The following is a 266,547-nucleotide window of genomic DNA, read 5'->3' as shown; positions in this document are numbered from 1 at the left end:
CTGCTTTGTTTTCTCAAACTCGACAGGCAATAATTAACTTTGGAAAAAAAACTTGCATAACAACTGCGTGATCATTGAAATCAAATCTGACAGATTTTTCTCTTTCTCTGTTAGAACACAATGGATTATAATACAATCAATTTATTTATATTCTGTGTATTTTTACACTCAAAACATTTAGTCAGGTGTGCTCATTTCAAGGACTTTTTTCACAATTTAATAGATTTTAAAATATTTTTTATACACTGTAAAAAATAATCTGTTTAATTTACGGTAAAATACCGGCAGCTGTGGTTGCCAGAACTTCACCGTAAAAACCTTCACCCGGGATTATTTTATTCTAAATTTAAAGGTAAATATCAGCAAAAAAATGTAATTTAGTCTGAATAATCCTGTTATTTTTTAGGGTAATTGTGTCATTCATTCACACATCAGGGTATTTCTCCATACATTTTGCATGAAAATGTTATATTTTACAGCAAAACTGTGTGTTTCTTCCAGTTTATGACATGACATTTTTGTGCTATTCTTTGATTTACGGTAATTAAAAGCGTCTAATACAGTGATATACAATTTTTCATTTTATGCCCTATTTCTGATGTATTTGACAGTGTATTACTGTTATTTCTACAAACCTTTTTTACCGTGTATTCTGAAACCATACGTCACCTCCGGAGTCTTGTAAATCCCTCTGGGGGCCTTTTTGTAATGGAGACACACAGAGTGAGTGGACATTTGAGAGGGCGTGGACTTTCCAGAGACTTTCCTGGTGGCCATTCTTCCCCCTAAAGGAAACAGGTCTTATTAGTCAGGCGGCTAAGCCAAATAAAGGGGACACGTCGGACAAAAGCACCAAATTTTTTCCACATGCTCTCTATCACCATAGGTTTCATTTTTTGGTAGGAGCCACTTCATCAAGATTGTGGATCGGAGATGGCAGCCATATAAAGTCTATGAGAAACTCTATATCTTCCAAGTCAATTAGAAGGTCAATCTTGGTGTCAAAATATACATTTTCTGTGTCAAGGAATGATTCCTTGACACAGAAAATGTATATTATTTTTTAAAGCTGTTGAGAATATCACTAGATAATTATTTGATCAAATAAATATGTTCATTTTCACCCAGACTGGTAGGTCTTCAAGTGCTGCAGCAGGGAATCCTGAGCTGAAAATGAATCTATGTTCACGGGAGAGTGCGGATTAGCTGCAATGTACACTAATCTTGACACCAAGATTGACCTTTTAAGATATATTGGTTCTCATAGACTTTATATGGGTGCCCTCTCCGATCCACAATCTTGATGAAGTGACTCCTACCAAAAATTTAAACCTATGGTGATAGAGAGCATGTGGAAGAAATTTGGTGCTTTTGTCCGGCGTGTCCCCTTTATTCTTAAATCTGGTCCTAAGCCACCTGACTATATGTGCAAGTTTCCATTTGTAACAAGATGTGACCTAAACAGACATTTACTTTTGAGACAGTATTATTTCCAACAGCTACCGTCTGCTGCAGCTGCTTCCACGTGATCCTCCAGAAGGCTGGTCTGACAGCAGCCTACCCCCAGGTAATCTCCCTCCAGATGCCTTCAGTGCTTCTGTTAAAACTCCATGAGGTGGATAAACATGTTTTTCAGCTCTACATCCTCTGTGGAAGTCTTACTAACAAATCATTCTGTTGAAACTTTCCATCAGACACCTCCACATCCTTCTGAATGACGCTCCTTTACCTCGGTATATAAAGAGCGGCCATTCAGCTTAACTGTTTATTGAACACGTAACCGTCCTTCAAGTCCATTAGCAAGCATTCAATTCAGGTTTCAGTCTCTGCAAAGTCAGATGCACTCATCATTGGTGCGTTGACGTCTAAAAGGTGTGGAGAGCTGGGATGTACGCAGAGTCAATATTTATGTAGAGGCTCACTGCCTCTGGCTGCAGCTGCCTGGCCCTGCTTTGCTATTTACAGTGGCTGGCACTCTGTGCATGCTCACCTGCAACAACTGAGTGAACTCTGGACCCTGAAACAGATGGTTTTTCTCCCCTCACTGCCTTTTTTTTTTATTATGCTACCCACATTTGTTGTTCAGGGTCAAGGCAGAGGGTGAGTGTGGCTGTTTGTGTGCAGGGAGCATCTCTGGGGTTGGGATTATAGATGAAACTCCCCCTGAGGCAGCGGCTGTTTTCTGTCTTGTCTCACTCAACCTTTCAATTCAGTTTTATTCCTCCCCACTCCTCTCTCCAAACAGTATTTCATGTCCAGGTTATTCATATGATATATTTGTGTGACAGAGGCAAGTTCCGATTCAAGGTTTCAGATCATTTGTGTGGGCATCCCTGACAGTCTGTTAACTCACTGAGAGAAGAGTATTGTTGCCTTGTTTCATCGATCAAACCCCTTGGTTCTTGTAACCATGGGTCAGAGACAGTCCGTTCCCATAGTGACAATCAAAACAAGGCTCTGCCACCAGCAGCTCGATTTGAGCCTGCATCCAAGCTGATGAACCTGTACGGAGAAAAAAAAACAGCATAATATTACTTCATCCACAAAAACTTAGAAGTAAAGGTGAATGTTTTTGTCATTTAATGCCACTTTATACTTCTACTCCACTACATTTCAGCGAACGTTATTGTAAGTTTAACTCCACTACATATATTTAACACTACCAGTTACTATAGTTAGTATTTACATGAAAACATATGATATGATGATCATAAACTACTAGCCAGTAGAATACAAAGTATTTAAAATAATGTGAAATGAGTCTGCATGGGTAATTTTGATATTTAAATTACATTTAATCATAATACTTTTCTACTTTTACTCAAGTAACATTTTTAATTCAGGACTTTTACTTAATATCGTATTTTTAAGACAAATATATTTTCAACTTTTCCTTAAGGTAAGATAAGAGTCTTCCCCTCTGTATCCTACACTGTCGAATACAGCCAAAAATTAATTCATTCATTCATTCACCTTTATTTAACCAGGCAGGTCATTAGGAACAAATTCTTATTTACAATGGCGTCCTGACAAGCGACAAGGGCCACTTGAGGGAAGGGGAGGTGGGCTAGAGAGTAAAACACAGTAAAGATCGGAAAAATACAACAACAGTAACAACAATAACATATAGTCAAGTCAAGTCAAGTCAGATTTATTTATATAGCGCATTTACAGATGGCTGAGCCGCACCAAAGTGCTTCACATAAAAGTGCAAGAAAGTGCAATAAAATACAGAATTGACAAAATTGACAAAGGTAACAAAGAAAACAAAACAAAATTTAATTTAAAATAAATTAAAAGAAGATGGGATATTTTTTAAAAGCACTGTGGGATTACTAGGGCACACTATTCCCTAGCATTTGCCAGAGGGAAAAAAAAAAAAAAATATATATATATATATATATATATATATGTATAATTACAACAATACCACAGTCAGACAGACAACAGTCAACAAAAGAGGAGGAAAAACAAAGTGTGTGAGGTGGTATTCCATGGTAGAAAAACAGTTGCAGGAGTCAGTGAGAATGTCTGAGAGCAGCTTTGAAGGCAGTGATGGGGATGAGCTGGTCCAGTTTGAGGGTTTTTTGCAGAGCATTCCAGTCACCGGCAGCAACCGACTGAAAGGATGCGAGACCAATGGAGGTGGAGGTTTTCGGCATTTTTAATTTGATGCAGAGTGAGGACCGGGTATTGTGTGTGACAGACGAAGGGTGCAATAGGTGATGCAGATAGGGGGGTGTAAGACCCAGAAGGGTTTTGTAAATGAAAGTAAACCAGTGCATGTTTTGACGGGTGTGAAGTGAGGGCCAGTGGACCAGAGAGTATAGCGTGCGGTGATGTGTATTGAAGGGAGCATTTATGGCAAACCGGATGGCGGAATGGTAGAGAGTGTCAAAAAACAAAACAAAACAAAACAAAAGATAAGATAGGATGAAATTTGGAAATTTTGCTTGGACACTAGTGCTACAGACAGCTGCAACCAACTTAAAAAACACAAATCCAACAAAACATTACAGTAATAGATTACATGCAACATAAAAAAATATTGCACATCTTGTAAAAATTAGTTAAAAAAAATAATACTTAAAACTACCATACATAATGCATTAAAAACCTAATGCAACCTTCTTGCTTATGCACTAACTAAAGGATCTGAGTATTTCTTCCACCACTGTCTAAAGGTCATGTTATTCTAGAGGCTTAAATGGTTTTTCAATAATTGCCAGACTTCGACTAAATCTGTATTGTCCTCGTGGCTGTAATCTCACTACATCTTGTCCAGAGCAAAGAACACTTTGTTCCAAATTGTTGTCCTCGCTGCAGAAACACGATATAAGCTTGGAGCTGCAGCTGGATTCTGTTAAGGGGCAATGCGACTCACGGCGATCACATTTTTCCCAAACCATGTCATTCTCACCCAGAGCAGACACACGCACACCTGAAGTGAACACACCATCTGGATACCTGTGAATGAAGGTGATGATCTTTGTGAGGCAGAACGACGTCTGCATACAAAGATGCTTTCACACACACACACACACACACACACACACACAAATGTGTCTGTGTCATTATGTTGCTATGGTGTTTGTGACATCCATGCATTCCTGGTCTCCACATGCAAGCATGAGTGGTTACGTATATTGTCATCTAACTCACACAATGCAGGATATTGTTCACAGGTAGAGGTATTGTACAGTCCTCTGGGTGCTTTACCTGGGAATTCTGCAGCTCGGCCTGGCAGCAGGTTTCCACAATGATGCCTTTAGTGAGCCAGTAAATTGCTGGAGAAATCAGCTCCGGATCCTGATGTGGCGTGATGCCAATGAACCATTTTAGAGGCAATTTTAGTTTTTAGTAAAAGCACAGGAGAGAAGCCAGCCAACACAGGATTTGTAAAATGAAGCCAATATGAGAGAGGGAAAAAGTCACAGATTACAGATATGACTAAAGCCAATTATTGAATTTTTGAGCTGGGGGGGAAAAAGACCTTTCTATATGTAGATTGTGCACCGATATGCCTGGCTTCTGGTGCTCAGAAGGCAGTTTTCTTAAACAAATAACTTTATTAAGGACTATTTCACATTATTTTACATTCTAGAAAATGAAAAGCTGAGAAAATGAATACATTAAAAGAAAAAAGCTAAATAACAGTCAGTACTGTGTGTTCAGTATCAGTCAATAGTTGACCATTTAAATAATGAATAAACAACATTCTAAATCACCCCAAGCATCATTTTCAACATTATATGTTATGTAAAAAATGTATATCAACCCAGATTCGAAAAACACGTATGCTGATACCAGTGGATAATATCAGTTGAGTTATTGGTCAAACTCTATTTTCAGACAAACTCTTTTAATTCTTAGACAAATAAAACCGGTAACACTTTATAACGAGCACTAATAATCAGTTTATTATGGATCACCAATTAAAGATTAAAGTCATGTTACTTGATGCTTTATTGACCAAATATTAATCATTAAGCTTTAGTTGCAACTTCATAAAAATCATCCAAAACACTGTTAATATATCATTAATTATAGCAATACTAATCCTTGGTAAGCATTTTTAATTATTATTTCATTGTTTAAATAATAAAATAACTATCAACTATCAGTTGTATTAATGGTTATCACAAAATGTTAGCATAAAACTTTTAAAGGACATATTGAATTATCTCATAAATACTTTGTCACAAAATTTAAAACAAGCTTCACTTCTCTTAGTTGATGAGAAGTCGATGTTTGGGGGTACGAGGCATACAATGGCCTGTGATGAACAGTAGCCATTCACTCCTCTTGTCTTTGTCTTCACCTTCTCGGGAGTTTTCAGACAAAGAGCTGTGATGAATGGAAGTCTAGGGGTAATGAGACATTATCATGAGCTTTACCGTGATTGCATATGGACCCTGATGGGCGTAATCTGCAGCTAAATAACTCAAATTAAACCTAATTTTATCAAAAGGAAGAGATTACAAAATCAAAAGGCATATTGGTTATTAAAAGGTATGAACTATTATACAATCTAATCTAATGAAGATCCATAGAAGGGACAAAAATAAATAAATAAAAAGCAGCTATTTAGTCTTATTATGAGACGTTCTGATGATATGTATTTTGTGTGTACTTGCATTATTATAGTCCAAACCCAGAAAGATATGTCATTTTTGATCAAGGTAGTGCTGCATTTTCACCCTTAAAGGGATAGTTCTGGATTTTGAGAGTTGTTTGAAATATTTTCCAGTAGTGTAATGCAGCTATTCTCAACCTTGGGGTCGGGACCCCAATTGGGGTCGTGAGATGATTTCTGGGGGTCGCCAAATCATTTTGGAAGTCAGCTCTGTCTCCACTGTGTTAAAGTGTTCATGTGTTAATGTGTTTTAGTCTTTTTGGTCATTTAATGTCTTCTTTTGGTTATTTTGTGGTTTGTTTAGTCATTTTGTGTCTATTTTGGTCATTTTGTGTCTTTTTTTTTGGTCATTTTGTGTCCTTTTTTGGTCATTTTGTGTCCTTTTTTGGTAAGAGAAAGAGAAAGAAAGAAAAACTCATTAGTCAAGTCAGCTCAGTATATTGTGATCGGAGAACAGAAATTTGAACTCATGAATCAGAGTTACACAGAAATGATCACGCACAGACATACAAGATAGAAATAGAAGTCACAAAGTGATTTCTCCTCTGAATTGTTCTGATCATTGGATTTTTTTGTCACCTTTGACATTTTTATCTGTTTATGATACAGATTTACCTTTCATTAAAATCCATAAAAAAATGGTTTAATTGTGCAATAAAAGCTTTTGTATATAAAAAAAGGATCATTCTCACTGTACTGCACATTCAAAATTAAAAAAGTAATTGTGCACAAAATTGAGATATATCATTGTCATACAAAAAATAATTGTTATTGTTGGTAAGTCTCATTTTTTCATTTGTCTTCCAAATATACTTAAATTAGATTTTTAAATAAGCTAAAATAAAGGTTTTGAATGCTTGAATATCACCTTTGCCGTTTTTTCATTCACCACTCTTATTAAACACTGCCTACAGTACTGTTATACGGTTACAACAATGGTCAACATGCTCAAAGGGATTTTTTTACTGTTCTGAGCCCACATAACAGTGCTGTGCTAACCCATGATTAAATAAATCACATAACAATAACCTCAGTATGGGTCATTAGATGACTCACCTAATGGTCACCCGGTGGCCCCTCCACCTCAATCCCTGGCGTGAGAAAACTTCATAAGGAGGAGAGTGGACAGGAGCTCAGTTCAGTTCATTTAGTGGCTGTAGCAAGTAGGAGTAAAGGCAGAACAGGATCCAGCCCCGATGACTGAAGGAAACATGAATAAAACTTTAATACGTTAATATGGTTCTCTGCCAGAAAACGGTGAATTTCCCCCTCTGGGTGGGGAGAGAGGTACTGCCTCAAGAGAAGGAGTTCAACTATCTGGTGGTCAGCAGTGATGCGTGCGTTGTACCGGACCGTCGTGGTGAAGAAGGAGCTGAGCCTGATAGTCTAGACAGATTTCAGAAAAAAGGCCTTCTATAAGAGGTGAGGAGCATTTATGGGTACAAGTCGGGAACCGGCCTACCTTACATATTTCAAGGGTGCTGAGTCCAAAAAAAATGGTTCCCAAATGAACATTTGAGTTTTTGACCTTCTAATTTGTATCAAATGGCCACCAAATTGCCCATCTTGCTCAGTCATTGGACCATTTCCCCTTAGTTTTTTTGTAAGTAGGCAATCAAGATGAGGAAATTAAGTTTCTGGATCTATAGTCTAGGGTCAGAGCAAGGATATAGTGGAGTATATGTATATATATATATGTATATACGAATGAGAAGGTCAAAAACTCAAAATTTCGCTTGGGAACCATTTTTTTGGATTCAGCACCCTTGAAATAAGTAAAGTTGGCCAGTTCCTGACTTGTACCCATAAATGCTCCTCACTTTCACTTTTAAGACAATTCCGTCTAGACTATGAAGGCAAAGCTCTCGATTTACCGCTCCATCTACGTTCCAACCCTCACCTGGTCAGGAGCTTTGGGTAGTGAGCTTCCTCCATAGGGTGGCTGGGCTCAGCCTTAGAGATAGGGGGAGGAGCTCAGACATCTGGAGGGAACTCCTTCGCATCGAAAGGAGCCAGTTGAGGTGGTTTGGGCATCTGGTAAGGATCCTCCCGGGCGCCTCCTGTTAGAGGAGGCACGTCCAACTGGTAGGAGGCCCCAGGGAAGACACTTTTAGTAACACAAATGCTAAATTAAAGGACACATAACAGACTAAATGTTGAAGATAAAGTGACTGTTTTCCACGTATTTCCGACCTACTCAGGCTGCTTGGATCCTACCCCAATTCCCGAGTCGGAATCCCGAGTTCAAGGGCCGTTCTATTGCACCTTTCCCACTCGGAGGTCGTATCTTTCCGAGTTCCGAGTGAGGTCGAACGCAGCAATAGATCAATGAATATCCCATCTGCATACCTTTTGTGATATATTGCTTTTGTAATTGATTCCATTATTGCCATTGCTGTGGATCTGTTTGTTGTGACACTATATTGAGTGTGCTATAGGGTGGCTGGGCTCAGCCTTAGAGATAGGGGGAGGAGCTCAGACATCCGGAGGGAGCTCAGAGTAGAGCTTCTGCTCCTTCTCCTCTAAAGGAGCCAGCTGAGGTGGTTTGGGCATCTGGTAAGGATCCTCCCGGGCGCCTCCCGTTAGAGGAGTTCCAGGTCCAACTGGTAGGAGGCCTCGAGGAAGACCCAGAACACGGTGGAGGGATTATATCTCTCTCCTGGCCTGGGAACGCCTCGGGGTCCCCCAGGAGGAGCTGGACGTTGTGGCTGGGGAGAGGGACGTCTAGAATGCCCTGCTTAGCCTGCTACCCCCGCGACCCGGCCCTGGATAAGCGGACGAGAATGGATGGGTGGATGCATAGTTACACATACCTTTTTTGTTCTCACCTTCAAATTCAACCCACAGATGTTTTTTCAAAATGAGTGTCTCTACACTGAAAAAAGAACCAACTTAATTGAATTGTTTCATTTGGTAACACCTAAATGAATTAAGTTCTTTCAAATGAATTTGATTGATTTAAAATTAATTTGGAAGAACTTAATTCATTTAGGTGGCACCAAATGAAACAATTCAATTAAGTTGGTTGAACTATTTTCTTTTTTCAGTGTACTTGAACACGTCCTCATACCTAAACTTAACGTTTAGGGTTTTAAACATGTTACGTTGTGAAACAACACGGTTTGGTTAGGTTTAGGCAACAAAGTTACTTGCTTAAGGTGAGGGGGGAAGTAGCTCCATGGTTTGGCATAGCAAAGACAATAAAAAAAAAAAAAAAAAAAAAAAAAATGATGACTGAATACTGTATTTTACTGGCTATATGAGTAGTTTATGGCTGCATCATATATGTTTTCATGAAAATACTAATCATAATAACTGGTTGTGGTAAATATGTGTATTGGAGTTAAAATTCCAATGATTTCCCTGAAATATAGTGAAATATAGTGAATATAGTAGAAGTATGAAGTGAACTACCGTAAAAGTTGACGTCAAAAATTCTGTAGGCAGGACGTAGCTACACACGTCTTAAGTTACATATCATCAGATTGACTTTTGATTTCACATGAGACACAAATGTTTGTCTGACCAAACCCCCCACCTCTTCTGCCCATCCTAAGTGGATTTTATCATTCTTTGTACTGAAATCCTTAATAATAACTATGGCCACTAGAGCACATCGCTAATTACAAACGTACATAAGGGGCATTTAGGAGAGCTGGATAAACGTCACATGGAGTCTTTTTTTTTTGGAAGAGGACTGTCTCAAGTCACATCAGATAAACAATCATCCTCAATGGTCATTTTCAAACAAAAAAAGACTACAACTTCCATCTCCGCCTATGTTACTTCACAACACCATTAAAGTTAAAGCCTGTCTATTGTTATTGTTTTGATTGAGAGACCCCAAATGGCAAAAATCACATACTTTTTAATTTATTTTTATCACAATCAGTCTAAATTTTTCTGCTGTTGGGTCTTTCTGCCAACATGAACATGTAGGTTTAATATCTCTTGCTTGTGTGAATTTTTCAAGCAGTGTAATGACCTATGGGCTTAAATCAGGCATCATTTGTGCACACTTTTACTCAGAGAGTGGTATTTCTTTCTTGTCGAATAGGTCAGGCTGATCGTGGGAGGGGAGGCAGATATTTTGAAGTTTAATCAATAACATGTTAGTAGGATCAAATGAGTATTACATTGCGGATGTTGAAGGGTTTCCGTCCATGAATTCTACATTTTGCTGCTGTGGAGGAGGGCCTTATTTAGCTCTGAAAATGAGCTTGCTGTTTTTCTTCTTAATGCAATAAATGTTCCAGGGATTTGACAGGAAGCTAACAGTGCATGTGGAGGGCCGTGTAATAATACTCAAATTGTGACAGTGAAATGAAAAACACCTCAATGAGGAAGTAATCAGCTGCTGAAGCACACTTGAAAGCTCTATTTTTTTTGTAGAATCACTTGGGAAACTGAGTGGTAAAGTATTTTTCTCGGAGAGATGCAATGAGTAAGTTCTGACATCTTCCTGTCTTTCTGAATCCATTACCTGTGGCATTTCCCTGAATAGACAGCACCTTATAGAAAGGGCAGTAAAAGGCAAAAAAAAGACAGAAAGAAAAAGAAGAAAGAAAGAAAGAAAGATTTATTCCTGACTTTATCTCCTGGAGATTACATAATTTACTCTCCTCCTCTGGAACTCAAATAAAACAATCTGTTTCAAGTGCCAGAGGAACAGTCGCAGATTGTATCTTTGCGCAAACAGACCTTTGGCAGTGCATTACAGGATTAAAGGTAAAGGTAAATACTGTAACTGGTTTTTATAAATATATATATATATGAGGAAAGATGTGATTCAGTCTTTAACTACAGCTGCTTCTGAGGACCTCAGTGAAGTGTATACATCAGTCTCACAAAGTCAAGCCTGCACGGCCCTGAACAATTGAATCTCACCTACAAAAAGGCTTTGTCACTCCAGCAACATCTGGCCATGACGGGTCTCTAAGCAACGAGTGTTAGTGCATGAAACGAGGGAAAGGGAACAGCACCCACTTAATTATGTGCTGGTTGAAATCTGTCTCCTTTCAGCTGGTCGAAGAGAGAAAAAAAGAGAGACTGGTTAGCGAGGAATAGCCTGTGATTTCTATCCACGTGTATGTTCTTTATTTAGAGCTTTTTGTTTTTAGCTTACGTGCTGCTACATGTTGTGTTGCTGCAGGGAGGATGAGTTGTTTTACGCCAGTGGGAAAATTGTTTTAAAAGTGGAAAAACTGGGGTTTTGGGCTATTTTTCTCCCATAACATGTCTTCTTTCAGAATAGTGGAAAGAAAACAAAAGACTCCTCTGGGTTCAAACACCCAAAACATATTTCAGTGTGTTGTTTACTATATTTGATCCTTTTGTGCCTGTAGATTTTCTTCTTAATTCACTCAGTGTTCTATTGCATTGTACTCTCCTTTACAATATTATGTGTTTTTTATGTTCTATGTTGTTGTTAATGTGAATTAACTTCAATATTTTGTCTTCAAATTGTCATTTCCATTAAGAATGTATGAAATCTTTACAGGTCGTTTTCTTAAAATTAGTTTTTTCTCATGCTTTGTACCAGAAATCTCAACTTCAGCTACACTTATTCCCATTCCCCAAACCCCACATTCCCCAAACTTACCAGTTTTATTCTGAAGATTTTACAGAGGGGTTTGCCTATATATCATTCATACCCTTATTTATAGTACATTTAGTTACTAAAACATGATGATTTTTTTCTTTATGGCTTTTGAAGCCATATAAAATCAGATATCCACAATTTCCTTTGGTAAATGTATTCTCTTGTAAATATATGCAAATTTGCACATATTTAATGAGTCCCTGTCTCATTTGCATATATTAAGATGCAATTTTCGAAAACTTGTAATTCAAAAAATATTTTCTTAATGTAAATTGCAAACGTTTCATAATGATATCTACAAGTTAAAAAAAGACCTCACTCAACTGTAGTGTAATACACGTAAAAAAAAAGGTGCAAGTTATGAGCAGAACAGAGCTGAAAGTAAATTATGAAAATGACTTAGTGTTTAATGTCTTTAAATTTCCCCTCCATAATAAATTATATCTGTGTTATTTTACACATTCCTCGTGAGTCGCTGCTGCGTGAACATACAGATGCCATCATCTGAAGGTTGCTGTTGAGTGTCCTTCTGACTTGATGCCTCTTCATCATCTGATAGGAATCTTCATGTTTGCATTGTCGCTGTTGCATTCACATGAGTTGCTAGGGAACATCTCATGGCAGCACTGATGGGAATTTAAACATTTTCAGAAAGATGTGCACATGATATTGTCGCACACTTAGTTTTACTTTTCCTAGAGGACACTTGTGAACTCATTATATATATAGATATATATATATTAGGTGAATGTGACTGAAGAGGGAACCAGGTGTTTTAATGGTAACCTTTGGAGTGTGAGGTGTCATAAATGGTGCATTTCACCAGAAATAATACAACATAAAGTGACCTATAATAATGTAAATTAAAAGTGAATTGCATGTGGTACATACTGTATGTTTCTATCTGGCTGTGATGCATGTGGTTAGGTCGATTCTTCTGGCTGGATACTGTCATATCTGTTGGCTCAGCCTCTGATGTCACTGAATGAGCAGTGCGGGCTTCCAGTGCGCACCTTCGGGGATGCAGCGGTGGCACAGGCAGTGAATGTTCAGCTCGTCCACACAAACTACCCAGAAACCTTTTCTTTTGTGCCATATATCCAGCAGCATCCTGATTTTAATGTGCGGCTGAGCGTCCCAAAAAGAAACTCTCATTCAGTGTTGTATGTGCATGAACTTTTTGGAATCCTAACCCAGGTAAGGTGGTGGTGTTTCATGGTGTCCTTGAGCGCGGGCTGTTGCGCGCTTCTTCACTGGAGACTTCACATAATCTGTGCTAATAGAGACTTCGTGGGTTGTTTTTCTCGTAGCAGTCATCGCTTCATTTGGACCGGTATCTGTTGAAGTTGAGCTGTCAGTTTACGCCCAGCAGCAGCAGCAGCAGCAGCAGCCCGGCCGGTGCAGGCTGCGTTCAGCACCATGGAGAGCGGCGTGGTGCACATCTACAAAGACGACCGGTGTCCCTCGGGTCAGCCGGAGGAGTGTTTCCCAAACCTCACCTGGCAACCCGGCTCGTCGGACATCTTCAACTACACACCCAACGGCACCTGGGACGCTGAACCCGAGCCCATGTCGCCCATCATCCCCATCATAGTGGCGGTGTACTCCGTGGTGTTTGTGGTGGGCTTGGCCGGCAATTGTTTGGTGATGTATGTCATCATTAGGTGAGTTTACTGCTTTGAAATGTGTCAGTTATTCTTGTTTAGTGAAAAGCAATGCCACTCATGTCACTGCGTGTGAAATAGCGCGCTTGCCTGCATGCGCATGGTTCAGAAAGCAATAGGAAATTCAGTGCCTGTTCATTTTTAAACAACATAAGTTAATACTGGGTGTGTTTTGAGTTTTGGATAACTTGCATCCAAGTCTCTGCAGGGCCATCAAAAAGACAGAAAGGGAGATCTTAAATTAAAATTCTTCACGTGTGAATTATTTCATTTGCACAAACAAATGTCTCCGTTTTCATTTATTTTCCTTATTTGTGTTGCTTTTTTTAAACATGCAATTCCTTGAATATCAATCAAACTGGTGCTGGGTCGTCTCAAATTTGTTGTTTTTCTTAATCATGTATTCTTTTTACTGTGCAACCAAGAGAAAATCAATCAAAATGCTGTCACTTGATTCATTAGAAGAATCTGCTGTTGCGAATCCTGTGTGCCCTTACATGGTGTTTCCTGTGCATGTGCACGTCTTTAAAGGTGTTTTTTTATTGGTGAACTGACTCTTGATTCTCGCAACCTGACCTATTTTTCATTCACCAATGACGACAATCATTAGAGATTGTAACAAGGTTTGCAGTGATTGCAATGTCAATAGTTCCTCTGATGGCTCATCTGGTAAAGCCAAAGTGTTCTTTATCCCAATAGCTATCCCTTTGTCTTGTACATGTGCAGGCCATATACAGTATTTTGGCTTCTTTAAAGGCATAGTATGTCATCTTTCCACATGAAAATGTACTAAAATGCCCAGACCTACAGTATGTTGTACATTTTGAGTTGTGTACTTACATTATCTGAACAGTTTCCAACAGTGTTTGAACCCAGAGAAATCTGTTTTAATCAAGGAAACTATCTGTGTCTGTCACCTGCCAATAGTGTCAAATCACCCTTGGTTGGTCGTGGTCGACTTTTTATCCACTTTAAGTCACATTTTTTCTGGGTAAAATCACAGGGCCATTTTGAAGAGAGAAGGGGAACTCTGTGGATAATTCAGCTGCCAGTAAAAACCTCCTGAATTAAAGCTGAAATGCTGTTAGCACCAACTTGGCTAGCAGCCACCCCGGTAATGTGCTAAACAGAGTAAAAAAAACACTGATTTTGTAAATGAGACTGCTTTAATCACTGTTTATACTGGTTTTAATCACTAGGTCTGTTTGTTTTGGAGAGGAGCAGAAATATGCAAATAATTTGGCTCTCTTTAAAAAACCTGAATTTATTATACTAAAATAATCCTAACTGGGGAAAACTGATGGCAATGACACCGTCTCTTGTTATCGCTTTGAATGAGAAGCCCCTAGAGGATGAAAATTACATATTGCATGGTTAAGTTAATCTGTTTGTTCAGAAAAAAAGATCTGAGCAACAACTAATCCTAATCTCAAAAAATTATTCCATTAACTTTCTTCCTCTTCTAAGGCAACCTGGTCTCACAGAAATCCGTGAAATAGCCACGGAATCGCTCAAATTTCCGTGAAACTGACACGGATTTCGCTACAATGCAAGTTAATGACAGTCACATCCTGTGGCTATTGGTTTGTTCCAAGTCACGTGACTTTCAAGGTCCCAGCGGTCAGAATAAAAAACATGGACAGTTCTCTCATTTTTAGTGAAAAATCAACATTTTGACTTAGTTTCTGCATAAAAATGGATTTTGATCACATTTCTAGCGAGAAATATATGTTTTATTTTCTAAATCTTCACTCAGTGATGTACATAATCACTTTGTATGTTGGAATAGCCACGGGATATGACTGTCATTAACTTGCATTGTAGCGAAATCCATGTCAGTTTCACGGAAATTTGAGCGAAATCCGTGGCTATTTCACGGTTTTCTGTGAGACCAGGTTGACAGAACAACAGTTGAATGACAATCAAATCCATTCAGCGTCTTCCTCCTTTCCCCTCACAACAGATACACCAAAATGAAAACCGCCACCAACATCTACATCTTCAACCTGGCCGTGGCCGACGCCCTGGTCACCACCACCATGCCCTTCCAGAGCACCGACTACCTGCTCAGCTCCTGGCCGTTCGGCGAGGTGGCGTGCAAAGTCTTCATCTCCATCGATTACTACAACATGTTTACCAGCATCTTCACCTTGACCATGATGAGCGTGGACCGATATGTGGCCGTGTGCCATCCGGTCAAGGCCCTGGATTTCCGCACACCCGTCAAGGCCAAGATCATCAACGTGATCATCTGGGTGCTGTCGTCTGCGGCTGGGATCCCCGCCATGGTGCTTGGCGGCACAAAGAGCAATAACGGTACCTTGAACCTTTTTACACTCTGGTCCCACTGTCACCTTTGATGTTTAATAGGGTTTCTTCTCATCTCTCTGTGGTTTATTTCATCTCTGTGCCTGCTATGACAAAATGTCTGTCAGCGGCAAAGTGATCCTTACAGCCAATTTCAAACTTGAAGCCCCATTTCATTGCAACACCCTTGCTCTGGATTATCTCAATTAGCTGCAGGAAGCATCCTTCAAATTCCCTGAAGAGGATGTTCTGCAGGTTTGATGAGGCCCTACATCACAGCTACCTGACCAGATGAAGCAATAATGGGCATAATGGGGTCCTCGTTGGAGAATAGAGCTTGAAAGATTTATTTTTTCTGATAGATTGTTCATGCTCACAATGATATAACGCTTTGCCCAGAGGTATTAGAGATCAATCCGATTATTTCCCTCTCTGTACTGACAGCCTTAATGCATCGTAGGATCTGACATCACAGCTGTTAGCCACGGCTGAAGGCTTCAGTCTGTCTGCTCACACTGAAATAACTCAACAAATATTGGACTGTCAGGAAATTTATTACACACATTCATAACTCCAAAAGCCTGAATCTTGCTGATTTCAGTGATCCACTGTCATTCATCTAGCATCACCATGAGTCTGACTTTTGTAATAGTTATATCTTGACAACTATTGGATGGATTGCCATGTAATATTTTACTTCAGTTATTTTCTGAACAAAGTCTAAAAACTTTAGTGACCCTATAACTTTTTGACAACCCTTTACTTTAAACCCCCCAAAGTAGTTTTTAATTATTATTTTTCAAATTTAATTTAAAAGTAGGATTTAATCTCTATAAAAAAGTTGTAAGATTTTGGTATCAGGTGCATTCTGGTGTCCATTTGTAGTCTGAGTATTGACCAATTACGTGATGTGGAGTGCAGATAAGGTGGAATAAACATCAGGGTCCGGGTAAACCTTTTTATCTGAACCTGGTCTCACAGGAATCCGTGAAATAGCCACTGATTCACTTAACTCAAAATCCGTGGAATAGCCACAGAATCGCTCAAATTTCCGTGAAACTGACACGGATTTCGATACAATGCAAGTTAATATTTTTTCCTATTGGTTTGTTCCAAGTCACGTGACTTTCAAGGTCCCGGCGGTCAGAACAAAAAACATGGCGGACAGTTCTCTCATTTTTAGTGAAAAAATCAATATTTTGACTTAGTTTCTGCATAAAAATGGATTTTGATCACATTTCTAGCAAGAAATATATGTTTTATTTTCTAAATATTCACTCAGTGAATGTACATAATCACTTTGTATGTTGGAATAGCCACGGGATATGACTGTCATTAACTTGCATTGTAGCGAAATCCGTGTCAGTTTCACGGAAATTTGAGTGATTCCGTGGCTATTCCACGGATTTTGAGTTAAGCGAATCCGTGGCTATTTCACGGATTCCTGTGAGACCAGGTTGTTTTATCTCCTTAACATCAGCATGTTATCATTGTCATTGTGAGCATGTCTGTTTTTTTTTTGTCATTCTGCGTTTGACTCGTCAACTCTGTTGTTCTGTGACTATCAGGGACGACAGAGTGCGCCCTACAGTTCCCTGAACCCTACAGCTACTGGGACACCCTGATGAAGATCTGCGTCTTCATCTTTGCCTTCGTGGCGCCCGTCATCATCATCACCGTCTGCTACACGCTGATGGTCATGCGGCTGAAGAGCGTGCGCCTGCTGTCAGGCTCACGCGAGAAGGACCGCAACCTGCGCCGGATCACCCGTCTGGTTCTGGTGGTGGTCGCCGTATTCGTGGTGTGCTGGACGCCCATCCACATCTTCATCTTGGTCAAGGCGCTGTGTGGCAACGTGCCTGAGACCACCGCTGTCATGGCTGCCTATTTCTTCTGTGTGGCGTTGGGCTACACCAACAGCAGCCTCAACCCCATCCTCTACGGCTTCTTGGATGAGAACTTCAAGAGGTGTTTCAGGGACTTCTGCTGCCCTGGTGGCGCCCAGGGACAGAGAGGCTGTCGTGGGGCGAGCCAGGTGAGGAGCACCCTGCGGGACCATTCATGTCCCACAGAAAACCGGGGAGATATGAGGCAAGCCAGACCTGTATGACTAGCCATGGACACGTCCTCTATGCCCTACCAGGGCTGGGAGGACTCCAATGACCTGGGATTGACTCAAGTCACCACTGCCATCTGAGGGGAAAAGAGGGCTTGTTATTATTTATTTATTCAACATGGGGACAATCTGGTTATATTTTGAATTTTCTTATTGTCAACAAATCCCTCGAAAAATCATCTAAGAATTGATTGCCGGTGTCGTGCCAAAAAGTGATTGCCTGCCAGAATCTGATTTCTGGCGGCGGGAGCGCGCACGGCAGCCCGTTGAGCGGTCAGATCTTTACATTATGAAGTTCATGAATGAGATCAAGTCATATTTAGGCAGAAATAACCTTTTTTTGGCAGGTGAAAATGCATATTTTGTGTTGTAATGGTCCTTTAAAGGGATTCCAAGCTGTCCTGTGAGCTCTAGTGTTTACATTATGAAGCTCATGAATGAGATCAAGTCATATTTAGGCAGAAATAACCTCTCAGTAACTATACTATGCCTTCAATCAGTTTTTGCGAGGTGAAAACTGAAATAGACGTGTCTATCACGTAGTTGCCATGTCTGATTTCGCTACAAACTACACTTCTTTTGGCCACAGTTGTAATAATTACGCAACAACAAACGTTAAACTTTCGAAGCCACATGCCTTTGCTATAATTACATTATAATACAGTTGTATGTATCTGCATATTAAGACCGTTTAATCCAGAGAAAAGCTGACGTGTTTACGCTACCGCTCAACGGGCTGCCGTGTGCGCTCCCGCGGCCAGAAATCAGATTCTGGCAGGCAATCACTTTTTGGCACGACACCGGTATTACCTGTGTGGTCGAAGCCTGATGCACGTTATAAATAGCCATATAATATTAATAACCTTCTCATAGACTCTATAAAAGAAGCGGGCATAGACTCCGGGTATGAATAGTGAAGCAAAGTTCCTGCATTCCTTCTAATTGCCAGCAGGGGGCGACTCCACTGGCTGCAAAAAGAAGTCTGATTGTATAGAAATCTATGAGAAAATGAACCTACTTCTAACTTGATTTATTACCTCAGTAAACATTTTCATAATGAGTTTGTGGTCTCAATCGCTAGTTTCAAGTCATTTTCAATAACTGATTATGTTTATTTTGTAATTTATGGTCCCATTTAGAGTAAAATAGCCGATAGAGCAGGCTATGCTTTAGGGCATGGCTACTTGGTGATTGACAAGTTGCAACTACAGCTACCGGTCAATCAGGATAGAGCTGTTATGCATATCCATGGCACTGTGTGCATTAAATTTGCCATAAAGTTGTTACTGGTTAACTCAAATTATGGAGGCTAACTTATGGGGGTTGCTTAACCCAGGACATTTTCAATGATATATATATATATACACCCTTTTTTATTATCTTAAACATTTATTAAAACAACTTCTCTTTGTAGCAGTAGAGAACTAAGTCCTTAATGAAGTGATGTAAGAACTAGCGAACATCAAAACATTCACAGGATTTCTTTTTTTTGTCATCAGTGGGTTTAAAACAAAAGAAGAAGTGACCTCAATGCTATTGTCAGTCTGTCAGACAGCACAGATGGCACAGAGTGACAAGAGAATGGCAAGGTAGGAGGAAAAAATAGGTCAGGAACTTAACCGCACACTGCCAACAGAGCCACGAATGACTTTGTAAATAAAATATAACAAGGTGAGTCAACCCTCTGCTCTGAACACTGAAAAGCTCATCAGTTTGGCAAATACTGTAAATCAGATTTTGTATTCTCTGAAACCACAGAGCCACCCACACATAACAAATCCCAATTTTCCCCCTTTATTCATGTGACCTGTTTTTTTTACTGGAGAATGAGACCAAGTGTTGTCAGGACTGAGTGCTACAGAAAGGGCAGAGCAGTCAGAAATATTGAGAAACGGACAAACACATTATTGGTTTTGCTTTTTTCCCCCAATGGGGTTTGTTGACATTTAGAAAAACATAGAATAACACCATATATCCATAAAAATTAGGATTCAAATAAAAGCTTAGGGGTAATTGTGAAGTGCAAAGATGCCTTTTGGGACCACATCCCAGCTCGATACTAAATTACTGCATAGAGTTTGTAATGTATAATATGTATAAAGCTGAAATCTAAGTGAAAACATGTACATTTTCATATTATTATTCACATTGTTGACATCAGCAATGGAAAGATGATAAAAGACGACAAACCAAAAGTATTTTATTATGTAGCTTGATCACATTTAGTTTACCTGACCTGTGAAGTGTCAAAGTGATGATTATAGTTCTCCCATGCATATAAAGATCAACTGGTATTTGGTGCACAAGTTATTGTCCCTGATTATTTTGGGAACAAACTGCGTTATGAGCATAGTTTTAAAACAGATTTTGCGTGAATTGTCGTTTGGTGCTTTGCTGTACTGTGACTTTGTGAATATCGCTGGCAGTAATCCCATGTAGAATATTTAATAACCTCTCAGGGATCATCCTCTGCAATTCACCACCAGAAGAAAGTATTTTTTCCTTCACAAGATGGCTGACTTTGACGGAGCTTTGGTGTCGGAGCGGTGTGCTCAGTGTGTTCTTCAAAGCTGAACTTTGAGCTTTAAGAAACAATTATTACATCCGACATGACTCCAGCTGCAATTCTACAGTACGTCTCATGGAGATGTTGAATATTGTTCATAGTGGTGTCGACATGGCATGTTCTCCCCTTGTCTGAAATACTAGTATGTGTTAAAACTGGGTTACAGGGCTCCAAGAAAACACCTGGCATGACTAAAATATACTGTATCTGAATTACATACATAACATGCCCTTTGTTGTTTAGTGCAGTTTCATTAGCTACTCACAAGGAGACTGTCCTCGCCCAAACAAGCAGATTTTTACGTTTAAGTTTAGGTGGCAATGGGAGCAAAAATGTAAGTCAAGTAACACAATATACAGAGAGACAAAGTCCACATAGGGAAAGGTTTGGGGTGTGTTAAAAAACCAACATGGTCTCACAGAAATCCGTGAAATAGCCACGGATTCGCTTAACTCAAAATCCGTGGAATAGCCACGGAATAACTAAAATTTCCGTGAAACTGACACGGATTTGGCTACAATGCAAGTTAATGACGGTCATATCCCGTGGCTATTCCAACATACAAAGTGATAATGTACATTCACTGAGTGAATATTTAGAAAATAAAACATATATTTCTCGCTAGAAATGTGATCAAAATCCATTTTTATGCAGAAATTAAGTCAAAATGTTGATTTTTTCACAAAAAATGAGAGAACTGTCCGCCATGTTTTTTGTTCTGACTGCCGGGACCTTGAAAGTCACGTGACTTGGAACAAACCAATAGGAACAAATATCCATGGAATAGCCACGGGATATGACTGTCATTAACTTGCATTGTAGCGAAATCCGTGTCAGTTTCACGGAAATTTGAGTTATTCCGTGGCTATTCCACGGATTTTGAGTTAAGCGAATCCGTGGCTATTTCACGGATTCCTGTGAGACCAGCTTCTAAAAAACTAAGTCAGGTAAAGTAGTATAAAGAGCGACAAAGTCCACATAGGTAGGAGTTTGGTGTATATGGGCCAGTTAAAAACATTAAAAACTTTTTGACTATTAAGAGTGCAACATTCATGTACTGATAGTACTGCACTGCATTTTGGCATCCTTCTCCATTTGAACACACTCATGCACTCAAAATAGTATAATGAAAGTATGGACGAATGCAAATTGACACACAATTCAACCTTGATTTATATGAACATAACTGCATCACATTCTATGTCACGCATTTATGTACAGAAGTACAGAAAAAAAAAATGTTTTAACCCAAACCACAATCTTTTCCTAAACTTAATCAAGTAGTTTTGGTGCTTAAACCTAACTAAATTGACTCTTCACAACATAACCATGTGTTTAAAACTGTGACCGTTACATTTAGGTGTGAGGATGTTGATCTTCTGCCACCAGTAGGGGTGCTAATTTAGGAAACGAGGGTTGTATGTGCTGGAACATTTAATTTCCCTCTGCAGAAAGAAAACAAAATGTGACTGATTTACTCTCTTGGTTTTCTGAATCATCGTAGCTTTTATAAGAGTCACCAGATCAACCAGAATTCATCAAATCGAAGGCTTATAAGGGTTTTTCTTAATGTAGAGCAAAGCATTAATGTATTTATCTGTTTAAATCTGACGATAATGATACAGTAGTTATAGCAAGAAATGTGTTTTTGTGCCTTGTTTTGTGTGCCTTATCTTATTTGGCCTCTGAACTGAACTCAGCTATTTTGCTTGCTCTAAAAAGATCAGCAATTAGCCATATCCATTTTTGTGATGCCTTTCCCTCCTTTAAGCATATGAAAGTATATACTGGTACTGCCTAAAGTTATTGTAGCATTATCTCTTAAATAAAAAAGTTAAATAAAAAAATATTGAAGTCTTACCGAAGACATCCATCTGTTAATTACAGTATGTGTTTCTTAACCGTTTCTCTAAACTGTAATTAAGTCACGATTGCATTAATAAATTCATGATCAGCTGGATTCTGCACAGGCCTGAGCACCAAATACTGTATGCATAATGTGCTGCTGCATTGTAAATTAACTATCTGTTGGATGTTTTGCTGTATCTTTTAGCTTTGAATGTCAAAACATGCTTCACGAACGTGCAACAAAGTCACATTAAAGCTTTAAAATGTTATCTCACTTTGCAGGGTTTTATTTCTGCCCTTGGTGATATCAAGCTGGTGAGCATCACAAAACAACACATTATAACCCCCCTCCCTGGTGTTTTTCTAATTCTCTTCAACTCAGACACAAAGTTAGTGTTTCCATGGTGAGCTCTCTGACTGAAAAGCAGAAGTCCAAGGCTTGCTGTTATAATTGAGAGGGGGTTTTGTGTTGGTGGCCTTGCAGAGGAATTTGTAATGACGAGACGCTGCGTGATGGGCTTATGGATATGTTTCTGCTGCCGTTGTGTCTCTTTGTTTTGGATCTGCACTTTTTATTGCTCAGGGGCACATGGGGATATATCTAGAACATTTTCAAGGTGAGGGCAAAGGTTAGAGTAGAGGACCTTTGTTATGAAGAAGCACCGTGATATCTGATTTAAAAAAAGATTCTGTTAGCCACACATACATCACAATGTATCACAATCATAATCGGGTTGGGATGTAACAGAGTACATGTAATGAGGATTATAATAGTATATATTATTATATTATATATTACAAAACACAAGTGACTGTAATCAGCCTGGATTACATTTGAAAAATATGTAATTATATTTTAGCAAGGATTACGTTTACATTTTTTATTTTTTATTTTCTTAAAATTATGACAAGAGTTGCCAGTTTTGTTAATGGTGACTTAAATACATATTTGTTTTGTTTGTTAAACATTATTTATGTATAGTGGGTGTTTTTTTTTTATTTTTTTAGTTACATTGGAAAAGGAAGAATGTTTTTAGCACAACCCTCATTCCAAAAAAGTTTGAACGTAACAATGAAAAGGGATGCAATAATTTGCAAAACCTTTGTGACATAAATTCAATTAAAAACTGTCCATTGACAGTATATTTCATGTTCAAACTGATACATTTTGTAAATTTACACTGAATCATGAATTTGATGAAGTGCTCCTTTTGTGTTATCAGAGCAAGGTCTTCCCTGTGGCCTTTGATTAAAAAACAGGAGCAAGAAGAACGTACACAAAACATGTTTTTGTAAGGTTAGTTCAAAATGATGAACTGTATTCTTTGAACATTGGCACACAGATAACGACTACCTGGTAACATAGCAGAGCATTTAGCAGCTAAGTGTTTGATATTTTCCCTCAGGAGCTGGTGGAGACCAAATTAGAGCCAAAAGGGGGACATAATTAGAAGGGACAAAGGTTTTGCATAATTGTCAATTCTCAAAGGCTTGAGGAGCTGACAGGTTCCCAGAGAATCTGTTCCTGTGTGAATTGATGGAGCTGTTAACCATAATTGCAGAGATTACCACAGTTTTTCTTTTCTCTGTCTTTCAAGGTCTCTGAACATTAGCAAGTCATTACGTTTAGCCATGTTCATTAATCGGCTTTTGTGTCTAACAAGGGTCTAATAGGCTTGTTGTTCACCAGAACAACTGGCTGCCATTGCTTGTTGCAGAAGGTACAAGCTATAACAGTAGTGGAAAAATCAGAATGCAAACATATGATTAGTATTATGTACTTTATCAGTAATAACAGACATTAGTGAGAGTTTAGGGTTGTCAGGTTGTGACCGTTTGGCAAACATGCAGCTAATGGGTTTCTCACTTTGTATTAAGCCATTGTCTGCAGTTAGAAATGCTGATAAGATGCTAATAAATATATATTTATCTCCCAGAAGGTGAGTGGTCTAATGGTCCATTGGAGAGTCGTCCTGGTGAATTAAAAGGCTGAAAAGACAAAGCAAGTATCATGCAGAAGGATAAAGACAAGGGTCTGTATTCACAAAACATCTTAATGCCAAAAGCAGCTCCTACCTGAGGACTCCTAAAGTTTTGGTCGAAGAGTATATCACAAAGCTAAAAGTAACTCCTAAATCTGTGAAAGTTCGAAGTAGTCAAGAGGACTTATAGGTCACTAAGAACAAATCCCTAACATTACTAAAATGGCTGCTTCATGAAGAATATTTAAGCAGCACATTTGTATTTTATAATGTTTTGCATTATAGTGCATGACACCTTGTTCTATTAATTGATGGTTTTAAAATCCATTTTGTGATGTACTTCTATCTTTGGGAGGGCCCTCATTGGAATAATGAATTCCCTAGCCCCTTACACTAACCCTTAACCCAACCTTCACAATCACAACTGAATGCCCAATTCTAACCCAAATATAAACCTAATTGTAACCTTAACCCTAAAACAAAGTCTTAACTCTCAAACAAGCCTTTAAAGAAGTGAGGACCGGCCAAAATGTCCTCACTTCACAAAAGTGTCCTCACTCTGTTGGTTAAAAATGTGTTCCGGTCCTCACTATGTGGGAAGTACACACACACACACACACACACACACACACACACACACACACACACACACACACACACACACACACACAATGCATCGTACTTCAGTACAGTACTTGAGTACTTGAGTGAGTTTACAATGCATTTTGTGGTTTCTTTTAATTGAAAGTCTTTGAAGTAAGTCTGGGGGACACAAAGGGAATCATTGCTCATTATAGGTTTACTTTATGATTGGTTAATGTTAATCCTCAGTAAAAAAAAAATATAATTAAAAGTCCCATTTAATCAAATGTACAGTGGGGAGGTGTAACAAAGCCTGGTGATGAATGCAGAGTCAGCGGGGACAATAGGCTGCCACTGCAGCTGCAGTTCACCTGCTCACCGCATGGGGGCGGGCGCGTATTAAAAAAGAAACCCTCTCATTGGTCACAACTGTTTCCACCAACCAATAGGAAGCGCTTGCGTCAAACCCGTTGCTTCCTGGTGTCCTCAATGAAGAAATCATTTTGCCTTTGGTGCTTTTTTGTCTTTTTCTAAATAAATCTTAAAAGCTACGAGACCACAAAACGTTTCGAAAATGAACCGAATATTCGGCCGCGGGAAACCGAAAGCTCCTCCTCCTAATCTGTCGGACTGTATCGGTAATGTGAGTACTGTCTGCTGGGTGTATTGTTGTTTACGTGATATAACGGGAACCGTATCACCACCACACAGAGCTAGCTGGCTAATAAGCTACAGTTATGAAGCACTTGCTGCTATTAGAAACATAAATACCGCCTCTCGTTTGTCTTTCCTCTGGTTTAGACTGTTTAAAGAGATTTACCATCAATTATCTGCCTTGTCTCAGGCTTTACGCCCCTGACTTCGCTACCCCTTTTCTGTTTCCCAGAAAGTACACACACACACACAGACACACACACACACACACACACACACACACAGAGTGAGCTAAGTGGATATATGTTTTTATATATATATATGACTTTACTTGAGTATTTCCATTTTTGAAATTGACAGCTTTAGTTACTTTTCAGGTCAAAATTAACATAAATATGAAAAACATGATTAAACATAAAAACATGATACAATTAAAGTTACAGTATATTATATGAGTATATTAAGTAGTTAACCCTCCTGTCATCCTTTCGGGTCAAATTGACCCAATCTGTTTTGACTATTCCTTCTTTCCTTCCTCCTCCTGCCTTCCTCTCTTCTTTCCTCCTTCCTTCCTTCCTTCTTTCCTTCCTCCTCTATCCTCCTTTCTTTCTTTCTTTCCTTCCTTTCCTTTCCTCCCTCCTTCCCTTCTTTTCTTTCCTCCTTCCGCTATCTCCTTTACTTTCTCTCTTCTTTCCTTTCTCCTGATTTCCTCTCCTTTCCTCCTTCCTTCCTTCTTTCATCCCTCCCGCCTCCATTCCTTCCTCTATCCTTCTTCCCTTCCCTCGCCCCCCCTTTCCTTCCCTTCTTTCTTTCTTTCTTTCTTTCTTTCTTTCCTTCCTCCTTCCTTCCTGCCTCCCTCCTTTTCTCCCTCCTTCCTTCTTTATTTTTTCCTTCCTTTCTTCTCCTCCTCCCCTTTCTTTCCTCCATCCTCCTTCCTTTCTCTCTCCTTTCCATTCTTTCTCCTTTTCCTCCTCTCTTCTTTCCTTCCTCCATCCTTCTTTCCTTCCTTCTTTCCTCCATCCTTTTTTACTTCCCTTTGCGTCCTTCCCTCTTCTCCCTTCCTTGACCCGAGGACAACAGGAGGGTTAAAAAGAGCCCTACCTTGAGAAAATAAGAACATTGCTTACATGATTGCATCAATAATAATAATAATCCAATAATATATTTAGAATATATAAAACAGTCTGAAACCATTCTATATAATGAGTACTTTTACTTTTGATACTTTAAGTACATTTTGATGCTGATGCTTTTCTACTTTTACCTAAGTAGGTTTTTTAATGCAGGATTTTTACTTGTAGTGGAGTCATTTCACAGTATGGTAGTAGTACTTTTACTTAAGTAAGGGATCTGATTACTGTGTGTAACACAGTGTTTGGTTTGCCATTATGCTGTAAAGTATTACTGCTGTAGTTAAATAATGTCCTTCTTGCTCAGGTGGATGCGAGGTCAGAGTCCATAGAGAAGAAGATTGGCAGATTAGACGCTGAACTGGTCAAGTACAAGGATCAGATGAAGAAGATGAGAGATGGGCCCTCGAAGGTAACACAAACAACACAAACATATTATTATTTTTACTAGGAATCATGGAGATTTATTTAAAAACATCAATATTTATTCCCTTTTTTAAATGCAGAACATGGTGAAACAGAAGGCGATGAGAGTCCTGAAGCAGAAGAGAATGTGAGTTCTACACTGAAAAACTTTTTACTTCTTACTTGAAAATGGCTTGAAAAAACTTTTGACCAATTTTAGTAAATCATAGGTATCAAAGTATATGTTGGCCCATGAGTATTGTGTCAAGTAATGTTATTTAGACACTGATATTCTCAAAAATCAACCTACAACCCTGATTCCCAAAAAGTTTGGATGCTATGTAAAACATAAATAAAAACAAAATTAATCAGAATCAGAATTCAGAGTATATATGTACAAAGACAAAAGATTTGGCATTGAATAAATTGTCTTTGTACAGTTTTCTGTTGACAATATGTCAAAAAGGATTGGCAAATAATCACATTCTGTTTTATTTACATTATAGACAATATCCCAACTTTCTTTGGAATTGGTGTTGTATATCAGCCTCAAAAATCCAGTGTTGGTGAGGCTCGAATTAAAACAGAGCTTCAAAAGCTATTCAGTGCAGAGTTTGAATGCTTTAAAACTAACTGCATTTCTTTGTTAAAACAGGTATGAAGGTCAAAGAGAGCAGCTGGCTCAGCAGTCTTTTAATATGGAGCAGGCAAACTACACAATCCAGACACTGAAGGACACAAAAACAACAGTGAGAACCACACCATCCATAATAAGAATACTAATTAGTTTGGGTTCATTTTAGGTGGTCTAGTTGTTGTTTTTTTGCTTTGTTTTTCTTAAAACTCAACCTTTTAGTCATACTGAATTTATTTTTTTGCAAATTAATGTTTGATGTTTGTCTACCTAGAAAGCTAATTTAGTCAAGTCATTGCTCTCTAAATTCAGACTTGATCCTTCTAAGGTAAATCTCTGTGTCTTTACCTTAAAAGACTCAAATCAGAAGATATTTCCAGTGCTGATAGTCATTTTACCCAGTGACTTAACCCATTGAAGCCTGGAAAGCGGATACGTCGTTTTGTAGTATTTGTATAAGCTCTCAAATACTTTTTGAATTTCATTTCTATCTGCTACAGAGGCTGAAAAATCTATTATTTAGTAGAAGAGTTGACACTTTTTTTTCCAGAATTTCCAGAAAATTAGAGGCTTATTTTAAAATCGCCCAGCGATTTTTCAGGCCTCAATGGGTTAATGAAAACCTTGTGCAATTTATTTTCTGTTCCCAGGTGGATGCCATGAAGATCGGTGCAAAGGAAATGAAAAGGGCTTACAAGGACGTCAAACTTGACCAGATTGATGTATGATTGTTTTATAATACCACTAGACAGTTTGTTATTACATAGTAACTATATAATAATGGTTTAGGTCACACCAGGTGTCAGTACTAGCAAAGGAATAAGATTATTACAGCCAGAGATTCTTTAAATATGATAAAATGTTGAGATATTTTAGCTTTTTTTTCCCAGCTGGAAAAATAATTCACCTTTCTATGTTTTTGTTAATGTTTGCTCCAATTTGGAACAACAAACAGGTTTATTAGTCCTGCTTTAATCAAATTTAGTCTGATTTCAACAGTAAAAAAGTACAATTGTCTGTAAGTGAAAATCAATATTCTAGTTGTTCTGGTCACAGATATCGGACATATGAAGTGATCACATCACATGTTTGAACTTTCAGGATTTACAGGACCAACTGGAGGACATGATGGAAGACGCCAACGAGGTTCAAGAGGCTCTGAGCCGCAGCTACGGCACTCCAGAGATAGATGAAGATGATCTTGAAGCAGGTATACCTCAAATATACATTGAAAAATGTTGTTTTGTATTGGAAACATGAACAATTTAAAGTTAAGATGTAGAAATAGGTCTTCAGTTTGAAGGGAATCATTGTGTATTCTGATGATGCTATGTTTGCATTTATTTATATTTTGCTGTTAGTTTGTTTTTTTAAAATGGGGAATTATTAGATTTAACATTATATAACTTGAAGTCCAGCTGCATCTCAAATAACCTATTCAGATTCAGGTACATCCCTTAAGAGTCCAAGCTTTTGAAATGGGATTGGCCTTGTTTGCCACTTATCACCTGTTTAGCCTGGACATGCAGCCTTAACAGGATTGTACTCTTGATTTGGAACGCAAATCATGCGGTAAAATTAAAAGTTTAGAGGGAGAAACAAGCAAGAACAGTTTTCTCAGAAGAAGAAAAACCACATTGTTCCAGACTAAACAGTCCAGAGGTAGAGAGGAAAATAACAGATGAGTGAACATGAAATAAGCTGTAAACAAGACTATAATAATAATAATAATAATAATAATAACTACAGCTCTGAAAATTTAGTATTAAACAATGATGTGCAAACATGAAATAAATTGTCACAAATTCTACAATGTCTTTTAGCAGACGCTTTTATCCAAAGCGACGTACAAATGACAGTAAATACAACACAAGTGAGGTTGAGTTGGTCTTCAGTCTCTTCTTAAAGATTGAGAAGGACTCAGCAGAACGGATGGAGTTTGGAAGTTGGTTCCAACACCATCACTACAGAGGAGAAGAGTCTGGTTTGAGACGTAGAGGCCTTCAGCAGTGGAGGAGCCAGACGTCTTTCATTGGAAGAGTGTAGTGGATCAGGAAGGTTTGTGAATCTGAACAAAGGAGTTCAGATCAGAAGGGGCTGTGCCCGTTGCTATTTTGTAGGCAAGAGACAAGGCTTTGAATTTGATGCTGCTGTGACCAGGAGCCAGTGCAGAGAGATGAGGAGCAGAGTGACAGAGTCTCCTGGTTGAAGAACAGACGTGCCGCCGCGTTCTGGATCATCTGCAGAGGCTTGGTGGTGCAGCAGGAAGACCTTGCCAGTAGAGAGTTGCAGTAGTCTAAACGTGATAACACGAGGGCCTGAACCAGGAGTTGTGTCGACTGCTCAGTCAAGGTTTTAAAGTGATCCCGGACGAGCCCCCAATTATGTTACGTCCACCAGCTCTTAAAGGGGTAAAAGGAGGTAACATAAACCAGATGTAATGGTTTTAACAGAGGTGTTTTTAATAAGAAGTAAAATAACAGTAAGATAAGTACAAACAAAAGGACGCTTCGGGCTAAAGGTTTAACTAAATAAAATAACAACAAAAAACCAGGGTCAGTTTAACTGTATCACAGTACAAAAGAACAACTACAACTAAACACAGTATTCAATACAACGAAATGCCGAGCACAGACAAAGGTTTGGGCGACGGTTCACATCAGATCCAGCCGTGCTTTGACTGAAGCTCCATCCAGCCTTTTGAAAGATGTGGACAGCTAATTGCCGAATCTGATTGGCTTCCGTGGTCGCCGGACGATCCAATCATCCTTCTCCAGCAGCCTGAGGGGAGGGAACAAACACACACACGCACAACCACAACCACAGACTATACGGCTGGGGCCGTAACATAGGGTCTGATTTTCCTGATGTTGTACAGGGAGAACCGACAAGATCGGGCAATTGAGGACACATGAACCTTGAAGGTCAGTTGGTCGTCAGTCACGACACCCAGGTTTCGTGTAGAGCTTGTGGGTACAAGTTGCATGGATCCAAGCTGAAGATTGATAGGCTGATATAAGGTTGGACGGGGTGGGATGACGAGGAACTCCGTCTTTGGGAGGTTGAGCTGAAGGTGATGTTCTGTCATCCATGTGGAGATGTCCACAAGGCGAGCTACGAGATACGAGCTGAGACTGTGGGGTCGTTTGTCTGGGAGATGGATCCCTCCTCTGTCGCTCTCCCTGAGGTTTCTTCTTCTTTTTCCCCTGCTAAAAGGGTTTTTTAAGGAGTTTTTCCCTGGCCGATGTGAGGGTCTAAGGACAGAGGACGTCGTACCATGTACAGTCTGTGAAGCCCTTTGAGGCAAATCTGTGATTTGTGATTTTGGGCTATATAAATAAAATTGATTTGATTTGATTTGGTGGAAAGAAAGAAACAGCTGGGTATCATCGGCATAACAATGGTATGAGAAGCCATGATTGTGGATGATTGTGCCAAGTGAGGTGGCGTAAATTGAGAAGAGTAACAGTCATCACTGATCACTCAAATAGAATAATGAAAAAAATGCAAAGCACAATAATCACTTGTTGGGATAACGGCCTGGCCAGAACTTTGTTTCTTGTCCTGGTAACTAAAGTGTGTCCAGTCGTGCAGTGACAGTGTGTCTGTGGTTTCAGAGCTGGATGCGCTGGGAGATGAGCTGCTGCTGGACGATGACAGCTCCTACCTGGATGAGGCGGCAACTGCTCCGTCTATCCCTGAGGGGATTCCCAGTGACAGTAAAACAAACAAGGTAACAGTGTTCAGAGCTCAGGGGTCACTGTAACTGACATTTTATATCGGTCTGTTCTGTACAAACAACATTTATTGCACGTCTGTCAGCCCTGGGAGGGGTTAGGGGTTTTTTCAAGGATTTTCCTCTGAGAGGGTCAAAGGTCAGAGAGTGTCGTAACCCGTACAGTCTGTAAAGCCCTTTGAGACGAATCTGTGATTTGTGATTCTGGGCATTAAAGATAAAATTGAATTGAATGGAACTGAATTTTACTCAAGGCAGGGATTGGAGAATTGCAGTCTTAAAAATACATATAAAGAAGTCAAATCAGAAAGAAATATGCTAACGTTGTCTACTTCAGTAGTTCTCAACCTTTTTGAGTCACGACCCCCAATTTAACATGCATGTTGTCCGCGACCCCCGCTCACTGAACACAATCTCACACACACAGTTCAGATCACCCAAAAAACAAACAAAATGACTAAAAAGACACAAAATGACCAAAAAAAGGAAACAAAATTACCAAAAAAGACACAAAATGACCAAAAAACACACAAAATGATGCAGGAAAGAAACAAAATGACCAATAAAAGACAAAATGACTAAAAAAAGACACAAAATGACCAAAAAAATACACAAAATGACGCAGAAAAGAAACAAAATGACCAAAAAAAAAGACAAAATGACTAAAAAAAAGACACAAAATGACTAAGAAAAGACACAAAATGACCAAAAAAGGAAACAAAATGACCAAAAAAAGACATAAATTGACCACAAAATGATCAAAAAAGACACAAATTGACCACAAAATGATCAAAATAGACACAAAATTACCAAAAAGAGACACAAAATGACCAAAAAGACTAAAACACATTAACACATGAACACTTTAACACAGTGGAGACAGAGCTGACTTCCAAAATGATTTGGCGACCCCCAGAAATCATCTCGCGACCCCAACTGGGGTCCCGACCCCAAGGTTGAGAATAGCTGGTCTACTTTATAGGTCCTTAAAGTTTCTTTGTAGAAAATTTGTATGAAACTATTGGTTTGGGCTTTTAAGCTGTTTATAAGAGGCTCTGATGCCCTCTGACATAATCTTTACTGTTCAACACAAACCATTTCAAAGAGTAATAATACTCGGGGCGTCTCGTGACTCACTGGTAGAGCACATACCATTGAGGCTCAGTCCTTGCACGAAGGCTTGGAGTCCTTTCCTGCAGGTCTTTCCCTCTCTCTCCTCCTTCCACTCTGTATCTTCACCGCCATCAAATATAGCAGAAAAAGAGAAAAAAAGAGTAATAATACTTGAAATGTCAGTGACTCCGTTTACGCTTGGTTTTTATGTGTTTTGGGCGATCGGATCTGTGTAAACAGGTTCAGAGATGCGTTGAGATCAGATGACTCAAACCACTTGCCATTGTAGAACGCATTTGATCACATATACACTACTGGTCAAAAGTTTTAGAACAAACCAACTTTTCCAGAATTTAATTGAAAATTATGCAGTTTAATGTCTCAGTGTACTCTGAAATTGATGCACATTTGCAACATTTAAAATTCTTTATTGAGCATGATAGTGTTTTGAAAGTAAAAAAAAAAGATTCAAAATCACATTTTATGTTGGACTAAAGGACTAAAAAAAGACACAAAATGACCAAAAAAAGACACAAAATGACAAAAAAAGACACAAAATGACAAAAAAAGACACACAATGACAAAAAAAGACACCAAAAGACACTAAATGACTAAAAAAAGACATAAAATGACCAAAAAAAGACACAAAATGACTTACAAAGACATGTAAAGAATTCAAAAATGGACAAAATAGCCCAAGACTCCATAGAGTTAAGTTGTTAACCCATTTCTTGTTCCCTGAAAAAGGCCTACTTGTATAATTCTGAAATGTACATTATTTTTCAGTTTTGGTTAACCTTACCTATTTCAATAAAAACTGGAAAAATTGGGGTGTTCTAAAACTTTTGACCGGTAGTGTATTTTATAGTGCAAACAAATGATCCTGCTGATTAAATTAATTGCAATAGGCCATTAACATGTAAGTTTATTGTTTAAATTCACACACAAGTGGTCAGTTGGATGCGCTTGGAGACGCATGAGTCCCACAGGTGTAAACAGTGATGTGTCTCGTCTGTCCACTTGTGATCCGATCACCCAAGACGCATTTTAAAAACCAAGTATAAACAGGGTCAGTGTGTTTGCTTGTGATTCAGTCATGTAAATGTTTTCTTAACATTCTTGTTTTTGTTTTCAGGACGGTGTCTTGGTGGATGAGTTTGGCCTCCCACAGATTCCTGCCACATAAACACAGAAGGCTTCAAACAACTGCACTTCAACTGAAAACACTTTTATATGTAGAGTATGCAAAACATTTGACACTACGATTTCGAAGCTGTCCTGCTGTTGGGTTGTGTATTGTTACTACTGATGTGCTAGCATGTGGCCTTGTAACATACCAAACCTTTTTTTAAAAGCATAAATCCTTCCATTTGTCCTCCTGTCTAACACCTGTCAGTCTCGTTCATCACCATTATTAACAGGTTTATTTTTATTTGTGTTATTAGTCTTCTAGTTTTGTGTGTTGTTCAGTTATTATCATTTTGTTTGTGGAAATAATTCCCGCAAATGTCTGCAGGTTATTTAAAACATGCAAAATAAATGATGTGTTTTAATTTAACCTTGAATTGTTTGGTTAATTGTTGTTTGTAAAGGTTTAACCAGGAACTGATTACCTGGAGAAAAACTGAGTTATGGGCTCCTGTTGAGACGTACTCAAGAAGAAGGACTTAGAAGACAAGATATCACTCTCACATATTATGTCCATTAAGTATAAGACTGAAGCCGGAAGATTCTTAGCTTAGCATTAAGACTGGACATAGGGAAACAGCTGGCCTGGTTGTTGCTGAATCCTTTTAAAGCTCATTGATGAATATGTATCTATTTAACTTTTATAACAGTATAGAACTACATTGCGTTAGATGAGAAAGACAGTGTATGGTCTGGCTATTGTATATTTTGATTATTTATAGTCGGAAGAACCATGATGCTTACTTTGAGGAGAGTTCACACGTGTAATCAACGGGCTAACTTTTTTAAAAGTCCGACTCTGGTGGGACTCGAACCCACAACCTTTGAATCACTCCTCAAGTGCTTGACTAGAAGTCCAATGCGCTATCCATTGCGCCACAGAGCCAGTTGGGACATGAGGCGGCTCAAGGGGAGTAACTTCTCATCATCTGGATATAACGTTGTTGTGATCAGTTGAATGTATCTATTTTGCTTTTGTATATTCCTCCGTTGATATTGATAAATAAGGGAAGTAAAAAGTTAAAGACGTTAGAAGAACTGTTTTCTGTCCGTCCAGACTGCGGTAAAGCCATCAGACAGCACTTTGAAAACTCGGTTTGGCCAGCTTCTACTTGTTTTGGTACGTATGTATACTAAGCATTACGGTAAGAGCGCGTAAGGGCTGCATTCAAAATAAAAGCCCGGTGAACGAAAAGCAATTTAACAGTCATTCAATAAATTAGTCTTTCAATTCTGCAGAGGAACCTACAGGGAACCCTGTGAAGAAGCCCTTGGTCCCTGCTGTGGCCCCTGTGTCAAATTAATATAAAATGATCAATTTACAACAATGAACAACGGAATTTTTTTATCTATTTTTGGTTCAAACAATATCTCATAGTACACAAAAGGAACCCAGAATGTGTACATTGTATAATAGTTTAATTGTGCAATAAAAGCTTGTGTATATTTATATAAAAAAGATCATTTTCACTATACTGCACTTTTAATATAAAAAAAGTAATTGTGCACAAAAATGAGAAATGTCATTGTCGTACAAAAATATTTTTTATTGTTGGTAAGTCTTATTGTTTCAATCAATGTATTTGTAGCTTCCAAATACACTTAAATGAGATTTTTAAATAAACTAAAATAAAGGTTTTGAATGCTTGAATATAATCTTTACCGTTTTTTAATGGGCCCCTCTGATTAAACACTGGCCCCTCCATGGCCCCCACAGTAAGATTGGTCTTGAACCGCCAATGTACATACATACATACATACATACGTACATACATACGTAATTTTGAAGTTAGATTTTAGTTTGGATGTGTTGTATTCATTTTTTAATGGCCATTTATTTTATTTATTTATTTGTTATTCTTTTGAATTAATGCAATTGTTTTTATTAATTTGTACATATATATTTTAAAGTATATATGAATGCATTTATATTTTATTGACAGACTTATTTATTTAATTCATGTGAAATTTCTTATCATATTGTCACCCTGTTAAAATAATCACACAAATTTTTTCAAGTTTTGCAGGAAACACAAAACACTTTATTGATCATTTCCCTCAAAAACGATGTAACAAAGGATGTATATTGGCATAGTAATAACACTGTGTGTAAATTATGTAACTTAAGAGAAATAAATGACTTAGGCAATTTTTTGAACATGCCTTTGTGACTTAAGCAAGATATGGTAACACTTTATTTTGAAGGTGTCTACATAAGAGTCACACAAGCCTGTCAGAAACATGACATGACAAGTATCATGAGCTTTAATGTTACTTCAAAGTGTCATTAATGTTCATGAGACATCCCATGTCATGTTTATGACACGCTCATGTCACTCTCATGTAGACACCTTAGAGTAAAGTGTTACCAATATTAGTGTCAACAATAAAACACTAATAAACTAAACTGATAACTAAACAATCTCCCTCTAGCTCTTCTTTGCTGGGTTCTTACCTGATGCCTATGAATGTGACAAATTCTCAAAGAAATGATGATCTTACAGGGGTAAAATCACATGATCTGATCAACTGAGGATGTAGGTGATTTTACCATATGTGATTTAGGCAAAAAAAAGTATTTTTACAAAAAAAAAAATGACTTAGGCGCAAGGTTATTATAGTTAACGAAAACTAACGAAATAACGAAAACTAGAATTGAAAAAACATTTTCGTTAACTGAAATAAAAATAAAAACTAGAGTTTTTTAAAAAAAGGATAACTAACTGAAACTGTATTTTGTGGTTACAAAACTAACTAAAATGATAGTGAAAGTAGGTTTATCCACTTTCACTATCATCCAATTGGTTTATCCATCTCAGCCCTAGTGGGCTGAGATGGATAAACCAAAGGAAATAAAGGCAAAATTTATTATGACCACTTTGAATCTCGCACCCAACACATAGCCCATTACAAAAAACTAAAACTAAAACTAATAAAAACTAAACTAAAACTAAGCATTTTCAAAAAATAAAAACTAAACAAAAACTAGAAAACTCACTCTTAAAACTAACTAAAACTAACTGAGTTTGAAAACAAAAATTCACAACGAAATTAAAACTAAAACTAATGAAAAATCCAAAACTATTATAACCTTGATCTGATGCCTATGAATGTGGCAAATTGTCAAAGAAGTGATGATGTTAAAGGGGTAAAATCACATGATCTGATCAACTGAGGATGTAGGCGATTTTACCATAGGTGATTTAGGCAAAAAAAACAATTTTGACCAAAAAAAATGACTTAGGCGATGATTTTAACAGTGTGACGATATTCAACAGAACGCTGCTTTTACTTTGAAGGCAGTTCTCAGGCACGCTTACCGTAATACCTGGTCTATACACGTACCGTAAAACCTGCAGGGGGCTGGCTTGACCGCAGTCTGTCCCGGAAGTAGTTAGTTAGCATTCAGCAACAGTTAGCTATAACTAGCGGTGTGGTTCATGTTGTGATTAAAGGACGCTTAAAACCAAAATGTCAGAGCAAACGATAACAGTGACAGTTGCATACGGTAATAAGATTTTGTATGATGTTACATGATTACTAACAGATGATAAAATAGAGATGTAAATGTAAGTTTACTAACCATCGCTCGAGTAGCTAGTAAGCGGTTAGCTGGTGTAGCTAAAGTTAGCATCACCATACATTCCACTGTAGTATCTAACATTAACTAAGAGTTAGTTTAATACACTTTCTGCCTTAGTACGGTTAAACATCCTGACAGAAACATTGCCTTCGAATATTTAACTGTGTTTTATGTAAATCTGACATTGTATTTCACAGCAGCATAACGTAATTTATCAGGAAACGCATGTTGTGATTGGAAATCTATTGAGTTAATGTTCTGCTTATATTAAAGGCTTGGGTGGGAAATAAAAATAAAACCTCAAAATGTGTTATCCAACGAAATACTGCTAAGATCTATACGTGCATCCTTTTGGGGTAAATATGAGTTAGACCTGTTTATATACTGTTGTGTTAATGTTCCTTTCCATTTATATAAAAATGCAATATAATTACTGTGTGTTCATATATTGTTAAATATCCTAGAATCCTTTGGTTTTAATTTTGTTGTGAATTTTTGTTTTCATATTCAGTTCGTTTTTATCAGTTTTTAGAGTGAGTTTGCTAGTTTTAGTTTAGTATTTTTTTTTTTTTTAATGATTTAGTTTCAGTTTAGTTTTTTATCAGTTTTAGTGTTAGTTGTAGTTTTTCGTAATGGGGTATTTGTTGGGTGGGAGATTAAAAGAGGTCACAGTAAATTTTGCCTTTATTTCCATTTATTTTCCATCTTCATTATGACTAAAAAAGTTGAAATGAAGGACATTTTCACTATAATTTTAGTTAGTTTTGTAACCACACAATACAGTTTCAGTTAATTACCATTATCATGTAACCTTTAACCCTTAAAACAAAGTCTGAAATCTCAAAAAAGCCTTCAAAGAAGTGAGGACCGACTGAAATGTCCTCACTTTGCAAAAATGTCCTCACTCTGTTGGTTAAAAACGTGTTCTGGTCCTCACTATGTAGGAAGTACAAGAACACACACACACACAAACACACTCTCTCTCCACCTTATATTCAAATAATAGAAAATATGTAGGATCATTTGAGACTGAAGCTTAATAACAATAAGCAGTTGTTTTGTTTTTGTCTTTTAAATAGAAAAATAAAATAAAATTGACAAATGTAAAATATCTGTGTATCAGTGTAAATCTAAGGATAGGAATATAACTCAGATGAGGCAGATTAGAAAACATCTTTCTCCTCAGTTTTAGACTTTACTGTGAAGCTATTTTTGTAATAATTTGCCATCATAATGTCTTATGGATATCATTTACTTACTTGCTATTCAGTTTAAAAGAATCAAAGTATCACATGGATGTTACTAGGGTGAAAATGAGAAATATGCATTGCCATGCTTAAATGCAGATAATCCACATAATTTTAAATGAAAATCTCCAACAGATTAGAAAATATTTTCCACACACAGGTGCTTATGGTCACATGTTGAAATATTTTCTCTCATTCTAGGATCTACTAAGCACAGCATCACAGTAAGCGGTCAGGATGATGGCAAAGGCCCTATTGTCAAAGACCTCTCGGACGCTCTCACCAAAGTCACTGGAGTTCCTCAAACTTCACAGAAACTCATCTTCAAAGGTAGACTGTGCATCTCTTTTCATTCACATCCAAGCGAACCTTATTAGTATATTATATCCCCAGCTCTAACCTTGCCTCATTCATCCTGTTATTTCAGGAAAATCACTGAAGGATGCAGAGGAGAGTCTGTCCAGCTTTGGAATAAAAGAAGGCTGCAAACTCATGATGATTGGAAAGCGGGTAAGACCTCTACATGTGTAACGTCTCTGATGCGTGACTGAATATTTAATTAAAACAATGATCCACAAACAGAACAGTCCCGAGGAAGAAGTTGAACTGAAGAAGCTGAAAGACATCGAGAAGTCTGTGGAACAGACGGCTAAAAAGCTGGAGAAAGTAGATGGAGAGTTGACTGGACTCAAGAATGTAAGAAATCAATTACGGTTCTCAGGATGCATAATGTTCCTGCATTGGTCTGTTCTGTTCTCTTTAATATTTCATATATAATATCTCATTTTTTCCACAGGGCTTCCTGGCCAAAGACCTGCAGGCAGAGGCGTTGGGTAAACTGGATCATAGAGTGAAAATAGCAGCTGAACAGTTCATGAAGATCCTGGAGCAGATCGATGCAATGGTGAGAATTCTTTCTTTTGACATTTATTTTTATTGAGCGCTGATAGTACAGAACATGTACAAAAATACAACATTCACAAAAGAAAACTTGGACCAATACTCACATAATTTTTTGTTTTATGTATGAATCCCCCCCCCCCAAAAAAAACAACAACAACAACAACAAAAAAGACAAAAACAAAAAAAAAAACAAAAACAAAAAAAAGAAACAAGAACCAAAACAAAACATGAAGGACACTGTATGCATTGCAATAACAATAATACTTATACTTATAGTAAGGAAAAACAATCCAAAAAAAACAAAAAAAAGCCACAGAATTCTTTCTTTTTAAAGAGTTTTTTTGCCTTGTTGTCTCCATTACAGATTTTTAAAAGCTGTATTAATGGTGCAATCTGGCAGCAATCCAGCAGCACCATTAATTACATTCATATCATAATAATAATAATACATTGCATTTATATAGCGCTTTTCTAAACACTCAAAGACACTTAACAGAGAATAAATAAATAAAAGAAGAAAAAAAATCATCTACTATTATGGTATTAAATAATATAATGAGAATAAAATCCAAAGCTTTATTATAAACCCTAAACTGAAGCTTCAAATACAAAAAATAATTAAATATTTTTGGTGCAGTTTTTTTTTGTTACCTTATTGTCATTGATTACCGACTGGAAAAAAAATGAAAGCTTAATCTAATTTTGTTCAGGTGTATATTTCTGTGTGTGTGATCTTTTTCTTCTTTTAACAGACTGTCCCAGACAATTTCAATGACTGCAAAATGAAGAAAAAGGGACTTGTAAAGACTGTGCAGGTAATAACCTTTTTCAGAGTCATCAAATTGTTTTAATTGAAAATCACTGCAATTATTATAAGGTGTAATTACTTTTTTTTTTTCAATAGGATTTCTTGGCCCAGTGTGACAAGATAGAGGCTTGTATATCAGACCACCTATCAAAGATCCAGTCGAAAAATCTCGCCCTGGCGGAGTAAAGCCGCAAAGTCTGCCGTATCATGTGCTATACATTGCTCTGTGAGCAAATGCAAAGTGTACAGAAAGTGTCAAGTGTTGATGCAATCCTTGTCTATTTATTGTTGCTGTGATGTGCATCAGAGAGCCTCGTCACAGGAAATCCTGTGAACAGGAGGCAACGGGTTGTTGGTGCTGATGCTGGGTTCATCTGGGATACTTTATCTGGGTTAAAGAGATATTGTCACTTTGCGAGAGGATCAGAGGTGCTTTCTTCTCTGGAGAGTTCTCTTAAATTAGATCCATTTTATAGCATCCAAAAAAATAGTGGTGAATAGAAATGCCATGACCAAAAATATCAAATTATCCACAGTAAGAAAACTGTTAAAATTCACCAGTTCATCTCACAAACTGTACCGTAACATGGAGGAAATATTTCTCTTCTCATTGTCATGTGTTCCATGTGGCAGTTTGTACACACAAGGTGAAAAGTATGTGGACATTAATAAGTATTAGTGCTCTGTTAAAAGCTTCCACTCTTCTGGGATTGACTCTAATTTTGGCTGTTTGGCGATAAGGCTCACAGTCCAGTTCATCCCAAAGGTGTTGGATGAGATCATGGCTCTCTGCAGGCTGGTCAAACACATTACAGTGGGGAAAAAGTATTTTGAAATATACAAATATAGCCTGTTCATTTGTATACAGAAGCATTTGCTACTAGAAAAATGTGACATTATTTATAGTGATTGGAACTAATAGGCCAACCCTTAACAAGAGCTGAAACCATTTCTGATTGGTAAATGAAGCAATCAGCAACTGTTTTGATAATAATTTAATGTTTTGTCATGTTAAAATGCTAAACATTCTCTAATTCCAGCTTCTCACTTGTGAGGATTAGCTGCATTCAATAATAATGGACCTAAACCTAAGCAATTTGACTGAATCAAGAGAATAAAGGGAATTTTTACATTTTATACCAAAAAAACGAATTAAGTAAAAATAACTGTTAGTTGTAACACAAGCCCAAACTCAAACAGCCCAAGTGCTTCACAGTGCTGTCCACAAACCTTTGGCCATGTGATGTTTGTGTATTATTCAATGAGAATCAGCACCTTTTTGTTTAATCTAGTGACTGATCCCATGATCATACATCTATGAAATTAGTGTAAACTGTGGAATTGTTATTGCTTTAAACCAGACTGACACATCACATCTATTTTCCTTTGTTTTAAAATAAAACCTTTGAAAAATTAAATCGAGTGCTGGCGATTCATCTCCGACCACAATTTAATCTTTAATTTCCTACAAAATACAAATGATTCAGTAAAAGCAAACCAGTCGTGATAACAAACTCCTTGTTTCAGTTTATTTCCAGCTTTATCCATAAAGTACATGTTTACTAGCTTATACGGACTCTTCAGTGGAGTTTTCACAGATGTGCAAATGAGCTTTGAGAGAAGGGGGAGAGGAGTTGAGGATACAGCTGTTCTAACTTGAGTGGAAACCCAAAATGATACACATAATGTACAGAATTATGGAAGCCCTGAACCGCAAATGAAGAAATTTTTTTTTGAGATGTTATCTTGTTATTTCGAGATCATATCTCGTTATTTTGAGATAATACACATATGTAAAAAAAAAAAAATATATATATTTTTTTACATAGGTGTGTTATCTCGAAATAACGAGATATCTCGAAATAATGAGATAATATCTGAAGAAAAAAAAAATTTTGGAAGATTTTTTTTTTTTTAATTCTTATTTTTTTTTACATATGTGTATTGTCTCGAAATAATGAGATATGATCTCGAAATAACAAGATAACATCTCAAAAAAAAAATTTCTTCACTTGCGGTTCAGGGCTTCCGTACAGAATAAACCACACCCAGAGTTTTGTCACTAATCATCTTTGTCCTTGGCGCCGTGCTTCAGTATGCGGGTGAATGCTACATAGTTGAAGTTGCCTTTCTTGTCGATGGGCGCCTCCCGGAAGAGCTCGTCCACTTCTTCATCTGTAAACCTGTCGCCCATCGTGGTGAGCAGCTCCCGCAGGTACTCCTCCTGGATTATACCTGCAGGAGAAGTTGATCCATCTGTCAGTTGACTTACTGAAAATCGATTTACATTCACAACCATTCGTGTTATTTATCGAGACAAATGTCAAGTTTGCTGGATACGGATTCTGTGTGATTACCTTCGCCAAGAAGGCCAGGTTTAGATTCTGTTTGTCAGCAGGATTACAGAAAAAGAAGAACCCATTAAATTTGGGAGTGGATCCAAATCTCAGAGCAGATACATAAATTATTCTTCACTTTAGTTAACATCGTGAGACAGGGGAGTTGGCTTTCCCAGAGGTCCGCCCTTTCTATGTGCCTTTGTCATGTTTTTGAAATAAATGTTTTAAAAAATGTTAAAATTAGACAGGAATAGAAACATTTCTTTAAACATTTTGATACCAATCAACTTCATTAACATCGGTAAAAGACATTTATTAGGCACATTTTTGTGCCATTTGTAGACAATATTATTCATTCAATATTTAAGACATTGTCTCATTAAACAATAATGAAAATAGCTAATGGCAGCATGAATCCAATTCCATTTGGGAATTTAAGACGAACAGTGACGAACAGTGATGCCATTTATTTGGTTGCCTTTGAGAATTGTGTCCAAAGTGTTTTGATCAAAAATAAACAAACATATCCATATAAACAAACATATCCTGACAACATTGAGAAACAGACATACTAAGTAGTGACTAACCTGTGCCCTCCTCGTCAAAGCAGGCAAAAGCGTTACGGATCACATCCTCCGGATCTGTGCCGTTCAGCTTCTCCCCAAACATGGTCAGAAACATGGTGAAGTTGATTGGGCCCGGCGCCTCGTTCATCATCGTCTCCAAGTATTCATCTGTGGGGTTCTTACCTGGGAAAATATCAGAGGAATGAGGATTTATGACACTTATTCTCACCCACAATCAGTGTTAATATAGCCGTCTTTGTAAAAAAGAAAATTTCGAATCAATCTCCAATCTCATGTCTTTACCTAATGAGGCCAGCATGTCATGAAGGTCTTCTTTGTCAATAAAACCGTCCCTGTTCTGGTCGATCATGTTGAAGGCCTCCTTGAACTCCTGGATTTGAGACTGGTCAAACATGGCGAACACATTGGAGGTGGCACGCTGAGGACGCTTCTTGGTGTTCTTTCCCTTGGCCCGTTTGCTCGACATGATGGCAGTTGGTCGGTCCCCTCCTCCTGGAAGAAACATGACATAACAGCTGTCACATAAAGCTTGACAATATGATATAAAATCTATATACTAATAGTTAAATTTATCTTAATGACAATATATGTTTGTACCAAGTTTCTGTATTTATTCTGGTTTATATGACTTGATAAAATGGCCCCATTTTTTTAAAAAGTCTTAAGTAATCCAGGCTAAGATTACGGTAGCAAAACAATCATTATTCTAATCCATTTTACTTTGTTTTTTTTGACGCAATTTAAAATACAAAAAAAAAAAAGACAAAAAGAGTGAAGATCATAAACTTCAGGTATTATTTACAGTATACAAGTAAGATTATAATTTGTAAAAGTGACTCATTGAACTTGAGCTGTAGTGATTAATGGATTAATAAATTCATTTATTAGGCAATTAACAGAAAATTGGCAGCTCTTCTGATCACTGAATAATTGTTTTAGTCAATTTATAAGCAAATAGACAGATTTTTAATGTGAAAATTTGATGCTTTTCATAGTCACTCATGATAATAAACATTCAGATTTTTGGCCTGTACAACACATAAAACAGTATCTGAAGATGTCACCTTGGGCTCTGGAAAACGGCACATAGCATATTTTGTTCAGTCTTTATTATAAATATTTATATATTGACAGAACAATGGGCAAATAATGAAAATAATAGTTTCTGCACTAAATTGATGTAAACTGAATTAATCAAACACTCTTCACCAAAATATCCTTACTGAAACCATAACTTTTGGTTCTAATGTAGAAAAACATCTACAAAAAATCCTTCGTCCCCTCTGCAATAACCACCCTGAACAACAAAAAATGAACACTCTGTTGCTTTTAACAGCCCCCCCCCCCCTTTTTAGCATGATTGTACACATTTTTGTGTTTTTAATGTTTGTTTTTTTCTTAGTGTTTTTTATATGAGCCTGTCAAAAATGAATTTCTGTCACTCGTGACAGACAATAAAGTTCTATCTATCTATCTATCTAATGGTTTCATAACAGTCATCTGACAGCTGAAAATGACTCCAGGTGTGGTCGTTAACCTTGGAAATGCCTTATCATCATCATTTTAATTGTGGATGAGGCTGCACTTTTGCAGGAGAGAAATGTTTCTGTGACACCAGCTGCTAAAAACAGTTTAATCCATCTTTGTAAAACAGAAAAATCCAAGTTTGTGACAAATCAAAGCCACCATAGGAACAAACAGAACAGGGCCCAGTTTAAGATGTGGACCTTTGGACTGGATAATGTTTGGGTAGAAGTTGATATTTCCCAGTTTGACTGTAAGGGATTCTGGCCATTTACTTGTTGATTAACTGCGAAGACTAAATATTACTTAATAATGGAATCACAATGTTTTCTATTGATAAAAATGAGGTCACTTGTCATGAGGTTAGCAAAACAAATGATGATAGCTTTAGCTTACACACATTAGCCATCAACAGTAAATATATACAGTATTTACTGATTTAAGGAAGTAGTTTGAATTATAAAATATATTTTTGCTGCCCAAAATACTTTAGAAGCCTGAGGAAACATTTAAATGATTAGTAAGCTAACATTAGTTAGCACAATGTTGACCTCAATAACTCACTGACCAGAAAAGCTTGAACTGAGATCAATTCAGAGGTTAAAACATAAACTTAAAGAGGCCTTAGTGTTCAAAAGATTCAGAGGCGACAAATTAAATCACTCACCTCAAAAAATATAATCGTTATTGCCGAACGGCTGCAAACACAGCGAGCAGAGCATCCACAGCAAAGTGATGGAGAGCAACCATCAATGTTTTACTTCCTGTTTCCCAAACTGACCAATCACAGCCGAGCTGGGCGGAGCCAACGGCTGGAATATACCATGTTGTCCTCAAATCTACTTTGATGACGCGCTGTTCATTTGTTTATTTACAATGTATCCAGTGAGATGGTTAAATAATAAGAAGTTGTGCAATTTAAAAGGAATTTTGGATTTTTTTTTTACAGTTCTTATTTTGATAAGATCCTTTTAATTTTAGCAAATGACCAATGCTGTAGTTTGTATATTTGACCAGCAGGTGGCAGCATTTACTAATAAACTCAAAAGTGTTTTAGTGCGAGTTTGTCTCGATTTAATTGTGGTAATAATCTGGCACACTATTTTGCGCTACAGTTTGGTCACAAAGAAGTAAGTTGAGAAGTGTAACTTTAAGTTGAGGAAGATTTTAAAGCGTAGGGTCACGTTTTTGGTACAGTCCAGCCATTAGCCGGATCACATGCGCATATGACATTAGATATCAAGTTAAGACAGTAGTTTAGGGGTGTTTGTTCAGGCTTTGCCCGTATTAACAATGACAGCTTGTTCAGAGATAAATGCAACAATGCGAGGCATCCAGCAAGTGGGCCTCCTGCAGCTTTTCTACTAATTTATAAGATATGCACACAAGAAATTCCCACATATCCCCCTTAAGTGCAGCACCCAGGGCCAGCAGAGGCTCCTCAGCTCTGCCTGGCCCTTCTCATGGTCTAAATTTAAAGCTGTCCCAGCCTTAAAAGGTCCTGAGGGTGTCTTGTGCATTCTGCCGAGTGGCAGCATTATTTTTGTTCAGTGGACTGCCGTCCTGTCCGCTGCCCCTCACCCTGCTGCTTTACCCGGATCTGGACTTGCTTTAGCTACTTTTGGAATAGCACACTTTCTCTAATTTTCAACTTTTGTGGATTGGGGGAATTCTTTGTTGTGGTGAGTGATTTTTTCTTTATTCATAAGTCACTAATAACTGTTATTGTAATTTATGTGATCTTTTAAAATCCCCTATTCTTCAGGCTTGAGGCCTTCTTACAGCTGTATTTATTTTTTTTAATTAATTAATGTGTTTTGATTTAAATATTTTCATTGTCCTTCACACTAACAAGATTGTGTTCATGTTTAGCTACTGTGTCCTTGTAGATTAGACTGCATGTGTCATTGAAGTGAAATTCACCCTAAAAGTAGAGCTAATCCACTCCATTCACATTCACTGCTTACTTTTAACCTTCAAAGTTTTTATGAGTCAGATCTTTTCATTATGCACTCGGTGTCCTCATGGCTTACAGTCCTCTTTACTGTTTGTAGCTCTTTATAAATAGAGTGACACAGTTCAGGCTGCCTGTTGTAGGTGCTGCTCAGGGACATAACCACCAGAAAATGCTTTTTTTTATTTCTATCATCATAAACTACAGATCAGAATCAGATACCTGATTGATCTTTGGTTACATGATGATGGGTCAGTGCCCAGTGTGAGCTGCTCATGTTGTCAAACTGTAGGCCTACATATAACTCCAGCTGTACCTACTAGAGCTGAAATTATTTATCGATTGATTGGTGAAGCAACAGAACATGTATCTGCAACAATCTTGATAACCAGTTAATTTAAGCTGCTATTTCGAATTAAAAAAAAACAAAAAAAAACAAAAAATGCACTATGCAAAGGTGAACATTTGTTTTGTTTTCTGTAACAACTGAATACCTTTTGGTTTTGGACTTTTGACTGCACAAAATAAGCATTTTGAAAATGTCAACACTGGCTTTAGGAAATTGCTCTAGGAATTGTGTAGAAGGTGTATATCGAGACTACTATTAATCAAACCCTTGAATTAAAATATAAACACAACATTTTAGTTTTGGATGTTCTCATCTGTCGCTGGATTAAATCTCACCGCAGTTTGTTTCCCAATTCATGGCAAGTTCATCAGTTTTATAAATCCACTAAAGGAGGTTATTTTTCTTTTTAAATAGTGTAATCTTTAAAGAGGAAATGTGTAAGATGTGGCCACATTCTCAAAAAAGTCAGCGGCAATAATTGTCTTGTGCAAAAATGACACGATTTACTAGATCAAGACAGATAAGATAGTCTTATGTACATACGCACTAAACCTTGCAAACACACTAACATGATGGTTTAAGAAACTGTTGCAATAGACTCTTATCTCCATCCCGGGCACAGAGAGCAACAGCCCAGCAGACAGGAGTCACAGGCTGATGCAATGCGGAGTCAGGTGTGGGAACGATGCAGCCTGCTAGCCATGCTAGCTGCTAGCTCCACGGCTAAACTAAGTAGAGGATGCTTCCATACAGACAGGTCTCCACAGCACAGATAGCAGTGTTATCTATTTAGTCTGGCAAGAAAGACACTGCAGCCTGATTTATGCGGTCACTCATAGCCTTGCCTGGATACAGGATCCTGGATCCTGGATCCTGGATCGTCTTCCTCGCTCCTATTTCCTTTTGTATCATCTTCACTTAGTGAGTAACCTTCACTAGGATGGAGCTAGATTTTCCAGGGACCCATCCACTGTAACATTCTCTTCAATACAGGATTTTATTTCGGATTTAGCTTTAAATTTTAGTTTAGAAGTTAAAGCTGCTACGAATACAACCATGCATGAACTGCTAACAGTCAAGCTCTGTCTACTTCTTCATGCTCTCTGAGGGCAGACTACAATCACTTCAAGGCACAAGTGATGTTACAAGACAGGACAGGAAGGGGCTAGCTGGTTAGCATGCTAATTTCAGTAAATATCTCCACAACATGATAATTCATTTTTTTTATTAAAACTGTTTTACACTAAAAAATCAGGCCATATCTTACACATTAAACCTTTAAAGTGTTGGGGAAATCAATGTGTATTTCCTGCTGCTTCTAGAAGTAGAACGCTTTAACTGCTCAAAAAAAAAAAAAAAAAAACGCCATCTTAACAGCTTCCTCATCACTTCACCATCTCTAATACTTAATCACAATCTCCTGCTAAACTAAACTAACCACCAATTCAGAAATCAATCTACAATGGTAACAGTGAGATTGATTTGCAGAGCTGGTTAAGTAAAGAACAGTCAACATATAAGTTGGCGGAGTGGCCCTCAGGATGTCAGGATCGTTACAAGTGACGCAGGCGCTGCAGCATCAGCAGTGTCAGCAGCGACAGGAACAGAAGCAGCAGCAGCAGCTTCACTTTGAGAGCAGCTGTTACCTGAGCAGCAAGTCGTCTGTTAGCAAGCAGTCCTTCTCCAGCGTCAAGACCACCAGCCGTCGGTAAGAGGATGGGAGTGACGCAGGAGAAATGTCCAAAATACTTGAGAGATGGTTGACATTAACCCATAAGAACCCAGACCCAGTAATCCTTAAAAAGGAAAATTATAGGGGATATACCAAAGTGGACCACATAGAATACATTTCTGATGTTTTTTTGTTTTTTTTAATTGTGACATAAACGTTACAAAGGCCGTTTATGGTATTTCTTATTTTTAAATAAATAAATTAGACACATTTTCTGCTTAGAGAAACGCAAATTTGTCTTTTTCTTTGCATCTTCACAACACATATCAAAATTGTGACATTAATAGTGCTGTTGAACAATGAATTATTTTTTAGATTTGTTTTTAAGTAACAAAATAATATTAAATCAATAATAAAAACAAAAAAACATTTGCCTTTTTTGTTTTCATCTCCATAACATATATCAAAATTGTGTCTTGAATAGTGCTGTTAGACGACAAATTCCATGTCAGATTTGTTTTTAAGTAACAAAATAACAATAAATCAATAATAAATAAATCTAAATAACACTGCCTCATTGGACGGCTTCTCAACAAGCTACTGTAGCTGTAGAACACTGAAAAACACACTTATGTGCTTGAGAAAACATACATGAACATTACTAGAACATTTAAAATGTTTGTGACACCCGTGTCACCATGGGTTCTTATGGGTTAAATAAAAAAGTAAAAATATGAATAGGGTTCTCTTTATGTAATCTGCCACTTCAATAACCTACCAAATGGTGAATGCATTCAAGCAGACCTCTTTCAAATATTCAACACCACACTCTGGTGTCTGATGTGAAGTGTGTTCAGCAGCAGAAGAGAAAAAACAAGCAGCTCAAAGTGTGTTTTTATGTAGAGTAGGTGCTGTCTCTCTGCCCATACAGTGGATGTTCATCTTTTAATAACTGGATATTTATAAGAACATGATTGTTCTTCTTGAGGCTCTGACAGAACAAGTTTGGGTCAAGTCTCTCAGGTCTATAAATCCTGACCAGTACCAGTATATTGTCTTTTAAAGCTCCTTTTGTTGTGTTTTAATGCAAAAGCATAATAACTGAATATTGAATAACACATTCTAGAATTTATTGTGCCACGATTTTACCAGATCAAACTTGTGACTTGAGTGTTTTTGCTTTCAGTAGTTGCACAAAATAAGGTTTTTAAGGAATCCAGTTTTATGTTCAAATCTCAAAGTGGTCAAGTCCAAGTGAAGACTGAGTCTAGTTCAAGTCTCAAGTCTTGAGTCAGCAGCTCTGGGCTGCTTGTTACTATTAAATCTACGTAGCAGTGGTAGTGTACGGTCAAAATTGAATAAATGAATGTTTATGAAATAAATATTGCTATGAAATGCATCCCGATAATAATTAACTGAAGCAATAAATGTAACATTTTTAAAGGCCAAATTTTATTGATTACAGGGGACTTTTTTTCCATAAATCCACATAATTCCCCTGAAATAAATAAAAGGAGTCCTTTGAAAAGTTTAAATTTATTTATAAATATTTTTGCCTTTGACAAGCCATTTATTTCAGGATTTATTTCATAGCCATATTTATGTATTTAAAAGGCACATACAGTATATTTATGTATGTATGTATGTTTGTATTTATTTATTTATCATATATGTACTTAAATGGCCTTCCATAGTATTGTGTGCTAGCACATTATGTTTATTTACTTTAATTTGCACAATGTTAGGGTAGTCGGAATCTAAGTAGTCTCTGTGTTTGTTGTCCATATTAATATTAACTCATTGATATTGATATTCTCTGTGGGTTGCTGACTATTGATTCTGAAGAACAACATGAGTTTTTGACTGCTTAGAAACAATAGTTGATCAATTAATGGGGGAAAATAACATAAATTGTTATAGAGAGATATAGATTTCTTTGTCCGATCCACTTCACCTTATAACAAAGCTCTGCTGCAGGAATAAACATGGAAAACCAGAGACACATCTCTGACAATAATAGTTATTTAAGTGTCTAGTATTCGTGTTGTGTGACTAAAAGTTACAAGGTGTCACAAACTCTTTTCAGCATGTTAATATGTCAGAGTGTCTTTGTCCTTCAGGCTGCAGGGCTCAGTGTACATGTTGGAATCAGGAGAGCTTTCTAAACGGGGTCAGGGAAGGAATTTCAGCTGCAGTGAAGGGCTGCCAGATATATTCATGGACAGCCGAGTTATTTCTGTAGGGAAGGACATGAGACGTTCCCATTAGGCCAACTGTAAAGACACTATGGGAAGTCATGAAAGTGTAAACGGTTGCACTCTGGCTTCAATGGATGTTTAATACTTAATAGCTCTCGGGCCACAATCCCCATTTTCTCATCAAGTTATTGTTATTCTCCTTGTGTGACTAGGCCTTGAATGTACACTACTGGTCAAAGGTTTTAGAACACACCAACTTTTTCAAGAATTTAATTGAAAATTATGCAGTTTAATGTCTCAGTGTACTCTGAAATGAATGCACATTTGCAACATTTAAAATTCTTGATTGAGCATGATAGTGTTTTGAAAGTAAAAAAACGATTCAAAATCACATTTTATGTTGGACTAAAGGACTAAAAAAAGACACAAAATGACCAAAAAAAGACACAAAATTACAAGAAAAGACACAAAATTACAAAAAAGACACAAAATGACCAAAAAAAGACACAAAATGACTTACAAAGACATGAAAAGAATTCAAAAATGGACAAAATAGCCCAAGACTCCATAGAGTTAAGTTGTTAACCCATTTCTTGTTCCCTGAAAAAGGCCTACTTGTATAATTCTGAAATGTACATTATTTTTCAGTTTTGGTTAAGCTTACCTTTTTTTATTTACCTCTGGCAGTTCACCACTTACCTTTGTACCCTTTCAAGCTGTTCATTGGACTTGAACTGCTTGAATTTCAATAAAAAACTGGAAAAACTGGGGTGTTCTAAAACTTTTGACCGGTAGTGTATAAGGAACCTATTGTTTTTGTAGGGATTATTTTTGCTTGAACAAAATTGCTGAGTTCTGCAGTGATTGGGCTCAGGTGAAGCCAGCGAGCTCAGTGGGATAAAGTTCTTAAGATATTCTGGAAAATGGTTTTGCATCTTCAAGAAAATATGAAAAATGTGCAATTCTTTTCCCAACAGGAATTCAGCCATTGGCTATTGTGTGTTAATTTTCCCTTCATAAATACGTTTTAGGGCTTTAGGTTGCACAGAAACCTTTTTAAAATCCTCCTGGAGGATTCAACATATTCATCTCACAATTGGGCAGCACAATGTCTCGTCAGTACATGTGGGTATGTGTCAGAAATGATTGATTGATTAAAAAGTTTCCAATTGGCACTCTTATATTTCAATCTAAGGATTGATATACATTGTCACTTCTCAGGCTGTTTTTATCAGCAGTAAAACTTTTTATACCTTTGACTTTTTGTCTTTTTTTTATACTGAACCAAAGACTTCCTTTCAGCACACCTGGTGAGTCAGCAGTATAAATAACTTTTTGACACTGCAGAAATCTTTAGTGAGACTCTCTCCATCTGTCTGTCTCTGCTGTGCCGCGTTCAGCCCCTTCCATCGACTTGATCCCACCTCCCCTGTATGGAATAGAGTTTATCAAAGCCGCGTTCTGCCGCTACTCCTCTAGGCCAAATGGATAGACTAGGACAGACTTGGAAGAGATTATGAGCGGAAGCAGGGCTTTAAATTGAACTTTTCTACCCTGCTGCCTATCCACCAGTTCCAGCTCCATTTATAAACCCAGCTGACAATAGAGAGGCCTGACAGGCTGACAGGTAAATGACTCAGAGTGTGATATAGACCAGGGTCTTTAAAGATGGCCATAAATATGACTTCCATTTCTGACTAACTGGACAGTAGCATATTCTTAATGTATCTTTATATAACTAGCACGTTTATTTAAAGTGATATAATTGCAGAGAGGTAGTGTATTTTTGTCATTATATTTAGATTCCATTGCTGCTTTGCATTCTTTTCACTTTAGGTGTGTTTTATTATTAGGGCCCGAGCAGGCAACGACCTGCCTACTTTTTCCAACTCCTCCTAGGCAATTTCATCGTTTTGCACCAAACTTTGCACACAGCATCTATGGACCCTCATGACAAAAAGTTATTAAAAGAACTTTGATAACCCAAAGAATACTCAAGTTATTAAATAACAACTTCCTGCAGGTGGCGCTATTATAAACACGAAACACGAAGTGTTGCATATCTCCACATTGGTGTGTCTGAATGACATGAAACTCAAGATCCTACTTCCCCATGAGCCCCTGAGGCTTGCTGCAAAATTTTGGGCGATGACCACTAGGTGGCGCTCTTTAAATTGAAGTAGTTTATATCTCCAAATCGGTTGGTCAGATTAATACCAAACTTGGTATACTTATTGTCAATGCCCTCCTGAGGATAACTCTTGAAGGTTTTATTGATCGGCCCCTAGGTGGCGCTCTGTCGGCAGTTTAATTTAATAAGTGCCACTGTGCCCAGACCATAAGACTTAAGGCAATGAAATTCATAGGGGTGGTATAGACTGGTCCCTGTAATGCACAAACCCCGACACGCATGGACTGCGAGGGTCCATTCAGTACTGCGCGCAGTCCTAGTTGGTTTTATTATTGGTGTTTTATTTTTGGCCTCCTCAAAAAAAAAAAAAAAGGTCTTCTGTGCAAGCAGCTTATTACGAACCATTTGTGTTTGTTGTAAAGGAGCAACCTCTAGTGGCTGTTGTAATTATGACGGGAGGGGAATAAAAGGAAGTTAGTAGTGTAATGACTGACAAAGTCCGCATGAGGATGAGGTCTGGTTGATATATAATTGACGGATTATAACTGGATACCAGTTGCAAAGATGGTGCCTTTTCAGTCAAATGAGAATTGCTCACTTGGTGCATACGCCCAAAATGTTTTCTAGATCCCAGGTTTATTTCTGCAGTATGTAACCCACTGAATATGGGCAGGTGTGTTTCTCCCACCAGCCCCAAGTTCCTTAAAGATCGATTTTCTCCGTTCAAGGAATGTTTTACAAATATAATATGTTCATGGATCAAATGTCTGGGTACACAGACTAATACCAATAAAATTATTAATTCATGATGCAATCTTAGAATTTATTAATAAGAAGAAAAACAGAGAACTCTGTAGTTTTGTCCCAAGAATTCACAGTAAACCAGTAGTCAAAGGTCAAAGTTTCAGATAAATTCATTAAAATAATTAAGAAATGTTTTTTTTGTTAGTGTGTTTGTACATAAGGCTTTATAGAAAAATAAAGAACTACAAATATTTAGATTTTCAAATCTTTTATTTTTTATTATATTTTAATGATAACTCTTATAAATTAGATTAGATTAGATTAGATTTTTATTTGTCATTGCACAGAAATACAACGAAATCAATGCACTCAGGTACTGGACTCTAAAAATGTTAATAAAAAAAAAAAACTCTGTAAAAATGTTATCAAAAATATTTCAAATGCATTTTGCCTGCATTGTTCTGTCACATCATTAAGACTATAGAAGTGTAAATAGGCACGTCTCATTATTCCCAGGAACATTCATAAGGTTCCCTGGTATTTTCTCTTTCTTTTAAGAGGTCCTTTGCACAAAAAAAAAAGATTGTGAACCTCTGGATTTAACTATTTGGGAAAAATGTTATTATGTACAATGGTGTTTGTAATGCTATGATTGTTGTCTCTCACCTTCAAGTGTGAAGACCAGTGTGAAGACAGCGAAGGGGCAGGAGGTGGTTAAACTCAGCCCGCTACCCAAGAGAGCCAAACGCACCTACCTGGCCATGGACAAGGACAAGGAAGTCATCGGCTATGTCATTCCCGTATTCAGAGCCAAGTGAGTGAGGACCCTGCACAACACGGACAGAGGCTGAACACTAATGACTTTTATTGCAGTTACTGACACTAAATGAAACATTTCTCTGCAGTCATGAGGTTGTTCGTGGTCTGATGGAGGCCCAGGAGGAGGACGTCACTGAAGAGGGCATCAACTATGTGGCCATGAGGAACCTGTTTGTCAGGGAGGCCAAGGAGGCTATGGAGGTTAGGGTGGTGAAGAAAACCAGATCAACACATATCAGGGAATCTGCTGAACGCATGGACCTGGCCAGGACGGTAAATCCTTTTCATTTTTTTGTGGATTTGCAATAACACCCGAGGCAATAACTCTGCACCTCACCTCTGACGAGAAGAACACTCAGTTTTGTAGATAGATAGATAGATAGATAGATAGATAGATAGATAGATAGATAGATAGATAGACAGACAGATAGATAGATAGATAGATTATAGTTTTAGTTCTTTCAAAGATAGATGGATAGATAGATAGATAGATAGATAGATAGATAGATAGATAAATAGATAGATTATAGTTTTAGTTCTTTCAAAGATAGATAGATAGATAGATAGATAGATAGATAGATAGATAGATAGATAGATAGATAGATAGATTATAGTTTTAGTTCTTTCAAAGATAGATGGATAGATAGATAGATAGATAGATAGATAGATAGATGGATAGATAGATAGATAGATTATAGTTTTAGTTCTTTCAAAGATAGATGGATAGATAGATAGATAGATAGATAGATAGATAGATAGATAGATAGATAGATAGATAGATAGAGAGAGAGAGAGAGAGAGAGAGAGAGAGAGAGAGACTTTATTTATCCCAAGCTGGGAAATTACTGTGTCAGCAGCATTACACACAGAGAGAATTAACAACACAATTACATAAAAAGAACAACCTAGGCATACTTCAAGCAATAAAATATAAAAATACAATACCAATACAATAAAAAATAAAGTGTCTAAAGAAGGAGTATGTATTAAGGAGTAGAATAGAATTCCAGTGCAGAATAAATATGAATATACAGTATAAAAATGTTGGTGCTATGAAACAAATAAGGTGCATAAAAGTGTGCATGAACAGTGTGCATAAAAAACACATAAAGTGCATATAACGACAGTATGTAATGAACCAGACTATTATTTGTTATTGTACAGTGTGATGGCATGTGGAAGGAAAGATGTTTTATATCTGTTACAGTACAGAAAAGGAGTATCTGATACAGTTTCAAATATACACGACAGATACAGATTGCCAACATTCTAAGATTGGTGTTTAAACCATTTTTTCAAGTTTTGTTTAAAACTGCGTATGCTTCTGATTGATTTAAGTGGGCCAGGTAACCTGTTCCAAAGAATAGTTCCAGCATAAAGAAAGGACTTTTTACCCATGTTTGTCTTAACTCTAGGTGGTACAAAATCTGTTAAGCTTCCCCTAGTGGAATAGCGCTGAACTTCATTAGTCTGTCTTCTCTCTCTCGCTACAGATGGATGAGTGGACAGAGTTCCGTAAGAAAATGAACCCAGACAGCCTGACACACGCTCCAGAGTTCATCATCAAGCCGCGCGGACAGACTGTCTGGGAGGGCAAGGACGTCAAGCTGCACTGCACTGTGGCAGGATGGCCTAAGCCCAGGGTTGCCTGGTAAGATGCATTAACTGCTCCAAAACTTCTCTGAGTCATGAGCAAAAGAGGCTGATGAGAGGCGATCATTCATTGTGTGTCATAGAGAAAGTTTCCATCCAAAGCTCTCATCACCAGCCAAGTCTATTTTCCTACTGGCCCAGCATGAACACACACACTCAACAGTAAAAATAAGTCTTTCTGCTGTCTTCAAGGTACAAAAACAATGTGCTCATTGACGCCAAGGCCCACCCCGAGAAGTACACAGTGGAGAGCAATTACAACATGCACTCCCTGGAGATCAAGAAGTAGGTAATCATGAAGCTCACGCTGCACAGCCCCAGTTAGACTTAATGAGATGTACCCAAAAATGCACATTAGTGATTGTTTTTTGTTGAACTTTTCTGCAGAGTGATGAATGCAAATAAGATATTTACCCTGTCTGCACGTTTTATTTTCAGCTGTGATTTCTACGACACCGCTAAGTATCACATCTCTGCCCTCAATGTGAAAGGAGAAGCTTCCTCTGTGGCTACTGTTGTTGTCAAAAGTAGGTAATCATTACAGCTGCTCCTGAGGTCATAACAGTTAAAGCAGAGCCACTGTAACCACTACATGATCCTAGGTTTTTTTTTTTAGGTTTTATTTTATTTGCACAGTTAGAATTACATAAAATGACAAAGATAACATATAATGTAAAGTGCAGGGAGAGGCAGAACACCCAGATGGGCTTATTTAAAGCCTCCACCTAAAATTTCATAGTTATTAGAAAGTAATAAACTGATAATAGAAAAAACAAATGTATAACATCAACAAGTTATAATGACAATAACAAAAACAATTAAAAACAAAAATTAACATGTTAAAAAGTGTATTTGTGTGTGAATTAGAATTTTAAAACAGCAGTTAAATGAGCTTTTAGACATCTTTTGAAGCATTTTACAGAGATGGAGTCCTTTGCCAGATGGGAAAAGGTATTTATCCATAATTTGGTCCCCCTAAATTGAACAATAAATTGACCTCTGCATGTCAGAAATCTTGGAGGATGAAGATCTAAAGATTGACGCGTTGAATAAGAGTGGATCCGAGAATTTACTCACAGTTTGTCTAGTCAGGATCTGGTTTTAAGTAGAACATATTTGACTGCAGGAAGTCTCATGCACAAATGAGAAATGCTTTTTGTGCCCACAGTGAGTCTTATTTTACTTTTGTCAAATGTGAAATCTCTTGTTACTGAATGATATATTTCTTCGCAGGGTTCCAGGAGGGCGAGGAAGCAGGCCCACTTGATCCTAAACCACGTGAGTCACTTTGAATGTTTTTTTAAATATTTTGTTTTATTTTGTTTTTAAGTCAGGCAAGGCAGACTTTATTTGTATCACAACTCACATTTTACAAACACAGGATATTTAGAGCGCAATAAAGATATACAGTTATGGAAAAAAATGATTAGACCACCCTTGTTTTCTTCTCTTTCTTGTTCATTTTAATGCCTCATACAACCAAAGGTACGTTTGTTTGGATAGATATAATGATAACAACAAACATAGCTCGTAAGAGTTTAATTTAAGAGCTGATATCTAGACAACCAATAATGATTTTGGTAATTATCAAGAAAACCATGGAAAAATGGCTAAATGTCAGAGTTAAAAAAAAATGTCTTTAACAAATAAAAGAAAACAAGGGTGGTCTAACAATTTTTTCCATGGCTGTATATAATGGGCACTAATCAACGTAAATTCCCCATGTTATACATACTTTACTTATTTATTTGTGACTTTTAAAATTGATTTATTTATACTCATTATACATTTTTTATATTTTTGTCATTTATTTATTTTGGAATTTTATTTCATTTTTTCATCTTAAGATGTTTGTCAAACTGAATTTATTTATATATACTGTACATGTAAGTTTTTATGGAATTGTTTCTGTGTGCGGTACAGCAGAACTATAATAATACAGCTGGATCTGTGAATCTGTGTTTCAAAAAGTATATTATTGCACGTTTAGTGTTATAGAATAGAATAGAATAGAATAGAATAGAATAGGTCTTTATTTGTCATTGTCACATGTACAACGAAATTCAACGTGCTCTCCAGTAAGTGCAACATTTAAGAGTCTAGAAAAATATAAATATAAAAAGAAAAATATGTACAATTCAAAATACCTAGTTTAGACAAACACATAAACACATCCAGACATACATGCATAGTCGCACAGGAAAAAACAAAAACAAACAAACAGCATGAACACACAGTCGAGACAAACAACAGTATTTTCAACAGTGTTTTAATAGTTGTATTTTTTCTACCTTTCCTGTGCAGATGGTTTCTCTGCTGAGCATGGCGTCACCTTTCTAACAACCATCATTGACAAGTTCGAAGTGGCCTTTGGCCGTGAGGGCGAGACTTTGAGTCTGGGCTGCACCGTCATCGTTTATCCCACTGTGAAGAAATACCAGCCTGAAGTCGTGTGGTCCAGAAACGGTAAGTAGAACAAAATGTAAATACTAAATTACCTACATTTGTAACCTATGTTTTTTTTAACCTGGTCTCACAGAAATCCGTGAAATAGACACGGATTTCGCTTAACATAACATAACATCGCTTAAAACATTATTAAAAACCTATTTATTCTCCTTGGCGTTCAGTCCCAGCTAGGCAAGAATCCTTGGCTTTCTTTTTTACTTTTTTTACCCTTTTATTTGTCTTTTTATCTCTAACACTGTTTTGGATTGAGTTTATATTACTATTTTATTCTATTTTATTTTATTGTTTTTACTGTCTTTAGTATTTTACTGTTTTTATTGTTTTTATTGTTTTTATTTATACCTATTTGTGTATGATTTATTCTATTTTAATAACTGTACAGCACTTTGGTCAACTGAGGTTGTTTTTAAATGTGCTCTATAAATAAACTTTGACTTGACTTGACTTGACTTAACTCAAAATCCGTGGAATAGCCACGGAATCGCTCAAATTTCCGTGAAACTGAAACGGATTTCGCTACAATGCAAGTTAATGACAGTCATATCCCGTGGCCATCCCATTGATATTTGTTCCTATTGGTTTGTTCCAAGTCACGTGACTTTCAAGGTTCCTGCAGTCAGAACAAAAAACATGGCGGACAGTTCTCTCATTTTTAGTGAAAAAAATAATATTTTGACTTTGTTCCTGCATAAAAATGGATTTTGATCACATTTCTAGCGAGAAATATATGTTTTATTTTCTAAATATTCACTCAGTGAATGTACATAATCACTTTGTGGTGAAGATCTCGCCAGAAAAATATGACTGTCATTAACTTGCATTGTAGCGAAATCCGTGTCATTTTCACGGAAATTTGAGCGATTCCGTGGCTATTCCACGGATTTTGAGTTAAGCGAAATCCGTGGCTATTTCACGGATTTCTGTGAGACCAGGTTGGTTTTTTTGTTTGATTACATGTCTTTTGTGTTTGACTTCTCCTGCAGGTGTCCCCTTGAAGCCCTCTAAATGGGTGCACAGCCACTGGTCTGGGGAACGTGCCACACTCACGCTCGTCCACCTCAACAAGGAAGATGAGGGCATGTACAATCTGCGTGTCAACACCAAATCTGGCTATGACACCTACTCTGCTTATGTGTTTGTCAGAGGTAAGGTGCCTGACGGGTTTCTCATCTGAAGCTGATGTCATACAAATTGAGCAGGGGTGTCAAACTCAAATACACAATGGGCCAAAATTTTAAACTTGAATAAAATCGCGGGCCAACATTGAACAAATAAACCTTTTAATATGTACCAAACATGTTTTGCTTTAACATTGAATATGGAACCAGCAACACTTATAAACATACAACATATAACTAAATAGTGCAGACATGCAAATCAAATTTCAAATAAAAAACACATCAGTGTCATTAATTTATTAAATAAAAATCGTATGCCTTTTCTATTTGCATCCTTCTGATTTAAATATCAAAATAAACTTTTTCAACAGGTTAATATATTCTGCCTTTCTTTTCGGGAATTTTTGGGAAGGGGTAGCTGGGAGACAGCTCTAGCTTGAGGTTGCTATGACGACTGTCTAAGAGGAGCGTTTCTGGGTCCTGTCCTGATTGACGCGCCAAAACAACAGCAGGGCATTGTGGGATTTGTAGTATTAGCGGTAAATGCGCCGTATAATACCGGCGGGTCAGCTTTTATAGTACAATAATTATATAATAATTTGGTATTGCCTCGCGGGCCAAATAAAATTACACTGCGGGCCAAATTTGGCCCGCGGGCCAGAGTTTGACACCCCTGAAATAGAGGGACTCTTGAATTTCAACCACTTAGTATTGTATTACAGTGAAAATTGAATGAATCTATGAAGCCACTTACACACAGTTTTGAATTATGCAACATATTAAAGATCACTTCACACACAGACGTGGTAGGGAACCGTTTAATTGTGCTGTGTCTTTAAAGTGACATAACGCTGCCTCGGAGGTGTTCGGTTTCCTCTGAGGAATGTTGCTTCTATTTCTGTCTGCATGTCAGAGAAGTGACCACAGACATCTGAAAAAATGATCAGCAGGTTTATGCATGAGAGGGAATCATCAGAATCCCTTTTATTTTACAGTGATATGATCTAATCTATCATAGCTACAGTGCTGCCACACAAACTGTACTGTAAAGATGCAAGTAGGTCAGAAAGTGTAAACTGAGAACGTAATGGAGAGCAGCCTGATTTAGAAACAGCACTAGTCACAAGTGTGTGTGTGTGTGTGTGTGTGTGTTTAGTTTAGTTTAATTTAGTTTGGTTTATTATTAAGATCCCCATTAGCTGCAGCAAAGCCACAGCTATTCTTCCTGGGGTCCAACAGTATCAAATATACAGTTGAAAACACAAAACATAATAAAAATAAAAAACAAAGCAAAACAAAAATTATTCACATATTAATCCATATTACACACATTTCTACATATCATATATGTATACATCATTACAAAATCTACTAACACATAATACATATGTTGTATATACACATTCGTTCTACAGCATATACATTATAATAACACATATCATATATCTATAGAAATATACTACATACATACACTACTGGTCAAAAGTTTTAGAACACACCAACTTTTCCAGAATTTAATTGAAAATGATGCAGTTTAATGTCTCAGTGTACTCTGAAATGAATGCACATTTGCAACATTTAAAATTCTTTATTGAGCATGATAGTGTTTTGAAAGTTAAAAAAAGATTCAAAATCACATTTTATGTTGGACTAAAGGACTAAAAAAAGACACAAAATGACCAAAAAAAGACACAAAATGACAAAAAAGACACAAAATGACAAAAAAAGACACCAAATGACTAAAAAAAGACACAAAGTGACCAAAAAAAGACACAAAATGACTTACAAAGACATGAAAAGAATTCAAAAATGGACAAAATAGCCCAAGACTCCATAGAGTTAAGTTGTTAACCCACTTCTTGTTCCCTGAAAAAGGCCTACTTGTATAATTCTGAAATGTACGTTATATTTTACCTTTTTTTATTTAACTCTGGCAGTTCACCACTTACCTTTGTACCCTTTCAAGCTGTTCATTTGACTTGAACTGCTTGAATTTCAATAAAAAACTGGAAAAATTGGGGTGTTCTAAAACTTTTGACCGGTAGTGTATAAATATACCATGTTTTCTTATTTTGATAAATGTGTGTGTGCGGCTTCTTAATATGTGTGTTTGCTGTGCCAGATGCTGATGTGGAGGTGGAGGGGGTCCCTGTGGCCCCCCTGGATGTGCGCTGTCATGATGCCAACAAGGACTATGTGGTGGTGACCTGGAAGCAGCCAGCGGTGGAGGGCAGCAGCTCCATCCTGGGATACTACATCGACAGGTTAGGCAGCTCAGCATGGATGCATTAATGATTGAACCTACAAGGCTCAAGTGTCAGGGGTCCCCCTTGCTCTCAGCTGCTCAAGTGTCTATAGAAGAGACATGTACCAACCATGAAGAGATGCCAAATTACTGCAAAAAAATACCCCAAATGATCTCAGAGAGACAATTCAACTACGAAGAGACACAATACAAAGTGACAACATTACTATAACACACACAAATTGACTACAACGAGGCACAAACATCCATAAAAACCAAGACATTACTACAAAGGGGCCCAAAAATGACAACAAAAAGACAATTAAACTATGAGGAGACACAAACTGGATGAAAAAACACACAAAATCACTCAAAATGATTACACAGAGGGACACTATGACCTACATACATTGACTACAGAGTGACATAAAATTACCACAAAAAGTTGCAATAAAATTACAAAATGACACAAACTGGCTGAAAAAACCCATAAGATTACTCAAAATGATTACACAGAGACACAATATGAATACAAAGAGATATAAAATGACCACAAAAAGATGCAAAAGCATCATAAAAGACACTGAATGACCTTAAAGAGACATAAAATTACCACAAAGAGACACAAAATCACAACCAAATAGAGGCAAAACCTCCACAAAGTCTGTGTGAGGAGAAGTGGTGCATGCAGCTCACTCTTTCTTTTAAATCTGATTATAATTTTTTAACGCCACGTAGAGTGTTGATTTTATGTTGATTTTATGATTTTTTGTTTTTATTGTATTCATGCATATTTTATTTTGTGCAGGCAGTACATTCTACATTTTATTTTATTTATTTTTATCCTATTTTTGATTTATTTTACCTTATTGCATCTTACTGATCTATTGTTTACTACATCTCGTTGTATTGTGTTATGTATTTATTGTTTGTGCAGTACTTTGGAAACCTTGTGTTTGCTAAAATTGTGCTATATAAATAAAGTGGATTGGATTGGATTGGATATAATCCTTCATACAGGATATAAAGTAAAACTGGTATTATATATGTTTTTTTCTGTGTAGGATGACCAATTCTGCAAACACATGGCAACTAACACAAACTCTTCCTATGTTGCTCCAAAAACTCGTTAAAAATGAATGCCAAGCCTCCGGATAACACCTCCATACACCTCCATACACCATACCTGTCTGCTGTAGCTGTCAGTCTGTCAGACACTGTGAATAATAAAGCTGTTTCTGGGGTTCACAGGTCTGATGCATGTGTGTTTTCTGTGCAGGTGCGAGGTGGGCGCTCACCACTGGACTCAGTGCAATGACGAGCCAGTGAAGTACGCACGCTTCCCCGTCACAGGACTGGTGGAGAGCCATTCTTACATCTTCAGGGTTCGGGCTTTTAACAAGGCAGGAGTCAGCCGCCCGTCCCGCGTCTCCGAGGCCGTGGTTGCCATGGATCCCGCTGACAGAGCCCGCCTTAGGGGTGAGTGACGCACCAGAGTCCTACTGACACTCTGCAGCAAAGCCGACAATTACACTTATTTCATGTTTTTCTTTCATTTCCCCCACAGCTGGTCCCTCAGCTCCTTGGACTGGAATGATCAAGTTCACAGAGGAGGATCCCACTGGTACGACAGCTTAGAGATAGAAGGAAAAAAATGCATTCAGATGTCCAAAGGTGGAAAAAGTACTCAGATCTCTTACTTCAGTAAAAGTTCTAATACCACACTGTGAAATTACTCCACTACAAGTAAAAGCCATGAATTCAAAACCTCTATTAAGTAAGACTACAAAAGCATCAGCATCAAAATGTACTTAAAGTGTCAAAAGAAAAGTTGTTACTCACATTGTTATATATAAATAGTGGAGTAAGAAGTACAATATTTGCCTTAAAAGTAGTGGAGCAGAAGTATAAGGTTACATAAAAAGTATAAGTACCTCAAAATTGTACTTAAGTACAGTACTTTAGTAAATGTACTTAGTTACATTTCACCGCTGAAGGTGTTATAATGTTCGACACCTAACACTGACAAACTTTTCTTGGAAAAATGAAAACATAGGTATTTTTTGTCTATGTGTCAAATTAAGAATAACAGGCATTAAATTGAGACTGTTTCATTAACAGTTAAAAACTCATTGTAGATGCTTTAAATGGAAATAAATGGCTGTACAGAAAATCATGATCATAATCCTCAAACTCAGGTTTTGAAAATCAGTCTTGTTTTGGTCTCAGTATTGAAGTTTAGGTTGAACTGACTTCCTTTTGTCTCCTCAGTGGGCGTCGTCCCCGGAGAGCCCTCTGACGTTGTGGTTACTGAAGCAACCAAGAGCTACGTGGTGCTGGCCTGGAAGCCTCCAGTGCAGAGGGGTCATGAAGGAGTCATGTATTACATTGAGAAGGTGAGGAGGAATTACATACATGCAACCAGTGGAGTTTCCACCTGCATGCACATATTTTAAGCCACATGCAAAATAGCTTTGCAACCACTGTTTTAGGATGTTTTCATGACCTATGAGGCACCGTAGGTAAAACTTAGATTAGAGGTTTTTTTTTTGTTTTGTTTTGTTTTGTTTTTTTAAACATTTGTTTATTGATTTTTCAGTGACATAACAAAATCAAGAGATGAAATTACGAGAGTCAAAACAGTGTCAAGTGTAACAAGTGAAAAAAAAATAAAAAATAAAAATAATACATAAAATAAAATGAAATCAGATAAGGAATAACTAATAGTAAGAAGAATTACCCCAAAAAATAAAATAAATCAATCAATCAATCAATCAATCAATCAATCAATCAATCAATCAATAAAAATGGAAGCGAACAACAAATACACAGAACAAAACAAAAACACAAATAGGTCACCCACTGCTAAATAAAAGTCTAATAATATGTTCACTTAAGCAGAGATAAATAAAAAACATTCCCAGCATGCTACAAAATCACACAAGAAAAACTAGATTAGAGTTTTTAAGAAAGTCAATATATTTTGAAAATAACATACATATATGCAAGATTATGGGATAATTGCATAATTCGAAACATTTAGATCTAAGATTTCGGTTTAACATTTAGATTTTGAATTTGATATTCAGATTTAACATTTAAATGTAGATTTAGATTCATATTTAACATTTACATTTAACCACTAGATCAAATGTTTTGATTTAGACTTGACATTTAGATTTAGAATGGCTAGTCTATTTAAATCAATTTAACATTCGCTTTTTACAGATATTGGCAACAATCACATATAACATGTTTCATGTTTTACATTGATTTCTCTCTGAAATGTGAGAAAATCGGACAAATAATCCAAAGTACTGTTTATCAGCTTGATAATTGTGACCAAATTTTAACATTTGGCGCATCATGACCTCTTGCAGGTTATTGTTTCATATATGATGACTGATCATACAGACCTTTATATCCTGCACAGTGTTTTCTGCTGCTTTACTGACGTGCCATCTGTGGACCTCAGTGTGTTTCAGGGACCGACACCTGGCAGAGGGTGAACACCGGCATGCCAGTCAAGTCTCCCCGCTTCGCCCTGTTCGACCTGGCCGAGGGTAAATCCTACAACTTCCGCGTGCGCTGCTGCAACTCCGCTGGCGTGGGCGAGTCCTCCATATCCACAGGAGAGATCACAGTCGGAGATAAACTGGGTGAGCCGGCAGGACCTGCATTCATATTATGCACATGTGTTACAGTTTATCAGGACATTCCTGCAGAGGGCATAGCCATATTCCTTCATTATCTGCACTACCGGTCAAAAGTTTTAGAACACCCCAATTTTTGCATTTTTCATTGAAATTCAAGCAGTTCAAGTCAAATGAACAGCTTGAAAGGGTACAAAGGTAAGTGGTGAACTGCCAGAGGTAAATAAAAAAAGGTAAGCTTAACCAAAACTGAAAAATAATGTACATTTCAGAATTATACAAGTAGGCCTTTTTCAGGGAACAAGAAATGGGTTAACAACTTAACTCTATGGAGTCTTGGGCTATTTTGTCCATTTTTTCATTCTTTTCATGTCTTTGTAAGTCATTTTGTGTCTTTTTTAAGTCATTTAGTTCAACATAAAATGTGATTTTGAATCTTTTTTTTAAACTGCATCGTTTTCAATTAAATTCTGGAAAAGTTGGTGTGTTCTAAAACTTTTGACCAGTAGTGTAGTTTAAACACTGTGTTTCTTCTTTCAGTATGTCCTGCCGGATACAAATCCATTATTTCTCTCTCAGCTCACATGTTAACTCCCTGTCACTCTTCTTCATTTTCCTACAACAGACCTGCCCTCAGCTCCGGGCAATCCAGTGGCCACCAGGAACACCGACACCTCCGTGGTGGTCTTCTGGGGGGCTTCTAAGGAAGTCAAGCACCTGGTGGGCTACTATATTGAATGTTGCATTGTGGGCACCGATGAGTGGATGCCCTGCAACAACAAACCTGTCAAGCAGACCAGGTAGGTGCAGCTGACTTGATCTTTTCATTTGTGAGAGGAATAAGTACATTTACTACAATAATGACAAGTATTGTACAATTTAGAGGTAATTTACTTGAGTATTTCTATTATGTAACTTTACACTTCTACTCCACTATATATTGACGCAAATATTGTACTTTTTACTCCACTACATTTAGCTTTTAGGTACTTTTCAGATCAAGATTTAACATGAAAAACACAAATGATTCTGCATTTTCCACAAACCACAAAACAGTATATGACATAGTTCAAATCAGCCCTGCCTTGAAAACAGTAAAATGCTGCTTACATAAATGCAGCAATAATAATTATCCAATAATATATTTGGAATATATATATATATATATATATATATATATATATATATATATATATATATATGTATATATATATATATATATATATATATATATATATATATATATATAACAATCTGAGTGGGTCCATTCTGCATAACAAGTACTTTTACCTTCAGATTAGATGAGATGAGATTAGATTAGATTCGATTTTCCTTTTATTAGTCCCACAACAGGGACATTTCCAGTATTACAGCAGCAAAAAAATAAAAAAATAAAAAGATAAAAAAATATATATATAAATAGTAAACAAGCAGTATAAACTAGAAATGTAATATAATTGACTTAAGTAATTGACTTAATTTAAGTGTCAATTATATTAAATTTGCAAACAAACACAGCTGTTCGTCCGTATATAATTACATCACATGTTCTCACGCCTGATGAAATCTGACTGCAGTGATAATGGGACTCTTTACTGATCTGTCTGTACTGTTTCCAGGTTTGTGTGCCACGGCCTGACTACTGAAGCAAGCTACGTGTTTAAGGTGAAGGCAGTGAACGCTGCTGGATACAGCCAGAGCTCCCCAGTCTCTGAGCCTGTGGTTGTGAGAGCCGCCATCTGTGAGTGTCCTCAACATTCATCCTTTGCCTGCAGCATTCAGACCATACTCTCCTTCTGCCCCTTCCTCCCAGCTATCTTTAAACATTCATGTATCTGGGGAGTGATTGTTGAGAATGAAAAACTACACTCTTATTTTTCCACACACATGGCCTACAGCACTCTGCTGAGACCCTCTTAACTCATCTCTGTCATGAACCATGTTAACATTCATCATTTTTTTCCTTTTCCTCACAAAAAAAAAGCAGTTGTTACTTTAAGAAACATTCTCTCAAATTTGGTTCTGATAGAGTACAAATATCTTCTCTTTTTTCTGCATATCTGGAGTTTCATAAATGCATGTGGCACATGTTTATACACTACTGGTCAAAAGTTTTAGAACACACCAAGTTTTCCAGAATTTAATTGAAAATGATGCAGTTTAATGTCTCAGTGTACTCTGAAATTAATGCACATTTGCAACATTTAAAATTCTTTATTGAGCATGATAGTGTTTTGAAAATAAAAAAAGATTCAAAATCACATTTTATGTTGAACTAAAGGACTAAAAAAAGACACAAAATGACCAAAAAAAAGACACCAAAAGACACAAAATGACTTGCAAAGACATGAAAAGAATTAAAAAATGGACAAAATAGCCCAAGACTCCATAGAGTTAAGTTGTTAACCCATTTCTTGTTCCCTGAAAAAAGGCCTACTTTCATAATTCTGAAATGTAGCCTACATTATTTTTCAGTTTTGGTTAAGCTTACCTTTTTTTATTTACCTCTGGCAGTTCACCACCTACCTTCGTACTCTTTCAAGCTGTTCATTTGACTTGAACTGCTTGAATTTCAATAAAAAATGGAAAAATTGGGGTGTTCTAAAACTTTTGACCGGTAGTGTATGTTACAGCTGGTTGATATATTTGCATGTTCCTGCCTGACCTGCTCCTCACTAACACTGGATTTTGCCATTTTGCCGTTTCCCATTGCTTCATTTATTTGCTAAAATACCAAAGAAGTTAATGTTTTACATTGCTTTTGCTATACACAGGTATTTATTTCTGTATAAATGTGTTTTTGCTTGAGATATGTTTTGCTATTTGTCAAGGTCAAGACTAAAACACTGTTCTTAAAGAGCATGAACCTAATGAGAGTCTCATCTGGCTTACGGAGGTTTACGTAGCGTGAAAGTTGTCCTGCTTCTGGCCTAGAGTGTAAGTACTTTATCCATTATAATGAGCCTAAAAATGTGTTGCTTGTGTGTCCAAAGCATGCAGCATGTTCAACTGTAGACTAATGACAAGATTTTTTTTTTTTTATAAAAGGGAAAACGTACAAATAGGCTCTGAATATCTGAAGATTACCTTCTTTATTTATTTATTTTTTTACATTTTTTATTTTTATTTTGTGAGAGCATTATCATACAGTGCTTACTTTCAGACAATATACAATAGTATTTCTGCCACTCACAATCAAGGTTTTTTGTTTACAAAACAAGAAGCAAGATACAGAAAGTTAAACGTATTACATTTGAGAACTTTGAACAAACTGGGAAAGGTAGACATGTGTAAAAGAGCAAATAGAAAAAAGAAAAAGAAATTATCCACCATGGAGTTTCAAAATGAAATATAAGTAATACAAACTAATCATTAGACCCAATAAAACATAGTACAATATTACAGTACAAAACAGCATTACAGGGTCATCCTTACAGTACTTCTGTCTGTTCCAGATAAACATATTCAACCCATTTGGACCACAGTTTAACGAAGATTACCTTCTTTAACACTCTTAACTTTTTTTCTCTGACAATAAATATTGCCTGACTTATCGCTCTCATGGCAGCTGTCCCTGGAAAGCCCACTAACGTGACCCTGGTGGAGGCTGTTAAGGACTACATGGAGCTGGCCTGGAAGGAGCCCGCTAACAATGGAGGAGCTGATGTTAGGGGATATTTTGTGGACTACAGGACCGTGAAGGGAGACGTTTTTGGAAAATGGCATGAAATGAACCTCAAGGCACTGACTACTACCTCCTATAAAGTAAGTTATAGCACTCATGGACCAAATTTTCAATGAAATTGTTTTTTTGTTTTTTTTATGAAATAAAGGAGTCAGTCCAGTGTCATCATTCAGGGCGTTTTCTCAAGCTTGCAGGCAGTTTGGACCTTTTTTAGTTTGTCTAACCCAAAACAAGTATTTTTAATTATTTCCTATTATCTGCTTTTGTTCCTTTTAGGCTGAGAACCTGAAGGAGAACGTCATCTACCAGTTCCAGGTGCGCGCTATGAACATGGCAGGTGTGAGTGTGTCCTCTCTGCCTAGTGCAGATCTGGAGTGCAAGGAATGGACCATCACTGTGCCAGGTATGAGAGACGACAGTTGCTTTTCCCCCCACCTGTATTTATGTGCATTTTCAATTTGGGCAAAAGAAAAATGTACGCCAAAAAATTTAAAAAATCTTATGCAATGGAAACAGATTTAGCAAATACATCATGACATTAAACATGTGACTTAAACATCCAGTTAAAGTTTACAGAAATATGAAATTTTCTGACCCTTTGCAGCCCTACTTTCAATGAATTAATTATGAAAAATAAAAATAATTATTAGTTACAGTGATGCAAGAATAACTGAGCAAAGACATATTATCTCACTTTGTATTGATCCCAGTACATTTCAGGCAGAAATGAACCATCAGAATACATAGAAATGTATTTTGTGCAAGGCCAAAATGTTATTCTACTGTAATTCTTAATTTTGTTTATTTATTTATTTGTACTAGATTCCATTTCTTTTTTACTTTGTAAAGTGTATTTCCTTTCTGTTTTAACCAGTTACATTTTCTTTAAATTGTTCTTCTCTCGCCGAAATAACACTGTTTTGGACACAACTATTTTTTTCAACTTTTTTCTTTTCATTTTGGCAGTTTCTTGTTATTTCAACTGTTTTCAAGCAGGAAACATGCAATTGGACTCATATTCAATCCCTGTAGTGATTTATTGATTCATCATCATTAGTATCAATGATTGGCTTAAGAAGCCAAACTTCTTCCCACATCATAAACTCTCTGTTTTTCTTCTCCAAGGTGCTCCTGTTGGTCTCCATGTGCTGGAGGTCCGTGACACCTCCGCCGTGGTCCTCTGGGAGCCACCTGCATTTAGTGGCCGCACTCCCGTCAATGGCTACTATTTGGACCTGAAGGAAACATCTGCTGCAGGAGCCGGCTGGAAGGCTGTTCATGAGAAGGTCAACAGGATGAAATACATGAAGGTGAGGCAGAAGAATAGATAGTTTTATTGGATCTTGTGCGCTTCAGAATCGATTTCAAGATTCTTTTACTGGTTTATAAATCTGTTAATGGTCTTAGTCCAGCCTGTTTATCTGATTTACTTTTATCCTATGAACCCTCAAAGACCCTCAGGTCTTCTGGGAGCGGCCTTTCCATAAAACCAAAAGTTAGAACGAAAACCCACGGTGAGGCGTCGTTTTCTCACTGTGGTCCACGTTTGTTCAGATTTTTAAGAGCAAACTTGAGACTTATCTCTTTAATTTGGCTTTTATTTATTTATTTATTTGTTAGTCTATATATATATAGACTCTTTTTGTTGTTATTATTGTTGTTATTATTTACTTCTGTATTTTATTTTATCTTACCTTACTTTAATTTTTTATATATTTTATCTAATTATTTTATTTATTATTTTATTTTATTATTTTATCTATCCTGCCTCCAGTGTTTTCTCACTGCTCCACGTTGAGATGGTGCTTCCTCAGTTTGTGCTTTGTTTATAATGGGATGGAGGGTCAGGGGTGGCAGAGGGTGTTTGCTTTTTTCTATATTTTATTATTATGATTATTTTATTTTTTATGTGAAGCACTTTATGTTACATTTCTCTTGTATGAAAAGTGCTATACAAATTCTACAAAGTCTGATTGATTGATTGATTGATTGATTCTTGAAGTGAACATTTGAACAATATATCTTCATTTGATATATTTGCATGTGAAATAATAAACACAGTATTCTCTTAACGATGACTCCTGGTGTGCTGGTTCAGGTGACCGAGCTGAAGGCTGGCGCGTCCTACGTCTTCCGCGTCCGTGCTCAAAATCTGGCTGGAGTTGGAAACCCGTCAGCAGCCTTGGGTCCGATCCTGGCCCAGACTCGCCCTGGTGAGTGTGATTGTTATGGAACTTACGCATTCAGTCACATAGTATTCCTACGCAAGTCTCGAAAGTCTCGAAAATTGGGGAAAATGGCTACCTCTCAATACTGATGAATGGATAAACTTTTTTTATAGCTCCAAGCTGAATGCCATCACGTACAGTACAGGCCAAAAGTTTGGACACACACCTTCTCATTCAATGTGTTTCCTTTATTTTCATGACTATTGACATTGTAAATTCATCAGAACTATTAATGAACACATGTGGAATTATGTACTTAACCAAAAAGTGTGAAATAACTGAAAACATGTCTTATATTCTAGTAAGCAAAGGGTGGTTACTTTGAGGAATCTAAAATACAAGACATGTTTTCAGTTATTTCACACTTTTTTGTTAAGTACATAATTCCATATGTGTTCTTTCATAGTTTTGATGCCTTCAGTGAGAATCTACAATGTAAATAGTCATGAAAATAAAGAAAAATGCATTGAATGAGGAGGTGTGTGTCCAAACTTTTGGCCTGTACTGTATATTTTTTAATTTGCTACTGTAATTACTTAAATCGTGAGTTTAAGAGCTTAAATCTGCAATGCCAGCGATGAACACACACTATAACCTTTTACTCTCAATTCCTCAGGCACCAAAGAGATTTATGTGGATGTGGATGATGATGGTGTGATCTCTATGGTCTTTGAGTGCTCCGAGATGAAGGAGGGCTCTGAGTTTGTTTGGTCCAAGAATTACAAGACCATGACAGACACATCTAGCCTGACCATTGTCACTGAAAAGGGCAAGTAAGTAATCTCTAATGAGTCCAATTTCTCATGCGAGCTCCAGGGACCACTCTCTTGCTCTTGCTCTGGGCTTGTGTGCAAAATGCAAAGTTGTTCCTCATAATGGTTGCCCCCGTCCTCATCCCCAGGTCCAGAGCCATCTTCAACAGCCCCTCCCTGGACGATCTGGGCACCTACTCCTGTATGGTCACCAACACTGACGGCATCTCCTCCAGCTACACGCTGACTGAGGAGGGTGAGTCAGCCCACAGTCTTGGCATCTCTGATCCTGTGTGCCCGAAACTTGATTCACTTGTTATTTGTTTGGGTGACGTTGGTGCTAAAAGGTGTGAGGAGGGTTGAAGGACTGTTTATACTCCAGTCTCTGTTCTCCTGTTTCAACAGCTGCATCAAATTGACCTCTGTTACACTCTGTGTTTGTCTGGAAAGTGTGTCCCAAAATATTCTGTGTGTGTTTGTCAAAGCTGTTTTCACATACAAGGTTGTTTTTGACATGGAGTGTTTTTGTCTCCCTTAAAAAAGGGGCTTTTCTATAAATACTGTCAAATAGAAAAATATCACTAGCCTAGTAGTTGATGCTGAAAGGTCACTAATTTTGTTACTGTTGTTGTTACTTTACAGGTCTCAAGCGTCTTCTGGACATCAGCTACGACCACAAGTTCCCTGGTAAATATCCCACCATATCACTTACACTGCTTAGGGATGGATATATTAAGTCATTCCATTGAACAGGTACTTTTGTGAAATTATTACAAAGTAATCGTTTAAAAAAAAATCAAACCTTACTTACTTGAAATGAACACCCAAGCAAAAATGTGGGTACAAGTTAGTTTTAGTTTTGAAGATTAAGCTACATAACTGCACCAAAAAAGAGCTATGTCTGGATAACTTTCTATAATATGCAAGTTTAATGTTGCATAGTTTGCACTGCACTAGGGCTGGGCGATATGGACCAAAAGTCATGTCCCGATATGTTTAGGCTGAATATCGATATACGATATATATCCCAATATATTTGTCGCAAAGTGAGAGCAAATGTTCAGTCAAAGTCAAATATGACATGTCAAGTAGTGAAACTGTTTATTTAAGTGAACATACATACTGTATAACAACAGGAGTACCTTTTTTTAAAAATCAAAGCCCCATAAAGTGCACATTTAAATAAAAAAAACACTTAAATAAAACTAGCCTATGAAATAAAATAGGCCAATCTTTTTCTGAAATAAATATATTTATATGAGAAAAGAATAATGAACATTACAAAATAACTAAATATGACAGTTCTATTATTTTGCTAAGTGGATATGTGAAGATTTTCATAGATTATAGCAGTAACATCCTGGCATCCCTAATACTGCTAATACCACTTCTTCTTTATTCATGAACCAAGACCTAAGATTAGATTTATCAAGTACAGATACAGTTTTTAGATCTAGTTTAAGAATAAGCATTTCGGTAACACTTTATATTAAGGTCCTTGTAATAACCATTAATTAACAAGTAATACGGCCCTTGTAAGGCCTTACAAGATGCTTATTAACATTATTGTGTGTTTATAAGCTTATATAAGTGTTAATCATTTAAAAACACCCATGACCCACCCATTATGTCTTTATTAATTTTATTTTGTTTGCTTATTGATATTAAAATAAACTTTATTGCTCATCTATTATAAGTTAACTATAAGTTAACTATGCTTTTTGCAACTACCGGATCTAAAGCGAGAACAATGCCTTATTACTTGTTAATTAATGGTTATTAAGGACCTTATTATAAAGCGTTACCAGCATTTCTATCACACTTACTTTCCCCAAAAAATCTCTCTAGAAACATAGGTTTATCTTGAAAAATTGTATTTACCAAGCCATGGTGAGCTTCTACAAGAGCTTTGAACAACATGTTTTTTTTTTCTTCCAGTTATTCCCTTCAAGAATCAAATGGCCATGGAGCTGCTGGAGAAAGGTCGTGTGCGTTTCTGGACTCAGGTGGAGAAATGCACCTCCGCCTGTCAAGTGGAGTACGTCTTTAATGATGTCATCGTTTCTCAGGGAAAGGTAGGAGGCGTGGCTTGTTCATTGATATCATGAAGATGCTTTATTGGCATTGCATGTTTAACATAAAATTGTGTTTGTCAGCATTCCAGTTCACATAGCAGCATAAATAAAAAAAAAATATGAATAGTCATAATTCTATACTGTACGTCTATGGGGCTGTAGAATTATATTATGAAAGAAATCATTCATAGCCAGTGGCGGTTCTAGACCAATGACAATACTGTCGGGGCCAAGGAGGGGCCAGTGTTTAATCAGAGGGGCACATTAAAAAAACGGCAAAGATCATATTTAAGCATTCAAAACCTTTATTGTAGCTTATTTAACAATCTAATTTAAGTATATTTATTCAAATACATTGATTGAAACAATGAGACTTACCAACAATAACAATTATTTTTGTACGACAATGACATTTCTCATTTTTGTGCACAACTACTTTTTTTTTTTTTGAAAGTCCAGTACAGTGAGAATTGTCCTTTTTTTTATACAGTACAGGCCAAAAATTTGGACACACACCTTCTCATTCAATGCGTTTTCTTTATTTTCATGACTATTTACATTGTAGATTCTCACTGAAGGCATCAAAACTATGAATGAACACATATGGAATTATGTACTTAACAAAAAAGTGTGAAATAACTGAAAACATGTCTTGTATTTTAGATTCCTCAAAGTAACCACCCTTTGCTTACTAGAATATAAGACATGTTTTCAGTTATTTCACACTTTTTTGTTAAGTACATAATTCCACATGTGTTCATTAATAGTTTTGATGAATCTACAATGTCAATAGTCATGAAAATAAAGGAAACGCATTGAATGAGAAGGTGTGTCCAAAGTTTTGGCCTGTACTGTATATACACAAGCTTGTATTGAACAATTAAACCATTACACAATGTACACATTCTGGGTTCCTTTTGTGTACAATGAGATATTGTTTGAACCAAAAATAGGTAAGATTTGTTCTGTCTTGCCTCATTATAAATTGGTCATTTTATTATCAATTTGACACAGTGGCCACAGGAGGGGCCAAGGGCTTCTTCACAGGGACAGTGGCCCCGGTGGGCCCCTGTGTAGAACCGCCACTGTTCATAGCAAATCATAGCATTGACAGTTATTACATTAACCCATTGAGGCCTAAAACGCCCGTAAAACCTTCCTGTAAAACCTCTGGGCGATTTTAAAATAAGCTCCTAAAACCTGAAGTTTTTCTGGAAATTCAACAGAAGTGTCAACGCTTCTACTAAATAATACATTTTTCAGCCTCTGTAGCAGATAGAAATGAAATTCAAAAAGTATTTGAGAGCTTATACAAATACTACAAAACGACGTATCCGCTTTCCAGGCTTCAATGGGTTAAGAGCAGCAGTTTTCATTGCATTTGAGGCCTCAGTGCTAGTCGCTGTGGAAGGATTCAGCAGCCTGTCCATGGCTCTGGGGAGAAGGTGTTATTCATCCTTTGGATCCTGCCAGTGGGGTGGGAGGGTGGTGAGCGGGTGTGTCGGGGTGTGGAGATACTCTGAATAGTGCAGCAGTCAAAGTTAATCACTAGTTGTTGTCATGTCTTCCTGTGAGTCCACTTCTATTTTGGATCTTCTTCTCAATATCCTTTATTTAAATATCCTTTATTTAACCAGGTAAAAAAAACTCATTGAGATTTAAATCCTCTTTGCCCAGTTCAGTTCTGAATCTCGGGACCTGCATCTGTATGAAGTCCTCTGACAAAAAAACTTCAAAAAAAAAAAAATCTTCAATGGGGTTCTCATTATCTTTCTGCTTCCAGAAATATACAATGAACTTCGACCAATCCAGCGGCATCATTGAAATGTTCATGGACTCTCTGGAGGTCACCGACGAGGGAACGTTCACCTTTAATCTGGTCGACGGCAAGGCCAAGGGCACAACCAGCCTGGTGCTTATTGGAGATGGTAAATACTAAAAATGCAGTTTTTTACCTCCATGATGACATTATTGCCTATAGATTTGTTATTACCTTTGAAGACATACACTACTGGTCAAAAGTTTTAGAACACACCAACTTTTCCAGAATTTAATTGAAAATTATGCAGTTTAATGTCTCAGTGTACTCTGAAATTAATGCACATTTGCAACATTTAAAATTCTTTATTGAGCATGATAGTGTTTTGAAAGTAAAAAAAAGATTCAAAATCACATATTATGTTGGATTAAAGGACTAAAAAAAGACACAAAATGACCAAAAAAAAGACACAAAATGACCAAAAAAAGACACAAAATGACTTACAAAGACATGAAAATAATTCAAAAATGGACAAAATAGCCCAAGACTCCATACAGTTAAGTTGTTAACCCACTTCTTGTTCCCTGAAAAAAGGCCTACTTGTATAATTCTGAAATGTACGTTATATTTCACCTTTTTTTATTTACCTCTGGCAGTTCACCACTTACCTTTGTACCCTTTCAAGCTGTTGATTTGACTTGAACTGCTTGATTTTCAATAAAAACTGGAAAAATTGGGGCGTTCTAAAACTTTTGACCGGTAGTGTACACTAAAAGCCTTTCTTTAACTAGGTGTGTTGCCTTTGCTGTTGATATTGTTGTTAATTTGCTGCAGTTAATGTGTGTATCCACTGAGAGGCAGCAGAAGACAAGCTTTCCTTACTATCATGTTCACTTTTCTCTCTCCAGAGTTCAGGGAGCTTCAGAAGAAATCTGAATTTGAGAGGGCAGAATGGGTCAGGAAACAAGGTAAGGCATCTTACTTTAACATTACTCACGCTAATTCCAGAAGAATGTTTCGATAATGATTTTTCATTTTTCCGTCCACAGGTCCTCACTTTGTCGAGTACCTTGGCTTCACTGTTACTCAAGCATGTGATGTGCTGCTGAAATGCAAGGTGAGAAAAGAAACCGAACATATGAACGGCTGTTAAAGTTTTTTTCTAAAGAATGAAGCGCCACAAACGGTGTCACGACTTAATCCAATCTGTCTCCTTTCTCTCCACAGATTGGAAATGTCAGACCAGAGACTGAGATCACTTGGTCTAAGGACAACATTGAGATTGCCGACGATGATGAGGACGCTAAGAAAATCGAGAGAAAGGACGGCGATCTGGCCTTTAATATTGGAAAGGTCAGACCATTAGACAGAGGCCGCACATTGTGAGGAGTCGTGAGCTTATGAGTAGAGAGCTGAAAGCTTCGCTTCTGCTGCAGCTCTGCTTCCATTGTAGATGTAGACTAGACGCTACGCTGCCAACCAGCCCTCTCTGACACACAGAATCATAAATGATGAAACACTTTTAAAAATATTCACGTTCCCGAGTCCTGCTGGAGTTCGCACGTCAGCATGTCGTACTTGGGAGTTAGAATAGACGTGCTGGGTACAGCTGACTCCCTTATTTTGGAGCTTTTACTTTTAATTCTTATTCTGATGTTGCATATTTTTGATATTTTAAACCAGAGTTATTCAACTTGCATTGCCTCGGGGCCACTTTGGCAAAATAACAAGAGGCCAGGGGCCAGTTAATAAACAAACTTTTATATTTATCAGATAAAAGGAATAAACATGAATACATCATCTTTCTTTGAAATCCTTTATTAGGAGACTTATTAACTTATGAACTAAATTAATTTTTATTACGTTTATTCGCATCCTCATAGAATCAGAAACATTCGAATGATCCCTGAGGGGAAATCACTTTTGCTGCTTTATAAGAAATATAAATAAATGTATGCATGTATGTAAATAAATAAAGATAAAAATGTGCGCTATACTAAATAAACAACAACAATATTATATTTTAATGCAACAAGTCTTAAGTAGAAATATGGAAACACAGAAATAATTTTGAAGTAAATAGAGATATATACTTAGATATAACATGTACTTGTATGTAACAACACTCATTCTTTGTAAAATGATTAGTTTTGTTCACCGTCCACTGAAAGTGTGAGCACATTAAAATTATGTGTTCTTTAGTTTATCGTGCACAACCTTTACCACAATCAACTTATTTTGAGTTTGCCTTTTTTTTTCTTCGATAAAAAGACTCTATTTTGAAGCGTTCCTATGAATTCTGACATTATTTACATCCAAAGTAAAATGCCCCGTGGGCCATACGCTGACTATCACTGTAATATAAACTATAGGTCATGATTTTCAACATTTATGTCCATATAGTGTGATTACAGTATATGGTTTATCTGTGTGATTCATTCATACATTTCATTTCTGACACTATATTCAATATAACTCCTCTGGTCAATTTATTCCAACATTTAAAACTGTTAAACTCTCTTTTTCTAACATGCTGACAGTTGATGTTAGTGTCAGTGGAGTTATATTGAAGTTTCAATGTACCTGTACATTGAAACTGAATCATCATGACTCATAAAGAGAGGGCTGGTGTCATTGCATGAGCTCAGGAGAGGCGGCCTGTCCATCGCCACTCCTGTCACCCGCATTTGCATTAACTGGCTTATCTGTCTAATTCACAGTGGGTTATTAAGCAGGAGAAACCGACAGAAAAAGAAGGAAAAAAGAAAACTGCAGAAGATGTTCCCCCGCCGCCAAGACCCAAAGTCTGGACATAATCTTTGCTGCCATAAGTTGACGCCTATTTTTTCTCCATGTGTCCTCCTCGTCTTACCTTTTTCATGTTTTCCCTTTAATGCCTGCAGCATCGAGGGCAGGAGAAAAGCTTGCCTTTTCTGCTTTGTTCGTCTCTGTCTGGCGTTTCTACTATTTGTCATCTGTCCCAGAAAATATACTATATTCCACTCTGTTTGATTATGAAAGGAATTCATTGCTGTCTAAAGGATACTAAAGCTGCTTTTTACTTCAAACTCTAGATCTCCAAGACGGACACAGGTCTTTACGAGGTCTTCCTGAGGGACGACAGAGGCAAAGATAAGAGCTCCTTCAGTCTGACTGATGCAGGTAAAGTCTCTTTGAAGAATTCTGTGAGTGAAAAAGTGGAAATCAGTGCTGTCAGTCTTCCAAAAGAAAATATAATAATTGACCTTTTTTCCTCAGGATACCAAGCTGTAATGAATGAGCTGTTCAGGGTTATTGGTGAGTCATTAAACTTCACACATACCAAACGGTAATGATGCACCACAGAAAGAAGCAGAGTGGACTATTAACAGCTAGAGACTGAAATACTGCATGCAGTATTATACACCATTAATCTATGTATTTTTATTGAATAAAGATAAACACTTACCTTTTATTATTTTCTCTCCAGCCAACTCCTCCACTGAAATCAAAGTCACCAGTACTGAACATGGCATCATCCTCTACTCCGAAGTCACATATTACAATGAGGACCTGCGTGTTGGTTGGCTCCACAAGTATGTAAAATATGAAAAACTTATTTCACATCCTTTTTTATGCCTCATTATATTTTTGGGTTGTCCATCTGTCTGTCCCATGAATATAATATCTCAGTAGCGCCTTGAATTCATTCAAATTTGACCCAAACGTCCACTTGATCTCTTTTTTTGGAGGTCAAAAATCAAAGATCACTGTTCTTCACAAACATATTTTTGCCAATAACTCAAGAATCCATACGCTTATTATTTTTGCACAAACATCTAATAGGATAAAAAGGTATATCCAAAAGGTAAGTTCAGCTTCACAATGACATCATTATGTTCCGCAAAAGTACTTTTTCGGACATATTTAACACCTTAACTTAGGAACACAAGGAAGTCTGATCTGATGATGTAATCCTTGGTGGCCTCCTTTAAACTGTGCCGACTGTATAGATCTTGTGTGCTGCTGGGTTAAAGATGCATGTTTATTTGTTTATTTGTTTATTTATTAAGGATCCCCATTAGCTGGTACCTTAGTAACCAGCTAGTCTTCCTGGGGTCCACAGGAACAACACAGAATATACAGAAAAACATATTCTCAATATATCAAACATTTACAGGTAAGGTCAGTCACTATAAACCTAAAAAGGGTAAGAAAAGGAAAGGAAAGAAAAGGTAAGAACATTTAAAAATGTACAGCTTGTATAAAATAACATTTCAGTTTCTTTTTAAATACCTGTTTACTTTCAGTGCAACAGAGGTAGTGAGGCAGAAAAAGATCGCGATAAAGCCTTTGTTCTTGGGTGAGGCACTTCAAGCTGACCGTTACTGGAGCCTCTAGTGCTATAGTTGTGCAAGGAGTTTCTACAGACAATTTGATTAATTAATTTGTAAATGTAAAATATCCAGGTATAAGAAGTAGCTTTTAGAAGTAGTTTATTTGCAGCAACATCCATATTTGAAGCACTAATCCCGTGGCCATGGCTCTCGAGACAGACATGGACGTGAACTGCAACTACAACCATGAGGCACTGATTCTAGTTTATCTCCTGTCTGCTATACACAGGCTCTTGAATATTGAATGCAGTGGCACGAACCAATGCACAAAACTCTCTCCCGTATTTTCTGTCAAATAAAAGCAAAAAACAAAAATGTGAAATTGTTTGACTGCCGTTTTAAAACACTTGCTCTATTGTACTTTATTCCTTTAATTATAGTTTTATTGTTTTTGTTTCTCCAACAGCTCATTTTCCAGCTCTCTAGATAAAGTAACATACAACATGTTGTTGAGTCTCTCTCTAATCAGTTGGTTGTGTTTTCCAGCCATGTGATGCTCAAAAAGAAAAGGCTTTTTGTCAGAGATATTAAAGCTTGCTTGTATACAATGTTAGTACTGTGGTTTTAAAGTCTGGTACCAATTAGTAAAGCAATATGTAATATGAGGGAGAATCGCTGCATTCATAAATATTGTTTCACTCTCACACATAGAGGGACAGTTCACTCTAAAATCAAAAATACATATTTTTCCTCTTATCTGTAGTGCTATTTATCAATCTAGTATCAAAAGGGACATGGTACTTGAGTATTTCAAATTTATTTTTTTCTGCTTTGTGCATCATAAGCCATTACATTATTGCATTATTATATAATATATAAATTATTATATTCAAGAGAAGGCAGACAATATCTCCAGCACTTGGCAACTCACACCAAAACATTCCAGACAGATAAATAGAACCACAGGTATGAGAAAAAAAGTAATATTTTTGATTTTGGGGTATGGTACATATTTTATGATGATTAATATTGTACAGTATTTGTGTTTAAATGGGACTATTTGGACGAAGTTTGTCACTCAGCTCTTCTGTAAAATCAAAAATACATATTTTTCCTCTTACCTGTAGTGCTACTTATCAATCTAGTATCAAGGAAAGGGACATTGTACTTGACTATTTCAAATTTATTTTTTTCTGCTTCGTGCACCATAAGCCATTACATTATTGCATTATTATATAATATATAAATTATTATATTCAAGAGAAGGCAGCCAATATCTCACACCAAAACATTCCAGACAGATAAATAGAACCACAGGTATGAGAAAAAAAGGAATATTTTTGATTTTGGGGTATGGTAAATATTTTATGATGATTAATATTGTACAGTATTTGTGTTTAAATGGGACGATTTGGACGAAGATTGTCACTCAGCTCTTCTGTATAATCTTCCAATGAATTATGTGAAAACAATCCACAGATGGGGACAAAATCTCACCAACTGGTAGTGATATAGGTCACTTGTATCAGATGTCTCATGTTTACTAGGATGATTGTGCAGATTTGAAGCTGCATTCACTGCCTTCCTGCCTGAGTCTTGCTTTTCAGTGATACTTTCAGTAAACAGTCCAGCCTTAATTGATCTCTGTTACCCATTTCTCCATTAGAGATGGTAAGATTGCCGCTTCAGAGAGAGTTAAGTCCGGAGTCACAGGAGAGCAGCTTTGGCTTAAGATCAATGAGCCCACTGAGAAGGACAAGGGCAAATACACCATGGACATCTTTGATGGCAAGGACGGTGTGAAGAGAGTGTTTGATCTGTCCGGCAAGGGTGAGTGAAACTTTTAAAGTCAAACAAGGAACTTCAGATTTGTAAAAAAAAAAATCCTATTGTCTATTTTTAATGCATCTATTAACAATAATAAGTTGGGTTTCTTTGTTGCAGCATGGGAAGAGGCATTTGAAGAATTCCAAAGGCTCAAGTAAGTAAATAAAGTCGTCTGACTGGGTCCTTCTGTTGTGTAATTCTGTTTGAAAAGGATGTTTACACAAATAAATATTCAGAGTCATCACAAACTTTAAATAGACGCTGATGTACTGTGTGAGGCCTTTCAGAAGCACTCAAAATACATTTCCTGGAATTGTATAGCCAGGGAAAAAGCATTTCTGCCCTGTGATACCGTTTTAAGATGTTTCTAACAATGTGTGTCTGCTTCCTTCCGCAGGGCGGCAGCCATCGCAGAGAGAAGTAAGTGGTTATTTATTCTTTTGTTGCTCTCAAGAGACCTTGCTCTATGACATGATGTATGGACGTAGAGGCTATTTCAGTTTTAATAGAATTTTAAACTTATTTCCAGTGGAATTGAAGATACATGAGTGTGCTGGTTATCATTATATCAAGATCTCGTTTATGGAAAATGCTTTCTATGAGATTTAATGGCGCTATTTCTACAATGTGGGATTGAAGAAAGATAACTTCCTGCCAGAGCTGAAATGTCATTCATGCATACAGTATACACACAGTTTAGTTTAGTCAAAGGCAAATAAAGTAGGAACTGTCACTTACTATTTGTAAACACAGTTGAAAGCAAACCAAGGCTTGAAACAAGCTTTGTCCACTTGACATTTCTCCTCGCTATATTTGCATTTTTTTCCGTGCTGTGTCGGCTGTTTTCAAAGCTACGTGGACAAAGGATGACGTCCAGAAACAGCAAAAAATGAAAAAAAAATGAAGAGGGCAGATTCTCTGCAGATACAGACACTGCCACACATTTGTCATGGCTCATTAGAGATGATTGACTTTCAATGCGTTTTTTTTTTTTTTAGGAAAATCCTTGATAGTATATACCTTTAAAAATGGCATAATATTATTATTTATGAAGGAGGGTTCACTTACCAGTTTGACAGTCATTTAGGTTAATATTAGGTTATCAGCAGGCAAATGCTTTCCAGGTAATTTGCCTCTAGGCTCACTCTTGTATTTCTTGTTTAGATCGTGCTCGCGTTGTTGGAGGCCTGCCAGATGTGGTTGCAATCCAAGAGGGCAAGGTAAAGTATTGTGGTATTCACTGTGCTGATTACGTTAACCTCTCTGTTTCACCTTTTTCTTCCTTGGGATTCGGCCTCACGAAGCACCATTATTGTAATTTCTCTCATATTTTTAATTAATGCTCTGTTCTTAGTTGTTCTGTTCTCCAGATGCACCAAATGTTCTTAAATCTGCTCTTGTCCAGATGTGCTGAATGATAAATATCACTTGAGCATAAATGTTTATTAGCATTTAGGCAATGCCGCTTAAGCACTTTATAAAGGCAGGTGTTGTGCCAGTTGCAAATCATCTGGCACATGCCCAAGAACTGGAGAGATGCCACCAAAAAGAGCTGTAAAAAGAAGAACTAAGGGAAGTAGTAGCGAAATTGACAGACTGTTAAATTAACTTGAACAAAGTAAACATGATTAAACAGGAGCATCAGTACTGGCATTATAGGAAAATCAAATACCCAGCAATATATATATATATATATATGATAATCTATATAATATAATAATCTAAATGTAATTATAATATACCCATGCATGTTTTTCATGTTCTTCAAATTTAAAATTTGTGTTTCCTTGAGTTGGAGAAATAACTTGTGGAATATGAAAAAATGTAATTTTGTTTTTTAAGAGTTCTTTCTACTACTCATAAAATGTTCTCTTACCTAAGCGAAGAAAAAAAGATAAGGAAACATTAGTGAATCCCAGAAATCAATGGATGCAAACAAAATAAGAACACATTGTGTATACAACAAAAATAAGAAATTGTTCAAATATGACTTCCTGCATGAGACATATTATTCAAGCATATGTTTCCTCTGAACTCTGTGAATCCACATCTATATGACAGTCATCAAACTTCTGCCATCCTCTTTTTCTCTTTAGTCCCTGAACCTGACTGGCAATGTCTGGGGCGAGCCGGCGCCTGAGGTGAGCTGGGTGAAGAACGAGAAGGAGCTGGTATCTGACACCCACATCAAACTCAAGTTTGAGCACGGCAAATTCGCCAGCATCACAATCGACGCCGTCACCACAGCTGACTCTGGCAAATACGCCCTCATGGTCAAGAACAAGTACGGCACAGAGGCTGGAGAGTTCACCGTCAGCGTCTACAACCCGGAGGAGGAGGAGGCCAAGAAAGGCTAAAGGATGATGCAGCGTAATGAAATAAAGCAGAAAAACAAAGAACGACTGGGCTATTTCCAAAGCATTTTACCCCGGCACATGCCGGTGCACTGAGCAGTTTAAATAAATGATTAATACAGCTGCTTCCTCCTGCCTTTTTCATGTGCTGGGCTAAAGAGCTTTGGGTATTGCTTGTCGAGGAAGCAAACAATGAAAGTGATACCGAGAGGAAAATTGTGTGCTTTTAGTTGCTTGACATGTCTTCTGTCTGTAAATGTATTGTTTAATCATGGTCGAGATGGTTGACCTGTCATTAATCCTTGTTTTAGCAATGAAGGCCAGCACAAGCAAGGTGCGGTTTTCTTTTACTATTACAGTATTACATTTGGAAAACCTTTTGACCTCTGAAACCAAGTCATGTCTGAGGTTTACACACTGTAAAAAATAAATTAATTTAATGAATTTCCCACCAGCTATTTGCTTTTTGTTGTTGGGCATTGGAAAAACGTCAGAGGATATGTCACATGCTCCACTGATTATAGCACTCAATGTTTGAATTGTACTGCGAGCATGTTTGCTATCTGACGTTGAAGTACTGTTTGCATGTGTCAATAATTACAACAGTTTGTAGGAGAGGTAGAGCAGGTAAACCCTGAAGTCACTGAGAATAGTGTGATGACAACACAACAGTTAAAACTGCTCCATGCACGGTATCTCATGCGGCCTACAAAGTTGTGTGCACATTCTTGCAGGTATAACTTGCATTCTTTTGGACGTCTTTCAATGGAAACTATCATTTGAATGTCAGACGCCGTCAAAGAAATGTATTGAATGTGGGGGAATGTAGTATTTCAAGTGCAACATGAGGAAACCATAAAGAAAATGCCCTGCAGCATTCGGTGTGTGTAATTAACAGGTTAAACACAAGTCTGTTTTCCCTTCAAGGCACTCCTTGTAATAAAAGTGTTCGTGCTTTAGAGAGGTTTCTCTTTGTCTTTACATAATCTCCATAAACAGTTCATTCATTGAAAAAAAATTGCCTCCATTAGAGTTAACTAATTTGATTCGCAACAAGCTTAAGGCTTTGGGGGAGTAATGATGGCCTATTAGAAAACAGCTGCTCTAATGGTGGCATCTGATTTCTGCCTGCTTTCATTGCTGCCGCCATTCATCGTGAGTTTCTAAAAGTGGGGTGCTGGGCCCACAATGAGTCGTTAAAGAGGAGACAAAAGTCCCAAGCATCAGCTTGCCTCTCACCCGCCTACTGCTTTGTGTCATCTGTCAATGAATGTCCTCTAAACTGGGCTGCTCAGGGCAAAGTATTCTTTAATAGAACTCATAGAAGTTCTATGGAAGCCCATTTATATCAGTGCAAGACAAAAATAAAATGAAAACTTAGCCCTGTGATAAAAACAAACAACAAAACATCTTTAAGTAATTATAATGAGAAACTTTCTCAAAATGACATGCAAAAACTACTAAATATCTCAAAAAAAGTTTGTTTTGCAAAAAAATGACTTTGTGTCTCAAAAAAGTGAGTTTGTGTCCCACAAAATTACTTAATATCTCAATAAATGACTTAGAATAGCTTAATAATAACTTGCCATTTCAAAAATAATGACAGTAGCCTCTATTAAAAGTGAATGACTTTCAAAATAAAACATTTATCTCTTAACCTATTTCAAGATAATAATTATTTCACCATATTATGTTAATATGTTTAACATATTCTGTCATAATTCTGAAATGTACAATAATGTTTTGCAATCCTAAGTGTTATTTTACGACACTGAGCAATTATTTTACATATTCAGTTATTTTGAGAAAATAAGTCAGTATTTTTTTGACATACAAAATACTTACTTTGAGATATTCAGTCATTTTTTTGTCATACTAAGTCATTAGTTTGAGAAACTAAGTCATTAGTTTGATGATCATTATTTTTGCGATAATTTCTCATTGTTATAAGTCAAAGGATGTTTTCTTTTCATAATGTTCCACTCTATTGTGTAAGACAGCTATTCTCAACCTTGGGGTCGGGACCCCAATTGGGGTCGCGAGATGATTTCTGGGGGTCGCCAAATCATTTTGGAAGTCAGCTCTGTCTCCACTGTGTTAAAGTGTTCATGTGTTAATGTGTTTTAGTCTTTTTGGTCACTTAATGTCTTTTTTTGTTCATTTTGTGTCTTTTTAGGTCATTTTGTGTCTTTTTTCGATCATTTTGTGGTCAATTTGTGTCTTTTTTTGGTCATTTTGTGTCTTTTTAGGTAATTTTGTGTCTTTTTTCGATCATTTTGTGGTCAATTTGTGTCTTTTTTGGTAATTTTGTTTCCTTTTTTTTGTCATTTTGAGTCTTTTTTGGTCATTTTGTGTCTTTTTTGGTCAATTTGTGTCTTTTTTTGGTCATTTTGTCTTTCTTTGATCATTTTGTGTCTTTTTTGGTCATTTTGTTTCCTTTTTTTGGTCATTTTGTGTCTTTTTAGGTAATTTTGTATCTTTTTTCAATCATTTTGTGGTCAATTTGTGTCTTTTTTGGTAATTTTGTTCCCTTTTTTTGTCATTTCGTGTCTTTTTTGGTCATTTTGTGTCTTTTTTGGTCAATTTGTGTCTTTTTTTTGGTCATTTTGTCTTTCTTTGATCATTTTGTGTCTTTTTTGGTCATTTTGTTGACTTTTTTTGGTCATTTTGTTTCTTTTTTGGGGTCACGGACAACATACATGTTAAATTGGGGGTCGCGACTCGTGCTAAATCAATACAGGTTAAGATTTTGCATAGAATGCATATATCCCCTAATCGCAGACATAAGTTCGACCATAGTTTGTCTCCAATGTGTCTTAAATGTAAAACTGAAATTGGCACTCTAACACGTTGTCTTTGGTCATGCTGTAAGCTGCAGAAATACTGGTCTAATGTCTTAACAGAAATTTAAAATATACTGGGATTAAAGTTGGAGATGGACCCAGTGTCTCTTATATTAGGCTTACCTGCTAGAGGTGTTAGGTTAACAAATCCAAGACTGTTCTGTATTCTTACATTTGCAGCTAGAAATAATATTTTGTTGCAGTGGATTAGCAATAAGGATCCAAATGTTAGGGGATGGCATAAAGTGCTGTTTGATTTAGTGCCTTTGGAATACTTGACTTGTGCATTACATTCAAACTCAAACGAATTTTATAAAGTTTGGGAACCTTATTTGAATTATTTGGAATACGATGTATCTTCCATTTTGTTACAGGGATTCCCTGGAAGGTCATAATAATGGGATTTCCTTTTATTTTCTTATTTATGTACTTTGTCAATATGAATACTGTTTGTGTGTAACTGAGTCACTGTTTGTTGCTTAAGCGTTGTTGTGTTGAAGTTTTGTGTTTGCTTGTCTGTGTTGAAAAGGAAAAATGAATAAACACATTTAAAAAAAAAAAAAAAAAAAAAATTGGGGGTCGCGACTCAAAAAGGTTGAGAACTGCTGGTGTAAGACGCTGGAGGAAGCCTCTAATTGAACCCTGGATAGAGAAGTCACAGCAGCTGTGTGTGTGTGTGTGTGTGTGTGTGTGAGCGCCGCCGCTGTCCCATCAACTCCAGCTCTCTGCTTCCAGCCAAACCAGTCCGCCACGGTGGTCCAGGCACGGACACGTCAGGAGGCTTCACAGGACCCGTACAGGCTCAAAAACATGGGGACTCACTGAGGACACCATTGCGGCAGCATCCCACCGGAGCAACCGAAAGGTAAACAGGGATTTTAGCCGTTTGGTGGCCGCTGCCATATATGGTAACGCGTATTTCCGAATGTACCGTATGCTAATGTTAGCTAGCCTGTAAGCTAGCTAACATATCTAGCTACATTCTAGGTTCATGTAAACCAGAGACACTACCTATTTAGACTGGCAATTCATTCATCATATCCCGCTAATAATTACCGTGACCACTGTTCATTGAAAGCGGTGACCGAGCGTTAGCATGGGGCTGTTACCGTTTCACCGTTTCCTATTAACGGTAACCGTACGGTAGCATTAGAGCTAGCTGCGGGTAAAACGGCTCGCGGAGCTCCGTCTCCATTCATTTATTTCCCTGTTTACTATTTCCTGCCACACTGTTTATGATTTGAATCTCTTATTAATGACAACCATAACACCACACAGTAAACACATTTCATAACACGGTTTTAGTTTCTGTTTATTTCCGTATTTCCGTTCATGCAACGTTAGAGCGCTTGGTGACATTTAAATCAAGCAATATGGCAGTTTTAATCTCTCCGAAATTAGCATTTTAAGCCCCAAAAATTGTGCGACATGAAGCTAGCTTGTTTCTTGTGTTAATTCACTTTCTGTATTAATCAGTAGAGATGTTGTTGTTGTTGTGTTTGTGAGCAGTGCTGCCACCTCACCAAACAAAACACCTGCCTGTGGGTGGTGTGTGAAAACACAGAAACCTCCAGTGGTTTTCAAATGTTAATGTATAATGTTAAATAGTCTAAACTGTCTTACAACCTGATACTTATTTATTGACCAGAGTCAATCTATCAATGCCCCAAGGTAACCTTACAAAACAAATACTCTCTGTGTATCATGACACGTCATGATGAGCAGTACATTTTTAGCTAATTTGCCCTCAGTATATAATGTTTACTAGCAAAAACTTGTGCAAAACTGGTGGCTGTAGTTTGTGAAGCTGTTACTGTATTGTGCAGACTAAATAGTCTACACAATACATTTAAAAAATCCCTAAGTTATCTCATATTCCGATAACTTTATACATCACCATACAGCAGGGATTCCCAAACTGTGGTGCGCGCACCCCCAGGGGTGCACGAGCTGCCGCTAAGGGGTGCGGGAGATGAAAAATGTAATGGCAGTCTGTTAATTAAATTTTTTCCCCACACACAATAAAGAAGTGTAAATAAACATTTCCTTTATAAAATGTAAAATCAAAAACTGTAATATTAATTAATAAACAAATGCAGGCTATTCAAAATGCACTTCATCTTAAAATGAAGCGTAGAAGCAGTTATTTTTGTTCAACGCAGCTCAAAATATTATAACATTTCCCCAACTTATGTGCTTTCTGCCTCTGATCCTGAGCCTGTCATCATCCTCTTTGCTCTTAAAAGTGGAAGCTTGCGCATAACTTTGTTGCATTATATTGAAACTGTGTTACAGTGTTTCAGATTAATTCAAATGCGAGACCGCATTGTTGTGATCGTGATTATTTTATTACATCATTGTCATTTGAGCATGATTAAACATGCCGCCTTTAATATGGCTATAAAAAAGCTTATTGTATTTGGGTTTTTTTGAAGGTGTGGGGGATTGGGGGTGCGTCAACTTGGTTGGGACATAGAAGGGGGTGTGCGGCTAAAAAAGTTTGGGAACCGCTGCCATACAGCATGCTTTCTGGTTATTAAATATTTTTATAGTCTATATATTAACACGATAAAGCCTAGTTTGGTGGACTTCAGACTTCATGTTAGCAAAACAATCCCATGGATCATAATGCAGTATGGCAGCTGATTTTTCAACATTTTGATAGTAATGATAAAGAAAATTATATATAATAGACATTAGGCTTGGGCAGTACATCAATAATGTGTGGAGATTGGGATTTGAGATTATATATCGTCATAGGTTTTGGATATCGTAAGAGTTTTTTCCTAGTTTTAAAATGGTTATTTATGATGATTAGTATTATTCATCAAAAATATAAGTGTGTAAATATTATGTAAAAGCACAAATGGTCCATCTTCCAGCATCATCACAATATCAATATAAAAGCATTTGTTTAAATATATTGTGATATTTGATTCTCTCCATATTGTCGAGCCATAATAGATATTTTTATATAATTTTGACTATATCATCATATTGCCCTCCCCTACTAAATAGTAAAAACACCTACCAGTTTGAAACATTATAGTGTAACAGAAACTAAAGCCTCCACAATGACCATAAAGTCATTCAACCCATGCAGGTAGGATTTATAACAGGAATGTTGTTGTACAATCATAAACTCAGTGTACCCAATAACCCTAGATAAAGTTAATTGACTTGGGTCTTTTGAGTTTTACACAGTGAATCTGAATTACATCTCAGTAAAGTGGAATGCGGTTTTTGAAGTTGAACAGTTTTTGCACAGACTTCCTTTTTCTACACTCACAGCAGCTGAGGAAGCAAGAGTTACTAATGGGTTGTTTTGTACCTTCACTTAAAAGAAAAAAAAACATTTTGCATTTTCTTCTTTCTCACAGGGTGTAGCCTCAATCCTTAAAGCTTAGTTTTTATGGCACTGCAGAATGTGTAAACATGAAAGACAACACTGTCTGTCTAAGGTTGTAGTTGTTGTGGTTTATGTTACTCGCATAATAAGTAAGCTCATTTTGGTGCAGATCCGTGTAACCTAATACTTTAGAGGGTGTAATATGAACCTTGTGTTGTCTGGTTGGCCCGCTCAGTCACGGGACTGATTCTTTTGTCACTCCATCAAAGCAAATATGCACTGGATCATTTTATATGAAGACCATAATTATATAACCAGGACCACAACACTCAAATGTCTGGTCTTATAATTCTTAATGGTACAGTACAGGGTGTATTTATTAAATGTGAGGACTTTAGTGACGTAAGTGTATTCGGTTGCTGCTGGGTTATTTGTGTCTCTGTACACAGTACAATATTTCATCTCCAAGAGGAAATATTAATGTTTTTATGCATGACTCTAGTCAAATATTCGAACACAGAATAGATCCCAGCACAGAGGGAGGATGAACCAACAGCCTTGCACCCAGTAGGCCTGTGTGTTTTGTTTGATAATGTTTAGAAAAGGCTTAGCAGATGGGACAGTGGGGATGAGGCCTTTTTGGAAGAGCCTCATGCAGTATGTTTATCTCGGCATTCACTTAGGAGCTAAAACAGGCAGGAGGATGCTGGAAGTCGGACCAGTGACAACCTCCTGATGACAAAAACGTGTTTAAATGCATCATTGCTTGGACTACAGTCTCACGAGTGTACCCGTTCCATCTGTATTGAATGTCAATACGGATAAAATTAGAACTTTAGCTTATTTAACAAGCTGTATTGATATTTAATATAGACTAATCCCCACAGAGAGTATCCCATTTGTGTTTATTTACAGATTTCACCTGTTAATTTTTGATCACATGTTTGGGATGCCAAAAGGTCAAAGTTAATGAGCCACAAAAGATCAACATGTTGAAGTCCAGTACACTGAGTAGCTCCCTGGTTGACTCCTGTAGCTAATCAATGTTATCAACCCCCCCTTTTATGATTAGTCACGCACAATAACAAGCACACGCAGCAACAACCGTATCGTACATGTGACTGACACATGCAATAACGTTACGCTGCGGAGTGCTGCTTGTTTTTTAACCTGAGCTCGCACTCTTATCAGGGAAAAACATTGCATAGCTGTTTACAGGAACTAGCTGTCCCTTATCAGCCACGGTCCGTCACTTTAAAGATGTCATCCCATTGGCTGAGCATTTTGTGTCCTGTCAGTTGGCTGAATGAGCACATCCTGCAAAGAAAAGTCCATAAGAAGGATGGCAATATTTATGACAGTGTTGCGCAATGGCGTCAGATAGCAAAGTGCTGGTATTTACCCTTGGGAGGGTTATTCCAACGTGATTAGGTGGGCCACAGTTGAGATTGGATTCAGGATGGCAGGGAGGCGCTATCATCGTAATCTGAGGCAGGAAAACATCGGTCCCAGTGGAGTATCCTGAGGTGGTAGAGTAAGAGCTGGAGCTCTCCTAAAAGTGATGAAGAGGCAGAGGTCCTGGGGGGACAGGGAGCTCCTGGGGAGCAACACAGAGGACAACACAGACAATAGTGAACAGGATGACTCCTTGTCTCTGAGGTCGTCTTGGTCCCTGGTGAGTCAGAGCTGACAGGTCTGTTAGTTGGTCACAGCTTTGGCCTGATGCTGGAGGGCAATACAATAGTTAGTCATACTGTATTGTTTGGTTTGGCAGCTTGTTTGGATTTATTGCCTTATTATTGTAGCCAAGCCTAGTGCCTTGATACCTGACCACAGTGAATCAGATGGATCATGTGAGTTTTAAGGCTACATACTCACTACTGTGTTGTGGAAACTGTGACCAGGGCTTAACACAACTTTTATATGATTACATGATTCTAGCTGCAGAACAAGCTGAAGACTTAGTTGCACTAGTTGCACTGCTAGACAGTTTTGAGAAAAAGACATTACAATCATCAAGTCTGGAGGATATAAATACATTTATTACAGTTTCTGCATCACAACAAGAAAGCAAGAGGTTTGATTTTGGCAATATTACGGAGATGGAAAATTATTTTTTATGTTCGAGCTTAGAGAAAATAATACAGCCATTTATTTTAACACTCTTATACAAGCGCTGATATTTGTCTAGACTAACTAATAGCTCTTTATTATCAACCTTTGTTCGATGAAACTCAAATTATGGTTTCCATTTTTAGTCAACTTATTCTTAAGTAATTAAGAACATAATAATCAAAAAAGCGTAAATGTAAAATAACCTTTCATAAGTTAACAGAGCAAATGTTACCAAACGCAAATAGCTGATATTTATCATATTTTAAATGCTAGACATGTATAAAATTAAACACAACAGTGCAAAGAACATCTCACACCGTGCTTTGCGGTACAGTAATTCCACCCCGATTTATGAGAACCATTTGTCTAACAGAGCTGGTGTGTTGCTCGCTCTACAGCACATGAAGCCACAGTCAGGTTAACGATTAAGTTAAATTTTGAAGATTCAGATTAACAATAGGTCAGTAGGCTGTTCTTAAAAACAGCAGAAAGAAAACAACCCCAAAACAAACCATAATATCATTAACAGGTTCTCACTTTAACAACAATATTTAAGTATCATTACTACAATACTAAAATGTATTGCATTGGTGAAAGATTTGCTGTATTCTGTCCCTGTTTTTTAGATGTTAAAAATGCATCATCATCATTTTTGGTATTAAGCCTGCATCGCCTGGCTAATCTGCTCGTCATTTATTTTCCAAAATACTAAGCCTGTCCTATTTAATTGGAAATTTGGGGTCTGGCTCTGTAGCTACGTGTTGTCAATACTTCAACTTCCGAGTTGACATTGAAAGAAGGACAAAAAGACAATGGGTAGAAGCCGGTTTGTCACATGTGATTGGCTTATAGATAACTGAGTACTGGCACCTTTCCAGACAGCTCCTTTGTAAGGGTCATTTTTGCTTTTCATGTAGAATATTCCCTGTTATATAATGCCCGTTCATAGTAGTTTGGAGCTTGTTCTTTTGACAGATGTCTTCATATATCTCTGCCCTTGGTTTAACAATGTCAGTCCAGAGGGCAGGAGCTTTGCACTTGGTGCACATGCAATGGGAGTTTCTGTGGTGTCAAAATGAAAGGGAAAGTTAGAAGTTGGTAAAAAAAAAAAAAAAATGCTCCAAATGTCTACATAATTTTCCTGATCGCAACATTTATCAATAACATGCAGCTGGTGAATATTTCACCCCTGACAGTGTTGTTTACCAGTCATGGCTGTATTGACCATCACAAAACACATTTTCTTCGGTCTTCTTGTCTTGCAGCAAGTTCTTATATGCATTGAGCTAGATATAAAAAAAATATGACTAAAGTTTGACTTTTGCAGTCTAAAACATCATATTTAAACTAGAATACCAGAGAGTACCAGATTATAAAACCATTAATGATAATTTTGGTGGAAGTTCCATATTTACTGCTTCTATTTTCCCCATATTTTCTTTTTATTATATTATTATATAACAACTTACAATGTTGAAGTTTGATCTGGCTGTGTGTCTTATCTTCAAGTGTGCAGGTTAGCTCGCAGCAGGTCACTTTGGCCTTTGTTGTTCAGAGAACTTGAATCAAGCAGCTTCTTCTCTTCTTATCTCTTCTGCTCTTAACAATAAATTAGAAAACTGTCTTTGGAGAAGGAAGGAAAGATAAGACAGCCAGGTGTGTTTCATTGTGAGAGGTTGTATTGTTTAAACAACTTTTTTAACTCTAACTCTATCTATAAATGTTGTCTGGAACTTAATTTCGTTGGTCTTTTTTTCTGTGAAGGCATGAGCTGAAAGACAACTGCTTTTTTAAATTCACTTGATACAGAAACTTCAACAGCGGTTGTAATCACACTGCCTTCATTTTAGTGATTCATATTTATATGTAAACAGTGATATTAGTAGTAATCATTACCATGTTGTTTGGCAGCATTTTATATTGTTTGTTCATGTATTTATAATTCATATAGCTGCCATGTGATAGATTAAAACCATTTCCAGATGTTCCATTTCATTTCACTGAGCAGATTGTTGATATTTGAGTTTTCAGTTTTATTCAGAATAAAATGTTCAGGGCCTTTGAAGGAACCGTGGGGCTAGATAAATAAACAGTGCAGCTTTTCAATAACATTTTTTTATTAGTTTTGAACTTCTTTCCCTCATACGAGCATTGAAGTTAAGCAACAGTGTTTTCATTGTGACTGTTTACTTTACTTCAGATTGTAGCTTTGTGTTATCTTCCAGAAGAGTGTCACTGTAGTGAATGTCAACAAAGTGCCTTAACTGGGGCATAGCTTTTCCATCCTCTTTTTCTGAGAATGTGGGGTGAAGTTCCTTGAAACAACTGAGAGCTTCCTGTAGTTGACAGGCCTCATATCAAATCATCTAAACCCCTCTGCAGCCCTTTGATCTGTCAGCTTACATTATGTCTGTTTGATTTCATGATAGCTGCCTTCCTGTGTCTGGGTAGAAATGTGGGAATTATTATCACAATCTTTATTGCTATCTCTATTCATTAGCTTGCTCTCTATGTGTAATGTATCATGCCAGTTTCCCACTTTCCATGATGCCATCCTTGCACAAATGCCTCCTATTCTCTACTCTACAACAGCCCCCACTGCTCTAATGGCTACTGTGAACAAAAGGTCAGTGTGAGATAGGACCATTTCAAGTTGCATAATGAAACGAATGAAGTCAGCAGGGGGACCTGTTTACAAGCCCCACTAAACTAGACCATGACCCAGACAACCTAAAATGATGTTTGCTAACTTAAATGCACTCTGTGTCAGATGACTGTAAATAATCAAGTTCAATAATGAGGCCACGGAATGGCTGGAAAGTTTGCATGATTACTGAGGCCTGTGTTGTATTTTCTCTCTGATTTAGTGGCAAAACAGATTGCTTGTAAAAGAATTTACAGCCACAGAAAATGCTTTTCCCAAGTGACAAAAGGGTGCTTTGAGAAACTGTAAACGGTTAATCCAAGTTCAAATAATTATAGGCACAGAACTTAAGCTTTTTGTATGATGTTTGATTTACTTAGCAGAGGGTTATGAATGTAAACAGGAAGTCAGCTGCTTCCACTGCAGCAGGCCAGTGGGAACTCTGTGTGAGGTTGTCTCTTCTCATTGTTTGAGCCCAGCCGTCAGCCCCCCTCTCTGATGTGGCTCATGTGGGACAGCGGCCAGTGACAGGGTAACAGTGGCGCTCTGGCAGTCTGTATACAGGTCAGGAGATAACAGACACCACAGGGCAGGCAGGCAGAGCGAGAGGGAGCTGAGAGATGAAAGCAAAAGACAAATAAGGCCGTGCAAATGTCCAAAAGAAGATACTTAAAACAAGAGACAACAGCGGAAGGGCTGAGCGAGTGCTAAATCAAGTGGAAAACTATTAGGTTTCACAACTTGTAAGAGCCAAAACGGTCTCCTCTTCTGAACTCTTGCTGAACAATACTTCCTTATCCTCTCTTTCCCTTAACTCAGCTAATATTTTCTTCTTTCCTTCCCCTCCAGGCGGACACCATGAACTACGTGGGCCAGCTGGCAGGTCAGGTGCTGGTAACCGTGAAAGAACTGTATAAGGGCATTAATCAGGCCACTTTGTCTGGGTGCATCGATGTTGTGGTTGTCCGCCAGAGAGATGGCACCTACCAGTGCTCACCATTTCATGTGCGCTTTGGCAAGCTGGGTGTTCTGCGCTCCAAAGAGAAAGTGGTAAGTTCAAGAATTATCTTGTGTTTATTTTTCTCCTGTGTACAAGTTGATTCATATGAAGCTCACACATCTGCAGAAGGAAAGGAAATGCCCCATTGAGAAAATGTTTTGTTTATCTTTGAAGCCACAAGCCCATTTCTTCACAATCTTTACTGTATTTCACAATATGCATTTTTATACAGCATAGAAAGACACAACTGTGGCTAGTAGTTGTGTCCAAACTAAGCCGGATTGTTTTCAGGTTTTAGGTTACTGACTACTAAGTTTGTACACTCCAGTGTTCACCACACAGGTGTTTTTACTCATTTGCTTATTCCACACGTTTTCAGGGCAGTGTAGGCTTGACTTCTCTCTGAACAACCACACACTATAGCAGTCTGTTAGAGTGAGGCTTTAGTTTTTAATGTGGTAGTGTATTGCACTAAACGGGGTGATGGCACTATTATCAGTAGCCCTTTCATACTGCATTTCCACAAAAGTGTCGTTATAAGCTTTGTTGTCATTAAGCCATAAGACATGACTTCCAAACTGATTCTGCAAGAGTATAATATTGGCGCCCATTCACTTTGCATTCTTGCATTGTGGAACAAAGTGAGAGGAGGCATTAGTGGCGTGTAACAGAGCAGCGGCCCTATGTGTACAATCAGCGACCACAGCGGCAAGTGAATTCAAAACAATGATGGTGGAAGAACTGCCTCTCATGCTGTTTATCGCTGTAGAGACAAACTTGTCTTGCTTTTTGCTAACATGATTCGATTACTGTCGGACTCAAGTGAGAGGCGTGTTTCTGGTGATACGCTCCACTTCCCACAAATTACGTACATCCGGTATTTTCCATCTTGCCCGCTCCACCAGTTCATATTGATCCCATCTCTAACAGCCTTGCCAATTGAACATCTCTGTTACTACCTCCGATCAGTATGTTGACATTGACCCGAAACTAAAAACACCAGTTACACAAACTGTTTTTATATGCCGGGCCATTAGTATTTAATTACATTTATGAAATTTTATCTCTTTAAACAAGCTAGACTGAATGTCAGTTTTACATAAGTTGTAGAAAACAGTGTTTAATTAAAAGGGATCCGTGGCTTGGGTCATCTTTGTGTATCACTAAATATAAGTTGCCCTATTTTCCTGTTAAGTTACATTCTCATGTCTAGAGGCTTCAGGCAGAATCAATCACTTCAATGAAGCATCTTTGAACCATTTGAGGAAATGTTTGGTTCTGTTTGCAGAACATTGATTGAATGTTCTGGGCTTTTCTCCCTCCTGGATATTGGTTGTTACTATATTTTCTTCCCCGGAGATAAGATCCAATTAGTCATAGTTCAGGAACAACGGTGCTATTTTAAGCACTCAACCCTCACTTGAGAAAATGACTTTTTTGTAGCACCTTTGCATTGGCCTAGTTGATAGGTAGGGAGAGCAACTTAAGCCTGTTTTGGTTGTAGTTTTCATGTTGTAGTAGGTAAATGAAGAGCTAAATACCATGCATTTTTAAAGATCTACTTGTATATTTGCAGTAGAAATCTGCAACACAACCTTCCTTGTTCTTTGAGTTTATCATTTTTCATATAATAATGTTCTAGGGAGTTCACTTAGTAATTAATGATGGCTAAAACTAGATAGCGATTATAATTTCATGTGTTTTCACGCCACATCACTATCAATGGTGAACTTGTCCCTGATTTCTATTCTTAGCGCAGTGCTGGTGCACTCTGACTTGAAGAAAGCTTATTTATTTGCTTGAGGATCAGAGTGGGTGATGATTTGTGGGGGATTGACACTGTCTCACCACCTACCCAGAATGCTGATGGGCTTGAAGGGAGGTCTGAATGAGTGGTTCCTATGGCAACAGCTCTACAACTTGAATGTGTGGGTGGGGGAGAAAACGTGTAGAAGACGAAAGGCCTCAACAACGAGGGCTGTTGTGTAACAGTTATGCATGCGTCCCTGAGCTCTCTTATCAGATCTCGAGGGCTGGTACTAAATATATATATATTTTAGAAGTTACTGGACCACAAAAAATATGTGATATTTGTCCCTGACATGCAGATATTTTTAAAGATTCAGAGTGGGATTGAAGCTGAAGTTTCCAGCCAAATACTAATTAAATTTTGGCTGTGGATAGTGTGTCTGTGCCCATATACCAGTCACTTTGGTTGGCAACCAGAAATGTTTTTAAAGCACAGTTTGAATCCTAAAAAAACATTTTGGATAATAAGTTTTAAAAAAACTAAGTCGGCCATGCATAAATAGTTCCTCCTTCCTTCCGTTTACTGTTCTTCTGGACAGAAGTAGGATCAAACTTCAAAACTCACATTGGCTGTCAGGGGGAAACAATCCCATACTGTGCCTAGGTATAATGGGTAACATTTCTGCATTAAAAAGGCTCAAAATAACAGAGCTATGTGTTTTACCCCAATGTAAAGCTAAAGGTGCACTTCATTTGATCATCTGTCAGTGGTGTTATATAACCTTTACTCCCTCTAGTTGCTCTGATTTCTGGAAAGACACCAGATGAAATGTCAAAGATTACTTGTAATAGTCATACAATGTCACAAAATTACACTCTATATGAGTAACACAGCATTTTTTCCATTAATTGCCATTTTTTCAACACAGTAAACCAATAGAGACCTAATTAGGGCCCGAGCAGGCAACGACCTGCGAGGTCCCTATTGTATTGCGAATTATTATTTATTATTATTATTTTTTTTTTTTCTTCTTCTTCCCAAATGATCGCATTTTTCACTGCCTGAACATACCCCAAAACTCATGAAACTTTGAATATAAGTCACACCTTTATAATCTATTGTCATCCTGAATTTCCACCACTAGGTGGCGCTATAATAAAGGAAAGTGCGTTTTGGCTAATAATGAGCAGACTTTGTCAGAGCGACTGCGTCCTGTTTACAAGCCCCACTAAACTAGACCATGACCCAGACAACCTAAAATTATGTTTGCTAACTTAAATGCACTCTGTGTCAGATGACTGTAAATAATCAAGTTCAATAATGAGGCCACAGAATGGCTGGAAAGTTTGCATGATTACTGAGACCTGTGTTGTATTTTGTTTGTTAAAAAGTTAGGGATCCAGCCTACCAGATTATTGCTCAGCTCAAACTGTTCTAGCAGCCTTGTGGTTAAAATATGGGGTTAGATTGTATTAAAAGCAGAGGAAAAGTCAACAAATAAGAGTCTGGCATGGGAGCCGCTGTTATTCAAATGCTTAAAAATTAAATTAAGTAAAGTGACTGCGGCATCTTCCACGCCCCTACGGGGTCTATCAGCAAACTGCAGAGGGTCAAGTGAATGCTCTGTTTTCCTTAATATTTCAGACCTCACCAATTTTTCAAATGCTTTCATTACAATTGAGTGCCACTGGTCTAAAATCATTGAGGGTTTTGGGGCTGTTGGATTTGGGAACAGGGACAACCACAGCGTCCTTCCAGACCTCAGGTACTAGTTGTGCCTCTAAAGATTTGTTAAAAATGTAATGGAAAGGAGGGCTTAATTGCTTTGCACAGGTTTTGAGTATGCGCCCACAGATGTTGTCTGGACCATGACTTTTGTTAACTCTTATGGAGAGGAAGGCTTTATGCACTTCTTTTTATCTTATGTTAAAGTAGTGAACGTGGTGAAGTGGTGCGTGCATCGCCCCGCGCATGTGCACCACGCGCATCTTTTATGTTAAATCTCGACCTGAAAAGTAAAAAAAAAAAAAAACAGTAAAGAAGTAAAAAGGACAGTGTTCGAAGAAGTATTCAGATCCTTTACTTCAGTAAAAGTACTAATACCACACTGTGAAATGACTCCACTCCGCTCATTTTAACTACCTAATAAACTTTCAAGTGGTTTCATTTATAAAAAATGGGTAATCATTTATTCACTAAAAGTAAAGTAAAAAAGTAATTGAAGCTGTCAGCTAAATGTAGAGGAGTAAAAAGTACAATATTTGCCTCAAAATGTAGTGGAGTAGAAGTATACAGTTACATAAATGTACATAAAAGTATCTCAAAATTTAAAGTCTTTAAGTCCAGTACTTGAGTAAATGTGGTTAACAAGCAAGACAACCACTCATGATCCCACGCTACTTCACAACCTCATCAAAGTCAGTTTTTTTGTTTTGATTGAGGCACCTCTAGTGGCAGAAGTTACAAACTGTGTATTTAATTTTAAGCATCTGCAGGCAGCCATTGCCTCCAGTGATTCCAGTAATCCAGCAAAGTCTTGGCAAATCCACAGCTCGACCAAGTGAACATAACCTGTCCCCGACTGTGAACGGCGGAAGAGGACCCTCATTTGTTCTGGCTCATTATTAATTGGGCATTGAAATTCCGAGCCATCACTCACCATACATAAATTGCCCTTAGCAACCCTGAGGGGGTGAAATTAAATCTTGAGGCTGCTGAGAAAACCACACCGGCAGTAAAGGACATCAGAAAAACGACAGATACAATATGACAGTTCACGGGAGAAAGAGAAAGAAACCCACATGATGTTGGTGGCTGTTGAGAATTAATATTGATGATTTGGTTTCAGGTTTTCAGACTGGGCTGAGCACTTGTGAGTCAAATTCTGCCCCCTTTATGGTCTCTGCCAGACGGGATCTGGTTTTTGTTTTTGTGGTGTCAAGTTTCAGAATGGCCTCAGGTCCACCGGGGGTTTGCCCAGCAAACATCAATGGCCCTGTTCTATTGGCAGTGTCCACAGAATGCATGCCCAGAGGACTCATACAGTTATTAGGTTTTGCAAAGCCTCGGGAGAAAGATGGTGCTGTGAGAAGCTGCAGGCCTGATATGTAATGTATTGGAAATACAACAATACAAGACCCAATTTGTTTTTAGATCAAATAAAAAAGCATAATCAGATGTATATAGGTGGTTACAGGCATACTGATTAGATATCAGGCAAACGCCTTTTTCAGTGTGATTTTGATTGCCTACCTCTCATTTCTTTTATCTTTCTGTGGGCAGCTGTGGCTCAGTTGGTAGAGCGGTCGCACATTGAACGGAAGGGCAGTGTGGGAACATGGCAGTCTACCTGTCAAAGTATCTTTGGGCAAGATACTGAACCCCAAATGGCTCCTGATGCTGCGTTCATCAATGTGTGAATGAATTCCCAATGGTGGCAGGTGGCACCAGTGTGCCCTGGTAGCCTCGGCCACCAGTATGAATGTGTGTGTGAATGGGTGAATGAGCACAGTCTGTAGTGTAAAGCGCTTTGGATAAAAGCGCTATATAAGTGCAGTCCATTTACCATTTACCATCTTCTGCCAAATTCTTCCAGATTGACATCGAAGTGAATGGAGAGCCAGTGGAGCTGCACATGAAGCTGGGAGACAACGGAGAGGCCTTTTTTGTCCAGGAATCTGAGCAGCTGAATGTGAGCACCCAGTAAAAATACACGGATTAATGAAGCTGATCATTTAAAAACATACAACTAAATACTAATACTGTTGCAGCTTAATTAACACTAATTTAGATTTGTTTGTACTATGCAAACCGCAGTAGTTCTTTATGTGAGATATTGAATGCAATGCAAATGATCTTTCTATTATACATAAACAGCAGCATCTGTCCAGGTTTCTAATTTGTTGTGTTGCCTTTGAAGCAGTGAGAATTTATTAAATGAGATTGTTTGGTGTTTCAGATGAGCAGCCAACGTTTTCATCTTTTGATATATTTATAATTCAATGACATTTGATGATGATGCCTTGAAGCTTTATTTTTGAATACTCGTATGGATGATCATACTGTATTCAGGTTTTGTACACACTTCTTTGTACACACTTCTTTGGAAAGACCGCATCTCTCGTTGCTTTAACCCCAAAACCATCATGATTATTCCAGAAATATTAACTTTCCATGGGGATGAACAGGATTACCATTTACCATATCATAAACACATAATCCATTAATTTATCAAATATACAGAGTTCACACTTTTTCACAAATAAAGTGGAATCTATGAAATTTAGGGCCTGAAGTGAACAACTACTTTATAGAAGAATTGTTTTACAATAAAGAATTTAATTTATTTTTATTTGATGGGGACAATGCAGTTAGCATAGATACAGGGCATGCATCTGATGTACTGCATACAGAGATATAGCTTCAGCTAATTTTCAACTCCCGTCCCTAGTTGGGCTTTTACAACTACATACAAAATCACAATAAAAATAAAAATCCAATATACAATTACACCATCTACAAAATGGAATAAAATTACAAACAATTACAATATACATTTACCCTGAGCAAAAAATAAAAATAAACCCAGTATAAATATAGCTTGGAGTTTAAAATAATCATAAATCTATACAACAATAAGGAGAAAAGAAAGAAATAAGAGAGAAAAGGAAGAAAGAAGAAAAAAAAACAGAAAAAAACCCCATCTTACATACGATTAGATTAATTGAAACTCTTCAGTTAGATCCCAACAGGTGTAAACAAGTTATAAACTGCATGCTTGACTTTAGGCTGCTATCTGCTGGCTAACTGAAATATCATAACAAATCTAAAACGCATTCCTTCCAGTATTATAATCAAAACATCCATGACAGCATGCAGTCCTTCGGCTCAGGCAGTGCAGTATTGTTGGCAGTGGTGTGGGATGCACCTGTGATGGGAGAATGCACTGTACACTCAGAGGGTTGGAATTTTACTGAATAATAGGCATACTTCTAACCGAAACAGGCCATAAGATCTGTGTATTCCCCCACGTGTTTTTTATATTGAACTTCCCTTGGAAATTTTCTGGAAATGTTCCAACCCATTGCAACACTAATGTTGATGTGCAGGTATATTGAAATGTTTTTTGTGAGGAAATAATTACTCCAATGCTGTTGTGTAGTTGCTCTCAAGCTTCCTTAACTCTCATAGTGACAACTAAACAGTGACAGTAACAACCCTGTTCTTCTGGACTTTAGTCTAGGAAGGGACACTATAAATCATTAATGCTGCTTTGATTTGCACTTGTTTAGAGATATCTTAAGCCTTATTCTCATGGTTCTCACTGATCCTTCAGCAGATTGTCCCTGCTCACCTGGCCACCTCTCCAATCCCCACCGAGAGTCACCTGTTCTGGATCTCAGAGGTGGAGAACAGTAGGGCACCAAAAGATCTTGAGGATGACCCTGCTGACCCAGAAGACCCACCTGAGCCTCCTGCTCCGAGCACTATGGCCACAAAGAAGAAGAAGAGACGGAGGAAGAAGCACAAAGGAGACCCCCGCAGAGAGGAGTTGACCCCGCCCATGTCAATCACTACTGGTAATGCTATTGCTGCTAACGCACCTGCTGCTACCACTGCTGCTATGTCCAGCACTGGGCAAAATGAAGAAATCTTCGAGATGGACCTGAGCTCTGATGAGGAAGCTGCAGTGCATGTCTCAAGGTGGGTTCAGGGTCACATCTTTTTTTTTTTTTTTTTTAAACATTTCTCTGCTTCAAAAGTTGATCATGAGTTAATTATTGAACTGTTTCTCCTATATTTAGGTCACCCTCAGTGACCACAATGCGTGACATTGACCCCAAATTACCTGCAGCCAGACACAGCCTTGATGGTTATCCAATGTCTGACGGGGACTGGCCGACGAATGACAGGTACGTATTGACATTAACACAGAGCCATCAGCAAAAAGGTGTGGTAGAGACACGTAAATAGACTTTGTCTTATTGATTGTTTGCTTTTCTCAATCTATCTCTTTAGTCACGGCTTGTCTCAGGCTTTTTCCCCAAAGAGTGACTCAGAACTGATGGTCAGGCCCTCCGAGAGTTTGCTCAGAGCCGAATCCCACATGCAGTGGACCTGGGGGGAGTTTCCAGAAACAACCAGGGTAAGCCCCTCTCTCTCCACAAACATTCAGCGGTGTACAGTTTCAGGTTTCCCACGGTCATGGAAAACCTGGTAGAGTCATGATTACATTTTCTTAATGAAATGTATTGTTACAGTAATCTTCTGTGGATAATCTTCCATTTGATGTCACATAATGGCAAATGTATTTGGTGTGACGTAGCTCCAATATGTGCCAATGGCTGTCGTCACTAATAAGTATTTATGTCTTTTTTTTCTCTGTGTTCTGTCTTTTCCTTGATGTATGTTGGCTAGCTGAAATTATGTTTGACTGGAGTTAGTCTCAATAATACCTGGCAAGTGTACATTTAATATTTCATGGCTCTCTAATGACTGAAACAATCTTTATCAGTCTTAAGAGCACCAAGAAATATGTACTTTTGTATAACTGTGCCTGTAGGTTTAACCCATTGAAGCCTGAAACGCCTGTAAAACCTCTGGGCGATTTTAAAATAAGCCCCTAAAATCTGAAGTTTTCCTGGAAATTCAACAGAAGTGTCAACGCTTCTACTAAATAATAGATTTTTCAGACTCTGTAACAGACAGAAATGAAATTCAAAAAGTATTTGAGAGCTTATTCAAATACTACAAAACGACGTATCCGCTTTCCAGGCTTCAATGGGTTAAGTATTTCAAGTGAATTGAACATGGTTATGATTGGTCATTGAAATTCTATTACAGGGGCATGAAAAGTCGTGGAACGGTTTTGAAATTTTGTCCATGAAAATGTGTGGGAACCCTATAGTTCTCTGAATATTCTCTTCTAAGTAACCTTTTCCCCCCTGATATCCAAAATCCAGGTCACCAAAAAAGAGAAACCAGAACTTCTAAAAACAGTCACCATCACCCCGTCGGAAAACACCCACTTCCGCGTCATCCTCAGCTCCGAGGCCATGGAGAACGACACCGAGAGCGAAAGGGGAGATGGCGCCTCTTCCTCCTCGGTGTGCACCATTGTCAAGCCTGAGCCACGCTCCCCCATCACCACTGTCACACCTGTGATTCCTCTCACATCTATGGGCACTATCACCTCTGTGAGTCCTGTAACGCCCACAGAGCCTATAGATGTCCTGCCACCCAATGTGGCAACCTCGACCCCTTTCAGCAGCCAACAGAGCGATTCCCCCTCGAAGAAAAAAGGTACAACGATGGTCACCACTTGCTTCGTTTCAGCCTTTTCCTTCGTTAGTTGTAATTGCACATTTACTGATAAATACTTCTGTTAAATGAAGGTGTCCCAAAGAGGAGCCAGCATCAAGGCCCTGAGGATATCTACCTGGATGACCTGAATGTACTTGAACCTGATGTTGCTGCAAGATATTTTCCTAAGAGGTTAGATTATGAAAGGGGCACCTAATTAATGTCACTTCCTGGCCTGTTTTGATTAAAAATTACAAGCTGAATGTGATCTATTTTAAAAACTAAACCAAGCATCATGACGTATTGTACTCTTCTGTTTCTCCAGTGAATCTGAGGCAGCGACAAAGCACTGGATGGACTCAGAGATGCACTCCGGTTCACAGTCTCCACAGTCGGTCGGCAGTGCAGCAGCCGACAGCGGGACAGAGTGTCTATCTGACTCAGCTAGTGACCTCCCAGACGTCACTCTTTCTCTGTGTGGAGGCCTCACAGAAAATGCTGAAATATCCAAAGGTACACCAGAATGCCACTCATAAAAAATGTAGCTGAAAGTGCACTTAGTGCTTTTCTGCAGGATAGAAAGTTACCCTCAGTCAGTAGAGACATACTGAAACCATTGTGTAATATCTTTTTTTATTTACTATAATAAATTTCTTCAATTTAATATTTTTTTTAATTTACTTTATTAGCGTCATTAGAAGGCTTCATGCCACTATGGTGGAGGCTCTGTTGCATGGAAAGAAATTGGCTTGGCATATGTAAAAATGCTTTAAACGACATGTTATTGAGACTTTTTTTCCCATGATAAAAGATGCAACAAGATCAATACAACCAGCATTCAAAATCAATACCTCCCCCCTCCAAATGTCATTAATGGCCAACAAAAATAATAGCAATAATAATGATGGCACTCACAATTGTAACAAAGATATAGAATAGAATAGAAACATCTTTATTAAAACATATGAAGAGAATATTGCATGCAGTATTATTCTCTTTCATAATGTTGCAATGCACTAAGCTTTTTTGTGGTTTTCTCAGACTTTGAGAGGTTTATAAAACCACACAGAAGCCTTAGGCACCCACCAGGACCACCCAAACCTAAAAAAGTGGACAACACGACCACCTACCAAAGCCCAACTTCACAGACCTCCACAGGGACAATCCCACTTGTGCACACATTTCCCTATAAGGCCACAAGTGTCCATTTTATTGAGGCTGAAGCTTAACAGTCCATTCTCTCATGTGTCATACACTCTTATGGAAGTGTTTCTTAGAAACCCACAGCGATGTGGCTGCGAGAATAAATTTCCTGACCTTTCTGTGTGGCTTTAAGTAAGATGATGTAGATCAGCACCACTGACCTTTTCATCTGCTGTCTTTTAATTAACGTTCTTCTCTCTTTTGTCTTGGCAGAAAGATTCATGGAGCATATCATCACTTATCATGAATTTGCTGAAAATCCAGCAATTATAGATAACCCCAACCTGGTAGTAAAAATAGGAAATAGGTATGTGAGCATTTTTATTTCACAAGTACAAGAGATACATTTTTTTTATTGCGTGGTCAATAGTGTTTCTTAACAAATGCCTTTGTTTTCAGATATTATAATTGGACACTAGCTGCACCCTTGATTCTCAGTCTACAAGCATTTCAGAAGAACTTACCAAAGGTAACTTTCATCTTTGTTTTCTGTTCTATGTATTATCAGTACATGTGGATTATTGTAAATATGTAGCTACCTTTATAATTGACTGTCTTCTTGTTTATTCTAGGCTACAGAGGAGGCCTGGGTGAAGGAGAAAATGCCAAAGAAGTCAGGTCGCTGGTGGTTCTGGCGAAAGCGGGCAGATAGTACAATCAAACAGGTGTGCATGTGTTACCATAAAAACAAAAACGTTTTTTACAGTTTTGTTTTTGTACAAACTTTATTCTTGGGATAATTTCTGTTTATTCTTCCAGTCGGAGACGAAGCTTGAAACCAAGGAGGAGTCTCATCTGGAGGAGGAAGGACCCTCCATTTCTCAGGAGAAACTGCCCATGCCGTAAGTGGTTCCAAAGGTTTATGAATACTCATTCAAGTTTAGTAACATGATGAACTCTTGCGTGACATTGTAAAGTACATCCACAGCTTTGTTTTATGGCAACTCCGTATAATCACATAATATTGAAGAGAATGAATTACAAACAAAGTGCTTTTGGCTGTGTTACGAGGCAGATCCTGAAGGGCTGCTCCAATATCACAATTATTGGGTCAATAGCAAGATAATACATTTACTCATTAACTTTGGAAACATCATGCATTTATTGTGCTTTAATAGTGGATTTTGAACTTAAAAGTATGATTGAACTTAAAAAAAAATACAATTAAAATAAGATCAACTATGTTGCAATGTACACTTCCACATCCCACTGAAAACCACTAAACATATATTCAATATATTTAAATGATAAATACAAATAAATTGGACTAAAATAAAATGCATCAAATATGTTGTAGTGCACTGCCACAATCACTGAAAACTATTTTGGGTAAACTAGACTCAACATATTTCAGCAAAGCGCATCACTGTAAAGAAAAGGGTGTGCTGGATTTATGACAAGAGCCAAAACGAGCATCATTGCAAAACAGAATGCAGCACAATAATCGCGTCATCTTGATGATCGTGAAATAATTACAGTCCTCAAAAGCTTAATTGTAAATTGAAAACATAATTTGAGTAATCAGCTGGGCCCCTAAATTTGATTTGAGTGTATTTAAGCAGCTTCAGACTGTTAATTCACTCATTGCTAATTTGCTTTCAAGCTATTTATCTGTATACCGTAAAAAGATGGCACTAATTGTTTGTTTCCCTGTAGGCCTAAAGCAGGAGACTCATCCAGCGATGAAGAGGCGAAGGAGGTGAGCGCTGCATCCTGTCAGGAGAGACTGCAGCCTGTCGATGGTCAGCACCATCCCAGCCCACACACTTACAGGAAGTCACTACGCCTCTCCTCTGATCAGATAGTGAGTACTTTCTTACACACGTTTTTTTCCTTGGAAAGCACAGAGCCAGCCTCTTTAACCCATTGACGCCTAAAACGCCTGTAAAACCTCTGGGCGATTTTAAAATAAGCCCCTAAAACCTGAAGTTTTTCTGGAAATTCAACAGAAGTGTCAACGCTTCCTACTAAATAATAGATTTTTCAGCCTCTGTAGCAGATAGAAATTAAATTCAAAACGTATTTGAGAGCTTATACAAATACTACAAAACGACGTATCCGCTTTCCAGGCTTCAATGGGTTAAAAGTATGGTATTCTACCACCCAGTTACTTTTATAATATAGAGAAATTGTACTTTTATTTGATAATTTGGTTTTCAGAAAAAAAAAACTTGAGTGTGGAGCACTCAATGAGATTGTACTTCAATGGGTTTATTTTGTAGTGTAGAGCTCCCTCTGCTGACCAGCTATAAACTGCATGTGTGTTTGCTCCACTGTGTTTGCTCCACTGTCTGTAGGGGGCTCTAGAGACCTGTGTATGTTCATTGTACTGTGGCAAAACAAATCATACTGGGGAGCAATGCCCACACTGTTGGAGCACATGTTAGTGAATGAATCGGCCTGTGCCTCCACATGCCTTCACTGTTTCCTTGTGTTACCAGGCCAGTCTGAAACTAAAGGAGGGACCTAATGATGTGACGTTCAGCATCACCACCCAATATCAGGGCACATGCCGCTGCGAGGGCACCATCTACCTGTGGAACTGGGACGACAAAGTCATTATCTCTGACATTGATGGCACCATCACCAAGTACGTTTCTGCAAGTCACTCACAACGACTGGTTCATGAGCATGAGTATCAGTCCTGAACTTCAGCAAGCTGTTATAAATCATATAAAAAAAACATAATTTGAATTTTGTTGCTAATTTATTTTAACATAAAATTTAATCTATATATAGATTTTGCCCACCAGAGTTACCAATATTTAGTTTTGGCAAAAGTTTAAATGTAGAATGTGTGTAGAATGAAGTGATTTTTGATGAAATATCTCCAATTTATACTTAGATTCGGTAAGCTTTATTCACACAATCAAAGGACAGTGGGGACATTTGAAAATCTGATCCTTTCTGATTTGTTTTGTTTGAAGTCTGCTTAGCTGCATGCTGAGAGACAGCTGGAGGAACAAAATCACAAAAAAATTACCCCCAAAAAACCCAATGGCCATTGCATCGTGTCAATCCTAGTCCCATTGCCCAAACCTAGTATGCTATTGTTAAAACTCTAAACATTGTCCAGGACTTTGGGTTGGTAGGTTACATATAATATGTGCTGCATGTGCATGGCCATAATATGTTCACAATAAATGGTGAATAGGGATTTGTATATGGAGTAAACAACCTGTTACTGATTATCTTAAAACATTTTTGCACTTTTTGTAATATACAGTATAAAATCATGCAAAAGTACCTCTGTAACACGTGATGCATCCTCTTTTTGGATCATGATCTGTAAGCATTTATATTGTAAGTAATTTATGCACATATAGAAGACAGCATCTGTAGATGTGTGATGCTATTTTTAGTCCCTCATGCCTATAAATTGCCCACACACTGTGAAATAAAGCCTCTTCTGTGACGACTAGTGTGATCTCTACAGTTGGAGGCCAGTAGGTGAATAAACAGTGCTTTAAGTTGTTGCAGAACATTGGATCGGTTGGATGATTAAATGAAAGAAAGAAAAGATGATGATGAACAGAACATTTAAATTACCTTCTTAATCATCTTGTGCAGTTTACTGAGTAACTTCACTGCCACGTACAGGTCCTTCTCAAATAGCAGATATTAAGTCCATAATCCAGTACTAAGATTTTTAATTAGCTTAAAGCCAGCTCCATCTCTTTTGACACAAGTCTGATCTGCCTGACGCCCACTCTATGAGGTTTATAAGTAGTCAGCATCAAACAGGGTCAGATTAAGTGAAGCTTGTTATCTCTGTGACCCTTTAGGCCAACCTGTGACATGTGGCTTTCTTTGAGTAACAGGGCGAAGAGCATGGGGACTATAATGAGCCCATTTACATTTCATTCTGTAAGCACACACATCTATACGCTGTAGTTGAGACAGTGCCAGCCCTATGGGCCAGTAATCCTCATTAGTTGAGAACAGTCCATAATGTTGTGTTTATGATAAAATGGTAAAGTCATTATGGAGCTATATGTGACCTTCTTTGAATGGTCTTAAAGGAACACTCCACCGTTTTTTCATATTAAAACATGTTATTCGGTCAAGTAAGACGAGTTGATACATACATTATAGTTATCCTTTTTATCCGCTTAGAAAAGCGCCACGTTTTATTTTGTGTCGCCATACTTGGTCGTTTAACTACTCGTGTAGCTGTATTTAAATAGGGAAAACGTGGAGGAGTTTGGTCGCTTCTAACTGTCCATCTGTTTGGATCCTAATGAATGAACTGGGCTAAGCTAAGTGCTAGCCAAGTGGCGCCGCGCGCCAGGGCGATTGAGTGCACGCATTGAGACGCAAGAGGTCTGTATCAACTCGTCTTACTTGACCGAATAACATGTTTTAATATGAAAAAACGGTGGAGTGTTCCTTTAACTACAGATCATGCACATGTTTTCTTTGCTACGTTTTTGGAGCCTGTGACTCGGTGATGTACCTGACAGATGGGGTCATCTCAGACTTTATGTCACTAATATCCATGCGTTTGTCTTAATGTTTCAGGTCAGATGTGTTTGGACAGATTCTGCCACAGCTGGGGAAGGACTGGACCCACCAGGGCATTGCAAAGCTGTACCACTCAGTCGCTGAGTAAGTGCACTAGAACACTGATTAATCACAGAGGAAGGATGAATGGTTGGTCAGTGGTTAGTACTGTCTGGGTTTTATTCCCAATAGTCTCAGTGTGGAGTTGATATTTACTCCCAGTGTTTGCGTGGGGTGCTCTTGAGGTTGATGACTCAGGAAGTTTTAGTGTAATCAAGACAGAATTATTGTACAAACTAAAAACATAATGAAACTCCATGTCAGTGTGTGTGACCACTTTTCTCATTGTGGTTCTTTTTGTGGGTTTAGAAACTTTAATATCGACCTCTCTTTGCTGCTTTAGTCATACAGGCAATAAAACATTTAAACACACTAAATGTCATTTCTGCCGCAGCGGGCTTTGATGACGTAAAGCAGTGTGGGATCAAGGCAGTTGTTGTCTTCATTGAATAACCGCCATCATTGCAGATGGAAATCAATCTGACAATGGTCAAGTTAACGTATTAATGTGACTTAAAGTGATGGGAATAAAACTTTGTCATTTCATTCTAATGTAACTTTAGCTAACATAATTTTAACTTGCCAACTTGCCATTAGATGAGTTGACTACTCATACAACTACTGCATTTAACTGTATGTGTCAAATTTACTCATGGGGTAGCCCAGTGCTGTTTGTGTTCGAAACAATTGTGTTAAAAATAACATAATGAGAATGTTAATGTAAAGTTGATTAAATATTGAGTAATTGAATGAAATTTCAGATTTCTCTGGGTTTAAATTAAAATAATGTTGGAAACATTTGGGATAATCTAAGAACACAACCCAACAAAATATATTACATAGATCCAGTTTGAATTGGTATGGCTAACTGGGGCCCGTCTTTCTGTTTTCCATGCTGATTTAGTTAATTGGCGCCTTTTATAGTGTGAATATGAGCTTGAATTAATCTTCTCTATGTAAGATCCCTTTGAATGATTGGCCCCAAGCCTTCTGTGACCCTCAAGGATAAACATGTGTAATAAATGGCAGGATGGTACGTCATTTTCACTATATGAAAGCATCCGGTCTTATTAAAGTGCTATTCTTAGTAATTGCTAATGACGGTCCTGATATTAAAACTGTATTGGAACAACCGTTAATGAGCACCACTCTCCCCATTTGCAGGAACGGCTACAAGTTCTTGTACTGCTCAGCGCGGGCTATTGGCATGGCAGACATGACAAGAGGTTACCTGCAGTGGGTCAACGATGGAGGCATCATTCTACCCCGGGGACCTCTCATGCTGTCTCCCAGCAGCCTCTTCTCTGCCTTCCACAGGTACAGGAACATATAATACATAAATGGCTACCAGTTTCAGTGTCAAGAAGCCAAGGTCACATGCATTAAATCCATCATGAATCTTAATTGTGATTCCATACCGTCCCATGGTACCCTCCTTTCAAAGCATAATCCTTTTTGTCTGCAAACTTAATTCACATTCGATACCCCCAAGTTTCTCCAGCTCAAAATCCTCTCCAAATCCCCATTCATTATAATAATCTTTTCATATACTGAGGTTGTTAAGGCTACAGAAAACTCAAACTCGTGAATTCTAACGCAATAAGCGTTAACTGTGTTGGCAGCCTTGCCATTAGCTACTAGAAATATAGTCATGTTCAGCATCTTCTTGCTGTCTCTTTACTTTTTGTTTCATCTTTGTTCCCTGGTTTTCACAATCAGTTCTGAACAGCTGAGAAATGTGTTTCCACAGACGGGGACAGCTGCCAAGGCAATGACTTTGTCGAACAATAGACATGTTTATTGATTAGCAAGTTATGAGAATGGCAGCTTGCTGATTTCCATGCAGCATTAAACTGTGGAGGGAATATTATAGGATGCCATAAAAAATGTCCAATCAACTTACTCTAAGTGATGCTGAAAAGGGATTTTTGTATTCATAGCACAATTTAGCTGGTAATTGATGCAAAATTATTGGCCTCGGTAAGTTAATGTCAAGATAATTAAACAGCTATAAAACTACACATATTGTTACAGCTATAGTTTTGTATGGACATAAATGTCAGTGGCTTGTTGGCATTGCTGATTTAATATGCACATCTCCTACTACTACCTACTCTCTGCCTTGAGTACTGCACACACACAAACAGTAAAATACAGGCCTTGTAATGCCACATAAGCCCATTGTCATTTCATGCATGTTACATTGCCAAAGCGACTGTTTATGCACAGTCAAAAGTCAACACAAGTAAACAAACTTTCTGTTTTGTTGAACACTTTTTGTGTCATGTCTTCAAGTTGCACATATTTTAATTATTTATATGGCCTTCCTTATTTTATTTTCATGTTACTGAGGCATGCCTACCACCCTGGTATTTGGACTTCCTAGGGGAAAGCAAGACTAAACTAAATATTTTTAGACTTTAAATTTACTAGACTTCTCTGTGTATTGATTAGTTTGTACATGTTCCTCCAGAGTGAGAACTTCATCTGTCGCCTGTCATATATAGAAGCATTCTGTCATACATAGCAGCATTCTGTTATACATGGCAGCCTTCTGTTATATATAGAAGCCTTCTGTTATACATAGCAGCATGATGTTATACATAGCAGCATTCTGTTATTCATAGCAACATTCTGTTATACATGGCAGCCTTCTGTTATACATACCAGCCTTCTGTTATACATAGCAGCATTCTGTTCTACATAGCAGCATTCTGTTATACATGGCAGCATTCTGTTATACATAGCAGCATTATGTTATACATAGCAGCATTATGTTATACATAGCAGCATACTGTTATACATGGCAGCATTATGTTATACATAGCAACATTCTGTTATACATGGCAGCATTATGTTATACATAGCAACATTCTGTTATACATAGCAGCATGATGTTATACATAGCAGCATTCACTTATACATGGCAGCATTCACTTATACATGGCAGCATTCTGTTATACATAGCAGCATTCACTTATACATGGCAGCATTCACTTATACATGGCAGCATTCTGTTATACATAGCAGCATTCTGTTATACATGGCAGCATTCTGTTATACATAGCAACATTCTGTTATACATGGCAGCCTTCTGTTATACATGGCAGCATTCTGTTATACATGGCAGCATTCTGTTATACATGGCAGCATTCTGTTATACATGGCAGCCTTCTGTTATGCATAGCAACATTCTGTTATACATGGCAGCATGATGTTATACATGGCAGCATTCTGCTATACATAGCAGCATTCTATTATACATAGCAACATTCTGTTATACATAGCAGCATGATGTTATACATAGCAGCCTTATGTTATACATAGCAGCCTTCTGTTATACATAGCAACCATCAGTTCTTTAAAGCAACACAAGCAAGTTGTCATACTGCTAACCCTAACCCTAATCCAATTTGATAATATGATAATTATTGTTTATAATTATATATTGACAGTAAACTGTAAAAAAAATAATGATAATAATAAATAAATTATTGACCAATCAGAAACACGTTTTCAACAAAGCTGTGTATTAACTGTATGTACTGTTCAGGCAGAAAAAGCTCATTCTAATCCAAATGTATTAGAATAAAGAAGACTGAGGGGAAGTACACATTTTTCTGACAAGGTTTTCTCTAATGCAGACATGACCGATGATGAGGACATGCATATGTGTGCTGCTCTAATCAAACTGTCTGTTTGCTTCAGGGAGGTCATTGAGAAGAAGCCAGAGATCTTCAAGATTGAATGCCTTACAGATATCAAGAACCTGTTCCAGCATAACAAGCAGCCATTCTACGCGGCCTTTGGGAATAGAGCTAATGTGAGTTAATGAATGTTTGAAGATTTCAGCCTCCCAGACATTAAAGCACTCGCTTTTACATGTCAGAGAGCTGCTTTTTCCAGAAGTCGATGCAGACATGATGTATTGTAAAATCAACATGACACGCTGGCTATCAATTAGCACACACAAACATATGAAATCAGTACTGGGCTGAACCTGAGCTGAGGTCACTGGCTGAGTATGGGCCCATGTGACATCGTCTGTGGAAGAGAGCTCAAGCCGGGCACAGCGTCCCATCTTCAGCTGCATAAACACCAACACCCAGATGAAGCAGTGGGTCGGCCATCAAACCTCTGTCTGTCTCCGACCCTCGCCAAAGAAAAGAAAACAAAAAAATAACACACACAAAAACACACAGTCTTGAACTTGCCCATCAAAACATTCAGTCTAGAAATATTGCCATTACGTGCATTAGGTGGAACACAAACAGGAAATCTGTGGTTAATGTTATTAAACGCTCTTATGTCAGTGTGTACCAGTGTGTACTATGCATGAGAGCTGAAATTTCATGATCTCACGTGGCTTTTAAAGGGCCAGTTGCTATTTTTTAATCTCATTTATGTTTTATACACATACTTTCTGTTTTTTAGCTAATTATATTTGAATATATGAGCTGCTTTTGTCTTTACGAACATCATTTCTTGTGGTTAAATTTAATTTTGTCTCCATGCAGGATGTGTTTGCCTATAAGGAGGTGGGAGTTCCAGTGTGTCGGATCTTCACAGTCAACCCAAAAGGAGAGCTGATTCAGGAGCAGACCAAGGGCAACAAGTCCTCGTAAGTACATTAAAGGGGTACTTCAGACTTTCTGAATTGGGGTTTCTATGAGGTACTTATCCATAGTCAGTGAGGGGCTCACCCCCAGTTTCGAGAAGCAGACAGGAGTACCAACATGGATGTCAAGCAATGTACTGTTATGAACAGGGGCAGCTAGATGTACTTTTAGCCTCCTAAATAAATCAATACGAGTTTAAGTTATGGTTGGTATATTTTACTTTTTACTTAATTTTATTTTAGACACTTTACCTTGCAATAAGAAAGCAATTTCCTGCCATATCTATGTTCTCTTCTAAGCCCCCAGACTCCTTTGTTAAAAACAGTAATTTTACCTCACAGGACAAGGGAGTCGCTGGTTTGCCGCTGCCTCGATTGGTCATTGTGTGACTTTGTGTTATTGTGTGACTTTGTGTTATTGTGTGACTTTGGAGAATCTGGAGAATTCTTTTGCACATCAAACAAAACAACTGTTTTAGGCAGTGGTAGACCAGCAACTCTTGCGTTCTGCAAGGTTAAAATTGATGTTTTAGTCAATAGTCTGGTGGCTTTGAAGGGAGCATAGATAAAACGGCTTCAGTTCCTCTGCAACCTTGGTAGCTCAGGTTCTGAAGGGTCACCGTCGGCCACATCTATTACCGCTGCGGCCTCAGCCTTTCTACTGCATTTCTATGGAACTATCATGGCTGGCATGTTCACTGTTGGAGAGGTAGCAAGTTTGCAATACAAGCAAAGAAAACAAAGTTCTGTTTTTTTGGCACCATCGAGAGCCTCCTGGCTACCCAGGGGAATCCAAGCTGAAAAAGCCTGTAGTCCTTCTTTGTCTCCACCTACGTCATTGTCACTCAGTGGCATCGCTGGGTTCAGGAAGAACAACAGATTACACAGCAGGAGAACTCTATTCTTGGTCAATATAGCTCACAGTGAGGAATTTATTGCTTCAGTCATATACACTACCGGTCAAAAGTTTTAGAACACACCAACTTTTCCAGAATTTAATTGAAAATTATGCAGTTTAATGTCTCAGTGTACTCTGAAATGAATGCACATTTGCAACATTTAAAATTCTTTATTAAGCATGATAGTGTTTTGAAAGTAAAAAAAAGATTCAAAATCACATTTTATGTTGGACTAAAGGACTAAAAAAAGACACAAAATGACAAAAAAAGACACAAAATGACCAAAAAAAGACACAAAATGACTTACAAAGACATGAAAAGAATTCAAAAATGGACAAAACAGCCCAAGACTCCATAGAGTTAAGTTGTTAACCCATTTCTTGTTCCCTGAAAAAGGCCTACTTGTATAATTCTGAAATGTACATTATTTTCCAGTTTTGGTTAAGCTTACCTTTTTTTATTTACCTCTGGCAGTTCACCACTTACCTTTGTACCCTTTCAAGCTGTTCATTTGACTTGAACTGCTTGAATTTCAATAAAAAACTGGAAAAATTGGGGTGTTCTAAAACTTTTGACCAGTAGTGTATATTTACCAATAACACTGAGTGAACATAAAATGTGGCAAGTTTCTCCTAATGATTTCCTTTCTCTCTGTATCTATCTATCTACTTGTCTGTCCCTCTTTCTTCTCCATAGTTACGGCAGGCTCAGCGAGCTGGTGGAGCATGTCTTCCCTCTGCTGAGCAAAGAGCAGAACGAGGCCTTTGTCCTGCCGGAGTACAGCTCTTTCTGTTACTGGAGACAGCCCATACCGGACTTCGACCCTGATGAACTGCTCTAATCCAGCACATATGGACACTCAGGTGCTCACATATACATGCAATTGGACTGTGCACTTGAATGCATCTCCAGGAAACACATGGACTGAAACCCAAACTTTCCTACATAGTACTCAGACATGCACACACAGAAACCGGGTTATGCTCCAGAACAGTAAATCCTGATGACTAATCCCTGAACACTTTCATCCCAAGGAGACACGAAACTAATCAGCAACTAAATGATCATCCTTCCTCATGCCTGTGAAGGCATCCTAACCCAGTGAGCACTCTGTAGTCCCCATCGCTGTATGGGGATAGAGATCTGAGGCTAATCTTTCCTCTGTAACTTCTAGCAAACAGGATGGTCTGCATTTGTCATCAGGGACACGACTGAAGCCCCACACGAGGTATTAGCCTTTAGCACTAGAGTCTGCACTGTGCAGAAGGAAAAGACATTGTTTTTCATGAATCAGGTTTTTCCACATTTCCTGAATGCCCTAAAGGAAGTGAAATGAAATGTTCAAAGTAAAAATGACACACAGGGTAGACCGTGAACACTTCCCACTAGTCATATGCATTGAATATTTAGCTGTGGCTGCTGTGTTTGCCTATAAACAGGTATTCTGTTGTTAATTTGGTCAAACACAATAAATAAAAACATGGGTATTTTTCAACCTGCTCCCTATTTACTCACGATTTCTGTCTTGGTCACAGAGCAGGACAACAAGTTTTGAATTCAGTCCAGTATTGGACGAGTAAGCTACAGTGTAATCCTTCAGTCACTGTACCTTCACTAAATGTGCTTGTTTTTGCCACTGACTGGATCAGATTGTTGTAATAAGTGTTTGATCTGGTCTCTTTGTTCTTGTGTCTAACAAATTCTGGGTCTGAAATCTCATTAGGAGACTTGTTGTTGGAAGACATCACTAGAATGAGAGACTTTGAAAATCTTTTAGATGACACTAAGCTCTGTCTAAGTCATGCTTGAATATTAAGCTGATTTCAACAATGTAGAAGAGGCCACAAGAGATTCAGAACAAGACTTCTCCTTGATGGAGACTTTGTTAGGCACAATAAACAGATTGGGTCAAGCCAAAGGTAAAGAAAAACTTTTTGTTTGACAACATTATGGAAAGGACAGACACTTTTAATGACGATCTGAGCCTGTCGGACATTGCAGCCCATTTCAAGGCGCCTTTGGTCAATACTGGACATCTTAAAACTATTGTCCCCACTGGTCACTTCGACATAAAAACATAGAGAAACAGGTTGAAAAATAAATGTTTATCTTTAAGGAAATAATAATGGTGGCTTCACCAACTGCGACACCACCGACTGAACCCTACACAGCAGTTATTTTCCAGAAAGCTGCTGTAGGTTTTGGGTTTTGTTCCTGACTCTGGACTGACTGCGTGCTCATTCGCTTACTGATTTCAGATCGCCACTTTTCCCCTGGATTGCTTACGATGTTTGTACTGAATGACTCATGTTCGGTACTGTTAATATTCAAGGTCATACCAGGGATCTACTTTTGCCAACAAGTATGTGAAGATACACAAGTTAGATGTAACTTAAAAACAAAATGAAGGAGCTTCATGGTATGTTGTCTCGCTGTTATTTTATTATGATTATTCTGTTATACAAGCTCTGGCGAATCAAATGTGTTTTGTTAATGATGCAGTCATTATTTATAATAATTGGTATGTTTAAGTTATTGATTTATATCGTGATGCCTTTGCTTGTCTGAAAAAAAAATAATTTATCACCAATGCAATGTGGAAATACTACAAATTGGTATTTTGTATGGTTGGTCATAGGTTAACATGCACTTAACTGCTAGGCCTTGTACGATCCTTTTTTTTAAGCCTTGTATCCCATTTTCACAACGATCTGTATTCTTTGTTTTAAAGTGAAATTTTTAAAAAATGTAAGGTACATTCACATTCCACAGCAAACCTCAGAACCCGCAGCTTTAGTATTAAAATATGTGTGTAAATGTAAAAGATAACGCTTGAGTTGGAACAGTGGAAATAAGCAGATCTAGAGAGAGGGCTTAACGTGAAGGATTTCCATTTGGTCACACACAAGAGTGTGTTTGTGTGTGTGCGTGCAAACCGAATCACTCGGTGCTGCTGCCGTTGGAGTGACAGGATTCATTCACCCTTTGCTTATGTTCCCTCAGTGGCTTTCTTGAGACTTGTCCAACGCACTTTGTCTAAGCTGCACCCACAGACGTAAGTCAGAACACCTCTCACCCACATGCACTTCACTGAAGGTCTCCATAGACCAGAGTATGCAATTACTGCAGGAAGGAAGAGTTGTAGTTTTACCTCTTTGTTGTGTGAGTGACCTTCTGACACCACAGACAAATCAGCTATTCTGAAATATGTAAATATGAACAATTATGGAAGGGGGTTTGCAGGCTGCAAGGCAAAATGTGCGTATTAACAACAAAATAATGTTCATCTGGGGTGCTGGATAGAGCGACCCCTCAGCCTGTGTGTGCATGCGTGTGTGTGTGTGTGTGTGTGCATGTGTGTGTGTGTGTGTGTGCATGTGTGCATGTGTGTGTGCGTGCGTGTGCGTGTGTGTGTGGGTGTGTGTGTGTGTGTGAGAGAGAAAAAAGACTGATCCCGTGCCTCTGGTGACCAGAGGAAGAGCCATTGGGTCTTGTTTTGAGATAAACAGGAAATACTTGAGGAAACTGTTTGAAGTGCTTCACTGGCATTATTTGAGTTGTGTTGTAGGAAAAGAAGTGTAGGCAGATGTGCCACTTCACTGAATGAATCATACCTCCAGCACTAGTATAACATGGTGGTGTGTGTGCTAGTGAGGATTAAAACCAGAAGAGAGTTAGACTGAGACTTAAAGGGAGAGTTAGGTTGTTTTGAAGTGTGGCTGTATGAGGTACTTGTCTATAGTCAGTGTTTTACCTGCAGTAGATGGCAGTCTGCACGCCTCCAGTTTGGAAAAGCAGGCATGGAACCTGAGCAATGTACTGCTGTGCAAAAATATATTTCAGCCACCTAAAAAATAATACCAGACGAAGTGTACACTTTTCACTTTTCACTGCTTTGCCTGGCTGTCAGAGACTAAAGCTTTTATCTATGCTCTCTTCAAAACCACCAGACTCCATTGACAAAAACAGTTATTTTTTACCTTGCAGAATTCTGGAGTTGTTTCTCTACTGCTGCCTTGATTGATTAGTTTGTTTATGTTTTTGTGTGACTTTGTGTTTTAAAGAGTTAGTTCAGATTTAACAAAGTCACACAAACAAACTAACCAAGTGAGGCAGAATCTGGTGGCTTTGAATAGAGCATGGAAAAAGGCTTCAGTTCCCCCTGTGTAAACTTAAAGAGGGCTGTCTGACAGTAAGGTAAAGCAGTGAAAATCTTCTAAATATAGCTTAAATGTAAACTGAAATTATTTTTTTTCTTTTAGGTAGCTAAAGTATGTTTCCCTGCTGTCCACAGAAGTACATTGCTCAGCTTTCTTGCCGGTACTCCTGACTGCTTCCCCAAACTTAGGCCCTAACAACCCCCATCTAATAGGTAAATTCACTGATTATGGATAACTACGTCATACAACCACACATCCATAAATCTGAACAATCCCTTTTAAAAGACGAAAAACGTTCAATGGAAAAAAGCACAATTTACGATCATGGCTGCATCCAGATTGTCACTATTATCGTCATTATTTCACTCAAGTGTTTCCGCTTTCACTCTGTAGCTCAGATGTTTCCGTGATGAATAAGATGCGTGTTTTGCTTTGATTTTGTTTGCTTGTTCTTTCCGAAGTTTGGTGAAGTCAAATAGATATATATATCTTATATTATAACAAAAAATGAATTCCATTCTTTCTATGAAAGTAAAGCATCTTGTGTGGAAGAATCACACTTCATCCTCAATGATCCTGAGATACGTGGTAAATATATAATATTGTTTGTTCTCACTCAACTGCTGTGGAAAATGATCCGGTATATATGCTGATCATCACTTACTTCTGTCTTAGATGCCTTTTTTCTGTTTTATTATTTCTTATAAAGTGTGGGACTTCGTTTGTTTGTTTGTTTTGTTCTGTTTGGAGGTAACGCTTGCTATTTGATTGTGTCTGACCAACAGAAATACCTTAAGTGTATGCTGTGTTTGATTTGTATAGAAATGTGGTTTAAAGTATGTTTAAAGAACAAAATACATTGTAAGACGAGAAAAAAATACAGGCCTAATGAAGCTAACAAAGTGTGGCTTGTGGTCATATTTGTATGAAATAAAATTTCTAACTGAATACATTTGTGTGCTGCACTTTTCTCCTTTCCAGTCAGAGTTAAAAAGTTCATCAATCACCAGAGGCTAGAGAAGTAACTTTTACCCTGTTGCTTTCAATAAAGTCTCAATACATGAATAATGTATACTCATTGCAATTGAAATGTGTTAGATAATTCCACACAATGCTGAATTACTGTTTAACTGACTAGAAACCAGTGTTTTTCTCTTCTTTAAAGGTTAACAGGGGATGAACTGAAGGCTAAATGCTCTCCTGCTGCTTATTACAGTTTGCTGTTGGAATATTTTAAGTCTCAGGAGTGAGGTGAGGGGAAATTTGTTTTTCATCCACACCCACTTTACGTAATGACCCAAATGGGGGTTTTGCCTTCTAACCTCGTTTTTCTCAGTGCAGTTTCTTATGAAAGCCCATTTCCACCAATGTGAGATTGTGTAAGTCATTATAATGAGAAACAAAATGATGACTTAGTATAAAAATATTGAGAAAGTATCTTTTGAGACATTATTTTTGCTGTGCAACTAATTTTCTTAGAGATAGTCATTATGTTGTGATTCTAACTCATTATTTTAAGAGACTAACTCATTATTTTAATCATGATTATGAGATACTTGGTTATTATTTTTGAGATAATCATTCTTTTTGATATACTAAGTTATTATTTTGAGACTGTTATTATTTTTGTGATTCTAACTGATTATTTAATTGATGAATGTAAAAATCATTTTTGGCTTACAAAAATTCTACAATAAATTGTTAACAGGGTTACACATTTATTCATTTCCATAAAACATTTTGTCAAAGCCTGTACTAAGTCTTTATTTTTGCAATAGTCAGTCTTTTTTGTGGTTGTAATTCATTGGGTTTTTTGCAAGACAAAGTCCTTATTTTTAGATACGAACTCATTATTTCAAGAAGTTTTCTCAAAGCCATTAAAATGGCTTCAATTATATATTTTTTTCAACACAAGGCTATGTTTTCATCATATTTTTTCTTTTACTGGCAAAAAATGGGCTGTGAGTTTCTGAAGCCAGCAAATTTTGTGACATTAATCAAAGCTTGTTGTGTTGCTAAACTACTTTCCCACACCGGGCTCTTTGTGTGTTTTATTAATCATCACTCTCACTCTCTGCAGATTTCACAGTAAGAAAAACGGAGGTCATACTTTGATTTATCGTGGTTTATTGCCTTACCAACAATATCACATTCTGCTGATATGTTGAGCGTAATGTATACCGAGTCTCTGAGATGGTTTTGTTAAAATAATAACATTTTATGAATTTTTATGTTAATTTATAAACACTTATTTACACAAGACATTCACAATAGGTACAGAAAGGCAACTTGATAATCAAATAGAAACAAATCCTGCTTCTTGTATTCAGGTATATTTGGCTTACAAATTGCAATGTAATGACTTTTTAACTGAATTTATAAGTGAGGATCTTCACACAGGGGTAAAGGAATCAGTGAAAGGCTTCTTCAACATTTCCTCCAGTCCAACTATCTGGGAACAAACTCTAGTCCTTGTTGTTTCTGTCCAGCTGAGCTCCGGCTATCTTTTGTCCTGAGGCGCATACAGGAAGATGGCGCTGTAGGTGGAGAGGATCTCCCTGGCCCCGGTGGTGGCCAGCTGGCCTCCGGTCCTCACCAGGCCCACGCGGTCTCCTTTCCTCAGGGGCAGGATGAGACTGAAGGACACTGAGCCTCCGCAGCCACAGTCGGCACCCGCTGGGCCCCCGTGTTGACCGGCTACAGGCCCCGCTGAGCTCTGCAGCCTCTGGACGCTGCGGTTGGACACGGACAGCACCGCCTCCACACGGTCGCCCTGCTGTGCAGTGAGCAGTCCTGAAATCAGGTATCGGCCATCCAGAGGTACTGTGAAGATCCCTGTGGAGGTGAGGGGGAGAGCGTTGGTGTCAGTAAGATCAATTACTAGTGTTTGTTTATCCTGCTGTGCTGCTGTTCTTCATAGCCTACAACTCAATAAGGTACTCAATATCTTCACACTTTCCTTTTAAATCTTGCTTAAAACAATAATCAGGTGCACATACAGTACAGGCCAAAAGTTTGGACACACCTTCTCATTCAATGTGTTTCCTTTATTTTCATGACTATTGACATTGTAAATTAATCAAAACTATTAATGAACACGTGGAATTATGTACTTAACAAAAAGTGTGAAATAACTGAAAATATGTCTTATATTCTAGTAAGCAAAGGGTGGTTACTTTGAGGAATCTAAAATACAAGACATGTTTTCAGTTATTTCACACTTTTTTTGTTAAGTACATAATTCCACATGTGTTCATTCATAGTTTTGATGCCTTCAGTGAGAATCTACAATGTAAATAGTCATGAAAACAAAGAAAAACACATTGAATGAGAAGGTGTGTGTCCAAACTTTTGCCCTGTACTGTATAAACACTTTTATATTGTATTGTTGTATTTCTATCAACATATTTTTGCATGAGAAAAGCTTGATGGAAATGCTAAAATTTGATAAAACTGTCTAAAATATGCATAAAAGCTTGAGGTGGTTTTTGTATTTTCCAGAAAAAAAAGGGAGATGGAACTGCTTTTTCTGAATACGTTTTGATGAAGTGAACATTTAACTTTCCGCTCTTCTGGTCAAGACGAGCTGACGTGAAACAACAATTATATGTTTTCTGAATGAAACCAGTTCCTGAAGACTTCTCTCCATTTTCTTTTGTGCGTGGCCAAAGTCGTCCGATTAGCAACCTTCTTTTTTTTGTTTTTTGATGGATTAGCCTACGTCACACTGCCATCTTCTGATGAAAGTAGGTTTATGCAGCCTTGTTTATTCGCTCTGAACCAGTTGATGGAAATGTCCCTAATTTGCATGTTCTTGAAATGCAACATTTTTTCATATCAGACATTAAAGGGGGCACATTGTGCTCATTTTCAGGTTCATACTTTCCATACTATATATTTTAGGGTGCTACTAGAACATGCTTTATTTTATCATACTGTCTGAATATACTGCCAGTAAAAGAAAAAATCTGATGAAAACGTCAGAACTTATTCGGAAAAGGCGCACCCATCCCCCGTTTATTGCATTAACTATTTCTAGAAAAAGACAAAAACCACCTCAAGCTTTGATGCACATTTTAGGAACTTTCATGAATTTTGGTGTTTCCATCAAACTTTTCTCATGCAAATCTTCAAAATGCATAAAGAATGTGTTAATGGAAACATAACTATTGTAGTCTGTGTGAATCCGGGAATGCCCCACCCTACCCTGCCTCTGATTGGCTAACCCTGATATTCTTATTCTACCATTAACCGATCGCACTCCTCATGTCTAACTCTCGCAAGAGTTTCAAACAAACTTGATCCTTTGCAGCCACTTTTTACCTATACATATTATATTTGTGACATTGCAGTCCCGATAGCTAGTTTAAAGGCACAGTTTTTGAATGTGTGTTGAGTGTTTTGATAAATGATAATTGGTGATAAACTAAAGAAACTACACTGAAGACACAAGCAATAAAATTGGTGCGATATGCAGCTTGAGTGTACCAAACAAGTCCCTGTACAGCAGGGGTGTCAAACTCTGGCCAGTGTAATTTTATTTGGCCCGCGAGGCAATACCAAATTATTATATAATTGTACTATAAAAGCTGACCAGCCGGTATTATACGGCGCATTTACCGCTAACACTAGATTTATTATTATTTTATTTTTGAATGTATTAACCTGTTGAAAAACTTTATTATGATATTTAAATCAGAAGGATGCAAATAGAAAAGAGGCATTACGATTTTTATTTGATTTTTATTTAATAAATTAATGACATTGATGTGTTTTTTATTTGAAATTTGATTTTGCATGTCTTCACTATTTAGTTATATATTGTATGTTTATAAGCGTTGCTGGTTCCATATTTAATATTAAAGCAAAACATGTTTGGTATATATTAAAAGGTTTATTGGTTCAATGTTGGCCCGCGATTTTATTCAAGTGTTAAATTTTGTCCCATTGTGTATTTGAGTTTGACACCCCTGATGTAGAGTATCATAGTGATGCTGAGACAAATGTTCTGTCTGTGTTTGTGTACCTGTGTGGGGGTTGTAGTGTGCACCATCATTGACTAGAACTCTATTGAACCGGATGAAGCCAAAGTCTCCAGAGAGCGGCTGCTGTGTGAGTCCAGCAGAGAAGGAGAAAGGATCTGCAAAGGCGCTGCTGTCAGCTGAAACTGAAGGGAAGAAACACACATCGATCATTAACAATGACTGATAAAAAGCCATTACCTTAACTTCTACACACAAATCCTCATATTATAGCTACATTTTTATTTCATTTTGTTTTTCTTTACTGGTGACATCAACAGAGACGAATCTTACCTGGTGATACAACTGGAGCTTGGTAGATCGGGTTCCAAGGCACCTTTGCTGCTATGGGAACTACAAGGTACAAAAAGTGTTAATTGTGTATTAATTCCTAAAGTCACAGCAGTGAGCTCAAAGGTTGACACATTTATTTTTATAGACGGTTCATCAGTATGAGTCTTATATGTTTAAAGGTAGAAACTTCAGGTGAAAGGGGATTTTAAAAAATGTTTAACGAATAGATATTACTTTGAAACTTCTCCAGTCGGTTACTCACATTAAGACTTATCACGTTTTTTGAAATTATATGGATTTTTTTTCTTTCCACTATTGTGAAAAAAGGAATGTTATGTAAACAGAATAGCCCAAATATCTCAAAATTGACCAGTGCATGAGAAAAAACTGTTTCTGCCCAAAGTGTCTTGCCATAAATCAATTTTACAGATCCAATTAATTAGGTGCTTGAGTGGTTTTCTGGGCTGTAGCTAAAAGGAATAAAAGATCAATCTTTGTTTTAAGTGAATATAGACTTTGTGTTCATTCATATTACAAGTGCGAAACGTGAAATTACACTATTACTTCTGTCAACAACCGTGACCAAAATAACCATTTTTGCTGCTTGTGGAAGTCCCAAATACGTCGTAAAAACCGAACACCATCATCTCTGGATTTATATTTATAATAATATACTGTGTATTTATTAATAATATACTTCTCCAGGAACTGTGTCTGGATGACTGCTGGTACATTGCTATGACAACAGCATGAGCCCAAAATAAAATGACTTTAATTGCAATAAATGGATCAAAAGGATGCCGAAGAAACAACCACATGATGCAGATGTGTACAAATTCTGACTTCATGCTTTGTAAAGTCTGTCCACACTACAACAAGCAAACAACTTTTAAAATGCTTGTTTTCTGAGCAGAGTTTGGATCAATCAGCCCTATATGCAGGAGATTCACAATGCCTGACAGAGATCTGCACTCTACTGAGTGACCTTTCTAGTTTTAAGGGCTGGGGGAGCCAGGGAGGATGCATTTCATTGCATTACTTTTCAAAGTATATGGTGATAACCTTAAAGTTGAATGTAACATTCAGCATGCAGCCCAGGGTAAAAGTTTCTGCTGAGTGCCTGCAGACGAGCTAAAATCCTTCCACAGTCCGCCCACATATCCTTAAACTAAACACATCCAGTTCCCACTCCCTCACACTCTCAAGCTTTAAATTATTCACAGCTTTTTCCACTATTTTTTACACTGATGTAGTAGAATGGCAGAGCCTGCAGATGCATGCGTTGTAACCTGATAATGAACTGCTCTGATATGTACCTTGGCGGCTGAATGACTGAGGCTTGAAGGACACGGGCTGCAGAGCTGGATAGCCTGCAAAGAGAAACAGATGACAAACACATCATGTTTTATCATCATCTGAAGAGAAAAGTCAGTGAATACTCATTCCAGCAACAGTTGTTTGGTTTTCCATTTAAACATTATGGCAAAACACTGCAGGATAGTTTCCCAGAGAAGGTATAAATTAAAACAAAACAGGTTGTTATCCAGACTGCATCATTTTGGTTTTACAAGAGGATTTTTGAATCGGTTTGATGTAGATTTAGCTGCTTCAGGACAATAAAATCTATAAGCAGACTCAGGTGTTTACAGTTGAAATGGATTTAAACCTGCTGTTTTTGTTCCAAATAAAACCAACAACCATAAAACAAAACCAATCACAGCCCTGTAAAAAAAAAAAGATAATGTGAAAACCTACTTTTCAATATTGAAGAGTAAACCCCGCTAGCTGTTCCAAAATCACTATAAAGCACTGCCTCACATGGCAATAAACAGAAAGAAACATAAACTGCAATAATTTATTGATGATAAAGTAAGTATTGCCCCAGAAAATGCATTTGCAGTGGAAAGCATGCTTAAGGCAGTGATTATTAACATTTATCACCAGTAATTGTGCAGTGGTTGAAGTAGTGTTAAATCGTGTTTTCAGTCTACTGGTTCAGAGGTGTTTGACTCTGGACAGGCATGTCTTTCATCAAATGGTGCAGAAGCAGAGTTTTGCTTTAGTAGCATCTTCTCTCTCTGTAGTTTGTAGCCTACAAGATTGCATTCACATTTATGACCCATCACTGATCTGATTTTTCTTGCCTTTAGGCCGACATCAAGCAGTTTTTGTACAGTGGTGGCTCTCCAGCAGCTAGTGTCTTTTCCTACTTTACAAATCCTTGGCAAAGGGGCCACATCGTATGTTTAACATTTGCTTTTTTCTTGACTTTTTCAGTAATTTCACCCCTCTTTCGTGTCCATCTCTTTCCACCACTCATCCAGTTCTGACCCAACCATTACATCAAAATATGACACTTTTGAACAATTTGTTTGGCGCTGTAATACTGATGTAATGTGGTCACAGGTGTGTCAGTATTTCAATGTGGCTCAGCCAATCATAACCAAGGACTAGAACTATAACTATAAATATTTAGAACTAAAACTTTTACCACTCTGTTCTCGGGTTAAGATCCTTTACTATCATGGATTCAAAGGACATATTTTAAACCTGTTCTCTGCTCCTTTACTGCCAAAAACAGACCACATGGAGGCTTAAACAAAGCCTTTGTTTTGTTATTTGTTATTTCCTCTAATCATCCTATATGCAGTCCAGTTAATTCAGTCCAGAACTGGCTCTATGGCTATCTGTTTCTGTCTCTTCTGTCCAATTTGAGCTGGCCCCTGTTAAAAGATTTTATAGCATTCTTACAAAACAACAATCTATACTCAGATAATTAAACCTTCTCAATGTGTTTCCATGTGTGAAAATGGCTCATTTCCAAATGTCGTCACTGCTGAGGCAGTTTACTTATCGGATGTGACCGTTGAAAAGAAGAACGTTCATATATTATGTCACATGTGGTAATGCTGGCTCAGCCGAACTGTTCGTGGTGCCAGAATTATGACACAGTATCATAAAATGTCCTTCTTGTCACGGCAGCGATGACAAGTAGACTCACACAGTAGACTCTGCATCAGAGTCTGCATTAACGCTTTAGATTACAACATGCAAATCACAGTGTAGTTATTCAGTATTTATGGGGTGTCTTACTGAATGCTTTTACTGAGACAAATCTTCAGAACAGGAGTCAAAGACATGAGGTTTGGGTACAAGATTGTGTTTAAAAGAGACATGGAAATTGATTAAGAGTATTTTTTTATTATTGTTAATATGATTATTGCAACCTGGTCTCACAGAAATCCGTGAAATAGCCACGGATTTCGCTTAACTCAAAATCTGTGGAATAGCCACGGAATCGCTCAAATTTCCGTGAAACTGACACGGATTTCGCTACAATGCAAGTTAATGACAGTCATTTCCCGTGGATATTCCATGGATATTTTTTCTTATTGGTTTGTTCCAAGTCACGTGACTTTCAAGGTCCCAGCGGTCAGAATAAAAAACATGGCGGACAGTTCTCTCATTTTTTGTGAAAAATCAATATTTTGACTTAGTTTCTGCATAAAAATGGATTTTGATCACATTTCTAGCGAGAAATATATGTTTTATTTTCTAAATATTCACTCAGTGAATGTACATAATCACTTTGTATGTTGGAATAGCCACGGGATATGACTGTCATTAACTTGCATTGTAGCGAAATCCATGTCAGTTTCACGGAAATTTGAGCGATTCCGTGGCTATTCCAAGGATTTTGAGTTAAGCGAAATCCGTGGCTATTTCACGGATTTTTGTGAGACCATGTTGGATTATTGTGTTATTTGTGGTTAACAGGACATGAAAATGTAGAAAAGGGTATTGGTAGTGTAATGAAATTAGTTATAATATGATATAGTTACAAAAAAAATGTTTTATTCATAATTAAATGCAAATTATTGTTTTTTCCAAGAAACCAAATGTTAGTTTATGGAAGTTTACCTCTGTATCTACAACATACAGTCATCGAAAAAATGATTAGACCACCCTTTGGCATTGGAAAATGTCTAGATATCAGCTCTTAAATTAAACTATTTTTGTTGTTATCATTATATTTGTCCAAATGAATGAACCTTTAGTTGTACCAGGCATTAAAATGAACAAGAAATTGAAGAAAAAGGGTGGTCTAATATTTTTTTCCATGACTGTACACATAATGCTTTTGTTAAAGTTTTATTTCACTGTGTTTTTTATTGAGGTGAAATAGACAGTAATAAAAAAGTCAGGCAAGAGTTATGTTCTGTTTCTGGACACAGCAGAGCACATTCTCTAGTTACTTTCCCTCATCAACTTCTCTCAGAAAATCATCTGAATTTATTATCATTTTGTGGCTTTTTGTTTTGGAAACCTCTCAACATGTCCCATGCTGCAGTACCACTTTCCGCCTGGGCTGTTACTGAGGCGCTATAGGGGGCGCTGTTTCACCAAAACACAAATGTCACTCAAACCAATAAAAATATAAAAATCATATTTTAATGATGAACTCTGGTGTGCATGGTCAGAATATCGGACAGAGCAGGATTTAGAAAACAGTCCTGTGCAGAGCTCGAGGGCATGGCCTTGGTGGAGGTCTGCACTTTCTGCATGACCTTCTACTTTGCTCAGTAATTTGCAGGCTATAATTTAAAGCATCACCAAACCATATTCTGTGGCATAAATCCATGTGGTCTAGAGTGCAACTAAAATGAGACGTAATGCAGATTTTAGGTGTTCACACAGATTCATGTCAGGGATGAAAAACTGGAGCTGCAGTGCAAGGTTATAATAGTTTTGGATTTTTCATTAGTTTTAGTTTTAATTTCGTTGTGAATTTTTGTTTTCAAATTCAGTTAGTTTTAGTTAGTTTTTAGAGTGAGTTTTCTAGTTTTAGTTTGGTTTTTATTTTTTGAAAATGCTTAGTTTTAGTTTAGTTTTTATTAGTTTTAGTGTTAGTTTTAGTTTTTTTGTAATGGGCTATACGTTGGGTGCGAGATTCAAAGTGGTCATAATAAATTTTGCGTTTATTTCCTTTGGTTTATCATCTCAGCCCCAATAAGGTTATTAACTCTTACAGTTCTGGGTGTTTTGAATTTTTGTTGGAGTGTAGACATCCCAGTCTCAGTAAACATATTTACCATGTGTTGCATGTTCAAATAGAAACACTGAATTATGAATGAAAAAAGTTGACAAAAACGAAAACTAAGGACATTTTCACTATAATTTTAGTTAGTTTTAGTTAGTTTTGTAACCACACAATACAGTTTCAGTTAGTTATCGTTTTTTTAAAAACTCTATTTTTATTTCAGTTAACGAAAATCTTTTTTCAATTCTAGTTTTCTTTATTTCATTAGTTTTCGTGAACTATAATAACCTTGCTGCAGTGAGAAGGTTAACATCGCAGTGACTCACCTGGGGCTCCAGCAAATCCTTTGACAGGCATGTTGGACGAGTCCTCAGATCCTCTCCGCACAGTGACCCTGCGGCTGTACCCTGGAGGTCCTGCCTCACCCGTCTCCACCACCGGCCTTACGGGAACCAGCGGGACAGAGGGGTGAACTGGTTGGCGGGGGCTGGACGGCTGGCTTGGCGGGCTGATCTGAATGGTGTGCACGTTGGGCTGCAGTGGATTGTACGGCTGCCTTGGGCTGGATGGCGGCGGTGGGATGATGAAAGGGATGTGGATTTGTTGGACTCTGGTCCTGGTTGGAGTCGAGTCTGGCCCAGAAGCGGGCCTCTCTGGTCTTAAGGTCATTCCTTAGAAAGAAAAAGAGAGTGAGATCGTAAAATAGATCAAATTATGGTTCTCTTTCTAACCATATGATCGGCAAAACCATCTGGTTGCAACAATTGAAAGTTGTGGAAAATGCTGCTACTGCAAAGGCACAAGCCTCCAATTTGCTTTTTGTTTAGAAATCCCACTTCCTCTCACACGCAAACCACATCCCTGCCTTCTCTTGTGAATTCTCCTTTAACGACTTCAATTCTGTTGACAGGCCAAATTATAACAGGCTTTCACTGCACCTCTGGGTTGTTGTTGTTGTTTTCACCCGGTACCATTATTACCCTTCATAAAAACAATGCAGGCGGTCCGTTAGAGTTTTTAGTCAACAAAAACCATCTGAACGGAAACCTGTTGGCTGCGTGCCAGAGCCCCGAGGGCACAGACATCACCTGGGCCTCTGAGGTGAGCACAGACACGATGTTAGTGTCCCAGGGACAAATAAAACTAATAAGTACAGTACCTGCTTTGTGTCAGCCCCAGCTCACAACCATGTGTCAGACAGATTGTGTCCAGTGAACAGGTTTCTACATTAAATGGCTTGTTTGATTCTTCATGTATCTGTCTGTTGGGCTGTTTAAACCTTGTGGGCGAGGCTGAAGTACGTGTAACAGTATTAACGTAATGCCACTCAGCCAAAGACGCGAACATCAAGGAAATGACCACTTATTCCAAATTATTATCAGAAAGGCTTTGATCTTTGAGGAAGCATTTCAAGAATACAAACAACAAAGATTCTGCAGGGAGATCAAGCATATGATACGTATAGATTTGGAGGATGATTGTAAACTGACATGAATGTTGATTTTTTTTTTTTCAGCAGCTGCAAGCAGTGCAGATATGAAGGTATGAGCAGTGTGAAACTCAGGGTTGCCTCCTTATAAAGGCCACTTTATATGTCTACATGGAACGGGTTTGATGTTACTGATCAGCTGGTAGATGATCAGCTGTTCTAACAAAAGGCTGATAGATGCTGAAGCATGAAGCTATCAGCTGATGCAAGTGCCTCGTCCAAAACTGGCTTGGCAATGTTTTAATGAGGAGGAAAAAGCATTTAACACCTTTGTTGGCCGTTGAGGAGCATCTTAGTGAGAAACACTGAACGTAAACATTATGTCCACAGGGGAAAAATTAATCTCACGGTCCACTTGCAGACTTTTTCTGGAGGTTCAAAGGATATCTTTAAACTCTGGAGAAAAGATTTTGGCGACTCCTGTGGACAAAAGTGGTAGTTTTTCCATCCAACCTATTCTCATTTCAACATTGTAGGATATCTTTTGAAAAGTTATGCACCATTTTTCATACATTATTCTATAAAAGTCTAGCAACATGACCGGCCCCTGTAGTGCCAAACTGTTTAGGTAACACAATTACTTGTTTGGCTTACAAAAGACCATGGTTTAGGTTAAAATAACTACATTTGTTATGAAACTTAGTTAGTTAACTGCATAAATTACTTAACATGGTACATGAACAGCAGCTTCCTGGGTTTGTTTGACCTATCGACCCACTATGGTCACCTCCTTACGTGGACTTTTTTGCTCTTTATACTACGTTACCGGACACTTCCTTTGAGGCAGCCTGCACTCCCGGCTTTACATGAGATATATACGAATAATATTGCATTATTTTTGTAGGTATAAGTACTAAAAATGAGGACAGCCTGTCTCCTGTTGAAAAGTTCTTGATGCTGCAATTTTCCTCCATCTGTTAAATGACCGACCAAGGTCGACTTGTGTTTCCATCTTTTTTTGTTCTTCAGTCAGTTATTTTCCTTTTCTCTGTATTGATCCTGCTGCAGTATCAACCATAACCACAAACTATAACATCAAGAATACAATTCTCTTAAGAAAAGTCTCCTCCTGCTTCCTTTTAACTAGCTAGTGAACTACTCACTGTAAAAATTTGCCTGAAAAATTTAAACAGAAGCTCTCTGTTAGGGATAACTTTATAGAACTTTATTTAACTTTATAGAAATCACCACTCTTCTGGCTGACGGTCCTGTTCGCTTATGTATATCATAAAGATGCACTAGTATTACATTGAAAGTGTTTCATTACAAGTTAGAAACTTCTTGTAGCTTCTTTAAGTCAAGATCATTTTGTCAAAGTACTCTTCCCAAGGTCATGACTGAACATTCACACTCAAACCCACAGGGTACAATTTAATTACTTTGAAGCATCTTGAAACTAGAATAATTATTTTAATTGCTGTAACTTCGACCACAGCCAACAATATAACGCTCAAATCACGAATAAAAACTGTACGTTCGGTCTTGTACTGAGGCAAAGCGATCAATCCAAGTACCCGAGTTCTACGGTATTACATTAGAGACCGCCTGTTACACCGGATTATGAAAGCCACTCTGTTCTTATCAAATAAAACATCAACAACCATCAACAGAATTCTTCCTTCTTACTGCAAGTGATACCACAAGCTACTCAGAAACCACATGTATAATCAAAAACAAATTAAACCCAGCAATCATGTTGTACTGAGATAATCAGAAATCTCTTCCTCATTTCCTCCCTGTGCCTCCTTCAGGACGTCGGTTGCCTGAGTGCATATTTCCCATGAGCTCTCAGCCTGTGTCTCACCGAGGGGGCAACCACAAAGTCGAGAAAACACACACACACACACACACACACACACACACACACACACACACACACACACACACACACACACACACACACACACCAGCACTGGTGCAACCAAGAGAATCACCAAAACCAGATGTTATTGCTCACAAGCAGATTGAGACCCTGCAGGGGGAGGGATGCTGCAGTCACCGCGGCCTCCACGGATTCAGGTGACAGTGTGTTCAAAAGCAACATGGTCTCACAGAAATCCGTGAAATAGCCACGGATTTCGCTCAAATTTCCGTGAAACTGACACGGATTTCGCTACAATGCAAGTTAATGACAGTCATATTTTTCTGGCGAGATCTTCACCACAAAGTGATTATGTACATTCACTGAGTGAATATTTAGAAAATAAAACGTATATTTCTCGAAATCAAAATCCAAAATCCCAAAATCTCAAAATCCGTGGAATAGGCACGGAATCGCTCAAATTTCCGTGAAACTGACACGGATTTCGCTACAATGCAAGTTAATGACAGTCATATTTTTCTGGCGAGATCTTCACCACAAAGTGATTATGTACATTCACTGAGTGAATATTTAGAAAATAAAACATATATTTCTCGCTAGAAATGTGATCAAAATCCATTTTTATGCAGAAACAAAGTCAAAATATTATTTTTTTCACTAAAAATGAGAGAACTGTCCGCCATGTTTTTTGTTCTGACTGCCGGAACCTTGAAAGTCACGTGACTTGGAACAAACCAATAGCCACGGGATATGACTGTCTTTAACTTGCATTGTAGCGAAATCCGTGTCAGTTTCACGGAAATTTGAGCGATTCCGTGCCTATTCCACGGATTTTGAGTTAAGCGAAATCCGTGGCTATTTCACGGATTTCTGTGAGACCAGGTTGTCAAAAGTGTCTGAAAGCGTTGAGCAATATTGCAGCAGACAAGTTGACCACGCGGTGGAAAATGGTGTCAAGGGGCACGGAGCAGGGTGTGGTGGTTACACATACAATAATGCATCACTCACACTCTGACATAGGTCTTTTCCTGCTATGCACATGGACACAATTTCATCCTCCACCCCATTTTCCTTCACTGATATTAACGATGGGAGGACTGCATGGCAGACCTCAGGGACTCCCATTGTGTATCTGGGTCCATTCTGCTCTGAAGACTTCCAGATGGGCTCACAGGTCAGAGATGGAAACACCTCACAACGTCAAGGCTTCAGAGATCTCTCTGGGGGAGCTGTTGCAGTCAAAAGCGCCCCCTCAAAATGCTGGTACTGACTAAATATATACAGTGTGATTTCGTGGCGGTGTCGAGTTCAATTTTCCATTCTTTCCCAGCAGACACCCTTTGACTTCAAAAAGCCTTTGATATCTTGTTTTTCGTGTATTCCCTCATCACAGTAGACAGTTAATCTTAGTGCCTGTCTCTCCTATATAAAGTCAAAATGATCAATTGCAAAGCATTGATCCATGAAATCAAAGCCTTCATTTTATCCCTGCTTTAATACAACTGTCTTTTTTTCCTCCTTTCTGCCTGTCAATAGACACTTACAGGACAGGGTGGAGGCAGAGGAGGAGAAGAAGTCCTCTGGCATTCTTGGAAGGACAAATCGGAAGAAAAAACTGGACAGAAGGAGAGAGCGACGAGGGAGTCAGAGATAAGAGAGAGGGAAAGAAACGACAGGGAAGTGATTTGAGCTAGACTGGGATCACCTCCAAAAAAAGGAGTAGAGAAAAAAACATCTTGAGGATCGAATGAGAAAAATGAGAGGAAAGGTTGATTAGTCACTGTCTGCATAAGGAACAGCATGCTCAAGCTCAGGAAACAGAAGCATTTCCCATATGTATACATTTCTTAACAACCTCTTATAAACATTCTATTAAAAGCAGGTCTATTCATTTTTAAGTTTTAATTTAATTTGGTAGCTTTGCAATAGTGTTTTTTATGTGTTCAAATCAAATATTTGGTTAAAGTAGGTATGTTTTAGCATCAAAATGCTCCTTTTCCAAGCCCCTATGAAAACTTTTTCCCACATGACCTGTCTTAGGTTTCTGGATGATGAGGTTGTTACATATACACTACAGGTCAAAAGTTTTAGAACACACCAACTTTCCAGTTTTTTATTGAAATTCAAGCAGTTCAAGTCAAATGAACAGCTTGAAAGGGTACAAAGGTAAGTGGTGAACTGCCAGAGGTAATTAAAAAAAGGTAAGCTTAACCAAAACTGAAAAATAATGTACATTTCAGAATTATACAAGTAGGCCTTTTTCAGGGAACAAGAAATGGGTTAACAACTAAACTCTATGGAGTCTTGGGCTATTTTGTCCATTTTTGAATTCTTTTCATGTCTTTGTAAGTCATTTTGTGTCTTATTTTGGTCATTTTGTGTCTTTTTTTGGTCATTTTGTGTCTTTTTAGTCATTTTGTGTCTTTGGTGTCTTTTTTTTTGTCATTTTGTGTCTTTTTTTTGTCATTTTGTGTCTTTTTTTAGTCCTTTAGTCCAACATAAAATGTGATTTTGAATCTTTTTTTTACTTTCAAAACACTATCATGTTCAATCAAGAATTTTAAATGTTGCAAATGTGCATTAATTTCAGAGTACACTGAGACATTAAACTGCATAATTTTCAATTAAATTCTGGAAAAGTTGGTGTTTTCTAAAACTTTTGACCAGTAGTGTATATATTGTTATATTGGTTCAGATCTGAGGCTGAGACTCACACAATAACAAAAGCAAAAGAATAGAGCGAAGCAGTGGTTGATGAACAACAACTCTTGCAAAAATGTAAATGACAGCAAAACACATTTTAGCTACCTAAAAAAGAACGCCCTAAATAAAATCTGAAGCAGGTTAAGTTTACATTATATTAAGAATAGTTTCACCTTTACGACAGGGAACCTAAGCTGTGTTTGCTTTCTTCAAAGCCACCAGACTCCATTGACAAAAACAACAATTTTACCTTGCAGAGCACAAAACTCCTTGGTCTAATGTTACGCCCACCCCGTTTGGTTAGTTTGCTTATGTTATTATGTTATTCCCACAGCAGTATATTCTGTGCCGCTGACTTCCAAACTTAGCACAGCTAGCGTTGACTCAGCTAGAGCTAGCCATAACAGCTTAGACTGGTGACCTGTGTCACTGCTATTTAGAGACTAAGTGGGCATTTCCAGTTCATAAACCCAGAAAAGAACAATGAAAAAGTTGGCCTTTAAGACATTATCGTGCCTACATTTCAAAGTGACTTTAATATAGCTGTGTTATACTGTTAAATGATGTAACAGAGTCACTGCTGCTTCACCACAACAACAGAGAAAGAAACAAACACACACACACATTCTGTAGCGGCAGACCTCTGCTGCAGCAGCTGTTGTGGGTAAAGCAGTGCCAACATTTTGCAACTGAAGTCACACAGTTCCATTCAGCAGTCACATTGAGTAAGGGCAGAGCTATTGCAGTTAATCTTACAGTTATGTTATTACAACACCTCATCTGTTTGCAGCCTCCTCGGGGTCTTCACATGACTGAGGAGAGAATATGAGCTCAAACGCAGAGAGGAAACATTTCAGTAGACTCTCAACCACCACCACACCCACAGAGCTGGGATTTTTCATGGAAATTTTTTATCTCCATTTAGACTTTTCTTCTGCTTTCCAAACTTGAGGAAAACATTAAATCCTCATGCTACCTCAGCCACACAGCCCAACTCCCTCTCTCGTGGGATTTAGGAAACAGACTATGAGCACAAAGAGAGAGAATATCATGACGTGCTGCCCTTAAAGGAAAAGATCCACAATTTAGTGAATACACTTTTTGCCAAAGAAGACTTAAACCACTCTTGTGTCTGTACAGTAAATATGAAATACCAACAGCAGCCTGCTAACTTAGCTTAGCACAAAGACTGTAAAAGTGAGGAAACAGCTAGCCTGGTAACAAAGGTAACAAAAAAAAAATCAATGTTTGGGACTATAATAGGAAATAGCGTCTTTCCAATGCTAATACAGTGATTCAGGAGTTGGGCAAAAATACCAACACATCATCTTGGTAGATTCAGCTAATCAGTACAACTGATCCTGAACCAGCAGCCACGAACAACTTGACCACTTCTCATTAGCTGAGCCTGAGACCGAGACAAGTGCAAGTCTTTAAAAAAGTAATCTTTGGACTCAAGTACTACAGCTCTACCTGACTGCTGATATATTCTCAAACTGACCATCACAATGTGATATTTGAAAATACTTACAACCCTGATTCCAAAGAAGTTGGGACTAGGTTTAGGGGAAGGGGAAGGGTGAGGAGTTAGACTACTAACTACTTACTTACTACTAACAGAAGAACTATAATATCAAAATACATTCATGAGGCTGCATTTGAAAGATGACATCTTCTAGTTTCTATGCCTGTTTAGCACTTGGCTAAAACACAACAGAAATTACATTAGTCAAAAAAATAACCTTTTTTTGATCTAACCCTCGTCTCCCCGTTGGCAGGCAGGTGGGTTTTATGAAATTAAATATATTTGTACAGTCTTCAATTTAGTATTTGTCACAAAAGATTAGCAAATTATCACATTCTGTTTATGTTTTAGATAACATCCCAAAAAAATAGGGGATCAACTAACTAGTTTAACTTAAGACTGATAAAGTATATTGATATATTTAGTTCAACGTAATTATGCCCAACAACCGAAATCTGCTCAAATGGGTGTTCTATTCTGATATCAATTGAGTATCCTGCATCTTAAGATTCCCTGAAAATGAAGACTAATGATTTCCATGTACATAAGTGTGAGACCAAATTATAGAAAAATATCAAAAGTATATTCTGCATGCATTCATACTTGACATGCAGCAATAAAGTGATATTGTATGTGCGTATTATTTAGGGTGGTTTGCCAATTTCTTCCAAGATTTAGAAAACTAGCACATACTTTGACTTTCATTAAACAAAAATAACTGAACTTTGAGGGTGTGAGGGTCACGGAGCTTGTCAAAGTCCTATAAAGCCACGCCCATCTGGGTGAAATACAAAGATTTCAGGGAGTTGCACACACAGTTCTGTCTGATTTAATGCTGGGCAGAGGTGCAGTGTAATGTTACATGTACAGTAATGAAATCAAATATCACTGTTTAGAAATAACGGACCCATATTTGGCAACGAATGAGCTGGAATACAAGATGCCTTCACGCTCTCTGTCTCTCTCTCTTCACCACAGCCATTAATCCATCCACCCTCTTTTCCTCCTCAGGTCGCTATCATACCATTGTTTTGGATGATGGTTTAAAGAAAGGGAGGCACCGGTGATGGGGCCCCAGTCATGACATCACAGCTGAGGGTAGTCGAAGCATCTGGTCCTGGGTGTGGAGCCCTGCTTCTCCCCTCTCCATCAAGACCAGCTCCAGCAGTGAGTCAGGGCCCTTAATGAGGACCAGACTCCACACATCAGGCTGAGGTCACCCTACGGGAATCTCTGGAGGTTGGTATGTGTACATGTGTAAGAATAAAGTGAGGGAGGGGTGTATTGTGTGTGCGTGTGTGTGTGTGTGTGTGTAATTGTGTACTGAGGAACCGGGAACTAAGATTAAGGTCTGCAGTTCTGTGGTATGAGTAAAAAAGCTATGTCATGGTGCAGGAAAGAAGACCTCACAGCTCAACAAGTCCATAAAGGGAGTGGATGGACTTGTCTGCTCGGGTGTTCTGACATTTACATAAGGGAGTGATGAGGCACAACACAGTGCGAGTAAATCATCGGAGTAGTTAGGAGGGGTTGACCTTGGCATTTCACAATTTTATTCCTCATATTAAAAAAATGTGGAATTCTTCGGACAATATGAGTCTAAGTCACAGGAAGTTTCCAATGTGGGCCTCTGCCTCTTGGTGCTGGGACATATTGAATGACATATTCGAGGCGAGCGCGGGAGGCCCAGTGAACCCGTGTCCTCCCTCTCCGGGAAATACCCTGTGGCCATTCATGGGATCTGATCCTTCCCTCCAAGCCTCCATGTAAGCCAAGCAAGCAGAATGCATTATATGGAAGATTATCTCCAGGAAAAGTTTGTGTTTACACAGATGTTAATCACTTTTGATAAACTCATGCGGTGGAAGTTAGAGAGGACGCTGCAAAGAACTGTGTGTATTTAGTCAGTTTCAGCTCCTGACTGTGCTAATAGAGAGAATCCACAGGCTTTTGAGTGGTGATTCAGCCATAGTCTGAATCTAATTACTGTCATACGGTATATCTTTCCCGTCACACTGAAAAGTAATAGGTAAAGGTAATATTTGCCTTCTTGCTGGGAGTAAGATGAAATTGAATATGAAGCAACAGCCAGCACCCAGTTAGTTTAGGCTATAATAAGACTAGAAATGGAGGGAATGAACTAGTCTGTCTCTTTCAAAAAGAAGGCTCAATGTAAAAAAAAAAAAAAGTAAAGCACATATCCACTTGTAAAATCACATCCTGATGCCTTTACACTTCTTTTTTTTAATGACAGATAAAACAAAAACCTACAGATTATTAAATGATGTGTACATTTGTGACATGATGGTAGGTGGATTTTGTCTTCTTTGGACAAAACCAGGCTAATTTTACTCTGTTTCCTGTTTTTACATAAAGCTACCTACCCGGTAGTTGGCTGCAGCTTCACATTGAATGGAGCATAGGAGTAGAATGATAGTGAATGAGAGCGGAAATTTAACTGAATGGACGGCTTTCTCGTTAGCTAGATAGCATCTCCTGAACTGTTTTCCAGTTAAAGTAGCTAGCACTAGCCCCCAAAAGTCGCCAGATTCTGCCATACACTGATTTAGCATGTTAGAATGTTAGCTTAACAGTTGTATCTGACTGCCTGTGCAGCAAGCAAATAATTTTGCCAAAATGTCGAGTTTTTCCTTTAAATTCACTAATGAAGCAAAGCCTGCAGCATAGTTCAATCCCCTGTCAAACTCTTGGGAGTACTCTTCAAATTGCACTATGCATGCAGTGCACTCTTTTCATTGCACTTTTCACTCACTTACAAGGCCCCACCTCAACCCCAGCATGCATCTGTAGGATATAAATTCCCCCATGTTGGGAGTTGTTGTCAACTCCCTGCTGTGCTTACTGCTTCCTTTTGTGGAGTCAAAAGGATCCAAATACCAAAGCTGTAACATTCACATAATAGTCGATTCAATGTGTGCTGGCTAAATGACATTCTGTAGTGATAAAGCCTCTGAATATTGGCTCCAAGCTCTGCCATCTGCTAATCAAATAAATATTGATAAATATGACAAAACAATGACTTGGTTTATGTTGGTGAAAGCCAGAGAGGCCCTTTGATCATTTCTGTTATTTCCTTCTCAAGACATTACCAATGCTGTCAACAAACATAACCATCATCAATAACTCACCTGGTTCTTTGGCGGTGACATCTTTCAAAACATGTTTGGCCATCGCAGACAGCTGTGCCTGGACCCTCTGCAAGGAATTCTGCAGTGCGATGATGTCCGCACCGTGATGCTCACAGGTGACGTTCATCCTGGACACACAGTTCCGGATACCACCAACATGTCTCTCCAGTCCATCTTTCAGCTCTCTGATACTGGCAGAAACTCCATCTAACCTTCCACACACTGTTTCAAGTCTGGTGACACGTCCATCCACAGCAGAAATGCCATCAGAAACACCCTGGGTGTTCTGTTTACATTGACTCAGATCAGAGGACACCTGTCGACTGAGCGCATCAAGCCTGTTTTTCAGTTCCTCCACCTGCCGTCTGGTGACGTTTGCCTGGTTACTGGGTACTGCAAAGACTAAGCTGTCCTGTGCTGGTCTGCCAGTGCCACTGTGCCCTGCATGGCAGCATGTCGAGTTTATCATCTGCATATCCTGGTTGTATTCCTTCTGGAACTTTTCTAGTTGCCTGAGCTTGTCCTTGTTAGTATTGACGTCTGTGTTAAGAGCGTCCAAATCATTCCTATAGCGAGTCAGGTCCTTCAAAATGTTCTCAGCTGCACTAACTCCTGAGCTTGGACATCCAGCTGAGCACAATTCTCCAACAGCATTGACCTTATCATCCAAACCTTGGAGGAGGAACTTATTGTTGTTGACTTCTTTCTGGAGGGCATCCACGGAGTCACCAAACATCCCAGGGAAGGAGCTGTTGCTCATTTCCACCAACATGTTAGTAAACTGGTCCGCCATGCTGTTCAGATTCTCCTCCAGAAGCTTCCGGAGTGCTGCCACTTCCTCCGCAATCTTACGGGTCAGCTTCTCTTCGATATAGAAGCAGTGAGTCTCTGCATTTAGCTCCGTGATATTAATGCGAGCCTCCAGCTCTTCCATCATCAGGCTGATGTCGATGTCTTCCCGAGGAGCAGACAGGTGAGCCAGCTCGTTGTCAATGCGGACATTTAGGATACGGTGAGCCTCTGCAATACGGTCAATCTCACGCCACAGATCTTTGTGGTCACTACGATCCTCTTCTGTTTTTGATGGATCGGTCTGTCTTTGAGTTCGTATAGGTCCATCAGCGGCAGCCATATCCAGACGTAGTGCCCGGATCTCCTTTCTCAGCTCAGCCTCGTTGGAATTCACAAGCTTGGTCAGGCTGGCCAAACCTTGATCACGGCTGTCTTCACAGGTCTTGAGCTTGTCAATGCATGAGCTCTGCAGCTTGGCTGTCTGTTCCGCCAAATTCTTTTCTAGCTCTTTCTTCATCTTGTCAAACTTTCCATCAATCATATTCTGTATAACATCAAACTCGGCTATTGTTAGAGTCGTAGATTGAGATGAATCCATCAGGACGCGGATTTGCCCATCGTGACTTGACATGGCTCCTCTCAGGTCTTCCAAAGCTTCATCCTTGCTTTTCAGTTCAACGTTGATATCATCCAAACGGGACACTATTTTTTCTAGAGCCTTGTCTCCGGCAATCCCCCCTCTAGTAGCTTGGTGACCATCCAGCACTGCCGGGCTGTCCTCTGTGCCTGCAGCCGTAGCACTGTCTGGTGGAAGTGTGTTGTTGAGAAGCGTCACAAGTATCTTCTTTGTGTCTTCCTGCAGGCCTGCGTGGATGTTGTCGGTTAATCCTGTCAAAGCAGACTGGAGATCCAGGACTGTCTGAGACAGGCGCTGAACCTCACCTTCGAGAAGACGCACCTTATCTGTCCCACCATGCCTTGTCTCATGGTGCCCTGTCTCTCTCCGCTCTGGCCCTATGACCAGAAAAAAACAAGTTATTAGACTATTGATATTTAAATTATCTCCTTCTGTCAGCAGAATGGCACTAAGGGAGCTCACTATAGATATTTGGCATCAGTTGTTAGAAATACTTAAGGTAGAACAGAAGATGTCTTACTCTGTGTGTGTCTGGTTGTATATCCAGGATTTGGTGGGAGGTAAGGCTGCGTTCCCTGGACTGTTTGTCGGTCTGGGGGTGGTTTTAAATCCCTACAGTCCAGGCCTTGGTAACCAGGACAGCATCTCCACTCTAACTCTGTGACTGTCTTGAAAGCAATCTTGTACGTAGGTCGAAACCGATTTTGGTATCTGTAAAACAGGGAAGAGGAATAAATACGTTTTTCAAAATCTCTTTAAAAACACATGAATATGAAATTGGGAACACTGAGCTTTATTTTGCAGATCAAACCCGGCCATTTGTGAAATGTTTTTTTCTGTATTTTTTTTTCTTGTTGATATTAAATCTACTCTGCCATTCCAAAATGTAAAATCTGTTCCAATAATATGTATTTTTATTGGGAACTACTGACTCCTGCAATCACCAAAACGTCTGCTTTTTTGGACATTTTTTGAGCTCCTCTACTGTTCCCCATTTCATGAGCATTTCAGCTTTCTAGCCAAGGCAAACAGTTCCCAAAGAAACAATAGATGACATCACTTCCCTGAAGGCAGGGGTCATGTCATGCACAACATCTGGAAAGTTGATGACTGGAACAATCATCTTTGCACATTTCCCCAAAACTGCCACCCTCCCTGATAACACTCTTAGCCTGACAATTAGAAGAAAGAGCAGTGGAAAGCTTAAAATGATCAACTATTTGTATTTAAATGTAATCCTCACATGATTAAAGCCAGTGCTGTATGTCATAACTTAGAAATGGAAAAACCTGAGGTGTCTCTTCTCACTGCCAGCTCTTCTTGCTTCATGCAATAACTTGGAAATTTGCTCCTGTGACCTAAGAATTATCTGTTTCCAGGGATTTTTTCCACAACACAGTTGCTCTTGGGGATGTGTTTGTGTAAGTCGATCACAAAGCTCAACCACAGATAGTACAGTAAAGTAAAAAACATTTAATTGCAACACAACATATTCCAGTAAATTAATGAACTATTACTCAACACTTACTGGTGTGGATCCTCCTATTCCCAATGATTGTTTACTCAATTAGAGGAACAGATTGCTTTGTTTATATAAGTTACCACCAACTTGGTTCTCAGTTTCATTTTTGCCGAAAAGAATCTGATGTACTGCTCACAAGTGTTTATCTGCAGGGAGCCAAGTGAAAGCAGCAGAATAAATAATACAACCTGGATGAGATTACTTTTGATGTTGTTTCCAAATTAATGCCAGATATATATATTTTTTGCAGTATGATGGTAAATGCTACAACATGAAATTGAGTTATTTTATATTGAAGACCATGTTAATGACAAATCTACAGCTGTAAAGCACCTGTAAGTGTTTAGTAATACATATTTGAACACTAGATGAAATGAGATAAACAAATGTGCAGATTTAGAAAAACGTGTCAGAGCCATATCTATTCTGGAGGTGTAAATCATTTGGTTAAGTCTTGCAGAGAGTATTCTGCTCATCTCCTATAAGTTACTCAGATAGCTATGTACGTAATTCTTGACCTGATTCTCTATACAAAGGCTGTCTGTCCCAGCTGTATGCTGTTTTTCTTCCAGTACATGCTGTAACAGGCCCAAGTCCACTGTGATCCTTAACACCCCAAACATGTTAAGAGAATGGCTTAATTTTAGACACTGTTAACAGTTTATGAGCAATTTTTTTTTGAGGATCGGATAATATAAAGAAAGTGTCATGACACATATCAGAGGAGCTAACATATCCAAAGATTATACATCTGGCTTGGCCAACACTCCAAACATGTCCTTTTAAAAAGTATGAATAACATACGTTGCTTTTTTGACACATTCTTGAGTCGTCAAACACACAACCATCTAGTATCAGTGTCAGTTTCTGCTCATTACATGCATACATTGTCTTTAAAACACACAGGAAACAACTTAGTCAGGTGTTTATAAAAGATTATGGTTTCGGTTCAAATAAGTTTGTTTGTTATGTAGTTAATTGAACTTCTGTATGTCAAAATAACATTTTTTTTTACTTTTGGTTTCACATAGGGCACAAACAGCAGCATCTTGAAAAAAAGTCCTATTTTTTTTTTTTTATCAATCTACTACTATACCTTCTCCCTATATGGACTTTGTTGCTCTTTATACTATGCCATCTGAATTCCTCCTTTGCTCCCATCATAGGGCCACATAGAGAGTTACAGTTTGAACATGGGGCTACTGACCAAGCTGCCATATTTGAAGACTTGGGAGTGAGATGCTGCATGTTGTCATTTTCCGTTATTTTGTGTTGAAAGTAGTGCAGGCTGTGTGTCCACAGGTGATCACTGGTTGCTATTGGCTTTCAATACTGTTTTGTAACTTCACTTTGAAGGTTATTTAAGGTAAGTGACCACATGTATTGCCTAACAGCTATAGGGAGAACATTTCCTGTTTAGCCCTTTGCCTTTTCAGTGGGCTTTATAGCAAACGCTGTGCTTTTGCTTCTGCCAACCTTGAGTTTCTACAGCCACCGTGGATATATCTAACTCCAGGTTTCTCTCAGAGAAAACATTTTGTATCCAGTCCATCTCATACATCAAAACATGCACCCTCGACCCCATCCCCTCACTCCCCGGATACTTACGTCACTTGTTGCTGGCAGTCCGGCTGGTAGGCTGGGCAGGGGGCCACTACGGGCTCCTGGAAGCTCTCCACACTCCCCTGCACAGCGCAGCTCACGTTCTTGCGCACCACATAGGCACACCAGTTCCTGAGGAGAGAGGCAGAAATAAACAAGATGTATATGCCAAGCACCATCATTTAGAGGAAATGTGCAAATACCATAGCATTAGTTAGGGAGGTTTTGGTGATTTTTGACAATAAAAGCATCACAGTTCGGTCCGACTGAGCTTAAAGGTTGCGTAATTTCAGTGAGATGTTTCTTCATTTTCAGTCTATTTTACTTTATTTGGAAAGAGCTGCAAATGAGCCAGGCCTAATGGACTCTTAGATGAGAGATTGGAGTAATCACTGACATTCCAGCGTTTATCTGGATGTTATCACCTTTTGGCAACACTGGAAAACGAGAGCCAAATTTAGCCACAGGCTGATAAAAGCTCAACAGTGAATGTTGAACAGGCTATGGTTGACCATAACAGGCTCATTTTTCATCGGTCTGAGGTCATTACGATCAATAAAAAGTTTGGACTTCTTCGAGTTTTTATTGGCAACAAAAGCGCACAACTTTTACCTTTTCGGAAAGTAACGAAACGGCCGTTTTTCATTACTTTAAAGAGAACAGACAAGTTAAAATGGTTTGCCACATGAGTATAAAAACCCCGTTACTTACCTGTTTCTGTGTCTGTGTACCACTCCAGTGTATGCAGACCCTTGGAACAAGTCATAGGAGGAGGGAGACCCGTAAGTGAAGTGAAAGTTCAAAAACAGTGTGAAAACTATCCACCGCCAGTCCATCTCTCCACTCCTGTAACTCATACTTAACAAACACCTCAAAATAAATATTCCGAACATAGAAAAAGTGAGCTACTCTGTTATTATCATGCACGACGTTCCCAAACACCGCAGTCACATTGCCCTAGTGACTGATCAAACTCCAAGTTTGGGGAAGTCCACATCCACTGCAACTCCCTTGGAATGACGTTTTGGGCCAACACCCTCCCAGAATTTCACAAGGAGAAAACTTTCCCCAGCCCTTTAAAAAAAAGTTTTATAGCTCCAAAGGTGTTTTTGTTTGAAAGTAATGCTTTCCTCTAATTAAGTTATGCCTTTTAAGTCATTAATTAGGATGCTGCCATCAGAAAGGATTTGGGATTTGATTACTTCTTTGTCTGCCAACATCCAAATAATTCACACCCCACTGATGAACATAACAGGATAATGTCTTTTGAATGCAACCTCCAGAGTTGAAAGAGGTGTGCGTAGTGGTGGTGTTGATGATATTCATGGCCAGGGATAACAGTAGTAATTTACATTCTGTCTGCTCTATTGCTTAATGGGGATATGGGGGATATATGGTGTGTAGTTTGTTCTTTCCTGCGCAGAGAAATTCATTTTTCCAAGCCAAACTGAGCAATTTGCTGAGCAACATCTCAATGTGGAGGGAGACAGAAAGTAGCACATTAGTTACACAAGAGCTTCAATTCACAGCACTCGAGGCAGGAATTCATTGTCAGTGCTTTAGCGCTGTGTGAAAGTGCGAGAAGGAGGATAGTTTCCAAGCACACTGTGGTGTGCTGTGAAAATTATTTTTGTGAGATGGCCTTAAGCAATTTCCCCTCAGGTTCCCAGGGTGCTGTCTTTGGGCATACTGTATGACTTTTTTCCCCGATCAGATAGATTCTGTCAGTTAACATAAAAAATGAAAATGGGAGGGAAAAAATAACAAAAGAAGGAGACAGAAGGAAAGACATAACCAAGGAGGATTAAGACTTAAATAAAAAACAGGGAGGAAATTCAAATAGTAAATGTGGTATAATGATTTACACTGATTCTGGAAAGCATTATGGGAGGAAGAGATGTACAAACCCATGTGGACCCTCCTCCAAAGGAGCCTTTTACCATCGAACAAGCTCTTATTTCTGAACTGCTGTCAGACCAGAGATAACCCTTCCCAAAATAAACCTGCACTATTTCATCAGGCAGTGTGCACAGGGCCGGCCAAGTGAAAGAGGCTGGAATTGGTTATGTAAGTAAATGATGTCTGCAGGGATTTGATTTTTCAAGTGTTTTATCAACGTGAGCATCAGATAAACTTGACACGTCATGAGTACAATCCATACCTCCACCCACAGGATCCTTTAATGAGATTATCGACAACTCTATTGATTTCCTTTTGTTAATTTCCTCCCACTTTATTACATTCACACGTAATTCTAACCTAGACATTAACCCACATTACACATTTGGCAAACATAGATCTACTGAGGGCTATTCAGAGCTATTCAAGGTTGTTAATGGGTTCAGACTGGTGACTGTTTGTTTATTCACCAGAAGAGGGCAGCACAGCAGCAGTAAAGAAAGCAAAAACTCCTTCTTGTAGTCATGGCAATTCCTTTCCAAAAGTGTTGGAGTGAGAAAAGGACATTTCATTACTGAGGCAGCATAAGCGCCTGGATTTCTCCAGCTCCATCACCTTGCCATGCTAAGCTCATGTCAATTATTTGTGTTATGCACACTGAATTCACCATCCCTTCCTATTACTGTACATTTTTCTATGCTCAGGTTATCATACTAGAACCATTTTCTGTTCCTGATTTTGGTTAATTATCACTGATACCATAACAATTCATATTTATATGTTATTGTCACCAGGTGAAAAGCCTCACATGCTGTTTCCCATGCTGTGATTTCAGCTGGAATAAATCTTCAGCACTTTTCCCGCCATGATGACATTATCAAGCCACCTATGTCTCCTTCTCAGGTTCAAAATGCTAATTATAACTTCATATATGCTGTGACATTCATGCAGAAATCTTTTAGTTTCCAAAAAAAACAAAACAGAAACTATGATTTTAGCCATAAATCCAGGGGACATTTCCTAATTTTACCTCTCTCAGATTGATTTCTTATTTTTCGACTTTGCAGAAGTTGGAGGACTGATTGAAATTGGAATAGCCTGCATTGAACCAGGGTGGGTCTTTTGCAGCATACAATGCATTAGTCATTGAGACATGACTGCACTTTGCAAGGCCACCCCTTACCAAGACTGCTTTTGAATCCTTTAAATTGAATGTGCTTACACTGAAGCAGTGACCTTGATATTTATGTTAACTTATAATAAATGTGCAGGTACCCCTTGCAGAGGTGGGGAGGAGTGAGGACGGGTGTTGAAGGCTGCTACTGAGGCAACACAAAGCTGAATTTTTCTTTAAAAGGGCCAGTTTGTGCTATATAGAAGAGCCATTACAGTGCCTACATATATCATGAACATAGTGATTCTTATGCGGAGGAAATTAGAGCTGTGGACTGTGTGTGCATTGTGGCTTCCTTACACTGAACATGCTCTTGTAAACTTTGTGTCACCCAGGGAGAGTGAGAAGTGCTGCAGAGATCGCTTTCATTTGGCGAGCAACAGCTATGCACCACGAGCATTACACCATGATAGCGCTGCACTTACACTGGGTGACTCAGTGGGGGAACCAAGGCGTGCACACACTACCCACACAGGTAGTTTTTCAAAGTGGGGTCAAGGGACTGCCTAAGGGTGCTGCAGTGGGATTGTTTCGTCAGTTTAACTTTTCCCTCCTGTAGCTCCATGCACTGAAACAGAGAACATGAGACGCTGAGTTTTGATCAAATATTCCTCTTTATTCCCTCTTCGCAATATGTTTTTGAGCTGAACTGAATTCAGAAATGTCCTCATTTTGAAGACCTGCACCTAAATTATATTGTGCAGATTTAGGATCACTGTGCATCCCCCCTGATGTGATGTGTGCTGGATTATTTGTCCCTTTTTGATATATACTCTCCTATATTTCATTGCACGTTAAAGCAGTTAAAGACTCCTTGGTCTCATTTCATTCTGTTACACCCACTCTCAGAGGCTTTTTGAATATGTGTAAGAGAAGCAGAAATGATGATACCTCAGAGAATCTACCAGATTGTCTTCCACCATTATTTCAGATTTATCCCTTCTGTCTCTACGTCTCTCCTCTCCTTTCTCACTCATTTTGCTTCCCACAGAAATAGTCTTGACAGACACTGACTTGTATCACTGTGTCTTTGTTATAGTCAACTGATCGAGAATAGCACCCTAATTAGTCAACCTTTCCGTTGTGGGTGACACTTGGTTAGTCAGATTTATCTTTTTAGGTCATTAATTGGTGTAACACTGTGAATGACCTCCTCTGGATCAGATTGTAGGTTGGATGTTTTTTTGTTTTGCTGAAGAATAAAGCACAACGGCTATGATTCAGTACACTGTCATGATCAGAACATAAGATTAAGAGAAAGTTCAAACGAATGTCATGGTCAGAGACAGACAGGGAGACAGACTCTGAGACAAAGGGAGAGATGTAGTTGCCTGTTGTAGATGTACACAAATAACGCACACACCCACACACTCACACAAAGTCTTCCCCCCTGAGTCTCTCACACATGCACCAACACATGGGCCTGTGCATGCAGACACACACAGCAGATTAAGAAAGCTGATTTATTGGTTGTAAAATGTTAATATAGCTATAAGCCGTGCTCATGAATTGTTAATTAAGGCCTTGACAGACTCGTCACCTAAAATGTTAATGAGGTGAGATTGCGTCGGGGCCGAGAGGTCTCTGTGAGCTACTGAGCAAATACAACAGATGAGCTGAATCCACAAGACCCCCCACACGCTGTAATAAGAAACGCTGAGGGCACCTGAGATAGGTCGTGCCCATTTGGCCATAGAGTAATTAAATTAATGAATGGCTGTGTGTGAATTAACCATTGTGATAGCAAAAAGTGAGTTATGAATATCATCCATTTTTACCTTCAGCCAGTCTATATCTGCACTGTCTTGTTCAACTCACTCATCAGTGTGGGAAAACATATTCTTATCTTCATATCTAAGATAAGGTAAGATATAATCTATGATAGTAGTGCATGATAATAATTCTTTAAAAAAATCTTAATTAAGTATCCAGCACTGAGAGAGGATTAGTACTCATGCACTGCAAAAAAAGAAAAATTGGGTGAACTCAAAATTTCAAGGCAACAACTTCTATAAAACTTTAAGTTGGACAATTAAACTAAATATTTTAAGTTTTGTTTTTGAGTTTGCTCAACTCTGAATTTCTCTGGCACGATTGTAACGCCGCTATGAATGTCAGCTAATGTTGAGACCACAATTTTGAGTTAGCATTGATACGCTAATGGCTACTCTTGTAGCTGTAACAAGCAGCGCCGCTAGCATCAGTTAGCCGCTAGCATCAGTTAGCCGCTAGCATCAGTTAGCCGCTAGCATCAGTTAGCCGCTAGTGTCAGTTAGCCGCTAGCTTTCACTAATGACAAAATTTCACAACAAAGAAATAAGAGTTAGCAGAACTATTGTCCCTTGTTGTGAACCCCAACTTAAAGATATAAGTAACAACAACTCACCAACTTGTTTTTGAGCAGACAACTGGCTTCCTTTGTTGTGCTAACTTACATTATAGCCCTAAATGTTAGTAATTTATATTTCCAAGCTTTACCAACTTAAATCACTGTTTTAGGCCAAAAAATACAAGTTGGCTTTTTTGCAGTGTGCTGGGAGAATGGATCTCCTGTGGCATATTGTTGGTCATGCACTGCAGCTTGAAAATCAAAGTATCAGGTCCTATATTGTTATTTTTCCACTTTATTAATGATGTGACTTGGGATATTTACAGGCATACTATGCAGTAATAGTAATTTACTTTACACACCTTTCATACTTGACTCCTCCTCCCCGGCTCAATAAAAGTGAAAGGAAACTTCAGACTATTGTTTGGGAACGAGCTTTGCCCATTTTGTTTTGCCATATTTTCTTTTTTCAATGCTGTGTCTGTTGTTTTCACAGCTTGGTGCCCAAAGTTTGATGCCTATAAATGCCCTAAACACAGCAAAATAAAAAAAACCCAACAAAACACAACAACAACAACAAAAAAGACATACTCTGCAGATTCAGACACTCCCTCACATGTTTAGTGGTTCAGAAGGGATGATTACTAGCAGCATTAATGATATTCTTCACCATATGCAATTTCTTCACTCAATTGCCAATATGATTTTGACTTTGTTTTGTATTGTATTGCTGCACAATGGTGTACATCAACAAAACACTTAAAAATCTAGAATCTTCTACTACTGATTTTTGTGCACTTTTCTCATAGGTGCAGTGTAAATAACCCTAAATTATATTCTTAGGAGGACTGAGCTGAACTGACTGAACTAGTGGCTTGCTGCTTTTACAAGCAGGTCGCCCACTGACAAGAAGGTCGCTGGTTCAATCCCCGCCCATGACAAGATACTGAACCCCAAATGTCTTCCAATGCTACATGTGAATGAATTCCCAATGCTGGCAGGTTGCACCGCTTTGGTAGCCTCTGCCAATGTGTGTGTGAATGGGTGAATGAGCGCAGTCTGTAGTGTAAGGTGGTTAGTTAACCCATGATACTAAATCATAATCTATTTGTTGATTACATTTTGTATTATACATCTCAATCCACATTAGTAACTAAAGTTACACTATCAAATAAAGGGTTGGGCCTATTGATAGTGGAGCAAAAAAAAAAAAACATTGCAAGGAAGGTATATATAGTAACTGTTTTATAAAAGCAGTGTGCTACTTGAGACTGTGTTTTACATTGATTTTAAAACAGCTAAGGGGCGGAAAAATACTATGTGTTTTTTCATTACATATAACGGTATAGTAGGAGCTAATCATTTCCATGTTTTCTGGAACTGTCAAATTATTCAAAGGTATTGGGTTGAGATTCATCATCAGAGGTGGAAAAAGTATTCAGATCTCTTACTTAAGTAAAAGTACTAATACCACACTGTGAAATGACTCCACCACAAAAGTCCTGCATTCAAAATGTACTTAAGTGAAAGTACAAAAGTATCAGCATCAAAATGTACTTAAAGTATCAAAGTAAAAGTACTCGTTATGCAGAAAGGAGCCGCTCAGATTATTTTATATATTCCAAATATTATATTACATTATTATTAATGATGCATTTATGTATACAGCGTTTTAATTTTCTCAAGGTAGGGCTCATATTAACTACTTAATATTCTGTTATGAGGTTTATTTAAAAAATTGTCTAATCACCTAAATTTAGTGTTTTTTTATGTTAAACCTCAACCTGTAAAGTAACTAAAGCTGTCAGCTAAATGTAGTGGAGTAAAAAGTACAATATTTGCCTCAAAATGTAGTGAAGTAGAAGTATAAAGTGACATAAAATGGAAATACTCAAGTAAAGTACAAGTACCTCAAAATTGTACTTAAGTACAGTACTTGAGTAAAAGTACTTAGTTACTTTCCACCACTGTTCATCATCATGTGCAGAATGTGTTCTCAATGGTTTTCCCCTTTTTATTTGAAACTGTGTATCTCTGTAACATAATACTAGACGTCTTTAGCAATGGAGACAAGAAGCTGCTTTATATTCTTTTAGCAGCAAGCAAAAAGGCCATTACCAGAAGATGGCTCGAGCCTGAGCAACCAAGAAATGAGGACTGGATCAATCTTATACAAGAAATCTACAAAATGGAAAAAGTGACTTTTCAACAAAAATTGGAAATGGACTCATTTTATAAAACTTGGTCAAAATGGACAGAATATGTCAAGCCTATAAGATCTGACTTTATATAAAGCTGTCGTTTAACTAAAGTTTAACTAATGACGACTGCTGCAAATGATGATGCTAGGTGAAAAAGATGATACCCCCCACCCCAACTGTTCCTGTTTCTTTGTTCTGTATAAAATGTTAAAAATTCCTCAATAAAAAGTAAATTTAAAAAACAAACAAAAAACAAAAAACAGCTAAAATCACCGTTAACCAAGGCCTCTCCTGGCTTATGGGTTATTAGAGTAAAAGTATAAAGTAGCAAACCATAAAATCAATTAAATAATAAAAAAAAAAACATAGTTTGTGGTATATTGGCTGTATTTTGTCAGTAATGTCAGACTAAAATGCAGGAGAGCTGCTGTCTTTTTCACTTGTGGTTGATGTTCGGGTGTTTTGCTAGGTTAGCTAACTGTTAACTGCTGCCATGTCTTTATGTGATAACTATGTAACATTACGGCATTTATTTCGCTATTGGCTTATTGTGAATCCATGTTTTGCACTTGATGTGCTTCTTTTGTCTTTTCTTTATTGCTGTCACTTGCATTTTTTTTGCTTTAAAACTGTTTGTATGCGGGTCAATGACGTGATCTAGCCCAGTAACCCTCTAACCCTGAAAATACAATCCACGTGTACATTGCAATACTGTGGTATATAACAAATTTTACATAATTTGTCAAAACTTGGAAACTTGAAAAAAATGGTCATTTTTAGAATATGTTCTGCTCAATCTTGACGAAATGTGTAAGTGTAGAAATACTAAAAAAAAATGATTTGATGTTTTTTAAAATGAAGCAATTATATGTATAAATCAACTTAAATGTACTGTAGGTGGATAAAGTATTTTTATCATTCTTTTGTGGTTACACCATTTGACTTCTTGCCAACCCTTTGTCACTGAGCCATGCAGTAAATGCTGCTGTTTGATATGGGTGTAGCATTAGCTAGTACATTTAAATCTAGCTGTTGCTATGGTTTCTGTAACGTGGCTGGAGTTGACTTCAGCTTCGCGATTTGGCGGTTAAGGGGAAATTTAAGGAAACCTTAACTTGTATTGCAGAGCGACCGATCCTTTTTGACACCTTTTACTGTTATGAAAGCGTGTTAGACATCCGGTCGTACTGCTGTCTGAGACACACTTTCAGATTTGTCCAACCTTATTATATTTATGAATATGAAATAAAGGCAGATTTTGCAGGTCCGGATAGAAAACCACTATAAATAGATTTTATATGGACTAGAATATCTCAGAGAGGCTAAAGACTGTTTAAACATAATTTTGTGATTTGTGGAACTATATTATAGTAGTGATAATGCAATAAAGGCAGATTTCACTTCTTTTCCATAAGTAGACCACTTTAGAACAGGTCCAGACAGAAAACCACTGTTCTTTGAGGAGAAACATATGCTCAAAACTCAAAACAAGCCTAGGCAAACTCATATCAGGGGAAGGCAACAGGACAAATTGAAAGAATGTAGCTTTAGCTCGTTCTAATTGTCCACCAAGATAGAGAAATGCCTCTTTGGGCACTTCGAACACAGCATACACCTTCATCCTTTTTTTTTTTTTTTTAATCAATAGAAAAATTTATAAAAAAGTTTGTTTAATGTGTCATATCAAGGGAATATATGAAGCAGGGGAACATATAACTGTGGCGTTGGACAGTAGGACCCCATAGTTATGATGTCTTTTTATTTTTTTGGCGCACAGGAAATTTGAGTGCCTTGTGAAGCGTAACATTATATATTGGCTTAACATGACTGTTGTCTTGCACACAGCCTGTTCACATAATGGTATATATGCAATATTGACTTGATTGAAATCTCAGCATGACTTTTGTCACTCTCAAGTTACCTCAATCACATTTTCTCCACACACTTCACTTTCAGCTATACAATCCAGCAATATTTCCACTCAAAGCAATGGGATTATGTGACTCCTTGCGGCGTCGTAGCTCAATTACATCTTAACTGCTGAGCTCTTGTTCACTCAGCTCCACTCAGTGGCAGCATTAAGCTTTTATCATGTACTGATGGTCAACTGGTGCTTATCAATGCTACATATCGTTTCATAACAGGAGATCTTGTGCTTCGAGCCATGACTTTGTAATTGTGTGATGTGTGAGTGAGTAAGCTGCTGCATAGCTGACGTGTCTTTGCCTGCTGCTGAGTACCAGGTGAATTTGCTGCATTTCGATTTATCTAACTGTGTTCAGTATTGTGCCCACTGAAGCTGAAGTTGCCTTGTTGGGGAAATGGCCACATGACTATGACTAGCATGCTGTTGAAGGCCAAAATCAGACAAAAGATTGGCACACTGTACACAGCACAGTGATATAGACATACACACACATCACCCTGTATGATCTGCATGGTTTAGATTGTCAGACTCTGGACTTGATCCTCACTTAAGGGACACGTTAGGCCATTATTAACAATAGAAAACACAGAAAAGTTAATAATTAATCTGGTTCCAGCTTGTAAAGTGTACTTACAATCTGCTCTGATTATCTGTTACACTGAGCAAAATACCTTGTTTTTGTGTGTGTTTTTTTTTAATTGTTATTTTTACTGTTTTACACAATTATTTAGACCAGTTAAGGAATAAAAAAAGGACAGATTAATCAATAAATAAAAAAAACAAAAACAATAATTGCTGCTCTACTGTTCCTCCACTGCTGCTAAGCAAGACAGTGGCAAACTTAAGCAGGAAAATTATTACTGTATCAACTATGTGAGTCAATACCCTCTTGAATTGCCTTCCGTCATAATGATATCAGTAGCTACTTTAGGGCCAGTATGTACAAGAGGAATGCAAACAGTGACCACTTTCAATTTACATATCGTTAGCCTCAAGTCATATTTGAACGTTTTCGGAAAACAAGAAAAAACACTATTTTTGTAAGCCCATTGGTATTTTTAATTTATATTGTAACAGTAAGTTCAAATAGAAGTGTGAACAAGTTTGCATAAAAAATTAAACACATCGTTTTCATAACAGATAAAAGTGACTTAGGCAGAATATGCCCTGTCTAAGGTAATTTTTCTCTTACATATAAATAATGTAGTTTGGTTTGTATGTAACGGCAAAAATACCTTAGTCAAAGAGATGACTACAGCAGAAAGTGATTTTGGACTCTCACAAGTGTTCTGATAGGTTGAGAACATAGGCAATAAGGCAGAAAGATGCAGCAGTGGTAGGAGAGAAAAGTTAGGCAGATATCACAATTTGGCCAAAAAATGACTTAGGCAATTATGCTATGAGGCTAACGATATGGACATGCAAATCAGATAGATTCCAGGAAAAAAACTCCACAATCTCACTCCCAACTTGTTACATATGGACACTTAAGGATAAAGAACCCTTGGTTGTGTTCAGGCAACTGCTTGGTTCCGAAAAGTAGTTTGGGTTGAAAGGAGTATAATTGTGACAGTTTCACATGAGAAATAAACAGCGATTTCTGGGGTCAAGTCCATTGATTGTTGGACCTATCCATCCAACACAAAACACCTTGCAATGCAAACCTTCACACTCTTTATAATACATCACTACAACTTTCTCAAGCAGCCCAGCACGCCATACAATTATACTAAAGGGCAGAGATGTGGATTTAAGTCATTGCCATTGTTTTAATGACTTAACTTGACAGAAAATACATGACTTGAGAGATGTCTTGGACTTGGAAGTTAAAGATTAGTAAGATGAGACTTTACTTGACATGAGACATGATGACTCAGCAGCCTTGTCTGAGTTCAATATATAATAAAAGTTTAATAAAAATGTCCAGTGTTGTTAATGTCCCAAAGTAACTTGCTAGTGACTTGGACCAAATGCCTTGGGTGACATGTCTTCTAAGGCTGTACGGTGCATGTTAAAAATGGACACCAAGAGCTCCTGACCAAACGTTCAAGCATGTGATTTAGGCGTAAGAACAGGTTGAAAAAATAACTTTCATAAGTATAATCTCACTGTGGCTTAGAAATGGACAAAGACAGGTATTACTCTACCACTCTAAGTGGGGTCATAATGATTTTTGCTTTCACTTGGTTTATCAAGTTCATCTTTTCTCACAGAAGACAGGTGACAACCTCCTCCTCACATGAAATCTGTTTTGTCCTGTAGATATTTCTCCAATATCTCAAGGTTTCATCAACCAAAGAAGCACTTTGATTAGTCTACATCAACCTTGTACGCGTTATCTATTTTAGCATTTCTCCTTTCATTCCAAATTTTAAATTCTTTCTATTCTCTGTTTTGTCAATCTGTCACATGCCCCCGTTCCAACGTGATTTAGTCAAGGCCTTCTCTGAATCAGACCTAAGTGATGTAACCCTCTTTCAGATTTTGTTCTTTTGTTGATCAGAGGGAACAAACACTTCTCCGTCTGTGCTTTTGTGTGAAAAGTGTGAAAAAAGGAGTGACCCTGAGCTTTGGCTTGAATGCTTCACTGTTTGTTGGAAAAGATACAGGTTTCCAAAAAATCTGACGCACTTTCTCAAGTTTCATTTCACCTCCAACTTTAGCAGAGTGTGAATTATGTTTGTGCGCATGTTGCCGTTTAGATATGAAACTAAATAATGTGATTTACAGACACAAGTTTGTTATTCTGAGTGACATCAGGCGAGTATTGATCTGTAACTTTATGCTGCAGTATGACTCAGAGTGATGCATGTTTTTGTGATTGTATGGCGGGTGGGGCTGGGGTTGATGATGTCACCATGACATCAGAATGGGGAATATAATGCTACTTAATTGACCCAATTTGTAAGTCATCACTCCCTTTTACTGTACATTTTCCCTCAGTGTCCTTACTCTTCCTCCCACATGCAGCACCCCCCCGTTGTGTGCAGTGCTTTCCTCTGTGCCAAAGCACCCAGCAGGGATTCACACAAAAGTAGTCATCTCTTTCAAAAAAACTATGACTTCTCTGTTCTTCAGCAGGACACAGAGTGAAGAGAAGAAGAGGGGGGAAAAATGCAGATCACCAGTGGTCTCTGATCCATATTGGTGTGAATGTAATTGATTTCCCGCTGTGTGGAATCTGTCTCTCAGAATCACAGAACAAACGCTGACTGAATAGTTGAAAGGGCAGAGAAAATCTGGGGTTTATCTCTCCGCTCTGTCTACATCCGTTTTATCCCTGCCAAACCGACAGGCGAAGTAAAGCAGACATGGCCTTCTTATGTCTATCATGACTTCATTACAGCTGTCTCTTTGGTGAAACTTTATGGTAATAATTAATGTTTGCAGGGTAAAGTACATAGCACGGGCCAATAATCCATACGCCAGCATTTATAGCCTTAGCTAGTTTGCAGTGCTCAGTAGGAAACCACTTAATATAAAACACCATTTTAGAATGAAAATACCAAAAAAACGTGCAAAAATGACCTGATCTTTTAGGTACACCATTGAAACTCTCTTTACAGTTTTAACTTGATTTTAAAGGGTTCATATCCTGATTCATTTTTAATTCTGCAGGTTATGAGTCCATCATATTGATCCCCCGAACATAGAGAAATGTCTTTTTAGGCATTTATCTAAGAGTCTACTTTTTAATGCTCTTATCTTTTGGAACAGTATGTGACGAGGGGTGTCACAATTCTCCAAACCATGATTCGATTACACTTTTGATTTCACAATTACGTTACATTTTAGATTTAAACCAGGGGTGTCAAACCGATCCATGAAAGGGCCATGTGACTGCAGATTTTTGTTCCACCCAAGCAAGAGCACACCTGAAACAACAAATCGACTGTGTTACATGACAATTATTTGATTGATGCTGTTGTTAGTTTTGATTGGTAAAGGTCAAAATATGATAGATGTTATGCCCTGATAACTGTCATTTACATTTTCAAACTCTTCTTTAAAAAGATAGACTACATGGTATCTGGGGTGTTATGACTATTTTTTGGAAAATGCATCACACTAAGGCCATATTGTCAAATTTAATAGGATCACCAATACTGTCTTTGATTTTGATAAATGAAATTGAAAGCTGACAGTGATTGGCACCAATACAGTAGTGATGGGTCGGATCGTGCCGATGCTTCGGAGCGTGTGTCAAGAAATCCTGGAAGTCTTTGGTGGAGCGCGTATCGACGCTTGTGTTGTTTAGGGTGAGTGACGTCATTGATGACGTTCGAAGCCTCGGTGGTTCAGGAAATGGTTCGACTTGTGCACCCCTGCCTCCTCAGTCCCATGCGAACGAGTTTTTTTCGAAAGCTGGAGAGGTTGTCTCCAAAATAGAAACCGACTCAGTCCAAGCACAGTGGAGAAATTGTTGTTTTTAAACTGCAATCAATAAAGTCACAAGCACAATTGATGTCCCATCTCTGTCCCATGCTTTGAAAACACTGTAACATTTTTAACAAACACCTCATGTCCTATTGGATTTATTTTATCATTGACTGAAATGATGCTGGTAAAGTAAATAATAATGATTATTATATATTATTATTAGTAATTACTAATACACTGCCATTAGCATTACCCACATATTAATCAAAACAACAGATAAATAAAATCCACACAAAATCAAATTAAGGTGTTTTTATTTCTGTTGGCAGTGATTATTCCCATGCACCAAGAGGCCTCACAAACAGCTCAAAGGTCAATGACGATTTGGACCAGCAGGGGGTTTGTGAGCACATGAAGCCTCAAGATATGAACCTTTTCTCGAACCAGTTGGCTGGAAAGGTTCAAGGCTTCATGAGGCTTCATCTACCCATCACTACAATACAGACCTTGTTATGGTGATTGTGGATCGGCGATGATGAGTCAGTATTGGTGACTGGTGACCTTGATAAACATTGTTTGTCTTGAGTCATCTTTTCTGAATCCACCGTTCCATCCGCCAAAATGACCACAATTATGAGAGTATGACACAGGTTGAGAAATACTGGAAATTCGCTCACCTGTTGTTGTTGTTGTTAGTAAAACCGCAGTATCTTTCAGAGTTGTGCCTCAGTCAGGACTTTGGCTGCCAGAAAACTCCTCGGAGTACAGGCGCTGCTGGCAGTAAAGGCTCATCTGTAACACTGGAGACGGTGATTAGAGAGAGGGAATCAATAATACATGGTAAGGGACGGCTAATGTACCACAGGGACTGACAGACAGACAGCGACGTCTCCGATACCCCAGCCCGCCGTCTCATATCCGCTGGTTTCAACACACAAAGCCAGAGCAAGCACACAAGGTATGAAAAGCAACAGGGGAAATAAAAGCTGGGGAAGAGAAAGGTTACACAAATAGAGATAAAAGAGTTTGAAAGCACAGTAAAAGAACATACAGTACAGACGCTATAGGAGCAAAAATAAACTGAAGATTGAAGAGAATTAGAAAGCTAATATAAATAAATTATTTCCTTGAATGCCCAAATCGCAATGCTCTATACAAAAAACACTGTCAAATTGCATCAGGTTGTAAAATTAAACATTGTATATCACCGTAGTAGACACTTTTAATTACCGTAAATCAAAGAATAGCATAAAACTTTGAATTCTACTGTCATAAACTGTAGAAAACACATAGTTTTGCAGTAAATATAAAATTTTCATGTACAATTTATGGAGAAATGCCATGATGACACAATTACCCTAAAAGTAATGGGATTTTTCAGTAAAAAATTACAGTTTTTGCTGATATTTACATTTACATACGCTCACTGTATTTTTTACGGTAAAGTTCTGGCAACTACAGCTGCCGGTATTTTACCGTAAATTAAACAGATTTTTATTACAGTGTAGGATGAAAAGCAAACAGTGGCAGACACAACAAGCTTATTACAAAACCCTGCGTGAGGGCCCGTCATCCTCACACCGACATGATGTTTCAAAAATCAATATGGGCTGTGAAACAGGCCAAAATGAAATAAGTGTGCAAGCTATCCGGGAAATAAGATTGGCAGTCAGACAGAAGCATGCCACCAGTCTCGGGGGACGGATGCTCGCCAAGCGGTCTGTCATCCATAGAGATTGGGGTTAATGCCTCTTCTGCATTAGCACACTAGCACCATGTCAGCCAGGGCTGACCTCAGCTACAGAAATACTAGATGAACCTGCACATACACACATACACACACACACACAAGAGAAGATGAACAAGAGAAGTATGATGATCTAATTAATCAGTGATTGGAACAACTGCACGCTTCCTCTTTTGAATGCCACCCACCCACACACACACACACACACACACACACAATACACTCCTGCCCCCACATTGCTCCCTCTTCATTACGCCCCCACCTCTCCGTCTCATTTCCAGGACCGCTCATCATTACAAATACACAAACATGGTCTACAGATTCAGACAGAAAAATAGAAAGATATTTGTCCGCACTGAGGGGCTGATGTCCTGACACAGCTTCTGTCTGAATAAAACCTCATTACTGAATTGACTCTCCAGAAGCAGACTCATGCACCACAGCGCCACAGGTTGCTCGTTACTGCTCCGCTTTCTCTTCGCAGCTTTACAGCACGCAGACCAGGTTCGGTTAGCGCTCCCATTCAGCACCACTGACTGTGACCTCCTGCTCATCATAATAGAAACACAACAAAGCAATGATTCATCAAGAAAATATACAAACTTTGTCATGTTTGTGTGATAATGTGTGCCTGAACATGGCATTTGTCTGTGGAATATTTCTATTGTATCATCAACCTTGGCATTGAGCAGAATAAGAATTGGAAGCTGTGTATGTTGAGGTAATAGCAAAAGCGTTACCACGGAGACGCAGGTGAAATCACTGAAATGTTTTGACTCTTAACCTCGACTCAGATCCTGCTAATGTGAAGCTCAAGAGACATGAAAAGCTGATAATTGTGTTCAGGGGTCTATTGAGTAAAAGTTGAGCTGAAAAGCATTTTGTGTCCTAATGCAACAAATTCATCCTGTTCAACACAGCGGTGAAGTGCGAAGAGAGTTTATAAGAGCGAATACAAAATCACATTCAAGTTGTTTATTATGAAGGCTGCAACTAACCCAAGGTGAAGTCTTAAAATGGCTTGTTTTGCTGGACCGACAGTCCAAAACCATAAGGTATTACATTTATGAACATGGTAAACAGAAAAGTAGAAAATATTCATTTTCTATTATAATAAGTAAATATCATGGCAATTTGCTTGATTCTGGTAAATCTTACCATACTTTTAATACTGTATTGCTCCAGCTATTCATTAAATGCTATTTTATAATTACAGTGTATAACTCAGTACTGCAAAATGTTATTTTATTAATTTGTTGATTTGCTTTTCATATTATTGAAGAATTATTTACTTGTTAAATGAAAGAAAATAATAAATAATATATGGACAAAAGCAACAGATCATCATATTGGAGAATGTGTAAACAGCAATTTTCGCCCCTTTGCTTGAAAGATTATACAACTAATGGATGATCAAAATAGTTTGTGATTCATTTTCTGGCACACAGCAAATCAATTAATTAAATAATGTATTTTATGGTTGTAAAATCCTTGAAATAAAAATTCATGGATGTCTTCTCAAATCCATCAAATTTAAACTAAAAATAGGAAAAATAAGACGCAGCGAAATAGTCAAATCTTTGTATTGAACAGCCAAATCGGGTACAGCCTATATAAAACACTATAATGTACACATACAGCACATAGCAGCAACAGTGCTGTTATGAAAACTAAAAGGAAACAAATATAATATGCAACTTAACTTAAGAAAAACCTCTCAAAAGGGATTTGAATTGAGTTCTGTTGTAGATTGTTGTGTTAATAATAGGTTATGGGTTATAGGTTCATGATTTAAAAAAAAAAACTAAATTATCTAACAATATCAGCTTTAAAATCAATGTTGGTGGGGCAACATGTCTAATTACAGAATACCAATGACTGGCCAGTGAGGTTTAAACATAGACTGTATATAAATAATGGATGTAGTGACCGTGACGTAATCCGTTGGTTTGTGGACTGCTTGTTGGAAGCCTTGAGTTCAATATTACACTCGTCGCCATCTTGTTTCCGATATGGGGAGCAGACCATATTTGGACTGTGGAGGAGCGAGAGGGCTCTGACGACACTGACTACACGCCTCTCTATACCGCAACCTGACTGAGAGAAGCCGCTGCTAATTCATGTTAGCATTAACTGTAGCATTAACTGGGATGCAAAAACAAAATGTATGTATATGTGTTACTTACCGAAGAAAAATGAACAGTGACTCCTTGGAATGTCTGCTAGTCCAACCAAACAATGAACAAGATTTATTAATGAACAAAATGTTCAAATAAACTGTCATTAAGTGAAAATACAGTGTGAAAGGGTCAAAGTTATGAGACCAAACCGCTAAACGTCATATATATATATATATATATATATATATATATAACATTTGTTATATCTCTATAACGTTATATTTAACTTTATTGACATGTTGCCGTGGATACGCATTGTTCTGCTTCTCTCCTGATGACGGCTCGCCTTGTTAGTGACCTGTCAATCAAAGGTAGCCACGCCCCAAATTATATGATTCCTTATCTACTATGTTCATCTAAATGGGGCCATTACTTACACTATTAATATCAAATTATCTTGAAGAAGATTTTTTACTAGCGATTGGGACCATAGTGTTGCCCTAAAAAAAATTCTGAGGTAATAAATCAAGTGAAAAGTTTTCTCATTTTGCATTGAAATTAATGGACATAAATGTTTTTGCAGCCGCCGTCAGCGCCCCCTGCTGGAATTTTTGGTAGAATGCAGCTTAAGGCACTTCCTGGTTTGCCTCCCTGCTCAGACCCGGAGGTTGCCACTTGGGTTTAAACCAAATAACTTTTCTGTTACTAATTGATCAACTAATGATTTTACCACTTTGAAAAATAATATTTCATATCAATTTAGGTATAAGTATGTCTTTGTAAGAGTATTGTGATAGAGTTTAAATGCTTTTGCAAGGATGTGATTTTGATTTTATTTATATTATGTTGTTTATTTTTATTTTTTAAAACCATTTCTTTCGTTTTATGTTTTGATGAAAAGACTTGACATGTTTACAAGATGTAGAGCAACATGTATGTGCCGTTTTGTTTTTCTTCAAATAAAAAGTTTAATAACGAAAAATAATATTTCAGATTTCTTTATCTTTCTAACCATTTTCTTTCATTTATTAAATGCAACATGTACAGAAGCAAGTGTGACAAGCCACAGCGTAACTCCTGACTTAAAGTGATTATGGCTTGTGAGTAACATTGTAGGAAGAGTGTAAGGTTGTCATAAACGGGCTGACTGGCACCTCGTCAAATGCTCATTCACCCTCCCATCACCATGCACCCTCTCCACTGGGTCCTATGATTCATCATCTCCTAGGCAAAGGAGGTTAAACTGTAAAGGGACGTTTGTCTGTGTCGGAGAGGACTCCCCCTGAACAGCCTCTGCTGAGCCTGAGATGACATTTTCATTTGACACCATAGCCAACATCCCTGTAATGAGAAGCCATCAAAAAGCAATCTCCTAAAATAGAAAGGGATTTCAATTTGAGGGTGCCTATATTGATATGCAAAATATGTCAAAAAAAGCCGCTGGATGAGGAGCCAGTGGAAGCTATGGGATGACGCCTCGGATTGGTTTGATCTGCGTATGGCAGAATAGAATTATGCAGAGGGATATATGGACTGAGGGAGGACAGTTTGAAAAGGAGAAAAAATATTAATCTGACATTTAATGTTATTGAAGATGTGTATGATATTGATTTCTCCTCCAGGGTGTTTGGAACCTCAATCCATTATTTATTTCCTATAATTGGTCCACAAGAAACCACAGTGCAGTGTGCAGTCCATGAATGTTTTTGGCTAAGAAGTAGGTATTACTATGCAACACACCCGCTATATGACTAAGATTTGGGCTGGGCAATATATATCAATATTATATTGATATTGTGATATAAAGCTAGATATCTTACTTATGCTGTATTACGATAACAATATCCAGAACCTACACTCTCAGAAAAAGGGGTACAATACGAGTCCTTTTTTGTCCCCCGAGGTACAATCTACACTAATGCACCCCCTAGGGCCAATTATAGACCTTAAGGTACCTATATGTACCTTTTTGAGGGCCAAAATGGTAAATATGGGTACCCAAGTGGTAAAAGGTACAAATATGTACCCTTCCTTTTACAATAGACAATCTGTGTTAGGCTCTACAAATGACAGTAGCCTAAATATTAATTATTGTTTAAATAATTATTTAGTCTTTCTTCAGCAGTAGGTTAGTTATACTTTTTTAATTTTAAACAATTTTACATTGTTTAGTTAAATGAAAATGAAATGTGAAAATTAAAAAAAAACATTCTGATAAAGTGAAAACTTATTTGTCTTTTGTATAATGTAGATACAAAAAAATAATAAAATTAAATACTGGTACAATACTGTACCCTATAAAGTCTAATTTCGTACCTTTTTTAAAGGTCCATTTTTGTACTTCAAAATAAGGGTACAAAAAAGTACCTTCTGCCCCAGTGACAAGCCATTGTACCCTTAAAGGTACAATTCTGTACTCTATTTTCTGAGAGTGTAAGACAGGTGTTGTTTTTTACTGGATTTACTGGCTGCATTGCAGGAAAGTGATGAATTTTGACTGTTTTAGGGGTTCAATTATTTGCCTTTTATTTGAAACTTTACTGTAAGTGTTAAAGTAATGATGTATGCATTAAAAACAGAGAGGTTGATAAAAAGTAATATCAAAGTAAAGCATTTCAAAGTAATATCTACTTTATTAATTAATGCAAAAGCCTAAACTTGCTCACTGGGCTATAAGCAAAATGCTCAAGTATTTACAAGTTAGCACCAATAGCTTTTGAAAATTGAGATGGGCTAATGGCAGACATTTTATAGACTAAACAGTAAATTGATCAATAAAAAAAATTTAAGGGTAACACTTTACAATAACCATCATTTATAAATAGTAAACAGATAGTTTATTAATGTTTAATCATCATTTCTAAACCGTATATAGGCCATTTAGAATGGTAAATTCATCATTTATTAATGTTTAACTAACTAAATCATATATAAATGGCTAACAGATGGTATAATAATGTTAATAAAGTTTATAGTTACTTTACCATTAACAAACAATTAAATTATAATTAATAGTTTATTAATAGTTTTAGTTGCACTCATTATAACATTTTAACACCATATTAAGTATGTTAATGATTTTGAAATGATTCATATACCTTTAAGAAATTGGTTGAAAACATTTAAAGATTAAATATGTATAGCACTTTGTAAATGGTTAATAATTGGTCTATAAACCATCTATAAACATTACTTAGTTGGTTATTGTAAAGTGTTACCAATTGAAGATATTTTTTTTTATTGGTTGTAGCCTTACAAAGCAGACTTGATAAAAATGATCAGTTTACAGTCTTGAGATTCATGTTACCAGTCAGCAATTGTAAATCTAAAAAAGCTTTTGGTCCTTTTTTGTGTTTAAATATTAGTTTTGTATCCATTGTTTTAAAATTGAGTGTTTCACTAGCACTACTTATTTGAGTATATTTCTGAGAAATCACTGATATGTGCATCATATACTCAACGAGGTTTGTGCTCTGAAGTTCGTACTCAATAACAAAGACTGTACTGATGATAGTCAGGCGGCTTAGGACCAGATTTGTGAAGAAAGGGGACACGCCGGACAAAAGCACCACAATTTTTCCACATTCTTTCTATCACCATAGGTTTCAATTTTTGGTAGGAGCCACTTCATCAAGATTGCGGATCGGAGATGGCACCCATATAAAGTCTATGAGAAACAATAAATCTTCGAAGCCACTTAGAAGCTCAATCTTGGTGTCAAAATCTACATTTTCTGGGTCAAAGAATCATTTAAAGCTATTGAAAATATCACTAAATGACTCACTGTAAATAATGTGTTGATCAAGATCTGACATGAGATGAAAGCGTTCACTCGATTTTTTTGAGCAGTGTACATGGCAGCTAATCCACACTCTGAACATAGATTCCAAACATTTTCAACTCAGGATTCCCTGCTGCAGCACTTGAAGACCTACCAGTCTGGGTGAAAATGAACATATCGATTTGATCAAATAATCATCTAGTGATATTCTCAATAGCTTTAAATGATTTCTTGACCCAGAAAATGTAGATTTTGACACCAATATTGACCTTCTAAGTGGCTTGGAAGATATAGCATTTCTCATAGAAGTGACTCCTACCAAAAATTGAAACCTATGGTGATAGAGAGTATGTGGAAAAAATGTGGTGCTTTTGTCCGGCGTGTCCCCTTTATTTAGCTAAGCTGCCTGACTATGAGGAGAACACATTGTGAGACTGTTCTCACATTTCATGCAAAAAGTTTCCTTAGTTCAAAGCCCAACAGGTAGCTGTAGTACGATACAATATAAGACCAAGACAGAATCTCACCATTCATTTATCTGTTATAAAGGAAACAATCACTTACAGAGTGAGTAAAGGAAAAAAAACAACAGTGCAAATGCAACAGTAATTTTCGTTTAATTTTCCTCCACGGGCGGAACCAGATGAAAACATTACATGCTCTACTGTCATCGGAAGGTTTCATTTTCTCCCGAGCCTCGGATGAAATCTACCTTATTGCTGCTTCCCTCCTCCCCCACACTCGGCATAATGAGAGAATATTTCCCCAGAGTGTGAAAGCACATCCAAGCTGTACTTTTAGAAACTTTATTAAGCCAACCTAACCAATTATTTCTGTGTTTGCCTTCCTTCTGACGAGTGACGATGCATTCAATAAGGCTGATAAATGTTAACGTAAAATGAATTTTCTGTTGGGCTGGTGATCACTGATGTCTTTTTGGCCAACAGTGCTGCCAACAATAGTTTCATACCATCCAGCAGGGTGGGTGAAGCTTTCAGGGCTGTGGAGATGTGAAAGGTATTGGAGCAACAAAGAAAGCAACACATCAGAGTCAGGGGGATTGCATTTTAATACAAAAGTCTGGCAACACTCCAGCTGGGGCAAAATCTTTTATTGAATTGCCCAGTTAGTCTGTGATCAAACACTTGGGTGGGAGATTGCGTTCCTCAGCTGACATTTATCTATTTATCTTTTCAGAGAAAAATAGTAGAAGAAAAATCAATCAGGCTTTAGAAATGAGACCGTGTTGGCTGCAGGCTGATAGATGTCTTGTCACTCGCTGTTACCAAGAAGTTCGACGTTCAGCTCGAACAGATGCCCGAGATTTCCTCACAAGTTGATTAACTGCTGCTGTGCAACACTTGAGAGTGGAGAAACAGGTGATGGGAAGACTCTGGACATCTAATCACCCATCAGCAAATGACCACAACTACAGACAACCGTGATAAGCTGCTGTTATGTCCCAAAAACTACGGTTACGGTTACGATGAAGGGAATTGATTGAGGGAAGGGAATGATTCTCCGTTAAGTCACACAAGAAACCTGATCATAATGCGGTGGCATTGTACGGAAGCCCTGAACTGCAAGTGAAGAAATTTTTTTTTGAGATGTTATCTTGTTATTTCGAGATCATATCTCATTATTTCGAGATAATACACATATGTAAAAAAAAAACAAGAATTATAAAAAAAAATCTTCCAAAATTTTTTTTTCTTCAGATATTATCTCATTATTTCGAGATAATATCTCGTTATTTCGAGATAACACACCTATGTAAAAAAAATAATTTAAAATTATTATTATTATTATTATTTTTTTTTAACGTAGGTGTGTTATCTCGAAATAATGAGATATTATCTCGAAATAACGAGATATTATCTCGTAATTACGAGATATTATCTCGAAATAATGAGATAATATCTGAAGAAAAAAAAATTTTGGAAGATTTTTTTTTTTTTAATTCTTATTTTTTTTTTACATATGTGTATTATCTCGAAATAATGAGATATTATCTTGAAATAACGAGATAACATCTAAATTTTTCTTCACTTGCGGTTCAGGGCTTCCATTGTATCATTTTTAATTATGTTAAATCTCTGCTACAATATTTTTTAATTACCAATAGTATTAAGAAATATCTGGATACCCAGACCTGTGCTAATACAGAGATGTCTCACCTTAAATGAATATATGAGATTGATATATATTGATATAATAAATTATAATATAATGATATAATAGATTGATATATATTGATATAATAAAAATATCAAACTCACCACTAACATAAAGCAATTCAAAATATTAATAAAACAGTATTTATCAAAATAAGAAAACATGGTATATTTATATGTATGTAGTATATTTCTAGATATATGATATGTGTTATTATAATGTATATGCTGTAGAACGAAGGTGTATATACAACATATGTATTATGTGTTAGTAGATTTTGTAATGATGTATACATATATGATATGTAGAAATGTGTGTAATATGGATTAATATGTGAATATTTTTTGTTTTGTTTTATTTTTTTTAATTTTTATTATGTTTTGTGTTTTTAACTGTATATTTGATACTGTTGGACCCCAGGAAGAATAGCTGTGGCTTTGCTGCAGCTAAAGGGGATCTTAATAATAAACTAAACTAAACTAAACTAAACTAAACTAAACTCAACTAAACTAAACCTTGTTTCATGTGTCACTGGATTCCTCTGAATTCCTGCTGTGAAGGAACAAATGGACGGATGATAATTTGATATCTCAGGAGTTCAAAGCAGAATTGCAGCCTGGAACTCTTACAAAGTAATAAAGCAATAAGTCAAAGAAGTATTTTTTCATGCAAAAAGTAGCCTCTCTTTTACAGGCCAATGGACTATAGTGATTCACACTTGTACAAAGGCTCTGAAGAGTGAGTCTCCACATGGCAAGTGGCAGTAGGTTAGAAGGATTCATCTGAAGTTCCTTTCCTTTTCTAAAAGTTTGCTTTTTATGCATTTCAATAGGCAGTGTATCCCCCTGAGCTCTCATATATGTAAGAGAAGCTGTGCAGAAAAATCAACCCTTTGAAAGTTTTAAGTTAATTAAAAATGCACACTAGAAGCTGCAGTGGCCCTCACAGACCAAGGCAGCGATTCAGGGTAAACCCTTGTTTAATGGTGGTGTAAATGGGCTGTCATGTTGTGCTGATCTGGTGCCTGAACCCTCTGCTTGGCTTTGCTATGAAAGGCTGAACAATCTATGATCTAATCTATGATCTGTGTAGCCCTATAGTAGATATGGGCAGTGATGTATCTCCCTCTTGTCAGTACATTTCATCTCCGTATCCCTCAGAATTACATTCATATTGAATTATTACCACCTCACAATTAATGTCCAATGCTAAAACCAATCTTTATCTCTATCTAAGTGTTTTAGTTGCCTAACTCTAACCACACCATAACCCAATCTGGTCTCACAGAAATCCGTGAAATAGCCACGGATTTCGCTTAACTCAAAATCCGTGGAATAGCCACGGAATCGCTCAAATTTCCGTGAAACTGACACGGATTTCGCTACAATGCAAGTTAATGACAGTCATATCCCGTGGCTATTGGTTTGTTCCAAGTCACGTGACTTTCAAGGTCCCAGCGGTCAGAACAAAAACATGGCGGACAGTTTTTAGTGAAAAATCAATATTTTGACTTAGTTTCTGCATAAAAATGGATTTTGATCACATTTCTAGCGAGAAATATATGTTTTATTTTCTAAGTATTCACTCAGTGAATGTACATAATCACTTTGTATGTTGGAATAGCCACGGGATATGACTGTCATTAACTTGCATTGTAGAGAAATCCGTGTCAGTTTCACAGAAATTTGAGCGATTCTGTGGCTATTCCACGGATTTCTGTGAGACCATGTTGCACAATTAATGTCCAATGCTAAAACCAATCTTTATCTTGATCTAAGTGTTTTAGTTGCCTAACTCTAACCACATCATAACCATATTTCATTTGCCATAATGACAATCTTTCTCATTCTCAGATATTGTAAATGTCTGGAATTTTAAAAATGTTTGCATCGGACATAGAAAACGTTGTTTTCTGGAGATGGGGTTCAAAATTATATTTGCCTTAAATGAAAAAACGCTTCAATTACTGTAGAATGTGATTAATGTTTATAAGGACATTAAGTAACAACCCCAATAGCTATATGACTTTGCCACTGACAAATATGTTGAATAAAGACTTATATTGATCTAAAACTCAACACCCCCATTTAGGATGTCCTGACTTCTGGTTAGCTTACGTCATTCACAGAATTTACAATCTCCATTAATTCCCAGCTGGACTCAAACTGGAGATGTTGTAATTTAATGGGCAGCGTCTCAGTGGTCCATTTTTTTTATTTTATTTTATTTTTTTACCATTTTTAGTGTCTAACTGTTAGTTCTACAATTAATCTCACAAAATTATTTTTTTCATGGCTTGGTGCTTCCCCAACTGTGAAATTCATTGGTAACACTTTACAATAACCATCTAAATAATGTTTATAGATGGTTTATAAACCAATTATTAACCATTTACAAAATTCTATACATATTTAATCTTTAAATGTTTTTTCAAACAATTTCTTAAAGCTATAGGAATCATTTTGTAATCATTTACATACTTAATATGGTGTTAAAAATGTTATAATGAATGCAAAACTAATAATTATAATGTAATTGTTTGTTTATAGTAAAGTAACTATCAACTTACATTCATATACCTTCTATTTGGCATTTATAAACATTAATACATTTTCTATTTACCATTCTAAATGGCCTATATACGGCTTATAGATGATGATTAAACATTAATAAACTATCTGTTTACCATTTATAAATGATGGTTATTGTAAAGTGTTACCAATTCATTATTTGAAATCACTGATACGTACATTACCTCACTGCCAATACGTCTAGTAAATTTTTCTGAGGAGTTTTCCCCTTAATGGCTATAAAATATAAAGTCATACAAAAACAACATCAACAATGAAATAAGTAAGCTCTCCCTATTTGCTGTTCTTGTTTTTCTAAGCAGGATCCGGATGAAAGTGTTCTTTGTTTGAATGACAACTTTACGTCTTGTTTCACACACAGTGACACCACACATAAACTGTAAAGCAAATCCCATTCAGTTGTAAAACAACATCCATCAAGCTGTCACTGTGGCGACGCTGGAGTAGCTCACAAAACATTTAAAGCACCTCAACAAAATACAGCAACATTCTGAACACAGCACTGGAGTTGCTGTTACCTGGCATTACAAAATGGACTTTTACATATTTTGGCTTTAATGAATCCTGAAATGTTAAGTGTTAAAAAAATCAGTTTAAAGTCTCGACAATGGACTGCTTGGTATTACCGTGGAGACATCATTATCATGTTGGATATATAGTCTGGCTAGATGGTGTCTCATAACCAGTCAAATATTTTCAAGCGCACAGTGGTAAAAAAAAAAAGTCTAAAGTCTAAAGTCTGTTTAATGAAATGCAATGGATTTTCAAAAATAAGATTAAATTTGATTAAGTTATGTATAATGGTAGTTATTTTGACCATAAATATATCTCTGGGATAAATAAAATCGTCATTACATAAAAAACATTAATGATTTAAAGATTTTTATTGATTTGTAGAAGAATTTAAATGAGAAATAATTGCATAGCTCCTTGCAAGGGTTAGTGTTAAGGCCTCAAGGTCGTCTGCATGATGAATTGCATTGTGAATTTTAAGGGGCATTAAATGGCCTTGGAGCTGAAAGTATTGGTTAAGAGTGCCACAGTTCATCCTTTTTGAAATGTAAATTGGATACACTCACTTTTTAAGCTAATGGAAAGGAAAGAGTATCTCCTCTAGCAATAAAAATAGTGCATACCATTTATAGTGAAATCTATATTGTGAATTTAAATGACTGAATGAATTAAATGAAACATGATCACTAAATAACCATATGGAATATGATGTACTGGATGCCATGATGGCATGTCAAAGCTCCAGAGATCTGACAAGGAAACCCATCTACCCATACTTATTTTCTCATTAACAACTGTTGCATCAACAAACTCAATTCGCACCTCAACTCCACAGCACATCCTGCTGTTACCAAGGTAACTGTGGGAGTCACCAGAGTGTAATGTAGCACTGCAGGAGTCTGAACCAAACGATGTGTCGAACGTCCTTGAAGTCGATCACATGACTGTCTCTGAGCTCAAGTCTCGTAGTGACAACAGCTTCACATGGGGAAAGTTGAAGAGGAGTGACTTATCCTTTTGTAAATGAAGGTGAATTTCACTTAAAGATTGCCTGCTGTGGAAATGCCACACAGCTGATGTGAACTTGGGAATGAAGGCTGGGAACATAAGTGATGCGTTCCCCGAGGGAAATGAGGGGCTGAAATGTATGGAGATAATTATTTCCTCCAATCTTCCGGCCTGACCCTGCCCTGGTCCTCTGCGTCCCATCAGTGACTGACCTCTGCTCCCAGGAGACTCTTTGTGTGTGTGTGCCTGTGTGTGTGTGTGTGTGTGTGTGTGTGTGTGTGTGTGTGGACATGTCTGAATATTCCTGTTCAGTAATTAATTGTTACTGATTGCTTGACAGTAAAATATGCAACTTTGCTGTTGTATTATTATTATTATTATTATTATAAGTACCTATTTTATGTAAATTGTAAATGGAGCTTTGTATTATTCCATTCAATGTTTTTTTTTCTATTATTATTCTATTATTATCTATCTTTATTCCCCACAATTTCTTCATGAGGAATCAACCGCTCGGCTGTTGTATTATTATTATTATTATTATTATTATAAGTACCTATTTTATGTAAATTGTAAATGGAGCTTTGTATTATTCCATTCAATGTTTTTTTCCTATTATTATTCTATTATTATCTATCTTTATTCCCCCCAATTTCTTCATGAGGAATCAACCGCTCGGCCTCCTGTTGGCCACTGAGGTCTCCTGTAGTGCAATTTGGGTTCGACCTTGTGTTTTTTCTAAGTCCCGCCCCTCTTGGAAACTGTTGCTAGGCCTGTCAAGCTTTTGCAGCTGGCACGTCGATATGGCGTTTGCAACGATGTCTGTGAGAGATAATCCAAAGGAAATATTTTCTGGAATAATAGTTGTTAAATATCACGGGGATGTAGACAGAAAGGACTACAATATGCATTTGAGAGCTACACCTACAGTATAATTTGTGACAGACATAACAGTGTTCTTGCACAGCAGGGTAATCCAATCCAATCCAATCCCCTTTATTTATATAGCACAATTTTAGCAAACACAAGGTTTCCAAAGTGCTGCACAAACAATAAATACATAACACAATACAAAGAGATGTAGTAAACAATGCAGTAAGATGCAATAAGATAAAATAAATTAAAAATGGGATAAAATGAATAAAATAAAATGTAAAATGTACTGCCCGCACAAAATAAAATATGCATGAATACAATAAAAACAAAAACTCATAAAATCATAAAATCATAAAATCAACACTCTACGTGGTGTTAAAAGCCAAGGGTAGGTCACTATATTGTTTTATTTTATAAGCCCTATACGCTGTTGAATGCCAATAGCTCACACAGTGGTTTAAACCACAGCAAACGTCAAAACCAGCTCACTAATTCAGTCTAAACAAGTTGTGAAGTCTTGAAGGGTGACCGGCGTGAGGGTGAGGGATGATGATAGGCTTCCCGTGACATTGCAGCACGGTGAATATTTCCACCAGCGTGGGGTTGAAGGGTCATCCATCTTTCTGAAGAGACAGAAAGACAAATAGGCTGACACTCTCCTGTGAGTGGCTGTCATACATCTATCTCATCATTATTGAGCTGCTGGGGACCGGCACCCCATCAGCCGGTGTCACACTGCCAGCATTTTCACTCAGCCGTGGTACGCAGGATCAGACACAACGACAATAGAAGAGAGCCTCTTCAATATGTGTGTGGAATCCTAACAAGAGGTTTGTCTCCCAGGTTTGGACGTTAGTCAGCAGCACTAAAAAGTTTTTTTAGCGTAGGTGTTGTAAGTAAAAGTCACATAGCCTTGGAGTAATGAGGCAGTGTTTCATTATTTGCGGACATTTCAATTGTGACCTTTTTGTCACTTGTCATATAAAGCATGAGGTAGGGGTGTGCCATATCGTATCGTTCACGATAATATCGGTATTTTTTTTTTATGGTTAAAGAAATGCATATCATGATATTGGCAACGTTTAAAGGTTAAAGTTGTTTTAATCACAAAAAGCTACCTACTCCCTCTCGCTAAACACATGCAGCTTTCAAAATAAAAGCACAGTGTGTTAAGAGAATCCACCACATAATTTACAAGAAGACTGTCAAAATAAGATGCCTTAAATAAAACATACAAGAACCTTTATTCTCCTTTACAAAATTTCATTAAAATATACCCCCGAAACCCCTAAATGGTTATCTTTATTATTTGCTCATACTCAAGAGTTGAGAGTAAATTTTGAGATTTGCACTTCGAACTACATGTTAGATTTTTATTTATTCATACAGACTAAAAAATATATATATTTTCTATATCTTTTTAAGTAATCCTAATATCGTCAAGTATATCGTTATCGCAAAAATAGCCTGCAATATCGTGATAATCTTTTAGGGCCATATTGCCCACCCCTAGCATGAGGCCTCGTGCAATAGAGTTTTAAAACAACTATGGTTATAAGTGCTGAAATCAAGAGCCGGTTAATCAATCATTCAAGCAACAAAAAATTATAAAAAATGACTTGTTCATCAAAATTATTGTTCAAGTAATTCATTATGCAAAACTGCCTACCATCACTGCTTCCAGCTGGACAACTTTGGATGGTTGGTCAGACAAAACAAGTAATATTAACATGTTAACTTGGGCTCTGGGCATTTTTCATTATTTTTAGACAAAATGTAAGCAGGTTCATCCACGATGACATGTTTTGTTGTTGTATGTTGCTGATTGAACATCTTTGGGATTTAATTGGAGAATACGAGACAATTGAAAATTTCACATTGGGCTGTGTGAAACTGATGTGTGAAAAATAATGGTATGATTTATCACAATGAAATTAACTGCTATTTTGAGCTTTTGTATCACTGTCAATTAAATGTTAATGTATCATTTTAGCTTTTGTTTTGGATTTTTGGTCAGCCAAAACAAGCAATTTTAAAGACATCATCTTGGGCAGGTGTAATTACTTTATTCTTTTTTTTTGGATCTATACCAAAACATTTTTTTTCTTCAGTCTGTGGAGCACAATTTGTCGCCCGGAACATCTATGCACAACGTTTAACTCTGAATGGTATTAAATCAACAATCAACAGTTCCACAATTCCACAATGAGAATGAGGTTTAGTCGAAGCCTTCCTTTTTTAGCCTTCTTCTCAACTGTGTGTATAAAAACCCTCTAGACTTCTGCGATACTTCCCCAAATCCCTGACCCCTGGAGAAAATGGCAGGCAGAACACGGCTAAGAATAGAACACGGCTGTGAGGGTCGATTGAACCAATAGAACCATCAGTGGGCATATCCTGCCGTCCTGTTCTGTTTTGTTTCTGGTTGGCTGCTCGGTGTAATCACCAGGTGCAAAGAAATCTCATTATCCCGGGTCCTGATCTTGGGGTACTGGACTGAATAGCAACAATGTTTGGCTAGTGTATTAAAACTTTGACCCCGGCATTAATTGGGCATGACTCGGTGGGTGCCTGCACTGGGAGAGGGCGAGGTACTTTCACTGCGAGGACCCTCTTCCCCTTGACAGCTGCTGGGCCGAGGGGTGAGGGTTCATGGATGCAGCACATAGGTCAAAGGAGATTGCATCCTCTCTCTCACTTAGGTTACCCGATTTGGTTATGAGCCTCCTGTATTGGAGCATTAATAATGATATAGGTATAATTTATTGCTATAAATGAAATGCCTATTTATTCTTCAATAAGACTCGGATGTGAGAGCCCAATAAAATTCATTAAGACAAAGAAGGCAATAACAATGCTTAGCTATTAAGCAGTAGCCTTTGGAGGGAAGAGCCAAATACTGAAATTACTGTACTGTGGGCTCCACGTGGATGTGTGTGTGTTTCCGTGTGTAAGCTTTTATGTATTTTGTTTGTGTGTGTGTGTGTGTGTGTGTGTGTGCGTCTACAGCAAAGCCTAAGGAGCAGACACGGTCGCCCCTTGAGATTAGAGTGCAATAAAGGAGGATGAACGCATCCGGAAAGCTCCAGAATGCGCTCCAGACACCGCCTTACTGGAAATCAATCCGCTCGGTCAGGCCTCCTGCGTACTGGGTTTAAGTGGGAGTGATGGCAGGAGAGAAGGAGCCAAGTAAAGAACCAAGAGAGAGGGGGAGGTAGGAGCGGCGAGGGGGAGGGAAGGGAGGAAAATGAGTAGAAAGGCTGAGTGAGAGGGCTGATTGAAAGCATTATGGTCAGCTTGATTAGCGGGCTACCTTTCAGAACTTAGGTCTGAGTAGAGGTCAGTGTGAGCCAAAGGGACACGAGGGCTCGGAGGCTGCACCTCGGTTATGTTTGTTTTTTAACACTCATCGGTTGATGCTGAGATTCATTGAACGGCCAGGCTCAAAATGCCAATATCTCTGCTAGTTTAATAGTGCACGCACACAGAGGTGAGTCCACTCTCTCGACTGGAGTCAAACAAAAAGCGTGAAGGAAGGAAAAAAAGCATTTTATTTTTCAGTTCTATTTAATCTTCCTGTAAAACTTTTTCCCACTCTCCAATTTAAGTGCTTGTTGTGGCGGGGTTAGGAAAGCCAAAGGTCAACAATTAAATCGGTATTGCTGAGGTGCAACCTGGCAAGCATAAAGGTTGACTGGAGTGTAATCTGCTTTAGCTTCAAATCAGAACAATGACCATTGTTCTTTGTTGTGAATGTGTCAGAGGTGTCAGATGTGGGAATCACACACAGATCGTGGCTTGGCTGTGTTGTCACTGTGAAGAGTAAAGTTCCCACACCAAACACAAAGCGATGAAACACTTAAGAAGTTGTGGGTGCTCATCTAAAAGGAGAAGTCTGCTGTGGAGGTGTCCAATACACACGCATTAGAGTGTACAGTGTCTTCTCATGTCTTAGCCTTTATTGATGTGCTTTAATCACCAAGAGGAAATAAGTGACAGATTTGTCTTCTTGACATTGGTGTACAGACATATTGACGACTTGAAGAATTTCACGCTGCATACTGATCGCTAACCATTGTACAAGGACAACAGCAAAGGACTTGTGCTTAGACAGCAGACCCAATAGGGCTTTAACTACTGATTATTTCTAATCTCGTTCTCTCTCTCTCGCTCCCTCTCTCAGCTTTTACCAAAAATAGATTAATTGTTAAAAAGATGAAGCTGGTGTTTTTCTATAAAACCAACGAATCTGTCTTGTGAAACACAAGTTAGAGCGTATCAGCTTCTGTACTGTAACGCAATTTGCGAGAGGGATTTAAATCAAATCCATTGCATTTGATTGGACTGCTAAAAAGTGGGCGGGCACAGAGTTTGTCATAGCTGACTGTTATAGCTCCACACACGCAGCTCCATAAGCTTTTGTTAGATCAGTAGGAGGACAAGGGATTGGTGACAGGGTAGTTTTGTGGTCTTTTGGCCAGGTTTGTGTGAAAACATTGGTGAGGAGCGATGACCCCAGACTCTGACTGTGTCAGCTACAAACAGTAAAGTGCATTTTTTTGTGACTAGCTAGTTCTACAAAGTTATTTGATTGGCTCAATTTTTGTAAATGCCCCTGAGTGCAGGATGAGTCATCAAACATTGCAGGAGGAGGGAAAACTGGGATTTTGATGTAAAATATACTCTACCACTCGTTTTTTTTTTTTAAACATGAATTTAGCATATATAAAGGGATGAATGAACTAATAACACACACTTTAAAAAATTGGTGGCTCAACTTGAAAAAATTGTTGTAACAATTTGCATTTATCTTTTTAAGAAATTCCAACGAAGACATTATTAAGTATTTCCCATGAGACTTTTAGAGCTGGACTAACTCAATTAGTCTAGTACAACCAACATGATTTGTTTTGTCCTCTACAAGCTTAATTATGTTGAACCAACTTAATTTTTATATCAAAGTTATAAGTGTTAATAAGTGGTCAAATTACTCTATTTAAGTTGCTATAACTCCTTTATTTTACTTCCTTTCTACTCAGAAAAGTCCATGCAAATTGCTACCTCAATTGTATTGAGTATAAGTAACTTATTCCACTTAAGTCAGAAGAAATTAGACATGGCAATTCCAGTTTTACCGTAAAAATGTATTTATTGTAAGCAACTTCAATATCAACAATTTTTATTGCAATCAACACTGTCACTGTCTGCTATCTGAACAGGGTTCTTCCTCGTGTTTAATGAAGCTGGTTTGTACGATATGTAATAAATGTACTGAGCTTGTACAGAATAAAATGTATACAGCAAAACTTTACAAATGTATAGATGTGATGTATAAATCATATGCAACATTTCCTGCTGAATTAGTGGACAGCCTAATTCTTTACATTTTTAGTACAGCAGTTTACTTTAGACCTTACCTGAGACATTAACCTTTACTGAACTTCAAGTGTACTTCAGGTGTAAACTTGTACTTCAAGTACTTTAGATATTCTGAAAAACTTGAGCTGAAGTGTATACAGCAGAAGAAGTGTATACAGCAAAAACTTTACAAACATACAAACACAATGTATAAACATAAATGCAACATTTCCTGCTCAATAAGTGGACAGTCTTCACATTTTTTAGTACAGCAGTTTACTTTTCAGAGACATTACCTCCGGACTTGCTTTCAGACCATCCAGCTCAAGGAACACCTTTTGAAAAGTGTTTTTCAGTTCCTTCGGGTAGCTGAGATTGAGGGTGCATCTCATGTCGTCTATTTCGCATCCCTGCTTCCCTCACTTGCGTCGTTCACTTGCATCTTAGTCCCGCCCACTGGGGATGCATGGAGAGACGCAACGAAACGAAGCGAGCAGAGAGGAAATTATTTCTTCCTTCCGAAGCGTCACATGAAGCGACGTCCGTTTCTAATGACAGATCACAGCTGGATCAGCTGTCAGTCACCTTTAACAGCTGTAGACATGCACTAATAATAACAATAATAATAATAATAATAGTAAGTGTTTTCTCTGTTTAACAAAGAGCTGCACATGAATAACAACCTGCACTGTGTATTTATACTGTGAACTGTGTCCTGCTCAGGAGCACGAGAATGCCTTTATATTATTTATTTATTACTATTTTCTTCTGTATATTACAACGGCGTATTAGGACCAAGTATGAAAAAAATAAAATAAAATACGGACCCAGGGAGGGGGGTAATATTGGTTCATGCCTCACTGGGTCCATCCGGTTTGCAAGCACAAACACACACACACTTCAGAGATGAATAAAGATTCCCTAAACAAAGCCACCATGGCACGTGTAAAGATGCATCAAATAAAGGCTGGGAACAATAAACCTGCTGCTGTAAAAGAAGAAGGTTACACACTGTAACTGTCAACAAGGAGCAGAGGAGGGTCGGAAAGACAGCGCTCCGTGTGACGAGAGGCTGGAGGGGAGCGTCAGTCGGATCACTCGTAAACAATCACTCTGATAAAACACCCGAAACAGAGCGAGTCATGGAAAAGTGGGAGACATCCCGTGAGTAGAAACAAATGAAATGTGGTGATGTAGTACCATCACCTCATGTTATGCGTTTTTACGCATGCCATGGTGGCTGGGCCCCTCTCCCCTGGGTCCATATTTATTTGATTTTCACACATGGCCCTAATACGCCGTCGTAGTAGGGGATCCGGGTGATAAATTCATTATTAAATATCCCAGAACATGGTTGTGTCCATATAAATAAGTCAGAATCAATGTCAGAATTAAACACATGAGTAACAATTAAAAAAAACAAGACTAACACAAAGTATAGTTTTTCTGTGTCAGATTTACCTACCAACTGCTTTTTAAAGAGATTCCCCTTCCTTTCTCCGAGGTACACCACCAATCCACGGATCGCAACCTCTCTCCTCATTTCCAAAGAGTCATCCTGTGAATAAGAAGACAAAAAATGTTAAACTACTCTTCCATGAGGAAGGATGTCTAATCGGGATTCACACACATTCATACCAGTGATTTTTCAAAACGAAAACAATTTTTCAATCATTTCATGTAACAGTTTTTTTCACCCCAACAATTTTTCTTAAAAAAAACCCATATGTAGACGTTCAGGAAGAACTCTCAAAGTGAAGTCGGATCAATGATAGGTATTATGGTTTTGCCAAAAATGCTTTCTGTTCGAGGCCAGAAATTCCAGTCTGTCCACCTCTGTGTCGGGACATTGGCAGTTGGTTGCAGTTAATTCTGTTCATTGCTTTGATCTGATTGCCTTTGATCTTTGATGTGATTACAGTTACAGATACACGCACACACACACACACACACACATGCGCTTTAGCACACACACACACACACACAGGTAACTTTATGCGATTTTCGTTACACACACACACAAATGCGCGCGTAATCGCGCACACTCCTCCAGATATACATGTTTCACACACACACACACACACACACACACACACACACACACACATTTCGAGGTTAAAGGGCATGGGTAGCTGTATAAATAAATACTTGAAAAGGAATGCTTGTAGGTGTGCTCCTTGTATATAATATAGTATCATAACATTACTAGTATTAATTGTTTGAAATCTCTGAATAATCTCACCATAATGTACACACACCGGCAGTAGCCCCCGTGGCCCTTTCAGAAGTTCCCCAGAGGAAATTTTCTAGTATTATAATACCATAGTTTCATTAACTTAATACTTTTTTCCTTGTTAAGTGAAGGCAGAAGTGCTTATCCAAAATCAATATATTTCTGAGTTAAGACATCTTTCCTCATTTTTAATTTTGATCAACTTCATAGGATGGAAACTTGGGGAATTACATTTTCTTTATAGGTAATGGCTTTTTGGTTTATTTTTCTGGTTTTATATGACTCTTAACAACAAGCCAGCTCCCTTTGTGTTGACTCTGTGTCTCCCCCTAATACCATGAGCTTTAGCCAAACATAAAGGATTGTGGTATTTGTTGCTTTTTAATTAAATTCCACGAGGCTGCTTCCCTACAATTTTATGGTCCCTAATGGATGATGAAATGTCAGTCTTGGCATTATGACAAATCACAGTAATCGGATCAATTGCCATACAAGAACATTTCCACCTATGATGACAACTCGCCTTCCATGCCATTTTGAAGTCTATTGCTATTTCAGATCCCTCTAGAGTATACACCTATATTAACTAAATGGCGAGAGCAGCGAGCTAATATTTTAAGTGTCAAGTATGTCACCATTTGTGGAAGTCTGTAAATATGTGGTGGAAATATTGATACTGAGGGAATACTAGAAGAAGGTGAGAAAAGGATATGTTGAAAAGAAGAAAAAGCAAGTGAGTTGTTGTGTGTCAGAAATAAAGTGATCAAATATTCTCACATGCACCATACTGGGGTTTATTCATAAGCCAAGCTGTTGCTTGTCACTTGGCCAGGGCCACTTAGAGCTTCTGGGAGAAAAATGATCCATGTCTCCATCTGAATAGTGGACCACATGTTGACAAGTCGATACTTTGCTATTGAAATCGCGGACAAAGACTTCCTTGTAAGGCAAGAAAGGTTGACCTTCAACAAATCACAACTCTTTCAGTGTGCTGTAAAGAGCTCCGTCTGTCTGCTTTCTCTTATGTCTGCGTGAAAGCACAGGAAATACATTTTGGATGTAACCAAAGTCTTGACTGTTGATTCAAGTTAAGTATCTAAAAGAATCTTTCTTTCTTTCAATTCACATTTCACTCAGACATCTCTATGGCACATGTTTTAGTCCTACAACACTACACTCAACAGCTACTGCAATATATATATATATATATTAGGGTCGGGACTCGATTAAAAAAGTTAATCTAATTAATTAGAGGCTTTGTAATTAATTAATCGAAATTAATCGCATTTTAATCGCATATAAATATTTGACCTGAGACCAGTGAAAAGTAATTTTTTTCCCATGGATTTTTAGTATACCATTGAATAATGACTGAATACATAAGCTTAAGCAACAAAAATATTATTTATTTTTGTTCAAGTCCAACAGACCAGTGCAATTTTTGCCATTAAGTGTAGCAATAGCATATTTAGAAATATAGTACATTTCATAGCTTGCACACAACCATGCTGTTATCGACGCTTCCATCTGTTGGTTTTTAGTAACTAAATGTCCCATCATCCACGGGGCCAACCAAAGGTCTCATCAGCTTCTTCCTTCATGTTCACTGTGGTTTGTTGTTGTCTGAACTCATGAATGCTAGTTGGTGCTCCAGTATAATCGGTCCGCCTGAAACTCATCCAGTGAGAAACATTCCGCGGTGCAAAAATAAGTGCGATTAAAATGCGTCAATTTTTTTAACACGTTCATTTTTGTGTAATGAATTAATCTTAATTAACGTGTTAATGTACCGGCCCTAATATATATATATATATATGTATATGTATATGTATACATATATTTGTACTAGACAGCAAGAGGGCAGTAAATGAGCACTCCATCCTCGAGACAAGAAAAATGAAGTGCACACTCTTTAAAGGGAAAATTCCCCACCTTTTTATGTGGATGTTCAATCAGTGTGGGGGTAAATGTAGTCAATTTAAGCAAGAAATTTCTAAGTTTGTGCCATATTGACCAAGAAAAGAGAGTTCTACTACTCAAGGAGCAGTACAACTAGCATTTTAATTCTTAGAAATTGATGAAATAAGCTCACAAAATGTAAAAGTATATATATATATATATATATATATATATATATATATATATATATTACACCTAAACAGAAAAATATAACCACACCTTCTAAATTCAAGTTTCTCACTTTCACCTAAGACTACAATATTGACCTCATTAGATCATTAAAACACAGATGAATCAAGTGTGATGACAAAATAAAACTATCCAAAACTGTCTTTGTTACTTTTTCTATTGTTCCAATAATCACCAACTCTCATTTGGTCTAAATAAATCCTTAATTCACTGACTTAGCTCCACACAAAGTTTTTCCCCCAAATCTCTCTGCCCCTCAGCTGTTTGTCAATCAGCGGTTTCATTTTTGCTATTGGAAATGTAGCTGGTTTGAAATACAAGCAAAGGGAACTGGGAATAGCACTGCTACAGATATCGAAGGTAAAGTAGCACATTATAGTTCCTTGATCTGAACTATGTCACTGTCACGTCAAATGACGTAACTGGGATCCAGGAGAATTACACATATTGCAGCTGCACCCCATTTTTTTTTTTTTTTTCACTTTGGTTTTTATTAATTTTTCATCCAACAACACACAAAAACATAACTTCACAATACACAAACATAACATCCACATAAGAAAACAAAAAACCCCAAAACAAATTAAAGTCCTGTTGGGAATCACATTCCTTCTTGGTCACTCGTTAGTTCTCTGTCTCGTCCTCTGTATCTAATGATCTTTCACCAGTCTTTGTCGCTGTTCCAGGTCCTGAAATATGTCCATTTCAGCCATTTGTCCTCCAACTGCGTTTCCTGCAGTCTTAAGCGATGTGTCAGTTTTTCCATTATATAGATTTCCTCTATTATCTCTATCCATTGTTCCCTATTCGGAGGATCCACTCTACCCCATTTCCTCGTGATAGCTTTTTTACCAGCTATTAACAGTATTTTTGCCAGGTACCTATCCCCTGCATGCACGTTTTCCTCTGTAAAATTACATAAATAGAGTAACTTACAACACATAGGGATCCCATATCTCAGCACCTCTTGCAAAGTTTTATGTATCATCTTCCAAAACAGTTGTACCTTATCACATTTCCAAAATACATGGAGCTGCACCCCATTTTTACCCAATATCTAATTCAGATAGATGGAGAAAACAGGAAAATGTGCTCCTCCCCCAACCTTAACAGTGAAATAATCCAAACATTTATCTTCACTATGCTGTGTTTTCCTCCAAACTCTCAAGTAGCTCAGCCTTATGATCCCTTAAGCACCTCTCCTCTCTGTCCATAGCTAGTTTAATCACATATTCTAGGTATTTCTGAAGAAAGACCAGAAGACAATCTCTGTGGCCAGTGGCTTGCATTGTATCTGGTGCTTCTTATTTCAGACTCCCCTTGGTCTGAGTTTAGCCAGCTCGGGCGATGAGATGATTTGCTTGAGGCGAGAGCTTGGGGAGGGCCTGGGGCAGGGCTGAGACATCAAACACCAAAGAAACACTGATGGAGAGAGAAGCAGGAGAGCCTGCCATCAATCAATTCACCAGAATGCTGCTGGAATCCAAGCTTGACGTGACTAATGATAACTATTGCATGAAGAACCCATGATCGCTGGTCATGGAGAATTTTTATCACAAAAATACCAAATGTAAACATATTAAGCATGGACATGGACAGAATTTAAGCAAGTCTGACATGACTTAGGCAGAATTCATGTTAAGTAATGAGCAAAATATTTAAAGTGGATGTGAGAACAGGACAAATTAGAGTGCCATTGTGGTTTTGTGTCTCGATGCGGTAGGTTCAGGAAAAACTGCTGCATTCTGACGCCCTGCCATGGCCTTTTGACAGTCCACCCCCGTGTAGATGGGTAGCCACAAATGAGCTCATTTAAACGGGACTGTTGCTGCTGCAAGGCTAAAAGTCAGACAGCCAACTCTGACAGGTGTCAGAGGGCCCAGTTGCATCCTGAGCGAGGGCACTGTAGCCAACTGCACTCCTTTCACCTCCTGGCGCAATAAGGTACATTTTCACAGAAGGGTGTGATCCTTAATGGAGAAATGATTTTTCGGAAATATTGGCACAACTCCCAAAAAGAAACGTTAATGGTACAATGGACAAAATAGAATAATAAAATATCATATTTAGGTTTTTTAGGTTTTATTTATTTACACAGTTAGAATTACATAAAATGACAAAGATAACATATAATGTAAAGTGCAGGGAGAGGCAGAAAACCCAGATGGGCTTATTTAAAGCCTCCACCTAAAATTTCATAGTTATTAGAAAGAAATAAACTGATAATAGAAAAAACACAAGTATAACATCAGCAAGTTATAATGACAATAACAAAAACAAAAGCAAAAATGAACATGTTAAAAAAGTGTATTTGTGTGTGAATTAGAATTTTAAAACAGCAGTTAAATGAGCTTTTAGACATCTTTTGAAGCATTTTACAGAGATGGAGTCCTTTGCGAGATGGGAAAAGGTATTCCATAATTTGGTCCCCCTAAATTGAAGAATAAATTGAATAAATTGACCTCTGCATGTCAGAAATCTTGGAGGATGAAGATCTAAAGATTGACGTGTTGAATAAGAGTGTTATTTCACAATAGAAACGACAAGTTATTGTTGTAACATATCGCTGTCTTGTCATTAATATTTTTATGGATAAACTTACACTTTGTAACATTCTATCATGGCACGTCCTTGATGGAAAGATCTTTTTTTTTGTTGAGATTTTTCCAAAACAATATTATATTGAGAAATAGGACCTGTTGAAAAACAGAAAGGGAATCAACCCTCCAAGGCTTTGATAATGGATTTGATGGACCCTGAGACTTTGTTCTGGTTTGTTGAAGTAATAAAGTCTTCTTCTTTGTAATATTCTGCTGTACCCTCCTTTGTTGGTGTTATAGTGTTGTGTGTGTTTTTGGTGCTGCAACATTTTATGGGTGAGTTAGTGAAACGACAATGTACTCTGTGTTCTTTTTTGGTTTTGTTGGTTTGGCTCCTAACTCCAAAAAACTCCAAACAATTCCCTTATGAAAATAACTACTTGTCATAACAGATGGCTATTTTGCAGAGCCGGGAGGTGTCATGGAAGAAAGAAAAACAAATTTGTGCACACAAACACTGAAATTAGTAATTCATGCTCTTGATTTAACTAATTTATCATCTAAGTTCATAACGTTATGGATTGCTTGCATTTATTATGGTTTTATTTAGATCTTGGAGTTATATCACCATACTTGGTTTTTGTGTTATCTTTTAGATCCATTAAACACAACTAACAGTTTGCTGTAAAAACAGATGATACTGCAGATGTCATCCAGTGCATAAAACTCAGCTTCAGAGTTCTGGAGCACTCCATAAATGTATTCTTCGTTGCACCATGCCAAGATGAGCAGATGAGGCAAAACATTATGTGATATTAATTTGTGAGCACAAATTATGAAATAGACTTTTTCACAGCAGACATTTTGACATGTGATTGGAGGAAAAGTACAGGTGAACGTGATAACATTAACAATGGCTCCAGGGCCTTCCATAAGTGGAATGCAGCCATTGTTAATGCCTATTGAAAACTGCTGTGAAAAGGTCTATTGTGTGCACAAATTCCCTTTTTTTCTCTTCATTAAACCTCTCGGGCTCTTCACTAATGTGTATTTGTAGGTAAATTTCACTCTGTGACATTGTAGCATGAGTTGTCCTTTATCTGAAAATCTCTTGTGTACAGATACATTACAAATACTTAAAGATAATGAGACTCAGCACTTAAGCACTCGTGGAAATGGGATTTTGTGTTTGGGGCCTTGTGTTTGGGACTAAGTGCTCTCAGTTCAAGTATGAATCTCCTCAGTTCTTTGCATGATGTTAGATTCTCAGAAAATGTCTGACAACAGCAAATGCACATGCCTAATCATTATTTTTGTGTAATTCAGCATGTTTATCTTCCACATCAACCCTTTCTGACATGTATGTCATATTAATACACATTATTTTTTTCATCTGTTTATCAGCACCAAGCCATAAATCCAAACACAGCATGTCTTGTTACTGAGTGGCAGTGTGAAGGGAACCTTTTACCTTCCAAATGTTTTCATGCCTGTCTGCTTCCTGGAAAACAACAACAACCACAAAGATCCCACTCATGAGTCTAATTAGAGCCATAGAGCGCTAACAATGGCCGCTCTGTGAGATACCAAGAGACGTTTTGGCAGGCATGGCATGATATTTATATTAGTTTATTCACCTATTTACTTCGTTATCCATCTTTTTTTTTTACTTTTCTGAGGACACTGTTGCAAAGTTTTACTGCAGGAAATAAAAAAAATGAAAAATAAAGAGGTATCCCTTCCAGTAAATTACCAGCCAGTGCGAGCAGAAGGTTACAGAGTGTATCCAATTAAAAGTAGGGAAATGATCATGATATGGCTGAACAGAAAGTAAACACTCACCACTGCTTATAATAAATACAGGCCTCATCTTTGGGATTGCGAACTCAGTATGACAAAAATGATAACGCTCTGTAAAGTTTGCCTCATGTCCTGATGTCAGAGATCCAGATTCTCACTTGGCTGAATGCCAAGCCATTTCTAATTCCATGTGTCAAATGGGAGAAATGTTATATTGATTTTGTTATTGATCATTAAAACTTCAGGTCTTTAGTGTTGCATGTCAGTGGTGGCTGGTATAAATACATCACAAAGATATCAGGTCTGAGACTGTGAGGAGAAACATTTCTTGAAAAATTAGAACTTTCTTCTCCTTACCGCATACGTGCGTGCGTGCGTGTGTGTGTGTGTGTCTGTTTGTCTCCAATCTGTGCCAAGCTGGAGCACACATTGGGTCTGTGTGTATGTGTGTGCATATGTGTGTACTCTTTTGTTCCCCTGCTGACAGTGTGTGGGTGATCGATGGCAGTTGTGTGTACCGCCTGTTATATCACACAAACACACACATTTAGCTTGCAGTTTGAATAGCCAGCTTTATTTCACGAACATAACCAGGATGACAATGCTCTCTAATGGAGCATGCTAACGCTGTGTCACACTCTCTTTTGCATATTCCCACTAATCTGGACATATCCGCCTCCAATCATGTTGATTCGTTGCTAATGAGACAAGCCTATCCTGCTTTGCTTTCAACAAGAAAAACATCTCCGCAGAGTATATTAACACACTATTCCCTCTCTTTGTTACTAATGTAACCTATATTGCAGTGTAATATTTCTAAAATATTGTCAAATCAAATGATTACAACAAAACAACACATCTTCATCCATTACATAGATTTGAGAATCCCTTGTTGCACACATGCAGACCTTCATGTCTCCTTCACTATCCTAGAGAGAATCGGCTAGAGCAGCAGGGTCGTGCAGACTGCATCTAACAATCCAAGCATCTTGTTTGTTTGCATATCCTGTGGGCGTCTCTGAGGTCAGATTGAGACAAAGTAGGATGCAGCTTCCCCTGCCACCACCAAGTAAATATCAAAGAGAAGCCTGGAACTGGTGTGCAGTGTACTTGAGGAGTAATGCACGGTCAAAAACTACTCCAGTTAGACTACTCCAACAAGACATTTTACTCCATGTCAGCAGTTTTTTTGGTCCATAAAGGTTTTGTGTGGCGGATGATCTGGGTATTTCAGGATGGCCTTGAACATCTTCACAGTGCATCTCTCCAACCACAGAACCAGCTCTTTAGACCAGTCTGTCCAACCGCCTTGCATCTGCAGCATCTTACTACAGATGTCAAGAGATCTGAGCTTCCTTTGTAGAGAGCATCAGTGTTTAGGGACCAGTCCAACTTATTATCCAGGTATGCACTTAGATACTTATAACCTGGCACCACCTCGATGTCCACCCCACAGGTATTCACTGGCTGAAGAGGGGGCTTGAACCTGCGGAAATCTCTGATCATTTCCTTAGTCTTTGAGGTGTTCAGTAGGAGATAGTTCTTGTGACTCCAGTCACTGAAGGCTTTTATCAGATCCCAATATTCAGATTCCTGTCCATTCCTGATACACACCACAATAGCAGCGTCGTCCGAGTACTTCTGGATGTGGCAGGACTCAGAGTTGTATTTGTGTACAGTGTGAACAGCAGTGGAGCCAGAACAGTGCCTTGTGGAGCCCCTGTGCTCCTCATTATTGTCCCAGAAACACAGTTCCCCAACCTGACATACTGTGGCCTTCCTGTCAGGTAATCTGTGATCCAGGAGATAAAGGAAAGATCCACTCCCATCTCTGTGAGCTTGTTTTTGAGTATGTTGGGTTGGATGGTGTTGAATGCGCTTGAAAAATCAAAGAACATGATTCACACATAAGCACCAGTTTCCTCCAGATGATCAAGGGCACGGTGAAGCATGAAGAGGACAGCATCGTTCACTCCAATGTGTTGGTATGCAAACTACAGGGGGTGGAGTTTGTCTTTGACCTCAACTCTCAGTAAGCGTAGAATCAGCAGCTCCAAGGTCTTCATGATGTGAGAAGTGAGGGCTACTGGTCTAGTAAGTTCATTAGTTCAATAGTCATTAAGTTCAGCTGGACATTTTATTATTTAGCCTTTTGTTTCACTGTAGTTTCTGAAATACCTGCTGTAGAAAATTATGTTGTACTAATTTGGGTGGAAGAGAAAAAAATATCAATGTAAGAATGGTGAATTTTGGCGCCAAAAACTCCAACTCAGAATCAATTTGACATTAGAAAATAGATATTTAAATGTAATTAATAATATTGTGTTGACGGAAACTAATAATATGCTTTTTTCCTCCTTAATGCAGAACATATCAACTTATGCCTTTCAAAAGATATCTGCCTGTCATTGTGTTCTGTAAATTAAACTTTCTTTTCTTATACAGATATAAAACTGTAGCATTCTTTAATTTTAATCCAAACTGACATGCCTAGCTCCTTTCTAGTGTTTGGTGGCGAGTCCAAAGCCATTAAAACACAATGATTCCACATGAGAGTTGTTGAGGTCACATGCAAGTCCCCAGAATCATTAGTCTCATGAATTAGTGTGAATGGATGTGAACCCCCCAAAGAAGGGGTTTCAAGACGACATTATAAGTATCACATCCTTTAATATTTTCAATTCATCAATAGTACTCCTGTGCATACTTTATTGTTGAATCATGCCTTTTTTTTATCAAAACATTTTATTGAAAAAAAATTCCTTCTTGATTAAAAATATTATTATTCTCCGGGTACAGAGATGTTGTTTTCATCAACACATGAAACAGTATGAGGAGCAGAAACTAGATTAAATATGTGATGGGAATATTTCCTCATTTACCTCTTTTGAAAGCAATTTAAACCAGAGCCTGTTATGAATTTGCGCCATTTTAAACACATTGAGTTTCATACAGTTGAGTATCTACCTTTTCACACTTTTTGTGTATCTGAACATTTGTGTGTCTGACCTGCTCAAAATGTTCAGGTAATTTGCATGGCTGGTTCAGTGCATGTGTAAATGTGCCTGGGTATCATTTGATAGAGTGACTGGAAATAGAAGCTGACCTTAAAAATGTGATGGATGAGTGCATTGAATGCAGAATACTAAATCTGCCAGTGTCAGGCACCGGCCCCAGTTGGCTTATAGCTTAAGGTCACTATGCAGTGACAGAAATGGGAATGGGGAGCAAAAAAAAAAAGACAATTCATCTCACCGTGGCCCGAACCTCTGATCCCTCATCACAACTCTGTCTGGGTCTTCTCGTGTTTTTGCACAGCCAGACATGTCGCAACGAATTAGGCGATCTCACTCACCAGTAATTGGTTTCTGGAGAAAGGTTTTTAGGCTGACATTAGGAAAAGGGTGGCTTCTTGTTAATTGAGTCAGTGGCTAGAGTTAAAGAACATGGCAGAGATGTTCCTCCACAGTGAACAATGGCATTAAGAGGATCCACGCTTTAAAAGTTTCTGCTTCACTTTGTCAGGTCATTGAAAACCTGTCCAGCCTTCCACTACGTTCAGTGAGGATTAGTATCCATCATTACAAAGAACGATAAAAAAGGATAATGGGTTGAATGAAAGCTGCTGTACCTCCTGATACGATTGCAGCCAATTTGCTCAGAGTGATGTCGGGCAGTAGTGTCATGGTGGATGAGTCTGCAGGGTACGCTTACCAATGCATTTTGATGCCATAACTGTCCAATAGGGAACCTAGTTATTGGCAAGGAAGAGAAATAAGGATGCACTAATGTGTTTGCACATGCTTGTCCATTATGAATTCATTATGGGGAGCAAGTTCACAGATATTGACTCACTAAATAGAATTCTAATCATAAAGATTTACTGAACGCAGGACTCAAATGGTTCCTGTGAGTGTCGATGTCTCTGCCTCTAAATGTGTAGATGTGATAATGTGTGACCTTCTAATCTTGATTCACAATGTGCTGCCATGTGTGTTTTATATTATAAGCTATGCAGCCACATCTCTGCAGAAGAAATGTATGTGCATACCATCACCTTTGATTAGAAATCTTCTCATTGACAGTCGTGTTTTGTGAAGCTCAATGAAGAGTTTGATGCATCCACACCGCCTCATGGGTGTGGAGCTGTGTGTTTAAACTCAAAAGTAGGGGCACAGGACATTTTGTACTAAAAGCTACATTTTTCCACAGATAGACCATGACAAATATATTTTTTTCTTCATCTTAAAGGTACAAAATAGTTTTCTGATGATATATGGTTCAAATTTGTGCCAATTCAGCCTGAACAAAAAGTACAGTTGTTAAAGTCAGTTAAGGTAGCACTCTGGTAAGTGCATCTACAAAGTACTGGTGGGATCCATCCACCCACTATCACACAGACTTCTAGAAATGATTTATATGGCTCTTGAGGTATAGTTCGCTTTACGAAGGCACACACAGGAAGGTGCAGACCAGTGCGAATTTCAGTGCAAATCCATAAAAAACATCAAACTCAACTTAAGTTTACTATCCTTTCTTTCCTCAAAAAGGTTTGGCTACCTTGCCCTGATCAGAGTGGTCAAGATAAATGCAAGTTAATGCAACAAACATTCCTTGTAAGAGCTGAAGCAATAAGTTGATCTACACAATATTAACGTAACCAACTTGTGTGTACAGTAAGGTTTGTCTTACTGTACAGCGAAAACACACATGACTGTGTCGAAAGAGGATGCTGACAGAGCAAGAGGCCACTGAATAAGAGTACATTTTTTAATCTTCTCAAGGTAAAAGGCTGCAGGCGGATGCCACTGGACTTTTTGCTGTTAGACTAGTCAGTACTATTAGCTAGCCTGTTATGTGTTCTGTTGCTGCACTTGCTTGATGTTTGACTGAGACTCGTTTAGTGACACCGACTCTTCATTTGTCTCCAACTGTCTTGACTTTTGTCCACCATTGTTTACAGATTCAAACAGGTCCAGGCCATTTGGAGTACAAACATAATTGTACTTTTGTTGTTGTTAATTGCATGGAAACTTTTGGGAAAGCTTTTATACTCGAAAGACGTTTGTATGTGGGTGTAAATGTGCATGGATGTGCATTTAGGCGTTACCCTGCAAATTAAACAGAAACAGTATTCACACATATCCTCAAGTTCCAGTTTGTGAAAAGATAAAAAAGCAGAACCTTGATGGTGATGCTTGTTGTCTGTAGCGCTATTAAAAACGCCTTTCTCTCTCATCCATTGCCACTTTATTTTCTACAAGCTCAATTTTCATACAGCATCATTCTCAACATCTGGGAAGCAGTAAAGCCACAGTCACCCTTGAGCTCATCAGTGTAAAATAGGCATCGACCACATTCATCATGACACCATCTCATTTCCTGCAAGTGGAGTGGTGGAAAGTGGTCGAATCAAACACTCCTCAGTGAAGTGAGAGCGGCAGGCCTTAGAGATGCAGCCACAGTGCTGTTTGATACCCAGACAGAGAAGAAAAGAAACAGACAGATGAAGGAATGATGGGTGGATAAGTCCTTAGATTCAGAGGATGACTGGTAAGACACGGTGCTTGTCAGGAATTACAGGCTCTCATTTAGTACTGGGTGGGCTGGTGTGCTGTGAATGGTAATCACAGGTAGAAATGTGAGCTGTGGGTCTGGAGATATCAGCAGCTGAGTGAAACATGAACTCATGAAATAAATATGTGCGATAGAAAATGAAATCACTCACCACCCGGAGGATAATTTTAAAAGTCTGATGATGCTGCCCTCTTCCAGGAAAAATAACGCAGATTAGTATGGATGTGCTCTGACGTTGAGCATCCAACTACAACATGATTTATTCACACATCCTTTTATGTGCTGACCATCACCTGCGTTCACATTTTTAATTTTGCTTTCCACCGACTTTGTTTACCTTATACCGTAATGGTTTACGTGTGAAATTTTGCTTTCTATTTTGACATCTTGGCCTTGTTTTTAAGCCATGATGCATACTGGGTTAACTTGCTTACTGGGGTTATTTTGAGCAACCCCTTTGGTCAAGCGTAGCCATATCTTTGACAGCCCTATTTTGTTTCGAAAGGCGTAATGCTGTTAGGATGGCCATATCTTCTCTGATGATGATGACGTTGTGGAGCACAGCGATGGCGACAGTCAAGCTAGAATATGTTTTGTTTTAATGATTACTGGTACAGGTTGGTGAGCCCACAAGCCTTTTTGCGTTTTCAGTAGTTTAAAATCATACTATCTATGTTCAATTCAGTCAATATAGAACAAGTGACAAATCTGGTCGTAAATGTCACAATTTCAAGCTGTGTAAGCATTTTGTGCACTCTGACACATTTTTCACAAGTCCCAACCTTCACTGTTGGACATTTCTGTCATTTCTACAGTTACTAACTGTATGTCACTCAGTATAATACTGTAAAATCCCTTAATATTAAAAAAGAGTAGATTTTTTTAATATTGTGGTTGTTAAAAAAACAAACTTCCAGGGATTCTGAGAGCACATTTTTAGTCTTTAATTGAAGATGGAGTGAGTTGAGTGCCTGGTAGGGCTGCATAGTTAGTTTAAATTATGTCAGAATTGCAATATTATGAGTCATTACAACCTTACTGTGGCAAGATGATTTTGCATGTTTAACTTAACCTAAACAAACACAACTGTTGTCAAGGGTGCTCATTTTTAATTTCATATGTCATGTACAGCTCGAGCCTGTACTGATTTCTTACAAATAAAAGCACAAAATCCAACTTAATGTAAGTAAGTGCTGGCAGCGGATACTATGAGTTTTAAAAGACACAGTTTCACCTATAGATAATCCCCTCTTTTTTCAAATGAAAGCGACTCAGCTGTTCAGTGATGCTGACTAGGAGATCCACGATAGCACAAATGTTTTGACTGGGTGATTTACCTTGTGTTTGGTCCTGACCCAAAAGTTGGGAAAGGATGATTTAAGTTTAATCACAATTTTCCATGAAAAGTTTGACTAAAGATAGATGACAAGAACATTAATCAAACTATATTTAGTTAAAGTCATTAGGCTGTTTCTTTGTCTATATTCCCAGAAATATCAGATCTAATGATCTCATGCACTTGTCATATGCTGTTAGTCATTGTGTACAGACTTCTTGTAATCAGACTTCTCATAATCAATGTCAGAATGAAATATGTCTCCTGGTCTAAATTCTGACTTTTTGTTGTCAGTGCTTCTTTTTATTATGTTTGGGTTCTGAACTGGACCATGACTTTGTCATTCCATTGCATCTCAATTAAAAGTATAAGAATTAGGCTGTTTTATTTTTTTTCATCACAGAAATCTGTTGCAAATGAAGATAATATAAGGGTTTTCAGAGCTGTCAATGGGTGGCTATAAAACCATAAACAGATACTCAAAGGATGTTCAGGAACATTGAGTTGAGATGGGAATCTGCAGGATAATGGTCCACACCTGCCTGTGTGTTTTTTATCATCCCGTCATGTGTAATATCAACACCCAGACAAGGGTATTAGACCCTCAATAGGTTTTTAATAAGCAAGGAAGTCATTGTGAGGTAATTATCCACCATCTCAGTGGATCTTCTACTGCAGTATAACCCTCATTTCTCTTCCCTCCACCGTGCTGAATGATAGCTGTGTCTAAGAAGCCAGAGCCCATGGTGTTGAGAAAACACATGAACACAAATGGTGATCTGACAGGCATTTCCCAGAACTGATGTGTGTGTGTATGTGTGTGAATATTTGGTGTGTGGGCGGTTGCAGTGGCAGTTGGAATAAGTGTGTGCGAGCATGCCTTTCTGTGAGCACACATCAATGTGGTTGGCTCTGTTGAACTAAGTGGGATCCGTTTCAGTGTTGACGGTAAAGCTGGGTTTCATGTAGCAACTCTAAATTGCTGCCAGTCCATCCATGAAACTGGTAGCAAACAGTAGACATGGTGTGATGATAAACATGAATAATAAACAGGGTTTTTGCAGAGGCAGTGTTGAGAGAGACACACAGGGAGCGAGAGAGCCGAGCATCTACAGTGATTTGTATGTGGGGAAGGACCATGTGAAGGTGAACAAGTGATAGAAAAGCTTTGCTCTTTAATCAGGACGCGTACAGCATCGAATCGGCAGGAGATTTATTGCTGACTTGCTTTCAATCAGTTACCTGAAGAAAAGCTCCGTATTGTCATGGCCTAGCGGCAACACAGAGCCACAGTTGAGATGTTGTGGGGTGTTTTTTTTTCCTGCTGATCCTTTGCTAAGCCGTTTCATAAAAAGGCCACTGTCCAATGCTGTGTTTGCAACAGTAACGAGGCATGGTAGGCTTTCGTCAAGCTTTCAGGCTTTGGTCTAACGCTAGCATTTTGATGTTAGCGTTAACCCTGGATTTGCAATGAAAAAAATGCAGGCAAATGGTGTGCATATGGAACCTGTTAGTCTGTCAGAAGGTTTGTCTGTCATTCAGTCTGAATTGCGACCATTTTTTGGGGACAGAGTGCACTGGTGTGATTGTAAACTGCTGCTCTGTTAAATTTTTATGAATTCATTCTTTTTAAAACAAACAAAAAAAATCAACCAATTACAGTATTGATGAAGAACCGGGCAGATTAGTAGTGTAATTACTGATAAGATAAAGGTTAAATCTTATGACTATGAATTCAAAATCAAGTTCAAATCTCTTCATGATAAGCCTTGTTCAACCAATGGTATTTTGTGATTTTTTATCGCGGGACACATGCTTACTCCATCGGTGAGCATATTTGTTTGACTTTTTCACAGCACCACACTTTTTGACTTTCCTTCAAAATAAAACTGCACATTGTTATTTCTGTAAACGTTGTGTTTATTGCCAAATCATTCATCAGTAATAGAGTTAAGAAGAAAAATAATATGGATGTGCATGTTGATTAAATTGATGCCTCTAAATTCCTAAAACTTTTAGTAGGGAGCACCTGTGCTCCAAGTTGAGTCTGGAGCCCTGCTAAGCCTACAGATGTGATCTCCTCATCACTGCCAGAGGTTCTTCCTTATTTGTTGCCAGAAATAAATATGTAAGATTCTTCACCCCCATCCGCCCCCACCCCTCCAGTACCCACTGCCATCGCGGGCGCTGCAGGTGCAGCCTGTTGAGCTCTCATTATGTGACGAGATGGAGCTCAGGACTAGACTCGAGATTGCAGATCCGCTGGGAACATTTAAGTCAGTACTGGTCGACCGATGCAGGTTTTTTAGGGCCGATGCCGATTATTTTGACATGATTTTTTTTTATTTTGCCGATTTTTTTGGGCCGATTCTTGAAGCCGATATTGCCTTTTCTCCCTCCATTTACATGACAAAAATGACACAATGATAACAAATGTTACACAAGTCTCAATTTAAACAAAAAAAGAAACATTTATTAACAAAACAAACAAAACATATTAACAGTTGGATAGTAAACAACATGTTGTTATAGGCCTCAACGTGGTGGCGCCTCAGATGAGTTCACATATTTGATGTGTTTTGCTTTTTTCCGCTCACAGTGAGACAGAGAGAGACTTTCAAAGTGCAGATAATACAGCTAAATTAGACAGTTAAAAATACATTAAAAGTTGAAAACTTTGCAACTTGTTGTTGGCAGTCTTCCAACGTTACCAGCCACTCTCTGCCATGGAGGGAGGGGCGATGCATGCACTTCACGTAATCTGCAGCATCTCAACGCATGGCTGCTCAATGCGCTAATTGATTGGCGAAGGCACGTATCGGCCAATGCCGATACAAGTAAAAAATGTAAACATCGGCCTGATATATCAGCCGGCCTATGTTTTGGTCGACCTCTAGTACTGGTACACTTGAAACAAATATTTAATTTACAAGAGTATCAAGCAGCCATCCACTACAGATTCAGACCTTGGCAAAGACATAATAAATGGAGTGTTGATTGCTGCCTACATGCAGCCATGCACACATATCTGGTATCCAATATCCATACAGATCACAAACTATTGTCCGTTACACAACTGTCTCAATCTTTTGCTGTCGTAGCTAGCTGCACTGCAAAAAAGCCAACTTGTATTTTTTGGCCTAAAACAGTGATTTCATTTGGTAAAACTTGGAAATATAAATTATTGACATTTAGGGCAATAATGTAAGTTAGCACAACAAAGGAAGCCAGTTGTCTGCTCAAAAACAAGTTTGTCAGTTGTTGTTATTTATATCTTTAAGTTGGGGTTCACAACAAGGGACAATAGTTCTGCTAACTCTTATTTCTATGTTGTGAAATTCGGTCTTTAGCGAAAGCTAGCGGCTAACTGATGCTAGCAGCTAACTGATGCTAGCGGCTAACTGATGCTAGCGACGCTGCTTACAGCTACAAGAGTAGCCATTAGCGTATCAATGCTAACTCAAAATTGTGGTCACAACATTAGCTAACATTTCATAACGGCGTTACAATTGTGCCAGAGAGATTCAGAGTTGAGCAAACTCAAAAACAAAACTTAAAATATTTAGTTTAATTGTTCAACTTAAAATTTTATCAAAGTTTGTTGCCTTGAAATTTTGAGTTCACCATCTTTTCTTTTTTTGCAGTGTGGGTACCTACAGGCAAGTCTCCCAACTGAATTCCCAATGGTGGCAGGTGGGACTGTTTAGGGTAGCCTCTGCCACCAGTATGAATGTGTGTGTGAAAGGGTGAATGAGCGCAGTCTGTAGTGTAAAGCGCTTTGAGTGGTCGCAAATCGACTAGAAAAGCGCTATATAAGTGCAGGTCCATTACCATTTACCAACTCCACCCGTTTCATTTGTTGGATGGCACTGATGCTCAATCTTAATGTGTTCCTTATTCACAATACTCCGCAGACAAATCATATTGTGAATGTCTACCTGTCTACTCCTCTCTGATATTTCACAATTATTATTCCATAAATTTGCTTTTATTTCCTTTGCAAGACTCTCACTGACTTTGTTATCAATGCCATATTGACATGTTAGTTGCTAAGGTTTGACAGGCTTAGTCAGTTGACAGGCAGCTCAGTTCTGTTTTATTACTAAAAGTTCCTACTAAGAACCTTAATGTAACGCATAAAGAAATAAAGCTGCAATTTAAATTTTTTTTTTTTAATTCATTTTGGTTGAAAATTGTCCAGTACTGCTCCAGACTCCTGTTTTTAAACAAACATAAAGCAGTGCAGGATTCTCATAATAACTTGTGTCACACTTAGTTATTGAATGAACACTCTTCGTCAAGTGAAAGCAGTTAAAGTGCTCTCAGCTGTGACTGTAATAAAAGTCAATAGTTTATCTCCCTATCTCTCCTCATTAGTGCGATCTCCAGGCTACCACACTGCTGATTATTGTTTTGTTTTGGAAGATTGTGATCTCCTAAGCACTTTGCGAGAGCCATTAAAGTACCATTTCCTTTACCAGAATCCCTCTTCAAGTCAATCTGAATGATTGTTTTTATGTTTGTTGTCAGAGAACAAAGTGTTTGTTTTGGTGTTGAGAATGGTTGTAAATTTTCTTTTTATGTGTGAAATGGTAGCATCTTTTCTCAACATAAGGAACCTGACCACTTTAAGCCATTATTAAAGACATAAATCTAGTTTTGGAAAAGTGGATTCATCTACTGGGAAAAAGGAAGATTATTGTGCTGTTTGTGCTCTGATTACTTACCCAAATTAACCAATGTGCCAATATCTGCAAGATGCATTTTCTTTGATAAAAAGCAAGGTAAAAACACCAATATACAGCCACATAGAGACTCATGCGATATTACATTTTGAGCAAAAGCAAGCCATCTTTGTTATTGCCATATAATCCATAGCTGGTAATATAAAGCATGGCACTTCTTTTGTGGTTCAGCATGTTGCCACTAGAGCTCACTCTAAAGCAGAACAATAGACTTGGTGAGTGTTACCTTATTCTTTCCCATCTCTAATACAGTACTACACCCTGTTTCCTTTACATATCTGCTTACACATGGAGAAGCATTTATAATTTTGGCAACATGATACCTCGATGCTATATTTGGATCCATTTAATAGCACTCTGCCACTTAATGTACCTATTTGGTTCATTGCTTTGTAACCCTTTAATGCCCATGTTTGACTGCAGTGTTTCCTCCTTCAGATTATTTGTGTAACTTTTCCTGAAAACCCCAGAAAATTTGTTTTTGTTTTCTTTGTCATCTTTACAAAGCTAGTCCAATACACCTGAGTCACGTCCCTGCAAAGGACTTGCTAAGCTTCTTAAGATTAATTCTTTGCATTGCTCTCGAAGCATAGAAAATCTTTGATTTCTCCATCCAGTCATGCTGATGATGCAGCTCCAAAACAATGAATATATTAAAACGCCAATACTCTCCAAGAAAACACTGTTGCTCTTTATGTATACAGGTGTGTGTTTGTGAATTCAGGTGCAGTCTTTGGAGTTGGACAGGGGGCACTATGGGGAACAGAACAAAGACAAGCAAGCCTAGACACTTCTGAGCCAGAAAGAGCCACTCTGTCACGAAAGTAATATGACAAGTGTTCACTTTTGCTGTCACAGGACCCTGGGAAACGATCCCTTGTTACAAGGCGGTTGCAAGTTCAGGCAACAAAAGACAGGTAAATTGACAGGACAGTGGATAGAGAATGAGTTGAAAGCAGTTTACACAGAGTTAGAGAACACCCCAGGGGAGAGTGTGGGTAGTGGGTATAGCAGGAAAGGAAGAGGGTGAGAGATAGACTTAGAGAAGAGTAATAATGAAGAATGAGAGCAAGTGGGAGGGAGCTGTCAAACCAGAAAGAAACTGATCAAGTAGGTGTGCAGCTTGGAGGGAGGTATGGGAATGAAGGGACAAGTTGGTGAGAAAAGGCGAGGAGCAACTGTTTTAATAACTTCAACTTACCACAGGTCAATTGAGACGAGATCTCCCCAAACACACAGGTGCCTTAATAAAAGCCTTGCACATCACATTCAATAACTCACCATGAAAAACCAATGAAACCTGCTCAGGCTGTGAGAGACATATGACCCAACATGTGGATCCCCTCTGCCTCTCCAAGGGCTGACATTACAGTCATCAAGTGGAGCAAAAAAGAAATCAATACCAAACAATGGCGAAGCAACTTTATTAGTTCTTATTAGACCGGGTTAATGAATCCCACCGCACTTACAAAACGCAGGGGCATGAGGCTGTGCATGGATTTTTTCCCCCTTCAACCTTTCCATCACTACACCTGAGTGTTTTTCATCTCATCATTCACGTTGACTACCACAGCCGTCACAATCCTCTATTGCTCCCGAGTGAGTAAAGCTCTGTGTTGGACGTAGGCTTTAATGGCACACGTTTTCCACTATGAGCTGCTTGCGTACATGGTGACATATCATGGTAACCGCAGGCAGTAAGGGTTTAGAGGCTGTCAATCACGGGATAAAAATATTCTTGCAGAGATCAGTGTGTTCATCTTGGTTCCAGTTTTAAAGGCAAAGACTGGAACAGAAGCGGCAAAAACAGTTTTTTTTTTCTTCTAAAGATGAACTCGCCTACCTGTTGATCTTGTTGACAAACCACATGATTTTCCCTGGTGAATTGATGCTTTTACTCAGTGATGAGACCAGGTTTTAAATTAGCAACCCTGACAAGCTCCCTTGCTGTTTTGGATTGGTGACTCCAGATAATATAGTGCCAGAAAGAAACCTTGCCTGATGGGGGGGATGGGTGGGTGGGTTGGGGTTGGTGTCAGGTTCAAACAGAGAACTCCCACGTTATCACTATTTCATCAATTCACCTTTAATTAAAGATGAAAAGCCTTGGCTGAACATCCGCCAGCACTCAGTCTCACCTTGAAATCTGTTCAGTGGGTCAGATCGTGATGAGCCCTGCTGGCAGGATCAGTCCCTGTGTTTAAAAAAATGCTTTCAGATTTGTTTCTCAGAGTCACAGTTGGGGGATAATGTTATTTTTGTAAACATTAATAACTGATTTTCTCAAAAATTAATTAAAAAATTGCCTAATCTTGAGGCCACAGTGGTGCTGTCATAGCCACCATACTGGGTAATATATGTAAGTATTAACATGAGGCAGTCTCACAATTCATGATGCAGTCTGGATGAGACCTTTAAAAATAAAATCTCATCCATCAAGTAAACAATTAAATGGTATTTCAAAGACATGCTATGAAAAACATCCATATCTTGACAAATATGAAAAAAAAGAGCAGAAAACTTTAATTTATTTTGTGCTGTGGCAGTTAATAGTAGTTGTTCTGTCTTTTTAAATTCAGTGGCAAGTAACCACATGAAAAGAATACTCCCACCCAGGAGTTTGTTTGTTTGTTCCTGTCTGCCCTGAAAGTCAGTACGAGGTTAGACTAGTGCTTGCAGGTTGCAAAAAAAAAGTTCTAATTTTAATATGTTATGATTAAAGCCTGTAGTTTTACAGGGAAAACAATATTATAGCAGAGAAACCAAAGTAGTATCTATGACAACACTTCTTGGAACAAATTATTTCAAAGGCGAGTCCAGAGCTTTCTACATTCAGTCACTGGTTAGAAATCCAGTAAAAATAAAGTCCATCAAAATTAAAATGAATGATGTATGGAATACATGTGCTGTGTGTTAGTGTCAGGTTCATTGTACAGTTTGAACAATGACTTTCAATGCAACGTAGTGTACGGATAGGCCGTATACACCTACAATGGCTCACAGAAATCCTCCAAAACTATACTTTATATACTATAAGTTAATAATAGCAGGTAACTGTTTGATAATCAGTCAGTGAAAATATCAACCATTTGAGTTAAATTGTGGTTTAATCTGTTGATTGATCATCAATTAATTGGCAACTGGAAGGATTAAAGGGAAAAATACCAAATGTGCTGGTTCTAGCTTTCCATTGTAAGGATTTGCTGCTTTATATTGTCTTATAAGATAATAAACTCAAAGCAACAGGTCAAATTTAATTTTTGTGTGATTTTGTACAAGTTCCACTAGAGTGCAATTCACTTCTACACCGCTGTCGTAAATATGAACAGCTGTACACAAGTATTTGCTATGATTACATTACTTATGATCTGTCACTCTTTCATTTCATGACTTCCAGACACGAACATTGTTCAGTTGTAGTATTATTTTAAAAAAGCAACCTTCGTTTTCCAGTCTTGTTCCATTACTGTTTTTTTTTTTTTGGAAAAACCTTGACCCCAACCCTCCATCTCACAATTATACATAAAAGTGTTTCTGGGTAAGGCCTCACTAGACCAGCTGTTCTCAACCTTGGGGTCGGGACCCCAATTGGGGTCGCGAGATGATTTCTGGGGGTCGCCAAATCATTTTGGAAGTCAGCTCTGTCTCCACTGTGTTAAAGTGTTCATGTGTTAATGTGTTTTAGTCTTTTTGGTCATTCTGTGTCTTTTTTTGATGATTTTGTGGTCAATTTGTGTCTTTTTTTGGTCATTCTGTGTCTTTTTTTGATGATTTTGTGGTCAATTTGTGTCTTTTTTGGTCATTCTGTGTCTTTTTTTTTGGTCATTTTGTGTCTTTTTTTTTTAGTCATTTTGTGTTTTTTGGGGAATTTTGTTTCTTTTTGGGGTCATTTTGTGTCTTTTTTGGTCAATTTGTGTCTTTTTTCATCATTTTGTGTCTTTTTTGGTAATTTTGAGTCTTTTTTTGGTAATTTTGTGTCTTTTTTGGTAATTTTGTTTCTTTTTTGGGTGATCTGAACTTCAGTGAGCGGGGGTCGCAGACAACATGCATGTTAAATTGGGGGTCGCGTCTCAAAAAGGTTGAGAACTACTGCACTAGTCAGAGCAAGATGCAAAACATGAGGCCCACTGCACTGCACTGCCTTTTTAGTTTTTTGCACCAATCTTACTTTACATGATGACTTGATGTTCCTGTGATTATGTTGTAGCATTAGTATGAGCTTGAGAGATCCCACAATAGGCTTTAATTAAAGCATGGTGTTAATTAGAGAAACACATTCACAAGCAACCTATTGTGTTACTTATGTCACTCTTGTCTTAGTGAAACTGTTACTTTATACACCTCCAACAGAACATCTCTGTATGCACATCTTCCATCACCGTCATCATGAATGACTTTGGTAAAATGACCACACCATCACACTCAACGACCTACATTCAACAACACTAGTTCTGTAGTATATCTTTAATTTATCACAAATTACTTGTAAGTACATGGTGTTTATTTCACCCAGCTCAGAAGGTGATATTAAAGTTGAATTCCTGGAACATGTAGCAGATTTTGGGTAGCTGTTTTACATGATTGGTCAAGCAAATGTTTTATGAAATCAGTAAACATGAGCTGTCCTCATTAGCAGGCTGCACTGCTCTCCTTTTTTTCCCTGCAGGAAAATAATGGAAATGGCAAATGTGGCAAACAAAGCTGCCATGAGGATAGTTTTTTTAATTTATTTTTTAATTTTTTTTACAATACTATTTTTGTGTGTGTTTGTTTTACTCCATACATCCAGAATAGTGCATACCTGGACACACAAACACACAAGACGGGTTTGACAGATTTAAGCCATATACATAAACAGACAAAACAAAGTTTTTACTATGGTTTTTACATTAATTATTTATTGGCCTACTCCGATAATGACAGTGGCATTGCTCTTAATTGCTATTCACTGTTTTAGCTTTTAGGTGGCAACAAAAATGTCATAAAAAAAAGTCAAGATAACAAGATTCAAAAGTGTACGACAAGATTATAAATTAATAAATGATAAAAAAAAAATAATACAGCACACTGGATAAAAAAAGTCTGTTTTTGAACACTATTCATATACTATTCATATCTCCAATTCAACAAAGCAGTGTCAACAGTACAAACGACATCAATGCCAGAAAAAAATATTATTAAACGTTTGCCAACTCCACATATTGAGGGTAAACTAAGTGCATTCCTATATTTTAATGACAAAACAAGTTTGTCATATTACTTTAAATATGTGGGTGTCAGAGATTAAAGCAACAATGCTGCAGAAATAAATATAACTGAAACAGTAATATAGAGATTCTTCACAGTCAATAAAGGGACACAGATTCTATCGTATTTTTAGCACGATCCATTTACTGTGAGACATCTCAGTTCCTCAGTTAGAAGACACATCATGACCTCTTTGGTCCACTGTGGCTGGTGGAAGTTTTGAAGTTCTGAGTTAGGCATATTTTCCGTCACCATCTTGGCTTTTGAAGCCAGAAATGACCATTTTTTGACATAAAGGTAAATCTAATAGAGAACCCGAGGACAGTATGCATGGCCACCTACTACATACCTGGCTTCTGGCTGTGCCATGCAAAGTTGCTACTGAAAAAGTGAGCTTTCATAACTCAAGGTAAACCAAAAACATGTTCATGGCTATTCAAATGTTCTCATTACCATGAATACATTGCTTCATTTACATTTACATTTACATTTAGTCATTTAGCAGACGCTTTTATCCAAAGCGACTTACAGGAAGAGTAAAAAGCAAACACCCCTGCTTCACTTTCATTAGCTGCTGTGGTACCAACTTGTCAATCACACCCTAAAGCAGGGGTGTCAAACTCTGGCCCGCGGGCCAAATTTGGCCCGCAGTGTTATTTTATTTGGCCCACGAGGCAATACCAAATTATTATATTATTATTGTACTATAAAAGCTGACCCGCCGGTATTATACGGCGCATTTACCGCTAATACTAGATTTATTATTGTTATTTTATTTTTAAATGTATTAACCTGTTGAAAAACTTTATTTTGATGTTTAAATCAGAAGGATGCATATAGAAAAGAGGCATTCGATTTTTATTACATTTTTAATTAATAAATTGATGACATTGATGTGTTTTTTATTTGAAATTTGATTTTGCATTTCTGCACTATTTAGTTATATATTGTATGTTTATAAGCGTTGCTGGTTCCATATTTAATGTTAAAGCAAAACATGTTTGGTATATATTAAAAGGTTTATTTGTCCAATGTTGGCCCACGACTTTGTTCAAGTTTTAAATTTTGGCCCATTGTGTATTTGAGTTTGACACCCCTGCTCTAAAGCAACCCCTGCTTTATTGTCTATTTTACTCTAAATGGGACCATCACTTCCATAAAGAACACCATGCTGTATTAAAGAAGGCTTTTTTAAGTGATTGAGACCATTAATGTGGTAAAAAAATAAAGTGAGAAGTAGGGCCTTTTTTTCATAGACTCCTATACAATTGGACTTCTTTTTGCAAGTTTAAGGTATTTCCGCATTGAGTTTACTTTTCAGGCCCCGAGGCTGTATCAACTGTCTTTTATACAGTCTATGCCCTGAAGCAAATGCTAGAGTTCGTGTGTATTGTTTATTGTAAAAAAAAAAAAAAAAAGGGCCTGCACTTACACCTGCAAATTGAATGATGAGACTTTTTCTTGTGTTCTTGTGTTGTTGTTTTTGTCAATGTTCCACCACGTACACACACAATTGTCAGAAGAATCAGATGGCATATGTGTGTGTGGGAGTCTGTTTCGTTTTCCTTTTTGTGTTTTTGCTGTCAAGAGAAAAAGGAGTGAAAAGTTGAGAAGGCATCATTACTCACACACCTTGTTTTGTTATTGGTCTTTGTGAATGCTCGACCACCTACTGTATATGTTGCTCTGTGTTTATCCACGAGTGGCTGAGCTAATAAAAGAGAGCTGGCTGATCCACTGAAGGGATGCCACGGTTGATCAAAGGAGTGTGGAATCCCTGCTGATTTAATGAAACAGGAAAGTGGCTGGCCAAGTAAAACCACTTTTATTATATTGTTTTTGTTTGCCCTTGTTAAAGTATACAGTCTACTGATTTGGGATTGAAAAGACTATTTTACTAGCTAAAAATACAAGCAGGTGTTGGCAGTTTATCTGGGATCCTTCTGCCCTGTAGGGCAACTTTAACAGGTTGAATGGTCGTACAGTAATCAAAAGCAACCAATGTGGTCTCACAGAAATCCGTGAAATAGCCACGGATTTCGCTTAACTCAAAATCCGTGGAATAGCCACGGAATTGCTCAAATTTCCGTGAAAATGACACGGATTTCGCTACAATGCAAGTTAATGACAGTCATATTTTTCCGGCAAGATCTTCACCACAAAGTGATTATGTACATTCACTGAGTGAATATTTAGAAAATAAATCATATATTTCTCGCTAGAAATGTGGTCAAAATCCATTTTTATGCAGAAACAAAGTCAAAATATTAATTTTTTCACTAAAAATGAGAGAACTGTCCGCCATGTTTTTTGTTCTGACCGCCGGAACCTTGAAAGTCACGTGACTTGGAACAAACCAATAGGAACAAATATCCATGGAATAGCCACGGGATATGACTGTCTTTAACTTGCATTGTAGCGAAATCCGTGTCAGTTTCACGGAAATTTGAGGGATTCCGTGGCTATTCCACGGATTTTGAGTCAAGCGAAATCCGTGGCTATTTCACGGATTTCTGTGAGACCAGGTTCAAAGCAAGCCAGAGCATAACATGTGTTTCCTTTGTTGTCATTTTCATATGATGGTATGCAATTATCTGTTGTGCTTGCATCTCTTTACACGCCATTACTTCAGTTCTGCACACCATCATTCATTCAGCAGCAGTGGACAGACGTACATGTAAACACCCAGCCTGACATCTAACAAGTTTCAATTCTAATTATCTTTTTTATTTATATTTTATATTTTTCTTTTTTAACATATCGTTTCCCAAGGGGCTCGGTCCATTGAGGTTGAAGCAACACAACCTCAAGTGGTTTGTCAGAGTGTTGACAAGATGTCGACGCTGTGTTTTTTATTAATTGCTTGCAGACACAGAATGACTGCAATATGGTGCCAGTAACAAGCTCATCGGAACTGTGGGGCACCATGTGCCAATGTATGTATTTTTAACTTCTCTTTATGATCTTGTTTTTCTTTCTTTCTTTTTTTTTTTTTACATTATGTTTGCACCCCCTGCATTCTGCCAATGCTGTTGGCCCTGACCCAATTAAAAGTAGCTCATGCATGTATCCAGTGAACTATGGACTTCTATTCAGCCCTCAGCACTTCCTAAAATCTATAGTTATACTGTTTGCTTTGAAAGTAATATACACTGTAAAAAATGTCTGTAGATTTTACGGTGAAAAACTGCTAAACCATGACAGTAAAAGACCGTAAAATGATAAATGTGTTAATTCACTTTCAGTAACAATAAAAAACAATGTAAATATATATATATATCAGCCAAAACAGTGTTTTTTTTACACTTTTGGGGGGGGGAATTACTCTACTGTGAAATACATTGGCACCGTGTTTGTAACCAAAAAATGCTGTTATATATATACAAGCATCACTGTAATTTTTGCATTTATTTTTTGTAAAAATACTTTTTCTCACTGTTAAATGTACCAAACACCATATCTCTAACAAAAATATATAACAAAGTTTCTTTCGATGGAAAATCTTTTTATTTTTTACGGAAAGATATGGAGTAAAATGGCAATCTTAAACGTGAAATCAAAAGTGCTAATATAATTTTACCGTAATGTTAGAAAAAGATGCACCGTATTTATTACGGTAAAGTTCTGGCAACCACAGCTGCCGGTTTATGGAATATGTAAAGTGTATGGAATTTGTAGTTAGTGGGTTAAAGCACAATCCACTAGGCTTGTCAGTATCTATTTTTTAATACCGACATATTCCTGCCATTTCACAGGGGTATATGGTATATGTCTATATATTTATCATGTCCTTTATACATTATCCAGTAATTTTTGTTTTTTGTCTGGTAAAATCTGTTGAAATCTGACATATTTAAATCTATCCCGACATAATGTTTGGTAAAAATATTTCCTTTAGCTGCTTGCTTCACCAATGCAAGTGTAATGAAGTAAAATGTTATGGGCCAGCAGTAGGTTATGGTTATTTTTTACTTTTGTTTTGAAAGAGTATTTTTAAAAGGTCTGTGGCAAATAAAAATGATTTGATTTCAAGTCAGCAGCAGCATGCTGTCTAGTTATGAGTCAGACAGGCAGCTGCCACAGTTTCATTGTAAACCAAAAATATTTGTATACTTTTCGAAACGCTCAGTCTGCCCGGGGATTCAACTCGGTGGGTCGCTGCAGTGCGTTGCCAGTCGGCTTGAAAAGGCCAGGTCTGGGGTGAGTGGCTCACAGCCTTTCACTACCCGTCGCCTGGACCTCGCTGCTTCCTGGGGCTGTGGACTTGGTGCTTGCTGCGCCTTTGTTCTCCCCTCTAATGTGAGGAGGGATGGGGCCCGGCCCCCGGTGACTGTCGACCAGAGTGGACTGTCCTTATATATATATATATATATATATATATATATATATATATATACTACCGGTCAAAAGTTTTAGAACACCCCAATTTTTTCAGTTTTTTATTGAAATTCAAGCAGTTCAAGTCCAATGAACAGCTTGAAAGGGTACAAAGGTAAGTGGTGAACTGCCAGAGGTAAATAAAAAAAGGTAAGCTTAACCAAAACTGAAAAATAATGTACATTTCAGAATTATACAAGTAGGCCTTTTTCAGGGAACAAGAAGTGGGTTAACAACTTAACTCTATGGAGTCTTTGGCTATTTTGTCCATTTTTTAATTCTTCTCATGTCTTTGTAAGTCATTTTGTGTCTTTTTTTGGTAATTTTGTGTCTTTTTTTAGTCATTTTGTGTCTTTTTTTTTGTCATTTTGTGTCTTTTTTTGGTCATTTTGTGTCTTTTTTTAGTCCTTTAGTCCAACATAAAATGTGATTTTGAATCTTTTTTTTACTTTCAAAACACTATCATGCTCAATCAAGAATTTTAAATGTTGCAAATGTGCATTAATTTCAGAGACATTAAACTGCATAATTTTCAATTAAATTCTGGAAAAGTTGGTGTGTTCTAAAACTTTTGACCAGTAGTGTGTATATATATATATATTAGTGCAACAGGTCGGTGATGTCGGCAACCGACCCATCTTGAAACACGGACACTGTTTAAGTTTTGTGGATGCTACATTGTTGCCCGATCAACAGCTCAATGTATTTATTTAGTTTTAGAAATATAGTATAAGTAGTCTACTTTTCAGTACAATATAACATAAATCTACGTGCTTTATGGCTATGCCTATACATTTTTCAGTTTTTAAGTTCAGTAAACACAGACAATATTTGACCTTCTGACCTTTTCCCATTTGTCCGATAAAGTAATATTTTCTGATAGAAACCCTGCTGTTTTTAGGCCCAAGCATAAAATCCCCTGTTGTGATTGTTGATTGGTTTACAGTACCATTATTTTCTCTCTTTTCCCCCCACAGAACTTGGCATTTTATTTGTTTTTGGCATGCAAATTTAAGCATGTTATCTGTTGCTTTATTAAGACCAGAGCTTCTTCATGAGTTCACAAATGAAGCAAGCTGTTTATTGTTACACTTATGTGGCCAACAACAACTTATCTCTTGGCATCATCAGTGTAGATGATGTAGACAGAACAAGGAGCAGGCGAAAAACAAAGAACTACTGAGTAAGTAAGTATTTTATATATGTGTATATATATATATATATATATATATATATATATATATATATATATATATATATATATATATGTGCTGCAGGGCTACATTTTAAAAGGGAGATGTATGGCCTTGTGTCACACACATACAAACAAAGTTAGTTAATTAGTTCCTGCTATGGATTGAAAATACAACATTAAAAATTTGGTGTGTTGAATGTGTCATGTAAAATTTGAGTTTTTAATCTTCATTGCAACTTTAATTTAAAAGCCTTAAAAGCATCTATTTTTTCTTTACAAAAATATGTCTATGATTATAAAATATGTTCTATCTTAATAGCGTGCATGCCTCACAGACTAGCACTTAGTGTTCATTTCCATTAAGGTGATTCAATCAAACCAAAAGTCATATTTTACTGCATCGACTGACTAAATCAAACAAAAGAAGACGTGGGTGAGGACCGCATTTCATCAAGCTTTTCAACAGGTTTTTTAATCATCCTTGGCTGTGAGTTTCACTTTAATGTCACTACAATTTACGAAGCAGCTGAATGCCAATGTGTGAAAGAATGGCGTGTCCTTGTACTTGTTGCCTGACAACCAGAGCTGTTTTGTACTTATTGAATTGCCATTCTTTTCAGTGGTGAGGCTCACATCTTTCATCATACAAACAACCAAAGGCCTTTAGTAAGGTTGCAAAATAAGGTAAATATTCAAGCTGGATGCTTTATATGGGTATTTACTGGAATTTATGAGAGTTAATGGGAAATTATATGAAAACACGTGTACTTACCATTGTCATATGCGGATAGAAACTAAACTCTTACCATATCATAAGCACATTATCCATTAATTTGCCAAATAGTTCAAAGTAAAACACAAATTTCCCACCCAAAGAAGTTTAAGGAAGTTGAGGTTTAAGATCGCATTTTAAATTGAAAAGTTGAATTGCAAAGTTTAGGCATGCAGGTATGGCGAGAAAAATATCACGGCATACATTTTTTTGGTTAGTTATGCATGGCTGATTATTCATCGTTCATGTTCAAATAACTTGTTTGCGAAAAACCTAGAGTTATTTTTCTGTCAATTGACAAATCAATTACTGTCAACAAGTCTCATCATCAGTGACACATTAGGAGTTTAGTTATTTTTTGTATGTTAGTCACTTTCTCTGACAAGTCAACTCCTAAACTCATAATAAAAATGTTATTATTATTAATTATTATGTTTTGTGATATTGTATTGATTCTCAAACACTGTATTGATTTCAAATTAATAGTTTACATGCAAAGAATCATAGAATACAGATTTCACAAAAAAAGTAGTGTTATGATGTTGCAGATCCCAATACTATGATTGCATAAAAAACATGAACTTATTAAAAACTCAGATTTTATGCATATGATGGTTGCGATATATGAGATTCATTGTAACCGCTGTGTCAAGATGCATCGTATTACCAGATACGTGTCAATACAGGAATAGCCCTACACCCTAATATAAGCTAGTGTTTAGATATCTGAGAGATAACTTAGGTAGTGAATGTCATAATGAAAGGATTCATATACTGTAGAGTGCAGCTATTATCAGCAATCTGACCTCCCCCCTATAAACGCCTTTCTATTTTCAGTTTCAGCCCACTCACAGTCTTGGCAACGCACTGAAACCGAGGCTCCGAGATATCACATATCGCATCGCTCCAGTCTGCTGTGACACCAACACACTGCTGCATCATTCAGCAGTGCACACGAGCTGGATGCCCAGAATATTCCCAGAGTGAGAGTGGCAGTCCTCCCGCCACAAATTAACCAGCAGAAAATTCAATGTAAAGACCCCTCAAACACACATTGATAAAAATAAAAAAAAATCTCCACAAATCAAAAATCTCAACCATTATCATCATCATCATCAGAAATTTAGTAGGATAAACCCCTTGAGAGGAATCCTCTCGTTTTCGAGGGGGTCCTAAAGTACATCACAAAACAAAACACTCAACAATTTACAGACATACAACAACAAAGACAACAGGCATCAACACAAACATAACAAACAAAAAATTAACACAAGAATGAACACAAGAATAATCACAACCTCTCAATGGCCACAAGTTGGCCATAACATTAGCCTAGTAAAACTGAAAGAAGTAACATAATATTATTGTAAATTGAAATTGCATTTTTAAAAATAAAAAATAAAAAATAAATAAAAAATATGACATAATATTATCTGAAACATGTGCAGTTTAACTCAAAATAAGAAGACAGGGCATATTTAAAACTATGAAAAGACGTCAATGATCGTATGTTTAAAGGAAGATTATTCCAGTCCGATGGCACTTTGAACTTAAATGCTTTTTTACCAATTGTTTTGTTCACTGTAGGAATGAAAAAGAAATACTGAGATGAGTGTCGTAATTGATATGTTGAGGAATATGGAATCAAAAATTGTTGTAAATAGACAGGATAATTGCAATGTATACATTTAAAAATAAACTGTAGCCAGTGAATATGTCTTCTTATATTGAGTGTGGGCCATTTGAGTGTGTTATACATGATACAATGATGAGTGTAAAATAAACAACCAAGAACAAATCTACATAGACAGTTATATGCTGTGTTGAGGGGTAGAAGATTGTTTTTAGATGCATTTAGATATACTACATCAGCGTAATCAAAAAACGTTAATGCTTCTCTCTTGTACATTTAAGTCCTTTTTGCTGTGTGATATTGCAGTATTGTGTTATTTCATGTTGTGCACTGTTAGCATCTGAAACATTAATACATAGTGTGCATAAACATGGACACCAGGATGCCGCAGCAGCTGTTTCTGGCTTCCTCCTGGTTTTCTGTCCTTCTGACCTCTCTGTCTGCAGGGATGTGGGCTATTTGGCAAACACACAACAATCAGCAGCAACGACACATTTAAAAAAACTTTGATATATAATACTTTATCCTGGCATTGATAAAAAAACTCTTTAAATTGAATTTACTTAGGTGTTGCAGAGTGTGGTGTCAATGCTTCTGTGAATGTCTTTGAATGAAGCAGAAAAAAGGGTGTGTGAAACTGGTGATGAAACGTATTGTATTCCTCTCCAGCTTACCACTCAGCAAGCGGCTCCCAGGAGGAATCTCACCTTGCCTGCCTGCAAACTTCTAAACCTGGCTGGAATCTGTAGCATCACGTGGATTTGTTTCCATGGTGTTCGATTGCCTCATGTGGATATGTTTCCATGGTTTTTGATTTCCCTGCGAGAGACTGCCCCCGTGGATCTCCACCAGTGTATTTTAACTTGTCTCTACTGTGTTTAGTAGTATCACATGGATTCCTGAGAACTCTGGCGTGAATAGTGGCTGCAATATGTGTGACAGTTTAGTTGGCAGGTGCATTAAAATACACTTGGACTTGTCGGTTTGCAATATATAGCTAAAATGTTGTTAAAATATATATCAAAGGAGGCAATTTTATCATGAAAAACAATACATTCATGTTGCAGTTTGTTTAAAACATAAGCAGAATATGATGCAATTGAATGTAATACATTATAACCCATTACCACCCAACTCTGCAATTTTCCCTTAGCTTGGAGCATCTTAGCATCTTTCAGCTAATTGTTTTTGTTTAACTTAACTATTTGGTTCACTCTGTATTTTCTCAGCTGTTTTCATGAAAAAAAATAACACAAAAACACCAACCAATGCCAGACAGACAAAATTAACTAGCTGGTGAACACAGTGGAGCATTTATCAATTCATTTTAAAGAGCCGGGTATTTCTGTCAGAGTCCGGCTGTGGTCACACATATATAGATTTAACATTGGTGAATATTTGCCTCCCATTCTCTTCCATTCTAAGCGATGGTCACTCACCTGCATTCATGTGTCATTGCAGCCTTAAAAGGGGATTTAATACTAAACTTAGATGAAATAAGTGACTGATAGCTAAGGTTACCACATGAACCACAACATAAAAGTTGATTATTTTCAATTATTATGTTTACAACCTGCCTCAAACTGTCTCTTACAGGTTTGAAGAATACTAAACTAAAAAATGAGGTCTAATACTAAATATTTGATTTAGTCTTGAATATTGTGCTGCAAAGATCTGCTGAAGTTGTTTAATTGAAAGTTTCACCAGTCAGAAGCAAAAAGGCCAGACAATTATGAGGTGCTTTGCATTGATCATTTGTTTGAATGTCGGCACATAGAGGGAGGGGTATGAGGCTGAGTAGAGTTGGGATATATATATATAAAAAAAAATAGCACTGGCATATGCAAGTTTTTATAAATCTGTATATTTTTGGTGCATGCACATTTCCTCATGTGTATGTACGTAAATATTTAGTGTTTTATAAATGAGTTTTATAAATGAGGCCTCTGGTCCTGGACTTGCCAGTTTAATACCAGCAGGTATATCTGGGTTATTGTTTATACAACAGAAACTTGCTATTCTAAAAGATCCTAATGTCAGAAAAGTGAAGAAACATCCTTTGTTGTTATATATTTTTAAAGATAACACAAAAAGGTTTTTAGGTAGATTTGTAATTCAAATTGGACCTTGAGGGTGTGTTTTATCCCCAGCTTCCTCTGGTGAGGCTGGAAGGCAAACAACTAAAATTTGAATATGTTTTTAACTTTGTGACATCAAGTAGTGAAAGTTCTCCACATGTGTAAGTGTGCAAGCATACATGCAATTGTCTATGTGGATTAGCTGTCTCTGTGGTGTGGTTGTGTTTTTTGGTCTTTTTACATTACATAACCCCATATGTAACCTCACCCCAACCCAATTATCCTGAAGCTCTTTCTGCTGCTAAATATGCTGAAAACCTCCGCCTTTGGTCCCAGGTTAGTTCACTCTAATGTTTTATTGATGCCTTGTTGTTATTTGTTTTTTACTTGCTGGTTCCCCCTGCGTCTGTGCTGAACACAACACTCTCCCTACGCAACAACGCTCAAACAAGACAACTGCTGCTGTACATAAGAGACAGATGAGGGCGTGTTGGAATGTTAAGGCTGCTATCATTCACGTTGTTAATAACAGTAAGATCTTCACACATACTTTGATTGTTTTTTGTTCTTAGGTTGCATTCATCCTGTTTGAGAGTTTTATTTTTATTTTTTTAATCATATAAAGTGTTGGGAAAGTTCCATTTGAAATGTAATAGGTTACAGATTACTAGTTAAATGGGGTGCACTTATATAGCGCTTTTATCCAAATTGCTTTACACTACACACTACGTTCATTCACCCATTCACACACATATTCATACTGGTGGCAGAGGCTACCAGGGCACACTGGTGCCACCATTGGGTATTCATTCACACACCAAAAACGAAGGGAGCAATTTTGGGTTCAGTATCTTGCTCAAGGATACTTCGACATGTAGGCTGCCATGGTCGGGGATCGAACCACCAACCTTCCGATCACTGGACGAAATTTCCAGCACTGAAAGGTGTCCATGGCAACAACACGGCCACACTCTTTGGTCTGGCTGGCTGCGTGGACATGCACTGCAAAAAAGCCATCTTGTATTTTTTGGCCTAAAACAGTGATTTAAGTTGGTAAAACTTGGAAATATAAATTATTGACATTTAGGGCAATAATGTAAGTTAGCACAACAAAGGAAGCCAGTTGTCTGCTCAAAAACAAGTTGGTGAGTTGTTGTTACTTATATCTTTAAGTTGGGGTTCACAACAAGGGACAATAGTTCTGATAACTCTTATTTCTTTGTTGTTAAATGCGGGAAAGCGGTGAAATTTGGTCATTGGCGAAAGCTAGTGGCTGCTTGTTACAGCTACAAGTAGCCATTAGCGTATCAATGCTAACTCAAAATTGTAGTCGCAACATTTCATAGCAGCGTATTGTCCTTGGAAGCAAGGACAATACAGGCCAAAGAAGTTAAATTTTCTGTTCACAATTACTTTTTTAAAAACCAGTATAAGTTCTTTGGATTTTTGGATGTGTCTACTGCATGGTCAGACTTTAGTTTAATTAAATTGAACCACTTTCCTCAAATTTATCTTTAGATATACATTGATGTTACCAGACCAGTGAAGCATCTTCATACATTACAAATCCACAAAGACAGGAGATGTAATGATGATGATGATGATGATGTGGGAGGTGAAGAGTTTTTCAGCTTGAAAGATAGACTGAGAAAAAATGTCAGTGGTATTTAAAGATCAGCGTCAACACAGATTTATTTTATTTTTTGCGAATGAGGGAACCTTTTAGAGTTTGCTTCAAAATTGAATTCAGTTGAAACAGTCAGGAAATTGAGTCAAGGGAATGAGAGAAAGACAGCAGGAATTCACCTGCAGGGGGAAAGTTGAGGAAATGAATGAATGCATCCTCCACACTGAGCTTTGTTAGCAACAAATTAGCTGATGATTCATTGTTCAGGTTTTCCTAGGGTTGATTCCGAAATGGCAGACTTCCCCACAGATTTCTTCACAACTTTGCCACCTTTGTCAAAGTTGTAATTGTATCTCAGGTACTTCTCACCGCCGGAGAAGGTGACAACTTGTTGGAAAGTTACAGATTTCATTCCTGACATTTTGAAATGTTCTGTACAAGGCACTCTCCTTATAAAACAAGAATAGACAGTCAGAGACATTCATTTGGCGTTTAACTTCATGTTAAGTAAAAAGATATTAATGTCTTTGTCCCTAATAAAAACACTTGGTGCATGTCCTTCAAAGACGATTATCTGTCACACATTTCCAGCTAATTTAAAACGGATTTAAAACTAATATATAACTTGGATTAAAACTGTAAGATGTCAAATTTAATTAAGCATGAAGTGTGTCTCATTATGATTTGCCATGTATCATCAATTTGCAGCCATTAGCAACCATTATTTTGAGATCTTTGAAATTAGCATCACATGTGCTTGATAAAATATCAATACATGAATGTTATTAATTCTGAAAGGACTAGTTTATTAATCAATTAGTCACCAATTTATGATGATCAATTAATTCATCAAGCAAAATGTCAATCAAACAGCAATTCCATGCATGATATACCTTTTAAATATGCATTAAAAGTAAGTGTAACAAACAAAGTATAGAATGCAACGGCATCCTTACACGATATACATTACCCTTAGAAACGTATACCTGTTTATTGAAATGATCATGTTTTTTTAACTGTAAAAGAGAACAGTCATCCTTTTTGTTGTTGGATTACTTTAGTCCACAGCATGTTGCCAGTGCCCATATTAATTCACAGTTTAAACGAACCTGGTCTCACAGGAATCCGTGAAATAGCCACGGATTCGCTTAACTCAAAATCCGTGGAATAGCCACGGAATCACTCAAATTTCCGTGAAACTGACACGGATTTCGCTACAATGCAAGTTAATGACAGTCATATCCCGTGGCTATTCCATGGATATTTGTTCCTATTGGTTTGTTCCAAGTCACGTGACTTTCAAGGTTCCGGCGGTCAGAACAAAAAACATGGCAGACAATTCTCTCATTTTTAGTGAAAAAAATCAATATTTTGACTTAGTTTCTGCAAAAAAAATGGATTTTGATCACATTTCTAGCGAGAAATATATGTTTTATTTTCTAAATCTTCACTCAGTGAATGTACATAATCACTTTGTATGTTGGAATAGCCACGGGATATGACTGTCGTTAACTTGCATTGTAGCGAAATCCGTGTCAGTTTCACGGAAATTTGAGTGATTCCGTGGCTATTCCACGGATTTTGAGTTAAGCGAATCCGTGGCTATTTCACGGATTCCTGTGAGACCAGGTTCATCTAATTCCACTGAAGCCACATGTTGTGGGTTTGGCTTCAGCCTCCCACAGGGTCTATTCTGGTGTCTGGCTGTAACATCCAGCCTCTGTGTTACAGTAAGCTCAGCCAGGATGTGACAGCAGAGTGACAGAAGAAGCTAATTGGTCCAACTGATGTGTCAGCGCAGTGCTAGGCTCAGCCGAGAAGTGGCGAACAGGTAGAAGCTTCTGCCACCCTCTTACACCTGCATTGCTGGACTGATAATGGGAACCGCCACACCTCAAGTCAAATGCAGTTCAGTGAGGCTGAATAAATGTGCAGGGCTGCTGTGTTGGAGATCGTCTCAAGAGCTCCAGGCGGACATATCAGGCCAGATAGCAGGGCAGTCGAGGGGTTAGGAAATTATGTGTTCAGCTGCTGATGGCATACAGAGGTGTAAAATGCTCCTCAGGGGTCTTGAGTTCACAACTTTTTCTGTTTTGAAAAAAGTTTCTTTCAGAAAAAGTCCCGCTTCACATTCTCTTTGCGTCTGTGTCTGCACACTGGAGCTGAGAGATCGACACAGTACATACCTACTTACCTCAGTAAAAAACAAACAAAAGAAACCCACAATAGGAAAATGCCAGTATACATCGACATATCTTGACAGTGCGCATACAGCCAAGTATATAAGGAAGTATATGGCAGTTTGGAATAGAAAAGCATTGCAGTTTTGGTTATTAACAAGACTGGACCACCAACAAGACAAAGTGTGCAACTGTAGACCAGTAGTTCTCAACCTTTTTGAGTCGCGACCCCCAATTTAACATGCATGTTGTCCACGACCCCCGCTCACTGAACACAATCTCACACGCACAGTTCAGATCACCCAAAAAAGGAAACAAAATAACCAAAAAAGACACAAATTGACCAAAAAAGACACAAAATGACCAAAAAAAGACACAAAATGACCCAAAAACAAACAAAATGACCAAAAAACCCCACAAAATGATTAAAAAAAGACACAAAATGACCAAAAAAGGAAACAAAATGACCGAAACAGACAAATTGACCACAAAACGATCAAAAAAGACACAAAATGACCAAAAAAGACACAAAATGACTAAAAATAAGACACAAAACTACCAAAAAAGAAACAAAATGACCAAAAAAAGGAAACAAAATAACCAAAAAAGACACAAATTGACCAAAAAAGACACAAAATGACCAAAAAAAGACCCAAAATGACCCAAAAACAAACAAAATGACCAAAAAAACCCACAAAATGATTAAAAAAAGACACAAAATGACCAAAAAAGGAAACAAAATGACAGAAACAGACAAATTGACCACAAAACGATCAAAAAAGACACAAAATGACCAAAAAAGACACAAAATTACTAAAAAAAAGACACAAAATGACCAAAAAAGGAAACAAAATGACCAAAAAAAGACACAAAATTACTAAAAAAAACACAAAATGACCAAAAAGACATGAACACTTTAACACAGTGGAGACAGAGCTGACTTCCAAAATGATTTGGCGACCCCCAGAAATCATCTCGCGACCCCAATTGGGGTCCCGACCCCAAGGTTGAGAATAGCTGCTGTAGACCCCCAGTGAGCCCAATAGCCCATGGTAATTGATTAATTCCAAGATTAGGATATTAGTTTATTAGTCTCACAAGCGGGAAATTCAACCACTGAATTTAACCCATCCTTTTTACACGCCAGTGAACACACAGGAGCAGTGGGCAGCACAAGGGCCCAAAGGCACTTATAGGCCACAGACTGCCAAAATTGCACCATTAACAATCTGGCTTTAATTAGTCACCCTGTCATGTAAAGCGTCATATTGGAGAAATCCATTTAACCTTTATGCTTTATAATACAATTTTAACATGTTGTGCTCATGAATGACTACAAACTCATGTGTGTAGTGTAATTCCAGTTTAGGAGTACACAAGGGTATATTTGGCTTAGAGCATGGTGATGAATTTATTTTTATCTATTAATACAAATTATGGTTTAGGACTGTTTTAAAATGAAAATTGATTTTCACTTTGACTTGGGTAATTACAGTGCAGAACCACCCATTGCTTCTCTAAGCTCCCATAAACAATGTGTTTTTCAGGCACAGGTAATATATCAACATGGCAGCATGTACTAATATAAGAAAACAGGCTCCTCTGGTGTGTGGATGTGATTCGGTTCTACAAACACTGATGACAGAGAAACATTTTTACTGTATCAATTTGAACAATCAAAGAATTTGAACAATTAAAGAAGCCCCCCCCCCCCCTTTTGTTTGTTAGCTTTTGTTATTCATTTTTGTTTATAAGGTATTTGAAATATTCCTTTGGTTTTTGTATTTTTAAAAAGTAGATGATCATAAATCAGGTGTGAAATAATCTGAAATGTTATTTTCAGGCCCTTATGTGGCTTTTTAATGAAGTTGCTTCTCTGACATACACCGCAAAAAGCAAAGTTGCAAAGTTGGGTGAGCTCAAAATTTTTGTTTTTGAGTTTGCTCAACTCTGAATTCACTACTACTAACTTATAATTTTACATTGTAATAACTTTTAATCCTTACTTCTGCTAACTTCTGCAATGTGCTGAATTGGCACGATTGTAACGCCACTATGAAATGTCAGCTAATGTTGCGACTAAAATTTTGAGTTAGCATTGATACGCTAATGGCTACTCTTGTAGCTGTAACAAGCAGCGCCGCTAGCATCGGTTAGCCACTACCATCAGCTAGCCACTAGCATCAGTTAGCCGCTAGCATCAGTTAGCCGCTAGCTTTCGCTAATGACCGAATTTCACTGCTTTCCCGCATTTCACAACAAAGAAATAAGAGTTAGCAGAACTATTGTCCCTTGTTGTGAACCCCAACTTAAAGATATAAGTAACAACAACTCACAAACTTGTTTTTGAGCAGACAACTGGCTTCCTTTGTTGTACTAACTTACATTATTGCCCTAAATGTCAATAATTTATATTTCCAAGTTTTACCAACTTAAATCACTGTTTTAGGCCAAAAAATACAAGTTGGTTGTTTTGCAGTGTACATGGCAGTTGTCTGCTGTTTGCTGCTGAGCAGCAGCTGGAAGTTGAGCCTGGCTCAAGGACAACTCTCACTTTAACAATCAGTCAGAGGATTGGAACAGACAGACAGCTTTACAAGCCTGCTTCTCCAACCTTCACATGATGTAACCTTTGACCCCTAAACTCTTGTGAATGACAGTGTAGAAAGTACTTTTAAAGGTCTGCTAACTTTGTCTTATTTTATGTTTACACCAAATATATCCTGTAAGAACCAGATCATGACAGTAAATCTGATCTACCGGGTCAGTTCACACAGAAGTATACCTATTTTTAGATGAGTGGTTGATCTATACTTAAAAAAATATTTTTCTTGTATCCTGACGTGTCCCAGATTGACTCTGCTTTAGCCTTGAAATTTCTTGAGTCCGGTTAACAACATCTTTTCAAAGTATTTGTATAATCTCAGGAGACATGAATTTGAAAGATGTTTTGTCCTTGAAGCCAGCACTGTTTTCCCCACAATGAAAGGCTCATCTGAATTAATGGCTTCATTTAGAAAACAATACATATTAATAGCTTTACAGGAGCTGAGGATGAAATTCAAATCTTGTCTCCTTTATGGGAACATTAATACAAGACATCTTTTCCCTGCATTTCCTACTTCCTCCTGTTTTACATTTTCTTGGACAAAACATACAAATGAGATGACCCTCGATTTTCTTCTTGTTCTCTTTCCCACTGAATCCTCTTTCTCTTCTGTTCTAGACACCTCCACCAGACATGTTTATTTATAACAACGCCTCTTGTGCAAACAAGCTATTGGCGAGTTGAACACTGAGTAGTTGAGAAGCGGGAGACATCAGGCACAGCAAAGCCTTAAAAAGGTTTTGTTTGTGGTAGCTCTTTAGATCCCACCCAACCACTGGAAGGCTTGGGTAATAAAGACCTGCCCAGCGGAGGCCTCTGGGGAGGGGCCGTTGCCTGTGTGACTCATCCTCCGAGGCTGATCTCTTCCTGGTTCTTTCCATTAATAACCATCTGAGCCCATGTGAACTCTAGTTTCTAATAGCTTCACACCCTCTACTTGGCCCAGAAAAGAAAAGGATCCATCTTAAATGCTGTAGCCCAGAGGCATGAGAATGAAGCATCCCTCACTTTACAGTTTTATGCAAATTTTAAGATAGTTAAGTATAAATATACCATGTGTTACTAGTTACAGAACATGCTTCTCATTTTTAGCTGAAGTTATGAAAAATGACAGATGTGCTGCATCTATAGTCATTAACAATCATGAAGTGCATAGAACGTTTACTTAGGGCAGACATACAGTATGTAAATCTTGCATATAGTAGCACACAGTTTTATCTTATGCATACTTATTGTTTATTGTTTATTGTTAAAAAGATCCCCATTAGCTGTCACCAAAAGTGGGAGGAGCTAGTCTTCCTGGGGTCCACAAGACAAAACAAAAATCACTTAACAATTAAACATTGTAGACATTATTATACACGTCATCAGAAATCATTCCGAATAAGTTATTACATTCATATCTATTACATTAATTCTCACTTTCATACAGTAAATATGTTAATTCACTACTCACAAATTTAAATAGTGAATTCTCAAGTAATAATTAAAAGATACTTTACTATTCAGTTCACGTATATTCAGTGGGCAATTATTCCAATAACTGATAGCATGATAAATAACTGTTCTCTTTAAGGCATGATGCACATAAGATGCTTATGTCAAAAATACACAGTCATGCATTAAATTCAAAATGGCTAGAGGAGTGTGCCTGCCCAAAATACGATTCACAAAGTAAAATATGATTCACAAAGAACATTTTGTTCTGGAAAAAACAGCAGAGTGAAGCCCACTTGTTTACATGGTAAAGTGTAAACAAAAACCCTCATTCAAGGTGCCATAACATTTTTTCCCTGTATATTGTTCTGTTGCCAATGTGAAACCTGAGAAGAAGAGGAAAGGAGGATTCCCACATTAGATGATGATGCTCATGCTGGCTATTTATGGCTCTGTGTGGGCAAATTTGTTGTTTCCTTGTGTGGGCAAATTTGTTGATGCTTTGATGAAATATTACCAGTGTTACAGTTTTCAATCCCATCGGACCCACTAATATAATCTCTATATGTTTAATTATACTGAATGTAGGAAGAGCACAAAGAGGTTTTAGCAGGTTTGGTATTAAAAAAAACTTGCTCAAAGATGTTGGCACATTCTGAGTGACATGACCTCTTGAAAGAAAAATCTATACTTTTTAATTATTATTATCATTATTATGATTAAATATGGCTTTAAAAACCTTGGTTTTCTTCTTAGTTTTTTTTTTTACTTTCCCCTAATGGCTGATATGTTAACTTTTAATCTAACAAACATAACAGATGGTAAAAGACCCATTTTGTCTTACAAAATACAGAATTGCCAATGACTTTGTAGGTTTAGAAACTATCATGGTTTTGGTTTAATAGGTGCGTTTATTATGTAACTTAAGTTACACACCACTGTCTGGAATACAAAAGTACTCCATAAATAGGGCTGGCTCTCTGTTAATCAGTAGTTCACTTTTTTTTGTCTTGGTAAAGTCCTAATATACACTACCGGTCAAAAGTTTTAGAACACCCCAATTTTTCCATTTTTTTATTGAAATTCAAGCAGTTCAAGTCAAGTGAACAGCTTGAAAGGGTACAAAGGTAAGTGGTGAACTGTCAGAGGTAAATAAAAAAAGGTAAGCTTAACCAAAACTGAAAAATAATGTACATTTCAGAATTATACAAGTAGGCCTTTTTTCAGGGAACAAGAAATGGGTTAACAACTTAACTCTACGGAGTCTTGGGCTATTTTGTCAATTTTTTTATTCTTTTCATGTCTTTGTAAGTCATTTTGTGTCTTTTTGTGTCTTTTTTTAGTCATTTTGTGTCTTTATGTGTCTTTTTTTTGTCATTTAGTGTCTTTTTTGGATCATTTTGTGTCTTTTTTTGGTCATTTTGTGTCTCTTTTTAGACCTTTAGTCCAACATAAAATGTGATTTTGAATCTTTTTTTTTACTTTCAAAACACTCTTTTTTAATTGTTGCAAATGTGCATGAATTTCATAGTACACTGAGACATTAAACTGCATCATTTTCAATTAAATTCTGGAAAAGTTGGTGTGTTCTAAAACTTTTGACCAGTAGTGTATTTAAAACTCTTCGGCCATAATATCTGCTGAAAATATTTCCCTCAGCTTCACACTTCACTGTTGCAAGTGTGAGGAAGTAAAATGTGATGAGTCAGCAGCAGGTTATGGTTATTTATTGTTTGATTTATCTGCACCCTCCCTTCTGAGAGGTATGGGGCCCACGACTCGAGACACAACTGTCACCTGAGTGGCCGCAGTGAAACATACCGTCAAGTTATCACTGTGTCAACACTGCCTCATATTCATTCATTTATTTTTTTAATTTAGAATTATTTTGAGAGTCTGTTGACTCTGTTGATTTGGAATACGCTATAATATTTGCTAAAAAAATCTACTTTCCAATACAAGCTAATATAAATCTACACGCCTTGTCATTTTCTATATAGTTTGCCTATTAGTTGTTTTTATGCTCAATATTTGACTGGATTTTTCCCCATGTGCTTGCAAAAAATAATATAATATAAAAAATCTTTCCTTCCACATGCCATCACACTGTACAATAACAAATAATAGCCTGGTTCATTACATACTGTCTATGCACTTTATGTGTTTTTTATGCACACTGTTCATTGCACCTTATTTGTTTCATAGCACCAACATTTGGTGCATATTATACTGTATATTCATATTTATTCTGCACTGGAATTCTATTCTACTCCTTAATACATACTCCTTCTTTAGACACTTTATTTGTATTGTATTTTTATTGTAATTTTCATATTTTATTGCTTGAAGTATGCCTAGGTTGTTCTTTTTATTTAATTGTGTTGTCATTGTCTATGTGTGTAATGCTGCTGCTACAGTGTAATTTCCCAGCTTGGGATAAATAAAGTATATCTATCTATCTATCTATCTCTCTATCTATCTATCTATCTATCTATCTATCTATCTATCTATCTATCTATCTATCTATCTATCTATCTATCTATCTATCTATCTATCTATCTATCTATCTATCTATCTATCTATCTATCTATCTATCTATCTAAAATTGAAATCTTACTGGGCAAGCAGACCGGCATCAAACGGAACCCCTCAAGTCTGAGTTAGACATTAGTTGCAGTAGTTTCACATTATTTTCTAAGAAAGGCAAATTAAAACCTCCAACATTGGACATTTGGTGATAATAAGGGAACATATTGATACATTGATAATCACATTAGCATTCAACATATACAAATGAATTAAGCATATAAAAACAAACCTCATTATCTGAGCCGTGTGGAAGAAGAAGTTATCACGGTGGGACAGGAAGTTTATTCCTCCCAGGCAGCTATTGCTTTTATATGATGCAAGATTACAAAGATCAAGGAAAATTTTGTTCTGCTTGAGGCACAGCCATGAAAATTTACATGAAAGTTACACAATGCTTGATATCAGTCTCTTTTAGACAAAATTCACAGCAGGTGGTGAATATGATTTGATGTTTTTTTATTTTTCTTCCAGTGCATCTTCACATTTATCACCATAAATGTGAAGATAAAAAAATCACTACAGTAAATCGTTATAAAACCATGAACCATGAAGAACATTTACAATACTCTTTAGCAGCCACACCTTAATACAGTAAGATCACCTATACATCCAAATATTCTCACACCAACATGAATGATATTCTCAAAGTGTAAACAAGTCACTTTGGTACCGGCATCCACTGAATATTTATAGAAAAACACATTTCTCCCAAGTCATGATTTTCAAAGGAGCTTCCCAGGCTGGGAGGGAGAGGGATGCCCAAAAGACCACTGATGCAAGTTATTTCCTTGAGGTGGACTGATTTTGAGCATTGCATGATATATATTTTGCTTTAATTTGTTAGATTACAAACTTAGCTGTCAGTGAGACTTTCCAATGTATTAGACTAAGATAACTAATAACCAAGGAGTTTCACTGTCACCAAAATAGTCACAAAAAAACAACAAATCATTTTTTATGTGGCATCTTAACACTCTGCTGTATTTTAAACCATACATAAATAAATATTGCAGAAGTAGTGGAGAAGATGTATGTTTTCCTCATGACATTATTTGAAAACTAAAATGCAGAATTTCAGGAAACCTGTTACAAAACAGGATTTGACACAAAGTATTCAGATCCCTCACTTAAGGAAGTTTTGAATGCAGGACTTTTACTTGTAGTGTAGTAATTTTACAGTAGTACTTTTACTTAAGTAAAAGTAAAAAATTATCAGCATCAAAATGTACTTTGAGACTCTAGAACATTTAAAGTTTTTGTTACATGCGTGTCACTGTGGGTTCTTATGGGCTAAAGTTTTCTTTAGGAATTAAAGGCAACATGGGGTAGTAATTGATATTGAAATGGTCATTTGATGGTTAAGTATTCCCTTAATATGAGTAGTTTAATGTTTATTTGTGACCGCAATATGGGAACTCTGGTGGTAGTTTGGAAAATCCTGATCTGTTGAAGGAAGAGTGTCACCTTTTACGTCCACACTGGAGTGTGTTTACACTGTCACTCTGCTCCTGCTGTGCTTCTAGTGTTACTTCAGGCCAGGTATAAAAAGATTCTCCAGCTCTCTGTCAGGGAATCCCAGCAGGACTACCAAGGAGATAAATTCCACTATTGGAAAAATCTGTAGCTCCATTAACTCAGTGATAACACCAGAGCATGGACCTGATGAGGCTGTGGCTCTGCCTCACTGACAAAACCTTTGCAAACTATTTTAGTTTCTTCCTCCACTTGCCTGATCTGCTGGCTTGGAGTGACTAATAATGCTAACAACTTTAGATTTTCTCAAAGTCCCGACGGAGACAACAAGAACTCCTCCAGATTGGCAAGAAGTGAGACGCACTTTGCAAATGCAAAGTCTACTTAGATCCCTGTTACTTCTCTAATATTTATGTCAATACTGACCAGGTGAGAATGTGACAGTGCCTCTAACTGCTATTGATCCTTCAGTGAGCTCAGCCACGTACAAATAATTTCTATAGGCATGTCTGAGTTGTTCTCCATTGAAAGTACCGTTACTGATTAATTCTGCCTCTTGTGTGGCTCTCAGAGGAAGAACGGCGGTTTCTCCTCGGAGTTCATATGCAGCTCACTTCAACTTTTAATCTAATTTATTAGCATTAATTCAAAAGTCAATAAGTTACACGGGTAGTTGCACATTACTCTCCATTATCTCACCTTGCTGATGGACAGAGGGAAATATAGTGTTTGTCACTCTAATATCATTCTCGTTACCTTCAGGGATCACAATTACGGGATTGAAGTGTCAGAAGGAATAACAGAGGAGATGTATCAAAGAGACATGAAAATCAGCATTAGTGAGGAGCACAACATTGGTCTCACTAATGAATCCCGTTCTCTGCTCAAAGATTAGTTTAATAGACACGCGTGTATGTGTAAGGCTGTGTGGATGTGTATGAAAGCGTGTGTGGGTGTTTGTCGTGGATGGACATTCAGCTGTCGTGGTGTTTTCTCTTTGATGCTGAAAAGTAAATGAGCTGCAGCAGATGATGCTGCCACGAGTCATCACAGCAGGTCGTCCAGCACGGAGAACGTCCAGCAGAGGCCACGGCCTTGACACTTGAATCAACGCAGACAAGAAATACAGTAACTTCAAGAGAGTGTGTATGTTTCCGCTCATGCTTGTTGCAGAATAAATTATAGGCAGTAATTCATTTGAAAATTCATTAATTCTCTGCCAGGCTCTCATTTGCATCAAGACTTTACCAGATAGCTTCACATCTCTCTGAGAGTAAGCTTACTTGTGTGTTTTTTTGTTTTTTTTAGATTTATGGGTAGAATGGAAGCAGGAAATGCAGTATGCTTTCATCAAAGTTCCTCATTGACTGCGTCTGTCTAAAAACAGGAATTATTGCAGCCAAAAATAGATCTACTAGCACTGATGCTTCCCTCCACTCCCCCTGAATCCTCATTATCTAATACATACACATCTGTAGCTCAGGGGATCCAGACTTTCTTGGTTACCCCAGAAGTCGTTTGTAGTTGGCAAAGCTCCAGTGCAAAAAAGAAAAAAAAAATCTGCATTTCACATGAAGACGCTTGCATCGCTTGACACAAATCCAAGTGAGATTCTTTGATTTCCGTGAGAGATGACTTGCAGATAAAGATGGGGGTTTCTGGCAAATCTTTTGAGGAAATCTTTTGCATTTTGCAATGTCCCCCATCGTCTCTCCTCGCCACATGGGAGAAAATTGCAATGCCCCGCTTGAGCTGTATGGATTTGCATACATACCAGTCTTTTCCGGTGCAATTGTAAAAAAAAATAGGCCTGTTTCTATCTCCTTTTGATTTGTTAGGTGTTTTATCTCTTGCATAAACACTCACTCTCCTGTTCTATAAATGATGGTTAAATGAGTCATAAACATGTCCCTCCAACCAGCTGTCATAATGTTGTCATATTTCCTTTCCTGATCGCTTGTGTAGATGGCATTCAAATGATATTCATGTCCAGCAGAGGAGTTATGAAAGGTATGTATATATAGGAAACCAGCATGGTAGGTTGCAAGTATATGTTGAAATGTAAATAGCTTCAGGGTTTGTTTTGGTACCGAAACACATAAACCACTGCCCAACAGTTTCGTCAGAAAAACTAACTTTGGTTCTAATTAGGCAACATGAACCAGTCTGTCACCTCGGGCAACAGATTTGATTAATTCGGCTTAGGCGCATGGCTGTGAGAAACACCATGGCTCATAATTATGATTTTCATGCATACTTCCTTGAAGCAAACTTAACACTTCATATTTATCTCCCAGAGCCAAAAGGTCAAACTTGTTTGAATAACTAATAAACAGTACTAGTCATTAGGCATTGGACATTCATTTACTGCAGCCACACAAACATTTTAAGCTCTCAGAACATGACTACACCGCCCATTGCTTGACCCTTGCCAAAGCATGTCGGAAATTATTAAGGATGTTATATCGGTCTGAGCAGTAAGTGACTCCTATACTTTTACATGGCTTGTATAATTTCAAAAATCAAGTTGCACTGCGCATGCCTGTCACTCGGCCCCCACATCCTGCAGAAAAGGTATAAATAGGTTTTCTACTGCATGTCTTCTCCCTCCTATACACCTTTTGAACAACAGGATTAGTTTTTTGAAAAAGGCAATTAAATGAAAATACACTGGTGTGTGGAACAGCAAAGAAAAAGTTAACTCAAAGACAGTTTGACACAAGGAAGGAAAACATGGGAGACGGAAAAACCCTGAGTAATGAGCAGCTATTAGCTTGTGGAGCACCTCAGTGCTCCCTTGTCTGAAGATATTGGTTATGTCCACTATTATATGATATTACATAATCCCAACTCTTAGACGAAATGGCATTAAATGATAGGACTGATTCGGTTACTGCCTTTCTCTTTCACTAAAAATGAGAAAGGCATAAACTCAATTTCAGCTGCCATAGAATTGTTTTTATATTATTACCACAGACAAATGCCCGGTATCAAGCTGGGGGAGAATGTCGGCCAAAACTGAGGGGAAATCTAATTATGGTGGAGTGATTGACCATTCAAAATAATGCTAGTCTAGGTATGGGAAATCTGGAAGGCTAAATGCGTAGATTTGACAGGAGATCCATATTACATCTTGCATCTGCGTAATGAAAATGTGATATTGGAGACATAAAGCACATGTAATTGGCAGTTGTGTTTAATGAAACCACAAAAAAACTTTGCTACAGGAACAAAGACATCACACAGCTCAGAGATTTAACAAAACATTTTTACAATGTAATATTTAGGTCAGGGTAATATTGAGATTTCATTATCTTTCACACCTGCTCACTACTGGAACTCGCGCAACATTGACATTCATTAGTTCTGAATGCTGCAGGAATTCATTAGCTGCCAGCTGACAAGACAGAAGCTGCACTTGTGGAGTACATGTTCGATTGATTCAAAACTACTTTCAACACATGATGCACAGTAGCCGCCAAAAGAGGTTTCTGATTTCTGCCTTTGGATGATTTCGATCCATCCTGACACTTTTCACTGGCACTTTAACTCTATGATCACCAGAGAAATAACAGATTGGAAGTATGAATTTAGAAGCTCCCATCGTGACTTCCTACATCAATGTATATATGGTGAGTCAGATAATACCTTTTCTTCCCATGTGTAAGGAACAAAATCCACATGGATGCTGATCAGCCTCATAAATGTGTCAGTATGCGTAGTTGAAAGCTTTCATATTACACCTCTATACAGATGGACTCAGATGACTAAATATATATGGTTATTTAACGCCTTAACATTCTGAACCAACTGTGAACCAGCAGCAGCACAAGCCCAGCACTAGAACTAGGTTTGAATTGGTCGGAAAGGGGTATATGATGCAAGTATATAGAGGCCATTACCATGTTTAATTACATTACGATTCCAAAGATGTGGGGACACCATGTAAAACATAAATTAAAAAAGAAAGAAAGCTTCAAATTCATAAATCTGAGTTTATATTAAGTTCAACAGTTTGAACATCCACGTGCCCAGGTAGGTTTAGGTGTAAGGGGAGGGTTAGGATTAGACCAGAAAAACTAATTTAGGGCAAAAAGCTTATATCTAAAATACTTATGAGGCCATGTGGCTTGATTTGAAAGGTCACATCTTTTAGTTTCTGCAGTTGTTTAGCATGTGGCTAAAAAACAACCAAAACTACCTCGCTCTTAGGAATTCATGGCTCATAAGTTGTTGCAACATTTTTTGGGTTTATGCCATTTGTTCAACATATTTGTTGCTAAATTTGATCATATCTTACCACTCAAGAAATGATAAAAATGGCTGGGAAAAAGTTGCATTTTGCAGAGATTTGTTGATTAGCACTTTTCTTATTTAAAGTGCTAAGGGGACGTTCTCATTATCAGGTATACACCTAGGAAAGCCATACATCTTCTGAAAGCTAATGAAGCTGTGATTAACAGCAGGTTGTTTTATAAATGTCAAGTAAAAAAAAGGGTCTCATCACAATATAATGGAAACCACGTGGATGACTAATATCATCACAAATCAATAAAATAGCTCGTTGACTGACAAAAAAAGATTCCTTCGGTCTTCTTTATCATACCAATATCTTAGCATTAAGACTGGGTCTGCTACAGCCTATGAAAGGAACAATTCAAAATGCTTAGTGGTTGGTAACTTAGGCGAGTAAAATAATTTGAGTTTTTAAATGCAAATTATTAGTGGTATCAATTTGAAAAACATATTCTAGTGAATAGTAATACCACTAGCACAGCCAATTGAATGATCAACAACCAGTCCTAATCCTGTTGTTCCAGTGCTCTAAAGATAATAAGTCCCAGTTTGATGTTTTCTACACAAAGAAAAAGAAAATCTTCGATGAGACCTGCAGCTGCTTGTTAGTGTTGCTTGTCAAGACTAAGTAAGCTGCGGAGGGGAAAATGGACAGAATACGAAGCCGCACTAATGAGCTTCATTATCAGTCAATGATTTTAAGAGGCTTTGTGAAGAGATCCACAAGGGACATGAATTAGCAAAATTTAGATCAGAACACACCAGTGATTCATATCAAATACTCTTTGATGCATCAAATTATTGCAAATCAGAAGAAATACAAAAATGGGGAGAGTGGGAGTGCAATGAACAAGTGACTACGTGCTAAATTCATTTTCCTCTGGACCATTAATGGATTATCAATATTATCAACCTCCACGACACAAACATTTACGTCAATGCTCGTCTGATGAACATAAAGCAACACACGAGACATAGAATGCTAATTTTTCAGCAACTTTTTATATCCGGAAAGTGGCTGTGTTGATCTGTGAGTCATACTCCTGTTCTTGCAGTCCTCCCTTCTCTACCGCCTTCTCAGATCCGTTGCCCCTCCCTTCCAGACACCCTCTCCCCCTCCATTTCTCACCGCGGCAGTAGGTAGGGAGCATTGGATCCCTGCTGCATTACCGGAGGCTTCTGATCTAATTGTTTTGTAATGCAGGGATTTTGCTCGGGATGACTCATAACTTGGAGAAGGGGGGAAAAAAGTGCAGATGTCACCAAAAATTGAATGAGTGCAAAATAACAAGCAACAAGCTCAAAGCAAATTAGAATCCCCCCTACATAGCTGTCTCATCAATCTGATTGTGCTTCCCTCTAATTTTCTTCTTTCCTTCAGTACCGTTTCCCTCTTTTCCTTCAGTACAATTCCTCCAGATTTCATCATTTTTCTTTTTTTCTCAGCCGAGAGGAGCTGAAACACTGCTCAGCAAAATCGTCATTGTTTATTCTAAGAGTGTTAAAAACAGCCCCATTGCTGCAGTTATAGCCCATCCAATCAGTCAGCTAAACATCTGAATCAACATTCAGTACAGCTCAGGAAACAAACACTGGTCTGCAAATATAACTATCACTGAAAAAAATGCTCAGAAGAATTTATGGTCCATTTATTACCACAAAAACCACACAGAAGTGATATTGGTTTTGTAAGGCATTTAATGGGTCTTAACTCAATTGAGGATAACTTATCTTTCCTGTTGCAACATAACAGCATTAGGCTCGGCTATGTCCAGAAACTGCTCTCGTTTAAAGCTGTACAGAGTCAACACATTGCCAAAATTGGCTTCAACAGATACTAACCTCAACCATCATGTCCACTGTTGTCTTTTAAACCATAAGCATTTCAATATATAAACCTTTCACTGGTGTTCTTAAGACAATAGCTGTTAATAATTTCTCAGTAGTTATCCATGTGCTGTTGTCTGTAAGTTAAAAATGTCCTGAGAACATGGCACACTGCATGAAGTGAGAAAGATACGTTTCCATATTTCTGCAACTGTCTGTTGAAGAAACAATACTGCAAACATTTACAACACTTTTAGTTGTAAATTAAGTTTGGTTGGATAGTTCCTACTTTCATATCAATTATGGTTCCTCGAAATTGCCAATACTCTAGTCCGATCACCAGTTTGACTAGATTGAACTACATTGGCTACATTGAACACTATGTACGGACCATTCATGGAGCGGCTGCAGCAACGATATGCTTCCATTCCAATCAATGAAGCTAGCTACACTGACTTGGCTGTCTTGCCTCTTGCTTAGCTTGCATGCTGCAGTAAGCACATTTCCTCATTTGTTGTTGCCAACACTTCTGTGTTACTGAGGGCTGGTTCCACTCTACTATTCTCTCTCAACCTGGTGGGCAGTGTTGGTGCTTTGAAGTGTTCCTCAAATAAGCCTTTGATGAATTAACCCATTACTGTCCAGTAATGTGTAGCAAAAGTTTCTCAGTTTGAACATCAGATATCGTGTCTTTGTATTTGTATTCAACTGAATGTAGGTTCCAAAGGATTTCCCAACTTGTTTGGAGTTGCTGACGGGAGATTGGGAAAAATGTACTAGATGTACTTATGTACACTCCAAAAAAAGGCCAACTTGTAATTTTTGGCCTAAAACAGTGATTTAAGTTGGTAAAGCTTGGAAATATAAATTACTGACATTTAGGGCAATAATGTAAGTTAGCACAACAAAGGAAGCCAGTTGTCTGCTCAAAAACAAGTTTGTGAGTTGTTGTTACTTATATCTTTAAGTTGGGGTTCACAACAAGGGACAATAGTTCTGATAACTCTTATTTCTTTGTTGTGAAATGCGGGAAGGCGGTGAAATTCGGTCATTAGCGAAAGCTAGCGGCTAACTGATGCTAATGGCTAACAATTATCAATGCTCATTTTCTCAAAACTCAAAATTGTGGTCGCAACATTAGCTGACATTTCATAGCGGCGTTACAATCGTGCCAATTCAACACATTGCAGAAGTAAGGATTAAAAGTTATTACAATGTAAAATTATAAGTTCAAAAATCTGAATTCAGAGTTGAGCAAACTCAAAATATTTAGTTTAACTGTCCAATTAAAATTTTATCGAAGTTTGTTGCCTTGAAATTTTGAGTTCACCCAACTTTTCTTTTTTTGCAGTGTAGGTGACGTAGTTATATTCGGAAGTTCACTTAGACACGTAACTTTTGATAACAATGTTCACTTTAGTTTCAGAGGAGACACAAACACCAATCTCCTGGGTGTCCTCCCTGTGCGGACTTTCTCCCTCTTTATACAACGTTTCCTCCTTTGCTCCAGCCATAATTACTATGCCAACAAGTGGTCCCTGCCTAACAACCAACTTCAATAATAATAGTAAACTGGGCCTCCTGGCTCACGATAAGGTGGGCTATATATGAATTAGACCGTAGTGCATTACTTTTTGTCGGTATAAGCATGAACAGGTATGAAACAGTCTGAAATATCCCCTAGCTGTAGCCCTAATTATACTTATATAAAGTAAATAATTAATGGTACAGTCCGAGATTAATTGGTTTATTATTAAGTTGAATCTAAGCCGGTTCATGACACTACTGAGGATCCAGGACTGGAGTAACGTAATACATGAGGGCTGGTTAGACACAATTCATTCCACAACAGCAATGATGTGTGAAATTACATTACAAAATTAAAAAAAAAAAACTCTTGCTAATGCTCACAGCCCTTATTCCCTCCCCCTCAATATGATGACACACAAGATGATGCGATCTAAACCAACGAACCCACCGTCCCAGCACTTCTCTCCCCTGGACATCTAATTATGCTAAATGGCTCTCTTAGTGTGTGAGTGGTCCTTTCACAGGCTCCTCTGCTAATCAGGATGTGGGCTGCTGGCTACTTGTTAGCTGACCTGCTCATTATTCTTTGGCATTAACTTGTCTCATGTTGAGATGCGCCTAATTGTTAGAAGCTAGCCGTGGACTTGCCCACCATGCAGACTCAGGTTAATATGTCCTTTAAAGGAGCGTTTGCCCGTCAGGCTTTTCAGCAATATTACGCACAAAAAAAGCTCCCATTAGGGAATATTACACTTTCAATACCTGAACTTGTGTCCAAGAAACTGTATGTGCTATTAAAGGTTTTTATATGAAAGGAGATGTAACAAAAACAGGGTTTTTTTTAGCGATATTGCCAGCAAAAGTCAATTGATCGATGACGGCAAAACTTGCAAATTCAAAAGAGAACACTTAACCCTACCTGTTGATCATTTAAGCTCTTCAAGCAAGAGATAGAAAATTGAACTTTCTTTGCCCTATCTCTGCAACCCACTGCTCTAGATGGTGTATGTGCCTTTTGTGTGTTTGTTTAATACTGCTTCTTTTCCTTCTATCACATGACAAATGCCACAGTAGTCACCAGCATCCCAAACTAGAGATTAATCTTGCTTAGAACATTCCACCGCATGACAGGCTCGATTGAGAAAAATGTGTGTTAGCAAGAAAGCATGTGCGACCGCAGCCTGGCTACACGTCTTACCCCCACCTCTCCATCTTCCTCTCTCAAGCCCCCACCCCCATCCTCAATTGCCCCGTAGGCTTTTCTGCTCATCCTCAAGACCAGTTGTTAGGGAAGACCATGATTTATAGGCCCACGCTGGGCTGTGAGGTATGTGGGTATTTGTGAGCATAATTGAGCCGTGGACATTTATTGGGGATTGTGTGTGTGTGTGCTTGTGTGCGGACAGTGGAGGGGAGCTGTATGTGTGTATGTGTGTGTGTGTATATAAAGGCTTGCATGCAAGAAGATTGAAATATGCTAGCTGTCTTCGTATCATTGCTGCTGCATCTTTTTAAATAACTAGTCTGACTAGTTTGGATTGCATAGATCCGAGGTCGTATAGCTGCATTGAGAGAATGAACGTACAAAGACACTGGAAGAGAGATTTATTTTATTTTTGCAGCAATTTCTCATAATCCTATTTTGGCATGTAAACAAACAAAAAAAAACATCTGTTCATTTGCAAACATAGCCGTAAGTAATGAAGAATATGGATGTATACTGCATAGAGCAGTGATTTTGACTGACAGAAATACAAATAACTGCAGACACATTACAGATTTATCGTCCTGCTAATTTGTTCAGATGTTTACTAACTGTCTGAATTTCAAAGCCCCACAGATCTTTTATTCAGATTTATCGGCTCCAAGTCACCAGCCATGCATGCCTACTGATGGCTAATTACACAACATATGAAAGGGAGCAGAGATGCTCTTTGACATCCATGCACCACAGAGCGACCAGCAGGAAACTGAAGCCTGTTAGTGAGGATGCGGTTTGCACAGGTCTCAGCGTGCATCGTAGCCTACCTCTCTGCTGCTCTCATGTGTGAAATCCTTCAGATAACAGCTGTCCTCTTACAGTGTCCTTAGGTTTGTGAGGATGCAAAAGTAGCATCTGTCAGCAGCACTTCTCCTGGTAAAATCCTCAAGCTCACAAACGGTTTCAAACACAGACTTTTATACAGTAAGGCAACCTATGTGTGCATGTGTAGGTATATGTGCTCACACACAAGCTTCGAGGTCTTTCATCAGCTTACCTTTAAACTTCAATAAGTCTGAGATCAAGTAAAGTAGTACACAGTTCCAGTCGTTTCTATGTCTTTTACTTTCCCTTGAAGTCTCTGATAGTGAAGACACAGGTGCCATAATAGTTTCAGATTGTCATCAAAGAGACCTGTGTGATCTCAACCTGTTCAGTTATTCTGACGGTCTACCTGCTGTAATGAATATTTTAGTTCATTTCTTCACACTTGACATGTGAAGAAAGATCCAGTGTTATTGCTGTGAAGTGCTTACCACTGTGAGCACTGCTCCGATATGTTGAATCCAATTAAACTGTAGGAGTTTACCTTGTTAGGTGTGCAACTTTTCTTTTTCTAGAATGTATTTTCGTCATCGCTAGAGGGAAAATGAAGGAACTGGTGATCCTAACGTTCACGTAGCTCCACCATCAAGTTGAAATATACACTTGTCCACCATGCAGTTTTTTTTATTTAAGCAAGTGGGTCAGAATTCTACATGCACCAAGTTAATTTACACATGCTCCTATACAAACTCTTCAAAACAAATAGGTTAAGTTAATCATCAGAATCTTTATTTAAATGAATAAATGGATGAATGGAAGCAAGATGTCTCACTGCTTAGCTACTTCCATCATCAGTTTGAGAAAATTAAATTTGTTTAAAACATTTTTAGTGAGTTGCTATATTTACAAGCACGACATGGCATTTTACTTGTTGAGCCCTGCCATGTTATTTGGAGATGAACAGGATAGCTCTAAAATAAATAATGAAGCTCACCTTGAACTTCAGCTTTTTTCTAAGATGTTAGCATGCTCAAGGGCATACGGACATATAAGAGCTCTGCAGACATAATTGGAATGCAGCCTTCAATAATGAATGTTCTATTCATGCTTTTTATCAAATTTGACCATTTCCAGTGGGCTTTACTATTAAAAGTAAAAATACTTCTGCAGAGAAGTTGTCCCTGAGACTGTTATACTGCTTTATACCTTGGTCTTTAATTTCTTTTAATTTGGACCTTTAATTTAAGTCTTGACAATGGACATCTACTAAGTAGTTATGTTTAAACTTCCTGTTGCATCTTTGTATCACATAAGTGATTATTTCACATTCTATCCATTTAACTCCCTACTTATTTTTTCATGAAAATCTTAATGTTGACAACAACATGGCTAGATAGCGAGGTAGTCTTGTTGTTTAACACATTGTCAAATTATTCACTGATTGTCAGCCAAAGTCACTGTTTCTGACTTTGAATCTTGCTAGCAAAACATTACCTTTCTGGCTTACAGCTGAGCCAAAGCCATACATAATTTTACTGGAGTAGTAAATTATGTTTTCAGAACATTTTTTACTGCTGTAATTGGCCAAGTTGGAGGATGTTTTTTTTTACAAAACTTTTGTGTATAGGACTGCAACTTACCTGGTGATTATAATTTCTGCATTAATTGATTGATGTGTGTGATGTGATTGGGTGTTTTTATTCATAACAAAACATCCCATATTATAAGCGCTTCATATGTTTTGTGCTATCAAACCATTTCAGTGGAGCAAAAGTATAATATTTTGCTCTGAAATGTAGTGGAGAAGAACTATGAATTGGCAAATTTAAGGTACTTGTACTTGATGACAATACTTGTACTCAATTATATTTCACCACTGCTAAATATGTCCTAATAAGATTGCCGTACTCTCATTGTGTACCCACACGTGATGTCCTTTTTTGCTCTATCCTTTCCCAACCTGCTATAATGGGAATAACCGGTAACACTTTACAATAACCAACTAAATAATGTTTATAGATGGTTTATAAACCAATTTTTTACCATTTACAAAGTGCTTTACGCATTTAATCGTTAAATGTTTTCAACCAATTTCTTAAAGGTATATGAATCATTTCAAAATTATTAACATACTTAATATGGTGTTAAAAATATTAAAATGGGTGCAACTAAACCTATTTATAAACAATTAATTAGAATTGAATTGTTTGTTAATGGTAAAGTAACTATAAACTTACATTAATAGACATGTATATTATAAATGAATATACACCTATTTGCCATTTATACATGATTAAGTTAGTTAAACATTAATAAATTATGTATTTACCATTCTAAATGGTCTATAAACAGTTTATAAATGATGATTAAACATTAATAAACTATCTGTTTACTGTTTATAAATGATGGTTGTTGTAAAGTGTTACCGAATAACCCTACACAAGCACTTTAAAATAAATAAAAATTCTTCCGTTCCTTGTCGGTGAGGTCATGCTTCATCCCTTTTAGCTCCTGTATTGTTTGGCTGCAGTGATATGGAGCCACTGCTGTGTTCTGGACCACAGTTGGTCATCCAGTGCCAGGTGGGACTGACTTGGATGCAGTAGCAGTGAAGGGGACAAGGTCAGCCAGAACACTATGTAATCGTTGCCAAATTCAGACCAAAACTAAGTCCACAAGCTTAATTAAGCCTGATTAAAAAATGATATTCACAGCAATCATATGAGCTCATGGTTATAAAGTGTAAAAATAATCAGAAGCCCAGAGTCTAATGCTTTGTGGTGATTAATTGGGAAGCATAATTAGATTTGGAGATTTGGAACAGAACTCTGCAGAACATATCTAATAAGAATTTGAAAGTGACAAATGCATTGTTAATATGAATATCTGAGTTGGATGAATACATTAGCAAGCTATTGATGGAGTATTTTTGTTGGTATAATTCAGATCTTTGTTCGCTCTGAATCACTTGAAGAACTAAGACAGACAGACGGTTGGTAAACAGATACCAACACTGCATAATAACATCCTTTTGCATTCATGCTCTCTCTCTCCTGGACACCAACATTTCTCTTTCTTCTGTTTTAAACAGACAGACTTGTCCAGGCAGACACAGGCATACGTGTATATCAGCAACATGTCCTTAGACCCTGAAATGGACAAAATGAAAAAAAAAAAAAAATCAATCTTCAAAAACTGAACCTTAAAACCACAATTGAGTGTAAAGAAAACAGAGGGTCATCTTTGCCAGGTTCACTTCAGGTACTGGAGCCACTGTAAAATACAGACAAATAAAAAGAAAGAAAAATAATAACAATAAAAATATAATAGTCACACCTTGGCTTTGGTGAAGTCCCTCAGGCCCGAACTCAATTGTGTGCAAGGTTAGCTGAAATTGGGCATAGGATTTTCAAAAGACCCACAGATATGAGAGTGTAAACAATTCCACGGTTGTGTTGAGGATAAAAGGGAGATTTTGTAACTGTATTAAACATCCCTATTTCTTATTTAGGATATAGATGGAACTCCCTGTACAATGGTGTCTTCCAAGTACACTATTCATGTATCTTGTGTGCAAACTAAATGCACACTACTGGTCAAAAGTTTTAAAACACACCAACTTTTCCAGAATTTAATTGAAAATGATGCAGTTTAATGTCTCAGTGTACTCATTACTCATATACTCAACATTTAAAATTCTTTATTGAGCATGATAGTGTTTTGAAAGTAAAAAAAAGATTCAAAATCACATTTTATGTTGGACTAAAGGACTAAAAAAAGACACAAAATGACAAAAAAAAGACACAAAATGACTTACAAAGACATGAAAAGAATTCAAAAATGGACAAAATAGCCCAAGACTCCATAGAGTTAAGTTGTTAACCCATTTCTTGTTCCCTGAAAAAGGCCTACTTGTATAATTCTGAAATGTACATTATTTTCCAGTTTTGGTTAAGCTTACCTTTTTTTATTTACCTCTGGCAGTTCACCACTTACCTTTGTACCCTTTCAAGCTGTTCATTTGACTTGAACTGCTTGAATTTCAATAAAAAACTGGAAAAATTGGGGTGTTCTAAAACTTTTGACCGGTAGTGTATCTTTGCATGTATCTATCTCACCAGTTCATCGACCTGATACTTGATCATTATGTAGTTTAAATCTGTTTCATGTTAATGTTACATTGCTTTCACATTGGGATTAATGTGCTCCAGGAGATATTGAAAGAAATCCTAGCGGTGGTCTCTTCGATTCATCACTGGCTGAATCAGTATGGATCACATTCCTTTGACCTTTTCATTCTGATCCCAGCAACAGACCCTGGATTGTAGGGCTGTTTTTGTATTTGTGTCGACATATCATGGTACGGGGGTCACAATCTGGCGCACTTAGCTGGACGCAGAATTCACGGCATGTAGTATGATGCACGTAACATGGAGCCAAAGTTCACAAGTGCGGGTTCTGTCTGAAAACGTTGGTGTCATTTGCTGAAGTTTGCACGACAAGTGGATTAGCGTGTGAGGTAGTAACACTATGGTGAGCTTAAATTAAATACCAGAGTTGGAAATAGGTTCTTTATTCCATTGCATGTGGGAATGCCCTCTTATACTTTCTCTTTGGGGAAAAGTGTTGAACCTGGCCAGTCAAATCATCGAGAAAGAAATACCTCTCAAACCAAAATTATGTTTACTGAATATTTACCCCGGACAATTTTGTGACCTCCAAAAATGAACAATCCTTACTCAATATTTGTTTTCTAGAAGCTAAATGATGCATAGCCTGCGCATGGAAAAGGGATAAACCTTGTACTACTCCACAGTGGCTAACAGGGATGTCTTTCTACTTGGCTTTAGAAAAAATAAGCTACACCTCGAAAAACAAGCTTGACAAGTTTTGGAAAATCTGGAAGGTTTTCTGTAATTTCCTTGAGAAAAATGATATTGAAGTAAATGGCTGGAATGATGAGCTGAACTGAAGATTTATTTATCTTTTTATTTTGTCTTGATTTAGCATACACATTTAGAGCTTTACGGACATGTATATGTATCTGTGTGTGTGTATAGATATATGTATGTATAGATATATGTATGTATGTATTTATTTACTTTTTTGTGGTTATAAAGGCCCCCCCCCCCCCCCTTTTTTTCTCTCTCTCTCTTTCTTTCCCCAGTTATTTATTTATAAATTTTATTTTTTTTATCATAATTATTGCTATCATTATTGTTATTATTTTTCTTGTATGTGCCTTCTTGTTCTATGTTGTTCGCCGTTTGTAAATTAACAAAATGTGCAATAAACATATGTTTAAAAAAAAAAAAATAAATACCAGAGTTGGAAGAACAGCCTGTGGGTTCTTGGTCAGCTACGGAATCAGTTGTGTATAAGATGAGGAAGGTGTGTTGACGTTGTAGGATATGTGAAAGTAAATATGTGCTAATGCATCACCCAGGGATGCCGATCCCTAAGACGAGGAAAAAGCAACCTATATTTTAAATTTCCTAGCTTAAGAGATGCTTTTTAGTTTTATAGCCTGTTGCGACCTGTTGCCTTTGGAAAAGTGTTCGCACAGTGTCACACAGAAGTGTTTGAAGTGTTGTGAAGTGTTTTTTTATAATGAAAATAGTTTACCAAAGTTTTCAGCGGGCAAAATGTTACCTCAGATTTCGTCTGTCTTTGACACTCGTACCACTGTCACTTCAAAATAAATGAAAGAAACATATCCTTATGCATTCGTTTGTTGTTGTTTTTTTTCATCCTGATCTGAACTCGCACTGAACCGTGACTCCTAAACTGGGGTTGAACCGAACCGTGTCTTCTGCGTATGTTACACTCCTAGTAGATATTGATATCATCTAACTGCTGACTCCCAGGCGCATTGGGCTGTTCTGTGTGACACACACTGCGACTGATCTTCGAAGTAAGCCTGTGTGGCTCAGCGTGAAGTACACACACACACACACACACACACACAGTATAGCCATGAAATTGATGTGCCGTATTGGTGGCTATCCCTTTCACTGCCAAAGATTTCTCCCCTGAAGTCATCATCCCAGTGATTGTTGTCAGCCACAGCTCACTGACCTGTTTGATGTCGAGGTTTCTAGCAAATATGCTGAGCATGGAGCTGATGACCTTCAGCTTGGTTCAATGAAGACTGGAGAGATGACTGTGTACCTTCACAATAGATAGAGATACTTTATATTGGTGCATCTGACATCTCCGCTGGTTGCTAGGCTGCCATGCATCACTAACTTGAGAGACTAAGTGACAACAGTTTTCTTTTCAAACAAGAAAATCACACTTTTTATTTTCATGAAAATATGGGAGGAAAAGGCTTAGCTACTCTGTATTATATTATTTCACTTCAAATGTTACCTGATGAATCACTGTTTTTTCCGTTTATGATCTTTTTGGATGTCCTGCATCTTCGCCTCATGCTGATTGCTGATATGGAGCTGTCTCGGTTTCGTTGCATTAAGGTTAGTATTATATATGTTTTACGGTCAGCATTTCTCTGAGAAAATCCTGCTTGATCGTAAGTATACATGAAAAGCAGTGTATTTAAATGCATTACAGTATGAATCCTACAAATACCAACGTTGACTTTTGGTTTTCACACTTTTGTTTGATCAACCTCCCTTACTGGACTTTGTTGTTCTTTATACACAGTATTTTTCGGTTCCCCCTTTGCTTCTATCCTCCGTCATGTCCATCATAATAACTATGGTCATTAGCTAAGTACAACTACAAATATAGGTCAGATAGATAGATAGATAGATAGATAGATAGATAGATAGATAGATAGATAGATAGATAGATAGATAGATAGATAGATAGATAGATAGATAGATAGATAGATAGATAGATAGATAGATAGATAGATAGATAGATAGATAGATAGATAGATAGATTACTTTATTCATCCCTGAAGGAAAATTCGGTTGTCACAGCAGTCCGGTATTCAAGTACAATAAAATACAATAGAATAAAATACTGAGGTAGCATAAATAAAAACAACAATAGAAAAAAACACAGAATAGAACAAGGACACTTAAGAAGTTAAAAAGAAGAACATGAGTTGGTAGGATGGTTGGCAGATGATGGTAATAATTAAACTGGTGATATGATATGATGGCAACAATGCTATAGTGACTAGACGGTATATAATAATAATAATAGTACAGTATATAATATATATATATATAATATAATATAATATAATATATGTAATAATAGATAATAAACAATATAAAAGTAAAAAGAAAAAATATAAATAAAGTAATTACAAGTAAAATACATGTAAAAAACTTTCAAAACAAAAATACACAAATAGTTGTGTAAATAATGAAAAAGCTGGGGAAAGAAGTTTGAACCCGTTCTGTTTCCAATTACTGCATTAAGTGTGTGTGAATGTTGGATTGTTGGTTTCAGAAAGTTACAGAAGCTGTGGGAAGCAGCCCTGGTTTGACCCCAGCTTTTGGAGGAGGGGGTTTCCGAAGCAGTTGGAGCAGTTGACAGGCGGTTTTAACAGAGTATACTGGGGCTTAGTGTCTGATATTCAACAATTAAAAGCTGCTGCAGTGTGCTGTAGCCAGCAGAGAATATTAATAATTGTTGTAGCACAAAAAAAAAAGCTGATCATGAATACTAAAGTCAAGAGTGTCTTGCAATGATACTAACAGCTTTAGTATTCAATACACAATTAATTATCTGCAGTTACCACACATAAAAGATATTCTTGCTTATGGCATTTTAGAATACAAGCTTGGTGTTGATATGAAACCAAACATGTATTACCTCCTCTTTTTCATTTAGCAAATGAGTAAAGTAATGAGGAAGCCCATTAATTAGCTAATGGAAACATGCCCTTTGTCATGTTTACTCTGGCATTAGTGCTGAATTATCATGTTCATTTGATTACTGTAGCTGATGAGCTTGCTGGATTAGATTGGAGATGGCACTCTGCACGTGCAAAATCTCAAGATGAAGAATAGATTCCAAGATGGACAGATGCACATCCTCTCCTGTCCTGGGGCTCGGACCGACCTGTGTGCCAACATGGCTGACGAGTTGGCTGCGGGTGCAGCTATGAGTCACTCTCCCACTACTGCAGTGCACAATCACACACCTTTGCAGCAAACAGGACTGTGACTTCAGCTTGTATAGCAGCCCACTGTCACATCAGCCAGTGGTGTAAAAAGCTATGTGGGATGAAGGTAGATAACTGATTTGAAAATCTTTCGTTTTCTCACTTCTCACAACAGAATATGTGAGAATTTTATTGTTTGTTGGAAATGTTGGGAAAGTGTCAGAATGATGTAAAGAGCAAAGCACAGCAACAGGCACATATATCACCATATTCCTCACATTCGAAGCAGGACATTGTTGTTTTTTTTTACTCTCGAGGGTGCTCTGACACACACACACACACCCTTAGGCACTGAATACAGACTAAACACATATATAACGCCCTCCCGTGACAATTTCCTACCCTGAAATGATAAAGTTGATATAATAACTTCAACATACAGCTGAAAGCTGGAACTCAGCACAGAGCCACAAAACAAAGGAACTCTCCAAGGACAAAATGTGGCACCTTCATCAACAGGCTTTATTTTTCTGCTGTTTTTCCGCCACTTTACCTTATAGAGATGAGTGATAATATAAAGTCCACATATATTAGTTATTTTTGTGCCACTGCTCTAAGAGAACTTGGTGTACATGCATAATTAGGGCTGCAATAACAGTTATTTTCATTCAAGATTAATCTGTTGATTATTTTATTTTCTCAATTAATTAATCATCTTGTCTATGCAGTGTAAACAACATTCATCAAATAGCTTCTTTTATCTCATCAAAGCTCGAAAACCCAATTATTTTTAGATTTCTATTGTCTGTATGACAAAGACATGAATCGAATCCTAGTCATTTGAGAAGATGGAATCAGACAATATTTCAAGAAATAGTGATTGATCAGTTATCAAAACAGTTTTCAATGAATTGGGCTAGAAAACAGACACAAATCTGTTTAAAATGAGCTCAGTTATACCAAGGTTCATATGATATCTTGTCAAATAAGACTGTTCTATTTAATGTTTTGAAACAAAACAACACTGAAACTTCTTGATCATTGTTTCGGTTAAATGAACTACCTCTGTATGTAACTGCTTGAGGTAGTTGTGTTAGCATGTGATATAGTTACACTTTCAGTGTTAACAGTTTTATTACGGACATACAACTAAACTTCTAATAACAAAGATGAGTTTCTGTTTCACAAGGGACACAAATGGCGATCTCCTGTGTGAAAGTCCAGTGGTTTTTGACCCATTCATCCACCCGAACCTCCTCCCTTTGCGGACTTTGTCGTTTTTTATACCTCACCAACTGTAACAAAAAACGAGAGCATGTGTTGTAGGGCTGGGCGATATGGCCCTAAAAGAATATCATGATATTGCAGGCTATTTTTGTGATAACGATATTCTTGACGATATTAGGAAATATTTTAAAAGACATAGAAAATATGATTTTCTTTTTTAGTCTGTATAAATAATTAAAAATCTAAAATCTAAAATGTAGTTTTAAGTGCAAATCTCAACAGTTGCCAAGTACAATTTTTTTTACTCTTGATTCTTGAGTATGAGCAAATAATAAAAATAACAATTTAGGGGTTCCGGGGGCATATTTTAATGAAATTTTGTAAAAGGAGAATAAAGGTTCTTGTATGTTTTATTTAAGGCATCTTATTTTGACAGTCTTGTTTTAAATTCTGTGGTGGATTCTCTTAACACACTGTGCTCTTATTTTGAAAGCTGCATGTGTTTAGCGACAGGGAGTAAATAGCTTTTTGTGATTAAAACAACTTTAACCACTACATCAAGAAGTAGGAACGTTGCCAATATCATGATATGCATTTTTTTTAACCATAAAAATAATATACCGATATTATTGTGAACGATACGATATGGCACACCCCTAATGTGTTGGTTGTACAGCAGCTTACCCCTTATGTATGTTTGTAATTAGCAACATAGCTGTAGTAATTATGACGTTATAGAATGTTACTGGTGGTTATTATGTCATTTTTGTTTCACTTATTTTTATCTATCTTTTGTAATGCCTAATCATACTTTTTCCCTGACGTCTACGTAGTTCTGTTGCATAAACCTTACAAAACTGCAACCGTTTCCCAATATTAACAACATATTTAAAATGGCAACCGTTACGTCTGAGGATGTGTCCATCTCTTGTAAGCAGTAGTAGTATTCATTTTGAAAACGCTCCTGTATTTCAGTATAGGAACAAACAATGGCCGTATGGTTTGGAGGACTTGTTCTTTCTACGGCCACTACAGGTTGCTGCCTAAGGTCAATATGCGTCATCACAATTACGTGCGTTGTACATACGAATTAAAGTGCATTACTTGTTTAGGTATATGTATAACCAGTAATTAAAACAGCCTGTGCAGTGTTCTATACTACATTTTAGAGGAATCCAATATAACAGATCGACTACAAATTCTAAATTTAAGTGTTCAGGTTTTGTTAAAGGTCATCAAAATGTGAAAGATGAATAATCTCAACTCAATGCAGTACATCATTTGCACAAATGGCACATTACATTTTTTATTATTTGATTAATACTATTAGCATATTTACTATACAGTCCAGAACCACATATCTGATTGACGTATGAACTTGCAGTTGTTTACCCTGCCTGCTCAAATCTTACACCCTCTGGCAATAAAAACAGAAGCTGTTGGCTGATGGGAAATGGGAAAAGCCCTCCATCATGTCACCAACACAGTTAGAGGGAACCCACAGCCCACAGTCATGATTCTAGTGGCCCTGAGACCTCCAACAAGACTTCCCTTTTATCAGCTCCTCCCAGGAGGGAGGCAGCCACCATAACCTTTCTCCAGCACCAGTCCAGCTCTGCCCACCCAGACACAATCACAGGTTGACACAACTTTTAAATGAAGATAGATCTGCCTCACTGTCTCACTGTACACTCACAAAATTGTCTACTGTGTTTGTCTGTTGGTCCTCTCGCCTTATGTTTCAATATTGCCATCCTCTCAAAACGGGTTAGCTCAGTGTCAAAGAGTATACGCTCTGATTGCCTGCAGGCAGTTTGTTGAAATTTACCAGGAGATATATAGTGGTGAGAGAGTGCTGTGTGTTAAGATAAGATAAGATAAGATAAGATAAGATAAGATAAGAAATACTAGGTGTTCCAGCAGCCAACACAACACAACACAACACAACACAACACAACACAACACATGTATACATACATATTCCACCTATACAGAACATGAGCCCACAATACATAGCCTAGTATAGAGGAAGTGGAATGGATGGTCCATGTGCATTAGTAGCTGTTACTCATAGATAACAGTTACAGCAAGTGTGCAAATATACAGGTGTGTAAATACATAAACAGGTGTGCAAATATGCATGTGCAAAAAACATGTGCAAAAATACAGTTTGGTAAATACAGTATAAGCAGCTAAGCTAACATTTAAATAAATATTAAATAAACATTCTTTGTCCTTACTAAAAGGGGAGTCATTATAAAGTGCAATTGCAGTAGGTAAAATGTACTTATAAGGGAACCCTTCATCAATTTTGCAAAGCAGGTGGATGTCTCTCCTCAATTTGACCCCCTGTTCACATCTGAATAACAATAGCTGGCTATATTGTATGCTAATATGTATGCATCCTGGGGAATCTGTTCTCACTGTGCAGCTTTGCATTAACAGTCTTCATGCATTTAAAAGTGTTATATCATGTTTTGACACAGGAAGTTATCACAGCATTTACAATTTGACTACTATTATTTTAGCACCCAGTCTCATAAAATGCTAATAAAATGTCAGTTTATAGTCTTGAGGACTGCAAATCATTTTAATAGTGCTGTATGTACAGTGACTTATGGCTCTATACAATAAATGGGTGAAAATACAATGGTTTCACAGGGTTGGGATCAATGTCACTCAATTTACTGGTTGTAATGAGGTTTTTTTTGTTGCCTTTGCTGTTGTTTTCCAGAATGTAGTACAATATATGTAAAAGGACATAGTCAGACGGATTTGCTTTGTTTTGTTTTTCATAATTTCATGTTCGGTCGCTGATCGACTGTCGCTGGCGGAAACGGAAAGCAGAGAAGATTCATCCCTAACAGAGCATACCAAGAAGAATGCTAACTAGTAAACACAGATGTAAACAATGCAATATTACAAATATTAACATTCAAATTGGTTTTGCAAATGTTTTATGAGGAAGGAAATGCACTTCATCCAATTTGTTGAGAAACACGGAATGTAAATGTAACCCTTTACTCAATATACTACCCACGTTACAACTCTGAGACAAACAGCTCTGGGCTGTTACTTCTTTCTATATATATAATAACTAAATAAATTAAACATGTAGTCTTCAGCCCTAACTGTCACTGGCTCAAGAGACATCATGTGAGCCATTTTATTTCAGGCAGCTCCCTCTGAAGCCACAAAAAGTTTTATGCAACTTTTTTGTTCTTTTTTTTTTTACATTTTATCAACTAGCACTCCCCAAGACCTTTAAACAGACTTTGTGTAAACTCGATGGCTTTGACTTTTAATATCCTTCATGTCAATCAAAAAATATGCACATTCAGGACTTATTTCTGCAATTCGACTTACAATAACTCATAAGCAGAGAGACGAAACGAGAAAAAAGTGAGCCAGAGAAAGGTCATTTCACAGATCATGCTCTAAAAGCAAAAAAGTAGAATACGGAATAGACAAATTTGTGTTTTTTTTCTCCTCACAGACAGTTTAAAACCAATATTTCTCATATCAGTAGTTCATTTTGGTCTCAAATCTCATCTCAAATGTTAAGAACTAACCAAATGCCTATTGCAAATTGGTGTGCCAATTTCATTCATGCCCTATTCTTGAAACTCTGATTTCCCATTGTTTTTCCAGCTGACAAATCAGTCGTCAATGAGAAAAACAGACCTGTTTAAATTGCTGAAATGTGGACAGCGACTCTGAGCGACTCTGAGGTTGAAAGCAGACTAATTAGCACAAGAAATCCTTGAGACCAACTTTGCATTGAGGAAGATACCTACGCAAAACTAACAAGGTCATTAAAATCTAACAATGCAGGTTACTCTATGGGAATATAATAATGCCAACTAATTAACTGTCATTTCACATCCCAGACTCTTGGTATTTACCTTCATGGTAGCCTTTAAGAAACACCAAGGGAAAAAATAGAGCATTTTTTTCCCATGGTGATACATATTCTTTCCTGTTTTTTCTATACAGTACATTATATAAGCTCGGTTGCACAAGTTGGAGGTGGAATGTGTGTATTAATATTTTAATATGTGAGGGGCATAGAGGTGGAAACAACTCACTGGTGGAAAACGGCTGACATCCATTGATTAGTCACTGTGTGAAGGGATGGGCTGCTCAGAGGAGGTGCTTTGTCCATGTCAGTGTGACTCATGGGGAGGGAAGTAGTAGTGCACATGACCTTTCAGCGTGTCATTGCTGTTACTCCTTTTAGATTAAATCTCACCTTTTTTTAAACATGTGAACCCTCTGCTGATGTTTCACTCACACTTGGGAAATTTCTTCTGTCAAAATGCTTTTGTTATATATATACACTACTGGTCAAAAGTTTTAGAACACACCAACGTTTCCAGAATTTAATTGAAAATGATGCAGTTTAATGTCTCAGTGTACTCTGAAATGAATGCACATTTGCAACATTTAAAATTCTTTATTGAGCATGATAGTGTTTTGAAAGTAAAAAAAAGATTCAAAATCACATTTTATGTTGGACTAAAGGACTAAAAAAAGACACAAAATGACCAAAAAAAGACACAAAATGACAAAAAAGACACCAAAAGACACAAAATGACAAAAAAAAAGACACAAAATGACAAAAAAAAAGACACAAAATGACTTACAAAGACATGAAAAGAATTTAAAAATGGACAAAATAGCCCAAGACTCCATAGAGTTAAGTTGTTAACCCATTTCTTGTTCCCTGAAAAAGACCTTCTTGTATAATTCTGAAATGTACATTATTTTTGGTTAAGCTTACCTTTTTTTATTTACCTCTGGCAGTTCACCACTTACCTTTGTACCCTTTCAAGCTGTTCATTTGACTTTAACTGCTTGAATTTCAATAAAAAACTGGAAAAATTGGGGTGTTCTAAAACTTTTGACTGGTAGTGTATATAATTTTTTTTACACAATTTTTTCTGTAGCTGCTCCTGGCATCTCATAAAATGTTGAGCCCCATTGGTTAACTTGTCAATATGCCGTAAAGGAGTGCACTCAAACACCGAAGTGGGGTCATTAACACACAAGTTGACAGATCGTGCGAGCATTAACAATTCAAATACGGCGTCATCCTCACATCCTGCTCCATATGCCTCAGCCTTAACCCGTCTGGAAGAACCAGATGGTGAAAGAGCTGAATAACACTTGAGTCCTCATGTGTCCCTTGGTCTCACACAGTGCTTTGTAGGGATTTCTCTCCACTTTGTACTCCACCCTACAAAAGGATTCTCTCCTTAATATGAAATGTAGTCATTTTCCCTTTTCTTACAGCATGTAGCAAGGGACCGGAGAATAACCAGATTATGAAACACTTCAGCATAATTTACACCTTTGCTATCTTTACAAACAAAGACGATGCAGATGAAGTGTTTGCTGTCAAGACCCCGCATCTAAGCTGTCACATACTGTTTCCCTGAGATGGAGAAGTCGTCAAAAACAAGGGCTTTCTTCTGCCCTTTCTCAGAGAGGTCATCCGTTACAAGTCTCTTATGTATTTTTCATCACCACCACCATTCCTTGATTCATCTCGCTATAACCCTGGCATCAAACGAGTGACATTATCACGGTCCTGAGGGTGGCGGGGACATTACAAATTCATGTGCCCTATTGACTTTGGTTGCTACATCAGAACATGCACCTGCAGACACAGAGCAGTCCACAAACAAGTTTGCAAACTCAACTACAATAATGAGATAGTGAGAAGCTAAGAATTTGGTTACTTTAGTCGACACAATGTGGATGATGATAACGATAATGGTGGTGATGTCGAAAGTCATGGGAAATAATAAGCACCTTCATTACCTGCAACAAAAACATGGGGACTTACCTCTTGAGCGGTAACGGTAAACACCCACAAATGCCACGAGATACATTTGTTGATAATTATAAGTAGGTGTTTGGGAAAATGTGTGTGAGACTGAATGCTTGTGTACAAGCGTGTGCATGAGATCATGTGGGAACTTTGTCCTCTCGAAAATATATTTATAAACTGCTAATTTGTTTTGCTATTTATTGACGATTTGCAGGAAAGCACGTCAGCCCTAGCTCTGACCTCCGCACTACAAATTAACTCCTTGATTACATTATACTTTGTGGCCTTCCTATCCAAAATTTGATCATTTTGGACAGAAAATAAACACCTGTCAAATGTTCACATGGACTGTAAATGAGATAAAACCATGTTCGACTAGGGGTGGGCGATATGGCCCTAAAAGAATATCACGATATTTCAGGCTATTTTTGCGATAATGAAATTCTTGACGATATTAGGAAATATAGAAAATATGATTTTTTTTTTAGTCTGTATAAATAATTAAAAATCTAAAATGTAGTTTGAAGTGCAAATCTCAACAGTTGCCAAATGCAAAAATTATTACTCTTGACTCTCGAGTATGAGCAAATAATAAAAATAACCATTTAGGGGTTCCGGGGGCATATTTTAATGACATTATCTAAAGGAGAATAAAGGTTTCTTTCTGTGGTGGATTCTGTTAACACACTGTGCTCTTATTTTGAAAGCTGCATGTGTGACAGGGAGTAAGTAGCTTTATGTAATTAAAACAACTTTAACCACGAGACCAAGAAGTAGGAACGTTGCTAATATCATGATATGCATTTATTTTAACCATAAAAAAAATATACCGATATTATTGTGAACGATACGATATGGCACACCCCTATGTTCGACCGAATCACAGATCAGCAACTTTGTTTTTTGTTTTTTTGGAAACAAAATGTTACCTTCTTGTTCTACATAAACACTTCTAACCAAATATACATTGCCAAATATATATAAACAAAAATACATAGATCACTGAGAAATCAGCCAATCGGCCAATCCGCAAAAGCCATTTCATTGTTAAATTCAGGGCTGTGGTGTGTATGTGCTTTAGCTCACGTTGGTGGTGTGGCTCATCTTGACTTGGAACAGCTCTGCACAGTCACACTCAAGACAGCAGCAAATTTTCCATGTAATCAATGGAACATGGGAATTCATTTATAAAAAAAAAAACATAGTCTACCATCTCTTCTGCTGATTAAAATGCCAGAGTGTCTCCAGCTAGAGCCATCTGATAGACATAACCTTTAAGTGGGCCATTAGGAATATATTAAAAAAGACTCATTTCCTGGGGACATGTCACTGATGAATTATTAAAACATCTAAAACTGGGCAAACCATTCCTCTCCTTCTACCCCCAAAAAAGATCACCGTTGATGAGGAGTTAACCCATTAAATGATGAGCACGTTAAAAAAAATTTAGATTCCCACCTGTATGACACGACACAGCCTGAAACCAGCCAGCAAATCACTAGGCAGAGCGTTTGATATCATTTTCGTATTGATTGAGGGTCTGACCCTGCTGACTTGCCTGACTGAACCTCTGCTCTGGCCAATCAGTATGCATTTAAAATCAATGTGTCAAGCAAACACACAAGGGTAAAGCAGGACCTTTAATTGTGCGACTGCAAAGGCCCTGTGGTTAAGGAGGATTTAAAATGTTGCTCAGCAATCAGCATCTTTGAAAACTAATTCAGAGATGGCAACTTGAGACTGAATTACAAAGTGAAATAAAATGTAAATATGGAATGAGTGATAAGTCGTGACAGTCAACAGGCAGAAGGTCCCAAGTGGGACGGGAAACATTATGCAGATGAAATGCAGTGTCACGGTCAGGTTTGAGGATTCATAGTGGCTCCTTAATCTGCCTTATCTGGCTCTAGCACTCCAGTATGGCCTACTAAATTGGTAACTAATCGTTTAAGCCAAGCCCTAAAATTTACTGTTAACTAGAGCTGAGCTGAGGACTCTGATGAAACGAGTCGGGGCGACCGGTATGGGACTTTGGTGACACATTTTAGAGAGGGCGATAAAAGATTATATTCACTGGATCATTTTACACGACTCCAAACTAATGTTAATGTTGCTCAATGTGTGATGGATGTGTAAATGAACAACTGTTTCCTCACTTTCACCTGTAAAACTTAATATGGTAAAAATATGTCAGTGTTGTATTCACAGCTTGTTCTGCTGCTCACATTTGACCAAAAAAAGATCAATTAATGCAGCATTAAAACATGTGGCCAATATATGTACCCGGCTGGACATTTCACAAGTAATAAGTAATTAATAAATACTAGGGGTGCACCGATTGCAATTTTCTGGCCGATCACCGATTTTTAAAAAGCCGATTCCGATTTTGGCCAATACCGATTTTTTTATAACTCACAGCATACACAGTTTGAATCTTATTATATTGAAAAACAATAACACAGCAGTATTTTTCTTTAACAAATAAAGGAAAAGAGAACTGCAACCATAAATAAAGTGTTTTTTGTTCTGTACAACATACAGAAAACTAGGGTGGGCATCGATTTTCAAATATTCGAATAGTCATTAAATCATAAAAAATCGAATAGTTCATCATATCTGGAAGAAAAAAAAGTTGTATTACTGGTGCTTGCAAAATTAAGGAAATCGGCGCACCCCTAATAAATACATCTTTTTAGTGGTCAGACACTGCTTTAAGAACTCAACATATCGTTATATATTATTGTCTTTATTTGATGCATTTTATGGTGTTTTTTATTTTTATTTTAACAATGTTCAAATACAGTTGCAGCATAGTTTTTTAAAGTTGCTGGCTTATTTTTAGCTGTTAATGAGCACACAACCTTATGCAATGCCACAGTATGTTCACATTATAGCGTGATAGCTGCACCGCTCAAAAAAGCTTCCTCCGTTGTTTCCCATTCTCCAGCTTGGAGCAGCAGCCCATATTTTCAGCACACCCTGTGCTTTTTCCTTCATTTTCCATTTCACACTGTCATTCACATGCTCTGAGGTGCACAGAATTAGACAGGTGCGTGTTGTCCTCCAAATGTTTGCGCTGCAGGGACTGGGTTCGCGTGGGTTTGCTGCGGAGTTAACTGATGTCTGTCCATAGCTGGGTTTCCAGGCTTTGGATGCAGGCATGAAGGAAGTCAGGCAAACAAAACCGAGAGGTAGAAGCTAAGACGAAGGCTGGCTGGCTGAGCCGGCAGGGGAAGGATTATGACTGGAGCATCGTGCCTGAGCAGCTTGGGCTGGAGGAGCGTGAGAGAGGCCAGCAGCTGGCCCATGGGGCCCACAGATGGAGCCTCTGGATGGGGAGTGGAGGAGCCTGGCCAGGCATTTCAGATGGACTTGTGGATGACTCACAAGCCCTCAGCATCCCATAGATACACCTACTCAAAGTCATGAACATTTTTACATCATCCATCCACCTAGTTAGATCGTTATAATGCGACTTGTCAGCCTTATATAGGCTATATAGGTGTAGGGTAGAAGGTGCATGCTCCAACTTCTAGTAGGTCCAGAACATTGTTATCAGCCCATTAAATAGGGTGCTATATTAACATTTATTGTTAGGCGCCGACCTCTAGTGGCTGTAGTTATTATGATCAGAGTGAAGGAGGAAGTGATATAGTTCAGGGGCGACAGCGGTGCACAACAGGAAAGTTGGGCTGGTGGCTGACTCTCAAAGTAAAGGACTTTATAGGTCATTTTTATATCATGTAATATTCTGACATACCGTATTTCCTCAATTTTAAGCCGGGCCCCTATTAATGACCGGGTGTAAAAACAGTTTTTAGTAAATTAAAGCCGGCCTCTTTTATAAGCCGGGTGTCTTACCGGTGTTATGTCAAAGTCTGTTCCCCCGTCGTTATGTGTCCCCCTTACCTTAACCTGCACCAACCTGACCCCTGACCCCAACCAGTCCTCCTTTAAGTTGTTAACATGAGCCCAAGTTTACCTTAACCCCAAACAGTTCTCTCTACAAGGCCTAACCTTAAACTTAAATCCTAACTCCAACCGCGGAGGTGATGCTACGGAGAACACCATTCAGGAAACATCATTTAACGGGTAACAGATTTCCACACAACACCTGTATTTTGAAGTTTTGCCACTCAATCGCATTCAGCGTGCTGTTCGTTGTTTGTCTACATCCGAGTACTTCCAATATGGCCGACATCCGGGTAACTGGCTACAATGCGCTGTGTAAAACACTCTAAAAAGTGCCGGTCAGAGCTGCTCTGATTTTCTTTTTTTAATAAAAGCCTCCTTCAAATAATAGCCTGCCCCTATTATTAGCCGGGTCCCAAACAGATTTTTTATTAATAGAAGCCCCGGCTACTATTTGAGGAAATACGGTGTACATTCAGTCATGTAAAATATTCAAACCAAACCATGACATTGATTTTTAATTTTTTTTATTTTTTACCTTAAGTTAAACATGTAATTTCTGTTTTACTTAACCTAACCATGAAGTTTTTGGTGCCTAAGCCTGCAAAAAAAAAAAAAACAACTGAAAGTGAAAGCTAACAAAACTGTGACTGGCCTGTTAATGGTCTGAATAAGCCAGACGTTTCACATGACATGATGCTTATTTGATTAAAACTATTTCTCCTCCTATCAAAACTATAATATTTTAAAGAAATCTGATAATAATTTGATCCTAAACCATGTTTATCCAAATGGGAAAAGTCCTTGTTTATAACAAAAGTTTTCAAAGTTCAACAAATGGTATTATAATTTCCAAGTCTATAATATTTCATATATTCTGTTCTAATCTAACAAATCTATGACTCATCTGCAAATATGTTTAATTCATGTCTAATATCTTATAAATATATTTCTCCTCCACATAACTAAGGCTATAAAAGTGTGAAAAAAAGGCTTCGTAATTCCTAGGGACCTACATGGGGGAGTCCCTGGAATAATTCTCTTTCTTATAAGAGGTCCTTGGCTGAAAAAAGATTGAGAATCTCTGAATTATGGAGTGAATATGTACGAAAAATAGGATAAATAACTAATAATCCTTTTCCGGCACTCATGGAGCGACTGTCCCATGTGACAAAATCACTAGGAATATTAATACATACTGTAGGTGGGTGTGAGCTAACTGCACACAGCAAGCAGTTATTATTGCTGAGGAAGTGAGAAAAGCTTTACAGTGAAGTGGGAATCTGGGAGAAATTGATTTTAGCATCACAAGTGGTGATAAGTGGTCATTGCTGTGGGGTTTTTTGCACCACATTTGCAACAGATCATTTTCCATATCATTGTGACCTGAGCCGTGAAAACTTATGGTCAACTGGGGTTCGGCCAGAGTTGGTTTGGAGTTTTATCAGATTTTCTATGACGAAAATTAAGGTGTTTCTCTCTTTTTTGTCTTTCTTGATATTGCTCCACATGCTAATAAAAGATGTCTAAAAGCTCATTTAACTGCTGTTTTAAAATTCTAATTCACACACAAATACACTTTTTTAACATGTTCATTTTTGTTTTTGTTATTGTCATTATAACTTGTTGATGTTATACATGTGTTTTTTCTATTATCAGTTTATTTCTTTCTAATAACTATGACATTTTAGGTGGAGGCTTTAAATAAGCCCATCTGGGTTTTCTGCCTCCCCCTGCACTTTACATTATATGTTATCTTTGTCATTTTATATAATTCTAACTGTGCAAATAAATAAAACCTAAAACCTAACAAGCCACTTCATTCCATTCATTCGCTGTTGCTGCTGCTTAAAGTGTAATCTGCATGACCTCCTTTGAGACAGACATTTCTCCATTTAGTACAGAAGTATTGGCTAAGAAAATAACGGAATGCTCTTCATGAAAGGCAGGAACTCATAAATGGGACGGCAACTTCTCTCACATTGTTTGAGAAAATAAGATCAGAGACAAGCTTTTCTTCACATGAAACAACTTTTATAGGCTGCTTTTATGTCCTACATTTGTTTTTTACGACATCATGATGATATGACCCTTTCATGGGATTGTATTCCAAACTGAATGAAATATTGTTACTCTATTACCTAGAATGAAAATGGGACAACAACACATCCCCAAGGAGAGCACATTTTTGAGGGAAATAAATGTCATTACACCACCAGGGACCAGCAACTGCAGAAAACATGAAAGCTTTCTTAAACTGGATATGGGATGAATAAACTGTGTGTTTTACCAATTTGTAATAGAGCTGTAGAGAAGCTGGCTGCTTTTTTCTGGGCAGATTTTGTCACTTTATATTAGTAATTTAAAAGGCTACCTGAAGAAGTAACTGGGGGAAATGTGTTTCTGAAAACATCTGAGCAAGAAATAGGCAATGCAGTGACAGAATCTTGATTAATATGTTATCAGTGCTGCCTTGTTTGACCATTTTGTAAGTTGCGCTGGACGTAGGCCACCTTATACATAAGAAACAATTGTGGCTGGCTTGAGATTGGGTCAAAATCTGTGATTAGGGACAGTAACCCAACAAGTTGTCCAACATGTGGCTCGCGGTACGGCGCATTCTAAAAATAGCACACACATACGGTCCGCGGTTGTAACAAAGGCTGCAGTTTCTGAGGATTTATGTTGTTAAACCACTGACTTTAGGTTTAGGACAAAAAACTTCCTGGTAAGGCGTTATAAAAGACAGTTTAAACCAGGGGTGGGCAATTAATTTTCCCAAGGGGCCACATGACCAATACCACGAAGGTTGCAGGGGCCGGACCAAAGCTCGGAACTAAATTCTGCTCAATATTAATTTAATCGCTTTATAAAATATAGTAAATTATCTGGTTTTGAGCTGCTATTGATAGGAATACATGTTATGATAAGACTGTTAATGTGGAGTAAATCAAATATAGCAGTAAAAAGTAGTAAATACTCCAATCACTATATCAACTGTAAATGTCCTTTAGTAAGCTTCCTATTTGTGTTTTTGTGTTATATAGCTTGTTTTTCATGTTGTACATTTTCAAGGTGTTTAACAATGTTGAGGTGCTTTTATTTTGAAAAAGTGCCGTCCAGTGTGAAATGGGTGCTTTCATTTACGAGCGGTAAATAATAACGAGTGCGTAGTAATTAATATAAAGTTGATATAAAGCATCAAAAAGGCTTCTGTAGTGGCTGGCGGACAGGACACAAGGTTTGTTAAAGTTCATTTTCTTCTGTCATATATATTAGTGGCTATATTTGTTGTCTTAACTATAGTAAAAGTGTTGTTAGCTAGTGCTAATGTTTGCTATTTTTTTATTTAAAAGCACTGCGGTTATATTGATTTCTAATTTCTTGGTAACCTCACGCGGACCGGACAAGGACAGCCAACGGGCTGGATGTGGCCCGCGGGCCGCCCAATGCCCAGGTCTGTTTTAAACAGTAAATAAATGGACGTAAATGCCGGAACTGAAGTAGTTACATGTGACTGCCACAAGTTATGTAAAAAACGCAAGTTATGTTCAAAAAACGTGATTCACGTAACTTACGTAAACAACGTAACTTAAGTTAAAACTGGTTTACTTTTGTTTTGACATGGGACACGAACCCCACTCTCCTGGGTGAAAGTCTGCTGTTAGTTCGACCCATCCACCACCCCAACCGAACGCGGGAATCCGCCCTTTTAAACTTTGCTTGGCTATCAATCACTCCTACATCAGCAAGACGGTGGTGCATACATTACAGCGGACGGTGAAATACGGAGATATAGCTGAGTAACTAGAGCAAATAAAACATGTGCTTACATGTTACTGTATACTTTTAAGGGTATATTTTTGACAAAACTAGAGTTGTTTATTGTCGGAATAGCGGAAAAACTAACCAAGACTTTTTTGTGATTTTTATTTTGTTTCTGTTAAGTGTAAATGAAGTATGTTTCACAATGACTCATACCATGGTCTGGGTGATGGCCGATTCTGATTGGCTGAGACACATGTCCATTAACTTTTGATATACAGACACCTATGTAAGGCAATAAAACTAGTCTTAATTCAACTTAGAGCAAATTTATATTAACATTTTCTCTTTTGAAAAACCTCAATAGAAGCTTTGAATTTAAAATGAAAAGATTGGTATCGCCCTAACAGAGGGTAACAAAAACTTCATGTATTGTTGTCTAGACTTAGCAAGGACAAAATAAAAAAACTGAGTCCATTTTTAAAGGTCTAAAGGATGCATTAGCAAGAAAGCAATTATCTTATGATAATGTTATACCCTTTCTCTCCTCTTCTTTGGCGAAAAATAGAAAATATGGAAATGTTTCACAAGGTGCCTGAGACAAGTGGAACATTGGGCTCTGCTATTCCTTGATATAATTTAGCATGCCACTGCATTAAAGTACCCACATTTCTGAATATACTGTAATCTCCACAGATAATCTTTCCACTCTGTGCTGAGCCTCCAAATATAACATATCTGTGCCACCCAGCTGGTTCAATTCAGGTTTCCTTGTGCATTCCAACTTTTCTGAACATTATGGACGACGTCTGCAGTGTTGGCTCCGTCAGCACACGGTGCTCCGAGCGGGTCACGCAAGCCACGACACGTCCTCCAGAAATAAACCAAGACCCTGACACACAGACCTCACTCTTGTCTTGTACTATTTGTGTTTTCTTGCCCATTGTGACCTGCTGTCACATGATTCTTCCACTCAAACAGAGGCAAGGAGACATCAAATCCTTTATAGACACATCATGCATATTTGAAGACAGCATTTGGCCCATAAATAGCACTGGGGCTAAATAATTAAAGCATTTGCTGCAAATATATGAATAAGGCTGTGCATTCAGCATCGTGACCAGATGTCTCCTGTGTGGGATCTACTGCGTGTGCTGTATTTCAAGGTGAAATACAAGCATGTGTGCAGATGTTTGTTTCCACGTTTCCATCGTCATTCATCTCATGCTGCCTTCATAAACACAGCAGGTCTAAGATTAGATTGAGGCAAACAATATGCTAATTTCTTTGCAATGATTTGATGCTCCTAAAAGCAGGAGATATGGATCAAATGGATTTAGTTGTTCTGGTAATGATACCAGTATCGTGAATGCTTCTAAAAAAAGCCTTAAATGTGGGAACAGATGTTGTCGAGTACACAAGTTTATGCGCCGATCCGATACATTGTTGTCAAATCATTTATCAGCTCATTTACACTACACAGGTAAAAACAACAACATGCGTCACTCTATACCTGATCCGTACATCCTGTCTGATTGTACTGCATACGTGCAGTTCCTAACAAAAAAAAAAACAAGAAAAAAGCAAGATGGCTCACTCCTTAGCTACTTCCATCGTTGGTTCTGGAAAAAACTATTGCAGCATTCAAATTAAAGCAATTGTTATTTATTCCTAGATTTAGGAATTTAAGTTATTCTTCAGAAGAAAGACCGTCGTCTCTCACTGGCTGACTTTTATTCATAAATCTATTCTTGGCCTACATATTTTTGTTCACACATGTGTAGAAACCTCAGCCAACATGACCTGCATTCTCAGGACTTCATACAGATGCAGGTCCCGAGAGTCAGAACTGAACTGGGCAAAAAGGCTTTTACATTTTCTGCCCTTTCTCCATGGAACGATGTGCAGAAGGATCTTGGTACTCTGGGGGACTTCAAGTCAATTTTAAAAGACAGAGAAAAAAGCTCCATTGGCTCTTGTGATTGCTCTGTGTAATCATGTAATCCTACTCTTGTTTTTCTTGTAGTGTGTGACTGTATTTTATTTGAGTCTTGTGTGTTTAGCGTAACCATTTTGCTTTTGTGCTGCCGTCTTGGCCAGGTCACTCTTGGAAAAGAGGTTTTGGTAACACTTTACAATAACCAACTAAGTAATGTTTTTAGATGGTTTATAAACCAATTATTAACCATTTACAAAGTGCTATTGATATTTAATCTTTAAATGTTTTCAACCAATTTCTTAAAGGTATATGAATCATTTCAAAAGCATTAACATACTTAATATGGTGTTAAAAATGTTAAAATGAGTGCAGCTAAAACTATTAATAAACTATTAATTATAATTTATTGGTTTCTTAATGGTAAAGTAACTATAAACTTACATTAATATACCATCTATTTGTCATTTATGAATGATGTAGTTAGTTAGACATTAAGAAATTATGTATTTACCATTCTAAATGGTCTATATACAGTTTATAAATGCTGATTAAACATTAACAAACTATCTGTTTACCATTTATAAATGATGGTTATTGTAAAGTGTTACCGAGGTTTTAAATCTCAATGAGTTTTTTTTACCTGGTTAAATAAAGGATATTGATGTTTATTGATTGACATTCCTTGTCTGTATGTATTTGCTTAGGTTGTTGAAGAAGGTTTTATCCTGAGCCCGGCAATACAACAATGAGTAATCATATCACATAAACACAGGGTTATTATTATACAGCAGTTAAGTAATAATAATACTGTAAAACTTCTGTGAAAAGCCGAGCTCCAATTAGACGCTGAGCCCTTATACTTGCTGGGTGTAAAAACACGCTTAATAATAGCAATAAACGGAGGTCTCCGTTAGACGACTGGTCTGGTTGCCATTGACGCTGTAAAGCAGTTTGTTTTTTTATTTTTTCAAATTTCTTTGGATGTAATGATGTAAAACCTGTTCAAAAGCCCAGTGTTTTTATATTGCACCATTACTACTTTTGCTCAAGTGAAGATTGTGAATAATTCTTCCATTACGGCTACTGATCACCAGGCAGCATTATGCAGAGGCAGCTACTTTAAAGTGCTAAACAACTTTTTCAAGGGCATAAAGGAGCTCAGAAGGGAAAAAAAACATGGCACTTTTCCTGCTCAAACTTTCCAAACCGGTTCAGGAAATCAAACCTTTCAGTAAGATACTGTTGTCTAATCTCTCAGCAGCTGCCAGCTCAGTGTGCTGCGTCCCGTTTTATATTTCCACCTCTCTGTCGGTTGTTTGAAACCCTGAGAAAGATACATGTTCACGGTGAAAAGGGGAGTGCTGTAATAGAAGGCGTGATTTTATAACAGTGCGGTTCAGCACACAGGGGCCAGATGAGGTCCAAGTCTGCTTCTCATACATGGGGAGAAATAAGTCCAACAGCAGAATGAATTTTTTACTGCAAATGCATGGCCAAGAGTGGAAATGAAACCCCAGTGTACCTTCACCTTTCAATTTCTCCCTTTTTTTTCCACCACACACACAAACATACATTGCATCAGCTCACACACGTACAAAAAGAGTATACATGCAAGCATAGATTATACATACACACATGCACATATGGATTTAGCTGACTGTACTGAATAATTAAAAGGTTGCAATAAAACGAACGGTGCACATTAGAGTGAGAGATGGTTGTGGAAACTGAGAGAAAGCTCAGGGATCGCCTGCAGGTGAGAGTTAACATGAGAATCGTCATGTATGGATGTCGGGAGGAGAACACCACACATTAGTGGTCTCATGTGACAGCTGGATTCATTATTGTCTTTTCTCTCTCTCTCTTTCTTCTCTCATTCCTGTCTGTCTTCTGAGCACACACACGCACTCAGCAGAGTTCAGCGTACAGCGAGCAAGTCGAGTGAACTGGAACAAATTTAACTTGAGGGCCTTTTTCATTGCATCCGAGCTTACGATGTTATAAAATATGAATATACAAATATTGAATTAATATGTAACAAAAAATGACTCAGGGAATTTAGTTTGCTGATTTGCACAATGTGTCTTGGTGGGAAGTAGACGCGATTATGCAACAGAGAAAATGAGACCAAACGATGTTTACCATGAGGCAGGTCCATGGCCCCGTGTGAAAACAAACAGGAAACAGGACCATGTATTCCACATGTGTACTTTATCACACTACATTAACCACTGTTTGTTGGCTCTACTCACAGTAAATACTCGAGTGAGAACTCATGAAAGGCTGTGGTAGTTTTCAGAATATTTTCACTCCCAACTTGAATCATACCAATGCATTCACACTGCAAAAAAGCCAACTTGTATTTTTTGGCCTAAAGCAGTGATTTAAGTTGGTAAAACTTGGAAATATAAATTATTGACATTTAGGGCAATAATGTAAGTTAGCACAACAAAGGAAGCCAGTTGTCTGCTCAAAAACAAGTTGGTGAGTTGTTGTTACTTATATCTTTAAGTTGGGGTTCACAACAAGGGACAATAGTTCTGATAACTCTTATTTCTTTGTTGTGAAATGCGGGAAAGCGGTGAAATTCGGTCATTAGCGAAAGCTAGCGGCTAACTGATGCTAGCGGCTAACTGATGCTAGCGGCTAACTGAGGCTAGCGGGGCTGTCGTTACAGCTACAAGAGTAGCCATTAGCGTATCAATGCTAACTCAGAATTTTAGTCGCAACATTAGCTGACATTTCATATCGGCGTTAGAATCGTGCCAATTCAGCACATTGCAGAAGTTAGCAGAAGTAAGGATTAAAAGTTCTTACAATGTAAAATTATAAGTTAGTACAACTTACAGTTGAGTTGACATAAATCAGAATTCAGAGTTAAGCAAACTCAAAAACAAAACTTAAAATATTTAGTTTAATGGTCCAACTTAAAATTTTATCGAAGTTTGTTGCCTTGAAATTTTGAGTTCACCCAACTTTTCTTTTTTTGCAGTGCAGTCAGTGCCCCTCGCCATCACAAAGTACCTTTCGGCGTACATTTTGGACGTGTCAGGGACGGCGTGTCAGTTTACATATTACATTATCAAAATTATACTGTTGAGGCAACAAAACCACTTGGTTAAGGTTAGGGAATAAACACCAGGGTTGGGGTTAAAAACTACTTCTGCACTTAACTACTGGATGCAGTGTTGCAGGTTGGCTCCATGTAAACAAACACTAGCCCCTTTCAGACTAGGCTAGACACAGGCTATTTCAAGCTGTGATATTTACGAAGTAATAGGAGGACCAAGTTATCTTGGCTCTGTACAGCTTTCAGGGTAGTAACAGAGGCGTTAAATTGGCGAGACTGTTTGAGGCGAGATTAATGTGAAAAGGTAGAGCAGGCAAGACGAGAAATTCATGAGATGTTATTTTTGCGACCAACACCTGTTTAATGAGGAAGGAAGTGGACTGTATCATCAGAAACATGCCTCTCACTTGAGTCCGATAGGAATTAAATCATGTTCAGCAAAATGCAGAACAACTTTGCTTGAGTTTATAGAATCTCGACAGTGAGAAACAGCACCACGTGCACTTCTTCAGCCATCTTTGTATTGAATGCACTCACTGCTGCCGTCGATTATTAACTGCCGCTGTTCCGTTACATGGCACTACCGTCTCCTCCCACTTCGCTCTGCAATGTTGGACTGCAATATGAATTCACAGACTGGGTACGGCAGTAAAACACCTTT

General features: G+C 37.7%; 7 protein-coding genes and 1 non-coding gene across 10 annotated transcripts; 5 read left to right on the top strand and 3 right to left on the bottom strand.

Annotated features, from left to right (window-relative positions):
• The first annotated feature begins 13,142 nt into the window (after positions 1–13,142).
• oprk1 (opioid receptor, kappa 1) lies at positions 13,143–18,026 on the top strand. The gene is made up of 3 exons (XM_059344680.1): positions 13,143–13,402; positions 15,366–15,718; positions 17,278–18,026. Exons 1-3 carry the CDS (start codon positions 13,158–13,160, stop codon positions 17,817–17,819), a joined length of 1,140 nt encoding a protein of 379 aa, XP_059200663.1. The 5' UTR covers positions 13,143–13,157; the 3' UTR covers positions 17,820–18,026.
• A 7,221-nt stretch (positions 18,027–25,247) lies between these two features.
• chmp5a (charged multivesicular body protein 5a) lies at positions 25,248–34,033 on the top strand. Its single transcript, XM_059345436.1, has 8 exons — positions 25,248–25,446; positions 26,895–26,999; positions 27,094–27,140; positions 27,648–27,741; positions 28,277–28,348; positions 28,728–28,836; positions 31,244–31,359; positions 33,611–34,033. Exons 1-8 carry the CDS (start codon positions 25,378–25,380, stop codon positions 33,659–33,661), a joined length of 663 nt encoding a protein of 220 aa, XP_059201419.1. The 5' UTR covers positions 25,248–25,377; the 3' UTR covers positions 33,662–34,033.
• A 424-nt stretch (positions 34,034–34,457) lies between these two features.
• Positions 34,458–34,549, bottom strand: trnar-ucu (transfer RNA arginine (anticodon UCU)). Its single transcript is given in 2 exon segments — positions 34,458–34,493; positions 34,513–34,549. It is a non-coding gene; the product is annotated as a tRNA-Arg (tRNA).
• A 2,504-nt stretch (positions 34,550–37,053) lies between these two features.
• On the top strand, positions 37,054–41,622 carry bag1 (BCL2 associated athanogene 1). Its single transcript, XM_059344544.1, has 7 exons — positions 37,054–37,171; positions 38,695–38,823; positions 38,921–39,003; positions 39,076–39,189; positions 39,290–39,397; positions 40,149–40,211; positions 40,301–41,622. The coding sequence occupies exons 1-7, from the start codon at positions 37,135–37,137 to the stop codon at positions 40,388–40,390; spliced, it is 624 nt and encodes a 207-aa protein (XP_059200527.1). The 5' UTR covers positions 37,054–37,134; the 3' UTR covers positions 40,391–41,622.
• A 569-nt stretch (positions 41,623–42,191) lies between these two features.
• myl12.2 (myosin, light chain 12, genome duplicate 2) lies at positions 42,192–45,441 on the bottom strand. Of its 2 annotated transcripts, XM_059344517.1 has the most exons (5): positions 45,322–45,441; positions 43,413–43,622; positions 43,131–43,292; positions 42,562–42,588; positions 42,192–42,439 (listed from the first exon to the last, which is right to left on the bottom strand). In XM_059344517.1, the coding sequence occupies exons 2-5, from the start codon at positions 43,594–43,596 to the stop codon at positions 42,267–42,269; spliced, it is 546 nt and encodes a 181-aa protein (XP_059200500.1). In that variant the 5' UTR covers positions 43,597–43,622; positions 45,322–45,441; the 3' UTR covers positions 42,192–42,266. The 2 variants fall into 2 exon arrangements, with proteins under 2 accessions (XP_059200500.1, XP_059200501.1); XM_059344518.1 differs by lacking the exon at positions 42,562–42,588.
• Positions 45,442–48,498: 3,057 nt separating this feature from the next.
• Positions 48,499–85,635, top strand: myom1a (myomesin 1a (skelemin)). The gene is made up of 37 exons (XM_059345308.1): positions 48,499–48,665; positions 54,376–54,516; positions 54,608–54,794; positions 56,015–56,172; positions 56,367–56,459; positions 56,613–56,701; positions 57,408–57,452; positions 58,479–58,640; positions 59,627–59,788; positions 61,884–62,025; positions 63,286–63,485; positions 63,574–63,630; positions 64,278–64,402; positions 65,482–65,665; positions 66,285–66,459; positions 67,279–67,400; positions 69,228–69,424; positions 69,621–69,747; positions 70,470–70,654; positions 71,443–71,557; positions 72,189–72,345; positions 72,474–72,580; positions 72,967–73,011; positions 74,263–74,399; positions 76,183–76,327; positions 77,067–77,126; positions 77,208–77,275; positions 77,386–77,511; positions 78,879–78,962; positions 79,233–79,320; positions 79,417–79,455; positions 79,628–79,733; positions 82,141–82,304; positions 82,419–82,455; positions 82,699–82,721; positions 83,466–83,521; positions 84,398–85,635. Exons 1-37 carry the CDS (start codon positions 48,499–48,501, stop codon positions 84,656–84,658), a joined length of 4,536 nt encoding a protein of 1,511 aa, XP_059201291.1. The 3' UTR covers positions 84,659–85,635.
• Positions 85,636–88,263: 2,628 nt separating this feature from the next.
• On the top strand, positions 88,264–119,051 carry lpin2 (lipin 2). Of its 2 annotated transcripts, XM_059344747.1 has the most exons (20): positions 88,264–88,363; positions 96,456–96,656; positions 101,952–102,047; positions 103,692–104,059; positions 104,161–104,268; positions 104,375–104,501; positions 105,319–105,658; positions 105,751–105,850; positions 105,984–106,171; positions 107,075–107,168; positions 107,261–107,330; positions 107,434–107,526; positions 107,621–107,703; positions 108,518–108,665; positions 109,303–109,451; positions 111,383–111,469; positions 112,589–112,741; positions 115,133–115,247; positions 115,942–116,045; positions 117,638–119,051. In XM_059344747.1, the coding sequence occupies exons 2-20, from the start codon at positions 96,465–96,467 to the stop codon at positions 117,780–117,782; spliced, it is 2,760 nt and encodes a 919-aa protein (XP_059200730.1). In that variant the 5' UTR covers positions 88,264–88,363; positions 96,456–96,464; the 3' UTR covers positions 117,783–119,051. The 2 variants fall into 2 exon arrangements, with proteins under 2 accessions (XP_059200730.1, XP_059200731.1); XM_059344748.1 differs by lacking the exon at positions 88,264–88,363 and having other exon boundaries at positions 103,695–104,059.
• Positions 119,052–123,224: 4,173 nt separating this feature from the next.
• Positions 123,225–147,637, bottom strand: emilin2a (elastin microfibril interfacer 2a). The gene is made up of 9 exons (XM_059343760.1): positions 147,410–147,637; positions 146,705–146,830; positions 144,095–144,285; positions 142,146–143,951; positions 131,784–132,128; positions 127,733–127,786; positions 126,417–126,476; positions 126,128–126,268; positions 123,225–123,936 (listed from the first exon to the last, which is right to left on the bottom strand). The coding sequence occupies exons 1-9, from the start codon at positions 147,589–147,591 to the stop codon at positions 123,602–123,604; spliced, it is 3,240 nt and encodes a 1,079-aa protein (XP_059199743.1). The 5' UTR covers positions 147,592–147,637; the 3' UTR covers positions 123,225–123,601.
• Between the last annotated feature and the right edge of the window lie 118,910 nt (positions 147,638–266,547).

Source organism: Centropristis striata, chromosome 11 (assembly GCF_030273125.1).
Source record: "Centropristis striata isolate RG_2023a ecotype Rhode Island chromosome 11, C.striata_1.0, whole genome shotgun sequence".
Classification (NCBI taxonomy): Eukaryota; Metazoa; Chordata; class Actinopteri; order Perciformes; family Serranidae; genus Centropristis; species Centropristis striata.
The sequence above is the reverse complement of the archived record's forward strand: the minus strand, read 5'-3'. Positions and strand labels throughout refer to the sequence as shown.

Bases quoted from the DNA above. Each gene is read 5' to 3' on its own strand.
- chmp5a (XM_059345436.1), top strand. From the start codon at position 25,378: ATGAACCGAATATTCGGCCGCGGGAAACCGAAAGCTCCTCCTCCTAAT. The intron at 27,000-27,093 runs GTAACACAAACA...TTTTAAATGCAG, and splicing joins TGAGAGATGGGCCCTCGAAG to AACATGGTGAAACAGAAGGC. The intron at 27,742-28,276 runs GTGAGAACCACA...TTCTGTTCCCAG, and splicing joins TGAAGGACACAAAAACAACA to GTGGATGCCATGAAGATCGG.
- myl12.2 (XM_059344517.1), bottom strand. From the start codon at position 43,596: ATGTCGAGCAAACGGGCCAAGGGAAAGAACACCAAGAAGCGTCCTCAG. The intron at 42,589-43,130 runs GTTAGTCACTAC...GCTGACAAACAG, and splicing joins CTTTGACGAGGAGGGCACAG to AATCTAAACCTGGCCTTCTT. The intron at 42,440-42,561 runs GTAATCACACAG...CTTCTCCTGCAG, and splicing joins ACCTGGCCTTCTTGGCGAAG to GTATAATCCAGGAGGAGTAC.
- bag1 (XM_059344544.1), top strand. From the start codon at position 37,135: ATGTCAGAGCAAACGATAACAGTGACAGTTGCATACG. The intron at 39,004-39,075 runs GTAAGACCTCTA...ATCCACAAACAG, and splicing joins TCATGATGATTGGAAAGCGG to AACAGTCCCGAGGAAGAAGT. The intron at 39,190-39,289 runs GTAAGAAATCAA...TTTTTTCCACAG, and splicing joins AGTTGACTGGACTCAAGAAT to GGCTTCCTGGCCAAAGACCT.
- myom1a (XM_059345308.1), top strand. From the start codon at position 48,499: ATGTCAGGATCGTTACAAGTGACGCAGGCGCTGCAGCATCAGCAGTGT. The intron at 56,173-56,366 runs GTAAGATGCATT...GCTGTCTTCAAG, and splicing joins CCTAAGCCCAGGGTTGCCTG to GTACAAAAACAATGTGCTCA. The intron at 82,456-82,698 runs GTAAGTAAATAA...TTCCTTCCGCAG, and splicing joins GAAGAATTCCAAAGGCTCAA to GGCGGCAGCCATCGCAGAGA.
- oprk1 (XM_059344680.1), top strand. From the start codon at position 13,158: ATGGAGAGCGGCGTGGTGCACATCTACAAAGACGACCGGTGTCCCTCG. The intron at 13,403-15,365 runs GTGAGTTTACTG...CCCTCACAACAG, and splicing joins GTGATGTATGTCATCATTAG to ATACACCAAAATGAAAACCG. The intron at 15,719-17,277 runs GTACCTTGAACC...TGTGACTATCAG, and splicing joins CGGCACAAAGAGCAATAACG to GGACGACAGAGTGCGCCCTA.
- lpin2 (XM_059344747.1), top strand. From the start codon at position 96,465: ATGAACTACGTGGGCCAGCTGGCAGGTCAGGTGCTGGTAACCGTGAAA. The intron at 104,502-105,318 runs GTAAGCCCCTCT...TCCAAAATCCAG, and splicing joins AGTTTCCAGAAACAACCAGG to GTCACCAAAAAAGAGAAACC. The intron at 108,666-109,302 runs GTGAGTACTTTC...TTGTGTTACCAG, and splicing joins GCCTCTCCTCTGATCAGATA to GCCAGTCTGAAACTAAAGGA.
- emilin2a (XM_059343760.1), bottom strand. From the start codon at position 147,591: ATGTTCGGAATATTTATTTTGAGGTGTTTGTTAAGTATGAGTTACAGG. The intron at 143,952-144,094 runs GTAAGACATCTT...TTCTGGTCATAG, and splicing joins TACAACCAGACACACACAGA to GGCCAGAGCGGAGAGAGACA. The intron at 123,937-126,127 runs GTACACAAACAC...TCACCTCCACAG, and splicing joins ACACTACAACCCCCACACAG to GGATCTTCACAGTACCTCTG.